At 46.0% G+C, this 288,358-nt stretch overlaps 1 long non-coding RNA gene across 1 annotated transcript; it reads right to left on the reverse strand.

Moving 5' to 3' along the window:
- Positions 1-262,891: 262,891 nt before the first annotated feature.
- LOC143818391 (uncharacterized) lies at positions 262,892-263,618 on the reverse strand. Its single transcript, XR_013224509.1, has 4 exons — positions 263,441-263,618; positions 263,278-263,338; positions 263,053-263,126; positions 262,892-262,955 (listed from the first exon to the last, which is right to left on the reverse strand). It is a non-coding gene; the product is annotated as an uncharacterized LOC143818391 (long non-coding RNA).
- Positions 263,619-288,358: the final 24,740 nt, after the last annotated feature.

The following is a 288,358-nucleotide window of genomic DNA, read 5'->3' on the forward strand; positions in this document are numbered from 1 at the left end:
TGCCATCTGATCCTTCTTCCCTTTTTCTCTCCAAATTTGAACAGCTTCTTTGTAGGGCCCTACAGTTTTCCATCATTACCCAACAAGAAAAACAATACTTGTGGGTAGCCAACCCGGTTACGGCTACATTCTACATGCTGCCGAAAATTCATAAAGACAGTCAGAGACCCCCTGGTAGACCGATTGTCTCCAGCGTTGGCAGTATGTGTGAGAGGGCAGGTGAGTACCTGGACTTTTTCCTTCAGCCGATTGCCACATCTCTCCCCTCATTTGTCCGCGATTCCGCACATTTTATTGATTTATGTGGGCATATTGAACTTCCGGAGAATTTCCTCCTTATAACATGCGACGTAGAATCACTTTATTCTAATATCGGACATAAGGAGGGGATTGAGGCGGTGGCTTATTTCTTGGACCAGAACAGCTCTATTGATAGGGGCCACGACTCTTTCCTGCTTGATTTGCTGGCATTTGTGCACAATCATAATTTTTTTCTTTTCGACAGGGTATATTATCTGCAGAAGTCAGGCGTGGCGATGGGCGCAAAATGTGCACCAGCCTATGCGAACATCTTTCTTGGCTGGTGGGAGGAGAAGTTCGTCTACACATTACCAGCATTTGCGGCCCATGTCCACGCCTGGCTTCGCTTCATAGACGATATTTTTATTCTGTGGAAGGGGACGGAGGAAGACTGTGTCGAGTTTTTTAACACTCTAAACTCTAATCCCTATAACATCTATCTCACCTATTCTTTTTCTGCCAGTGAGATTACATTTCTGGATCTGAGGATTTTCTCCCATGGGAATGGTCTGGCAACAGATCTATATCGTAAGCCGACAGCAACGAACTCACTTCTGGAATTTACGAGCTTCCATCCCTGGCATACCAAGGTGGGTGTTCCCACAGGACAGTTCTTACGCGTAAGGCGTAACTGTACTCGTGACTGTGATTTCTCGGTTCAAGCTTGTGATCTTACGGACCGTTTCCACCAGAGGGGTTACCCGAAACGTATTATCTCTAGGGCCTATCAAAGGGCAAGGAACCAGGATCAGAGATCACTTCTGTCCTCTGGGAGACGGTGTCAGGATACACAAACCAGGTTCATCACAGACTACAATAATGGTTGGAAGCAGGTCAGTGACATTTTATCCAAACATTGGCAGATTTTACGAGTAGATCTTCAAACAGCAGACATTACTAGTGAGAGACCTCTTATGGTGGCTAGGCGAGCACCAAATTTAAGAGACCTTCTCACTAGAAGTCATTTTCAAAGACCTACAACAAGATTGAATAGGGGCATTATTCTTAGGGGTTTATTTCCATGTGGGGACTGTAACATCTGTCCCCACATGGCCATGACACGAGACTCCTTCATTCATCCTATCCGTTTCAGTAGACATCCACTCAAAGCTTACATTAATTGTAAGTCGAGGGATGTGATTTATGCTCTCATCTGTCCCTGCAAGTTATTGTACGTTGGACAGACGTCACAAGAACTTAGAAAACGTGTCCAGAAACATATTTCTACGATACACCTAGCGGCTTCTGACTCCAAAAAGGGTAAGGCCCTTACTCCAGTGTCTGAACATTTTTTGACGCATCATGGCGGTACTTCCTCTGGACTTTGGGTAGTGGGCCTGCAAAAACTAAGTTATAATGAAAGAGGAGGGGACAAGCGTAGGATCTTATTACAAGTGGAGTCCAGGTGGATTTTTCAATTACAAACGGTAGCCCCGCTCGGATTGAACGAGGAGCTTCTTTTCACGGGATTCCTAGGTTGATGATCAGTAAATGGAATGCTTTATATCCGTTTTCCTATATTTACATGTTTGATTATATTATTGGGTTATAATTTCCTTTATATCATTCTTGTAGTTCCCATGTGGCTGCGACCTGTCCGTATGGTGGTGCATTAACCTCTCTACAAATTGGAAAATGGAAGCACCATTATTTGACCTCCTGTGGGATTCTGTGGAAACGCGATGAAGAACATGTTACAACTGGATATTCCCCCTGTGTTTTCGTTTTCTCATGGGGATCCACTTTGTCCACTAGGACACTTGTCATTTGGATCCAGGCCGGGCATTGGACTTGTTGGACTCTATCTGTACATGACCTGATCGTTAGCATTACCTATCGTGGACATTTAAGTCTTATGGCGGTGCCGCGGAATATGGAGGGGTCGTTGGAATACCTCTCGCGGGATGCTCCTGTGGACTATCTGAGGACTATTGCATGCATTCACTCCCCCTAATGGATACTCAGCCATAAAGAAATACCTGCTATGCGATTATGATACTTATACGCCACTATGGCGGTACGATATCGTTCTTTTCTCTCTCCTTATTGGGTGTCGAGTCTTTATTTGGGGATATCAGTGGGGGTGTTTCGTTTTGGGAGGTGTGGAGCTGCGACATGCTTACATTTTTGTATGCCTATTTGCTCCAGACATTTATGTGGGCAGGTGTCATTTTCACCCGTTCCTATATATGCCTGTATGTACATTTATTAACATTTATTCCCTCCCTTAGGTGCCTTACTTCGCCTTATTGGCTATTGGACTAAGATACCTGGCTGATCTCATGTTGTGCCTTTAATCCTCTCTTTATCTCCCTCTGTTTGCTTTCTGGCCTATCCTGTGCGCATTTTCGGTCTTGCTTCTTGGCGCTTGCGCAATGTGACTCAATTGCGAGTCGGCTTTGCGCAGCCGCCATTTATCTCCATGGAGATCGCTTACACTTCCGGTCTGCCTCTCTGCCTCTCATTATGCTAAACTGACGCACGCCCCTGTACTTCCGTCACCTGCCTTCGAGCGGCCCAGCTGTCTGCACACCGGATGGTACTTGTTAAGGTATATATATATGGATTAACCGCCACTTTCTTTACTTTCCCTGATGAAGCCGCTGCAGCGGCGATACGCGTGGGATTCTCTTTACCCACTCCATTCTTTGTCCTAATGCCGGACATTTTGGCACGGACTTTGATTTAGGATCGCATGGCCGGATTAGGTATGGGCTTCAGCACAGCTGCTCATTGATTTAGTTGAATACTTATATTCATGCATACAGGCTAGGTCTTAACAGGCTTTACATTTTATCTTTTGCCTGGGCTCCATTAGGAGTCTCGTGCCCTAGGCATTGTGTCCATTACAGATATCACAGCCTTAGGAGCCGCGTGTTTCTAGCTGTGTTGGCTTTTGAGAATACATACCTATGCATGTTCTTCATTGAACTTATATACTATATGGCCATACGAACTCATTTCACATTATTATTATTGTTTTGGGGTGCTTTTTGTACATGGTATTGTATTTTAAATGTTTTTAACCTGTTTTGTTGTGGTGTTTAATAAACGATATTGTATTTTTCTAGATTTGGTTGTGTGGGCCTACTTATAGTCCATTCTTTTCTCTGCCTTGTTTCACATTTATCTCATTGGACTTGGCTCTGCACACTTTTGATTCTTATTGTTTAACAGCTAGAGTGCACCCCTACATATACTATTTGTAATGTGACGCAGCACAGTCGTCATTCCTACCCCCTTGGCGCTGTGCGCCGCCTCCTCAACGTTGTTTGATTCTGTCCCGGAGCCTGCGCTGTTATGATATCCCTTGGCCAGGCACACTTAGCGCTGCCCATCTTCTGACATCATTTGGTGTCAGGCTGGCTGCGCCTGTGCGGCCGCGCTGGCCTAGATCCCACCTCGCAGTGTCGTCTAATGTAATCCCACCGCGGGCCTGGGATCCGTGGCCATGCGCAGTGCATATCCTCGCCTCTCACTCCCCTCCCTCCGGCTTCTTCAGACTGTGCGGTGTCACGGCCGTGGCATGCTATTAGGGATCAGCTGACGGCGTACAGTCTGAAGAAGGCGGAGGGAGATGAGTGTCAGCCTGAGGTGAAGATATGCACTGCGCATGCCCATGGATCCCAGGCCCGCAGTGTGATTAAATCAGAAGACACTGCGAGGCGGGATCTCGGCCAGCGTTGCCGTACAGGCGCAGCCAGCCTGACACCAAATGATGTCAGAAGACGGGCACTGCAAAGTGTGCCTGGCCAAGGGAAAACATAACAGCGCTGGCTCCGGGACAGAATTAAACAACGTGGAGGAGGTGGCGCACGGCGCCAAGGGGGTAGGAATGACGGGTGTGCTGCGTCACATTACAAAGGAAAGTCCCACCTCCGGGATGGTTTTACGGTATCAGTGGACAGGACACACTTTAAAAGTGTTAAGTTCTGCGTGTGCAAGGAGCTAAACAAAAATAGTTACCTTTTCCTTGTGCAGCATTACTGCTGCACAAGGTGGCTATTTCAGTAACAAACGCCTGGGGGGGGGACAGGTTCCCTTACATTTCAGTTGTTGTGTCAGCATGGCGGTCGCAGGACACATTGCCGGCTACACAGCTGGGGATCAGCTGACGTTACTGACACCCAATAACACTGGGTTGTATGTTTTGACTGTGCAGACGGCACTTCTGAGCCTCAACTGGCAGTGTTGGAGCCCAGGAATTACAGTTCAGGTGGCAGAAAGATGAACACAACAGGAGACCTGGATACTGTAGACAGTCACCCAATTATTTAATCAGGAAGAGGAGTGGCAAATTCATGCGAGATCCAGGCCTGGTTCATTTTCAGGAAAGTAAGCCGGTCAACGTTATCGGAGGATAGTCGCATGCGACGGTCTGTTAGTACACCACCTGCAGCACTAAAGACGCGTTCCGATAATACACTAGCCGAAGGGCAAGCCAGCACCTCCAATGCATACTGGCTTAGCTCTAGCCATCTATCCAGCTTAGAGACCCAAAACTTGAAAGGGGAAGAGCCGTCTGGGAATACAGCAAGAGGGCAAGACATGTAGTCTGTCACCATCTGATGGAACCGTTGCCTCCTGCTGACTGGAGCCATCTGTGATGGTGTAGACATTTGTGGCGGGCACACAAAACTGTGCCACAGTTGGGCCATACTGGTCTTGCCTTGGGCAGAGGCACTGCTTCTGCTCCCTGTTATGACCCCAGTGGACAGGGTCTCAGAGGAACGTGTAAGTCTGCGAGATTCAAAAATCCAGCTCATAGGGCTGTGGTAACTGGGTTGACCAAATAGCTACTCCTAACGCCAACACTAGAAGTAGCCGGGGATCATGCCTACGGTGATCGCTAGATGACTCGCGCCAGCCGGAGAATCTAACTACCCCTAGGAGAAGAAAACAAAGACCTCTCTTGCCTCCAGAGAAAGGGACCCCAAAGCAAGATACAAGCCCCCCACAAATAATAACGGTGAGGTAAGAGGAAATGACAAACACAGAAATGAACCAGGTTCAGCAAAGAGAGGCCAGCTTACTAATAGCAGAATATAGCAAGATAACTTATCTGGTCAACAAAAACCCTATAAAAATCCACGCTGGAGATTCAAGAACCCCCGAACCGTCTAACGGTCCGGGGGGAGAACACCAGCCCCCTAGAGCTTCCAGCAAAGGTCAGGATACAGATTGGAACAAGCTGGACAAAAATACCAAACAAAACAAAAGCAAAAAGCAAGGAAGCAGACTTAGCTTGAAATACAGGAACCCGGATAATAGGACAAGAGCACAACAGATTAGCTCTGATTTCAACGATGCCAGGCATTGAACTGAAGGTCCAGGGAGCTTATATAGCAACGCCCCTGAACTAACGGCCCAGGTGAGGATATAGGAAAAGACAGAAGCTCCAGAGTCAAATCACTAATGACCACTAGAGGGAGCAAAAAGCAAAATCACAACAGTACCCCCCCCTTAGTGAGGGGTCACCGAACCCTCACCACGACCACCAGGGCGATCAGGACGAGCGGCGTGAAAGGCACGAACTAAATCGGCCGCATGAACATCAGAGGCGACCACCCAGGAATTATCTTCCTGACCATAGCCCTTCCACTTGACCAGGTACTGAAGCCTCCGCCTGGAGAGACGAGAATCCAAGATCTTCTCCACCACGTACTCCAACTCGCCCTCAACCAACACATGAGCAGGAGGCTCAGCAGAAGGAACCACAGGCACAACGTACCGCCGCAACAAGGACCTATGAAACACGTTGTGGATAGCAAACGACACAGGAAGATCCAGGCGAAAGGATACAGGATTAAGGATTTCCAATATCTTGTAAGGACCAATAAAACAAGGTTTAAATTTGGGAGAGGAAACCTTCATAGGAACAAAGCGGGAAGAAAGCCACACCAAATCCCCAACACGTAGTCGGGGACCCACACCGCGGCGGCGGTTGGCAAAGCGCTGAGCCCTCTCCTGTGACAACTTCAAGTTGTCCACCACAAGATTCCAGATCCGCTGCAACCTATCCACCACAGAATCCACCCCAGGGCAGTCAGAAGGTTCCACATGACCCGAAGAAAAACGAGGGTGGAAACCAGAGTTGCAGAAAAACGGCGAAACCAAGGTGGCGGAACTAGCCCGATTATTAAGGGCAAACTCAGCCAACGGCAAGAAGGTCACCCAATCGTCCTGATCAGCAGAGACAAAACACCTCAAATAAGCCTCCAAAGTCTGATTAGTTCGCTCCGTCTGTCCATTAGTCTGAGGATGGAAAGCAGACGAAAACGACAAGTCAATGCCCATCCTACTACAAAAGGATCGCCAGAATCTGGAAACGAACTGGGATCCTCTGTCTGACACAATATTCTCAGGGATGCCGTGCAAACGAACCACGTTCTGGAAAAACACAGGAACCAGATCGGAAGAGGAAGGCAGCTTAGGCAAATGAACCAAATGGACCATCTTGGAGAAGCGATCACATATCACCCAGATAACAGACATGCCTTGAGACACCGGAAGATCAGAAATGAAATCCATGGAGATATGTGTCCAAGGTCTCTTAGGGACAGGCAAGGGCAAGAGCAACCCGCTGGCACGAGAACAGCAAGGCTTAGATCGAGCACAAGTCCCACAGGACTGTACAAATGACCGCACATCCCTAGACAAGGAAGGCCACCAAAAGGATCTGGCCACCAGATCTCTGGTGCCAAAAATTCCTGGGTGACCTGCCAACACCGAGGAATGAACCTCGGAAATGACTCTGCTGGTCCACTTATCAGGCACAAACAGTCTGTCAGGTGGACAAGAATCAGGCCTATCAGCCTGAAATCTCTGCAACACACGTCGCAGATCTGGAGAAATAGCTGACAAGATAATACCATCCTTAAGAATACCAACAGGTTCAGCGACTCCAGGAGCATCAGGCACAAAGCTCCTGGAAAGAGCATCGGCCTTCACATTTTTTGAACCTGGTAAATACGAGACAACAAAGTCAAAACGGGAGAAAAACAATGACCAGCGGGCCTGTCTAGGATTCAGGCGTTTAGCAGACTCGAGATACATCAGATTTTTGTGATCAGTCAAGACCACCACACGATGCTTAGCACCCTCGAGCCAATGACGCCACTCCTCAAATGCCCATTTCATGGCCAACAACTCCCGATTGCCCACATCATAATTTCGCTCCGCAGGCGAAAACTTCCTAGAGAAAAAGGCGCAAGGTCTCATAACAGAGCAACCAGGGCCTCTCTGCGACAAAACGGCCCCTGCTCCAATCTCTGAAGCATCCACCTCAACCTGAAAGGGAAGCGAGACATCAGGCTGGCACAAAACAGGCGCCGAAGTAAACCGACGTTTCAACTCCTGGAAAGCCTCCACGGCAGCAGGAGCCCAATTAACCACATCGGAGCCCTTCTTGGTCATATCCGTCAAAGGTTTCACAATGCTAGAAAAGTTAGCGATAAAACGACGGTAGAAGTTAGCGAAACCCAAGAACTTCTGAAGACTCTTAACTGACGAGGGCTGAGTCCAATCAAGAATAGCTCGGACCTTGACTGGGTCCATCTCCACAGCAGAAGGGGAAAAAATGAACCCCAAAAAGGGAACCTTCTGTACACCAAAAAGACACTTTGAGCCCTTGACAAACAAAGAATTTTCACGCAAAATTTTAAAGACCATCCTGACCTGCTCCACATGCGAGTCCCAATTATCAGAAAAAAACAGAATATCATCCAGATAAACGATCAAAAATTTATCCAGATAGTTCCGGAAAATGTCATGCATAAAGGACTGAAAAACTGAAGGGGCATTAGAGAGCCCAAAAGGCATCACCAAGTACTCAAAATGACCTTCGGGCGTATTGAATGCGGTTTTCCATTCATCCCCTTGCTTAATGCGCACAAGGTTGTACGCACCACGACGGTCTATCTTGGTAAACCACTTGGCACCTTTAATCCGGGCAAACAAGTCAGACAACAGCGGCAAAGAATACTGAAATTTGACAGTGATCTTATTTAAAAGCCGATAGTCAATACAAGGCCTCAAAGATCCGTCCTTTTTAGCCACAAAAAAGAATCCCGCACCAAGAGGGGAAGAAGACGGACGGATGTGTCCTTTCTCCAGAGACTCCTTGATATATGAACGCATAGCGGTATGTTCAGGTATATCGACAGATTAAACAGTCTTCCCTTAGGAAATTTACTGCCTGGAATCAAATCTATTGCACAGTCACATTCCCTATGAGGAGGCAATGCACTGGACCTGGACTCGCTAAAGACATCCTGATAATCAGACAAATACTCAGGAACTTCCGAAGGTGTAGAAGAAGCAATAGACACAGGCAGGGAATCCTCATGAATACCACGACAGCCCCAACTAGACACTGACATAGCCTTCCAGTCAAGGACTGGATTATGGGTCTGTAACCATGGCAGCCCCAAAACAACCAAATCATGCATTTTATGTAGAACGAGAAAACGTATCATCTCGCGGTGTTCAGGAGTCATGCACATGGTAACCTGTGTCCAATACTGCGGTTTATTTTCTGCTAATGGCGTAGCATCAATACCCCTAAGAGGGATAGGATTTTCTAATGGTTCAAGAATAAAACCACAGCGCTTAGCAAATGAGAGATCCATAAGACTCAGGGCAGCACCTGAATCTACAAACGCCATGACAGGATAAGATGACAGTGAGCAAATCAAAGTTACAGACAGAATAAACTTAGGATGCAAATTACCAACGGTGACAGGACTAACAACCTTAGATATACGTTTAGAGCATGCTGAGATAACATGTGTAGAATCACCACAGTAGTAGCACAAGCCATTCCGGCGTCTATGAATTTTCCTCTCATTTCTAGTCAGGATTCTATCACATTGCATCAAATCAGGTGTCCGTTCAGACAACACCATGAGGGAATTTGCGGTTTTTCTATCACATTGCATCACATCAGGTGTCTGTTCAGACAACAACATGAGGGAATTTGCGGTTTTGCGCTCCCGCAACCGCCGGTCAATTTGAATAGCCAGGGACATGGTATCATTCAGACCTGTGGGAATGGGAAAACCCACCACAACATTCTTAATGGCCTCAGAAAGGCCATTTCTAAAATTAGCGGCCAGTGCACACTCGTTCCAATGTGTCAGCACGGACCATTTCCGAAATTTTTGGCAATACACCTCAGCCTCGTCCTGGCCCTGAGACATAGCCAGCAAGGCTTTCTCTGCCTGAATCTCAAGATTGGGTTCCTCATAAAGTAAACCGAGCGCCAGAAAAAACGCATCAATATCAGCCAATGCCGGATCTCCTGGCGCCAACGAAAAAGCCCAATCTTGAGGGTCACCCCGTAAGAATGAAATAACAATTTTTACTTGTTGAGCAGAGTCTCCAGACGAACAAGGTTTCAGGGACAAAAACAATTTACAATTATTCCTGAAATTCCTAAACTTAAATCGGTCTCCTGAAAACAGTTCAGGAATCGGAATCTTGGGTTCAGACCTAGGATTTCTGGTAACATAATCTTGTATACCCTGCACACGAGCGGCAAGCTGGTCCACACTTGTAATCAAGGTCTGGACATTCATGTCTGCAGCAAGCTTAAGCCACTCTGAGGTAAAGGGGAAAAGAAAAAAAAAAAAATGAGAGAGGGAAAAAAAAAACTCAAAATTTTCTTTCTTATAATCCCACTTCTGCAATGCATTAAACATTTAATACTGGCCTGGCATACTGTTATGACCCCAGTGGACAGGGTCTCAGAGGAACGTGTAAGTCTGCGAGATTCAAAAATCCAGCTCATAGGGCTGTGGTAACTGGGTTGACCAAATAGCTACTCCTAACGCCAACACTAGAAGTAGCCGGGGATCATGCCTACGGTGATCGCTAGATGACTCGCGCCAGCCGGAGAATCTAACTACCCCTAGGAGAAGAAAACAAAGACCTCTCTTGCCTCCAGAGAAAGGGACCCCAAAGCAAGATACAAGCCCCCCACAAATAATAACGGTGAGGTAAGAGGAAATGACAAACACAGAAATGAACCAGGTTCAGCAAAGAGAGGCCAGCTTACTAATAGCAGAATATAGCAAGATAACTTATCTGGTCAACAAAAACCCTATAAAAATCCACGCTGGAGATTCAAGAACCCCCGAACCGTCTAACGGTCCGGGGGGAGAACACCAGCCCCCTAGAGCTTCCAGCAAAGGTCAGGATACAGATTGGAACAAGCTGGACAAAAATACCAAACAAAACAAAAGCAAAAAGCAAGGAAGCAGACTTAGCTTGAAATACAGGAACCCGGATAATAGGACAAGAGCACAACAGATTAGCTCTGATTTCAACGATGCCAGGCATTGAACTGAAGGTCCAGGGAGCTTATATAGCAACGCCCCTGAACTAACGGCCCAGGTGAGGATATAGGAAAAGACAGAAGCTCCAGAGTCAAATCACTAATGACCACTAGAGGGAGCAAAAAGCAAAATCACAACAGCTCCCTCTTTGTGCAGAGCCTCCTCCTCTGCCTGGACGCACTGAGCTGCTTTGTAAAGCACTAGCAGCACTTCTCTCAGTTGGACTGGAGAAGATGATGGAATTCACCAGTGTGTCTTGGTACTCCCGCATTTTACGCTCCCGGTTCAATGGTGTGATGAGGCTTTGTATGTTGTCCCGGTAGCGAGGATCGAGGAGGGTGAACACCCAATAATCAGACATGTTGAGAATGTGGGCGAAGCGACGGTCGTTTCTTAGGCACTGCAGCATGTAATCAACCATGTGCTGCAGACTGCCAACTGGCCAAGAAACGCTGTCCCCTGCTTGAGGCGTGATCTCTGCCTGCTCGTCATCACCCCACTCTCGCTGTACACACTGACTACTGGACAATTGTGTAACTGCCTCCTCTGGACCGATGTCTTCCTCCTCCATTGACTCCTCCTCATCCTCCTCACAAAGTGTCCCCTGCCTACGCTTTTGTGAGGAACCACGTGGCGCTGACTGTCCAGAAGATGATGGAAATGGTGAATCCTCACCCTCCACCTCTTCCACAACATCATCCCTTAGCGCTTGCAGTGATTTTTCAAGCAGGCAGATAAGGGGGACAGTCATGCTGACTAGTGCATCATCTGCACTCGCCATCCGCGTGGAATAATCGAAGGGACGCAAAATCTGGCAGATGTCGCTCATAGTGGCCCACTCTGTAGTTGTGAAGTCTGAACGGCGCGGAGTGCGACTTCTTTGTGCCTGATGCAGCTGGTACTCCATTACTGCTTGCTGCTGCTCACACAACTGCTCCAACATATGTAACGTGGAATTCCACCTGGTGGGTAGGTCACATATGATGCGATGTTCCGGAAGGCAGAATCGGCGCTTCAGAGCCGCAATGCGCGATTTTGCCGTGCTGGAACGCCGCAAGTGAGCACACTCTAGGCGGACCTTGTGCAGCAGTGCATCAAGATCCAGATAGTCCCTCAAAAAACTCTGCACGACCAAGTTGAGCACATGTGCCAGACATGGGATGTGAGTGAGGTTGCCGAGGCCCAGAGCTGCCACCAGATTTCGGCCATTATCACACACTACCATGCCTGGCTGGAGATTCGCTGCCACAAACCACACATCGGTCTCCTGCTTGATGGCATTCCAGAGCTCCTGCGCTTTGTGGCTTCGATTCCCCAAAGAAATTAATTTCAAGACGGCCTGTTGACGTTTGGCCACGGCTGTGCTCATGTCGGTCGTAACAGGTAAACGTTCACGGGTCCATGTGGAGGTGGACTGTGATGGCTCCTGCAGCGATGATTCTGAGGAACTTGTGTAAGAGGAGGAGTAAATGCGTACAGACTGGATTCCTGGAACCCTTGGAGTGGGCAGGACATGTCCTGCGCCACTCGCACGATCTGTACCCGGCTCAACAACCTTAACCCAATGGGCAGTGAGGGAAAGGTATCGCCCCTGTCCATGGTGACTGGTCCACGCATCGGTGGTGAGGTGGACCTTGCTACTGACGGTATTCAGTAGCGCGTGTTTTATGTGTCCCTCCACATGCTTGTGCAGGGCAGGGACGGCTTGCCTGCTGAAATAAAAGCGGCTGGGCACATTGTACTGTGGGACTGCCAATGACATCAAGTCACGGAAGCTGTCAGTCTCCACCAGCCTGAATGACAGCATTTCCAGTGACAGAAGTTTGGCAATGCCTGCAGTCAGAGCCTGTGCTCGTGGGTGGTTTGATGAGAAAGGCCGCCTTTTCTCCCATGCCTGTACTACCGATGGCTGTAGACTGGGCTGGGAGTGTGAGGATGACTGGGAACATGGGCTGCAGGTGGAATTACAGTGGGTCTCTGGACAACAGTGCCAGAGGTTGTTCCATGGCGATCCTGGGAGGAAGCCGAACCAGCTGTGTGTGAGCTGGAGGAAGAGGCAACACGAGCTGAAGAGGTGGTAGCTGCCGCTGTTGGTTGGCCTAGGTCTTCAGTGTGTTTTTGTAACTCCGCCGCGTGCCTGGTCCACACATGTTTCCACATGTTGGAGGTATTGAGGTTGCTGACATTTTTCCCTCTTTTGATTTTATGATGACACACCTTGCATTTGACAAAGCAAATGTCATCTGCAACTGTGTCAAAAAAGGACCAGGCACTGCAAGTCTTGGGAGCGCCCTTTTTGGCTTTTGGAAGAGACATGCTCCTAACGGGTGCCAAAGTGGAGGCTACAGGTTCCGCAGTCTTCCCCCTCCCTCTCCCTCTTTGGCCCGTTTGGGGAATCTCTTCCTCAGAGCTGCTCCCACCACCTTCCTGTCCCTCATGCCACGATGGGTCAAGGACCTCATCATCTACACTACCCTCTGCCACCAACTGCTCCTCCTGCGTAGTCTCAGCAGCACAGCACGCACCAGAAAGTGGCACCTGAGTGTCATCAGCGGATGGGTTCTGCGGTGTGGTGACCGCAGGCACTGGCCCACCCGCCTCTTCAGACTCAGAGAGAAAAAGCTGTTGGGCATCACTGCACACTGCCTCTTCTTCCATTTCTCCAATGCTGCTTGGCTGGCCCCCTGTTTCCAAGCCAAGAGATTCAGAGAACAGAAGTAGAGACGGCTCCTGTCCTGGGCTCTCTGTCTGCCTGGGCAATTTGGCAGGTGGTGAAGAGACAGATGGGTGCTCTCCAGTGCTCTGTGTCTGAGAGGATGTGGCACTAATTGAAGTCGATGCGTTAGCTGCCATCCATCCGACAACGGCTTCAATTTGGTCTTCACGCAGCAGTGGTGTACGGCGCTCTCCGACAAAGCTGCGCATGAATGACTGTTCCCTGCTGAAACTGGGTGATGATGAGTCACCGGTGCCCGCAGCAGGCACAGAATCCCCACGTCCTCTCCCTGCTCCGCGCCCACGCCCACGTGCCTTACTCCCTGCCTTCTTCATCTTGGTTGACTGATAAAGATAAGCAGAAAAGTACTAACGGCGTAGTGTGCTTATTCCTGAACAGCTCCTAACAGGTATAAGAAACACTAATTTTCTAAAATGTGGACTAGACTTTAATATGAGCTAATGTGGCCTACACAACTGTAAAGTGGTGTGTTTGGTGAACTTTATTATTTATTTATTTTTGGGGGGCTGAACTGACAACAGGGCGAGCTGCACTCACACGGAGACCGTGCAGACAGCCGTAAATGGCGCTGCAAGGCCCCAAAAACCTCCTCTACGTTATCCTATGTAGTGTTTTTCCACAATTTAGCTGGATACGGGTGGAAAGCCACTAATAGGAATTATTTGAAAAAATGTGCAGCGGGCTGCACTATTTGCAAAAAAGGACAATGGAATGGATAGAACTGTATGAGTCAGTGAACCACCCTGAGCTGGATACAACCGGCTGTGGCTGCACACAGACTACAGGGCGAGCTGCACTCACACGGAGACCGTGCAGACAGCCGTAAACAGCGCTGCAAGGCCCAAAAACCTCCTCTACGTTATCCTATGTAGTGTTTTTCCACAATTTAGCTGGATACGGGTGGAAAGCCACTAATAGGAATTATTTGAAAAAATGTGCAGCGGGCTGCACTATTTGCAAAAAAGGACAAAGGAAAGGATAGAACTGTATGAGTCAGTGAACCACCCTGAGCTGGATACAACCGGCTGTGGCTGCACACAGACTACAGGGCGAGCTGTACTTACATGGAGACCGTGCAGACAGCCGTAAACAGCGCTGCAAGGCCCCAAAAACCTCCTCTACGTTATCCTATGTAGTGTTTTTCCACAATTTAGCTGGATACGGGTGGAAAGCCACTAATAGGAATTATTTGAAAAAATTTGCAGCAGCCTGCACTATTTGCAAAAAAGGACAATGGAATGGATAGAACTGTATGAGTCAGTGAACCACCCTGAGCTGGATACAACCGGCTATGGCTGCACACAGACTACAGAGTGGGCTGCACTCACACACACACACAGAGAGACCTTGCAGATCGCTGTGAAAACAGCGCTGCAAGGCAAAAGCAAGGTGAACACACAGCGGTTGCAAAATTAGCCTGGGAAAAGCACAAAGAAGCAAATCGCTATCTCAACTGGCCCTCAGTCAGAACACAGCGTCCTATGCCTAACTGAATTCACAGCAGAGTGAGCCCAAAATGGCGTCAGCGACTTTTAAACTGCAGCATGACATCATTTCAGCAGCCAATCACAGCCTTGCCAGTAGTTTCATGCCCACCATGCTGAACAGGATGTGCCCACACTTGTAATCATTCCTCATTGGCTGAATTTGTGCTGTTTGAATTGAGAACTTCCGATTCCGGTATCCGATATGCGGCAAGTATCGGATCTCAGTATCGGAATTCCGATACCGCAAATATCGGCCGATACCCGATACTTGCGGTATCGGAATGCTCAACACTAATTACTATAGATAAATTTGCAAATGACAGATATCCTGCAGAATTTTATACCAGTAATTATGAGCGGAAGAGTCACAGAACATTGCAGTATTAGTGGGTTAGACTATAATAGATCTCTTCCATGGATATTGACATAATGCAAGTTGTTAATTCACAGCAAGACAATTTATGTTGCAGATTAGTTCTGAATTTAGTACAGATATTACCCATTACCTAGATAGTACTCATTGAGTTGAATAGGATGGCAAAATCTCCAGCTAACCACATTAGTTGCAGATCTTGCCACGGATTACCTGCATATCCACAGCCAAGAAAAATTTCCAAGTTTAAAAGTTAAAAAAAAAACCTGAATTCTCCTCCCCAGTTGAAAGGCTTCTTTGTCTGTTCTCTATTTGTATCTTTATATCATGGTCTTCTGTGTAAACATCTTGTCCCATGTAACCACTGCAGGCAATCAGAGACTGCAGCAGTCATATGGGACAGACCAGGATGTACCAAAACCAAAAGAACACCAGAAAATGGAGCCTCTGAAGCACTAGATGAGGTGAGTATGGTAAGATTTCTTTTATTTTAGACACTGCTGCAAAATTTGGAAGTTTATGAGATGGTAGATCATACACAGGGGCAAAACTATTGGAAAGGAACAGTTGTGTTCACACCTACTCACGTCTAAGGAGGCCCCCAAAGTCCCTTTGCCACATATGAGGATACCAAAGAATACCATAAACAGCCTGTAAAAATTGCCCTGTTTTTCACAGGGGCTCATGAGATCAAAGTTAAACCTTTGATCATAAAAAAGTGATTTAAAATGGTGACACTCCTTAATTTATGATATATTTACAGTGCTGATAGAAAGTAAAAACCATTGGACAGCTGTGATTTATTGTTATAGGTTCCATTTTTTACCTACCTGGAACGTTCCGTGTCATATATCTTGATATATTATGACTTACTCGTCAAGATTATTTGGTGAACTCGATTGCCTCGGAAGAGTTATTTCTCATGAGCAGAGACGGCAAAGGATAAAAAGGAAAACATTTGTTTAGTCAGTGATACTGATAAGCACCTGCATGGCTCAAGTCACTTCATTTACCATCATTAAAAGGAACACAGTATTTAATGAACGCTATTAAATTCTAATTCTTCATTTACTCAATTAGTGTATTGAAAGATTAGCAAGCAACACCCTAAGGCTATATTTACACATGACAGATGTGTTGAAGACATTCCTATGACTGTGTATCCTGCAGAAACAACACTATTCACACTTATGGTGTGGATTTTCAGGTGTAGAAGTAGTTGCCACATGTGCCTAATATTTTTCCTGGGAGTATGCATAATTCATACATATCCTCTGGTCCCAGGTCAGAAACCAGCAAATCCCCGCAGCGTACAGTGCATTGGGGGATTTATAAGTCTGCAGTCACAAAGAGTGACTGCAAACTTATTGATTTGGATCGGACAACCTCTTTAAGGTAAAACCGCCTATTGTTTATTTCCACAGGCATAATTGTTATGAGAGAGTCGGAAGGACTCAGTCAGATGATCAACCAATCCCATTGAAATCAGTGGGCATTGTTGAATTTTATATAATGTCCATGAGGTCCTTAAGGGCTTATAAAAATGATAATTTTAGAGTGTCCACAAGATCCAGATCCTGTTTAGCTTATCTGTGTATATACATTCAGGAAATGTCATGTTTAACATGCCCAATCAATGTAGGATATAAACCTTTTGACCTGCCAATTCAGATAAATGGCTGCTGGTGAAATGTATTAGAGGGATGGGGCAGATCTGCCAGAGTGAAATCTTACAATGTTTACATGCCCTAATGTAGAATATCTCAAAATTCTTTCAACGTCAAAGTTGGTCTCCCTTGCTGACATTATGTTGAATATTTAATGACTCTCTTCTACAAGTCTTCACAATATAGATTGTTCAATTCAAGAACTTGTTAAACTTGAAATTACGTATTCAAAAATTATAATAATTCCTGGAGCAATATAACAAATGGGACACTGGTAACTATGAGCAGCAAATATTTGTACTTATCAAACATCGGAGGAAGTAGTACAGCTACAAATAAAGCAATCTCTAATAAAACAAAGCTTCACACTGGGTCATTTGGCTGAACTGGAGACAGCAAAAGCCACTCACATATGTGACTCCCACACTGTTTGCTCTGCTAGTAACAATTCCTAATGATTAATAGACAGACAGGGGAAGTTATGATGTCCTATGACTCGGCTGAGAAACTTAACCAGGCTGCGTATCAGCAAAACAACAATTAATGCAATCTCCAGATTATTGCTAGGAAATGACTCATCCTGAAAACGTAGCACGACTGTATGCTTTCCCTATTTCATTCTGTCTACAGCGGTGATCCTGGTGCCCTAGAGACAGCAGAAGTTGTCAGTGCTTGGCACTGGAGGAAGAAATAAAAACCAGTTATGTATGTGTGAGCTGGATGGAAGCACTGGCTTTAACCACTTCATGCACACATCCTTTTATCTGTGTCACAAGCTGCCTTTTAACTCACTGTTAGTATTTCATGAATACTATACTTTATACGCTCAAGAACTGAACCAGTAAAGGGAACCAGAAGTGCGAAAAGAAATACCTTTTATGAAGAGATCCAATATGCCAGTGAAGAGAAATCTAAAGTAGAAGCTATATGCAAATCAAGCAGGAAGTGCTCTTGGGGAATGTCAAAGCATTTTGAAGAAGCAGTTCAAGTGTATTGACACGCCCTCATTGCACTTACGGTCTGATTTGCATATGGAATCTTGGCTAGGTTTCTCATTTCTGCATTTGAATTCTACTTAAATTTTACAAAAAAACATATTCTTTAAATTACAGATTTTTTGTAATTCACTTAAGCTCAAACTCAGCCAACAGTCAGCCAGCTGGCCCAAATTTTGCTGACCTGTAGACATTTGGCAAAAAAAACCAAAACTAATTCTCATCTCACCAGTCTGGCCATGTTCACTGCTCATTATCCCTGCCTGATGTGGTCCTTGGTGTTTTTTATTACCATTGACATGCTCTGAAACCCTAGGCCTTTCACGTTAGGCTAGGACTTCCAGCCGTGGCAGGCCTGAGATGCCTCTATGCATGTGGGTCCTAAGGTCATGACTTTGTGAAGCCCTGGCCTAGTGTGAAGAAGCCTAAAGAAACATAAGGGATATTTAATTTGTGGAGAATACATTTGCAGAAAATCAAAATTTTCCAATGAAGTTAGAAAAATATTTAGAATTGAGAGTCCTCAGTGGTTGATAACTTTTAATGGCTAACTGTAAAGATGGTAACAAATTGCAAGCTTTCGAGACTACACAGGTCTCTTCATCAGGCAAAGACTAAAAGAAATTCTGAAGAATCACATATTTATGCACAACATAGCACAGAAAAAAAAGAAAAAAACATAGATAAGATAGGTGACATGAAGCAGAATTACCATGTGTGATAAACAGTTATGTCCATAAATATTGGGCCAGTTCTTAGATAAGGAATGTTTTATTGTCCTCTGATTGGAGTTGGTTCTGTTGTGATGACCCCACATGGTCTGAGGGGCAAGTTCCTTAGTTGATGTAAAAAGACATAAATCCATGTGACACATTCATTCCTGCAGTGAGACTGTCAAAGGTCGTCATCAGTTTATATTCCCAGACTCTTCTGTCTCTCTTAGATTTGAAGCTACCTTTTAACACAAGTAATTTCATGTCCATAATGTTATGATTTGGGAGACAAAAATGTATTGCCACAGGTAGATCCATTCTTTTTTCTCTTATTGTGTGGCGGTGAGAATTCATTCTTGTTCTAAGCTTTTGCCCTGTCTCCTCCACATACAGACCCCCAGTTTGACATTTAGTACAAATAATTAAGTACACCACATTAGAAGTGTCGCAGCTGAAAGTACCTGGCATCTTGTAGTCCTGATTAGTGTTGAGCGATACCGTCCGATACTTGAAAGTATCGGTATCGGATAGTATCGGCCGATACCCGAAAAGTATCGGATATCGCCGATACCAATACCCGATACCAATACAAGTCAATGGGACACCAAGTATCGGAAGGTATCCTGATGGTTCCCAGGGTCTGAAGGAGAGGAAACTCTCTTTCAGGCCCTGGGATCCATATTAATGTGTAAAATAAAGAATTAAAATAAAAAATATTGATATACTCACCCGTCCGGAGGCCCCTGCACCTTACCGCTGTTAACCGGCAGCCTGCTTTGCTTAAAATGAGCGCGTTCAGCACCTTCCATGACGTCACGGCTTCTGATTGGTCGCGTGCCGCTCATGTGACCGCCACGCGACCAATCACAAGCCGCGACGTCATTCTCAGGTCCTAAATTCCTAGAATGAGGAGTTTAGGGCCTGAGAATGACGTCGCGGCTTGTGATTGGTCGCGTGGCGGTCACATGAGCGGCACGCGACCAATCAGAAGCCGTGATGTCATGGAAGGTGCTGAACGCGCTCATTTTAAGTAAAGCAGGCTGCCGGGTACTACCAGGGCGCGTCAGAGGGTGAGTATATCCCTATTTTTTATTTTAATTCTTATTAAATTATTAATCTTATTAATTCTTATTATTCTTATTCTTATTCTTATTAATTCTTATTTATTTATTTATTTTAATTCTTTTTTTTACATGGATATGAATCCCAGGGCCTGAAGGAGAGTTTCCTCTCCTTCAGACCCTGGGAACCATACACTGGGAACTTCCAATTCCAATTCCCGATACCACAAAAGTATCGGATCTCGGTATCGGAATTCCGATACCGCAAGTATCGGCCGATACCCGATACTTGCGGTATCGGAATGCTCAACACTAGTCCTGATGTGAATTGGGGATCTTTATCTTGTCCGTGGTCATTATAAATGGACAGGTTTTACATTTTTTCTGATTGCAAGGAAAGGTACCTACAGCTGTTGGAGAGGACAGGGAGCTCTTGACAATGATGCTTCTTAGATTTGGGGGCTGCCTAAAACACAGTAGTGGGGGGTCTGGAAAAATGGATTGTAATCGGGCATCTTTTCGTAGTTATTATTTATTGTTAAAGCACCATTGATTCCATTGAAGTGTATATAAATTAGAATGAAAAAACTAACAGAGACAAACTGCTAAAGAGGTGGAGAGGATCTTGCCCTCATGAGCTTACAATCTACTGGGTGTATGGGAAGGAGACAGTAGGTCAGAGGTGTTGCAGCAGTTCCAGTGGTAGTAAGGTAGCAGATGATTTTTTTCTGGCTGTAGGCATTCCTGAAGAGATGCGTTTTCAGGTTACAGTTGAAGGCTACAAGTATGAAAAAGACAATCAGACATGTTGAGGCACTGAACTCCAGAAGATTGGGGATGCTGTGGAAAAATCTTCAAGGCAATTGCTTGAGAAATGAATGAGAGGGGAGGAGAGAAGGATGTCTTGTGAGCACAGGAAATTACATGTGGGAAGATATCACAAAATTAGTTTGGAGATTTTTGGAGGAGACAGGTTATGGACGGTCTTGTAAGTCATTGTTAGCAATTTAAACTGGATTTACTGGTGAATTGGAAGCTAGTGAAGGGATTGGAGAGATGCGAGAGTGTTAGTTGGGAGGCCACAGACAACACAGACAAACATAATGCAGTAGTCCAGGTGGGAGATGATGAAGGCTAGCACTAGTATTTTAGTAGATTTGATGTTGAGGAAGGGACACATCCTAGAAATATTTTGTCATTGCAGGTGGCAGGAGGCGAAAAGAACTTGGATGAGTGGTTTTAAGGACTAGTCAGAGTCCTGAGGCAGAGGACTTGTGAGATGAGAAAGCATTATGTCATTGATTGTGATCAATAGATCAGTTCAGGGTTGAGTGAAATGGAGGAAAGATTGTGAGTTTGATTTTGTCCACATTCGTTTTAAAAGTCTGATGAGATGAAGGAGAATATAGCTGATAGATACTCTTGGATTCTGGACAGCAGAAAGGTGCCATGATCATATAGCTGGTATAGGTGGGCCAGAAAGATAGAGTTGAGTGTCATCAGCATAAAAATTTTATTAGAAGCTATGGGACTTGTGTTGTCCCAAGTCAAAAGTAGAGATGGAGAAGAATAGGGCACATATGACAGAGACTTGAGAGAGACCAACAGAAAGAAGGCAGAATGAGGAAGTAGTATGCAAAAGTATGGTTAGTGAAGTATGAGAAGGTCCATGAAAGGGCAAGGTCATTAATGTCAAGGGAAGCATGGATATGTAGTAGGAAGAAGTGGTCAACTATGTCAAAGGCAGATGACAGGTGTAGAAAGAGGAATATAGAATATTGTCTGTTTGCTTTGGCGGTTAGTAAGTCATTAGTATTTTTGGTTTGTTTCAGTGGAGTAGTGGGGATGGAAGCCCGATAATAGGTTGTTGAAAAGAGTGTTAGATGCAAGACAAGAAGAATGTTTAATGTGGACATGCTGTACAAGGAGTTTTGGCATGAAAGGTAATAGTGATATGGGGCAATTGCTGCACATAGAGGTTAAGTCTTCCAGGGGCTATTGCTGGTGCAAAACGCATAAGGTTTGTATATATCTCAATTTTTGCATGACTTTCTTTATACATTTTTAATGGAGTTACTTCAATAAATTTGACTTTTATATATACATGAAATATTTTTCTCAGTGCTGGATTCCACAATCCCTCCTCCCCATTCCTTACCTTGCTTACATTGAAGTGAAATAGGGCTGAAGGTGCTGTTAGAAAGAAGAAAATCAACTCCTCCACCATATTTATTACCAGGGCAATGAAAGTGGGAAAACTGAAGGCCACTATGACTCCACGCAGCTAGGAAGACTATGTCAATGTCAGCCATTGTTCTGTAAGGCCAAGGAAGTATAGATAGTGAGAAGTTGCAGGGATTTCTAGTAATTGGAGAAGGATGGGAAGAGTAAAATAATAGGGGGCATTAACTGTGGAGGACCAGGATTGGAAGATAAAATCCGCATGATTTGGTTATTTCAAATGTTGTCAGATCCGCTCATCTCTAGGGACAAGCTATAAAGCTACAGTACATCAATGCTGCCATTTGTAAAAATGTGCTGACAGTGTCTCTTTATATATAGTTTCTAGTTAGCTAGTTAATTAGCTTTTCCCTATAATCCCTATAATGTAGAACAATTTAGTTATTTTTACTAAATTAAAGTTATATTATATAACTATATATATATATATATATATATATAATATATATATATATATATATATATACAGTATATGTTAGAGTTATGTAAACAAAAACAATATAATATAAGTGTCATATATTCTACTTTAGGTCGTAATTCTCCATTATGCTTTACTCCAGTAAGAAGAAAAAAAGTCAGTGCTGTAATTTTTATTACCGAGTGTCTCCATGAACTGTGCTCAATAAATTACAGTGAAGAAGCACAAAATCAGCATTATTTTATCTTCTGTGCAGCAGTTGTTGGTTTTATACATTTCGGCAGCAAGTACATGTGATTGAATAGTATTGGATTATTTGGTCATGTAGAACATCAACATCACCATAATTCATTACAATTAACAAACCTTAATAATACTGACTAAGAATTCATGATATATTTTGTACATCAGACCTTTTTCCCATAAACGATGTGCATAATTATTAGACGATTTGTGCTTTTCATGATTAATTTTATTATTGAACAACTGCATTGCTATCGGTGAATGCAAAGGCTTTATAAACCCAATACCTGAATATTTAGGAATGTAAAAGTGAGGTTTTGCCTTTCTTAGGAAAATATTTTGCAGTGCATAATTATTGGGCAACTGTTTGTGTGCAGAATTATTATGCAACTAAAGGAAAAATGTGTAGTTAGGGGTTTGTTTCAGTGAGTGGGGGGGGGGGGTGAAACTTCTGAATGGACCCATAACAGGTACTGTAACTGTGGTGCCCCTGAGGGACCTGTCACCACAGAGGTACTGCACCTCAGCCAGAGGTGTGGTACTCCACTCTCAAGTAAGGAAGGGGCACTACCCGGTACCTGCACACTAGCATCCAACACGACTCCAGGCTAGGGGATCTGAGCGGACCCTATTTAGGGAGAGCCCCGTCTCAGGCTGGAGGGAAAACTAGGTAGAGGGTGTGGGTGGAGAAAGTTGACAGTTGGTAGTGGAGAGTTGTCTTGGAAATGGGAGAGAGGTGTAGCAAGTGTGGAGTGAGGAGAGAGGAGTGACAGAGGGGTCGGAGAGGGGCTCCAGGGAGAGAGAAGGGGTCACATTTATGACCTTGTTTACTTAGTCTTGATTGTATGCATCTGGTGGGCCCTTAATTCTCTGACCAAGATGAGCAGAGACCACTCCTCTCTGCTCCACACCTGAACGCACTTAGTTTTCCACATATTGCCTAGCACAAGTCTGCATGACTTCAGTCTGCAGTGTGATTTCTAGAAGTGTGTTCTAAAAGTGTGGATTACATTAGAATTAAAACCTGAATTGAACCTGAAGGGAACTGAAGGTAACTGGCCAGTCACTGTAAACAATGTTTCTGTTTGTTGTCACTTTTACCCCTATATTCTTTCACTTTCTGCTACCTCCCCCAATCCCCACACCAAGTAAGGAACTGTTCATCTCCTCTTCAATCCTCCCCATCCATCTCACCTCCTCCTCAGAACTGTTCCTTAACATACAATCCTCTGTCTCAAAGCACAGGCAGCCTCCTCACGCTCTCTCCTGCTCCCACCTGCTAACACTATCTCTGCTCCTTCTCACTGCTGGTGATATCTCTCCAAATCCTGGTCCTCCTCACCACATTCCCACAGTCATTTCTACCTCCCATCCACGCTCCATCACAAACTTCCGTAACCTCTCTAACCTTATACCCATTCGCCCAGCCCCCGCTTCCCCAGTCCCACTAACAGGAGCTCTGTGGAACGCTCGCTCTGTCTGTAACAAGCTTTCCTACATCCACGATCTTTTTGTTACTACCAAACTTTCCTTCCTCGCCATCACCGAAACCTGGCTCACCCCTTCTGACACAGCCTCTCCTGCTGCACTCTCTTATGGTGGCTTCCACCTTTCTCACACACCCCACCCCAGCAGCAAGCATGGTGGAGGAGTTGGTTTTCTCCTGTCAGATAACTGCTCCTTCACCCCAATCCCACTGCCACCCTCTGTTACCCTCCCTTCCTTTGAGGTGCACTCTGTGCACATCTACTCCCCCTCCAACCTCCAACTGGCTGTCATTTACCGCCCCCCAGGGCCAGCCACCATCTTCTTTGACCACTTCACCACCTGGCTACTTCATTTCCTTTCTGCAGACATCCCCACTATCATCATGGGCGATTTCAACATCCCCATTGACACTTCCCTCTCAGCTGCCACTAAACTTCTATCTCTCTCTTCCTCCTTCGGCCTCACTCAATGGTCTTCTGCAGCCACTCACAAAGATGGTCACACACTGGACCTCATCTTCACCCGCCTCTGCTCCCTATCTAACCTCTCTAACTCACCTCTTCCTCTCTCTGACCACAACCTTCTCACATTCTCATCTCTCTCCACTCCATGTCTAGAGTCCCCACCCCACAAACTTTCACACCCTCGCAGAAATCTTAAACATCTTGACCTACATTCATTCTCTGAATCCCTCCTCCCTCTCACAGACATAAGTTCCATACACAATGCGGATGACGCTGCCGCTCTATATGACACCACAATAGCTGTAGCTTTGGAATCTGCTGCCCCACTTACACATACCAAAGCTTGCAAAATCAACAGACAGCCCTGGCACACCAGCCTGACCAAAGAACTGAGGCGAGCTTCCAGGGCTGCTGAGCGCAGATGGAAAAGATCCCACTCCAACGACCACTTAATCGCATTCAAACAGTCCCTCACTACTTTCAAGACCGCACTCGCCACAGCTAAACAAACCTACTTCTCATCTCTCATATCCTCCCTGTCTCACAACCCTAAACAGTTATTCAACACCTTCAATTCTCTCCTCCGTCCCCCAGCACCTCCTCCCTCCTCACTTATCTCTGCTGAAGACTTTGCCTCATTCTTCAAGCAGAAGATTGATAACATCAGAGACGGTTTTGGTCAACAAGCCCCAGAGCCCTTCCTCCCAGCTTCCCTACCCTCCACCTCCAAAACCAACTACTCCTCCATTACAGAAGATCAACTCGCCACTCTACTCTCAAGATCGCATCTCACCACCTGTGCACTTGACCCGCTCCCATCCCACCTCATCCCAAACCTCACCACAATCTTCATCCCAACCCTAACCCATCTCATCAACCTATCACTAACAACTGGTGTTTTCCTCTCAAGCTTTAAACATGCCTCCATCACACCTATCCTCAAAAAGCCCTCTCTTGACCCATCCTCTGTATCTAGCTATCGCCCTATATCACTTCTCCCCTATGCCTCCAAACTACTGGAACAACACGTCTACCTTGAACTGTCCTCCCATCTCTCTTCTTGCTCCCTCTTTGACCGCTTACAATCTGGCTTCCGGTCACACCATTCCACTGAAACTGTGCTAACTAAGGTCACCAACGACCACTTAACCGCCAAGAGCAAGCGACACTACTCTGTTCTCCTCCTCCTCGACCTGTCGGCTGCCTTTGACACAGTGGACCATTCCCTATTATTACAGACCCTCTAATCCCTTGGCATCACAGACTTGGCCCTATCCTGGATCTCATCATACCTAACAGACCGGACATTCAGCGTCTCCCACTCACACACCAACTCCTCACCTCGCCCCCTCTCTGTCGGAGTCCCACAAGGTTCAGTCCTTGGGCCCCTGCTCTTCTCCATTTACACTTTTGGCCTGGGACAGCTCATAGAATCTCATGGCTTTCAGTATCACGTCTATGCTGATGACACACAGATCTACATCTCTGGACCAGATATCACCTCCCTACTAACCAGAATCCCTCAATGTCTGTCCACTATTTCATCCTTCTTCTCCGCTAAATTTCTGAAACTTAACATGGACAAAACAGAATTCATCATCTTTCCCCCATCTCACGTGACCCCCCCAACGAACCTATCCATTACAGTAAATGGCTGCCCACTCTCCCCAGTCCCACAAGCTCGCTGCCTCGGGGTTATCCTTGATGCTGATCTCTCCTTCAAACCACATATCCAAGCCCTTTCCACTTCCTGCCGACTTCAACTCAAAAATATTGCACAAATCCGTTCATTCCTCAACCAAGAATCTGCAAAAACCCTAGTCCATGCCCTCATCATCTCTCGCCTTGACTACTGCAACCTCCTGCTCTGTGGCCTCCCCTCAAACACTCTTGCACCCCTCCAATCTATTCTAAACTCTGCTGCCCGACTAATCCACCTGTCCCCCCGCTATTCTCCGGCCTCTCCCCTCTGTCAATCCCTTCACTGGCTCCCCATTGCCCAGAGACTCCAGTACAAAACCCTAACCATGACGTACAAAGCCATCCACAACCTGTCTCCTCCTTACATCTGTGACCTCATCTCCCGGTACTTTCCTACACGCAACCTCCGATCCTCACAAGATCTCCTTCTCTACTCCCCTCTTATCTCCTCTTCCCACAATCGTATACAAGATTTCTCTCGCGTATCACCCCTACTCTGGAACCCTCTACCACATCACATCAGACTCTCGCCCACCATCGAAACCTTCAAAAAGAATCTGAAGACCCACCTCTTCCGACAAGCCTACAACCTGCAGTAACCACCGATCGACCAAACCGCTGCATGACCAGCTCTACCCTCACCTACTGTATCCTCACCCATCCCTTGTAGATTGTGAGCCTTCGCGGGCAGGGTCCTCTCTCCTACTGTACCTATTATGACTTGTATTGTTCAAGATTATTGTACTTGTTTTTATTATGTATACCCCTCCTCACTTGTAAAGCGCCATGGAATAAATGGCGCTATAACAATAAATAATAATAATAATAGGGGCCAGGGAAGTGAAGAATCCACCTGTGACACTGACTGTAGTCGGGTGGAAGAATCTGGTCGCAGTGGGGACCAGCCCCAAGCTAGTGGAGAGACTGTAGGACTCAGCTAGCAAACCAGAGGCTGTAGTATCTGTATGTGCGACAGACAAATCCCCACACAATCACTAAAAAAGCAGCCACATAGAGTCAAGGGACCAGGAGGTCTTTGCCCGACAGGACCTGAGGCTGCTGGCTTGGGACACTGTGTGTGAGGCACAGGGCAGGAGGGTGTGAGCCAGCGCATGGAGATGACCTGGGAAGGTACACAAGAAAGGGGTCCCGGAAAAGTGCACCCAAACTACCCAAGAGCTGGCTGGACCACCGACCCGGAGGACACAGCACCTGGCCGGTGATTGTAACCTAAAGACTGTGAGTAAAGTGTAAAGACTGCACTCTGTTATGTCCTCAGAATTATTTACTGTGCCATCTGCCCTACAACAGTTGCCATCATCAAATTAACCCTATAACTGCCCTGGGGCCCGCTCTACCCATGGAGAGCTGTAAGATCTCTGCTGCATCACCAACCACCCCAGTGAACTGGAATCACAGTGTCATCCATCTATTGCTGAACACCATGGGTGGCATCAAGACTCAATCCCCTATAAACTTACTCCCTTGCATTTTATTGCATGCCCAGGGCCACGGACTGGGTCACTGCTGCAGTGAGATCCCCTGAAGAACTGACCGGCCCAGTTCTTAGTACCCCACAGCCCTGGTGGACGTTGCAATCTTGGCATCACAAACAGGATGTGCCGACCTGGTAAACTGGGTTCCATGTGCCCATCGTGGGTCGGGTTGCCGAACAGTGCAAAAGCCGTACCCGCCCACTATAAATACATCAATGCAAAAGGACTTTTCCGTTGGCAAGGGGGATCCACCTCCTGGTTTGGCTGGCAGCAAAAGAGAGAGGAACCGCCCACGAAAGGAGAGGGCGGAAGGAGCACTAGAGAGTGTGTGACAAGATGTGCTGTGGGAGATGCAGCAAGGTACCTGGTGAGCACCATAGCGAGCGGTAGATGGAGCGTTCCGGAGCGTGGGGTGGAAGCGGTGGGTTCCCCCATCCGACAGGAGAAAGACCCAGACCAGCTGCAAGCAGTCGGCCAAGAATTTCTTAGAGCCGAGATGAAGGAGCTAAGCCACCAGCTCCTAAAGACACAAATCACAGCGATGTCAAAATGGAGGAAAAGGATACAGGAACCGACATTGCCCCAGTGGCCGAGGAAACCCTAGTTGGGCCCTTAAAAACCCCGATGGCCCTAGAAACCTTATTAGGTGTTTAGAGATTTAGCCTGGGTTCAGACAGCAGACACCGGGGATAGACTGGCGGTTCTACTAAAGCTTGAACCCATGCCCCGGGAGGTGCACAGTGAAAGGGTGGGTCTTTGTTGGGAACACCCGGGGACAGAACTCTTGGGGTTCCCTGGGGAGGCCCAAGTGGCAGAAGCCCAGGTAGAGACCTGTTATGGTTTCCAATGGCAAGGAAACATCAGAAGCATAAAATAAACGGACAAGCTCTCGGGTGATGGAAACTAGAGCTGACCGCGATGCTAAACCTACACACCACACTAGAAGTAGCCAGGGGGCATTCCTGCGTTGTCTCTAGATGCCGCGCGCCAGCCGGAGAACTAACTACCCCTGGTAGAAGAAAACACAGTCCTGGCTTGCCTCCAGAGAATGTCCCCACAGGAGATAGCAGCCCCCCACATATAATAACGGTGAGAGCAGATGAAAAGGCACACGTAGTATGAAAGCAGATTTAGCACAGAGAGGCCCGCTAACTAAATAGCAGAAAGATACAACAGAGGACTTCGCGGTCAGCTGCAAAACCCTTCAAAACACCATCCTGAAATTACCTTAACTCATGTGACAACTCATGCCACTGGAGTGGTAATTTCAGCCCAACAAGAGCTTCCAGCTGCAGAGATTCACATAAGTGCAAACTGGACAAAACATACAAAAATAGACTTAAGGACTAAAGTGTCCAACTTAGCTGAGCAGAAAACTGGGAGCAGGAACATGCAACAGAATCACTCTGGATACATTGATGGCCAGCATTAGAATGACTGAGGAGCAAGGTTAAATAGGATACTCCCACATCCTGATAGGAACAGGTGAACTGAGAAGACAAAGCTTGCAGGACACCAGTACCACAAGAGACCACCGGGGGAGCCCACGAACCGAATCACAACAGTACCCCCCCCTTAAGGAGGGGGCACCGAACCCTCACAAGAACCACCAGGGCGATCTGGATGAGCCCTATGAAAGGCACGGACCAAATCAGAAGCATGAACATCAGAAGCTGTAACCCAAGAATTATCCTCTTGACCGTAGCCCTTCCATTTCACCAGATATTGAAGTCTCCGTCTGGAAACACGGGAGTCCAAGATTTTCTCCACCACGTACTCCAATTCACCCTCAACCAGCACAGGAGCAGGAGGCTCAACAGAAGGCACAAGTGGTACCTCATACCTCCGCAATAATGACCGATGGAAGACATTATGGATAGCAAAGGATGCTGGGAGGTCCAAACGAAAAGACACAGAGTTAAGAATTTCCAAAATCTTATAAGGACCGATGAACCGAGGCTTAAACTTAGGAGAAGAGACCCTCATAGGGACAAAATGGGAGGACAACCACACCAAGTCCCCAACACGAAGACGAGGACCAACACGACGATGGCGATTAGCAAAACGTTGAGTCTTCTCCTGGGACAACTCCAAATTGTCCACCACCTGCCCCCAAATACGATGCAACCTATCCACCATGGTATCCACTCCAGGACAATCCGAAGACTCCACCTGACCAGATGAAAAACGAGGATGGAACCCTGAATTGCAAAAGAAAGGGGAGACCAAAGTGGCAGAACTGGCCCGATTATTAAGGGCAAACTCAGCCAACGGCAAAAAGGAGACCCAGTTATCCTGATCAGCAGACACGAAACACCTCAAATAAGTTTCCAAGGTCTGATTAGTACGTTCCGTCTGGCCATTTGTCTGGGGATGAAATGCAGACGAAAAAGACAAATCAATGCCCATCCTGGCACAAAACGCCCGCCAAAATCTGGACACAAACTGGGATCCCCTGTCGGAAACGATATTCTCCGGAATACCATGCAGCCGAACCACATTCTGAAAAAACAGGGGCACCAACTCAGATGAGGAAGGCAGCTTGGGCAAGGGCACCAAATGAACCATCTTAGAAAAGCGGTCACACACCACCCAAATGACGGACATCTTCTGAGAAACAGGGAGATCAGAAATAAAATCCATAGAGATGTGTGTCCAAGGCCTCTTAGGAACAGGCAAGGGCAACAACAACCCACTAGCCCGAGAACAACAAGGCTTGGCCCGAGCACAAACATCGCAAGACTGCACAAAAGTACGCACGTCCCGAGACAGGGAAGGCCACCAGAAGGACCTAGCCACCAAATCTCTGGTACCAAAAATTCCCGGATGACCTGCCAACGCAGAAGAATGAACCTCCGAGATGACTCTATTGGTCCACTCATCCGGCACAAACAATCTACCAGGCGGACAACGATCAGGCCGATCCGCCTGAAACTCTTGTAAAGCACGTCGCAGGTCTGGGAAGACAGCAGACAATATCACCCCATCCTTAAGTATACCCGTAGGTTTAGAATCACCAGGGGAATCAGGTTCAAAACTCCTAGAAAGGGCATCCGCCTTCACATTCTTAGTACCTGGCAGATACGAAACCACAAAATTAAACCGGGAGAAAAACAACGACCAGCGCGCCTGTCTAGGATTCAGACGTCTGGCCGACTCAAGATAAATCAAATTTTTGTGATCAGTCAAGACCACCACCTGATGTTTAGCACCCTCAAGCCAATGACGCCACTCCTCGAATGCCCACTTCATCGCCAAAAGCTCCCGATTACCGATGTCATAATTTCGCTCGGCGGGCGAAAATTTTCGAGAAAAGAATGCACAAGGTCTCATCACTGAACAATCTGAACTTTTCTGCGACAAAACCGCCCCCGCTCCGATCTCGGAAGCATCATCTTCCACCTGAAAAGGAAGAGAAACATCAGGCTGGCACAACACCGGAGCAGAAGAAAAACGGTGCTTAAGCTCCCGAAAGGCCTCCACAGCAGCAGGAGACCAATCTGCAACATCAGCACCCTTTTTAGTCAAATCAGTCAAAGGCCTGACAACGCTAGAAAAACCAGTTATGAATCGACGATAAAAGTTAGCAAAGCCCAAAAATTTCTGAAGGCCCTTAAGAGAAGTCGGTTGCGTCCAGTCACAAATAGCCCGAACCTTCACAGGATCCATCTCAATAGAAGAGGGGGAAAAAATGTACCCCAAAAAAGAAATCTTCTGAACCCCAAAAACACACTTTGAACCTTTAACAAACAGAGAATTGGTCTGCAAAACCTGAAAAACCCTCCTAACTTGTTGAACATGAGATTCCCAGTCATCCGAAAAAATCAAGATATCGTCCAAATACACAATCATAAATTTATCCAGATATTCACGGAAAATATTGTGCATAAAAGACTGAAAGACCGAAGGGGCATTTGACAGACCAAAAGGCATCACCAAATACTCAAAATGGCCCTCGGGCGTATTAAATGCGGTTTTCCACTCATCCCCCTGCTTAATTCGCACCAAATTATACGCACCGCGAAGATCAATCTTAGAGAACCACTTCGCCCCCTCAATGCGAGCAAATAAATCTGTCAGCAATGGCAAAGGATACTGATACTTGACTGTGATCTTATTCAAGAGTCTATAATCAATACAAGGTCTCAAAGAACCATCGCTTTTAGCTACGAAAAAGAACCCCGCTCCAAGAGGAGACGAAGAAGGACGAATATGTCCCTTTTCCAAGGACTCCCTAATATACTCTCGCATGGCAGCATGTTCAGGTACAGACAGATTGAATAGACGACCCTTAGGAAATTTACTGCCAGGGATCAAATCTATGGCGCAATCGCAATCTCTGTGAGGAGGAAGAGAATTAAGAGTAGATTCCTCAAAAACCTCACGATAATCAGACAAAAACTCAGGAATTTCAGAGGGAATAGATGAAGCAATGGAGACCAAAGATGTGTCCCCATGATTTCCCTGACATCCCCAGCTTAGTACAGACATTGTTTTCCAGTCTAGGACTGGGTTATGAGTTTGCAACCATGGCAATCCCAGCACCAACACATCATGTAGATTATACAGTACAAGGAAGCGAATCACCTCTTGATGGTCTGGAGTCATACGCATAGTCACTTGTGTCCAGTATTGTGGTTTATTACTAGCCAATGGTGTAGAATCAATACCCTTTAAAGGTATAGGAACTTCCAGAGGCTCCAGATCAAACCCACAGCGCCTGGCAAAGGACCAATCCATAAGACTCAAAGCGGCGCCAGAATCCACATACGCATCCGCAACAATAGAAGATAACGAACAAATTAGAGTTACAGACAAAATAAACTTGGACTGCAAAGTGCCAATAGCAGAGGATTTATCAACTTTCTTTGTTCGTTTAGAGCATGCTGATATAACATGAGTAGAATTTCCACAATAGAAGCACAAATGATTTTTGCGCCTATAAATCTGTCGTTCGCTTCTGGACAGAAAGCTATCACATTGCATACTCTGTGGTGCCTCTTCAGAAGACACCGCCAACTGGTGCACAGGTTTGCGTTCCCGTAAATGCCGATCAATCTGAATTGCCATTGTCATGGACTCATTCAGACCAGTAGGCGCAGGAAACCCCACCATGACGTCTTTTACAGCATCAGAGAGACCTTCTCTGAAAATTGCCGCCAGAGCGCACTCATTCCACTGAGTAAGCACAGACCATTTTCGAAATTTTTGGCAATATATTTTGGCTTCATCTTGCCCCTGAGAGAGGGCTATTAGGGCTTTCTCAGCCTGAATCTCCAAATTTGGTTCCTCATAAAGCAACCCCAAAGCCAGAAAAAACGCATCCACATTGAGCAACGCAGGATCCCCTGGTGCCAATGAAAATGCCCAATTTTGGGGGTCACCCCGCAGTAAAGAAATAACAATTTTTACTTGCTGGGCAGGATCTCCAGCAGAATGAGATCTCAGCGAAAGAAACAATTTACAATTGTATTTAAAATTTAGAAAACAAGATCGATCTCCAGAAAAAAACTCCGGTATAGGAATTTTAGGTTCAGACCGAGGGGCATGTAACAAAAAATCTTGTATATTCTGAACTTTAGAGGCAAGATTATTCAAATTGGTAGCCAGACTCTGGGGATCCATATTTCAACAGATAAAGTCTGAGCCATTCAGGGGTTAAGAGGAGAGGAAAACAGGAGACTGCAATTAGAGCTGGAGTGCAACTTCAGAGGAAGGAAAAAAAAAAAAAAAAAAGGTTTCACACAGTTCCTTTTCTCTCCTGCTTCAGCCTATAGATTAAACATTTGGGCTGGCCATACTGTTATGGTTTCCAATGGCAAGGAAACATCAGAAGCATAAAATAAACGGACAAGCTCTCGGGTGATGGAAACTAGAGCTGACCGCGATGCTAAACCTACACACCACACTAGAAGTAGCCAGGGGGCATTCCTGCGCTGTCTCTAGATGCCGCGCGCCAGCCGGAGAACTAACTACCCCTGGTAGAAGAAAACACAGTCCTGGCTTGCCTCCAGAGAATGTCCCCACAGGAGATAGCAGCCCCCCACATATAATAACGGTGAGAGCAGATGAAAAGACACACGTAGTATGAAAGCAGATTTAGCACAGAGAGGCCCGCTAACTAAATAGCAGAAAGATACAACAGAGGACTTCGCGGTCAGCTGCAAAACCCTTCAAAACACCATCCTGAAATTACCTTAACTCATGTGACAACTCATGCCACTGGAGTGGTAATTTCAGCCCAACAAGAGCTTCCAGCTGGAGAGATTCACATAAGTGCAAACTGGACAAAACATACAAAAATAGACTTAAGGACTAAAGTGTCCAACTTAGCTGAGCAGAAAACTGGGAGCAGGAACATGCAACAGAATCACTCTGGATACATTGATGGCCAGCATTAGAATGACTGAGGAGCAAGGTTAAATAGGATACTCCCACATCCTGATAGGAACAGGTGAACTGAGAAGACAAAGCTTGCAGGACACCAGTACCACAAGAGACCACCGGGGGAGCCCACGAACCGAATCACAACAGAGACCCTCAGTTGGGAGTACTATTGCCGGCAGAAGATACCCAAATTGGAAGCAGAGGTGCAAGAACGCAAAGCCCTGTGGAGAGCTATGGAGGACAGAAACATGAAAGCCAAGGCCCAAACCCACAAGGCTAGACCCGCCAATCGGGGACCGTATAGGCAAGGTACTGTGGTCTCCTTTGACTTGAAAGTGGGCTGGGGGTTTATCAAGGAGCCTGGGGTGGCCTCCGAACTGTTTGTGACTCGACAAGATGTGGAGTCACACTTGTTAAAGGGACACCCCGATCATGACTTGTACCCGGGGATCTTGTGACCTTCACCCGGCATGTGGGCGAAAGGGGGTGGTATGCCCTCAATGTAAGAAAGAGTAGGTGGGGATGTGTTGCCCCCATGCCAGTGGTTGCAGTGCCAGAAAGGCGACCAGTGGCTTCAACCCCGGACACTGCATCAGTCTCTGCAGCTTCAACTAAAATTGCAGTGCGGACACAGACAACTCACACTGAAACCTGCTGAACTTAATTGAGAAAGTTTGTATTTAGAGAAATGCTATGTTTTACATTTCGGGAATTTATGTGCAACGTTCAAGTAAAAAAGCATCTCCCATAAAGGGAAGAAAGAGTTACTTGTTTAACTGTTTTACTTGTTGAAATGCATTTCAGAAAATTATTTGCATGTTTTAACATCGCTTTTACTCTGTTCCAGCTCGCAGCTGTGGTGTTTTACGGGGGATATGTGGCGCCCCTGAAGGTCAAGTCGCCAGAGAGGTACTGCATCTCAGCCAGAGGTGTGGCACCCCACTCTCGGGTAAGGAGGGGGCATTACCCAGTACCCGCAGACTAGCATCCAAGACCACACCACTCAAGGCTAGGGGATCTGGGCAGACCCTATTTACGGAGTGCCCCATCTCAGGCTGGATGGGGAAACTAGGTAGAGGGTGTGGGTGGAAGAAGTAGATAAGGGTAGGAGACCTGGAGGTAGAGTGACAGTTGGAGAGAAAGTTGACAGGTGGTAGTGGAGCGTTGTCTTGGAAACATGAGAAATTGAAGTGTGGAGAGAGGAGAAAGCAGTGAAGGAGGGGTCGGAGAGGGGTTCCAGGGAGAGAGAAGGGGTCCTAAGGGCCAGGGAAGTGAAGAATCCACCAGGGGTGCCCGAATACACGCTGACCGTAGTCGGGTGGAGGGACCAGGTCGCAGTAGGGACCGGCCCCAGACTAGTGGAGAGACTGTAGGACTCAGCTAGCAATCCGGAGGCTGTAGTATCTGTATGTGTGACAGACAAATCGGCACACAATCACTAAAAAGGCAGCCACATAGGGTCAAGGGGACCAGGAGGTCATCGCCCGACAGGACCTGAGGCTGCTGGCTTGGGACACTGTGTGTGAGGCGTAGGGCAGGAGGGCATGAGCCAGCGCAGAGAGATGACCTGGGAAGGTACACAAGAAGGGGGTCCCAGAAAAGTACACCCAAACTACCCAAGAGCTGGCTGGACCACCGACTCGGAGGACACAGCACCCGGCTGGTGATTGTAACCTAAAGACTGTGAGTAAAGTGTGAAGACTGCACTCTGCTGTGTCCTCAGAATTATTTACTGCATCACATGCCCTGTACTACAACAGTTACCATCATCAAATTGACCCTATAACTGCCCAGGAGCCTGCTCTACCCGTGGAGAGCTGTAAGATCTCTGCTGCGTCACCAACCACCCCATTGGACCTGAATCGCAGCGTCGGTCATAAATTGCCGAACACCACGGGTGGGGTCATGTGTTGTCATGAGCAAGTATACTCATTACTCGAGATTTCCCGAGCACGCCCAGGTGTCCTCCGAGAATTTTTTAGTGCTCGGAGATTTAGTTTTCATTGCCGCAGCTGAATGATTTACATCTGTTACCCAGCTTGATTCATGTGGGGATTCCCTACCAACCAGGCAACCCCCACAGTACTTATGCTGGCTAGCAGCTGTAAATCATGCAGCTGCGATAACAACAACTAAATCTCCGAGCACTTACAAATACTCGGAGACCCCCCGAGCATGCTCGAGAAATCTCGAGCAACGAGTATACTCGCTCATCACTAGTCACGACTTAATCCCCTATAAACTTTCCCCCTTTCATTTTATTTCACGGCCAGGGGCACGGACCAGGTCACTGCTGCCATGACATCCCTTGAAGAACTGACCAACTTGGATCGAGTACCCTCGACTCCAGCAGGCATTGCATAACCCTGATTACAGCTATGGTGGCTCACCCTAATAGTGGATGTAGGAGAACCTCAGCAGATGACTGAGCTGTTACTAGAAAAAATCTCCATACAAAGACCAACACTGATATTACTGCCATATATTGACCATATAGTGGTAGATTCCAGTCCTGCAGAACATCTAAAAGATTACGGTAGAGTTGGAGATAGTGACATACAGCTGATGTTCTTTCTTTCCTGTCTTCTCCATTTGGCCCAAACCGACATGACAATTTCTTCCAGCCAGAATTTGGCTGCAGAGATTACTACAAAGACACATATGATTTCTCACATTTCCAGCACTGTCCCCATCTATTCCCAACCTGCACAAACTCCTCATCCTGCTGATACTCCAATGCTGAGCAGCTGCTGCCATATGTGTCACTATTACTGAACCTGTGTGGTACTGTGTGCCCTCTAGATGGTAAAATAAACTTTTAGAATATATTAATGCCTTGTGTAAGTGCCTAGAAAACAGTGTCCACATTCTCCACCTATAAAGTAATAATGCCCTCTGTGTGCCCCTTTATCAGTCACAATAATCTGAGTTTCCCTTTAACAATAAATGCTCCCACACAGTATACTAACCCCTTAGCAGCCCTAAAATTGTTTGATAGCTCCAACAGTGTATGATGGCCCCACACTGTACAAAGGACCCTCAGTAGCACCAACACTTGTATCATGGCTCTCTAAGTAGCCCCCATCCTGTATCATGGCTCTTTTAGTAGCCCCACTCTGTATCATGGCCCATTTGCTAGCTCCCACATTGGATCATGGCCCCTAGTAGCTTCCACATTGCGTAATGACCCCCTTAATAGCCCCCACACTATGTACTGGCCCTTTTAGTAGCCCCCAAACTGTGTCTTGGCCCTATTAGTAGCCCCCACATGGTCATGGCCTCCTTAGTAGCACCCACACTCTATGTTAGCCTCCTTAGTACTATGGCCTCACCATAATAGCCCCATTATTTATGGTGCCCCTTTAGTAGCACCTACTATTTATGGGGTTCCTTAGTAGCCTCCACTATTTATAGAGGCCCCTCTAGTAACCCTCACAATTTTTGCAGGGCTCCCACACATTTTGCTATACCACAATTTTAAAGAAAAAAAAAATAAACATCATATACTCACCTTAACCCAGCGAGTCCAGCAACAGACAGCGGCAGGTAACAGGCAGACGAATGCATTGACATCATCGCTTCAGGACTCACATCCTGTGCATGTCGCAGCGTGATGGACCTGTTGTTCTGTAGGCTGCAGGATTAAAGCGGCCTACAGCCTACAGATCAGAGCAGCAGTCAGGGGTGTACATAGAAATCATGGGGCCCCATAGCAAAAGTTCAAATTGGGTCCAATCCCCAAAAAATAATGTTCTGTGGGGTCACAGAAGAGCATGCCTCACAATTTTACAGCCTCACAACTTTGCATCTTTTCAAAGTAATTTTCCTCCTACTGGAGCCCTAGATTCCCTTTTCATTACGCTCATGAAGTATGATGTCAACAAAAGTGTCCCACAGACACTGTAAGACCCCCCACAGTGAATTTCCCGCCAGTATCCTCCACACGCACAATATATGGGTCCTACTGTACCCAACCCCTCAACTCCCCCAGAAAAGTATGGTGACACCAACACTGTATGATCTTCCAACTGTGACCCTCACACAGCATTCTGTGCTGTATAATGGACCTACATACAGTATAATGGTCCAACACCTCTTCACACTGTATAATGGCCCTCACACAGCTCTCCACACAGTATCATGAACCCCACACAAACCTTCACATTGCATAATTGCTGCATACAGTATAAAGACTCCCACATAGCCCTCCAAATATAATAGCCCCAACATAGCCTTCCACATAGTATAATGCCCTCCCCATAGTCCTTCATGTAGTATACTGCACTCCCCATAGTCCTCCATATAGTATAATGGACTACCCACATTCTTTCCATATAGTATAATGCTTTCCCATAGTCCTTCATATAGGATAATATTCTCCCCATAGACCTCCATACAGTATTCTGGCCACCACAGCGTTGTCACTGATTTAAAAAAAAATAGTCACCTTTCCTCCTTGTTCCCCCCTGTTCTGGTCTCCGCAGTTAGAGTTCTGAAAAGTCACACATCTCAATGCATCAAGCGCCATGTAGTGATGTCATTGCGCCTGCTGATCTGAGATGTGAAACGCTGAGGAAGGATAATGAGGGAGGGAGCATCAGCTCCATCCTTAATTTAACTATATAGGCATCTAGGATGCTGATACAGTTGAGTTTGCGTATGATGATAAATTATCATAGCTCCAGGTGGGCCCCTCAGAATGTGGGGCCTCGGCAACCGCACCTTTTGCCCCTCAATAGTTACGCTACTGTCAATGACCAATTTAGCCACACTTCTTTTTAACACCAGTCATAAGCCTTACATCCATGGAGTCTTATCAGTTTCTTAATCAGTTGACAATCAACTTTTTGGGCAGCACCAACCACAGCCTCCTAGACAGTGTTCACAGAGTTGTTCTGTTTTCTTTCACAGTAAATCTCTCATTTAAGAATGGCCAACTAGGTCTCAATAGCATTTATGTCAGGTCAGGAAGAGGGCCATGTCATTATTATTTCATCGTTAAGGCCTTTACTGACTAGTCAAGCAGTGGAGTATATTCATGCATGCAATGGAGCATTGTCTTGCGTGAAAATCATAGTTTTCTTGAAAAATGCAGACTTTTTCCTGCACCACTGCTTGAAGAAAACGATTTCTAAAACTGGCAGGAGACTTTGGACTTGATTTTAAGTCTATCTTCAACCCAAAAAGGTTGAACTAGCTCATCTATAATAATACTAGCCGATGGCAGCACCCCACTTCCAACTTGCTGGAATCTGAGTAGAAGTGGAGGTCTGTGCCAGTTAATGATCCTGCCTCAGGCCAATCCATCTGATCCATCAAGAGTCACTCTTATCTCATTAGTCCATATAACCTTTCAAAAATGTCTTTAGATATTTTTTGATCCAGTATTGACATATCAACTTTGTGTCTTGTTTAGTGGTGGTCAGTAGGGTTGAGCGAAACGGGTCGATCATTTTCAAAAGTCGCCGACTTTTGGCTAAGTCGGCGTCTCATGAAACCCGATCCGACCCCTGTGCTTGTCGGCCATGCGGTACGCGACTTTCGCGCCAAAGTCGCGTTTCAATGACGCGAAAAGCGCCATTTCTCAGCCAATGAAGGTGAACGCAGAGTGTGGGCAGCGTGATGACATAGATCCTGGTCCCCACCATCTTAGAGAAGGGCATTGCAGTGATTGGCTTGCTGTCTGCGGCGTCACAGGGGCTATAAAGGGGCGTTCCCGCCGACCGCCATCTTACTGCTGCTGATCTGAGCTTAGGGAGAGGTTGCTGCCGCTTCGTCAGAAGCAGGGAGAGCGTTAGGCAGGGTCCACTAACCACCAAACCGCTTGTGCTGCAGCGATTTCCACTGTCCAACACCACCTTCGGTGTGCAGGGACTGTGGAAGCTATTTTTTTTTTTTTTTCCCCTCAGCGCTGTAGCTCATTGGGCTGCCCTAGAAGGCTCCGTGATAGCTGTATTGCTGTGTGTACGCCACTGTGGAAACCAACTGCTTTTTTCAAAGCACATATCCTCTTGTTCCTTCCTTTCTGCACAGCTATCTTTTTTGTTTGTCCACACTTTTTATTTAATTTGTGCATCAGTCCACTCCTATTGCTGCCTGCCATACCTGGCTTACATTACTGCAGGGAGATAGTAATTGTAGGACAGTTTTTTTTTTTTTTTTTTTTTTTTTTTGTGGGAGATTAAGATTGGCATTTCTGCTACAGTGCCATCCCTGTGTGTGCCATCTCTCACTGAGTGGGCCATAGAAAGCCTATTTATTTTTTCCGTGATTTGTGTTCTAAAATCTACCTCAACACAAAAACACTACATCAATCAGTGGGAGAAAAATATTGGCCTCAGTCAGGGCTTGTGTGCCACTGCTGTGTGTGCTATCTCTCATTCAGTGGGCTATAGCAAGCCTATTTTTTTTTTTTTTTTTTAATATTATTTGGTTTCTAAAGTCTCCCTGAAAAAAAAAAAAAACCTAAAAAAACAGTGGGAGAGTAATATTGCCCTTTCAGCTTGTGTGCCAGTCTTGACTCCTGGGTGTGCCACCTCTCTCCCTCTCATTCAGTGGGCCATAGAAAGCCTATTTATTTTTTTTAAAAAATATTATTGGGTTTCTAAAGTCTCCCTGAAAAAACAAAAAATACATAAAAAAACAGTGGGAGAGTAATATTGCCCTTTCAGCTTGTGTGCCAGTCTTGACTCCTGGGTGTGCCACCTCTCTCCCTTTCATTCAGTGGGCCATAGAAAGCCTATTTATTTTTTCCGTGATTTGTGTTCTAAATTCTACCTCAACACAAAAACACTACATCAATCAGTGGGAGAAAAATATTGGCCTCAGTCAGGGCTTGTGTGCCACTGCTGTGTGTGCTATCTCTCATTCAGTGGGCTATAGCAAGCCTATTTTTTTTTTTTTTTTTTTTTTTTTTAATATTATTTGGTTTCTAAAGTCTCCCTGAAAAAAAAAAAAAAACCTAAAAAAACAGTGGGAGAGTAATATTGCCCTTTCAGCTTGTGTGCCAGTCTTGACTCCTGGGTGTGCCACCTCTCTCCCTCTCATTCAGTGGGCCATAGAAAGCCTATTTATTTTTTTTTTTTAATATTATTTGGTTTCTAATTCTCCCTGAAAAAAAAAAAAAAACCTAAAAAAACAGTGGGAGAATAATATTGCCCTTTCAGCTTGTGTGCCAGTCTTGACTCCTGGGTGTGCCACCTCTCTCCCTCTCATTCAGCGGGCCATAGAAAGCCTATTTATTTTTTTTTAAAAATATTATTGGGTTTCTAAAGTCTCCCTGAAAAAACAAAAAATACATAAAAAAACAGTGGGAGAGTAATATTGCCCTTTCAGCTTGTGTGCCAGTCTTGACTCCTGGGTGTGCCACCTCTCTCCCTTTCATTCAGTGGGCCATAGAAAGCCTATTTATTTTTTTTTTTAAATATTATTGGGTTTCTAAAGTCTCCCTGAAAAAAAAAAAAAAACCTAAAAAAACAGTGGGAGAGTAATATTGCCCTTTCAGCTTGTGTGCCAGTCTTGACTCCTGGGTGTGCCACCTCTCTCCCTCTCATTCAGTGGGCCATAGAAAGCCTATTTATTTTTTTTTTAAAATATTATTGGGTTTCTAAAGTCTCCCTGAAAAAAAAAAAAAAAACCTAAAAAAACAGTGGGAGAGTAATATTGCCCTTTCAGCTTGTGTGCCAGTCTTGACTCCTGGGTGTGCCACCTCTCTCCCTCTCATTCAGTGGGCCATAGAAAGCCTATTTATTTTTTTTTTTAAATATTATTGGGTTTCTAAAGTCTCCCTGAAAAAACAAAAAATACATAAAAAAACAGTGGGAGAGTAATATTGCCCTTTCAGCTTGTGTGCCAGTCTTGACTCCTGGGTGTGCCACCTCTCTCCCTTTCATTCAGTGGGCCATAGAAAGCCTATTTATTTTTTCCGTGATTTGTGTTCTAAATTCTACCTCAACACAAAAACACTACATCAATCAGTGGGAGAAAAATATTGGCCTCAGTCAGGGCTTGTGTGCCACTGCTGTGTGTGCTATCTCTCATTCAGTGGGCTATAGCAAGCCTATTTTTTTTTTTTTTTTTTTTTTATATTATTTGGTTTCTAAAGTCTCCCTGAAAAAAAAAAAAAAACCTAAAAAAACAGTGGGAGAGTAATATTGCCCTTTCAGCTTGTGTGCCAGTCTTGACTCCTGGGTGTGCCACCTCTCTCCCTCTCATTCAGTGGGCCATAGAAAGCCTATTTATTTTTTTTTTAAAATATTATTGGGTTTCTAAAGTCTCCCTGAAAAAACAAAAAATACATAAAAAAACAGTGGGAGAGTAATATTGCCCTTTCAGCTTGTGTGCCAGTCTTGACTCCTGGGTGTGCCACCTCTCTCCCTTTCATTCAGTGGGCCATAGAAAGCCTATTTATTTTTTTTTTAAAATATTATTGGGTTTCTAAAGTCTCCCTGAAAAAAAAAAAAAAACCTAAAAAAACAGTGGGAGAGTAATATTGCCCTTTCAGCTTGTGTGCCAGTCTTGACTCCTGGGTGTGCCACCTCTCTCCCTCTCATTCAGCGGGCCATAGAAAGCCTATTTATTTTTTTTTAAAAATATTATTGGGTTTCTAAAGTCTCCCTGAAAAAACAAAAAATACATAAAAAAACAGTGGGAGAGTAATATTGCCCTTTCAGCTTGTGTGCCAGTCTTGACTCCTGGGTGTGCCACCTCTCTCCCTTTCATTCAGTGGGCCATAGAAAGCCTATTTATTTTTTTTTTTAAATATTATTGGGTTTCTAAAGTCTCCCTGAAAAAACAAAAAATACATAAAAAAACAGTGGGAGAGTAATATTGCCCTTTCAGCTTGTGTGCCAGTCTTGACTCCTGGGTGTGCCACCTCTCTCCCTTTCATTCAGTGGGCCATAGAAAGCCTATTTATTTTTTTTTTAAAATATTATTGGGTTTCTAAAGTCTCCCTGAAAAAAAAAAAAAAACCTAAAAAAACAGTGGGAGAGTAATATTGCCCTTTCAGCTTGTGTGCCAGTCTTGACTCCTGGGTGTGCCACCTCTCTCCCTCTCATTCAGTGGGCCATAGAAAGCCTATTTATTTTTTTTTTAAAATATTATTGGGTTTCTAAAGTCTCCCTGAAAAAACAAAAAATACATAAAAAAACAGTGGGAGAGTAATATTGCCCTCTCAGCTTGTGTGCCAGTCTTGACTCCTGGGTGTGCCACCTCTCTCTCTCTAATTGTGGGCCATAGAAAGCCTTTTTTTTTTTTTTTTTTAATATTATTTGGTTTCTAAAGTCTCCCTGAGAAAAAAAAAAAAATAAATTAGGTGGGAGATTAATATTGACATTAGTGCTTGAGTGACAGTCCTGCGTGTGTGTCATCTCTGTGATTTTGTGCCACAGAAAACAGAGTGTGTAACATTGTGCCTGATTTTCCTTGTGGTCTCACCAACCTGTTAAGGGATATTGAAATCATACTGAAGTTATAGCTCACCGTGTAAGTTGTTTGACAGCAACAAATAAAGTTACTTTGGTTAAGATTTTAAAACAATGAGGAAGTCTGGTGCAAGAGGTCGTCGTGGGCGTTCATTGTCAGCTGGTAATGATGGTAGTGGTAGAGGAGCATCAGGTGGTCGTGGGGATAAAAATATTCCACCTAAGTCTGGAGCTGTGGAGCCAGTTTCGTCGTCAGGCTACACAAGGCCTCGAACGCTCTCTTTTCTGGGAGTAGGAAAACCGCTTTTAAAGGCGGAGCAGCAACAGCAAGTTTTGGCTTACATTGCAGACTCAGCCTCTAGCTCTTTTGCCTCCTCTTCCGAAACTGGTAAATGTAAAAGCAGCGCGTCGCTTGTGGATGTTCACGGTCAGGGACAAGTCGCTTCCTTGTCCTCCTCAGCAAAAACTACAACAAGAGAGAAGGATGCAGCAGGCGACACAACGGGTCACTCCATGGAGCTCTTTACACATACCGTCCCTGGCTTAGAAAGTGAAACATTTAACAGGCCATGCCCATTACAAGTATATTCTGACATGGAGTGCACTGATGCACAGCCACAGCCAGAGTACTATGCTGCTCCTTTGACTCAGACCACCACATTGCCCTCTCAGGGTACAGATCCACAATCAGACCCTGATGAGACTATGTTGCCCCGCCACGAACGCTATACCACCGACCGACACAGTGACACAGACGAAGTTGCACACGAGCTCGAAGAGGAGGTAATAGATGACCCAGTTATTGACCCCGATTGGCAGCCATTGGGGGAACAGGGTGCAGGCGGCAGTAGTTCAGAAGCGGAGGTGGAGGAGGGGCCGCAGCAGGCATCAACATCGCAACAGGTTACATCTGCCGGGCCCGTATCTGGCCCAAAACGCGTGTCAAAGCCAAAACCTGTTGGAGCACAGCGTTGCCATCCGGTTAAAGCTCAGTCTGCAATCCCTGAAAAGGGATCCGAGTCTAGGAAGAGTGCAGTCTGGCATTTTTTTAAACAACATCCAACTGATCAGCGCAAAGTCATCTGTCAAAAATGTTCAACTAGCTTAAGCAGAGGTCAGAATCTGAAAAGTCTAAATACTAGTTGCATGCATAGACACTTAACCACCATGCATTTTCAAGCCTGGACTAACTACCAAACGTCCCTCAAGGTTGTAGCACCCTCGGCCAATGAAGCTAGTCAGCAACGCAACATCCCTTCCGTCACTGTAAGGCCACCATTTTCCGCACCACAGGCAGTATCTGTGCAGGTTTCTTTGCCAGCCAAAAGCAGTCAGGGTCAGGGAATCACCAGTTTTGTAGGAGGAAATATTGCATCTAGGGCACCGGCGGAAACAATACCGTCTCCAACCGTCTCTCAGTCTGCCATGTACACCGGCACACCCGAAAGTTCCACGATCTCCAGCTCTCCAGTCCAGCTCACCCTACATGAGACTCTGGTTAGAAAAAGGAAGTACTTATCCTCGCATCCGCGTACACAGGGTTTTAACGCCCACATAGCTAGACTAATCTCGTTAGAGATGATGCCCTACCGGTTAGTTGAAAGCGAAGCTTTCAAAGCCCTGATGGAGTACGCTGAACCACGATACGAGCTACCCAGTCGACACTTTTTTTCCAGAAAAGCCATCCCAGCCCTGCACCAGCATGTTAAACAGCGCATCGTCCATGCACTCAGGCAATCTGTGAGTACAAAGGTGCACCTGACTACAGATGCATGGACCAGTAGGCATGGCCAGGGACGTTATGTGTCCATCACGGCACACTGGGTGAATGTGGTGGATGCAGGGTCCACAGGCGACATCAATTTAGGGACAGTTGTGCCTAGCCCACGGTCTAGGAAACAGTTGGCTGTAGGCGTTCGCACCCCCTCCTCCTCCTCCTCCTCGTCCTCCTGCAGAAGCTACAGCTCTTCCACAGAACGCAGTCTGCCAACCACTCCATCGGCAGATGACACTGTTGCACACCAGTTGTCCCATTATGGGCCAGCTACTGCCAAGCGTCAGCAGGCTGTATTGGCTATGAAGTGCTTGGGCGACAATAGACACACCGCGGAAGTTCTGTCCGAGTTCTTGCAACAAGAAACGCAGTCGTGGCTGGGCACAGTAGATCTTGAGGCAGGCAAGGTAGTGAGTGATAACGGAAGGAATTTCATGGCTGCCATCTCCCTTTCCCAACTGAAACACATTCCTTGCCTGGCTCACACCTTAAACCTGGTGGTGCAGTGCTTATTGAAAACTTATCCTGGGTTCTCCGACCTGCTCCTCAAAGTGCGTGCACTTTGCTCACATATCCGACGTTCGCCTGTACACGCCAGCCGTATGCAGACCTATCAGCGGTCTTTGAACCTTCCCCAGCATCGCCTAATCATAGACGTTGCAACAAGGTGGAACTCAACACTGCACATGCTTCAGAGACTGTGCGAACAGAGGCGTGCTGTTATTTATTTGTGGGAGGATACACGGGCAGGCAGTAGGATGGCAGACATGGAGTTGTCAGGTGTGCAGTGGTCTAAGATACAAGACATGTGTCAAGTCCTTCAGTGCTTTGAGGAATGCACACGGCTGGTTAGTGCAGACAACGCCGTAATAAGCATGAGCATCCCCCTAATGCGTCTGCTGATGCAAAGTTTGACGCACATAAAGGAGCAGGCGTCTGCACCAGAGGAAGAGGAAAGCCTTGATGACAGTCAGCCATTGTCTGGTCAGGGCAGTGTACAGGACGAGGTAGCGGGCGAAGAGGAGGTGGAGGACGAGGAGGATGATGGGGATGAGTATATTTTTAATGCCGAACCTTTCCCGGGGGCACAGGAATTTGGTTGCGTGTCACGGCCGGGTTCTGGTTTTTTGAGGGACACAAGTGACGTAGATTTGCCTGCAACTGCCCCTCAACCAATCACAACCGGAGATTTGACAACTGGAACTTTGGCCCACATGGCGGATTATGCCTTACGTATCCTAAAAAGGGACACACGCATTACGAAAATGATGAACGATGACGATTACTGGTTGGCCTGCCTCCTTGATCCACGCTATAAAGGCAAATTGCAAAATATTATGCCACATGAGAACTTGGAACTAATATTAGCAACCAAACAATCAACTCTTGTTGACCGTTTGCTTCAGGCATTCCCAGCACACAGCGCACGTGATCGTTCTCACACGAGCTCCAGGGGGCAGCAGACTAGGAGTGTTAGGGGTGCACACATCAGAAGTGGCATTGGACAGAGGGGTTTTCTGACCAGGTTGTGGAGTGATTTTGCTATGACCGCAGACAGGACAGGTACTGCTGCATCAATTGAAAGTGACAGGAGACAACATTTGTCCAGTATGGTTACTAACTATTTTTCATCCCTTATCGATGTTCTCCCTCAACCGTCATTCCCATTTGATTACTGGGCCTCCAAATTAGACACCTGGCCAGAATTGGCAGAATATGCATTGCAGGAGCTTGCTTGCCCGGCAGCAAGTGTCCTATCAGAAAGAGTATTCAGTGCTGCAGGTTCAATATTAACCGAAAAAAGGACTCGTCTGGCTACCCAAAATGTTGACGATCTAACATTCATTAAAATGAACCACAACTGGATTTCGAAATCTTTTGCCCCACCTTGCCCGGCCGACACCTAGCTTTCCTATGAAAAGCTCTTGCCTGTGAATTACTTTTCTAATGTCTAATTTGCTGCAGCTGATTGTACAGCATACGACATGTTTACACCTCCCTAAATGGCAAAACTCCCCACACGGGGCCGTGGTATCGCGACTTGGCGCAAGCACCCGTGAGACTGCTGTTTGTCTGAAGAGGTGGGTGTGCTCGCTTTTGGTTGACGGCATTGCTACTGGGTCCCTCATAGTACAATGTAGTGTCTCTGGCGGTGGTGGTGCGCACCCAACGTCAGACACACCGTTGTAACATGAGGGGCCCTGGGGCGGTCCCGCCGGCCTCAAGAGAGTTCCCCCCTACCCCAGCTCAAAATGTGCTCTACCACGTGCAAAATTATGTCGCACAGCTCCACCAATCTTTAGTCTATTCGCTGACATCATTCAATGTCTGGCACTGACAATACAAATTTGTAGACATCTATGATGCAACTTAAAGTAGTCTGTGTCTGTGTCCTATATTGGCACCATTAAATAGTTACTGCCAAATTACTATGTCAGAAACTCAGTAGATGAGCCCACCCCTGTACCTAAGTATGCCACCTTTTTTTTTTGTTTTGGTTGTTTTGCGAGACATTAACATCTATTTATATTTTGGGAGTACTGGGACAGACACTCCTTGCACTACTCCTCCACTCACCACCAAGCTGCCTGTGTATCCATGTAACCGCTGTAAAACTGCCATGAGCCTATTGTTTGTTATTTTAGGCCTTTGATAGCCTGTCTGCGGCCCCTACTTGCAATACTCCTCCACTGACCACCAAGCTGCCTGCCCGTGTATCCATGTAACCGCTGTGAAACTGCCATGAGCCTATTGTTTGTTATTTTAGGCCTTTGATAGCCTGTCTGCGGTCCCTACTTTAAATACTCCTCCACTGACCAGACCACTGCTGCCCGTGTACCCCTGGAACCAATTATAAAGTGCCTACAGCCAGCCCATTTTTTTATGTTAGGCCTTTGAAGCCTGTCTGCGGTCCCTACTTGCAATACTCCTCCACTGACCACAATGCTGCCTGGAGTGCCTGCCTGTGTATCCATGTAACCGATGTAAAACTGCCATGACTGCCTACTGTTTGTTATTTTAGGCCTTTGATAGCCTGTCTGCAGCCCCTACTTGCAATACTCCTCCACTGACCACCAAGCTGCCTGCCCGTGTATCCATGTAACCGCTGTGAAACTGCCATGAGCCTATTGTTTGTTATGTTAGGCCTTTGATAGCCTGTCTGCGGTCCCTACTTTAAATACTCCTCCACTGACCAGACCACTGCTGCCCGTGTACCCCTGGAACCAATTATAAAGTGCCTACAGCCAGCCCATTTTCTTATGTTAGGCCTTTGAAGCCTGTCTGCGGTCCCTACTTTAAATACTCCTCCACTGACCACCAAGCTGCCTGCCCGTGTATCCATGTAACCGCTGTAAAACTGCCATGAGCCTATTGTTTGTTATTTTAGGCCTTTGATAGCCTGTCTGCGGCCCCTACTTGCAATACTCCTCCACTGACCACAATGCTGCCTGGAGTGCCTGCCTGTGTATCCATGTAACCGATGTAAAACTGCCATGACTGCCTACTGTTTGTTATTTTAGGCCTTTGATAGCCTGTCTGCAGCCCCTACTTGCAATACTCCTCCACTGACCACACCAATGCTGCCCGTGTACCCCTGGAACCTATTTAAAAGTTCATAGAGCCTAGTTATATATTTTATTTACTATTAATAAGGCCATGATGGACTACGCTGTACCACGCTACAAGCTAACCAGTCGACACTTCTTTTGCGAGAAAAGCCATCCCAACCCTCCACCAGCATGTAGAAGACCGCATTGTCCATGCACTCTGGCAATCTGTGAGTACAAAGGTGCACCTGACAACAGACGCATGGACCTGTAGGCATGGCCACGGAAGATTACGTGTCCATTACGGCGCAATGGGTTAATGTGGTGGATGCATGGTCCACAGGGGACAGCCTACTAAGTCTGTCTGCAGTCCCTAATTCAAATTGTCCTCCACTGTCTAAATCGGAACTTCCACCTTCTGGCTTTCGGCCTATAGTATCAGAAATTAAACTGCATTTGGCCTTCAACTTTGGTTAGGGCCTACTAACGGCTTCTGCCCCTCCCTGGTGTTGCCCTCAACTAAATAAAGCTGAGCTTCAACCTTCCGGCTCTCATTATGTGGTTTAAAAAAAAAAAATGGTGGTTAGGGCCTACTAACGGCTTCTGCCCCTCCCTGGTGTTGCCCTCAACTAAATAAAGCTGAGCTTCAACCTTCCGGCTCTCATTATGTGGTTTAAAAAAAAAAAATGGTGGTTAGGGCCTACTAACGGCTTCTGCCCCTCCCTGGTGTTGCCCTCAACTAAATAAAGCTGAGCTTCAACCTTCTGCTCCAAATTACCATTTTAAAAAATGCAATAGGCTTTTCAGGCCTACTAAAGGTGTCTGTCTGTGTGCCCCTCCCTGGTGTTGTCCTCAACTAAATAAAGCTGAGCTTCAACCTTCCGGCTCTCATTATGTGGTTTTAAAAAAAAAAATGGTGGTTAGGGCCTACTAACGGCTTCTGCCCCTCCCTGGTGTTGTCCTCAACTAAATAAAGCTGAGCTTCAACCTTCCGGCTCTCATTATGTGGTTTTAAAAAAAAAAATGGTGGTTAGGGCCTACTAACGGCTTCTGCCCCTCCCTGGTGTTGTCCTCAACTAAATAAAGCTGAGCTTCAACCTTCCGGCTCTCATTATGTGGTTTTAAAAAAAAAATGGTGGTTAGGGCCTACTAACGGCTTCTGCCCCTCCCTGGTGTTGCCCTCAACTAAATAAAGCTGAGCTTCAACCTTCTGCTCCAAATTACCATTTTGAAAAATGCAATAGGCTTTTCAGGCCTACAAAAGGTGTCTGTCTGTGTGCCCCTCCCTGGTGTTGTCCTCAACTAAATAAAGCTGAGCTTCAACCTTCCGGCTCTCATTATGTGGTTTTAAAAAAAAAAATGGTGGTTAGGGCCTACTAACGGCTTCTGCCCCTCCCTGGTGTTGTCCTCAACTAAATAAAGCTGAGCTTCAACCTTCCGGCTCTCATTATGTGGTTTTAAAAAAAAAAATGGTGGTTAGGGCCTACTAACGGCTTCTGCCCCTCCCTGGTGTTGTCCTCAACTAAATAAAGCTGAGCTTCAACCTTCCGGCTCTCATTATGTGGTTTTAAAAAAAAAATGGTGGTTAGGGCCTACTAACGGCTTCTGCCCCTCCCTGGTGTTGTCCTCAACTAAATAAAGCTGAGCTTCAACCTTCCGGCTCTCATTATGTGGTTTTAAAAAAAAAAATGGTGGTTAGGGCCTACTAACGGCTTCTGCCCCTCCCTGGTGTTGTCCTCAACTAAATAAAGCTGAGCTTCAACCTTCCGGCTCTCATTATGTGGTTTTAAAAAAAAAAATGGTGGTTAGGGCCTACTAACGGCTTCTGCCCCTCCCTGGTGTTGTCCTCAACTAAATAAAGCTGAGCTTCAACCTTCCGGCTCTCATTATGTGGTTTTAAAAAAAAAAATGGTGGTTAGGGCCTACTAACGGCTTCTGCCCCTCCCTGGTGTTGTCCTCAACTAAATAAAGCTGAGCTTCAACCTTCCGGCTCTCATTATGTGGTTTTAAAAAAAAAATGGTGGTTAGGGCCTACTAACGGCTTCTGCCCCTCCCTGGTGTTGCCCTCAACTAAATAAAGCTGAGCTTCAACCTTCTGCTCCAAATTACCATTTTGAAAAATGCAATAGGCTTTTCAGGCCTACTAAAGGTGTCTGTCTGTGTGCCCCTCCCTGGTGTTGTCCTCAACTAAATAAAGCTGAGCTTCAACCTTCCGGCTCTCATTATGTGGTTTTAAAAAAAAAATGGTGGTTAGGGCCTACTAACGGCTTCTGCCCCTCCCTGGTGTTGCCCTCAACTAAATAAAGCTGAGCTTCAACCTTCTGCTCCAAATTACCATTTTGAAAAATGCAATAGGCTTTTCAGGCCTACTAAAGGTGTCTGTCTGTGTGCCCCTCCCTGGTGTTGTCCTCAACTAAATAAAGCTGAGCTTCAACCTTCCGGCTCTCATTATGTGGTTTAAAAAAAAAAAATGGTGGTTAGGGCCTACTAACGGCTTCTGCCCCTCCCTGGTGTTGTCCTCAACTAAATAAAGCTGAGCTTCAACCTTCCGGCTCTCATTATGTGGTTTTAAAAAAAAAATTGTGGTTAGGGCCTACTAACGGCTTCTGCCCCTCCCTGGTGTTGCCCTCAACTAAATAAAGCTGAGCTTCAACCTTCTGCTCCAAATTACCATTTTGAAAAATGCAATAGGCTTTTCAGGCCTACAAAAGGTGTCTGTCTGTGTGCCCCTCCCTGGTGTTGTCCTCAACTAAATAAAGCTGAGCTTCAACCTTCCGGCTCTCATTATGTGGTTTTAAAAAAAAAAATGGTGGTTAGGGCCTACTAACGGCTTCTGCCCCTCCCTGGTGTTGTCCTCAACTAAATAAAGCTGAGCTTCAACCTTCCGGCTCTCATTATGTGGTTTTAAAAAAAAAAATGGTGGTTAGGGCCTACTAACGGCTTCTGCCCCTCCCTGGTGTTGTCCTCAACTAAATAAAGCTGAGCTTCAACCTTCCGGCTCTCATTATGTGGTTTTAAAAAAAAAATGGTGGTTAGGGCCTACTAACGGCTTCTGCCCCTCCCTGGTGTTGCCCTCAACTAAATAAAGCTGAGCTTCAACCTTCTGCTCCAAATTACCATTTTGAAAAATGCAATAGGCTTTTCAGGCCTACTAAAGGTGTCTGTCTGTGTGCCCCTCCCTGGTGTTGTCCTCAACTAAATAAAGCTGAGCTTCAACCTTCCGGCTCTCATTATGTGGTTTAAAAAAAAAAAATGGTGGTTAGGGCCTACTAACGGCTTCTGCCCCTCCCTGGTGTTGTCCTCAACTAAATAAAGCTGAGCTTCAACCTTCCGGCTCTCATTATGTGGTTTTAAAAAAAAAATGGTGGTTAGGGCCTACTAACGGCTTCTGCCCCTCCCTGGTGTTGCCCTCAACTAAATAAAGCTGAGCTTCAACCTTCTGCTCCAAATTACCATTTTGAAAAATGCAATAGGCTTTTCAGGCCTACTAAAGGTGTCTGTCTGTGTGCCCCTCCCTGGTGTTGTCCTCAACTAAATAAAGCTGAGCTTCAACCTTCCGGCTCTCATTATGTGGTTTAAAAAAAAAAAATGGTGGTTAGGGCCTACTAACGGCTTCTGCCCCTCCCTGGTGTTGCCCTCAAGTAAATAAAGCTGAGCTTCAACCTTCTGCTCCAAATTACCATTTTAAAAAATGCAATAGGCTTTTCCGGCCTACTAAAGGTGTCTGCCCCTCCCTGGTGTTGTCCTCAACTGAACAAAGCTGAGCTTCCACATTCTGGCTTTCGCCCTATACTATCAGATATTAAACTGCATTTGGCCTACTAGTGTGGTTAGGCCCTTGAAACAGTGTCTGCTGCTCTTGGGTTTGCTACTCCACTGAACAAAGCAATGCCGCCTGTTTAGTCCTGTTACCAATTTTGAACTGCATGTAGCCTACTTTATTCTTTGGCCCTATATCTGTTTCCTCCTCATCCTGCCCATTGCCCAGCCACTGCTAAATGAGTCTGCTGGTACATTGACCTAGACCACTACATTCCCCTTGTACTCTACACAGCCAGAATCTGTCCCTGCTGAAAGTAAGGTTCCCCTTCCCGCATGTTATACCACCTTACACAGGGACAAAGAGGAAGGTGCAGATGAAAGTGCAGGTTCCTTCATCAGGTGGGGGGGCATACTCGTTGGCGACGTCACTGGCACAGGGCCCCTCAGAGTACGCAAAAGTGTCGCTGCTGGTGGGAGGCGCCCCCGCCATGCAAACACACCGCCGTACTTTGAGGGGCCCTGTGCCAGTGGCAATGCGAACGAGTGGGCCCCCCCCCTGCTTGCTCAGGATCACAGCACTTGCAACTTTTAAATACTTACCTTTCCCTGCAACACCGCCGTGACGTAGTCCGCATTTCCTGGGCCCACGAAAAACTTGAGCCAGCCCTACTCCCCCCACAACTTTCACCCAATTCCCTATGCCCAACTATTATTATACAGTTAATTAAGATTGGCAAGCTTCAGAAACAAGAATGGATGTTTTTGGCATTAAAATGGGCACTGTAGGTGTTTTCCTGGCCTCCACTCACTGCCGACTATGCTTCCCCATTGACTTGCATTGGGTTTCGTGTTTCGGTCGATCCCCGACTTTTAGCGATAATCGGCCGACTGCACTCGACTCGACTCTGGACAAAATCGGGTTTCCCAAAACCCTACTCGATCTTAAAAAAATGAAAGTCGCTCAACCCTAGTGGTCAGTTTTTAGCCTTCCTTACTTGGGCTGTGTCTCTGAGAACTGAACACCTTGTACTTTTAGGCATTCCAGGGAGGATGCAGTTCTGGAAAATAACAGCTCTGAAGGATAATGGGTTCTTGGTCACTTCATTTTTGATTTGTCTAAATCTTTGGTAGTTAATGTATTTTCATCTCAATGTGTTTTTTGTTGACCCTGTGACATACGCAATCCTGCAAAAAACGTTTAATATTGCTAACAAAAATTCATGTTGCTTTAACTATTTAAACTTAGTGGAAGCATTGAGAACCTTTGAATGCATGCAGTATAACTTTGACTGTTCCTTGACTTGTAAGTCCCAAAGTATTAAAAAAGGGGAAGTAAGGCAGGAGCCACCAAAAAGAGAGAAAAGAGGTTTACTATTGGGGAAACCCAAGCTAATTTCTAAATCATACAGAAAGGAAAATGCCCACTATTGGACACAACTAATAGACTCCTGGCTTTCAACAGGACTTCCTGTCTATCGTCTAGCCATTATCAGTTGTACTTAGTTCCAGAAAGTAGAATTTGTATATAGAACTTCAAAAATGATATAGATAATTATAGTCTGAAAATTCATCTTTTGTTTTGATTTTCTTAGTGGACAAAGCTTTTGATTTGCCATTTTGGAGCCTGTTATTGGAGTAAGTGTTATGGAGGCACCTACAGTATATATGCAGCCTAATTATTGTTGTCCAGACATTTATGTTCATTGTATTTTATGTACATATTTTTTACCATATGGACAATTGTAAAAATGACATGCATAAGAAAAATAAGGTGCACTGGAAAACTGTAGAATTCGGCACACTTTTCCAATTATTGTTTTATTAAAGAAATTTCACTATACAAATATAGTTTATTGAAAATACAATTCTATCTTTTTATAGTTAAACATTAGTGTTGAGCGATACCTTCTGATATTTGAAAGTATCGGTATCGGATTGGATCGGCCGATATCCAAAAAATATCGGATATCGCCGATACCAATACCCGATACCAATACAAGTCAATGGGACACAAATATCAGAAGTGATCCTGGATGGTTCCCAGGGTCTGAAGGAGAGGAAACTCTCCTTCAGGCCCTGGGATCCATATTCATGTAAAAAATAAAGACTAAAAATAAAAAATATGGATATACTCACCCTCGGACGAGCCCTGGCTGTCACCACTGCAAGCCTCTGCCTCCGTTCCTAAGAATGCAGAGAGTGAAGGACCTTCGATGACGTCGCGGTCACGTGAGCGGTCACAAGAGCGGTCACGCGACCAATCACAAGACCGCAATGTCATCGCAGGTCCTACACTCACTGCATTCTTAGGAACTGAGGCTGCCGGTTGCACCGCTGAGGTTCAGGGTCCGTCGGTGGGTGAGTATATCCATATTTTTCCATGAAAAGATAAAAAAGTGCACTTACCCGTGTATGTAAAAAGTCACAACTTTATTCGGACAACATTACAATAACAGCCAGGGAGAGTGTAGAAAAAATGCGGACCGCATTTTTTCTACACTCTCCCTGGCTGTTATTGTAATGTTGTCCGAATAAAGTTGTGACTTTTTACATACACGGGTAAGTGCACTTTTTTATCTTTTCATGGACTGTTATGTATTACTTCGCAAGTCGCACCCCGTTGTATAAAAAGGATATAATATCGGCTCACTGATAAAGGGTGATAAAAATAACAGAGTCTAGCCTAAAAAAACAGCAGTGTGGAGGTCTATTGTTTCCTTTGTTCGTTTGAATATCCATATTTTTTATTTTTACTCTTTATTTTTTACATGAATATGGATCCCAGGGCCTGAAGGAGAGTCTCCTCTCCTCCAGACCCTGGGAACCATACGCACCGCACACACCTGGGAAGTTATAGGAACTTCCGATTCCGATTTCCGATATCACAAAAATATCGGAACTCGGTATCGGAATTCCGATACAGCGAATATCGGCCGATACCCGATATTTGCAGTAACGGAATGCTCAACACTATTAACCACATAAAAATTCATGTCAAACTAAACCTGAGATTTCCTAACACTCTTCAGTTGGAATTAGTAGAATTATGAGTTTGAAAGGAGACTGTGAGTATGTGCACGTCCTTCACTCAATTTCTGCCCTGCATCCAGGTTGCGTTTCGATTGGGAAAAGTTAACTGTGTAAATAAATTGCTTTCTTTCCAACAGGAATTTTACTGTATGTACAATGAAGCCAAATACAATTTATATATAAATATTTGTGAAAGCCATCTTAGAGGATTTAATATGTTAAAGGTGCAATTTGTGCTGTTTGTTTACAATTTCACCACAGATCTGTTTTTTTCCTTTTCTCACATACTACTATAAGGCCACCATTTTTACTTAACTTAGAAACTACCTCATGTGGCTGTATCAAAACCAATATTAGGGAAACTCTGAGCTATAGGTCTGTAACTACAGCATTTATAGAGGTGTCTGGTAAGGTCTTGTACACAACATGAACCACCAATTTACAAGGGAAAATCTAAGAAAATATTACAGACAGTTTTCCAGCCAAGATATATGTATTTTTACTTTTGATTTTTTTCCCTTTCTATTCAATTTATTGACAGTTCCAATGAATATTTTGCAGTATACCCCAGCTGTTTTTCAGTGTGACATGGCTCTAAAATTTCCATTTCTCTTTTTCCATTTCTCTTTTTATAGCAACCCAAATTAACAACATCGGACAGTTTTAGAAACAAATGCACAAATGATTAATGGAAACTTACTTTATGAATTCATGTTGTGAATAAATTCCCCAACAAATTCTTACAATTTTTTCTCAAATAAAATTAGTCCCTCAAAAAAATCCTCACATTTATAGCATTGTATTAGGTATTTTGCAGTTTTTTGTACATGCCATAATTTCCATAAACATTAAATGGAGAGAGCTGAATGTATCATTCTCAACTTGGATGGGGTAGCCATTTCATTAGGCATGTCACAGTCAGGTGACCCCATTTTATACATACATGTGCATTGATGTATTGAGGCATTGATGGTATTTTCTGTGGATAAGGTGTAAATATGCAATGAGAATAACTCTTTGACTGTTAAAAGAGTATTCTCATCTCTCAGATTTATGGTATATGCATAGGATTTGTTTGAAATCTATATTAGATGCACACTCTACCAATGAGACATGCTTCTGCTTTGAAAACTGGGGCCTGTCAGTGAAGAGGTGATCGGAACTCACATATAAATGAGAAGTCCAACCACCTCTCTTTGGACACTGGTGTGTGTCAGGGCCGAAATGTGTCCAGAAAAAAAACAGTAGCAGTGCGAAACTCGTGTCGGGGCAGAGGGACGCCCGTGGATCCACGTGCACACCACAGGTATTATATACCCAATCCTTGTGACACTGTGTTTGTTTAATTTTCCAGTAGTGTGGTTTTGTTTATACTGCCAGCAGCCTTTCTGCATATTGCAGTTTCTAGTACATTGCATCTTTTATTATTTTTCTGTGGCATATTTTATTTTTGACTAGCGGCATTAGATCATTGTATGATTTTTAGAAGTGCTCTCCACTCTCTTTTTTCGGCATATTGCATGATCTGTCTTTTTTTTCTTTGGATGTCACTGTTCCCATTTGGCTCAGGTGATTTTAATTAGCAGGAAACCACAAAGTAATGGGTCTAGCCCATTTCTGCTCTCACTGAAGAGCTTGATGGAGGTGAGTTTCATTGCTCCTTCCATTTGGTGTGGTGCTGAGTGGCGACCATTGTTGCTGTGGTTTTGTGCTGGTGGGGCAGTGCAGTCTGGAGCCATGGGGACTTTTTCTTGCAGTATGGGTGCTGTGAGATACCAGGCCATCTGCCCTGCCACTGCATTACCTGTTGTGAATTCTATTTTTGGGCTCCCTCTAGTGGTCACAAGCGGTACTGTGTAGTGTTGTCTTTCTGCAGGTTGGCTGCACAGCTGGTTCGTTATCCTTGGTTGGTTTCCTATTTAGCTCACCTGGAGACTCAGTTCCTTGCCTGCTATCAATGTATTCAGTGCTCTTCAGATTCCTTGTGTCTACCTTGCTCCCAGTCTCTCCAAGACAAGCTAAGTTTTTGTTTGATCATTTTTTGATTATCAGTGTTCATTATGTTTTTTTGTCCAGCTCGCTAAAATGTGATTTCCTCGCTTGCTAGTTGCTCTAGGGGACTGAGTTTCTCCCCCCACACCGTTAGTTGGTGTGGGGGTTCTTGAAATCTCAGAGTGGATATTTTGTAAGGGTTTTTTACTGACCGCATAGATTCTCTTTTCTATTTTCTGCTATCTAGTATTAGTGGGCCTCATTTGCTGAATCTGCTTTCACCCCTGTGTATGTGCCTTCCTCTTACCTCACCGTTATTATCTGTTGGGGGCTTCTATATCTTTGGGAATTATTTCTCTGGAGGCAAGAGAGGTCTTTCTTTCTCTCTAGGGGTAGTTAGTTCCTCAGGCTGGCTCGAGACGTCTAGGATTTTTAGGCATGTTCACCGGCTACTTCTAGTGTGTTTGGATAGGTTCAGATTTGCGGTCAGTCCAGTTTGCCACCTCCCTAGAGCTTGTCCTATGTTTGTTACTTAGCTGGAGTAATTTGTGATCCTCAACCACTAAGGATCATAACAGTATAGCAGGCCAAAAAGTGTTTAATGCATCGCAGAAGTGGGATAAAAAGAAGACCTGAGTACATTTATTTTTTTTCCTCCCGCTTTTCCTTTGCTGCAGTCTGTTTAGCTTCTTTCATCCCCTTGAACTCTGGGTGGTTTTGAGCTCAGCTGCAGACATGAATGTTCAGACTCTGACTTCTAGTGTGGATCATCTTACTGCACGGGTGCAAAGTATTCAGGATTTTGTTATTCATAGCCATATGTCAGAACCAAAGACTCCCATTCCTGAGTTGTTTTCTGGAGATAGATCTAGGTTTCTAAATTTTAAGAATAATTGTAAGTTATTTCTATCTCTGAGACCTCGTTCCTCTGGTGATTCCGCTCAGCGAGTTAAAATTGTTATCTCCTTGTTGCGTGGCGACCCTCAAGATTGGGCTTTCTCTCTGGCGCCAGGAGATCCTGCATTGCTTAATGTAGATGCATTTTTTCTGGCTCTTGGACTGCTTTATGAGGAGCCTAATCTTGAGAATCAGGCAGAAAAAGCGTTGCTGGCTATCTCTCAGGGTCAGGATGAAGCAGAGGTATATTGTCAAAAATTTCGGAAATGGTCGGTGCTTACTCAATGGAATGAGTGTGCCCTGGCTGCAAATTTCAGAGAAGGTCTTTCTGAGGCCGTTAAGAATGTTATGGTGGGGTTTCCCACCCCTGCAAGTCTGAGTGATTCTATGGCTTTAGCCATTCAGGTTGATCGGCGTTTGCGGGAGCGCAAATCTGCTCATCCTTTGGCGGTATTTTCTGAACAGAGACCTGAGTCTATGCAATGTGACCGAACTCTGACCAGAATTGAGCGTCAAAGTCATAGACGTCAAAATGGGTTGTGCTTTTACTGTGGTGATTCTACTCATGTTATCTCAGCATGCTCTAAACGCTTAAAAAAAATCGCTAAACCTGTCACCATTGGTACTATACAGCCTAAATTTATTTTGTCTGTTACTTTGATTTGTTCTTTGTCGTCCTACCCGGTTATGGCTTTTGTGGATTCGGGTGCGGCCCTGAATCTGATGGATTTATCGTTTGCCAGGCGCTGTGGTTTTGTCCTGGAGCCTTTGGAATTTCCTATTCCTCTGAGGGGAATTGATGCTACGCCATTGGCTGAGAATAAGCCTCAGTATTGGACGCAAATGACCATGTGCATGACTCCTGTACATCAGGAGGTGATTCGCTTTCTTGTTCTGCATAATTTGCATGATGTTGTCGTTTTGGGTCTGCCATGGCTGCAAGCTCATAATCCAGTTTTAGATTGGAAAGCTATGTCTGTGTCAAGTTGGGGTTGTCAGGGAATTCATGGCGATACTCCGTTGGTGTCTATTGCTTCTTCCACTCCTTCTGAGGTCCCTGAGTTTTTGTCTGACTACCAGGATGTATTTGATGAGCCCAGGTCCTGTGCCCTGCCTCCTCATAGGGATTGTGACTGTGCTATAAATTTAATTCCTGGTAGTAAATTCCCTAAGGGACGACTTTTTAATTTGTCTATACCAGAGCATGCCGCGATGCGGAGTTATATAAAGGAGTCTTTGGAGAAGGGACATATTCGCCCATCCTCTTCCCCTCTTGGTGCAGGATTTTTTTTTGGTGGCCAAGAAGGACGGTTCTTTGAGACCTTGTATAGATTATCGTCTTCTGAATAAAATCACAGTCAAATTTCAGTATCCTTTGCCACTATTGTCTGATTTGTTTGCTCGGATTAAGGGTGCCAGTTGGTTCACCAAGATAGATCTCCGTGGTGCGTATAACCTTGTGCGCATTAAGCAGGGAGATGAATGGAAAACAGCATTTAATACGCCCGAAGGCCATTTTGAGTACTTAGTGATGCCTTTTGGACTCTCCTTCTGTGTTTCAGTCCTTCATGCATGACATCTTCCGAGAATATCTGGATACATTTATGATTGTTTATCTGGATGACATTTTGGTCTTTTCTGATGATTGGGAGTCCCATGTGAAGCAGGTCAGGATGGTGTTTCAGGTCCTGCGTGCTAATGCTTTATTTGTGAAGGGCTCAAAATGCCTCTTCGGAGTACAGAACGTCTCCTTTTTGGGTTTTATTTTTTCTCCTTCTACTGTGGAGATGGACCCAGTCAAGGTCCAGGCTATTCATGACTGGACTCAGCCCACGTCTGTTAAGAGTCTTCAGAAGTTCTTGGGTTTTGCTAATTTTTACCGTCGTTTCATCGCTAATTTTTCTAGCGTGGTTAAACCTTTGACGGATTTGACCAAGAATGGTTCTGATGTGACTAATTGGTCTCCTGCGGCCGTGGAGGCCTTTCGGGAGCTAAAGCACCGGTTTTCTTCAGCTCCAGTCTTATGTCAGCCAGATGTCTCTCTCCCATTCCAGGTCGAGGTTGATGCTTCTGAGATTGGAGCAGGGGCTGTTTTGTCGCAGAGAAGCTCTGATGGCTCTGTGATGAAGCCATGTGCTTTCTTTTCAAGAAAGTTTTCGCCTGCCAAACGGAATTATGATGTTGGTAATCGGGAGTTGTTGGCTATGAAGTGGGCATTTGAGGAGTGGCGACATTGGCTCGAAGGAGCTAAACATCGTGTGGTGGTCTTGACTGATCACAAAAATCTGATTTACCTTGAATCTGCCAAGCGCATGAATCCTAGACAGGCTCGTTGGTCGTTGTTTTTCTCCCGCTTCAACTTCGTGGTCTCATACCTGCCAGGTTCGAAGAACGTGAAAGCTGATGCACTTTCTAGGAGTTTTGTGCCTGACTCTCCGGGAGTTTCTGAGCCGGCTGGTATTCTCAGAGAGGGAGTGATTTTGTCTGCCATTTCCCCAGATTTGCGACGAGTGCTGCAGAAATTTCAGGCGGATAGACCTGACCGTTGTCCACCAGAGAGACTGTTTGTCCCGGATAGATGGACCAGCAAAGTTATTTCCGAGGTTCATTCTTCGGTGTTGGCGGGTCATCCTGGGATTTTTGGTACCAGAGATTTGGTGGCTAGGTCCTTCTGGTGGCCTTCCTTGTCGTGGGATGTGCGTTCCTTTGTGCAGTCTTGTGGGATTTGTGCTCGGGCTAAGCCTTGCTGTTCTCGTGCCAGCGGTTTGCTTTTGCCTTTGCCTGTTCCGAAAAGGCCTTGGACGCACATTTCCATGGATTTTATTTCGGATCTTCCAGTATCTCAGAAAATGTCTGTCATCTGGGTGGTGTGTGATCGTTTTTCCAAGATGGTCCATTTGGTGCCCTTGCCTAAGTTGCCTTCTTCCTCCGATTTGGTTCCTCTATTTTTTCAGAATGTGGTTCGCTTGCACGGCATTCCTGAAAATATTGTGTCTGATAGAGGATCCCAGTTTGTGTCCAGGTTTTGGCGGACTTTTTGTGCTAAGATGGGCATTGATTTGTCTTTTTCGTCGGCCTTCCATCCTCAGACTAATGGCCAAACCGAGCGAACTAATCAGACGTTGGAAACTTATTTGAGATGTTTTGTTTCTGCTGATCAGGATGATTGGGTGACTTTTTTGCCATTGGCAGAGTTTGCCCTTAATAATCGGGCTAGTTCTGCTACTTTGGTTTCGCCTTTTTTCTGCAATTCTGGTTTCCATCCTCGTTTTTCCTCGGGTCAGGTTGAGCCTTCTGACTGTCCTGGGGTGGATTCTGTGTTGGATAGGTTGCAGCAGATTTGGAACCATGTGGTGGACAATTTGAGGTTGTCACAGGAGAAGGCTCAGCGCTTTGCCAACCACCGCCGCGGTGTGGGTCCCCGACTTCGTGTTGGGGATTTGGTGTGGCTGTCTTGTCGGTATGTTCCTATGAAGGTCTCCTCTCCTAAATTCAAGCCTCGCTTCATCGGTCCTTATAAGATCTTGGAAATCCTTAACCCGGTGTCTTTTCGTTTGGATCTCCCAGCATCGTTTGCCATTCATAATGTGTTCCATAGGTCTTTGTTGCGGAGGTATGTGGTACCTGTGTTTCCTTCTGTTGAGCCTCCTGCTCCGGTGCTGGTCGAGGGCGAATTGGAGTACGTGGTGGAGAAGATTTTGGATTCTCGTATCTCTAGACGGAGGCTTCAGTATTTGGTTAAGTGGAAGGGCTATGGTCAGGAAGATAATTCCTGGGTTGTCGCCTCTGATGTTCATGCGGCCGATTTGGTTTGTGCCTTCCACGCGGCTCATCCTGATCGCCCTGGGGGTCTTGATGAGGGTTCGGTGACCCCTCCTCAAGGTGGGGGTACTGTTGTGAATTCTATGTTTGGGCTCCCTCTAGTGGTCACAAGCGGTACTGTGTAGTGTTGTCTTTCTGCAGGTTGGCTGCATCAGCTGGTTCGTTATCCTTGGTTGGTTTCCTATTTAGCTCACCTGGAGACTCAGTTCCTTGCCTGCTATCAATGTATTCAGTGCTCTTCAGATTCCTTGTGTCTACCTTGCTCCCAGTCTCTCCAAGACAAGCTAAGTTTTTGTTTGATCATTTTTTGATTATCAGTGTTCATTATGTTTTTTTGTCCAGCTCGCTAAAATGTGATTTCCTCGCTTGCTGGTTGCTCTAGGGGACTGAGTTTCTCCCCCCCACACCGTTAGTTGGTGTGGGGGTTCTTGAAATCTCAGAGTGGATATTTTGTAAGGGTTTTTTACTGACCGCATAGATTCTCTTTTCTATTTTCTGCTATCTAGTATTAGTGGGCCTCATTTGCTGAATCTGCTTTCACCCCTGTGTATGTGCCTTCGTCTTACCTCACCGTTATTATCTGTTGGGGGCTTCTATATCTTTGGGAATTATTTCTCTGGAGGCAAGAGAGGTCTTTCTTTCTCTCTAGGGGTAGTTAGTTCCTCAGGCTGGCTCGAGACGTCTAGGATTTTTAGGCACGTTCACCGGCTACTTCTTGTGTGTTTGGATAGGTTCAGATTTGCGGTCAGTCCAGTTTGCCACCTCCCTAGAGCTTGTCCTATGTTTGCTACTTAGCTGGAGTAATTTGTGATCCTCAACCACTAAGGATCATAACAATTACCGCTGTGGTGGTGGTCAGCGTGTGACTCCACTCCGTGGGGGCGATGGGGACTCCTTTCATTTGGTGTTGGTGCTATATGGTGGCCATTATTGCTGTGGTTTTGTGCTGGTGGGGCGGCTTGGTCTGAACACACTGGGCCATTCTGCCTTGCCTGTGCATTGCCTCTGTGGTGGTTGTCATTGTGCGGCTCCTCTCCTTTATGGCGGTAGGACCCACTACGAGGATTGCTGTGACGTGGCAGTGGGCTTCATACAGTCTGATCAGAATGTTAAACTAAGAACCTCATGTTCAGTTATTTATATTTTTGCCTAGTGGCATTAAATCATTGTATGATTTTTGGAGGTGCTGTCAACTCTCTTTTTTCAGCATATTACTCACCAAGTCCGAGATTTTATCTCATGCAGTAAGTGCATGGTAGTATATGTTATCTTTAGTCCTTGTAGCTTTTTCTATATTGGTAAGACTATTCGCCCTCTGTTTGTCCACTTCCGGGGACATTTTAAATCCTTCATTATGGGAAAAGGTTCCAGATAGTGATGAGCGAGTGTGCTCGTTAGGGTTGAGCGAAACGGGTCGATCATTTTCAAAAGTCGCCGACTTTTGGCTAAGTCGGCGTCTCATGAAACCCGATCCGACCCCTGTGCTTGTCGGCCATGCGGTACGCGACTTTCACGCCAAAGTCGCGTTTCAATGACGCGAAAAGCGCCATTTCTCAGCCAATGAAGGTGAACGCAGAGTGTGGGCAGCGTGATGACATAGATCCTGGTCCCCACCATCTTAGAGAAGGGCATTGCAGTGATTGGCTTGCTGTCTGCGGCGTCACAGGGGCTATAAAGGGGCGTTCCCGCCGACCGCCATCTTACTGCTGCTGATCTGAGCTTAGGGAGAGGTTGCTGCCGCTTCGTCAGAAGCAGGGATAGCGTTAGGCAGGGTCCACTAACCACCAAACCGCTTGTGCTGTAGCGATTTCCACTGTCCAACACCACCTTCGGTGTGCAGGAACAGTGGAAGCTATTTTTTTTTTTTTTTCCTCAGCGCTGTAGCTCATTGGGCTGCCCTAGAAGGCTCCGTGATAGCTGTATTGCTGTGTGTACGCCACTGTGGAAACCAACTGCTTTTTTCAAAGCACATATCCTCTTGTTCCTTTCTGCACAGCTATCTTTTTTGTTTGTCCACACTTTTTATTTAATTTGTGCATCAGTCCACTCCTATTGCTGCCTGCCATACCTGGCTTAGATTACTGCAGGGAGATAGTAATTGTAGGACAGTCCCTGTTTTTTTTTTTTTTTTTTTTTTTTTTGTGGGAGATTAAGATTGGCATTTCTGCTACAGTGCCATCCCTGTGTGTGCCATCTCTCACTGAGTGGGCCATAGAAAGCCTATTTATTTTTTCCGTGATTTGTGTTCTAAATTCTACCTCAACACAAAAACACTACATCAATCAGTGGTAGAAAAATATTGGCCTCAGTCAGGGCTTGTGTGCCACTGCTGTGTGTGCTATCTCTCATTCAGTGGGCTATAGAAAGCCTATTTATTTATTTATTTATTTTTCTTATTATTTGGTTTCTAAAGTCTCCCTGAAAAAAAAATAAAAATAAAAAAACAGTGGGAGAGTAATATTGCCCTTTCAGCTTGTGTGCCAGTCTTGACTCCTGGGTGTGCCACCTCTCTCTCATTCAGTGGGCCATAGAAAGGCTATTTATTTTTTTGGTTTTTTTAATATTATTTGGTTTCTAAAGTCTCCCTGAAAATAAAAGAAAAAAAACTTAAAAAAACAGTGGGAGAGTAATATTGCCCTTTCAGCTTGTGCGCCAGTCTTGACTCCTGGGTGTGCCACCTCTCTCTCTCTAATTGTGGGCCATAGAAAGCCTTTTTTTTTTTGTTTTTTTTTTAATATTATTTGGTTTCTAAAGTCTCCCTTAAAAAACAAAAAATACATAAAAAAACAGTGGGAGAGTAATATTGCCCTTTCAGCTTGTGTGCCAGTCTTGACTCCTGGGTGTGCCACCTCTCTCTCTCATTCAGTGGGCCATAGAAAGCCTATTTATTTTTTTGTTTTTTTTTATATTATTTGGTTTCTAAAGTCTCCCTGAAAAAAAAATAACATAAAAAAACAGTGGGAGAGTAATATTGCCCTTTCAGCTTGTGTGCCAGTCTTGACTCCTGGGTGTGCCACCTCTCTCATTCAGTGGGCCATAGAAAGCATTTTTTTTTTTCCCTTGATTTGTGTTCTAAAATCTACCTCAACACAAAAACACTACATCAATCAGTGGGAGAAAAATATTGGCCTCAGTCAGGGCTTGTGTGCCACTGCTGTGTGTGCTATCTCTCATTCAGTGGGCTATAGAAAGCCTATTTATTTATTTATTTTTTTTCTTATTATTTGGTTTCTAAAGTCTCCCTGAAAAAAATAAAATAAATAAAAAAACAGTGGGAGAGTAATATTGCCCTTTCAGCTTGTGTGCCAGTCTTGACTCCTGGGTGTGCCACCTCTCTCTCTCATTCAGTGGGCCATAGAAAGCCTATTTATTTTTTTGGTTTTTTTAATATTATTTGGTTTCTAAAGTCTCCCTGAAAAAAAAAAAACATAAAAAAACAGTGGGAGAGTAATATTGCCCTTTCAGCTTGTGTGCCAGTCTTGACTCCTGGGTGTGCCACCTCTCTCATTCAGTGGGCCATAGAAAGCCTATTTATTTTTTTGGTTTTTTTAATATTATTGGGTTTCTAAAGTCTCCCTTAAAAAACAAAAAATACATAAAAAAACAGTGGGAGAGTAATATTGCCCTTTCAGCTTGTGTGCCAGTCTTGACTCCTGGGTGTGCCACCTCTCTCTCTCTCATTCAGTGGGCCATAGAAAGCCTATTTATTTTTTTGGTTTTTTTAATATTATTTGGTTTCTAAAGTCTCCCTTAAAAAACAAAAAATACATAAAAAAACAGTGGGAGAGTAATATTGCCCTTTCAGCTTGTGTGCCAGTCTTGACTCCTGGGTGTGCCACCTCTCTCTCTCATTCAGTGGGCCATAGAAAGCCTATTTATTTTTTTGGTTTTTTTAATATTATTTGGTTTCTAAAGTCTCCCTGAAAAAAAAAAAAACATAAAAAAACAGTGGGAGAGTAATATTGCCCTTTCAGCTTGTGTGCCAGTCTTGACTCCTGGGTGTGCCACCTCTCTCATTCAGTGGGCCATAGAAAGCCTATTTATTTTTTTTTTAAAATATTATTGGGTTTCTAAAGTCTCCCTTAAAAAACAAAAAATACATAAAAAAAACAGTGGGAGAGTAATATTGCCCTTTCAGCTTGTGTGCCAGTCTTGACTCCTGGGTGTGCCACCTCTCTCTCTCATTCAGTGGGCCATAGAAAGCCTATTTATTTTTTTGGTTTTTTTAATATTATTTGGTTTCTAAAGTCTCCCTGAAAAAAAAAAAAACATAAAAAAACAGTGGGAGAGTAATATTGCCCTTTCAGCTTGTGTGCCAGTCTTGACTCCTGGGTGTGCCACCTCTCTCATTCAGTGGGCCATAGAAAGCCTATTTATTTTATTTTTTTAAATATTATTGGGTTTCTAAAGTCTCCCTTAAAAAACAAAAAATACATAAAAAAAACAGTGGGAGAGTAATATTGCCCTTTCAGCTTGTGTGCCAGTCTTGACTCCTGGGTGTGCCACCTCTCTCTCTCATTCAGTGGGCCATAGAAAGGCTATTTATTTTTTTGGTTTTTTTAATATTATTGGGTTTCTAAAGTCTCCCTTAAAAAACAAAAAATACATAAAAAAACAGTGGGAGAGTAATATTGCCCTTTCAGCTTGTGTGCCAGTCTTGACTCCTGGGTGTGCCACCTCTCTCTCTCATTCAGTGGGCCATAGAAAGCCTATTTATTTTTTTGGTTTTTTTAATATTATTTGGTTTCTAAAGTCTCCCTGAAAATAAAAGAAAAAAAACTTAAAAAAACAGTGGGAGAGTAATATTGCCCTTTCAGCTTGTGCGCCAGTCTTGACTCCTGGGTGTGCCACCTCTCTCTCTCTAATTCTGGGCCATAGAAAGCCTTTTTTTTTTTGTTTGTTTTTTAATATTATTTGGTTTCTAAAGTCTCCCTGAGAAAAAAAAAAAAATAAATTAGGTGGGAGATTAATATTGACATTAGTGCTTGAGTGACAGTCCTGCGTGTGTGTCATCTCTGTGATTTTGTGCCACAGAAAACAGAGTGTGTAACATTGTGCCTGATTTTCCTTGTGGTCTCACCAACCTGTTAAGGGATATTGAAATCATACTGAAGTTATAGCTCACCGTGTAAGTTGTTTGACAGCAACAAATAAAGTTACTTTGGTTAAGATTTTAAAACAATGAGGAAGTCTGGTGCAAGAGGTCGTCGTGGGCGTTCATTGTCAGCTGGTAATGATGGTAGTGGTAGTGGAGCATCAGGTGGTCGTGGGGATAAAAATATTCCACCTAAGTCTGGAGCTGTGGAGCCAGTTTCGTCGTCAGGCTACACAAGGCCTCGAACGCTCTCTTTTCTGGGAGTAGGAAAACCGCTTTTAAAGGCGGAGCAGCAACAGCAAGTTTTGGCTTACATTGCAGACTCAGCCTCTAGCTCTTTTGCCTCCTCTTCCGAAACTGGTAAATGTAAAAGCAGCGCGTCGCTTGTGGATGTTCACGGTCAGGGACAAGTCGCTTCCTTGTCCTCCTCAGCAAAAACTACAACAAGAGAGAAGGATGCAGCAGGCGACACAACGGGTCACTCCATGGAGCTCTTTACACATACCGTCCCTGGCTTAGAAAGTGAAACATTTAACAGGCCATGCCCATTACAAGTAGATTCTGACATGGAGTGCACTGATGCACAGCCACAGCCAGAGTACTATGCTGCTCCTTTGACTCAGACCACCACATTGCCCTCTCAGGGTACAGATCCACAATCAGACCCTGATGAGACTATGTTGCCCCGCCACGAACGCTATACCACCGACCGACACAGTGACACAGACGAAGTTGCACACGAGCTCGAAGAGGAGGTAATAGATGACCCAGTTATTGACCCCGATTGGCAGCCATTGGGGGAACAGGGTGCAGGCGGCAGTAGTTCAGAAGCGGAGGTGGAGGAGGGGCCGCAGCAGGCATCAACATCGCAACAGGTTCCATCTGCCGGGCCCGTATCTGGCCCAAAACGCGTGTCAAAGCCAAAACCTGTTGGAGGACAGCGTGGCCATCCGGTTAAAGCTCAGTCTGCAATCCCTGAAAAGGGATCCGAGTCTAGGAAGAGTGCAGTCTGGCATTTTTTTAAACAACATCCAACTGATCAGCGCAAAGTCATCTGTCAAAAATGTTCAACTAGCTTAAGCAGAGGTCAGAATCTGAAAAGTCTAAATACTAGTTGCATGCATAGACACTTAACCACCATGCATTTTCAAGCCTGGACTAACTACCAAACGTCCCTTAAGGTTGTAGCACCCTCGGCCAATGAAGCTAGTCAGCAACGCAACATCCCTTCCGTCACTGTAAGGCCACCATTTTCCGCACCACCGGCAGTATCTGTGCAGGTTTCTTTGCCAGCCAAAAGCAGTCAGGGTCAGGGAACCACCAGTTTTGTAGGAGGAAATATTGCATCTAGGGCACCGGCGGAAACAATACCGTCTCCAACCGTCTCTCAGTCTGCCATGTACACCGGCACACCCGAAAGTTCCACGATCTCCAGCTCTCCAGTCCAGCTCACCCTACATGAGACTCTGGTTAGAAAAAGGAAGTACTTATCCTCGCATCCGCGTACACAGGGTTTTAACGCCCACATAGCTAGACTAATCTCGTTAGAGATGATGCCCTACCGGTTAGTTGAAAGCGAAGCTTTCAAAGCCCTGATGGAGTACGCTGAACCACGATACGAGCTACCCAGTTGACACTTTTTTTCCAGAAAAGCCATCCCAGCCCTGCACCAGCATGTTAAACAGCGCATCGTCCATGCACTCAGGCAATCTGTGAGTACAAAGGTGCACCTGACTACAGATGCATGGACCAGTAGGCATGGCCAGGGACGTTATGTGTCCATCACGGCACACTGGGTGAATGTGGTGGATGCAGGGTCCACAGGCGACATCAATTTAGGGACAGTTGTGCCTAGCCCACGGTCTAGGAAACAGTTGGCTGTAGGCGTTCGCACCCCCTCCTCCTCCTCGTCCTCCTGCAGAAGCTACAGCTCTTCCACAGAACGCAGTCTGCCAACCACTCCATCGGCAGATGACACTGTTGCACACCAGTTGTCCCATTATGGGCCAGCTACTGCCAAGCGTCAGCAGGCTGTATTGGCTATGAAGTGTTTGGGCGACAACAGACACACCGCGGAAGTTCTATCCGAGTTCTTGCAACAAGAAACGCAGTCGTGGCTGGGCACAGTAGATCTTGAGGCAGGCAAGGTAGTGAGTGATAACGGAAGGAATTTCATGGCTGCCATGTCCCTTTCCCAACTGAAACACATTCCTTGCCTGGCTCACACCTTAAACCTGGTGGTGCAGTGCTTATTGAAAACTTATCCTGGGTTCTCCGACCTGCTCCTCAAAGTGCGTGCACTTTGCTCACATATCCGACGTTCGCCTGTACACGCCAGCCGTATGCAGACCTATCAGTGGTCTTTGAACCTTCCCCAGCATCGCCTAATCATAGACGTTGCAACAAGGTGGAACTCAACACTGCACATGCTTCAGAGACTGTGCGAACAGAGGCGTGCTGTTATTTATTTGTGGGAGGATACACGGGCAGGCAGTAGGATGGCAGACATGGAGTTGTCAGGTGTGCAGTGGTCTAAGATACAAGACATGTGTCAAGTCCTTCAGTGTTTTGAGGAATGCACACGGCTGGTTAGTGCAGACAACGCCGTAATAAGCATGAGCATCCCCCTAATGCGTCTGCTGATGCAAAGTTTGACGCACATAAAGGAGCAGGCGTCTGCACCAGAGGAAGAGGAAAGCCTTGATGACAGTCAGCCATTGTCTGGTCAGGGCAGTGTACAGGATGAGGTAGCGGGCGAAGAGGAGGTGGAGGATGAGGAGGATGATGGGGATGAGTATATTTTTAATGCCGAACCTTTCCCAGGGGCACAGGAAATTGGTTGCGTGTCACGGCCGGGTTCTGGTTTTTTGAGGGACACAAGTGACGTAGATTTGCCTGCAACTGCCCCTCAACCAATCACAACCGGAGATTTGACAACTGGAACTTTGGCCCACATGGCGGATTATGCCTTACGTATCCTAAAAAGGGACACACGCATTACGAAAATGATGAACGATGACGATTACTGGTTGGCCTGCCTCCTTGATCCACGCTATAAAGGCAAATTGCAAAATATTATGCCACATGAGAACTTGGAACTAATATTAGCAACCAAACAATCAACTCTTGTTGACCGTTTGCTTCAGGCATTCCCAGCACACAGCGCACGTGATCGTTCTCACACGAGCTCCAGGGGGCAGCAGACTAGGAGTGTTAGGGGTGCACACATCAGAAGTGGCGTTGGACAGAGGGGTTTTCTGACCAGGTTGTGGAGTGATTTTGCTATGACCGCAGACAGGACAGGTACTGCTGCATCAATTGAAAGTGACAGGAGACAACATTTGTCCAGTATGGTTACTAACTATTTTTCATCCCTTATCGATGTTCTCCCTCAACCGTCATTCCCATTTGATTACTGGGCCTCCAAATTAGACACCTGGCCAGAATTGGCAGAATATGCATTGCAGGAGCTTGCTTGCCCGGCAGCAAGTGTCCTATCAGAAAGAGTATTCAGTGCTGCAGGTTCAATATTAACCGAAAAAAGGACTCGTCTGGCTACCCAAAATGTTGACGATCTAACATTCATTAAAATGAACCACAACTGGATTTCGAAATCTTTTGCCCCACCTTGCCCGGCCGACACCTAGCTTTCCTATGAAAAGCTCTTGCCTGTGAATTACTTTTCTAATGTCTAATTTGCTGCAGCTGATTGTACAGCATACGACATGTTTACACCTCCCTAAATGGCAAAACTCCCCACACGGGGCCGTGGTATCGCGACTTGGCGCAAGCACCCGTGAGACTGCTGTTTGTCTGAAGAGGTGGGTGTGCTCGCTTTTGGTTGACGGCATTGCTACTGGGTCCCTCATAGTACAATGTAGTGTCTCTGGCGGTGGTGGTGCGCACCCAACGTCAGACACACCGTTGTAACATGAGGGGCCCTGGGGCGGTCCCGCCGGCCTCAAGAGAGTTCCCCCCTACCCCAGCTCAAAATGTGCTCTACCACGTGCAAAATTATGTCGCACAGCTCCACCAATCTTTAGTCTATTCGCTGACATCATTCAATGTCTGGCACTGACAATACAAATTTGTAGACATCTATGATGCAACTTAAAGTAGTCTGTGTCTGTGTCCTATATTGGCACCATTAAATAGTTACTGCCAAATTACTATGTCAGAAACTCAGTAGATGAGCCCACCCCTGTACCTAAGTATGCCACCTTTTTTTTTGTTTTGGTTGTTTTGCGAGACATTAACATCTATTTATATTTTGGGAGTACTGGGACAGACACTCCTTGCACTACTCCTCCACTCACCACCAAGCTGCCTGTGTATCCATGTAACCGCTGTAAAGCTGCCATGAGCCTATTGTTTGTTATTTTAGGCCTTTGATAGCCTGTCTGCGGTCCCTACTTTAAATACTCCTCCACTCATCACCAGCTGCCTGCCCGTGTATCCATGTAACCGCTGTAAAGCTGCCATGAGTAGTGTTGAGCATTCCGATACCGCAAGTATCGGGTATCGGCCGATACTTGCGGTATCGGAATTCCGATACCGGGATTCCGATACTTGCCGCGTATCGGATACCGGAATCGGAAGTTCCAAGATTCAAAATGCAGAAATTCAGCCAATGAGAATGATTCCAAGTGTGGGCACATCCTGTTTAGCATGGAGGGCATGAAACTACTGGCAAGGCTGTGATTGGCTGCTGAAATGATGTCATGATGCAGTTTAAAAGTCGCTGGCGCCATTTTGCGATCACTCTGCTGTGAATTCAGTTAGTGACAGGACGCTGTTTGCTGACTGAGGGACAGTTTAGAGATAGCGATTTGCTTCTTTGTGCTTTCCAAAGGCTAATTTAGCAACCGCTGTGTTCACCTACTATTCACCTTGCTTTTGCCTTGTAGCGCTGTTTTCACAGCGATCTGCAAGGTCTGTGTGTGTGTGTGTGTGAGTGCAGCCCACTCTCTAGTCTGAGTGCAGCCACATAGGCCATCCATAGCTGGTTGTATTCAGTTCAGGGAGGGTGGTTCATTGCCTCATACTGTTCTTTTTTTTTTTTTTTTTTTTCCAAGTAGTGTAGTCTGCTGCTAATTTATTCAAAAAAATCCTATTAGTGTCTTTCCACCCGTCTCCAGCTAATTTGTGGAAAAACACTACATAGGATAAAGTAGAGGAGGGTTTTTGGGCCTTGCAGCGCCGTTTACGGCTGTCTGCACGGTCTCCGTGTGACTGCAGCTCGCCCTGTAGTCTGTGAGCAGCCGTAGCCTGGTTGTCTCCAGCTCAGGGTTGTTCACTGCGTCATACCGCCAAATCAATTTTAATTTTTTTTCAAGTAGTGTAGTCTGCTGCTAATTTATTTAAAAAAATCCTATTAGTGTCTTTCCACCCGTCTCCAGCTAATTTGTGGAAAAACACTACATAGGATAAAGTAGAGGAGGGTTTTTGGGCCTTGCAGCGCCGTTTACGGCTGTCTGCACGGTCTCCGTGTGACTGCAGCTCGCCCTGTAGTCTGTGAGCAGCCGTAGCCTGGTTGTCTCCAGCTCAGGGTTGTTCACTGCGTAATACCGCCAAATCAATTTAAATTTTTTTTCAAGTAGTGTAGTCTGCTGCTAATTTATTTAAAAAAATCCTATTAGTGTCTTTCCACCCGTCTCCAGCTAATTTGTGGAAAAACACTACATAGGATAAAGTAGAGGAGGGTTTTTGGGCCTTGCAGCGCCGTTTACGGCTGTCTGCACGGTCTCCGTGTGATTGCAGCTCGCCCTGTAGTCTGTGAGCAGCCATAGCCTGGTTGTCTCCAGCTCAGGGTTGTTCACTGCGTCATACCGCCAAATCAATTTTCTTTTTTTTTCAAGTAGTGTAGGTTGCTGCTAATTTATTTAAAAAAATCCTATTAGTGTCTTTCCACCCGTCTCCAGCTAACTTGTGGAAAAACACTACATAGGATAACGTAGAGGAGGGTTTTTGGGCCTTGCAGCGCCGTTTACGTCTGTCTGCACGGTCTCCGTGTGACTGCAGCTCTATCTGTTGTCAGTTCAGCCCCCCAAAAAGAAATAAATAATAAAGTTCACCAAACACACCAGTTACACCACTTTACATTTGTGTAGGCCACATTAGCTCATATTAAAGTCTAGTCCACACTTTAGAAAATTAGTGTTTCTTATACCTGTTAGGAGGAGTTGCTCAGGAATAAGCACACAAATCCGTTAGTACTTTTCTGCTTATCTTTATCAGTCAACCAAGATGAAGAAGGCAGTGAGTAAGGCACGTGGGCGTGGGCGCGGAGCAGGGAGGGGACGTGGGGATTCTGTGCCTGCTGCGGGCACCGGTGACTCATCAGCACCCACTTTCACCAGGCAACAGTCGTTCATGCGCAGCTTTGTGTGAGAGCGCCGTACACCGCTGCTGCGTCAAGACCAAATTGAAGCTGTTGTCGGATGGATGGCAGCTAATGCATCAACTTCCATTAGTGCCACATCCTCTCAGACACAGAGCACTGGAGAGCAGCCATCTGTCTCTTCACCACCTGCCAAATTGCCCAGGCAGACAGAGAGCCCAGGACAGGAGCCGTCTCTACTTCTGTTCTCTGAATCTCTTGGCTTGGAAACAGGGGGCCAGCCAAGCAGCATTGGAGAAATGGAAGAAGAGGCAGGGTGCAGTGATGCCCAACAGCTTTTTCTGTCTTCCTCTGAAGAGGCGGGTGGGCCAGTGGCTCCGGTCACCACATCGCAGGCCGCATCAGCTGATGATGACACTCAGGTGCCACTTACTGGTGCGTGCTCTGCTGCTGAGACTACCCAGGAGGAGCAGTTGGGGGCAGAGGGTAGTGTAGATGATGAGGTCCTCGACCCATCTTGGCGTGAGGGACAGGAAGGTGGTGGGAGCAGCTCTGAGGAAGAGATTCCCCGTACGGCCCAAAGAGGGAGAGGGAGGGGCAGGGGCTGGCTGGCAATTTTCAGCCTGGGGGGCAATCACAAGGCAGTGGCCCTCGTGTTGCGGTGGCCCTCCTTTTCCCTGCTTATATCTGGCCACTGCATTAAAGTAGCAGAGATAACAGGCTTTAAAAACAGGCTGGTACACAGATATGGGAACTGAACGGAGCTTGCTGCATAGATATGGGAGCAGAATCGAGCTTACTCCAGAGATATGGGAACAGAACGGAGCTTACTACATAGATATGTGAGCAGAACAGAGCTTACTACAGAGATATGGGAGCAGAACAGAGCTTATTATAGAGATATGGGAGCAGAACTGAACTTACTAGATTCAGAGATATGGGAGCCGAACCGAGCTTACTACAGAGATATGGGAGCAGAACCGAGCTAACAACAAGGATATGGGAGCAGAACCAAGCTTACTACAGAGATAGGGGAACAGAACCGAGCTTACTACAGAGATATGGCAGCAGAAACGAGCTTACTACAGAGATAAGGAAGCAGAAACGAGCTTACTACAGAGATATGGGAACAGAACCGAGCTTACTACAGAGATATGGACGCAGAACCGAGCTTAGTGCAAAGATATGGGAGCAGAACCAAGCTTACTACAGAGATATGGGAGCAGAACCGAGCTTAGTGCAGAGAAATGGGAGCAGAACCGAGCTTACTGCAGAGATATGGGAACAGAATCGACCTTACTACAGAGATATGGGAGCAGAACCAAACTTACTACAGAGATATGGGAGCAGAACCTAGCATACTACAGAGATAAGGGATCAGAACCAAGCTTACTAGAGAGAGAAGGGAGCAGAACCAAGCTTACTACAGAGATATGGGAGCAGAACCGAGCTTACTGCAGAGATATGGGAGCAGAACCGAGCTTACTACAGAGATAAGGGAGCTGAACCGAGCTTAATAAGTCTACTACATGGAACCAAGTCTGCTACATAGAAACTGGAGCAGAACTGAGATTACGACATACATACAGTACCATAATCTAGATTACTACATTGATAGAGTACCAGAACCAAGCTTATTGCTTAGATATGGTGCCATAACGGAGCTTACTTGCAAACATACAACAATACAGCTACACAGTGCCTAGTACTATCACCACTACACAGAGAATACATAATATTATAATATCACCATTACCTCTACATGAAACTACATTCTATACAAAGACCAATGATGCCACCATACACTCCCTGACAGAAGTTATGTCGCTTATCCATGTTATGTAAATAAAAGCTTATAACCTGATGTTAAATTCATCCATTGGTTGTATAAGTTATTCTTTTGAAAGCTGGAACCCTCCAAAATGTGATTTAGGTTAAGAAAATAAATTGTTATCAAAGCAGAAATATTGATCAGTTAATGGACACAGAATGGACAGATTTTGGCAAGACAACATTTTTGTTGCCCACAGACAAATAATTAACTTAAAATACAAATATATGTTGCATAACATTGATGAATGAAGTTGTGGTGCTCATCTACATTCTTTGGTTTTGTCTTCCAAGCTTCCTCTTTCATCCTTCCCCAAACATGCTCAATGATGTTCATGTCTGGTGACTGGGCTGGCCAGTCCTTGAGCACCTTGATCTTTTTTGCCTGGAGGAACTTTGTTGTAGAGATGGATGTATGAGATGGAGCACCATCCTGCTGCAGAATTTGACCTCTTTTATGATTTGGAATATAAGCGGTAGCTAATACTTCTTGATATTTTAGGCTATTGATATTGCCTTCCACCTTGCAAATGTTTCGCACACCCCCATACTGAATGTAACCCCAGACCATGATCTTTCAACCACCAAATTTAACTGTCTTCTGGGTGTATTTTGGATCCATACGGGCTCCAGTAGATCTCCTGCAGAGAAATCCATCTTCTGCCACTTTTCCAGCGTCCATCTATTTAGCAGGCTGTGGGAGTTTGCAAATGCCACACGGTTTTTTATTTGCCTAGTGCTGGCTTCTGGGCACTGATTCGACCATGGAGGCCATTTTGAGACAGAATCCTACAAACTGTTCTAGTTGACACAGGTAAAGGTTTAGGTGTGCACTCAGCCTTAATATGGTGAGGTGCTGGTGTAACGGACCAATGGCCCAGAATAACAGTAAAAGTTAAATTCACTGCACTCTCTCTAGGTTTCTTATGCAAAGTCTGGTATAAATTTATTATACATAAACTGGGAGCGTAACAGAATATTACAGCATCTGCGATTTTTTATATACAACAATTCAGCTCAACCAGAGCCTTTGTCACGTAATCGCTTGTTCCAGCTAAGATAGTGATACACAGAGAAGGCGGAAAGTCCCAGCGGTGCAATATAAGCTCTATTGTAACCTAAATGTCCGCCTATGGAAGATCCTGTCCAGTAGTGTGGACCTGCAGTGTCTGTTATGACAAGCGGCGCTCCCGCGCCTTGCTAATGATCGGCGTGTCACGTGCGGTGAATTTAACTAGTTGACACAGGGACTTGAGGTGACCAGACCTGTTGGAGCTCTACTGCTGTGGAAGAGGGGCTTGCTTTGGATTTTCTAACCAACAAACATTCCTCGTGAGCAGTTGTCTTGCGGGGTCCGGGTAATCAGCTGTAGTCTACCCAGTACCCCCGTGACATCCAGTCTCTTCAAATCTTTTTTTTAATTCTTTGTACTTGACGCTGAGACACATTAAAGGTGCCCGCCACCTCTGCAGTGGATCTGGTCTTCAGCCTCTTGATAATCCAGGCTTTGGTCGCAGGGTTTATTTTTGGCATGTTGTCAAGAGCTCAAGTTGCAGTGCAAATGAAGGTCTGGGGTGCTGGCTTTCTTTTTATACACACACACTAAATAACCGATCATTTACTGAGCACAGGTGAGGATGTAATCTAGGATTGGGTGCATTATATGACCAGGCGACAAAACTTTTGTCTTGCTAAAATCTGACCATTCTGTGTCCATTAACTGATCAATATTTCTGCATTGATGTCAATTTATTTTCTTAACCTAAACCACATTTTGGAAGGTTTCAGCTTTCAAAAGAATAATTTATGCAACCAATGGATGAATTTAACTTCTGGTTATAAGCTTTTATTTACATAACATGGATAAGCGACATTACTTCTGTCAGGGAGTGTACAACTTTTACTACTTGTATACTACAATACTGATCATTAATTTTAAAAAAGCACAACATTAAGTGCCATTGTATACAGGAACTCTGTATTTACGGTCAGTGTAAAGATATTACAGTGATCACTGGTGACATTATACACAGGAGATCTGTATAAGGTGTCAGTGTACAGGTAATACAGTGATCACCACTGCCAGTGACATTATACATAGGAGCTTTGTATATAGTATACAGTGTATAGTGTCAGTGTACAGGTAATACACTGACTCACTAGTGACGTCTCTAGCTGAAGTCCTTGATCTTTGCTTTTCATTTTCATCCAGCACAGACTGCCATCACTTCTTCCAGCCAGGACTCGTCTCTGCATAAAATAACACAGTTACCTAGAGCACGGCTTCCAGACCACATTCCCCACTTTTTCCCTTTCTTCTACACCATGTTCCAAATTATTATGCAAATTATATTTTTCTCAGATTTTCCTAAATGGTCGGTGCAAATGACAGTCAGTCTAATAAAAGTCATCACCCGTTAGAGTATACATCGAATTTTATTGGAGAAACCTCCCAATGATAACAGTATAATCTCCAAAATGAATAAAAACTCAAAATGCACTGTTCCAAATTATTAGGCACAGTAGAATTTCTAAACATTTGATCTGTTTTAAAGAACTGAAAATGCTAATTTGTGGAATATGCAGCATTAGGAGGTCACATTCACTGAACAAAAAAGCTATTTAACTCCAAAACATCCTAACAGGCCAAGTCACATGTTACCATAGGAACCCTTCTTTGTTATCACCTTCACAATTCTCGCCTCCATTGAACTTGTGAGTATTTGGAGCGTTTCTGCTTGTATTTCTTTGCATGAAGTCAGAATCGCCTCCCAAAGCTGCTGTTTTGATGTGAACTGCCTCTCACCCTCATAGGTCTTTTGCTTGATGATACTCCAAAGGTTCTGTATAGGGTTGAGGTCAGGGGAAGATGGTGGCAATACCATGAGTTTATCTCCTTTTATGCCCATAGCAGCCAATGACTCAGAGTTATTCTTTTCAGCATGAGATGGTGCATTGACATGCATGAAGATGATTTTTATACCATGGAAGAAAGTTGTCAGTCAGAAACTCTATATACTTTGCCGAGGTCATTTTCAAACCTTCAGGTACCTTAAAGGGCCCTTCCAGCTGTTTCCCCATGATTCCAGCCCAAAACATTACTCCTCCATCTCCTTGCTGACGTTGCAGCCTTGTTGGGACATGGTGGCCATCCACCAACCATCCACTACTCCATCCATCTGGACCACCCAGGGTTGCTCGACACTCATCAGTAAACAAGACTGTTTGGAAATCAGTCTTCATGTGTGTCTGGGCCCACTGCAACCGTTTCGGCTTGTGAACACTGTTTAGGGGTGGCCGAATAGTAGGTTTATGCACCACAGCAAGCCTTTGAAGGATCCTACACCTTGAGGTTCGAAGGACTCCAGAGGCACCAGCAGCTTCAAATAACTGTTTGCTGCTTTGTAATGGTATTTTGGCAGCTGCTCTCTTTATCCAATGAATTTGTCTGGCAGAAACCTTCTTCATTATGCCTTTATCTGCATGAACTCTGTCTGCTCTGTTTCAGTCACAAATCTCTTCTCAGTATGATGATCACTCTTAAGTTTTCGTGAAATATCTAATGTTTTCATACTTTGACCAAGGCATTGCACTATTTAATGCTTTTCAGCAGCAGAGAGATCCTTTTTATTTCCCATTTTGCTTGAAACCTGTGGTCTGCTTTATAATGTGGAACATAATTTTTAAGTAGTTTTTCTTTAATTAGAATCACCTGGAAAACTAATGATCACATGTGTTTGAGATTGATTTCAGTGATCCATTGAGCCCTGAGACACAATACCATCCACGAGTTTATTTGAAAAACAAAACAATTAAATCTTTATGACACTTAAATCCAATTTGCATAATAATTTGGAACATAGTGTACACTAGACATCTGAAAACAGAGGTGCACCCACAAAATATATAATTGGTTATTATGCAACCTCATAGATTGTAAGCTTGCGAGCAGGGCCCTCATTCCTTTTGGTATCTGTTGATCTATGTGTTTATTGTTATGCTTAATGTCCATTGTCTGTACAAGTCCCCTCTAAAATGTAAAGTGTTGGCACTATAGAAATAAAATTATTATAATTATTATTATTAACTGACCATTCCAAATATAAATTATAATCCACCACTGTGCACCCACTAACTATAAATAGCCACTTTCCCCATTTAATATATAAATTAATTAGCACCTGTACTCTTTCCCCCAATGCATTACCAGTCACTTCATCCTCAACGCCCTGCACTATGTACCACTCTAACCCTAACCCCAATTCATTATAGTTACATGCCCCTCCCACCCCAATTCATTGTCATGTCTTTCTCTCTCACCCTCTATTCATTATCAACTGCTCTACCCCACATTCAATACATCATTTACTTCCCCACCCTTAAAATTCATTATTTGTTCTTCCCCTAGATCATCATTTGCTCTCCCCACCCTCTTCAATTGATCATTTGCTCTCCCCACCTTCAATTAAATTGCTGTCCCCTGTCCCTCACACTGAATTTATAATTTTGCAGTCCCCCCACTTTAATTTGAAGTCCCCTTACTTCATTCATTGCAGTCCCCGATTACCCCCTCACTTCATCTGCAGTGATCCTTCATCATTTGCAGCCCCCTATCCCCCTTCCATTTCATCATGAGCAGTCCCACATCAGACACACTTCATCATGTGCAGTCCTGCAGTCCCCTTCTCCCACTTCATCATGTGCAGTCCCCTTACCCCCCACTTCATCATGTGCAGTCCCCTTACCCCCACTTCATTATGTGCAGTCACCCTTACCCCCCACTTCATGTGCAGTCCATCTTACACTCCACTTTATCATGTGCAGTCCCCATTACCCCCACTTCATGTGCAGTCCCCCTTACCCCCCACTTCATCATGTGCAGTCCCCCTTACCCCCCACTTCATCATGCGCAATCCCCCTTCATGTGCTGCCCCATTCCATCATGTACAGCCCCACTCTCCCCACTTCATCATGTGCAGTCTCCTTTATCCACTAAACTATCATGTGCAGCCCCACTCCCCTTCATCATGTGCAGCCCCACTCCATGTACAGCCCCACTCAACCTTCATGTGCAGCCCCACTTACCCCCTCATTCCATCATGTGCAGTCTCCTTTAACCCACAAATTCTATCATGTGCAGCCTCCTTACATCCCCCACTTCATAACTTGCAGTTACCCACCATTAAATTTATTTTATAAAGAAAACAAAAAAGTTCTTCATACTTACCTCACCAGTCGCTCCCCTGCAGTGCCTCTCTGCTCCTAGCATCCGGGTCATGTCAGCGTGTGCGTGAGGACGCCATCGCGCATGTCCAACAGCTAACCTGGAAGTATAGAGAACATGAAGGGAGCAGTAGCTGCGCAGCCGTCAAGGTGACAGCCAAGCATAGCTCCTGGCCCCAGCGCAGACGTGTGTGCTAACTGTGATGCGGCTGTGTCTGCTGCCAGCCACGTCACAGTACAGCAGACATGGCTGCGCACAATTTGCTGTGTGGCTGTAGCCACCACCAGGCAGCCGGCCCTGAACAGCTGCTGGGGGAGCGGCCCGGGGGGCATTCGCCTCTTTGCCACCTGGGCGAGTCAGCCCCTGGGGAGGGGGAAGACTGCGGATCCTGCAGCCTCCGCTTTGGCACCCGTTAGGAGCATGTCTCTTCCAAAAGCCAAAAAGGGCGCTCCCAAGACTTGCAGTGCCTGGTCCTTTTTTGACACAGTTGCAGATGACATTTGCTATGTCAGATGCAACGTGTGTCATCAAAAAGTCAAAAGAGGTCGAAATGTCAGCAACCTCAATACCTCCAACATGTGGAAACATGTGCGCAACAGGCACCCGGCGGAGTTAGAAAAACACACTGAAGAGGTAGGCCAACCAACAGCGGTAGCTACCACCTCTTCAGCTCGTGTTGCCTCTTCCTCTAGCTCACACGCAGCTGGTTCGGCTTCCTCCCAGGATCGCCGTGGAAGAACCTCTGGCCCTGTTGTCCAGAGACCCGCTGTAATTCCACCCGCAGCGCCACTTTCCCAGTCATCCACACACTCCCAGCCCAGTCTACAGCCATCGGTAGTACAGGCATGGGAGAAAAGGCGGCCTTTCTCGTCAAACCACCCACGAGCACAGGCTCTGACTGCAGGCATTGCCAAACTTCTGTCACTGGAAATGCTGTCATTCAGGCTGGTGGAGACTGACAGCTTCCGTGACTTGATGTCATTGGCAGTCCCACAGTACAATGTGCCTAGCCGCTTTTACTTCAGCAGGCAAGCCGTCCCTGCCCTGCACAAGCATGTGGAGGGACACATAAAACACGCGCTACTGAACGCCGTCAGTAGCAAGGTCCACCTCACCACCGATGCGTGGACCAGTCAACATGGACAGGGGCGATACCTTTCCCTCACTGCCCATTGGGTTAATGTCGTTGAGCCGGGTACAGACCGTGCGAGTGGCGCAGGACGTGTCCTGCCCACTCCAAGGATTGCAGGAATCCATTCTGTACGCATTGACTCCTCCTCTTACACCAGTTCCTCAGAATCATCGCTGCAGGAGCCGTCACAGTCCACCTCCACATGGACCCGTGATGAACGTGTACCTGTTACGACCGACATGAGCACAGCCGTGGCCAAACGTCAACAGGCCGTGTTGAAATTAATTTTTTTGGGGAATCGTAGCCACACAGCGCAGGAGCTCTGGAATGCCATCAAGCAGGAGAGCGATGTGTGGTTTGTGCCAGCGAATCTCCAGCCAGGCATGGTAGTGTGTGATAATGGCCGAAATCTGGTGGCAGCTCTGGGCCTCGGCAACCTCACTCACATCCCATGTCTGGCACATGTGCTCAATTTGGTCGTGCAGAGCTTTTTGAGGGACTATCCGGATCTTGATGCACTGCTGCACAAGGTCCGCCTAGAGTGTGCTCACTTGCGGCGTTCCAGCACGGCAAAAGCGCGCATTGCGGCTCTGCAGCGCCGACACCGCCTGCCGGAACATCGCATCATATGTGACCTACCTACCAGGTGGAATTCCACGTTACATATGTTGGAGCGGTTGTGTGAGCAGCAGCAAGCTGTAATGGAGTACCAGCTGCTTCAGGCGCAAAAAAGTCGCAGTCAGCGCCGTACAGACTTCACAACCACAGAGTGGGCCACTATGAATGACGTCTGCCAGGTTTTGCGTCCCTTTGATTATTCCACGTGGATGGCGAGTGCAGATGATGCACTAGTCAGCATGACTGTCCCCCTTATCTGCCTGCTTGAAAAATCACTGCAAGCGCTAAGGGATGATGTTGTGGAAGAGGTGGAGGATGAGGATTCAGCATTTCCATCATCTTCTGGACAGTCAGCGCCACGTGGTTCCTCACAAACGCGTAGCCAGGGGACAGTTTGTGAGGAGGATGAGGAGGAGTCAATGGAGGAGGAAGACATCCGTCCAGAGGAGGGAGTTACACAATTGTCCAGTACTCAGTGTGTACAGCGAGGGTGGGGTGATGACGAGCGGGCAGAGATCACGCCTCCAGCAGGGGACAGCGTTTCTTGGGCAGTTGGCAGTCTGCAGCACATGGTGGATTACATGCTGCAGTGCCTGAGAAACGACCGCCGCATCGCCCACATTCTCAACATGTCTGATTATTGGGTGTTCACCCTCCTCGATCCTCGCTACCGGGACAACGTAGAAAGCCTCATCACACCGTTGAACCGGGAGCGAAAAATGCGGGAGTACCAAGACACACTGGTCAATTCCATCATCTTCTCCATTCCAACTGAGAGAAGTGCTGCTAGTGCATTCCAAAGCAGCTCAGTGCGTCCAGGCAGTGGTGGAGGCTCTGCACAAAGAGGGAGCAGAAGCAGTGCCTCTGCCCAAGGCAAGACCAGTATGGCCCAACTGTGGCACAGTTTTCTGTGCCCCCCACAAAAGTCTACACCATCACAGACGGCTCCAGTCAGCAGGAGGCAACGGTTCCGTCAGATGGTGACAGACTACATGTCTTGCCCTCTTGCTGTACTCCCAGACGGCTCTTCCCCTTTCAAGTTTTGGGTCTCAAAGCTGGATACATGGCCAGAGCTAAGCCAGTATGCATTGGAGGTGCTGTCTTGCCCTGCGGCCAGTGTATTATCGGAACGTGTCTTTAGTGCTGCAGGTGGTGTACTAACTGACCGTCGCATGCGACTATCCTCCGATAACGTTGACCGGCTTACTTTCCTGAAAATGAACAAGGCCTGGATCTCGCAGGAATTTGCCACTCCTCCTCCTGATTAAATAATTAGGTCACTGTATACGTTATCCAGGTCTCCTGTTGTGTTCATCTTTCTACCACCTGAATTTAAATTCCTGGGCTCCAACACCGCCAGTTGAGGCTCAGAAGTGCCGTCTGCACAGTCAAAACATACAACCCAGTGTTATTGGGTTTCAGTAACGTCAGCTGATCCCCAGCTGTGTAGCCGGCAATGTGTCATGCGACCGCCACGCTGACACAACAACTGAAATGTAAGGGAATCTGTCCCCCCCCCCAAGGCGTTTGTTACTGAAAGAGCCTCCTTGTGCAGCAGTAATGCTGCACAAGGAAAAGGTAGCTATTTTTGTTTAGCACCTTGCACACGCAGAACTTAACACTTATAAAATGTGTCCACTGATACCGTACCACCGTCCCGGAGGTGGGACTTTCCTTCGTAATGTGACGCAGCACAGCCGTCATTCCTACCCCCCCGGCGCCGCGCACCGGCTCCTCAGCGTTGTTTGATTCCGTCCCGGAGCCTGCGCTGTTATGTTATCCCGTGGCCAGGCACACTTAGCGCTGCCCGTCTTCTGGCATCATTTGGTGTCAGGATGGCTGCGCCTGTGCGGCCGCGCTGGCAGAGAGCCCGCCTCGCAGTGTCTTCTGATTTAATCCCACTGGGGGCCTGGGATCCATGGACATGCGCAGTGCATATCTGAACCTCCACCTCTCACTCATCTCCCTATGGCTTCTTCAGACTGTTCGGTGTCAGCTGGTCCCTAATAGCATGCCACGGCCGTGACACCGCACAGTCTTAAGAAGCCGTAGGGAGGGGAGTGAGAGGCGAGGATATGCAATGCGCATGTCCATGGATCCCAGGCCCCCAGTGGGATTAAATCAGAAGACACTGCGAGGCGGGCTCTCGGCCAGCGCGGCCGCACAGGCGCAGCCATCCTGACACCAAATGATGCCAGAAGACGGGCAGCGCTAAGTGTGCCTGGCCACGGGATAACATGACAGCGCAGGCTCCGGGACGGAATCAAACAACGCTGAGGAGCCGGTGCGCGGCGCCGGGGGGGTAGGAATGACGGCTGTGCTGCGTCACATTACGAAGGAAAGTCCCACCTCCAGGACGGTTTTACGGTTGCAGGGGACACATTTTATAAGTGTTTAGTTCTGTGTTTGCAAGGAGCATGATGAAAAGAGCCACCTTTTCCTTTTGCATCTTTTGTGCTGCACAAGCTGGCTCTTTCAGCTACAAACACCTTGGGGGGGGGTTAAAGGTTCCCTTTCGACTTTCTCAGGCTTCGGCCTACATTGTGTTCCTCTGCTTTTCCACCTGTCCCTGGGCTCCAACACCGCCAGTTGCCGTCCAGAAGTGCTGTCCGCACAGTCCCGACAGTCCCTCCTCTGTTATTGGGGTTCAGTAACGTCGGCTGTTCCCCTGCTGTGTGTGTGGCAATCCCTCCTACCTCCTCCAACCTCCTCCAACCTCCTCCTCCTCCACCTGTCCCTGGGCTCCAACACCGCCAGTTGCCGTCCAGAAGTGCTGTCCGCACAGTCCCGACAGTCCCTCCTCTGTTATTGGGGTTCAGTAACGTCAGCTGTTCCCCTGCTGTGTGTGTGGCAATCCCTCCTACCTCCTCCTACCTCCTCCAACCTCCTCCTCCTCCACCTGTCCCTGGGCTCCAACACCGCGAGTTGCTGTCCAGAAGTGCTGTCCGCACAGTCCCGACAGTCCCTCCTCTGTTATTGGGGTTCAGTAACGTCAGCTGTTCCCCTGCTGTGTGTGTGGCAATCCCTCCTACCTCCTCCAACCTCCTCCAACCTCCTCCTCCTCCACCTGTCCCTGGGCTCCAACACCGCCAGTTGCCGTCCAGAAGTGCTGTCCGCACAGTCCCGACAGTCCCTCCTCTGTTATTGGGGTTCAGTAACGTCAGCTGTTCCCCTGCTGTGTGTGTGGCAATCCCTCCTACCTCCTCCTACCTCCTCCAACCTCCTCCTCCTCCACCTGTCCCTGGGCTCCAACACCGCCAGTTGCCGTCCAGAAGTGCTGTCCGCACAGTCCCGACAGTCCCTCCTCTGTTATTGGGGTTCAGTAACGTCAGCTGTTCCCCTGCTGTGTGTGTGGCAATCCCTCCTACCTCCTCCAACCTCCTCCAACCTCCTCCTCCTCCACCTGTCCCTGGGCTCCAACACCGCCAGTTGCCGTCCAGAAGTGCTGTACGCACAGTCCCGACAGTCCCTCCTCTGTTATTGGGGTTCAGTAACGTCAGCTGTTCCCCTGCTGTGTGTGTGGCAATCCCTCCTACCTCCTCCAACCTCCTCCTCCTCCACCTGTCCCTGGGCTCCAACACCGCCAGTTGCTGTCCAGAAGTGCTGTCCGCACAGTCCCGACAGTCCCTCCTCTGTTATTGGGGTTCAGTAACGTCAGCTGTTCCCCTGCTGTGTGTGTGGCAATCCCTCCTACCTCCTCCAACCTCCTCCAACCTCCTCCTCCTCCACCTGTCCCTGGGCTCCAACACCGCCAGTTGCCGTCCAGAAGTGCTGTACGCACAGTCCCGACAGTCCCTCCTCTGTTATTGGGGTTCAGTAACGTCAGCTGTTCCCCTGCTGTGTGTGTGGCAATCCCTCCTACCTCCTCCAACCTCCTCCAACCTCCTCCTCCTCCACCTGTCCCTGGGCTCCAACACCGCCAGTTGCCGTCCAGAAGTGCTGTCCGCACAGTCCCGACAGTCCCTCCTCTGTTATTGGGATTCAGTAACGTCAGCTGTTCCCCTGCTGTGTGTGTGGCAATCCCTCCTACCTCCTCCAACCTCCTCCAACCTCCTCCTCCTCCACCTGTCCCTGGGCTCCAACACCGCCAGTTGCCGTCCAGAAGTGCTGTACGCACAGTCCCGACAGTCCCTCCTCTGTTATTGGGGTTCAGTAACGTCAGCTGTTCCCCTGCTGTGTGTGTGGCAATCCCTCCTACCTCCTCCAACCTCCTCCAACCTCCTCCTCCTCCACCTGTCCCTGGGCTCCAACACCGCCAGTTGCCGTCCAGAAGTGCTGTACGCACAGTCCCGACAGTCCCTCCTCTGTTATTGGGGTTCAGTAACGTCAGCTGTTCCCCTGCTGTGTGTGTGGCAATCCCTCCTACCTCCTCCAACCTCCTCCAACCTCCTCCTCCTCCACCTGTCCCTGGGCTCCAACACCGCCAGTTGCCGTCCAGAAGTGCTGTACGCACAGTCCCGACAGTCCCTCCTCTGTTATTGGGGTTCAGTAACGTCAGCTGTTCCCCTGCTGTGTGTGTGGCAATCCCTCCTACCTCCTCCAACCTCCTCCAACCTCCTCCTCCTCCACCTGTCCCTGGGCTCCAACACCGCCAGTTGCCGTCCAGAAGTGCTGTCCGCACAGTCCCGACAGTCCCTCCTCTGTTATTGGGGTTCAGTAACGTCAGCTGTTCCCCTGCTGTGTGTGTGGCAATCCCTCCTACCTCCTCCAACCTCCTCCAACCTCCTCCTTCTCCACCTGTCCCTGGGCTCCAACACCGCCAGTTGCCGTCCAGAAGTGCTGTACGCACAGTCCCGACAGTCCCTCCTCTGTTATTGGGGTTCAGTAACGTCAGCTGTTCCCCTGCTGTGTGTGTGGCAATCCCTCCTACCTCCTCCAACCTCCTCCAACCTCCTCCTCCTCCACCTGTCCCTGGGCTCCAACACCGCCAGTTGCCGTCCAGAAGTGCTGTCCGCACAGTCCCGACAGTCCCTCCTCTGTTATTGGGGTTCAGTAACGTCAGCTGTTCCCCTGCTGTGTGTGTGGCAATCCCTCCTACCTCCTCCAACCTCCTCCAACCTCCTCCTCCTCCACCTGTCCCTGGGCTCCAACACCGCCAGTTGCCGTCCAGAAGTGCTGTCCGCACAGTCCCGACAGTCCCTCCTCTGTTATTGGGGTTCAGTAACGTCAGCTGTTCCCCTGCTGTGTGTGTGGCAATCCCTCCTACCTCCTCCAACCTCCTCCTCCTCCACCTGTCCCTGGGCTCCAACACCGCCAGTTGCCGTCCAGAAGTGCTGTACGCACAGTCCCGACAGTCCCTCCTCTGTTATTGGGGTTCAGTAACGTCAGCTGTTCCCCTGCTGTGTGTGTGGCAATCCCTCCTACCTCCTCCAACCTCCTCCAACCTCCTCCTCCTCCACCTGTCCCTGGGCTCCAACACCGCCAGTTGCCGTCCAGAAGTGCTGTACGCACAGTCCCGACAGTCCCTCCTCTGTTATTGGGGTTCAGTAACGTCAGCTGTTCCCCTGCTGTGTGTGTGGCAATCCCTCCTACCTCCTCCAACCTCCTCCAACCTCCTCCTCCTCCACCTGTCCCTGGGCTCCAACACCGCCAGTTGCCGTCCAGAAGTGCTGTACGCACAGTCCTGACAGTCCCTCCTCTGTTATTGGGGTTCAGTAACGTCAGCTGTTCCCCTGCTGTGCAGCCGGCAGCGTGTACTGCGACCGCCACGCAGGCACAACAAGTTAAATTTAAGGGAACCTGCCCCCCCCCCCAGGCGTTTGTTACTGAAGGAGCCACCTTGTGCAGCAGTAATGATGCAAAGGGAAAAAGTGCCTCTTTTCGTGGTGCTCCTTGCACATGCTGATCCTAACACTTATGAAAAGTGCCCCCTCCTACCGTGATACCGTACGGTTGGTGGAACTTTCCTTTGTGATGTGACGCAGCACAGCCGTCATTCTTACCCCCTTGGCGCCGTGCGCCGCCTCCTCAGCGTTGTTTGAATCAGTCCCGGAGCCTGCGCTGTTAGGTTAGCCCTTGGCCATGCACACATTTTGCGCTGCCCGTCTTCTGACATCATTTGGTGTCAGGCTGGCTGCGCCTGTGCGGCCGCGCTGGCCGAGATCCCGCCTCGTACTGTCTTCTGATTTCATCCCACTGGGGGCCTGAGATCCATGGACATGCGCAGTGCATATCTGAACCTCCACCTCTCACTCATCTCCCTATGGCTTCTTCAGACTGTTCGGTGTCAGCTGGTCCCTAATAGCATGCCACGGCCGTGACACCGCACAGTCTGAAGAAGCCGTAGGGAGGGGAGTGAGAGGCGAGGATATGCACTGCGCATGGCCACGTATCTCAGGCCCCCAGTGGGATGAAATCAGAAGACTGTACGAGGCGGGATCTCGGCCAGCGCGGCCGCACAGGCGCAGCCAGCCTGACACCAAATGATGTCAGAAGACGGGCAGCGCAAAATGTGTGCATGGCCAAGGGCTAACCTAACAGCGCAGGCTCCGGGACTGATTCAAACAACGCTGAGGAGGCGGCGCACGGCGCCAAGGGGTTAAGAATGACGGCTGTGCTGCGTCACATCACAAAGGAAAGTTCCACCTACCGAACGGTATCACGGTAAGAGGGGACACTTTTCATAAGTGTTAGGTTCAGCATGTGCAAGGACCATAATTAAAAGAGCTAAGTTTACCTTTTCCAGCATTAGTGCTGTACACGATGGCTCTTTCAGCTACAAACGCCTGGGGGGGGGGTTAAAGTTTCCCTTTCAACTTGCTCCAGTGCAGGCTTCGGCCTACACTCTGCTCCCTCTCCTCCTCCTGCTGACCCTGGGCTCCAACACCGCCAGTTAGGGCCCGGTACTGCTAGCTGCACAGAGAAAAACACCAGCCAATGTGTCAGTGGGGTTCAGCACCGCCAGCTGTTCCCCTGCTGTGTAGCCGGCATCGTGTCCTGCAAAAGCCACGCAGACACAAGAACTGAAATTGAAGGAAACCTGTCCCCCCTCCCCCAGGTGTTTCTACGTTTTACAGCCACCTTGTACGACAGTAATGCTGCATGTGTGCAAGGTGGCTCAGAAACTTAGTCTCCTTGCCCATGGGGAACTGAACACGTCTAAAATGAGTCCTCTGCGACCATTAAAACGTCCCTCAGGTGTGATTTTCCTTTGTATTGACACGCAACAAGCTCCTTGGTAGCGCTGCCCGTCTTCTGGCATCATTGTTTGGCTGCCTGCGCCTCTGCGGCCGCCTTGCCCCACACAACGCCCCTCGGTGTCTTATTTATTTGTACTGCGAGGGTGTGATTGATGGGCATGAACGGTGCATTTCTTCGCCTGTCCCTCATCTCCTTCCGCCTTCTTCGGACTGTGCGGCTTCATGGCCGTGGCATGCGATAAGGGATCAGATGACGCCGCACAGTCTGAAGCGGGTGTAAGGACCCGAGTGTGAGAGGCGAACATATGTGCTGCGCCAGGCCCTGAATCCCAGCCCCGCAGTGTTTTAACAATGTTAAGACACTGCGGGGCTGGGATTCATGGTCATCGCGAAACGCACCGGCCGACATTAAATGATGCCAGAACATGGGCAGCGCTAACAGCGCTAGGCCAGGGGATAACACGACAGCGCAGACTCCTGTACAGCAAATAACAATGCTCAGGAGGCTGCACCCAGCACCAAGGTGGGATTCTTGACATCTGTGCTGCGTCTCATTACAAAGGGAACTCGCGCCTCCAACACAGTTTGACTGTATAAAGGGCTAAATGTTATACGTGTTCCTTTCAGCGTGTGCAAGGAGCGAAATTAAAAGAGCAACCTTTGACTTGTGCAGCACTACTGCTGCATAAGCTGTGGCTCTTCTACTTTGTAACCCCTGAGGGGGGGTTAAAGGTTACCTTTGAAATTGGTTCAATTAGGCTTCGGCCTACACTCTGCTCCCCCTGCAGAGCCCTGGGCTCCAACACCGCCAGTTGGGGCCCGGTACTGCTAGCTGCACAGAGAAAAACACCAGCCAATGTGTCAGTGGGGTTCAGCACCGCCAGCTGTTCCCCTGCTGTGCAGCCGGCAACATGTCCTGCAACTGCCACGCAGGCACAACAGACCCAAAAGCTGCCGCCAGTGCAGGCTTCGGCCTACACTCTGCTCCCTCTCCTCCTCCTGCTGACCCCGGGCTCCAACACCGCCAGTTGGGGCCCGGTACTGCTAGCTGCACAGAGAAAAACACCAGCCAATGTGTCAGTGGGGTTCAGCACCGCCAGCTGTTCCCCTGCTGTGCAGCCGGCATCGTGTCCTGCAAAAGCCACGCAGACACAAGAACTGAAATTGAAGGGAACCTGTCCCCCCTCCCCCAGGCGTTTGTACGTTTTAAAGGCCACCTTGTACAGCGGTAATGCTGCATGTGTGCAAGGTGGCTCATAAACGTATTCTCCTCGCACATGTGGAACTGAAAACACGTCTAAAATGTGTCCTCTGTGTGACCATTTAACCGTCCCGGTGGTGTGACTTTCCTTTGTAATGACACGCTGCAACCCCCTTGGTAGCGCTGCCCGTCTTCTGGCATCATTGTTTGGCTGCCTGCGCCTCTGCGGCCGCCCTGACCCACACAACGCCCCTCGGTGTCTGATTTCTTGGGACTGCGAGGGTGTGATTGATGGGCAGGAGCGGTGCATATCTTCGCCTGTCCCTCATCTCCTTCCGCCTTCTGCGGACTGTGCGGCTTCATGGCCATGGCATGCGATAAGGGATCAGATGACGCCGCACAGTCTGAAGCGGGTGTAAGGACCCGAGTGTGAGAGGCGAACATATGTGCTGCACCAGGCCCTGAATCCCAGCCCCGCAGTGTTTTAACAATGTTAAGACACTGCGGGGCTGGGATTCATGGTCATCGCGAAACGCACCGGCCGACATTAAATGATGCCAGAACATGGGCAGCGCTAACAGCGCTAGGCCAGGGGATAACACGACAGCGCAGACTCCTGTACAGCAAATAACAACGCTCAGGAGGCTGCACCCAGCACCAAGGTGGGATTCTTGACATCTGTGCTGCGTCTCATTACAAAGGGAACTCGCGCCTCCAACACAGTTTGACTGTATAAAGGGCTAAATGTTATACGTGTTCCTTTCAGCGTGTGCAAGGAGCGAAATTAAAAGAGCAACCTTTGACTTGTGCAGCACTACTGCTGCATAAGCTGTGGCTCTTCTACTTTGTAACCCCTGAGGGGGGGTTAAAGGTTACCTTTGAAATTGGTTCAATTAGGCTTCGGCCTACACTCTGCTCCCCCTGCAGAGCCCTGGGCTCCAACACCGCCAGTTGGGGCCCGGTACTGCTAGCTGCACAGAGAAAAACACCAGCCAATGTGTCAGTGGGGTTCAGCACCGCCAGCTGTTCCCCTGCTGTGCAGCCGGCAACGTGTCCTGCAACTGCCACGCAGGCACAACAGACCCAAAAGCTGCCGCCAGTGCAGGCTTCGGCCTACACTCTGCTCCCTCTCCTCCTCCTGCTGACCCCGGGCTCCAACACCGCCAGTTGGGGCCCGGTACTGCTAGCTGCACAGAGAAAAACACCAGCCAATGTGTCAGTGGGGTTCAGCACCGCCAGCTGTTCCCCTGCTGTGCAGCCGGCATCGTGTCCTGCAAAAGCCACGCAGATACTTGCTCTTGTACCTTCTGCTCCCCATCCTGGTTCCAGTACCGTCAGCTGGTTCCGGGCAGAGCCTTTGGCTTAGGTGCCTCCCTCTGGGTATCCGAGTTCCACCAACGTCAGGTGGTCCTTGGTAGTGCTTTCAGGCACGGGTACCTCCTGCTTAGTAACCGGGTTCCAGTAACGTCAGCTGGTCCTCGGTAGTTCCATTGGCTCTTGGACCTTCGGCTACCCATCCGGGTTCCAGCACCGTCAGCTGGTTCTCGGCAGTGTCTTTTGCTCTTGTACCTTCTGCTCCCCATCCTGGTTCCAGTACCGTCAGCTGGTTCCGGGCAGAGCCTTTGGCTTAGGTGCCTCCCTCTGGGTATCCGAGTTCCACCAACGTCAGGTGGTCCTTGGTAGTGCTTTCAGGCACGGGTACCTCCTGCTTAGTAACCGGGTTCCAGTAACGTCAGCTGGTCCTCGGTAGTTCCATTGGCTCTTGGACCTTCGGGTAGCCATCCGAGTTCCAGTTCCATCAGCTGGTTCTCGGCATTTTCTCAGCCTTCTTGTACCTTCTGCTACATTTCCAAGTTCAAGAGACTAAACACGATGACCCGGAAGAACACCCCTAAGATGACGACGACACCAGAGACGACAACCACCGTGATGACGACGACCCTGGAGACGATGACCCTGAAGACCACCGTGATGACGACGACCCCGGAGACGACGACCCTGAAGACCACCCCGATGACGACGACCCCGGAGACGACAACCCTGGAGACGACGACGACCTGGAAGACCGAGAAGCAGAAGAACAAGAGGCTGCAGAACAAAGAGCAGAAGAACATTAAGCATAACACTAAATATCAGAGCAAAAAATATTATCTAAATTATAAGCAGAAGAAGACTAAGCAGTGTATGGGGGTGAGTCCGTTCCTCCTCGTGGTGCCCCTGGATAAAGCCTGATGCTGCAGGCCAAACTGAACGCGGACAAATGTAACTCTTTTGTGACAGGCAGAACGGAAGGTGTAATCTTCAAACTTTTATAGATAACAACTACGGGAATGCCTGTCACAAATAAGAATATGATGAAGAAGTAGAATATGATGAAGATAATAGTAAAATAAAAAGAATATGAACAATGTAACCCAAAAAATAATAGGTAGAAGATGAAGAAGAAGATGAATAAGGTGAAGAAGTTGATGTCAAAGAAGCTGATGATGAGGATAATGAAGAAGAAAGCGTGGGAGAAGTAAAAAAGAAGGTGAAGGGCGTTGAAGTAGTGATAGTGAAACATCAATATGTGACATAAAAAAAAAAAAAAAAAAACATAGTCAAATTCTTTCTAACGCCGAACGTCATAAAAAAAAAAAAAAATCCTGCTATTCTATTACATTGGGCTAAACCTCTGTGCCTTTAATGTCTCCGCCACGTCCCCCAATACATCCTACATTATTCTTAGTTGTTTTCCTTCATGTAGAATGAACCTACAAGTGTATAAAGGGTTTATTTTAATTCCGATATTTTCGTCCCATTGACTTGCATTGGGATCGGGTATCGGTATCGGATTGGATCCGATATTTTGACGGTATCGGCCGATACTTTCCGATACCGATACTTTCCGATATCGGAAAGTATCGCTCAACACTAGCCATGAGCCTATTGTTTGTTATTTTAGGCCTTTGATAGCCTGTCTGCGGTCCCTACTTTAAATACTCCTCCACTCACCACCAAGCTGCCTGCCCGTGTATCCATGTAACCGCTGTAAAACTGCCATGAGCCTATTGTTTGTTATTTTAGGCCTTTGATAGCCTGTCTGCGGTCCCTACTTTAAATACTCCTCCACTCACCACCAAGCTGCCTGTGTATCCATGTAACCGCTGTAAAGCTGCCATGAGCCTATTGTTTGTTATTTTAGGCCTTTGATAGCCTGTCTGCGGTCCCTACTTTAAATACTCCTCCACTCATCACCAGCTGCCTGCCCGTGTATCCATGTAACCGCTGTAAAACTGCCATGAGCCTATTGTTTGTTATTTTAGGCCTTTGATAGCCTGTCTGCGGTCCCTACTTTAAATACTCCTCCACTCACCACCAAGCTGCCTGCCCGTGTATCCATGTAACCGCTGTAAAACTGCCATGAGCCTATTGTTTGTTATTTTAGGCCTTTGATAGCCTGTCTGCGGTCCCTACTTTAAATACTCCTCCACTCACCACCAAGCTGCCTGTGTATCCATGTAACCGCTGTAAAGCTGCCATGAGCCTATTGTTTGTTATTTTAGGCCTTTGATAGCCTGTCTGCGGTCCCTACTTTAAATACTCCTCCACTCATCACCAGCTGCCTGCCCGTGTATCCATGTAACCGCTGTAAAACTGCCATGAGCCTATTGTTTGTTATTTTAGGCCTTTGATAGCCTGTCTGCGGTCCCTACTTTAAATACTCCTCCACTCACCACCAAGCTGCCTGTGTATCCATGTAACCGCTGTAAAGCTGCCATGAGCCTATTGTTTGTTATTTTAGGCCTTTGATAGCCTGTCTGCGGTCCCTACTTTAAATACTCCTCCACTCATCACCAGCTGCCTGCCCGTGTATCCATGTAACCGCTGTAAAACTGCCATGAGCCTATTGTTTGTTATTTTAGGCCTTTGATAGCCTGTCTGCGGTCCCTACTTTAAATACTCCTCCACTCACCACCAAGCTGCCTGTGTATCCAGGTAACCGCTGTAAAGCTGCCATGAGCCTATTGTTTGTTATTTTAGGCCTTTGATAGCCTGTCTGCGGTCCCTACTTTAAATACTCCTCCACTCACCACCAAGCTGCCTGTGTATCCATGTAACCGCTGTAAAGCTGCCATGAGCCTATTGTTTGTTATTTTAGGCCTTTGATAGCCTGTCTGCGGTCCCTACTTTAAATACTCCTCCACTCACCACCAAGCTGCCTGTGTATCCATGTAACCGATGTAAAACTGCAGTATTTTGCTTATAAAAAAGAAAATACTGGAGAGATATCAAATGCAGACATTTTAACATTAAAAACAAAAACACATACAACAAAAAACTGGTACAGTACAAAAATTGGCCACCAGCTACAAAAACTTTCTCCTGCAAGTAGTTAACTGAAAGGTTTTTTTCCACTGAAAACACAGATATGGCATCCACCGAGTGTTGTCCTGTCGCGTCTTCTTTATATTATTGCCAAGAAGCTGCAACTGAATAAAGCTGAGCTTCTACCTTCTGCCTCTTATTAACTGCTTTTTTTAAAAAAAATTGTCCACCAGCTACAAAAACTTGCTCCTGCAAGTAGTTAACTGAAAGGTTTTTTTCCATTGAAAACACAGATATGGCATCCACCGAGTGTTGTCCTGTCGCGTCTTCTTTATATTATTGCCAAGAAGCTGCAACTGAATAAAGCTGAGCTTCTACCTTCTGCCTCTTATTAACTGCTTTTTTTAAAAAAAATTGTCCACCAGCTACAAAAACTTGCTCCTGCAAGTAGTTAACTGAAAGGTTTTTTTCCATTGAAAACACAGATATGGCATCCACCGAGTGTTGTCCTGTCGCGTCTTCTTTATATTATTGCCAAGAAGCTGCAACTGAATAAAGCTGAGCTTCTACCTTCTGCCTCTTATTAACTGCTTTTTTTAAAAAAAATTGTCCACCAGCTACAAAAACTTGCTCCTGCAAGTAGTTAACTGAAAGGTTTTTTTCCATTGAAAACACAGATATGGCATCCACCGAGTGTTGTCCTGTCGCGTCTTCTTTATATTATTGCCAAGAAGCTGCAACTGAATAAAGCTGAGCTTCTACCTTCTGCCTCTTATTAACTGCTTTTTTTAAAAAAAATTGTCCACCAGCTACAAAAACTTGCTCCTGCAAGTAGTTAACTGAAAGGTTTTTTTCCATTGAAAACACAGATATGGCATCCACCGAGTGTTGTCCTGTCGCGTCTTCTTTATATTATTGCCAAGAAGCTGCAACTGAATAAAGCTGAGCTTCTACCTTCTGCCTCTTATTAACTGCTTTTTTTTTATAAAATTGGCTGTTCCGGCCTACTAAAGGTGTCTGTCTGCCCCTGCCTGGTGTTGTCCTCAACTGAATAAAGCTGAGCTTCAACCTTCAGTTCCAAATTACCATTTTTAAAAATGCAATTGGCTGTTCCGGCCTACTAAAGGTGTCTGTCTGCCCCTGCCTGGTGTTGTCCTCAACTGAATAAAGCTGAGCTTCAACCTTCAGTTCCAAATTACCATTTTTAAAAATGCAATTGGCTGTTCTGGCCTACTAAAGGTGTCTGTCTGCCCCTGCCTGGTGTTGTCCTCAACTGAATAAAGCTGAGCTTCTACCTTCTGCCTCTTACTAACTGCTGTTTTTTTTTAAAATTGGCTGTTCCGGCCTACTAAAGGTGTCTGTCTGCCCCTGCCAGGTGTTGTCCTCAACTGAATAAAGCTGAGCTTCAACCTTCAGTTCCAAATTACCATTTTTAAAAATGCCATTGGCTGTTCCGGCCTACTAAAGGTGTCTGTCTGCCCCTGCCTGGTGTTGTCCTCAACTGAATAAAGCTGAGCTTCAACCTTCAGTTCCAAATTACCTTTTTTAAAAATGCAATTGGCTGTTCCGGCCTACTAAAGGTGTCTGTCTGCCCCTGCCTGGTGTTGTCCTCAACTGAATAAAGCTGAGCTTCTACCTTCTGCCTCTTACTAACTGCTGTTTTTTTTAAAAATTGGCTGTTCCGGCCTACTAAAGGTGTCTGTCTGCCCCTGCCTGGTGTTGTCCTCAACTGAATAAAGCTGAGCTTCAACCTTCAGTTCCAAATTACCATTTTTAAAAATGCAATTGGCTGTTCCGGCCTACTAAAGGTGTCTGTCTGCCCCTGCCTGGTGTTGTCCTCAACTGAATAAAGCTGAGCTTCTACCTTCTGTTCCAAATTACCATTTTTAAAAATGCAATTGGCTGTTCCGGCCTACTAAAGGTGTCTGTCTGCCCCTGCCTGGTGTTGTCCTCAACTGAATAAAGCTGAGCTTCAACCTTCAGTTCCAAATTACCATTTTTAAAAATGCAATTGGCTGTTCCGGCCTACTAAAGGTGAATGTCTGCCCCTGCCTGGTGTTGTCCTCAACTGAATAAAGCTGAGCTTCTACCTTCTGTTCCAAATTACCATTTTTAAAAATGCCATTGGCTGTTCCGGCCTACTAAAGGTGTCTGTCTGCCCCTGCCTGGTGTTGTCCTCAACTGAATAAAGCTGAGCTTCAACCTTCAGTTCCAAATTACCATTTTTAAAAATGCAATTGGCTGTTCCGGCCTACTAAAGGTGTCTGTCTGCCCCTGCCTGGTGTTGTCCTCAACTGAATAAAGCTGAGCTTCTACCTTCTGCCTCTTACTAACTGCTGTTTTTTAAAAAAATTGGCTGTTCCGGCCTACTAAAGGTGTCTGTCTGCCCCTGCCTGGTGTTGTCCTCAACTGAATAAAGCTGAGCTTCAACCTTCAGTTCCAAATTACCATTTTTAAAAATGCAATTGGCTGTTCCGGCCTACTAAAGGTGTCTGTCTGCCCCTGCCTGGTGTTGTCCTCAACTGAATAAAGCTGAGCTTCTACCTTCTGCCTCTTACTAACTGCTGTTTTTTTTAAAAATTGGCTGTTCCGGCCTACTAAAGGTGAATGTCTGCCCCTGCCTGGTGTTGTCCTCAACTGAATAAAGCTGAGCTTCTACCTTCTGTTCCAAATTACCATTTTTAAAAATGCCATTGGCTGTTCCGGCCTACTAAAGGTGTCTGTCTGCCCCTGCCTGGTGTTGTCCTCAACTGAATAAAGCTGAGCTTCAACCTTCAGTTCCAAATTACCATTTTTAAAAATGCAATTGGCTGTTCCGGCCTACTAAAGGTGTCTGTCTGCCCCTGCCTGGTGTTGTCCTCAACTGAATAAAGCTGAGCTTCTACCTTCTGCCTCTTACTAACTGCTGTTTTTTTAAAAAATTGGCTGTTCCGGCCTACTAAAGGTGTCTGTCTGCCCCTGCCAGGTGTTGTCCTCAACTGAATAAAGCTGAGCTTCAACCTTCAGTTCCAAATTACCATTTTTAAAAATGCCATTGGCTGTTCCGGCCTACTAAAGGTGTCTGTCTGCCCCTGCCTGGTGTTGTCCTCAACTGAATAAAGCTGAGCTTCAACCTTCAGTTCCAAATTACCATTTTTAAAAATGCAATTGGCTGTTCCGGCCTACTAAAGGTGTCTGTCTGCCCCTGCCTGGTGTTGTCCTCAACTGAATAAAGCTGAGCTTCTACCTTCTGCCTCTTACTAACTGCTGTTTTTTTAAAAAATTGGCTGTTCCGGCCTACTAAAGGTGTCTGTCTGCCCCTGCCTGGTGTTGTCCTCAACTGAATAAAGCTGAGCTTCAACCTTCAGTTCCAAATTACCATTTTTAAAAATGCAATTGGCTGTTCCGGCCTACTAAAGGTGTCTGTCTGCCCCTGCCTGGTGTTGTCCTCAACTGAATAAAGCTGAGCTTCTACCTTCTGTTCCAAATTACCATTTTTAAAAATGCAATTGGCTGTTCCGGCCTACTAAAGGTGTCTGTCTGCCCCTGCCTGGTGTTGTCCTCAACTGAATAAAGCTGAGCTTCAACCTTCAGTTCCAAATTACCATTTTTAAAAATGCAATTGGCTGTTCCGGCCTACTAAAGGTGAATGTCTGCCCCTGCCTGGTGTTGTCCTCAACTGAATAAAGCTGAGCTTCTACCTTCTGTTCCAAATTACCATTTTTAAAAATGCAATTGGCTGTTCCGGCCTACTAAAGGTGAATGTCTGCCCCTGCCTGGTGTTGTCCTCAACTGAATAAAGCTGAGCTTCTACCTTCTGTTCCAAATTACCATTTTTAAAAATGCCATTGGCTGTTCCGGCCTACTAAAGGTGTCTGTCTGCCCCTGCCTGGTGTTGTCCTCAACTGAATAAAGCTGAGCTTCAACCTTCAGTTCCAAATTACCATTTTTAAAAATGCAATTGGCTGTTCCGGCCTACTAAAGGTGTCTGTCTGCCCCTGCCTGGTGTTGTCCTCAACTGAATAAAGCTGAGCTTCTACCTTCTGCCTCTTACTAACTGCTGTTTTTTTAAAAAATTGGCTGTTCCGGCCTACTAAAGGTGTCTGTCTGCCCCTGCCTGGTGTTGTCCTCAACTGAACAAAGCTGAGCTTCCACATTCTGGCTTTCGCCCTATACTATCAGATATTAAACTGCATTTGGCCTACTAGTGTGGTTAGGCCCTTGAAACAGTGTCTGCTGCTCTTGGGTTTGCTACTCCACTGAACAAAGCAATGCTGCCTGTTTAGTCCTGTTACCAATTTTGAACTGCATTTAGCCTACTTTATTCTTTGGCCCTATATCTGTTTCCTCCTCATCCTGCCCATTGCCCAGCCACTGCTAGATGAGTCTGCTGGTACATTGACCTAGACCACTACATTCCCCTTATACTCTACACAGCCAGAATCTGACCCTGCTGAAAGTAAGGTTCCCCTTCCCGCATGTTATACCACCTTACACAGGGACAGAGAGGAAGGTGCAGATGAAAGTGCAGGTTCCTTCATCAGGTGGGGGGGCATACTCGTTGGCGACGTCACTGGCACAGGGCCCCTCAGAGTACGCAAAAGTGTCGCTGCTGGTGGGAGGCGCCCCCGCCATGCAAACACACATCGCTGTACTTTGAGGGGCCCTGTGCCAGTGCCAATGCGAACGAGTGGGCCCCCCCTGCTTGCTCAGGATCACAGCACTTGCAACGTTGAAATACTTACCTTTCCCTGCAACACCGCCGTGACGTAGTCCGCATTTCCTGGGCCCACGAAAAACTTGAGCCGGCCCTACTCCCCCCACAACTTTTGCCAAATGACCCCCAATTCCCTATGCCCAACTATTATTATAAAGTTAATTAAGATTGACAAGCTTCAGAAACAAGAATGGATGTTTTTGGCATTAAAATGGGCACTGTAGGTGTTTTCCTGGCCTCCACTCACTGCCGACTATGCTTCCCCATTGACTTGCATTGGGTTTCGTGTTTCGGTCGATCCCCGACTTTTAGCGATAATCGGCCGACTGCACTCGACTCGACTCTGGACAAAATCGGGTTTCACAAAACCCGACTCGATCTTAAAAAAATGAAAGTCGCTCAACTCTAGTGCTCGTTACTCAAATTTTCCGAACATGCTCGGGTGTTCTCTGAGTATATTGGGCATGCTCGTAGATTATGTTTCTGCCACTGCATCTGCATGATTTGCGGCTGCTAGACAGCTTGAATACATGTGGGGATTCCCTAACAAACAGGCAATGCCTGCATGTGTTCAGGTTGTCTAGCAGCCAAAAATCATGCAGCTGATGGTCACAGGTGTCAGCTGATTAAAGAGTACTGCTCTCAATGGGGAATGGCAAAATTGTCAGAAAGACAAAAAAATGATTTGCGGCTGCTAGACAGCCTGAATACATGCAGGTATTGCCTGTTTGTTAGGGAATCCCCACATAGGTGTGACAATAGATGCATCTCCATATTGCCATAAAGTGTTAATTACTTGTGTGTACTGTAACAATTTGTGTCTTTACCATCTTCCTGATTTTTGTTCTATTTGATATATACAGTATATATATATATATATATATATATATATATATATATATATATATATATATATATATATATTGACATCACTATATTCTTCTCTATTTATATACTTTTTTGTCCAAAATGTCTTGTTTATTAACATGTTCAGTAAAATGTATATTTTTTATATGCAAATTATACTTTAAGTTCCATTTTTTTGTCTTTCTGACAATTTTCCCATTCCCTGATGAGAGCAGTACTCGTTCATCAGCTGACACCTGTGACCATCATAAGGACTGCAGCCCTATGAGTGGCAGTAATGATCTGCTGTTGCTGATCATAGGCTGTGTTTGCCGAGCTGTCGCACAGATGACAGAGTGGCAAGCCACGGATGTTCCGGCTCCCTATTCATGTGAATGGGGTCCTGGTTCGGGTACTGTTCTGGTACCTGAAGTAACTTTTTTAGATGCTCGGCAGTACCTAAACATCCACAGGTTGGCCCATCACTAATGGGAAGCTATTTAGCATGCGACTGCAGGTATTCATATCACATAATTGTGATCACTCTACATCCTTTCAAACCGAAAATTTCCCGAGGACTGAAAAGCCCCTTTAAAAGTAATCTTTTCTACTTCAATTGGCAGACCTAACATGGGTTATCTTTCCTCTTAACCACCAGTGGACACAAACATGAGTGGGCTCCTGTGCAAGAACAATATATGAACATCATAATGCACAATTCCACCTGCATTTGAAGTGGAAATGGATCCCCTTACCCAGGATCGTACTGGCCCACCGGAGAACCGGAGGATTCTCTGGTGGGCACAGGCACTGACACCTGCTGGCATAGTGGCCAGCAGCTGCCTAAGGCCCTCACTGCTCTAGGGGCCCCCAGACAGTGGCTATGGGGCCTCTGAGTCAAGGGGGCCCACCCTGTGCCAATGGAGCGGCAGCGGGTGACAGAAAGCCACGCCTATTCCCGCTGCTGAAGAGAAATGAATATTTATGCTTCTCCACGCCCCCATGGGCATGGAGAGGAGTGAATACCATTTCAATAGCAGGCACCGTTAGCCACAGGCTGCAGCTAACACTGCCCACATGTAAAGCCCCCCCACCACCACACCACTCTCTCACACTCACACACAAAGCACCGCACCACATACACGCACACACGCAGACAGACACCCAGCACCACTAACCTCTCGCAGCACATCCCGGCATCCGGCTTCCTGCCCGGTGCTTACTGTCTGAAACAGCACAGCTGGATGATGTCATTATTCAGCACGCAGCTGTTTCAGACAGAAAGCTTCCTGCGTGCAAGAGGCTGCTGGGATGTGCAATGAGAGGTGAGAGGTGCTGTGTGTCTGTCTGCATGCGTGCGTGTGCATGCCTGTGTGTATGTGGTGTGATGCTGTGCTTTGTGTGTGAGTGTGAGAGAGTGGTGCGATGGTGTATGTGTGTGTGTGAGTGAGAGAGAGTGGTGCGGTGCTGTGTGTGTGTGTGTGTGAGGAAAGGACAATGATGGTGTTGGGGGAGGCAATGATGGCAATGATGGAGGTGTTGAAATGGGCAATGATGGGGTATTGAAATGGGCAATGATGGGGTGGTGGGGGAGAAAGCAATGATGGTCGTGGTGTAAAGGACAGTGATGATAGTGGTGGAAAGGACAATGGTGGTGGTGGAATGGGCAATGATGGGGTTGTGAGGGAGAAGGCAATGATGGAGGTGGTGGAAAGGGCAATGATAGGGAAGGTGAGGAGAAGACATTAATGGGGGTGGAGGGGGAGAACAATGATGGAGATGGAGAGGGGATGCATTATACCCTATGAGAGGGGCTGCATTATACTTTATGAGGGGGCTACATTATATTCTGTGGGGGGACTGAATTATTCTCTCAGGGGACTACATTATATTCTGGGGGTCTACATCATACTATATGAGGGGGCTACAGTATACTTTATGGGGGGGGCTACATTATATTCTGTGGTGGGGCTGCATTATTCTCTCAGGGGACTACATTATATTCTGAGGGGCTACATCATACTATATGAGGGAGGAAGCATTATGCCCTATGAGGGGGCTACAGTATACTCTATGGGGGCTGCATTATACTATATGAGGGTGCTACATTATATTCTATTGTGGGGACTGCATTATACCTTATGAGGGGGTTGCATTATATTTTGTGGGGTGCTACCTTATATTCTATGAGGTGGGCTGAATTATATTCTATGAGAGGGGATACATTATGTTCTATGGAGGGGCTGCATTATATTCTTTGAGGGGGCTACATTATTTTATGTGGGGGGCCACATTATATTCTATGAGGGAGGCTACATTATATTCTATGAGGGAGGCTACATTATATTCTATGAGGGGGTTACATTATATTCTATGAGCGGGCAACGTTATATTCTAAGAGGAGCCTACATTATATTCTATGAGGGGGTTACCCCAACCCCTGCTACATAATTAAGACGTGTACAACCTTATATTATACCCTGATATTAGCGTGATTTACCACACAATTGATGGTCTTGTATTTATTTCTATGTAGCTACATAGTGGGCCCCAAAAATGATTTTCTCTGATGGACCCAAGGTGCTCCAGTCCGATGCTGCCCTTACCTCTTAGGCCCCTGTGCGGCTGCACAAGTTGCACCAATGATATATCCACCCCTGTTCTTAACTAGACTCCTAAACATATCAATAAACAAATATGTAGTACATAATCAGTATTGTATCATTAAACTCCTTTGTTTCTTGGTGCATGGAATAAAGCACTTTCAGTAGGTAAATATTTGACACCTTCACTGTATCCCTTTTCTGATTAAAAGAAAAATCTTAATGTTGCAATCTTTACAAATGCAAACTTAGCCTGGTAGAGTATAATGTTATTCTTATGAAGATATATTTTTAATGCTTTGCTCTCAAACTTGAACATATGAATGGACTATGCACATTATCAAAACAGGAAAATAAATTTAAGTCCTGATTCTATTAGAAGCTGTGACAACCGTGCAAAAGAAAAAAAAGAACAGACATTGTACTTGTACAACAATTGTACACAAAGGAAGTACTTAAAAATGTAGGGCTTTCAAAACTAATTTACTAATCAATCATAGCATGGAGGAAGTAGTTCTGAAAGAAAGTTGGCTTGATGCCCTGCTATGTTTAAGATGACATAAAACGAAGAAAGGCATGTGATTTATTATGGGCTATTCCTGATTAGTCTGAGTTCTAAAACATTTTCTTACTACAAGTAAGAAAAATATAGCAGCTTTTCCTTTGTATGGTATATATACAGTATTCTGAAAATGTATTGATTTCCCTATTTGTTGTATTCTTATTTATTTTTCAAGCAAATATAATAGTCAAAGGGAACCTAAATGAAAAATTACGTGGTTGATGAATTATTACTAGTGTTGAGCATTCCGATACCGCAAGTATCGGGTATCGGCCGATATTTGCGGTATCGGAATTCCGATACCGAGAGCCGATACTTTTGTGATATCGGGAATCGGTATCGGGATCGATATTAATGTGTAAAATAAAGAATAAAAATAAAAAATATTGATATACTCACCTCTCCGACGCAGCCTGGACCTTACCGATGTAACCGGCAGCTTCCGTTCCTAAGAATGAGCGCTTGAAAGACCTTAGATGACATCGCGGCTTGTGATTGGTCGCGTGAGTGGTCACGTGACCGCCACGCGACCAATCACAGGCCGCGACGTCATCTAAGGTCTTTCAAGTGCTCATTCTTAGGAACGGAAGCTGCCGGTTACATCGGTAAGGTCCAGGCTGCGTCGGAGAGGTGAGTGTATCAATATTTTTTATTTTTATTCTTTATTTTACACATTAATATGGATCCTAGGGCCTGAAGGAGAGTTTCCTCTCCTTCAGACCCTGGGAACCATACAGGATACCTTCCGATACTTGGTGTCCCATTGACTTGTATTGGTATCGGGTATCGGTATCGGCGATATCCGATACTTTTCGGGTATCGGCTGATACTATCCGATACCGATACTTTCAAGTATCGGACGGTATCGCTCAACACTAATTATTACCTGATGTGATTGTGTCATTATTCAGATTATTATTATTATTATTATTATTTATTTATATAGCACCATTGATTCCATGTGCTGTACATGAGAAAGGGTAACATACAAATTACAGATATCACTTACAGTAAGCAAACTAACAATTACAGACTGATACAGAGGGGTGAGGACCCTGCCCTTGCAGGCTTACATTCTACAGGATGATCCGCTCATCGCTCATTAACCCCTTAACCCCCAAGGGTGGTTTGCACATTAATGACCGGGCCAATTTTTACAATTCTGACCATTGTCCATTTATGAGGTTATAACACTGGAACGCTTCAACTGATCCTGATGATTCTGACATTATTTTCTCGTGACATATTTTACTTCATGATAGTAGTAAAATTTATTTGACATTTGTGAAAAAACTGAAATTTGGCGAAAATGTTGAAAATTTCGCAATTTTCCAACTTTTAATTTTTATGCCCTTAAATCACAGAGATATGTCACACAAAATACTTATTAAGTAACATTTCTCACATGTCTTCTTTACATCAGAACAATTTTGGAACCAATTTTTTTTTGTTAGGGAGTTATAAGGGTTAAAAGTTGACCAGCAATTTCTCATTTTTACAACACCATTTTTTTTAGGGACCACATCACATTTGAATTCATTTTTAGGGGTCATTATGACAGAAAATAACCAAGTGTGACACCATTCTAAAAACTGCACCCCTCAATGTGCTCAAAACCACATTCAACAAGTTTATTAACCCTTCAGGTGTTTCACAGGAATTTTTGGAATGTTTAAAAAAAAAAAAAACATTTAACTTTTTTCACAAAAAAATTACTTCAGCTCCAATTTGTTTTATTTTACCAACAGTAACAGGAGAAAATGGACCCCAAAAGTTGTTGTACAATTTGTTCTGAGTTTGCCAATATCCCATATGTGGAGGTTAACCACTGTTTGGGCGCATGGCAGAGCTCGGAAGGGAAGGAGCGCCGTTTGACTTTTCAATGCAAAATTGACTGGAATTAAGATGGGACGCCATGTTGCGTTTGGAAAGCCCTTGATGTGCCTAAACATTGAAACCCCCACAAGTGACACCAATTTAGAAAGTAGACCCCCTAAGAAACTTATCTAGATGTGTGGTGAGCACTTTGACCCACCAAGTGCTTCACAGAAGTTTATAATGCAGAGCCGTAAAAATAAAAAATCATATTTTTTCACAAAAATGATTTTTCGCCCCCAATTTTTTATTTTCCCAAGGGTAAGAGAAGAAATCGGACCATAAATGTTGTTGTGCAATTTGTCCCGAATATGCTGATACCTCATATGTGGGGGTAAACCACTGTTTGGGTGCATGGCAGAGCTCAGAAGGGAAGGAGCACCGTTTGACTTTTCAATGCAAAATTGACTAGAATTGAGATGGGACGCTATGTTGCGTTTGGAGAGCCCCTGATGTGCCTAAACATTGAAATCCCCCACAAGTGACACCACTTTGGAAAGTAGACCCCCTAAGGAACTTATCTAGATGTGTTGTGACAGCTTAGAACCCCCAAGTGTTTCACTACAGTTTATTATGCAGAGCGGTGAAAATAAAAAAATCCTTTTTTTTTCACAAAAATAAATTTTAGCCCCCAGTTTTGTATTTTCCCGAGGGTAACAGGTGAAATTGGACCTCAAAATTTGTTGTCCAATTAGTATTGAGTATGCTAATACCCCATATGTGGAGGGGACCACCGTTTGGGTGCATGGCAGAGCTCGGAAGGGAAGGAGCGTCATTTGGAATACAGACTTAGATGGAATGGTCTGCATGCTTCACATTGCGTTTGCAGAGCCCCTAATGTACCTAAATAGTAGAAAACCCTGACAAGTGACCCCATATTGGAGACTAGACCCCCCAAGGAAATTATCTAGATGTGTTGTGAGAACTTTGAACCCCCATGTGTTTCACTACAGTTTATACAGCAGACCCGTGAAAAAAAATCATTTTTTTTCCACAAAAATGGATTTAGCCCCCCAAATTTTTATTTTCCCAAGGGTAACAAGAGAAATTGGACCCCAAACGTTGTTGTCCAATTTGTCCTGAGTACGCTGATACTCCATATGTGGGGGGGAACCACTGTTTGGGCGCATGGCAGAGCTCGGAAGGGAAGGAGCGCCTTTTGGAATGCAGACTAAGATGGATTGGTCTGCAGGCGTCAGGTTGCATTTGCAGAGCCCCTGATGTACCCCCAAACAGTAGAAACCCCCCACAATTGACCCCATATTGCAAACTAGACCCCCCAAGGAACTTATCTGGATGTTTTGTGAGAACTTTGAACCCCCAAGTGTCTCACTACAGTTTATAACGCAGAGCCGTGAAAATAAAAAAAATCATTTTTTCCACAAAAATTATATTTTAGCCCTTAGTTTTGCATTTTCTCAAGAGTAACAGGAGGAATTGGTCCCCAAAAGTTGTTGTCCAATTTGTCCTGAGTACGCTGATACCCCATATGTTAGGGTAAACCCCTGTTTGGGCACACAGGAGAGCTCGGAAGGGAAGGAGCACTGTTTTACTTTTTCAATGCAGAATTGGCTGGAATTGAGATCGCACGCCATGTCGCGTTTGGAGAGCCCTTGCTGTGCCTAAACAGTGGAAGCCCCCAATTCTAACTGAAACCCTAACCCAAACACACCCCTAACCCTAATTCCAACTCTACCCATAACCCTAACCACACCCCTAACCCGAACATGCCCCTAAACCCAACCACACACCTAACCCCAACACACCCCTAACTCCAACAGACACCTAACCCTAATCCCAGCCCTAACCACACCCCTAACTCCAACACATCCCTAACCCTAATCCCAACCATAACCCTAACCACACCCCTAACCCTGACACACCCCTAACCCTAATCCCAACCATAAATGTAATCCAAACCCTAGCCCTAACTTTAGTCCCAACCCTAACCCTAACTTTAGCCCCAACCCTAAACCTAACTTTAGTCCCAACCTTAACCCTAGCCCTAACCCTAGCCCCAACCCTAACCCTAGCCCTAACCCTAGTCCCAACCCTAACCCTAGCCCCAACCTTAAACCTAGCCCCAAGCCTAACCCTAACCCTAGCCCCTACCCTAACGCTAGCCCCTGCCCTAACTATAGCCCTAACCCCAACCTTAACCATAGCCCTAACCCTAGCCCCAACCCTAACCTTAGACCTAACCCTTGCCCCAACCCTAACCCTAGCCCTAACCCTAGTCCCAACTCTAACCCTAGCTCCAACTCTAAACCTAGCCCCAAGCCTAACCCTAACCCTAGCCCCTACCCTAACCCTAGCCCCAACCCTAACCCTAGCCCTAACCCTAGCCCTAATCCTAACCCTAGCCCCAACCCTAACCCTAATGGGAACATGTAAATAAATACATTTTTTTATTATATTTTTTTTCCGTAACTAAGGGGGTGATGAAGGCGGTTTGATTTACTATTTATAGTGGGTTTTAGCGCATTTTTCTGTTTGGCAGCTGTCACACACTAAAAGATTCTTTTTACTGCAAAAAATAGTTTTTGCGTCTCCACATTTTGAGAACTATAATTTTTCAATATTTTGGTCCACAGAGTCATGTGAGGTCTTGTTTTTTATGGGACGACATTTTTATTGGTACCATTTTTGGGCATGTGACATTTTTTGATCGCTTTTTATTCTGATTTTTGTGAGGCAGAATGACCAAAAACCAGCTATTCATGAATTTCTTTTGGGGGGGGGGAAGTTTATACCATTCCACGTTTGGTAAAATTGATAAAGCAGTTTTATTCTTTGGGATAGTACGATTACAGCGATACCTCATTTATATCTTTTTTTATGTTTTGGCGCTTTTATACGATAAAAACTATTTTATAGAAAAAATAATTATTTTTGCATTGCTTTATTCTGAGGGCTCTAACTTTTTTATTTTTTCGCTGATGATGCTGTATGGTGGGTCCTTTTTTGTGGGACAAGATGACGTTTTCAGCGGTACTATGGTTATTTATATCCGCATTTTTGATCGTGTGTTATTCCACTTTTTGTTCGGCAGTATGAGTATGCTGCGGTACTAAATATGTGTACTTTTATTGTTTTTTTGTTTTTTTTAAGATAAAGAAATTTATTTATGGGAACAATATATATATATATATATATATATATATATATATATATATATATATATATATATATATATTTTACTTTGTAACATCGCCCCAGGGGGGGCATCATGTTATAGGGTCAGATCGCTGATCTGACACTTTGCAGAGCACTGTGTCAGATCAGCGATCTGACAGGCACTGCAGGGACGCTTGCAAGCCACCTTCCTGCAGGACCCGGAAGCAGCCCCACGGCCATATTGGATCAGGGGCCTGCAGGGAAGAGGAGGTAGGAGACCCTCGGAGCACGCAGGGATCCCCCTCCCTGCGCGATGCTTCCCTATACCGCCGGAATACTGCGATCACGTTTGATAGCAGTGTGCCGGGGGTTAATGTGCCCGGAGCGGTCTGTGACCGCTCCTGGCACATAGTGTCAGATGTCAGCTGCGATAGTCAGCTGACATCCGGCTGTGATCGACCATGCTCCCCCGTGAACACGGCCGATCCACTATGACGTACTATACCGTCACCTCGACGGGATAGTACGTCTTATGGGATTAAGGGGTTAATATACAAGCTGCAGTCACTTCCTGCATGAAGCTTCAATGTTATCAAATTTATACTTCAAATTTGAAATTTTAAATTTCTGTTGCAAATTATCTGTTTCATGACGAATTGGCTTAATTTGGACATATTGATCAGTTTTCGCACATGAATAGCTTGTTTTTGGTCAAAAATAATACCCTTGTAACTAGAAATCCAGACATAACGTTGTGTCAATGGAGTCCCTGTCTTGGGCAAACGTTACGTTGTATAGGCTTTTACAGTGTATGGTATACTGTATATGGCATGCTATATTCATGCAGAATGTTTCTCATTTTTGGTATGTGCCATTAATATAGGCTGAACTAGATGGACAGATGTCTTTTTTCGGCCTTGCTAACTGTGTTACTATGTTAATAAAATCATAGATGGGAAAAAAGTATGTAAGTGCAAAGGTAAGAGTTTATCTATTTATAATTGAAATCTCTTTTTTTTTTTTTTTACCAAAAATGCAAAACGTGAATTATTCTGCAGAAGGAGTCACTTTAATTGAGCCTATTTATATTCAGTTGTATTTTTCTGAATATAGATATTTTCTTCTACATTTTTCCTAATGTCAGAGTTTCCAGAATCCTGTATGTGACTTCATAATTTGTAATAAGTTGCAATCCTGGCATTTCTGGTGACTCATTTGTATTATTCAGATTTCCTCCTTGTATTGGGGGCATAGATTAGTCATGATGTTGCACATTATTTGTAAGCATCTGCTTCTTTTTAAAATTACTTTACAATGAACCTTTTTGTTTCTTTTTTTAAAATAGACATGTTTACTTTTTGAATGGAAATTACATTTATGTTAAAAAACAATGAATCAGGATAAGTCAAGCTAGTTCCAATTTTGCATCAAACACATTTTTTCCCTGGAAATTCGATTCGATAAGTTATTCTCTGCTCATGTAATGTCCTTTATTTTGTTCTGGGGTTTCTCCAGACCACCCCATAGCAAATTAAATGTAATATATTAAAAAAAATTTATACTCACCTAACTGTTCACCTCCCTGGCCCCTCCGTTACTCACCCCATCAATCTAGTCTTTACCGCATCTTTAGATTACTTGCCGCTCTCGCTGGAATCCCTGAGTTTTTCGCACTCAGCCAGGACTTTCAACTTTCATGAGGCTTGGGAGGCTTCTGCACAAAAAAATGGAAGGTCACAACATTCACCATGTGCAGAACCCTCCCAGGCCTTATGAAAGCCGGAAGTCCTGGCTGAGTGTCCAGGGATTCCAGAATGAACTGTGGAGGAGCAGAAGATGCGTGGAGGATTGTATAGTTGGAGATGAGTAGTAGAGGAGCTGGAGAGGTGAGCAGTAAAGTGATCAGAAGACCTTTTTTCATTTTCTTAACCTCTTATTGGCCCTTCATGGTGCATAATAATGATGGCCGCTGGCCACCATTTTGCTGAATCCACACGTAAGCGAGTTACAAAAAAATCCACATTTTGGCAAATGTGGATTTTTTAGTAGAGTAGAATTCAGTTCCACTCTAACACATTCACTCACCTCTTCTCAACAATAAACTAATAGGTAACAGAAGGAGCACAAGTGAATCACTGTAAGTAGAATGATTCAGTGGAGAGAACACACTTCTTCACAGTCACTCTGCTATGTGCAGAGTCTTTCCAAGTTCTTAACGTCATTTGTAACAGCCCAGAAAAAATGTAATTTACTGGAAAGCTCTGGAAGACACAGTAGACACCCACACAGCTGTTACTTCTCCAGGCCTCTATATACAAAGCGTTCTCAAGCATTAAATTCCCACAGTACAATCATGACGTTACAGCAAGTCATGCAGATTTCATACCTAAAAATTTATATTTGAGGTTATAAAATTGCTAGAAGTCAGCACTGCTCATAAAAGTATTACTTGATGATCCAGGTGCCTATATTGAGAGATTTAACTCCTTTATGACAAAACAAAGTGCTTTAGCCCAAAATCAGAATTTATATTAATTTTGTATGGCATCACTATTTTTATTTTGTGGTTCTACTCAAATACGTTTTACTTACCTATTTTTTAAGTACCAAGGTTTTTTTTTTCATACTATTGTTATTATAACTATTTTTCCATTTTAGTTTTACAAGAGGCAAAAAAGTACTAAAAAATGATACTTTATTTTCTCACAAATTTCTACTTAAGTGACAAATTAAAATGTCTTTCATTTAGTTCCAGTCATTTTAATATTTGGTTTATATAATTAATGGTAGGTCATGGGTATAGTTTTAATTGAACGTGTGTATGTAACTTTTAATATTACAAAACTCAGGCATTCTCACCTGCTTTATTCTCCATGGATACAAAGCAGACCCCACCAATGTTCTGTATTGGAACAGCAAGCGATGACATCCGTTCCTTGAGTCATCTGACCACTGAGGCTGGTGCTTGTCGTGGTCTGGTGACTAAAGGGGCACATAATATTTCAAAGCAATGCCTACTCTATGTAAGTTTTGTGTGAAGGCTAAAACACCTTTAATGTTCAGGTTTATTTAGATAAGATAATTTAGGCTGATAATTGAGGAGCTAGAGAATATTTGTTGCCGTTTTTCATCCTGTCCAAACAGGCAGGCATTGCACTCCTTTACGGATGCAATGATTTTAAAGCAAGCTTAAAAACTATTGTTGTTGGCAGTGCATTATCCTGTGTAAACAGCTGATATATTGCCAAGAAAATTATGTTCTATCATGATGATGATGTTCTATCTCACAACGATCGTATTAAAAATTGTTCTGTGGGCAGAGAACGTTCATTGAAGTGTCTGTGTTGGCCATTAAAAACAACTGCCAATCAACTGATCTGCAAACATTTAATGCCCGTGTTTGACATGTCTAAACATTACTCAGCGTAGGAACTTGCAAGCTATCAAAATTTTGATGCAGGATGAGAGCGGACTTCATTTTAGTCAATATTTATACAGGATGTATTTTGGTCTTGGGATTATGCAGGGAGAAAAGAAGTCATTAGTTAGTGCTTCATTTAATTACAAAGTGCTGGGCTGAACCAATTGTATAGGTGTGACCATTAGGCAGTTAGATTGGATGGTGCATTATACTATAGACCTCTCACTGTAAAGAAGCCTTACCTATGTGCAAGTAGGAAATTAAGCATGCATCCCCCTCTATATGCGTAAAAAGCTGTTGATCACTGCTATTTTAACCTAGTGCTATTCCCCCATATAACATTGTGGCCTGGCTGCATCCAACCTGAACCTGGTATATTAAAGTCCAAAATAACAAGAAACAGCTTTTAGTTTTATTTTGTAATGAAGTGAGAATAGTTAAGGTACCTTCACACTGAGCGACTTAACAACGAGAACGACAACGATCTGTGACGTTGCAGCGTCCTGGATAGAGCCTTCGTTGTGTTTGACACGCAGCAGCGATCCAGATCCTGCTGCGATATCGTTGGTCATAGCTGAAAGTTCAGAACTTTATTTGGTCGTTAGATCGGCGTGTATCGTTGTGTTTGACAGCAAAAGCAACGATGCCAGCAATGATTTACATGGAGCTAACGACCTGTGACGACCTGTGAGAACGATAAGTGAGTAGCCCTTACGTCACAGGATCGCTCCTGCATCGTTCTGGAGCTGCTGTGTTTGACATCTCTACAGCGACCTAAACAGCGACGCTCCAGCGATCAGCTCGTTGTCTATATCGCTGCAGCGTCGCTGAGTGTGACGGTACCTTTAGCTAGACGCCCCTGAGAAAGCCACATAAACACACACTGGTGCTGGAAAACAGCAAGAACAATAGGCACGTAATAAGTAAGGTCATCCCTATTTTTTTTCTTAGGAAAGCATGATCTAATATATTAACAACTTGCACTTCATGTGGTCTTACTTGTTTGTAGTTCACTTTTTGATTGTGTGTTATATAACTGTGCTGCTACATCAATTAGACATAGCATATCTCTAATATCACTTATGTTATGTTGTCCTTGAAACATTTACATCACTACAATTAAATGTATCTGTAGAGTGGACATACAAAGTCTACACATCCCTGATCAAATGCCAGGCTATTGTCATATAAAAAATCATGCCAAGAAGAATAATTTCAGAACTTTTTCCTTGCCTACAGCAACATTAAAGGAGCTTCAGGAGTTTCTGTCAAGTATGGGTTGTGGACTCCATATGACAACAATATTCTTCATATACCTGGCCTGTGGGGTAGGGTGGCAAGATAGAGGCCTTTTCTTGCAAAGAAAAACACCCAAGCCTGGCTTTATTTCATCAAATCTACATCTAAACTTGTTATGGTCTTGGCCATAATTCCAAAAGGTATGTTTTGTGCAAAGCCAACACTGCAGCACCAAAGGAATATTGAACCCACAAATCAGCAGTAACGAGCCAGCAACAGAGCAATATCAGAATTTGTGGAGTGCACAGACCAGTAAAGTCAATTGCGGGAGGAGGAGCAGGTCTCTGCATGCTAAGTATTCTGACAGTGCTCTGTTGCTAGCTCGTTACTGCTGATTTGAGCAGGCAACAGAGAGCGCTGTCATTGTGCACATCGCATAGTAAAAAAAAGGGGAGAAGCCAGCACTACTTATGGTCAGAACGCAATACAAAAGGTGCACATGCACCTACTGAATTCTAACTGTATTTCAAATATGAGACATTTAGCAAATAATTGATCAATTCTTTGAGCTACCCGCCACTTCACGGCAATCTCATAATGGGGCAGTCCTACTCTACGTATTTTATTAACATTGTGCCATTACAGCCTCCTAAATGTATAAAGAGTATAAAAAGAAAGACACCATTACATTACTATAACGTGCAAACTGTACCTGGAGCATTTTCAGAATCACTCCCTTGGTGCCAGGAAGGGCAAGCGCAGGTAAAGGCCGATCAGGTCCTGTGCAGACATTTCAGATCTTGCTTCCACACTGCCAAACCAGCACCAAAGTTAAAGGGTGCGACAGGCTGAGACACAGGTGCACAATTAACTAGAGCCTGAGGCAGGGCAGGGCTGCTGTGTGTGTGCACAGCAGCCTATCAATCATAGAGAACACAGAAAGAATGGCGTACATAACCCAGCGTGCGCGGCAACAGTGGTGGTCAGCCACTTACCAATGTAAAAGCAAAAAAAAGGGGAGAAGCCAGCACTGCTTATGGTCAGAACGCAATACAAAAGGTGCACATGCACATACTGAATTCTAACTGTATTTCAAATATGAGACATTTAGCAAATAATTGATCAATTGTTTGAGCTACCCCGCCACTTCACGGCAATCTCATAATGGGGCAGTCCTACTCTACGTATTTTATTAACATTGTGCCATTACGGCCTCCTAAATGTATAAAGAGTACAAAAAGAAAGACACCATTACATTACTATAACATGCAAACTGTACCTGGAGCATTTTCAGAATCACTCCCTTGGTGCCAGGGACCACCACTGTTGCCGCGCACGCTGGGTTATGTACGCCATTCTTTCTGTGTTCTCTGTGATTGATAGGCTGCTGTGCACACACACAGCAGCCCTGCCCTGCCTCAGGCTCTAGTAAATTGTGCAAATGTGTCTCAGCCTGTCTCACCCTTTAACTTTGGTGCTGGTTTGGCAGTGTGGAAGCCAGATCTGAAATGTCCGCACAGGACCTGATCTGCCTTTGCCTGCGCTTGCCCTTCCTGGCACAAAGGGAGTGATTCTGAAAATGCTCCAGGTACAGTTTGCATGTTATAGTAATGTAATGGTGTCTTTCTTTTTATACTCTTTATACATTTAGGAGGCCGTAATGGCACAATGTTAATAAAATACGTAGAGTAGGACTGCACCATTATGAGATTGCCGTGAAGTGGCGGGGTCGCTCAAAGAATTGATAAATTATTTGCTAAATGTCTCATATTTGAAATACAGTTAGAATTCAGTATGTGCATGTGCACCTTTTGTATTGCGTTCTGACCATAAGCAGTGCTGGCTTCTCCCCTTTTTTTTGCTTTTACATTGGTAAGTGGCTGACCACCACTGTTGCCGCGCACGTTGGGTTATGTACGCCATTCTTTCTGTGTTCTCTGTGATTGATAGGCTGCTGTGCACACACACAGCAGCCCTGCCCTGCCTCAGGCTCAAGTTAATTGTGCACCTGTGTCTCAGCCTGTCTCACCCTTTAACTTTGGTGCTGGTTTGGCAGTGTGGAAGCCAGATCTGAAATGTCCGCACAAGACCTGATCGGCCTTTACCTGCGCTTGCCCTTCCTGGCACCAAGGGAGTGATTCTGAAAATGCTCCAGGTACAGTTTGCATGTTATAGTAATGTAATGGTGTCTTTCTTTTTATACGCTTTATACATTTAGGAGGCCGTAATGGCACAATGTTAATAAAATACGTAGAGTAGGACTGCCCCATTATGAGATTGCCGTGAAGTGGCGGGGTAGCTCAAAGAATTGATCAATTATTTGCTAAATGTCTCATATTTGAAATACAGTTAGAATTCAGTAGGTGCATGTGCACCTTTTGTATTGCGTTCTGACCATAAGCAGTGCTGGCTTCTCCCCTTTTTTTTGCACATCGCATAGTGCCTAGCCTGCAAGGACTAGGCCAGCCCCTGAAACAAGTATCACTGATGACTAGTGTTGAGCATTCCGATGCTACAAGTATCGGGTATCGGCCGATACTTGCTGTATCGGAATTTCCGATACCGAGATCCGATATTTTTGTAATATCGGATATCGGTATCGAAACAACATTAATGTAAAAAGGTGTAAAAGAAAGAATTAAAATAAAAAAAATCGCTATACTCACCTCTCCGACGCAGCCGGGACCTCAGCGAAGGAACCGGCAGCGTTGTTTGTTTAAAATTCGCGCTTTTACTTGCTTACGTGAATTCCCGGCTTCTGATTGGTCAGGGCGGCCATGTTGCCGGGACGCGGACCAATCACAGCAAGCCGTGACGAAATTACGTCACGGCTTGCTGTGATTGGTCCGCGTCCCGGCAACATGGCCGCCATTAACCAATCACAAGCCGTGACGTCACGGGAGGCTGGACACGCGCTTATTTTGAAAAGCGCGCGTGTCCAGCCTCCCGTGACGTCACGGCTTGTGATTGGTCACGGCGCCATATTGCCGGGATGCGGACCAATCACAGCAAGCCGTGACGAAATTACGTCACGGCTTGCTGTGATTGGTCCGCGTCCCAGGAACATGGCCGCCATTAACCAATCACAAGCCGTGACGTCACGGGAGGCTGGACACGCGCTTATTTTGAAAAGCGCGCGTGTCCAGCCTCCCGTGACGTCACGGCTTGTGATTGGTCACGGCGCCATATTGCCGGGACGCGGACCAATCACAGCAAGCCGTGACGTAATTTCGTCACGGCTTGCTGTGATTGGTCCGAGTCCCGGCAACATGGCCGCCCTGACCAATCAGAAGCCGGGAATTCACGTAAGCAAGTAAAAGCGCGAATTTTAAAGAAACAACGCTGCCGCTTACAATCGCCGAGGTCCCGGCTGCGTCGGACAGGTGAGTATAGCAATATTTTTTATTTTAATTCTTTATTTTACACATTTATATGGTTCCCAGGGCCTGAAGGAGAGTTTCCTCTCCTTCAGACCCTGGGAACCATCAGGAATACCGTCCGATACCTGAGTCCCATTGACTTGTATTGGTATCGGGTATCGGTATCGGATTGGATCCGATATTTTGCCGGTATCGGCCGATACTTTCCGATACCGATACTTTCAAGTATCGGACGGTATCGCTCAACACTACTGATGACCGCAGCCTCTGCCCTCTTTTGCCTCTCGATTGAGTATCTGGGATTCCCAAATGAAGCATTATCAAAGAGCTTGCACCTCTTCTTTTCTGTGATGGTTACACCATTTGCTTGTTGATCTTCCCTTCTTAACCACATGGCCATTTTGGTATAATTTTTTTTTTGTTTTCACACACTGTTTTAACACCTGCCTGCAGATTATCTGTCTTTATGTATCTTTTTTGTCCCTGTAGCTGACATTCTGATACTGCATGCATGAGTAGACCATTTTTTTTTCAATTACAGCATTTTCAAGCCCCTACTGTATCTTATATTGGAGATTTGACTAATTTTTCATTTACATTGTCCTCACATTTAGCATTTGTTTTAGCACTTATTAGTCTATTCATACTCATCACTGAGCTGGTTCACATCTATGAGTTGACTATGTTTACAATGACATTGTCCTCATAGTTAAAGCTATGACTCTTGTACCTGTGAATTGATGATCTCCTGTTCACATCTATGACATGAATATTTTGACAATTACATTGTCCTCATAGTTAATATTATGATTCTTATGCCTATGATGACCTCCTGTCTTAATTTATATTTTTGGTGTTATTCTCAAGCCTTGTATCTATGGATTGATTAATTTTCAGATTACATCATCCCCATAATCATCATAGTATGACAGCATCTGTATCTCTATAGTCATAGTGTACCTCTATATTTGTGAGTTGACTTCTTTCCGTCATCACCGTCACCTTTGTTCTCCTTCATCAGTACGTTTTCTTGTAATATTTGTCTATTTAGCCCAAAAACTTTTACTTTGGTCTCATCTGACCAGACAACCTTCTTCCACATGCTAACTGCATCTCCTAAGTGGCTTTTTGCCCACTGCAAATTATTTTTCTTATGGCTTGCTTTCAAAAATGGCTTTCTTGTTGTCACTCTTTGTCATAGAGGAAAATTAAAATCCACAGAGACATCTTCAGAGAGAGAATATATCACCCTCATATTAAAGTTATGCAATGAATTATTACTGGGGAAGTGAGAAACGAATTATAACTTAGGAAGAAGAAATCTAATTTTAACTGGGGAAGTGAGAGAAAGCTAATACTTCAACCATCATTGAAATAAAGACCCCCTGCAGAGATCATGTAATGGTAGCAGTGATCCACTCTGACAGCTAGATTCTAAGTCTGGGATTTGTTTATCCAGGGGCGGATAAGTATACTTCTAAGGCATGTGCTTCCTGTGACCAAAGACTATTTGGAGTGAGTCTTCAATGCTAAATATAAGGGTTTGCACTGATGTGATATTTGTTGAATATATATTTTCGGTGGCGGCTTGAAGGGACAAACATAATCGCATTTAGTCACATCATTGTAAGGCCATTCTAATCATTCCAACTTAATATTGGACTATGGGTGATGCTATCCATGTCAAGTTTCATCTCAATGGAAAGGTAAAATCGAAATAGGAAGCATGACAACAATATCTACCTCCTGGATCCTCCAGGGGTGAAGATATCCTGAAAGTTAGGGATATCATAAAATTGTAACAGACCTAGAACAACCCACAACCAGTCCCCATTTGAGCTCACCAATGGGAGGTATGTGGACATAGCCTTGATTTAATAAAAATGAGAGCTTGGGTGTTTGTCATTGTTCATTCTGGAAGACATAGTTTGCTGTGAAAATGTTCCACTTTACTTACCAGAGTGCTACCCTCAATAAAGATATGAGCCATTCCTGCAACATCAGGTTTATTACTTCTAGTTTGTTATTCCTTTTTATTACATATAATTGTTTATACAGTATTGGTTTGTTCCCATTTTGCATCATCTTTGTATATTTTTTTATAAACAATCCCGATCCGGATTAAATATATAAAATGTAATACTGTGTTCCTCTTTCTCTCTAAACCGCACCCCTGAAGCCATACACTTCCTGTAACGGATGTCCAATCAACCTGTATAAACGATCGATGGTGTCAACTAGTGCCTTTTTTGTTATTGTGGAGTTGTCAGTGACCATACCAGAGTATATATTCATATACAGTACAGACCAAAAGTCTGGACACACCTTCTCATTTAAAGATTTTTCTGTATTTTCTTTGACTATGAAAATTGTACATTCACACTGAAGACATCAAAACTATGAATTAACACATGTGGAATTATATACTTAACAAAAAAGTGTGAAACAACTGAAAATATGTCTTATATTCTAGGTTTTTCAAAGTAGCCACCTTTTGCTTTGATGACTGCTTTGCACACTCTTGGCATTCTCTTGATGAGCTTCAAGAGGTAGTCACCGGAAATGGTTTTCAATTCACAGGTGTGCCCTGTCAGGTTTAATAAGTGGGATTTCTTGCCTTATAAATGGGGTTGGGATCATCAGTTGTGTTGTGCAGAAGTCTGGTGGATACACAGCTGATAGTCTGTCATGAATCCCCAATGGCTAGGGATAGCACAGGATGAGCAAAGTATAATAAATATCGGACGAGCTCTAGGGTGATGGAACCTGGGCTGACCGCTGCCCTACGCCTTACAAACGCAACTAGAGATAGCCAGGGAGCGTGCCTACGTTGGTTCTAGACGCCACGCACCAGCCTAAGAGCTAACTAGTACTGCAGAGAAAACAAAGACCTCACTTGCCTCCAGAGGAATTAACCCCAAAGATATAGTTGCCCCCCACATGTATTGACGGTGAAATGAGAGGAAGGCACACACATAGAGATGATGTATATAGCTTTAGCAAATAGAGGCCCGCTGAAAACTAGAAAGCAGAATGACACAAAAGGGGACTGAGCGGTCAGCAAAAAACCCTAATCAAAAAAAACCATCCTGAGATTACAAGAACCCATGTGCCAACTCATGGCACATGGGGAGAACCTCAGTCCACTAGAGCAACCAGCTAACAAAGAGACATTCTAAGCAAGCTGGACAAAAAACCAAACAACTGAAAATCAGCACTTAGCTTATCCTGAAAGATCTGGGAGCAGGTAGGCAGGAACCAAACAGAGCACATCTGAACACATTGATAGCCGGCAAGGGAAATGACAGAGAGGCCAGGTAAAATAGGAAACACCCAGCCTCTGATGTACAGATGGAAACCAAAGGCCGCAACCCACCAAAGTCACCCAGTACCAGCAGTAACCACCAGAGGGAGCCCGCAAACAGAATCCACAACAGTACCCCCCCCTTGAGGAGGGGTCACCGAACCCTCACGAGAACCCCCAGGGCGATCAGGGTGAGCTCTATGGAAGGCGCGGACCAAATCAGTCGCATGAACATCGGAGGCGACCACCCAGGAATTGTCCTCCTGACCATAACCCTTCCACTTAACCAAATACTGGAGTTTGCGTCTGGAAACACGAGAATCCAAGATCTTTTCAACAACATACTCCAATTCTCCCTCCACCAGCACCGGAGCAGGAGGCTCGACCGAAGGAACAACAGGCACCTCATACCTCCGCAACAACGACCGATGGAACACATTATGAATAGCGAACGATGCTGGAAGATCTAAACGGAAAGATACAGGGTTAAGAATCTCCGAGATCCTATAAGGACCGATGAACCGAGGCTTGAACTTAGGAGAAGAGACCTTCATAGGGACAAAACGAGAAGACAACCACACCAAGTCCCCAACAAGAAGTCGGGGACCCACGCGGCGACGGCGATTAGCAAACTGCTGAGTCTTCTCCTGAGATAACTTCAAATTGTCCACCACCTGATTCCAAATGTGATGTAGCCTGTCCACCACCACGTCCACTCCAGGACAATCCGAAGACTCCACCTGACTAGAGGAAAAACGAGGATGAAACCCCGAATTACAAAAAAAAGGAGAGACCAACGTGGCCGAACTAGCCCGATTATTAAGAGCAAATTCGGCCAGTGGCAAAAAAGCAACCCAGTCATCCTGATCAGCAGAAACAAAACACCTCAAATAAGTTTCCAAGGTCTGATTAGTTCGCTCCGTCTGGCCATTCGTCTGAGGATGGAATGCAGACGAGAAAGACAAATCAATGCCCATCTTGGCACAAAACGTCCGCCAAAATCTAGACACAAACTGGGATCCCCTGTCAGAAACGATATTCTCCGGAATCCCATGCAAACGAACCACGTTCTGAAAAAACAAAGGAACCAACTCAGAGGAGGGCAACTTAGGCAAGGGCACCAAATGAACCATCTTAGAAAAGCGGTCACACACAACCCAGATAACGGACATTTTCTGTGAAACCGGGAGATCAGAAATAAAATCCATGGAAATATGCGTCCAAGGCCTCTTCGGGATGGGCAAGGATAACAACAACCCACTAGCCCGTGAACAGCAAGGCTTAGCTCGAGCACACACTTCACAAGACTGCACAAAGGTACGCACATCCCTAGACAAGGAAGGCCACCAAAAAGACCTGGCCACCAAGTCTCTTGTACCAAATATTCCAGGATGACCAGCCAACACAGAAGAATGGACCTCGGAGATGACTCTACTGGTCCAATCATCCGGAACAAACAGTCTTTCTGGTGGACATCGATCCGGTTTATCCACCTGAAACTCCTGCAATGCGCGTCGCAAGTCTGGGGATACGGCGGACAATATTACCCCATCCCTAAGGATACCAGCAGGCCCAGTGTCTCCAGGAGAGTCAGGCACAAAACTCCTGGAAAGAGCATCTGCCTTCACATTCTTTGAACCTGGCAGGTATGAAACCACGAAATTGAAACGAGAAAAAAATAACGACCAACAAGCCTGTCTAGGATTCAAACGCCTGGCAGACTCAAGGTAAGTGAGATTCTTGTGATCAGTCAAGACCACCACGCGATGTTTAGCACCCTCAAGCCAATGACGCCACTCCTCAAATGCCCACTTCATGGCCAAAAGCTCCCGATTACCCACATCATAATTGCGCTCGGCGGGCGAGAATTTTCTAGAGAAGAAAGCACATGGCTTCATCACCGAGCCATTAGAACTTCTCTGTGACAAAACCGCCCCCGCTCCAATCTCGGAAGCATCAACCTCCACCTGGAAAGGAAGTGAAACATCTGGTTGACACAACACAGGAGCAGAAGAAAACCGGCACTTAAGTTCCCGAAAGGCCTCCACGGCCGCAGGAGACCAATCAGCAACATCAGCACCCTTTTTAGTCAAATCAGTCAAAGGTTTAACAATACTGGAAAAATTAGCAATGAACCGACGATAAAAATTAGCAAACCCCAAGAACTTCTGAAGGCTCTTAACAGATGTAGGTTGTGTCCAGTCACAAATAGCCTGAACCTTAACGGGATCCATCTCAATAGTAGAAGGAGAAAAAATGTACCCCAAAAAAGAAATCTTCTGGACTCCGAAGAGACACTTTGAGCCCTTCACAAACAGAGAATTGGCCCGCAAAACTTGAAACACCTTCCTGACCTGTAGAACATGAGACTCCCAGTCATCAGAAAACACCAAAATATCATCCAAATACACAATCATAAACTTATCCAGATATTCACGGAAAATATTGTGCATAAAGGACTGAAAGACTGACGGAGCATTGGAGAGTCCAAAAGGCATTACCAAATACTCAAAATGGCCCTCAGGCGTATTAAATGCGGTTTTCCACTCATCACCCTGTTTTATCCGCACCAGATTATACGCACCACGAAGATCTATTTTAGTGAACCACCTAGCCCCCTTAATGCGAGCAAACAAATCAGTAAATAATGGCAATGGATACTGGTATTTGACTGTAATCTTATTCAGAAGGCGATAATCTATACAAGGCCTCAGGGAACCATCTTTTTTTGCCACGAAAAAAAAACCTGCTCCCAGAGGGGACGAAGATGGACGAATATGTCCCTTTTCCAAGGACTCCTTAATATAATTCCGCATAGCAGTATGCTCTGGCAGTGACAGATTAAATAAACGACCCTTAGGGAACTTACTGCCAGGAATCAATTCTATAGCACAGTCACACTCTCTATGGGGAGGGAGCGAATTGAGCTTAGGCTCTTCAAAAACATCCCTATAGTCAGACAAAAATGCAGGGATCTCAGAAGGAGTAGATGAAGCGATTGAAATCGGAGGTGCATCATCATGAACCCCGTGACATCCCCAGCTTAGCACAGACATTGTTTTCCAGTCCAGGACAGGATTATGAGTTTGTAACCATGGCAGACCAAGCACTAGTACATCATGTAAATTATACAGTACAAGGAAGCGAATCACCTCCTGATGAACGGGAGTCATGCGCATGGTCACTTGTGTCCAATACTGCGGTTTATTCATAGCCAATGGTGTAGAATCAATTCCTTTCAGAGGAATAGGAACTTCCAGTGGCTCTAGACTAAAACCGCAGCGTTTAGCAAATGACCAATCCATAAGACTCAGGGCAGCGCCTGAATCCACATAGGCATCGACGGAAATGGAAGACAGTGAAAAAATCAGAGTCACAGACAAAATGAACTTAGACTGCAGAGTATCAATGGCAAAAGATTTATCAACCCTTTTTGTGCGTTTAGAGCATGCTGATATAACATGAGCTGAATCACCACAATAAAAACACAAACCATTTTTCCGCCTATAATTTTGCCGTTCACTTCTGGACTGAATTCTATCACATTGCATAGTCTCAGGTGCCTGTTCAGAAGACACCGCCAACTGGTGCACGGGTTTGCGCTCCCGCAAACGCCGATCAATCTGAATGGCCATAGCCATAGACTCATTCAGACCTGTAGGCGCAGGGAACCCCACCATAATATCCTTAATGGCCTCAGAAAGACCATTTCTGAAGTTTGCAGCCAGGGCGCACTCATTCCACTGAGTAAGCACCGACCATTTCCGAAATTTCTGACAATATATTTCCGCTTCATCATGCCCCTGAGAGAGGGCTAATAAAGCCTTTTCAGCCTGAATCTCTAGGTTAGGTTCCTCATAGAGCAATCCCAATGCCAGAAAAAATGCATCCACACTGAGCAATGCAGGATCCCCTGGTGCCAATGCAAATGCCCAATTCTGAGGGTCGCCCCGTAGGAACGATATAACAATCTTGACCTGTTGAGCAGGGTCTCCAGAGGAGCGAGATTTCAAAGAGAGAAACAATTTACAATTGTTCCTGAAATTCAGGAAGGTAGATCTATCTCCAGAAAAAAACTCTGGAATAGGAATTCTAGGTTCAGACATGGGAGTGTGAACAACGAAATCCTGTATGTTTTGAACCTTTGCCGCGAGATTACTCAGGCTGGAAGCCAAACTCTGGACATCCATGATAAACAGCTAAGATCAGAGCCATTCAAGGGTTAAGAGGAGGTAAGAAGCAGCTAGACAGCAATTAAGGGCTAGGCAGCAAAACTCTGAAGGAAAAAAAAAAAAAAAATTTTCCTTGAACACTTCTTATTCTCCTGCTTCAGCCCAAACAATTAACACTTTGTGGGCCGGCTATACTGTCATGAATCCCCAATGGCTAGGGATAGCACAGGATGAGCAAAGTATAATAAATATCGGACGAGCTCTAGGGTGATGGAACCTGGGCTGACCGCTGCCCTATGCCTGGCAAACGCAACTAGAGATAGCCAGGGAGCGTGCCTACGTTGGTTCTAGACGCCACGCACCAGCCTAAGAGCTAACTAGTACTGCAGAGAAAACAAAGACCTCACTTGCCTCCAGAGGAATTAACCCCAAAGATATAGTTGCCCCCCACATGTATTGACGGTGAAATGAGAGGAAGGCACACACATAGAGATGATGTATATAGCTTTAGCAAATAGAGGCCCGCTGAAAACTAGAAAGCAGAATGACACAAAAGGGGACTGAGCGGTCAGCAAAAAACCCTAATCAAAAAAACCATCCTGAGATTACAAGAACCCATGTGCCAACTCATGGCACATGGGGAGAACCTCAGTCCACTAGAGCAACCAGCTAACAAAGAGACATTCTAAGCAAGCTGGACAAAAAACCAAACAACTGAAAATCAGCACTTAGCTTATCCTGAAAGATCTGGGAGCAGGTAGGCAGGAACCAAACAGAGCACATCTGAACACATTGATAGCCGGCAAGGGAAATGACAGAGAGGCCAGGTAAAATAGGAAACACCCAGCCTCTGATGGACAGATGGAAACCAAAGGCCGCAACCCACCAAAGTCACCCAGTACCAGCAGTAACCACCAGAGGGAGCCCGCAAACAGAATCCACAACAATAGTCCTACTGAATAGACTGTTAGAATTTGTATTATGGCAAGAAAAAAGCAGCTAAGTAAAGAAAAACGAGTGGCCATCATTACTTTTAGAAATCAAGGTCAGTCAGTCTGAAAAATTGGGCAAACTTTGAAAGTGTCCCCAAGTGCAGTGGAAAAAACCATCAAGCGCTACAAAGAAACAAGCTCACATGAGGACCACCCTAGGTAAGGAAGACCAGGAGTCACCTCTGCTTCTGAGGATAAGTTTATCCGAGTCACCAGCCTCAGAAATCACAGGTTAACAGCAGCTCAGATTAGAGACCAGGTCAATGCCACACAGAGTTCTAGCAGTAGACACATCTCTACAACAACTGTTAAGAGGAGACTTTGTGCAACAGGCCTTCATGGTAAAATAGCTGCTAGGAAACCACTGCTAAGGACAGGCAACAAGCAGAAGAGACTTGTTTGGGCTAAAGAACACAAGGAATGGACATTAGACCAGTGGAAATCTGTGCTTTGGTCTGATGAGTCCAAATTTGAGATCTTTGGTTCCAACCACCGTGTCTTTGTGAGACACAGAAAAGGTGAATGGATGGACTCTATATGGCTGGTTCCCACCGTGAAGCATGGAGGAGGAGGTGTGATGGTGTGGGGGTGCTTTGCTGGTGACACTGTTGGGGATTTATTCAAAATTGAAGGCATACTGAATCAGCATGGCTACCACAGCATCTTGCAGCGGCATGCTATTCCATCCGGTTTGCCTTTTGTTGGACCATCATTTATTTTTCAACAGGACAATGACCCCAAACACACCTCCAGGCTGTGTAAGGGCTATTTGACCAAGGAGAGTGATGGGGTGCTACGCCAGATGACCTGGCCTCCACAGTCACCAGACCTGAATCCAATCGAGATGGTTTGGGGTGAGCTGGACCACAGAGTGAAGGCAAAAGGGCCAACAAGTGCTAAGCATCTCTGGGAACTCCTTCAAGATTGTTGAAACACCATTCCCGATGACTACCTCATCAAGAGAATGCCAAGAGTATGCAAAGCAGTCATCAAAGCAAAAGGTGGCTACTTTGAAGAACCTAGAATATAAGACATAATTTCAGATGTTTCACACTTTTTTGTTAAGTATATAATTCCACATGTGTTAATTCATAGTTTTGATGCCTTCAGTGTGAATGTACAATTTGTATAGTCATGAAAATACAGAAAAATCTTTAAATGAGAACGTGTGTCCAAACTTTTGGTCTGTACTGTGTATATATATATATATATATTTTTATATATATATATATATATATATATATATATATATATATATATATATATATATATATATACATATAGTCCATGAGTTGAAATCAGAGGAATATATACCATACTCTCACTGTGAGTTCCCTATAACTGGCCTAGTAGTGGAAGCAGCCGTGGCCGAGACCATCATTTGTCAGTCGATTGAGTAATTGTCCTCACAATTGGAGACAGTGGTGTTGAGTCTCCCTGATAAATGGGTGACAGCAGTGGAATCTGCATGACTCCCCCTGCTGTTATCATTGACACACTGGTGGCAGCGTTGGGATATGTGTGACCGACCTGGCTGTTGTCTTTGACACTCTTCTATAAAGGACAGGTTTGTGGAGTATATTACTAATAGTTTTTCTGTGGACAGATTCTTCCACCTAAGCTGTGGTTCTTTGCAACTCCTCTAGAGTAGCCATGAGTCTTTTGGCTACTTCTCTGATTAGTGCTCTCCTTGCTTAGAGTGTCAGTTTAGGTGGATGCCCATGTCTTGGTAAGTTTGCAATATTACTCCTTCAGTTTTTGGATGATGGATTTGTAAAGAGGCGGACCATGCTGCGGGTACCTGTTTTGAGCTGGGTCCAGAACTGTCGAGGCTGCGTCCCATGTTGCCCAGGGGAAGAAATATGGGTCCGGACAGGCTCCATGACCTGGGACGAGGGGGCGTTTTTAAACCGGAAGCCGAGCCAAAAGCACGCAAAGCGGCTCTCAATTTCCTGCTGTCAGGTAGAGAGCAGCCGAGCATCAGGGCAGCTATGTGCTGCTGCCTACTTCTCCTGGACACTTGGGCAGGACGGTGAGATTTGAGAGCACTGTGTGCTCAGCTAAAAGTGAACTTTCGCACAGGGAAATGAGAAAGGACATTAAGTTGCGATACCCTCTGCAGGCCAGAGCGCAGCAGCCCCTGCATGACATTGGGATTTTGGCAACTCTTTGCTTTAGCTGCACGGGATTATGGACTAGGGGCTCAGCGGGTAAAACCGGTGACGGCAAGCTGCCACCAGAAGTTGGATCGTAATCTGTGGGACCCTATCTCCGGACACTCCACCTGCCACTGCGATACCACAACCCCCAATGGATCACCTGCAGCTGAGGACCTTAAAGACACAATAAGTTTGATTACTGGATTGTTGTTATATTGCAAGTTCTCCTTTTCAATGTAACTGTTTTCTCCCTGCGAGGAGTTATGGAGCGCCCCCACGTAAGGGCAATGGGGTACTCGGTACCGGGTTCTTCGGTTCGGGGGATGTCACGGTGGCCTGACCCGGTCCGTGGCCCTTTGAGGGGCGTCCAATTAAAGGTGTAGTTTGTATAATGTTTGTGACGCCACCTGTGGTGTTCAGTCAGGGTGACCGACGCTGCTTAGGGGTCCACTGGGGTGATGTTATGGCAGCAAGTGCATGTCCTACTAGCACCTGTGTGTTGTAATCCCTCCCTGCTGAGCAACTCAGTAAGGTCCTCACAACTTTCGTAGATGTTCTAGATGTCTTTCTCTCTGTCCCCCAGATGGTGTGGATAGTACAAACCCATATGACTGATGGCCTGAGGCTTGTTTATAGGGACCCTAGAGACGCCCCGACCCCCACAATTTGCCACTGTGTCTTCTTAGGTATTAAGGTCGGGCAGCCAACTTGGAATTGACTGTCCTGTTGGTCTCTGAAGTAATGCGTAGAGTCAATTACTCCCTCGGTGTTCCGGCCACCGGCTACGCGCCTCAGAAGGAGGCAGCCTATTTCAGGGCAGAACTCCTCCCGGTATTTTCTCCTTGTGCTGTGACTTCATTTCTCACTCTCTACAATACACTTCTCTTCGTGTCCTTTCTTAGGATGCTGCCGCACGTGGGGCAGGAGCAGCTCTGTAGCTTTCTGTCTCGCTAGGCCTCTGTCAGGATCCCACCCCTGACAGGGACCCTCTGTCTGCAGCTCAGATGTTCCTCCTTTCCCCCTGTCTGCCTGACAGGTACTCACTGGGTCAAACCCAGGCAGCGTCTGACTAACTTTCTATCCAAACCACCAGTTTTACCCTTCTGTGAGGAATGCCCTACTAGATAGGAGCGTAGCTCCCCCTGGTGGATTGGAGTGTGAAGTGTGGTGCTTGGTTTGTGTTACATGGAAAGATGAACTCCTTTATTACCTTCAGACGTAATATCACTCCCCCTGGTGGAAGAACAATATTACTGCAGCAACCAGGACTCTGGGGCGCTGCAGTTACTCTATTATTTCAATTAAATTGTTAATTTGCTAACCCTTGCTCTGCCTCCCAAGCATCACTGCATCCCGCAACCTGCTTAAAGATTGAACAATGCTCTGTGAGATGTTCAAAACTTGGACTTTTTTATAACCTAACCCTCCTTTACTCTACTCCACAACTTTATCCCTGACCTGTGTAGTAGGTTCCATGGTTTTCATGATTCTGTTTTATCCATGATGTTCTCTAACAAACCTCTGAGGACTTCACAGGGCATCTATAGTTATACTGACAATAAAATACACACAAGTGGAATCAAGTTACTAATTATATGATGTCTGGAGACAACTAGTCACTCAGGATTTAATTTAGAGGTATCAGACTACAGGGGCTGAATACAAATGGATATCTTAAGTGGAGTAGGTTGAAATCTGCAGCGAAATCCACAAGGAAAGTTGTTGCAGATTTGTCTTTGATTTGTAAAAAAATCTGCAGTAGAAATTTTTCTCAAAGTGTGAACATATTTTAAATATAACAATTCAGGAACTGACAATCCAGGTAAGTGATTTCTCTTTAAGATATATATAGTTTATCTGCCTTGCATGAAAAATGTTTAAAATATACATATTATTTGAAGCTCTATGTATCTACAGTATGTAAGTTCTATACAATACATTGTTTTATATTTTGTCTTATTAATTATATCCGTGTACTCCAAACTACATGGTTTTGTAAATTTTATCTACAGTCTAAATCCATTTGGTGTCAATTTCAATATTACATTTTAGAATGTTATTTGATCAAACTTGCAATTTCCGAAAGGATTTGGAAAGGATTTTGCAGTGTTTTAGTCACCAGGGAGGTCCAACAATGGCTGCCAAGATGCTCAGCAGTTCAAGCTCAGTCTCACTTCCAAACACATAAAACATTCTTGCTGTTAGAATTAGTTCTTTAGCCTCAATCTCCTAGAGATTTTACTGTGTTTTGGTAAAAGACATTTGCTCTAAAAGCTAATGTTTTAAATTATGAAGACTGTATATTGTTTTGGAATGCTAGATAACTACTTTATGAAACCTGTGTATTGTGCAATGTCAAAAAGAAAGATTGCAGAATAAAATTAATTTACTCTTTTCACTTTGTAGGATGAGCGGAAATGACTGAAGAGAATTGCTTCACTGAGATAAAAATGATTTCAATAAAAAATAAGTAATATACAGTAATGCAAATTTCTACAAATCCAATTCCAAAAAAGTTGTGACACTGTGTAAATGTAAAGAAAAAAATGCAATGATTTGGAAATCTCTTTTAGGGCAGCACGGTGGCGCAGTGGTTAGCACTGCAGCCTTGCAGCGCTGGAGTCCTGGGTTCAAGCCCCACTAAGGACAACATCTGCAAGGAGCTTGTATGTTCTCCCCGTGTTTGCGTGGGTTTCCTCCCACATTCTAAAGACATACTGATAAGGAATTTAGATTGTGAGCCCCATCGGGGACAGGGATGATAATGTGTGCAAACTGTAAAGCGCTGCGGAATATGTTAGCGCTATATAAAGATTATTATTTATTATATTTTATTCACATCAGAACATAGAACACAGATCAGAAATTGAACAATAGACATTTTTTCATTTAATTTGAAAAACTTATTTAATTTAGAAATTGACGGCTGCAACACAAATCATAAAAGGGCCACGTCTACCACTGTGTGGCATTCCATCTTCTTTTACCACAGTCTGTAAATGTCTGGGAGGTGAGGAGACCAATTGCTGAAGTTATTTAAGAGGAATGTTGTTCCATTCTTATCTGATGTCGGATTCTAGTTGCTCAGCAGTCCTGGCACTTCTTTGTTGGATTTTTCCTTTTTTCATAATGCACTGAATGCTTCTACTGGTGAATGGTCTGGAATGCAGGCTGCCTAGCTCAACATCTATTCAAATTGCCTCTTCTGAGAAAAAGAGGACTTAAACTCTATAGCGCCACCTGTTGGAAGTAGCGATCCTACAAGTCACAATCAACCCTTTAACGAGTCGTGCAATATGACTTAGGATAAAAGCCAAGTCAGTATCTCAATTCGCAGACACGGTATTTCGGGCTGTTGGCCCTCGTCAGTGCGAAGCATGAGAACTGATTTGGCTAGGTGAGAGGCTCTGGACTGGGGTCTAAGGGGTAGCGTTTCTCCTTATGGAGAGTGACATACCAGCTGGCTTGTCAAGGTAAGGAGGCTTATTCGCCGTGCAATGCTCCTCTGGGAAATTAAATATTCAAATTGCCTCTTCTGAGAAAAAGAGGACTTAAACTCTATAGCGCCACCTGCTAAACACAGTGTCTGCGAATTGAGATACTGATTTGGCTTTTATCCAAAGTCATATTGCACGACTCGTTAAAGGGTTGATTGTGAGAAATAGATATTATCTGGTATGAGTACAGATGAGCAAATATTTCAAGGTTCAGTTCGGATTACGAACGCCGAATTTATAACATTCGCCTCTTCATTCATCTAATATTTGCCGAACATAACCGAACGTCATTCTAGTCAATGGGAGGCAAAAACAAATGCATGCAGAACACCTTATAACGGCCCCAAATGCTGCCAAAACACATCAAATAAGGGACAGACACTAGGAAACTGGCCTTAATTCACCCACATTGCAAATTGTAGCACGGAACTGCAGCAATCAGCCAGGCATGAGGTATCAGGGTCTGGTACATAATTTACAGCTTTTAATTGAATGTCACAGTAAGAAGAGCTGGGTGAGGGATTGGCGTAGGCCTCCTTTGCTGGGAGCCCTGATAACACCTCTACCTGCTTTCATGCTGAGCCATACTAAGGTGGCACAAATATCAGTTTTGTAGACTACCATTGTCAGAAAAATTTAAGGATAGTAACACGGGTAGTTGAGTCCAAGGAAGTGGATGCCTGACAATCTCGGAGGCCTACTGCTACAGGCAACATGCATGAAGGAGACCCAACCAGGAGTATGCACATTTTCAATAATTAGTGGCAGACACTACCAAAATGGCATCAATTTCACCACAGTATAGATAGTATAATGTGGACCAACAAGGCTTCCTCTACACCCAATCCAGCAGATGGACACCCAACCAGGAGTGTTCACATTTCCAAAAATTATTGGCAGACAATACTAAAGTGTCATCAATTTCACCACAGTAGAAATAGTATAATAGGGACCAACAGGTCTTCCACTACACCTAATCAAGCAGATGTACAACCAACCAGGAGTGTTCACATTTAAGCAAATGAGGGACTTACACCAGAGAAGTGGAATAAATTTCATGAGAGTAGAAATGGTATAATAGGCACCGACGGGTCAGAAACTAAACCCAATCCAGTAGATGGACACCCAACCAGGTGTGTTCACATTTCCAAAAATGATTGGCAGAAAATACCAAAGTGGCATCAATTTCACCACAGTAGAAATAATATAATAGGGACCAAGAGGTCTTCCACTACGCCCAATTCAGCAGATGGACACCCAACCAGGAGTGTTCACATTTCCAAAAATTATTGGCAGACAATACCAAAGTGACATCAATTCCATCATAGTAGAAATAGTATAATAGGAAGCAACAGGTCTTCCACTACAACCAATCCAGCAGATGGACACCCAACCAGGAATGTGTGTATTTTCAAAAATGAGGGTCTGACACCACCGAAGTAGAATAAATGTCACGAGAATAGAAATAGTATAATTGGGACCAACACGTCTTCCACTACAGCTAACCCAGCAGATGTAGACCAACCATGACTGTTCACATTTCCACAAATTTGTGTTAACATCAACAACAGCAGTAGCCACAGCAGGCACAGAAGCTACACTAAAGATATCACAGAGTGCAGTTATATGACATTAATGCATCACACTAAAAAATGCAATATCACCTAGTCTGTACAGTCTGCCATTGAGGAGCAAAAGTCATTCGAGATCCATGACTTGTTCATCTTGATAAAGCATCGGGCAAAATTTAGTTTTATAATGTGGATCTAACAGAGTGCCTACCCAGTTTTCCTAATCATAACTATACGGGGATCATGTTGCAGATAGTGCATCAAGAAGGCCCTAATATGTCGGGCTATACCATGAGGTCCAAGCCCATGCTGTGTTGGTGGCTGGGTAACAATGAGGCTCGTTTCCTCCATCCCCTCCCACCAAACACAAACAACAGAGAGGGGAGAATTATCCTCTTCATCTGACAGTCGCTCGCCCATCACCTCTCCGTCCTCCATTTGTTCCTCGGATCTTGCACCTTCGATAACAGTTTGTCTGTTATCACCAGCTCCCCTCAATTGCAGTAATGCACCCTCCCTTGGCACCCACCTGTTTGACGACAGTTTGTAACTTAGAGACAATGCTATACCTTCCGCATCCTCCTCTGCTTCCTCCTCTTTTCTGGGACCACCATCTCCTCCTGCAGGCTATTCAAAGTCTGCTCCAGCTTATACATGACTGGAATAGTGATTCTGATGATGTTGTCATCATCTATAGCCATTTTAAAACTGTGCAGAAGGGTGCAGAGGTCCTTATTATGTGCCCATTCTGTAAACGTGATATGCGTCACGTCCATACTTCATTGGCCCAGGCTATATGACATGAAATACTGCATCAGGGTTCATTGCTGCTGCTACAATTGCTGCAACATGTGCACAGTAGAATTCCATTGTGTCGACACACCGCATATCAACCTGTTAAATGGCATGGACAAAAACCTATGTATCGATGCAAGTTGATGACCTGAGGGGTTCAAATGGTGGAAATGAGCACACAGCTCACATGCTTTCAGGAGCAGCTCACCCAGGCCAAAATAGTGGCAGAGAAAATGCTGTACCACCAGGTTGAGGACGTGAGTCATGCAAGGCACATGTGTGAGCTTGCCTCGCCGTAGGGCCGCCACCAGGTTCGCACCATTATCTGACACGGACTTCCCTGGATGCAGGTTCAGTGGAGACAGCCATTGATCAAACTCAGCCTGGAGAGCTGTCCACAACTTTTCAGCTGCATGACTGCGATCTGCAAGGCATATCAATTTTAACATTGCCTGATTGTGGTGAGCCCTGGCTGTGCAGTACAGAGGTGGTGGAGATTTGATCTGCACTGCTGGAACGCGTGTCTCATTAAGGCAGAGGTTGAGGGTGCAGGTGGAGGTCCTAGAGGAGCTAGAGGTGGAGGCAGAAGCAGTGGAAGAAGTGTTAAATGTAGAGGTCCTGCAAGCCTTGGGGATTTCAAGACTTGTGGAGCAGGGCCTGCACCCATGGCAACCAGATTCACCCAGTGCCCAGTCAGGGAGATGTAACACCCTTGGCCATGCTAACTTGTCCAAGTGTCTGGGGTAAAATGCACCCTGGCAGACATAGATTTAGTCAAGGAACAGGTGATGTTGTCTGCGACATGCTGGTGTAATGCAGGCACAGTTTTCTTAGAAAAGTAATGTTGACTGGGCAATTGGTACTGGGGGACTGCGGTGGCCATCAGCTTTCAGAAACTGTATCTACTTGGCTGAAAGGCAGCATTTATGTAGCCAGCAGATTGGATATGGTGGAGTTCAACCTCTTAGCTTTGTCGTGCCTAGGAGGAAACAATCTTTTACGTGATCACAATCGTGGGCTGGCTGCAGTGCTGAGAGAGGGCAGAGTATGGTGAGCCAGACAAACTGCTGGACCATGATAGAGGTGCAGGTGGTGATGTTACGGTGGATTGAGAAAGTTGTGGTGTGCTCATTCTTTGGGATTAGTCAAAAACAGCAGGCATGTCTTCTTCTGTTACAGCTGACGGCGGGCTATCAGTCAGCGTGACTGGAGCGGGTAAAGAACCCGAGGTTCTGTGGTAGAAGACCACAATATCTGGCACAGTAATAGAGGAGGAGGAAGAAGTAGCAGATGCGATTGATGGGTCAGCTGATGGTTGCTGAGGTCTGCTGATCTTTGCTCAATGGGATTCCCAGAGATTGTGCATGTGAAGGTTCATACATGTAGTAGTCAAATTATTGCACTTTTTACCTCGACTCAGTTTTTTTTTTCAAAGTTGGCAGATTATGTGAGTTGGCTCAACGTTTGCAGTGTAAAAAAAGGCCCAGGCTGGGCAATCTGTGAGCTGCAGACCCGTGGACGCTGCTGGTCACAACCACAGTTGTGGCTGAGGATGCATTGCTCGTCATGGCTGCATCACTATGTTTCTGCCATGTACAGTGCAAAGTAACCTTCTCTCCTTCCTCCTAAGATGACCTACTCAGCTGAGTGCCTCTATTTCACGCCAACTGGGATCAAACACCTCATCATAATCCTCTGTGTTATCACATTCATCGCCCTTGGATTTACCCTCGTTTTCTTGCTGCCCTGACAGCACAATACAGTCCGTGTGAGCCTCAGATATCTTACAAACTATTTTGAAGTCAGGCCCCCTACTGACACTAGGAACAAAATACTTTTTTGGTGGCCTCTGGATCAGGCCTCTATGACACACTAGATGCTACAAACTATTTTAAAGTCAGGCTCCCTACTGTATGATACTAGGAACAGAAGAATTTTTTGGTGGCCTCTAGATCAGGCCTCTATAACACAGTAGATGCTAAAAACTATTTTAATGTCATGTCTCCTACTGTATGACACTACTGTATGACGTTTAGCAGCAGAAAACATGTTTTGGTTATGTGCGTGAGATCTGCAGACAGCTTAATTTCAAACAAACAAAATGAACAAGTGTGATACAGCAGGCTGTCTAACTTTTTGCAACTGAAAAATTATATATATTTTTTTATGTGCATTCAGTTTGTAGACAGTTTCATATCACCACAGCACTAAATGACTAGGTGGGATACAGCATGCTGTTTCACATTTAGCTAGTGAAAAAATATTATTTAGAACGCATACTCGTGCATGGAGCACAATAGAAGCAGTGCACAACACACTTGTAGGAAATGTGCCCTGCTGGATTTGGACCACAGTAATGGCCAAAAAAAAATTAAAAAAAATACAGGGAGATAAATTTAACAGCCACACTGGACACTAGCTAGCTAAAATATCTGCCTGATATACAACCACCTAGCTTTCCAGCTAAAATCTTGTTGCTATCAGTGCCAGCATCAGGAGCAGCCTCTCTGCACTGTTACTGTGTCAAAATGGTGCTAAAACAAAATGTCCGCTCTTTATATGGAGAGGGACATGTGTGTCACTATCCATTTTTGGATTTGTGGCAGCTCTGGTTAAACTCTGTTTTAAATTCTGCATTTTTCCTTTTAGGACTAGCGAGGGTTAATGTCAGTTTTTCCCCGCTGGCTATCTGCTGTAGCTGCAGAGTTACTGGGTCAGCTGATGTGGCTGGTGACCACTCCCATCATCCTTTAATTGGTCACCTGATGTATCAGCTGTCTGTTCTTGATAGTGTTTCTCTATGAAGACCAGCCATGCAGTTACAGCTCTCTGGTGTCAGCTAATTCTGGAGTTTTGGAGTCCTCTTTCTGTGTTATCTGCAGTGTTGTGTTTGGCATCAGCGTCTGGAAGCTAAGTGTGTTTATTTCTTGTCCCTCTCTTGTTTGTCACTGTCCCCTGTGTTTGTTACCTTTTCCAGTGGTGAGACTAGCACTCTTGCTGGCCAGTGCAATGGCAGGCGCAGTGTGAGGTTACAGCAAGGGACGAGGTTTATATAAACACAATTCACCAATGGAATAATCCCAAAGAGTCTCATCTAAGGTCCTAAATATACAACAAAATACAAAATTGACAGCTTTTAAAAAGAGAAAAAAGGAAAGAACTTAGATAATAAAATCAAGAAAAAAATTAAATAAATCAATTGTTTGACATTAATAGTGATACATTACTTCATTACGTTTATTAAGGCCTGCAGGAAACCTGGTGTTCAAATAATATATCCAGAATGCCTCACATGTGAGGAGATGCCGTCTGACATCTCCCCACGTAAAGGCTCGGTTCATCCAAGATCCAGGAACTCATTAAAAGCTACAGGAAGCGACTAGAGGCTGTTACTTTTGCAAAAGGAGGATCTACTAAATATTAATGTCACTTTTCTGGTGAGGTGCCCATACTTATGCACCTGTCAAATTTTGTTTGAATGCAGATTGCACATTTTCTGTTAGTACAATAAACCTCATTTCAAGGCAGAAACATTACTGTGTCCAACAGTTATTAGATATATGAAACTGAAATAGCTGTTGCAAAAAAAACTATTTTTCTAAAACATTAATCTTAAGATTAATAGGGGTGCCCAAACTTTTTCATATAACTGTATAAATGTTCAGTAATACATACCCTGAGTCTGCGTGACGTGCATCCAATATGGGATAACTGACATTCTGTGCAGTCTATTTTATAAACCACATGAGTGGTATTGCAGTTAATATATTGCTTGATATTAAAACCTGCTGAATTATCAGAATTATTAAAAGTTATGGTGATGTAGGAATGTTTGCAAGCTTTGCAATTATTTGAGCCACATCGGAAAAAAACAGTGCAATCCAAATGTTAGGGGTCGAGTTCCCGCCTCTGCAAAGGGGGAATCTCAAGCCATCTCCTCTGTGGTCTCCCACTCTTCTCCAGTCGCAGTGGAGCCTGCTCAGGTGAGATGTTGGTTCCAGTCTGGCTCAGGCAGATACTCTGCGTCTGGCTACTGCTGCTCTTCCAGGCTCTGCCATTATAGCTAGTACTGGTCAGCGGCGAGGACTCGCTTCTGGGACTAAGTCCTGCTTTCTCCCTTCTGAGCATGCCCAAAGGAAGACCTCTCATTGGAGGTCAGGGGTCACACGCTCAGGTCCTGATGCAACTCCCATTGGTCTTCTAGGAAGGTCCTGAAGTTGCTGCAACTATAAAAGGTTCACATGGCCGCACGACCATGCGCTAGTATCAATCTTTGGGCCAGTATGGTCATGTATGCTTGTGGTCAGGGCCCGGCTGAAATAAGCCACTAGAATATCGGCACCTCCAGTGAGGAGTTTGCGTGTATTCAGGTCCCGGCTGAAATTAGCCACTAGAATACCGGCACCTCCGGTAAGGAATTGTTTGTGTGCTTCTCTGACTGCATGACCACTGACTGCTATCAGCTCAGCAGTTAGCTGTGTACTCCTGTGAGCTTAACAGGACACAGTGCTTTTCTATCACAGCGACTCTGTGAAGTAACAGAGCTCGCTTATACTGCCATATAGTGCCATTTGCTAGCATCAGGATCTCCTCCTGCATGGTGGACCCCGGGCTGCGAACGCACCAATAATAACATCTATATTTACTTGGTGCATTCCACCAGCCCTAACACCAACCATGTTTTATTTTTGGCACCGCTAGAAGAAAACATACCTGGAGAAATTTTATTGCCAATAGGGGGGCTCTCCTAGCTACCACATCAATTTCCAACTTTTAAATATCAGCTAAACTTTCATCTTCATATAAAACGGGAATATATTTGTTAATGATTTTTTTTTAATTTCATGAAATTGAGGGCTGAATTGAAAACATACAAAAGTTTTTTGTTTTTTTTTTTCAAATTTTGGATTAAAATGTCCTGTTTTAATTGCTGGTGCAATAAGGTCCTCCCGTTTTCTCTGATCAATAATTTTTTGTGCTCTATTCAAAGTCCACTGTGGATAATTACGGCGTTTCAACTTATCAGCTAGCAAATCAATTTCTCTATTAAGATCAATGTTATCACTGGAATTGCGTTTTACTCTGATAAATTCACCTACAGGGACCGACCTAATTGTATGTTTAGGGTGACCGCTGTTAGCATGTAATATAGTATTACCACTTAATGGTTTATGATGTGTTTTAGTTGAAATTAATTGATTTACTGTGCCAGTCAAGTTCAAATCCAAAAAAGCAATGTGAGTAAGATCATGTCTATATGTAAAATGAATATTGTAACTGTTAGAATTAAGAAACTCAACAAAATCTGGTATGATAGATACATCGGCACCCCAAATTATGAGGGTATCATAGATGTATCTACCATACCAGACCAAACAATTCAAAAAAAGGATTCGAAACAGAAAAAATGAATTCATATTCCCAAAAAGCTATAACCAAATTTGCAAGAGATGGTGTATGCAAATTGCCTCTTCTGAGAAAAAGCGGACTTAAACTCTATAGCGCCACCTGTTGGAAGTAGCGATCCTACAAGTCACAATCAACCCTTTAACGAGTCTTGTATTATGACTTAGGATAAAAGCCAAATCAGTATCTCAATTCGCAGACACGCAGTTTCGGGCTGTTGGCCCTCGTCAGTGCGAAGCATGAGAACTGATTTGGCTAGGTGAGAGGCTCTGGACTGGGGTCTAAGGGTACCGTCACACATTGAAATTTCCATCGCTACGACGTTACGATTCGTGACGTTCTAGCGATATCGTTACGATATCGCTGTGTCTGGCACGCTACTGCGATCAGACACCCTGCTGAGAATCGTACGTCGTAGCAGATCGTTTGGAACTTTCTTTCGTCGCTTGATCACCCGCTGACATCGCTGGATCGTTGTGTGTGACAGCGATCCAGCGATGTCTTCGCTTGTAACCAGGGTAAACATCGGGTAACTAAGCGCAGGGCCGCGCTTAGTAACCCGATGTTTACCCTGGTTACAAGCGTAAACGTAAAAAAACAAACCGTACATACTCACCCGTCGGTGTCCTTCAGGTCCCTTGCCGTCTGCTTCCTGCTCTGAGTGCTGGCCGGAAAGTGAGAGCAGAGCGCAGCGGTGCTGCGCTCTGCTCTCACTGTACGGCTGCACTCAGAGCAGGAAGCAGACGGCAAGGGACCTGAAGGACACCGACGGGTGAGTATGTACTGTTTGTTTTTTTACGTTTACGCTGGTAACCAGGGTAAACATCGGGTTACTAAGCGCGGCCCTGCGCTTAGTTACCCGATGTTTACCCTGGTTACCCGGGGACTTCGGCATCGCTCCAGCGCCGTGATTGCAACGTGTGACCGCAGTCTACGACGCTGGAGCGATGATTATACGACGCTGCGACGTCACGAATCGTGCCGTCACAGCGATGAAAATTTCAATGTGTGACGGTACCCTTAGGGGCAACGTTTCTCCTTATGCAGAGTGACATACCAGCTGGCTTGTCAAGGTAAGGAGGCTTATTCGCTGTGCAATGCTCCAACAGGTGGTGCTATAGAGTTAAGTCCTCTTTTTCTCAGAAGAGGCAATTTGCATATTTAGTTTCCCAGAGGAGCATTGCATAACGAATAAGCCTCCTTACCTTGACAAGCCAGCTGGTATGTCACTCTCCATAAGGAGAAACGTTACCCCAAGAGATGGTGAAAACTTAACACATCATAAACCATTAAGTGGAAATACTATGCTACATGCTAACAGCGGTCACCCTAAACATAGAATCAGGTCGGTCCCTGTAGGTGAATTAATCAGAGTAAAACGCAATTTCAGTGATAACATTGATCTTAATAGAGAAATTGATTTGGTAGCTAATAAGTTGAAACGCTGTAATTATCCACAATGGACTTTGAATAGAGCACAAACAATTTTGGATCAGAGAAAACGGGAAGACCTTATTGCATCAGCAATTACAACAGGACATTTTAATCCAAAATTTGCAAAAAAAAACAAACTTTTGTATGCTTTCAATTCAGCCCTCAATTTCATGAAATTAAAAAAATCATTAACACATTCTTCCCATTTTATATGAAGATGAAAGTTTAGCTGATATTTTGAAGTTGGGAGTTGATGTGGTAGCAAGGAGAGCCCACACTATTGGCAATAAAATTTCTCCAAGTATGTTTTCGTCTAGTGATGTAAAAAATAAAACATGGTTGGATTGCACCGTTTTTTTCCGATGCGGCTGAAATAATTGACCAATCCAGCATAGTCAACTTATTATTAAAACTTAGCTTTTACTCATTTATATCTAAAATTTCATTGGCACCAAACAACAAACAAAAAACCATATATATAAAGTGCTCAAAAAACACCAGTGCTTATAAAAAATGGTTTGGTCTCACCCAGTTGTTGATTCCTGTTTCCTGGGATCAAGCTTGCGCTTTTGAGACCCAAATGAGAGCATTGGGGGGAGAATACTGGGGTCTGACTTCCCTGTCGTGCCCACTGTAAGAGACTCCCGCCCTAACAAGGGCAGTACCCGAGTATGGAACTACCTTCTAATACCCATGGTACATATAGCCTCCCTGGGTGTTATGTATATTGCTTCCAACGCGTTTCCCCCCCTGTTCAGGGGGTTCATCAGGGGAAGTAATTCAAATTATTCTGAGTCTCCTGCAGTGGCAAGTGAGACCCTTCTCTGTACTATGTGCCTCTCTTTGAGGGTATGCAATCTCTATCAGTCTTATTGTTGCTGAAAAACGCGGCTTAAATAATTGCAAAACTTGCAAACATTCGTACATCACCAAAACTTTTAATAATTCTGATAATTCAGCAGGTTTTAATATCAAGTAATATATTAACTGCAATACCACCCATGTAGTTTATAAAATAGACTGCACAGCATGTCAGTTATCCCATATTGGATGCACGTCACGCAGACTCAGGGTATGTATTACTGAACATTTATATATAAGTAATACTGGTAATTCAAGTTGCAATGTCTCGGCAGGTTCAAAACATTTTATTGTACAACATGCCCGGAGTACAACATTTTTTCATGTACATGGCATAGAACATGTGAACAAGCCTTTACGTAAGGGAGATGTCAGACGGCATCTCCTCACACGTGAGGCATTCTGGATATATTATTTGAACACCAGGTTTCCTGCAGGCCTTAATAAACGTAATGAAGTAATGTATCACTATTAATGTCAAACAATTCATTTATTTAATTTCTTTCTTGATTTTATTATCTAAGTTCTTTCCTTTATTCTCTTTTTAACCCTTTTCTGACATTAGACGTTCTAACCCCCCTAGGTGGTATGGGCCCGTAAGACCACCGACGGGATAGTACGTCTAAAGCGATCAGCCGCGCTCACGGGGGGAGCGTGGCCGATCGCAGCCGGATGTCAGCTGACTATCACAGCTGACATCCGGCACTATGTGCCAGGAGTGGTCACAGACCGCTCCTGGCACATTAACCCCCGGAACACTGCGATCAAACATGATCGCAGCGTTACGGCAGCATAGGGAAGCATCACGCTGGGAGTGGAGTCCCTGCATGCTTCCCTGAGACCCTCGGAGTAACGTGATTTGAGCATCTCCTCCATCCTCCTCCCTGCAGGCCCCAGATCCAAGATGGACGCGGGGCTCCTTCCGGCAAGGCGCCAGCAAGACTCCTGCAGTGTCTGTCAGATCACTGATCTGACACAGTGCATTGCAAAGTGTCAGATCAGCGATCTGACACTTTATCATGATGTCCCACACTGGGACAAAGTAAAAAGGTAAAAAAAAAAATATTTACATGTGCAAAAAAAAAAAATCCTAAATAAATAAAAAAAAATATTGTTCCAATAAATACATTTCTTTATGTAAATAAAAAAACAATAAAAGTACACATATTTAGTATTGCTGCGTCTGTAAAGACCCGACCTATAAAACTGTCCCACTAGTTAACCCCTTCATTGAACACCGTGAAAAAAAAAAAAAAAATAGGCAAAAAACAATGCTTTATCATCATACCGCCAAACAAAAAGTGGAATAACACGCGATCAAAACATCGGATATAAATAAACATTGTACCACCGAAAATATCATCTTGTCCCGCAAAAAACGAGCCACCATACAGCGTCATCAGCGAAAGAATAAAAAAGTTATTGCCCTCAGAATAAAGCGATGCTAAATAATTATTTTTTCTATAAAATAGTTTTTATTGTATGAAAGCGCCAAAACATTAAAAAATGATATAAATGAGGTATCGCTGTAATTGTACTGACCTGAAGAATAAAACTGCTTTATCAATTTTACCAAACGCGGAACGGTATAAACGCCCCCCCCAAAAAGAAATTTACGAATTGCTGGTTTTTGTTCATTCTGCCTAACAAAAATCAGAATAAAAAGTGATAAATAAAAGTCTTGTGCCCTAAAAATGATACCAATAAAAACGTCAACTCGTCCCGCAAAAAACTAGAGCTCACATGACTCTGTGGACCAAAATATGAAAAAATAATAGCTCTCAGAATGTGGTAACGCAAAAAATATTTTTTGCAATAAAAAGCGTCTTTTAGTGTGTGACAGCTGCCAAACATAAAAACCCGCTATAAAAACCCACTATAAATAGTAAATCAATCCCCCATTATCACCGCCTTAGTTAGGGAACAATAATAAAATAAAAAAATGTATTTATTTCCATTTAGGGTTAGGGTAGGGGCTAAAGTTAGGGTTGGGGCTAAAGTTAGTGTTAGGGTTGGGGCTAAAGTTAGGGTTGGGGCTAAAGTTTGGATTGGGGCTAGAGTTAGGGTTAGGGTTTGGATTACGTTTACGGTTGGGTTAGGGGTGTGTCAGGTTAGGGGTATGGTTAGGGTTGGGATTAGGGTTAGGGGTGTGTTGGGGTTAGGGGTGTGTTGGGGTTAGGCTTAGGGGTGTATTGGGGTTAGGGCTGGAGTTAGAATTGGGAGGTTTACACTGTTTAGGCACACCAGGGGCTCTGCAAACGCAACATGACGTCCGATCTCAATCCATACAATTCTGTGTTGAAAAAGGAAAATGGTGCTCCTTCCCTTCCAAGCTCTGCCGTGCGCCCAAACAGTGGTTTACCCCCACATATCGGATATCAGCGTACTCAGAACAAATTGTACAACAACTTTTGGAGTCCAATTTCTCCTGTTACCCATGGGAAAATACAAAACTGGGGGCTAAAAAATCATTTTTGTGGAAAAAAAAGGATTTTTTATTTTCACGGCTCTGCATTATTAACTTTAGTGAAATACTTGGGGGTTCAAAGTGCTCGCCATCAATCTAGATAAGTCCCTTGGGGGGTCTAGTTTCCAAAATGGGGTCACTTGTTGGGGGTTTCTACTGTTTGGGTACATCAGGGGCTCTGCAAATGCAACATGACGCCCGCAGACCATTCCATCAAAGTCTACATTCCAAAACACCACTTCTTCCCTTCCGAGCTCTGCCATGCATTCAAACAGTAGTTTTCTCCCACATATGGGGTATCAGCGTACTCAGGACAAATTGCACAACAACTATTGAGGTCCAATTTCTCCAGATACCCTTGGGAAAATACAAAAATGGGGGCTACAATATCATTTTTGTGGAAAAAAAATTTTTTTAATTTTCACGGCTCTACATTATAAACTTCTGTGAAGCAGTTGGGGGTTCAAAGTGCTCACCACACATCTAGATAAGTTCCTTAGGGGGTCTACTTTCCAAAATGGTGTCGCTTGGGGGGGGATTTCAATGTTTAGGTACATCAGGGGCTCTCCAAACGCGACATGGCGTCCTATCTCAATTCCAGCCAATTTTGCATTGAAAAGTCAAATGGCGCTTCTTACCTTTTGAGCTCTGCCATGCGCCCAAACATTAGTTTATCCCCAAATGTGGGGTATCAGCGTACTCAGGACAAATTGCACAACAACGTTTGGGGTCCAATTTCTCCTGTTACCCTTGGGAAAATAATAAATTCGGGGCAAAAAATATTTTTGTGAAAAAAATAAGATTTTTTATTGTGCTGATGTAAAGTAGACATGTGGGATATGTTACTTATTAAGTATTTTGTGTGACATATCTCTGTGATTTAAGGGCGTGAAAATTCAAAGTTGGCAAATTGCAAAATTTTCAAAATTTTCACCAAATTTCTATTTTTTTCACAAATAAACTCAAGCAATGTCAAGGAAATTTTACCACTAACATGAAGTACAATATGTCACAAGAAAACATTGTCAGAACCACCTGGATCTGTTAAAGAATTCCAGAGTTATAACCTCATAAAGGGACAGTGGTCAGAATTGTAAAAATTGGCCCGGTCATTAACATGCAAACCACGCTTGGGGTAAAGAGCTACACATCCACTGCTTTTAAATGGATTAATAAAGGACTAAGTTTGGATTTATGAAGCTGGAACAATTTTTTCTTTCTTCACATGTGACTGACGTGGATCAACGCGAAATTCCGTGCACCTGCGGTGGTTGTTCGTTGAGCTGGCTTTACCTGTTTCAGCAGGCCTTGGGGACCACAAAGTTACAGATTGGCAGAGGGCGAAAACCACTCTGCACTGACCGGGATCACCGTCAACTTATTCTAATGTCACTCAGCAACCTCAAGATGACATCAAATAACCTACAAAAGGAATGGTAAATGGCAGCTGGGGTGAAGTGCACGGCAAGAACAGTTCGTAACAGGCTGCTAGAGGCAGGGCTCAAGTCATGTAGAGCTAGAAAAAAGCCTTTCATCAATGAGAAGCAAAGGAGAGCCAGGCTGAAGTTTGCCAAAGACCATAAGGATTGAACCATAGAGGACTGGAGTAAGGTAATCTTCTCTGATGGGTCTAGTTTTCAGCTTTGCCCAATACCTGGTCATCTAATGGTTAGACGATGACCTGGAGAGGCGTACAAGCCACAGTGTCTTGCACCCACTGAAATTTGTTGGAGGATCGATGATGATCTGGAGATTCTTCAGCAAGGCTGGAATTGGGCAGGTTAATCTTTGCGAAGGACATGTGAATCAAGCTGCATACAAGGTTATCCTGGAAAAATAGTTGATTCCTTCTGCTCAGGCTATGTTCCCAACTGTGAGGACTGGTTTTTCCAGCAGGACAATGCGCCATGCCACACAGCTAGGTCAATGAAGGTGTGGATGAAGAATCACCACATCAAATCCCTGTCATTACCAGCCCAATTTCCAGACCTAAACTCTATTGAAAACCTCTGGAATGTAATCAAGAGGAAGATGGATAGTCACAAGGAGTCAAACAAAGAATAACTGCTTAAATTTTTGTACCAGGAGTGGCATAAGGCCACCCAAAAGCAGTGTGAAAGACTGGTGGAAAGCATGCCAAGATGCATGAAAGCTGTGATTAAAAATCCTGGATATTCCACAAAATATTGATTTCTGAACTCTTCCTGAGTTAAAACATTAGTATTGTTTTTTCTAAATAATTATGAACTTGTTTTCTTAGCATTATTTGAGGCCTGCAAACACTACATTTTTTGTTATTTTGACCGTTTCTCTTTTTCTGAAAATAAATACAAAATTTAGGGCTTGGAAATTCGAAGGTATGTTGCCAGTAGTTTATAGAATAAAAGAGCAATTTACATTTTACTCAAAAAAATACCTATGAAGAGAAAAATCAGACAAACTGAAAATTTTGCGGTCTCTTAATTTTTGCCAGAGCTGTTTTTTCCGTGACAATGTGATTTCAGCAGCCAATGACACAAGCCATGGTGTCAGGACATTGTGGATGTTTTATGCGCCCTGATTGGCTAGCCGTAATGTGCACACATAAAGTTAGGGAAAAAAAAGTTTACAAGAACGCCGCTCCTCTGAGCTCTGCAAACCCCTTCCCCTCACCAAACTCATGCAAAACGCTCATGATATAACACTAGTGATAAGCGAATATACTCGGTACTCGAGATTTTCCGAAAACGCTCGGGTGTCCTCCGAGTATTTGTAAGTACTCGGAGATTTAGTTTTCAGCGCCGCAGCTGAATGATTTACATCTGTTAGCCAACTTGATTACATGTGGGGATTCCCTAGCAACCAGGCAACCCCCACATGTACTTATCCTGGCTAACAGATGTAAATAATTCAGCTGCGGCACTGAAAACTAAATCACCGAGTACTTACAAATACTCGGAGGACACCTAAGCGTGCTCGGAAAATCTCGAGTACTGAGTATATTCGCTCATCACTATATACCACCATTATCATTGCAAAAGTGCTGAAAATATTTTTGTGGCAGCACAAATATTTTCCCGCATTTTTACCGAATGTTGCCGATTTTCATCGATTTTATTAAATTTTGTTCCTGTTTCCGATCATGATTCTGAATGTGTCATATTCGTGCCGAATTTATGTTTGGCAAGCTTTTTCTGAGCAAATTTACTCACCACTAGTTATGAGCATATGTTATCTTAAAGCTTCTATATAATGATCAGCATTGATAGTGCCTTTGAAAATGTGTAAGTTGCCAATGGGTACTAATATAGGCTTTTGAACTGTGCACTGATAATAAGCTGGATGGTCCCTCTCCTCTTGAGCCCTCAGGACATGGCATTTGTGATTTGCATAAAGAATTACAAATTTGTCTCAGTCCATTTTAAATTAATCTTGACTCATAGAAGATTGTAACATTTTAGAATTGTGTTGATATATAGTTTTCACTTTGCACTATAGAGCTTTATCTTACATTTGTTGATTGCACGGCAAAGTATTATCACAGACAATGATATTTGGAAGTCCTTGTGGTGATTTGCATGACCAAAACATTCCTGTCTTTATTGCAGTGTTGCTTGCGGGCCCATAGAACAGGAGCATACATAATCTTTGAATCTTTTGATGATATTATTATTTATTAATATAGCTCCATTTATTCCATGGTGCTTTACATGTAAAGAGGGGTACACATAATAAAAATCAAGTACAGTAATCTTAAACAATACAAGTCACGACTGGTACAGAAGGAGAAACCTGCCCGCGAGGACTCACAATCTACAAGGGGTGGGTGAGGATACAGAAGGTGAGGGCAGAGCATGCAGGTACATACTGGGAGACTAGGTCACGGATGTATGGTGTAGATAGGTTGTGAATGGCTTTGTATGTCATGATTAGGGTTTTGAAATGGAGTCTCTTGGTAATAGGGTGTCAGTGCAGGGATTGACAGAGGGGAGAGGCAGGGGAATAGTGGGGGTACAGGTGGATTAGTCAGGCAGCATAGTTTAGAATAGATTGGAGGGGTGTGAGAGTGTTAGAGGGTTGGCCACAGAGCAGGAGGTTGCAGTAGTCAAGACAAGAGATGGTGAGTGCATTGACTAGAGTTTTTTCTCTTTCTTGGTTGAGGAATGTGTGGATCCAGGAAATATTACGTTTTAGAAATCTAGCTGAGAAGAAGGATGAAATAGACATAGTGGGATTCTGGTTAGTAGGGAGGTGATATTGGGTCCAGAGAGGTAGATCGGTGTGTCATCAGCATAGAGGTGATGCTGAAAGCCGTGAGATTCTATGAGCAGTCCCAGGCCAAAGGTGTAAATTGAGAAGAGAAGGGGACCTAGGACTGAACCTTGCAGGATTCCGACAGATAGGGGGAGAGGTGAGGAGGTGGTGTACGAGTGGTATACGCTGAATGTCCAGTCTGTTAGGTATGATGAGATAAAAGATAGGGCTGTGATACCAAGAGATGAGAGGGTGTGTAGTAGTAGGGAATGATTCACTGTGTCAAAGGCAGAGGACAGGTGCAGGAGGAGGAGGCCACAGTAGTGTCACTTGGCTATGGCGGTTAGTAGGTCATTGGTGACTTTATATAGGGCAGTTTCAGTGGAGTGATGCAGTCGGAAGCCAGATTGTAATAGGGAGCAGGAAGATAGGTGGGAGGACAGTTCAAAATGGATGTGTTGTTCCAGTAGTTTTGAGGCATATTGGAGAAGTGATATGGGGTATAGAGAGGGCTTTCTGAGGGGGAGTGATATTATAAATTGTGTCAAGTGTGAAATTTAAAATCTGTGCAATTTTAGTGTAACATTTTTCTAAAATTGTTTTACAATATTTAGTTGCAGTTCATAGTTTTTAGAGCCTCTGACCTTCTTTGCTTCTTAGAGGCTCTGCATCTCTAATATGCTATTTTTAACTCAATTATGTGACTTAATTGAAAACTGATGCTGCAGATGTTTTCATTAGTATTACTTATGGAGGGCCCCCAGACGCAGGGCCGTGGGGTACTCGGTACCGGGCCTCTCTGTCTCAGTTCTGTTGTCACGTTGGCTAGACCCGGTCCGTGACCCTGCTAAGGGGCGTCCAATGAAAGGTGTAGGTGGTGGTGTGTGGTGCAGGTCGCGGTGAATAACGAGGACACAGGGTTGCAGTCTCATTACCTCTTTACTGAAGGCTTCAAGATCCTCAATCCAGAGTACGGTTAACAGGGCTGGCTGAGACCGGCTGGTCCGATGGCACCTCCAGAGTTCCCTTTGCAGGTGGAAATCTGTGCCTAGCTTCTAGCACCTGTGTGTTGTAGTACTTCCCTGCTGAGCACCACGGGATAGTCCTCACAACTGTTGTGTCTGTTTCTGATGTTCTTTCCCATAACTTATGTCTGTTCTGATGTTCTTCTCCGTCCCCCAGATGATATGGCTAGGACGCACCCATATGACGGGTAGGCCTGGAGTTCTTCCTGGACCCTAGTGACGCCCCTCTCCCACAGTTGCCCCCTATGTCTGCTTAGGTGATTTAGGTGAGACAGCCAACCTATAATTAACTGTCCTGCCGTTGGTTTGAAGTGATGCTTGGAGCCCAATACTTCCTCGGCGTTCCGGCCACCGGCTACACACCTCAGTAGGATGTTGTCTCGATCTCACGGCACGACTCCTACTGGTGTTATCTCCTTTTTGCTATGATCTCGTTTCTCACTCTTCACGATAAACCTCGCTTCTTGTCCTTTCTTGAGATACCGCCACGATGTAGTGCAGGCGCGGTTCCTTAACGTTCTGTCTTGTTCACTAGGCCTCTGTCAGGATCCCACCCCTGACAGGGACCCCCCTGAATCTTCCCCTGCAACACCCTCTGCCACAGGATGTTGCCTGGTTCCAACCCAGTCAGCTTCTGTCTAACTTTCTATCCAACCCCCAGTTTTACCAAATTGTGAGGAGTGGCCTAATACATAGTGCCCTTTGCTCCCCCTGGAGGCCAGTCTATGAAGTGTATTGGTGTCTGTGATACCTGGTCAGGTGAACTCCTTAAGTGCCATCAGACGTACCATCACTCCCCTTAGCGGCGGAGCATCAGTACTGCAACGACCAGGACTCTGGGGCGCTGCACTTACTTTTCTAGAATTTGTTAACCCTGTCCCAATTTTTATGATGTGTTGCTGATATCTATTTCTAAATGAGATAATTTTTTTAAATGAAATGGAAAGATGTCTTTCAACTTTTGATCTGTGTTCTATGTTCCGTTGTGAATAAAATATGGTTACTAGAGTTTTCCAAATCTGTGCATTCTTGTTTTCTTTACATTTTACGTAGTGTCCTAACTTGTTTGGAATTAAGGTTGTATATTTAATAACTCTTATCTTAGGAAGCCTGAATAATAATAATTATTCTTAAATAATAATTTATTTATTTATTACTACAAGGTATATGCTAATTTCGTTTTTATCTTGGGTTTTGTCTGTTAAATGGCCAAAGTGGGAATGTGAACCTACGTATACCAACCTTTGTTCTGGCTCATTTCTTTTGTTTTGTTGTAGTTCCTTGTACTTTGTACAAACAGGGGCATGGTTCCATCTTTGTGAGCTAGGCATTTCATCAATATAGCTTTCATAGGCAGGTACCTAATGAACAGTCGGTCCTGGGTCTTGGTCTTTCAGGTGCATTGCACCTGGGGGTTCTCACTTTTGAAGGTTCGTACTTTCTGGGGGGTTTTCATCACAATTGTTTATTTTGGTCATTTTTATGAATGACTAATGTTAAATTTGAGGGTATTTCATAGAAATAAGTAGGGTTTTCTTACAAATAAGAGGGTTTTCTTAGATATGGCCTCTCAGGCACATTGCCCCTCAAATTTCCCTCCTCACTCCCCATACTTTGACCTCAACCATCCCACCCCCTTGCCACTCATACTGAATCCTCATCAACCCCCTAACTCCCCATATTGTATCTTCAAATTTCTTTCCTCTCGTTTGCTCCTCTTACTGTGTCCATATACTCTCCTTCCTCGCTCCCCATACTCTGTCTACACCCATCCTCCATCTCTCCCATAGTCAGTCCGCATACATTCCCCCAACCTCTCTCCCCATCTGTACTCAAACTTTTTCCCCACATTCCCCTAATTACAAAAAATATTCTGTGTCTTCAGCTACATTGAAGCACTTACCGCACCAAACTTCTGCTGCCTATGTGGCACTGAGGAGTGACGTCATAATTGTGATCACATGACCTGATCACGCTGTTGATGTTGCACTGACCTGAAAGTACCAGTGGTCAGGGCTTCCGTTGTACTCATGCTTGAAAGATGTGAGTACCATTGATAACTGGAAACCTGGGTACTGCCACTGCTCTGAGCTGGGTGTCTACTTGACAGCCAGCTCTGAGAATGGCTGAATAAAACTACAAGGGGCAGCAAAATGCAGCCGCCATGGAGACACATTTAACCACCCCCTGCTGGCCGCACCCAGGGAAAATGTCTTACCTGCTTCCCCTTAGATACACCCCTGGTTAAAGCTGTAACAACTGTGGAAGACTTTCTGTTTTTCTTTAACTTTCTACACAAATGTAATATCACACTCATCAAAAAGTTGTAGGATTCCAAATTAATTCCTATATAAAATATGTCTTGCTATGTAAAAAAAGTAAAGTCTCAAACTGCTTTGCACAAAGAAAAATCTAAAATGTATAGCTGATGCAAGATGGTTACCAAAAACAGTAAGTCATTTTCTTCTACGAAAGGAGAAGAAAAAAATTGAAATAGGGTATCACCAGAATCACTTTGATACTCAGAAAAAAGTTAACAAGTCAGTCCATATTGATGTTCAGAATAGAACTAACTCTTTATTTTGTGCAGCACACTGAATAATATACAATGTAAAAAATCTGTGACAGTATTGCTGTTTTGTTTATATTCATCCCCAAAAGGAGTTAATAAAAGTTTGTTAATAAGGTGCATGCGCCTTAAAATGATTCCACTGACAAATACAACTTATCCTGAAAAATAATCTCTCATATGATTGTGTCACCAAAAAAGTAAAGATATCGCTACTGGATCTTGACATTAAAAAGTGAGAAAGGCATGATTAATAAAGGTCATAACTGGCTGAGACATTAAGGGGTTAAATACATATTAATATATTACTTAGTTAAAAGGGATGTGTAAGGTTGAAAATTTGCTGTAATATAATTCTATTGTTGAAATCTTGTCTTCCACTAGCAGTTTCTATAATGAGGCTGGTAAGTCACAGAAAAGTGAACTTTACCATTGCTTCTTTGCAACCCATCAAAAAATAGGCAGTTATACTAAAACTGTGTCTACAGCATCAAAAGCTGAACATGAGCAACAATAATTAATAGGGTAAATCTTGTTGATGGTAACATAAAGCAATGGAGAAGACTCTGGGATCTTTGTACGCACAATAGAATGTAATTAGGCACATTAAAACATTAAAATGTAATGGCATTGTACTTTTACTGTATATTTATTTGTGACATTATTGTATTTTCTTTAAAGGGCTGTGGAATATTGTGAGACTATGCTAGGAGCGGGAAACAGAAATCATAGCAGTTGATTATATTCCAGACTATAGGGCTCTGTTGATACCTTCATTTTTTATTTTACTTTGTCTATGCTAGGGAGTTAAGAATAAATGTGTTATGCACTTACCACACTCACACATGGGTAAAGGGAGTAAGGAAGACTTACTACAGCGTGAAGCCGCAACTACCCCAAACTGGTCCCTGAACATTCTAGTTAATTTTTAGCTTCACAGCTAAAAACGCCACCTAGGACCTGACTCCCTAAAAACCATAGAGGGGTTTCTTGTGCTTTCTGAGGAACCAGAGTGGAGGCCGCAAAACCCTGCCAACAAGGAGAGAGGAAGGTTTGCAGATGGACATGAAGACCCAGTGTGAGAAACTACATAAAAGGAGAAAGTAGGAATAGTAAGGAGAACCAAAAAAATAAATGCAATTAGAATAACCTCCCAAAAGCCTAAAAGTGGTAAAAGGAAAAGGTGCTGGGAAGGTAGACAAACAGACACACAGCAACTATATAAGAGGTGTAAGTCTAGCAGGTTAAATCCTTTCGCTAAATGACTGGAACTCCTTAGCGCAAATCCAGCTTGATGTATAGCCAGAAAGGAAGTGTAGTGAAGGGATAATATATAAAGCTTCACCCAGAATGTGACTTCTTCCTCCTATGCCTCTTCTACCTACACCTCCATCTCAACCTCCAACTTAACCTCCTCCTCCACTTGGACCTTTGCCTCCTGGTTCTAGATTGTTATTTTATTTTTTATTCAATATTCTTTTAAGTCTGTTTTGTAAAAAAAACAACCCCTACACAAAAATGGTGTTGGATACCTCCTCCCCTGCCTCTTCCACCTACACCACCACCTCCACCTCCTTCACTTGGACCTCTGCACATTGGTTTAAAAAGATTATAATTTTTTTCTTATTCTGTGTTATTTTAAATCATTTCCCTATTCACATTTATTTGCAGGGAAATTGTCCTGCTCTCACCCCCATTTATCTTTCTTTTGCAGACCCCTAGCCCTGATTATGACAATTTTACAGCCAGATTAAAGCATCAAAGTTCTGGTCCCCATTCGCTTCTATTAGGTTCAAGTCTGGGGACAAATTTTTACTGTATGTTCATTGAACCCGACGAACTCGAACATCCACTGTGTAACAACCCTGCCGGCATCACTGCATGGCCTTCCATCCCCCACCTGCCTGATACATCAACTCACTCACCCTGTGCCATGCTGTGAGATCTGTCTGCTGCCGGCTCCATGCTGTGTGCTTCATGTCCGCTTGCTCTTGTACACTTCTTGGCTGTGTGCATAGGGGGGCGGCGCTGGCAAATCCAGATTCTTATTGAGACTGTGTGCACCTCCCTATGGTGTCCCCGGCCAATTGCCTAGTGGTCTCTGATATGTAAGGCGTCCTTACCCATTGGAGGACGCCTGAGCAAACTATTTCCCTCTGTTAGTATTTCACTGAGGGCTGCAAAATGCAGGCCTTTATCCTTGTTCTGTTTGTGTATCTGTGTCCATTCCTGTCTGAACTCTGGTCTATGTCCGTTCCTGTCTGTACTCTGGTCTATGTCCATTCCTTCTTTGTTTGTTTGCCATTCCCACTTTGCTGTGTGTACCTCTGCCTTATCTCTCTGCTCTGTTTGCCACTGCCAGTGGCTCTGTACCTCTTTGCTCTGCTTACCACAATCAGTGGCTCTGCACCTCTCTGCTCTGATTGCCACTCGTGGCTCTGTGCTTCTCTGCTTGCCACAACCTGTGGCTCTCTGCCTTCTGGCTCTTGGCTTTGCCTCCTGTGGTTCTGGCTCTTGGCATTGCCTCCTGCTGTTCTGCTCTTGGCTCTGCCTCCAGCGTCTCCGCTCTTGGCTCTGCCCCAGCGTCTCCACTCTTGGCTCCGCCTCCAGTGTATCTGCTCTTGGCTCCACCTCCAGCATCTCTGCTCTTGGCTCCACCTTCAGCGGCTCCGTCCTTAGCTTCACCTTCTCTGCTTTTAGCTCCGCCTTACTCTTCTCTGCTCTTAGCTCTGTATTCTCCTTCTCAGTCCTTAGCTGCGATTCTGTTCTTGGCTCTGCCTCCTGCTCTTGGCTCCACCTCCTGCTCTTAAATCCGTCTCCTGTGATTCTGCTTTGCATCCACTCTTGTAGTCTTGCTCTATCTCCGTTCTGCAACTTGCCGCACAGGTCTCTACCTGTTTCTGTATATTCACCAGTCCACACAGGTCCCTACCTGTTGCTGTATACCCTCCAGTCTGAACAGGTTCTACCTGTTTCTATACACCCGCCTGTATACCAGTTTCTACCAGAGTATCAGCCCTGTCATCTGACCTGCCAGAGTGCCAGCCTTGCCTTCCTGTCTGCCAGAGTGACAGCCGTGCCCGCCTGCCTGCCTGTGTCTCCGTCAAGCCTGTCTGCCCATCAGGGCCTCTGCCATACCCCTCCACCAGCCAGTATCACAGCCGTGCCAGCCTGCCTGTGCCCTGTCCCCCAGTGGGATCAGCATCCACAGCCAGACACCACCCTGGAGTGGTACCTGGTAGCTGCCTGTCGCACAAGTCTGACCTCACCATCAGAGGCTCCAGCGAACACCTAGGAAGCTACTTAGTTACGCCCCTACCCCTGGGTAGTCTGGTCAGTGCTCCAGTGGGGCCACATCCACGATCGCCCACGCCAATCAGTCTGTGCGCGAGCGTTACACACTGGTTCGCTTATCACTAGTGTTGAGCATTCCGATGCTGCAAGTATCGGGTATCGGCCGATACTTGCTGTATCGGAATTTCCGATACCGAGATCCGATATTTTTGTAATATCGGATATCGGTATCGAAACAACATTAATGTAAAAAGGTGTAAAAGAAAGAATTAAAATAAAAAATATCGCTATCCTCACCTCTCCGACGCAGCCGGGACCTCAGCGAAGGAACCGGCAGCGTTGTTTGTTTAAAATTCGCGCTTTTACTTGCTTACGTGAATTCCCGGCTTCTGATTGGTCAGGGCGGCCATGTTGCCGGGACGCGGACCAATCACAGCAAGCCGTGACGAAATTACGTCACGGCTTGCTGTGATTGGTCCGCGTCCCGGCAACATGGCCGCCATTAACCAATCACAAGCCGTGACGTCACGGGAGGCTGGACACGCGCTTATTTTGAAAAGCGCGCGTGTCCAGCCTCCCGTGACGTCACGGCTTGTGATTGGTCACGGCGCCATATTGCCGGGATGCGGACCAATCACAGCAAGCCGTGACGAAATTACGTCACGGCTTGCTGTGATTGGTCCGCGTCCCAGGAACATGGCCGCCATTAACCAATCACAAGCCGTGACGTCACGGGAGGCTGGACACGCGCTTATTTTGAAAAGCGCGCGTGTCCAGCCTCCCGTGACGTCACGGCTTGTGATTGGTCACGGCGCCATATTGCCGGGACGTGGACCAATCACAGCAAGCCGTGACGTAATTTCGTCACGGCTTGCTGTGATTGGTCCGAGTCCCGGCAACATGGCCGCCCTGACCAATCAGAAGCCGGGAATTCACGTAAGCAAGTAAAAGCGCGAATTTTAAAGAAACAACGCTGCCGCTTACAATCGCCGAGGTCCCGGCTGCGTCGGACAGGTGAGTATAGCGATATTTTTTATTTTAATTCTTTATTTTACACATTTATATGGTTCCCAGGGCCTGAAGGAGAGTTTCCTCTCCTTCAGACCCTGGGAACCATCAGGAATACCGTCCGATACCTGAGTCCCATTGACTTGTATTGGTATCGGGTATCGGTATCGGATTGGATCCGATATTTTGCCGGTATCGGCCGATACTTTCCGATACCGATACTTTCAAGTATCGGACGGTATCGCTCAACACTACTTATCACTAATAATAGTAAAATTAATTTACTGCAGATTTTTTATCATATCAGCTAGAAGTTTGTTTCAAGAATCTTCTGGCCTCTGGTAAAGTAATATTTTAAAATATTGCTATTGATCGTCCCCACAAGAAATTTTCTATCGTGCTCCTGTGTTCTTGTACTTAGCTTCTTATTAAACACACTTATTCTCCTGAATTTTCTTTAAACATTTAACACTTTAAAGGAAATTTTGCTTTTGTGCAACAGTACAAGCAAAGAAAAAAACCTTTTTAATAAACTGTATTTTTTTGATTATAAAACTCACTCTTCTTCCTCCGAATTTGTGAGGAAAATGAGGGTGCATTTTGTGATGCAAAGCCAGTGACGGTGGAACGGGGTCACAGGATGCAGGGTCGCTGCTTCAGGAGACTCGCGGGGCAGGAGTGGGGCAATGATGTAGTGACTGGATCTCAGACGGTGTTGATGCCGGAGAGCATTTTACCAATGATATCCGTGCGGTGGTCTCCGGGAAAATGTACTGCTTTAGAATACAACACAGTAGAGTTTAAAACAGTATGGTTGGGTCTAAAATGTCATCAGACTTTTACCCAAGTAGCCACAATCAAAGGTAAATGTGTAACTGTAAAGTCTAAAAGCACAATGATACATAAATCCATATAATAACGCAGATAATGTGAACAGTTACATGAATGAAATGTATATATAAATGCATGTATCGCCTCTCAGTCTTTTTCTCTTCATTACTCTACAATGAAGTGCCTTTAGAGAAAATGTTAATGTCCAAACAATGCTCCTAGCACTCCACTCTCAAAGATAGGAAATTGAGATCTGACACCTGTCACAGAGGTATGAAGCTCTGCATAATTTACTATACAACTGCCAGGTGCAGGTGCATTTACCGAGAAGATGTACTGATAGCAAACCTAGGTGAAGAAGTCCTACTCCTTTTCATTGTTGAACAAAAACCTTGTCAGTGTTATTATGAATGATGCCCGGTATGCCACAAATTCCACAATATTAAAAATACGGAACGGAAAATCTGGATAAACAGGCTAAATTCACTTTTCTCTTCACAATGATGGTAATGAACTTAATGCAGGTGCAATAAATTCCTGAACAAAGAGTGTTCTGTTTCCCGTACATTCTGAAGAATGAAAACGAACCCTGTGCACAGTAGATTAAAATGTTGATACTCATTCTTGGCAAAAGCTTGTTTTTATAGTCCTCACAGATGCCGATGGAAAAAGATTCTCTACATCGGCAGCAACTTTATAAAGCAGCTTATTATATTCTTTTTCATTTCTACAAGTTTTGTATCAATCCAATCAGTTATGTTAAGAGATAGGAAAATCACATTATGTGTTTGTATCTTTTATTTATTGAGGTACAAGGTTTGACAACACAGCCAGATATTACATAGTTATCAACAATAGGAATGTGAGCCTCTGCGAGATAAAGTTAGGGAACGCCCAGGCAGGACGAAAGAAAGCTTGCATTGTACCAGCATTTTTTCTATCCACACTGAATGGCGCAGGTAAATAAATCCACTCCGAGCTGTAGGGAGAGACATGCTGCTTTTATTAGGAACAGTAGGCAGGTGCTAGAAGATGGAGTGCAGTAAAGAAGATATTCAGTCTCTTTGACATGTTCCGTTTTGCTTGTCAGTAATATATGAAATATGAGAAATTGACAATATATAATAATTGGATTGTATGCATCATAAACTATTAGATTCATTTTCCTGTAGTTCAGAAGTAGTTGAAGATCAACAAATGACACCCTTACCCTAGAAATTAGGGAGTTAAATGCTGTGTGTGAAAGAATCACTTAAAACTAGTGTTGAGCATTCCGATACCGCAAGTATCGGGTATCGGCTGATACTTGCGGTATCGGAATTCCGATACCGAGATCCGATACTTTTGTGGTATCGGGAATCGGAATCGGAAGTTCCCAGTGTATGGTTCCCAGGGTCTGAAGGAGAGGAAACTCTCCTTCAGGCCCTGGGATCCATATCCATGTAAAACATAAAGAATTAAAATAAAAAATAGGGATATACTCACCCTCTGACGCGCCCTGGTAGTAACCGGCAGCCTGCTTTGCTTAAAATGAGCGCGTTCAGCACCTTCCATGACGTCACGGCTTCTGATTGGTCGCGTGCCGCTCATGTGACCGCCACGCGACCAATCACAAGCCGCGACGTCATTCTCAGGCCCTAAACTCCTCATTCTAGGAATTTAGGACCTGAGAATGACGTCGCGGCTTGTGATTGGTCGCGTGGCGGTCACATGAGCGGCACGCGACCAATCAGAAGCCGTGACGTCATGGAAGGTGCTGAACGCGCTCATTTTCAGCAAAGCAGGCTGCCAGTTAACAGCGGTAAGGTGCAGGGGCCTCCAGACGGGTGAGTATATCAATATTTTTTATTTTAATTCTTTATTTTACACATTAATATGGATCCCAGGGCCTGAAGGAGAGTTTCCTCTCCTTCAGACCCTGGGAACCATCAGGATACCTTCCGATACTTGGTGTCCCATTGACTTGTATTGGTATCGGGTATCGGCGATATCCGATACTTTTCGGGTATCGGCCGATACTATCCGATACCGATACTTTCAAGTATCGGACGGTATCGCTCAGCACTACTTAAAACACAATTACTGATGTCTTTTTTCCAAATATACATATAATCTCTACATTTCCTTAACCCCTTAGTGACGGAGCCAAATTTTTGAAATCTGACCAGTGTCACTTTATGTGGTTGTAATTCTGGAAAGCTTCAACAAATCCCAGTGATTTTGAGATTGTTTTTTCGTGGCACATTATACTTTATGATAATGAAAAATTTAGGTCACTATGATTTTTGTTTATCTATAAAAAAAATATCAGAAATTTGAGAAAAATGCAAAAAAAAATAGCAATTTTCAAACTCTGAAAGATGATTCCTTTAATACAGATATTCATACCATAGAGAAACATTAATAAATAACAAATCCCACATGCCTGCTTTACATCAGCACCATTTGTAAAATGTTCTTTTATTTTGTTAGTATTTTAGGAGGTTTAAAATTGTAGCAGTATTTTTTTCAAGGAAATTTACAAAATTTATTTTTTTAGGGACCTATCCATGTTTGAAGTGACTTTAGGGGTCCCATATATTGGGAAACCCCCAAAGTTATACTATTTTAAAAACAACACCCCCTGACATATTGAAAACTGCAGTCAGGTAGTTTATTAACCCTTCAGGTGATTTTCAGGAATTAATGCAAAGTGGCATGACAGAAATAAAAATGTGTATTTGTACCACCAAAATGCCGCTAACCTCTGAACAGGTTACAACAGCCATCAGACTCTAAGGCCGATATTTGGTCATGAATTGCCATGGCAAACATCAGGACCACACAATCATGATCTGAGGGCACCAATTGGGATAAAGAGGAAGCCCCACACTCTGTTAGCCATTTATATGATGAAGTCACTATTGACAGCAGCATCTAAGGGGTTAAACAGATTTGGATGGTGCAAACACTGATCGTGGCTGATGCAGCAAGTTGTCAGCTATAGTGTACAGCTGACAGATGCTGGATTGTTACCTGTATAGGGAGGCTATTCTCTTATATCTCAGGTCAGTTAAAAGACATATTGGCGGTGGTCAGTTGAGGTTTTTGGTAAAGGTCTTTTCATTGACCTAGAGTTTGGTTTGTTGGTAATAATATTGTCATTTTCTACCAGTGCAGGTCTTAATTATCCTCAGAGTTGAGATGAGAATTCTGACCTTGGGACATTTAGGATGTGTTCACAAATTCAAGTTTTGGGAGCAGTTTTTAAATCCAAATCTAAAGCAAAAGTCTCAGCTTTTTTTTATAGATGTCTTTTGGCTTAGCAAACTGCATAAAATCCAGTTGTGGAAGCATATTGCCATGGGCTGTAGCGAATGCAGTTCCGGGACAGAACTTAGAAAGACACACAAGGATGTTGTGAAGGAGCTAATTCACTGAATGCTGTCCCAGCAGATATTAAAGGTGAGGTAACTTGCTTTTTATGCTAGAGCCCAGATGGGCTTTTTATGCGAGGACAGGGCTTGCACTATTGAAAAGAATAGGAGCTGATCTGCAGTACCAGGCAACATCTACTAAGTAGTGTAGGGAGAGTAGCTCTGTACAGTATTTACATCCAGCCACTGATTGAGGTGATAACAATCTCATGGATCTCATACTGATGACTTAGCCTAAGAGTACTGTCACACTAAGCGATTTACCAACGATCACGACCAGCGATACGACCTGGCCGTGATCGTTGGTAAGTGGTTGTGTGGTCGCTGGGGAGCTGTCACACAGACAGCTCTCCAGCGACCAACGATGCCGAAGTCCCTGGGTAACCAGGGTAAACATCGGGTTACTAAGCGCAGGGCCGCGCTTAGTAACCCGATGTTTACCGTGGTTACCAGCGTAAACGTAAAAAACAAACAAACAGTACATACTCACATTCCGGTGTCCGTCCCCCGGCGTTCTGCTTCTCTGCAGTCTGCACTGTGTCTGCCAGCCGGAAAGCACAGCGGTGACGTCACCGCTGTGCTCGCTTTCCGGCCGGCCGGCGCTCACAGTGCAGAGAAGCAGAACGCCGGGGGACAGACACCGGAATGTGAGTATGTACTGTTTGTTTGTTTTTTACGTTTACGCTGGTAACCACGGTAAACATCGGGTTACTAAGCGCGGCCCTGCACTTAGTAACCCGATGTTTACCCTGGTTACAAGCGAACGCATCGCTGGATCGCTGTCACACACAACGATCCAGCGATGACAGTGGGAGATCCAGTGACGAAAGAAAGTTCCAAACGATCTGCTACGACGTACAATTCTCAGCAGGGTCCCTGATCGCTGCTGCGTGTCAGACACAGCGATATCGTATGGATATCGCTGGAACGTCACAGATCGTACCGTCGTAGCAATCAAAGTGCCAATGTGTGACAGTACCCTAAGGGTACCGTCTCACAGTGGCACTTTGGTCGCTACGACGGCACGATCCGTGACGTTCCAGCGATATACATACGATCTCGCTGTGTCTGACATGCTACTGCGATCAGGGACCCCGCTGAGAATCGTACGTCGTAGCAGATCGTTTGAAACTTTATTTCGTCGCTGGATCACCCGCTGTCATCGCTGGATCGGTGTGTGTGACACCGATCCAGTGATGTGTTGGCTTGTAACCAGGGTAAATATCGGGTTACTAAGTGCAGGGCCGCGCTTAGTAACCCGATGTTTACCCTGGTTACCATTGGAAATGTAAAAAAAAAAACCACTACATACTCACATTCCGGTGACTGTCACATCCCTCGCCGTCAGCTTCCTGCACTGACTGTGAGCGCCGGCCGTAAAGTAAAAGCAGAGCACAGCGGTGACGTCACTCCACTCAGATCATTACCTCATGCCTGCTGTCAATGTATCAGTACTGGTTCAGATCTCTCTTGGATTTCTCTGGTGACCTGACTGTTCCAGCAGAAGCTAAGTCATTGCTAGCTCATTTATTGTTCATTGTGTTCTGAATATATTTCTTAGTACATGCTAAGTTCTGTCCAGCTTGCTTTCATGATATTTCCTTGCTAGCTGGAAGCTCTGGGGACGAAGGGTTGCTCCTCCACACCGTGAGTCGGTGTGGAGGGCTTTTTGCACACTCTGCGTGGTTTTTGTAGTTTTTTTGTGCTGACCGCATAGATCCCTTTACTATCCTCTGTCTATCTAGTGAAGACTGGCCTCCTTTGCTAATACCTGTTTCATTCCTGTGTTTGTGACTTTCCTCTTAACTCACCGTCAATATTTGTGGGGGCTGCCTTTTCCTTTGGGGAATTTCTCTGAGGCAAGTTAAGGCTTTATTTTCTATCTTTAGGGGTAGTTAGCTCTTAGGCTGTGAAGAGGCGTCTAGGGAGAGTTAGGTACGCTCCACGGCTATTTCTAGTGTTTGTGGATAGGATTAGGGTTTGCGGTCAGCAGAGCTCCCACTCCCCAGAGCTCGTTCCGATTTCCAGTTTAACCATCAGGTCATTCTGGGTGCTCCTAACCACCAGGCCAACATAACAGGGGCCATGCCCATGTCTGATTTTTTTCGATTCTAGGAAAAAAATGCTGCATGTCTGAGTTTGATCCGATTACATTCGGCCATCGCAACCTCCATTTCACTGTTCTATACACCATAACCTGTAAGTGGACAGAGGACAGAAGTCTAAGTGATTAGGTAGAGACTCAGTAATTTACATTCATTAATCTAATGTGTGTTACTTATTTGTACCCAATGATTAATGAGATGACGGATACAGGGTCAGAGGGATCAAATATTTGCAACATTCATGCTCAGTCTATTTATCAAAGTAACACAGCTTTATGCTTTATAGTTTATGCATCTAGTATTATAACTGGGTGGTAGAGACAAGATGCTGGTGCTGTATAAGGCACAGCCATATTGCCTTGTGTTTATTCTCTTTTAATTTTTCCATAGATGATTAGCAAAATACGCTCAGCTCTGTTTTGAAAACATTTTTCCTGGACAGTCATTAATCACAAGCTGTCATGTTAATTCACACTCACTAGAAACACGTATCCTCATAGACATGAATTCTACAGTGTTTTTATGGTGTCTGATACAGAATGTCCTTGTTTCTTCCGTACAGTCAACCTTATAGATGAGTAAAATAAAAAAAAAATATAATAGTATTAAAGTTTTAGTACCTTTAGATGTTAGAACAGTTTGCTTTGTTCCAAGTAAATTTTATCTATTGATACAATTTTCATAAAAATCACATGAACATTCAATACAGAATATTCAATTACTCATTGCCATCAGAAACAGACGACACCCTCGTTGTCAGACATACCTCTGTTTGACAAATCTTACATAATGTTGTGGTACATTTATCTTTCCCAACATGAGAGTACTTTACACAATCTAATAAGTTACACACATTTTCATAAAGACATGTATACACATACACTTAACCAATGCATACACAGATGTAAATTTTAGACCATAAGAATTTTTTTTTCACCTTCACCAAACCATACCACATATTTTTTTATTTTTTAAATTATATTATATAAGGTTAAAATTAGGGCATGTGGTAAATCATGTATTTTCTTTATAGGTACCTTCCAGTGCGGAAGAGCAGGAGCAGTAAAGTGGAAATGATTCTTCCCAGGGTCGTCGGCCTCAAGTTGCGGAGGAGGAAAGAAGGGGTGTAACTAGCCTTTATCAGAGTTGTAGTTGAATTTGTTTTCAGTTTTACTTACAAATTCTTTTTTTGTATTTCATCTATAGATTCCACAATGTGAGGAAGGACAATGTGAGATAGATAATGACCTACTTATTCAAGCTGTGCAAGAGCGAGCAGCGTTGTGGGATCCCCGTGATCGGAATCATTCCGACTCAGCCTTGATCCGACGACTCTGTGAAGAAGTGGCAACATCTCTGCTGGCTGATTGGGACCATGCCACGCCACATGCCAGAAAGAATTTTCGTAAGTATTGCAATGTTATCTGACTTTGCAGTGAACCTTTAAAAGTAGGTGCATTGTTTTACAATTAATTTTTTCCTTTTTTTCCCCCTTCACAGTGAAGAGAATAAAAGTCTGTTGCCATTCAATGAAGGATTGTTTCAATAAGAACATGAGAGAGGAGATACGGGTTCGAAGTGGTGCTGCTCGAAAAATCTGAAAATATAAGTACCATCATCAGTTTTCCTTTTTGAAGCCTGCGGTTGCTCAGCGAAATTGAGTATCTTTTGTGTTGTCTTACTATTATTTAAACTTTTTCTTTTTTTACTAATGTTTTTCATTTATTTTCCACACAGAACCTGTAGCAGCACCACACAACCTGGATCATCCTCTGTTGGAGCCACCCCTCCTTGACCAGCCAACGAATATGCACAATCCCAATCATCCACCAGTGATGGAGCAATCAGGCAGGCTTCACAGACTGGGAGCAGAAAGCTGGTCCATCTGGTTTTCCCCTCTCCCAGCCCTCTGCCACTACTTTACTTGGGTTTGCTCACCAATGGCAGAGGGCCTGGGAGAGGTCAGTCATGCTCGAGTTTATTCACTTAAGCTCAGTCTTCCAGGCTGGGATGAAGGCAGCTGTAGAAAGACTGGATAGTGGGTTCACTCATGTGAACACACTTTTCCAGGAAGTCCATAGGTGCTTTGACCACCTAGAAGCTGACCTTAATAGACGAGCATGACATTATTTTTCCGCTATAGAATGGGGTGTGATGGAAAACCTTACTCCCGATCTCCATCTGTATGTGATGAAGGCCTGTCAGGCTGCTTACACCTAGGCCATGCAACGCTCCCGATATCAGTAGCAGGCACAAACTTCATTCCCTACAGGGCAACAAACTCAAGGACAGTATCAATGGAAGAATCCGCCAGCACCTTTCCCAACATCACAAGGACTTGGATACCAGAGTGGTCACCAAGTGACATATCCACCACCACCACCACCACTGGACATTAGGACTGTTCCACCAATACCCAGCTACACCATGCAGCTGAGTACAACAGCCCAGCCTTACTCTTCCACCACACAACTGAGTGCAGCAGCCCAGCCTTCCCCTTCCACCACACAGCTGAATGCAGCAGCCCAGCCTTCCTCTTCAACCACACAGCCGAGTGCTGCAGCCTAGCCTTACACTCCCACCATGCAGCACCAGAAACCAAAAGGCCGAGGAAGCAGTAAAACAAAGGCCAGGAAGCGAAAAGGAAAGAGACAGTACCCACCCCCTTGTACCCTCACCTCCAAATGTGTCTTTATTTTCAAGTTTGTCCACAACTTCCCTTAGTTCTCTCCCTTGCAATGTGTCAATCCCGTTTTCCACTCCTAATGTGTCCTCTTCCCCCAATGTGTCTGACCCAATCCTCCAAATAACTGCCACTTCCCCTGTAACAACTTCCCCAGCCACTTCTAGCCTACCTTCACAGGCCAACAACCCCAAATCCACAATGTTACTCCCTCCCGCAGACCCTGAAAGTAAATCACATTATTTTTCTTTCTTATTTATTTATTTGTGTGTTAAATTTCCAATTATTTTTTTATTAAAAATTATTTTCTTACACAATACCAATGTCACGGGGCAGAAACAGGAAGACAGGAGATGAGGAATCTGGGCCCCTGAACTGCCCCTCAGGCTAAGGGAAGCCCTGTCTTTCCTTAACTTGGGGGTACCCTTGAAGGTAGGGAGGCCCAAGTCACCAACCTGTCCCTGTCTCCTAATAAACCCTGAACTAAACTGTGTATTGTTGAGTGAAGTATTAACGGGTGTTACAGTTAAGGTGTTTATTATTAAAGTTACAGTCAAGGTGCTAGTATTACAGTCAGAAAACAGTACAGGTAGATAACATTCCAGGTACATTTGACTTACAGCTTAAACCATTTCATCTTGCCATGCGACACGTCCAATATCGGAAACAAAGTAGGCAGCCAATTTATCCCTCATTTGGGCAACTTCCACTGTAGTCCTCATAGGGTGAGCTTGGTAATCCTGCAATGTGGTATTAACAGGTTTTTCAAGTTCGAAAGTGGGGTCCCTCTTTTGACAGGATGAAATTATGGAGAACAACACATGCTTTCACAACCTCATCAATTGTCTCAATTTTAAGATTGATAGCTGTACCCAAAATGCACCATTTCGCTTCCAGCAAACCAAAGGCACACTCCTAAGTTCTTCGTGCCCTTGTCAATCGGTAGTTGAAAATCCTTTTTTTGTGAATCAGGTCCCGACTCGAGTATAGTTTCATGAGGTTGGCACACATTTAAAATGCCTCATCCCCAACAACAACAAACAGCATTGGCGGTCCTTCAGAGTTCGGAAGAGGTTGTGGTGGTGGAAAATTAAAATTATTACCATACAAATGTTGACCCATGTCAGAGTTTTTGAAAGTCTGCTAGTCATTTCCTCATCCAAATGAGCCAAAGTCAACGTCGACAAATCGATACTCAGCATCTGCAATCGCCATGAGAACAATGGAAAAGTATTTTTTATAATTGAAGTACTCGCATCCACTTCCAGCAGGTTTCAGAATCTGAATGTTTGCCGTCCACAGCCCCCAAACAGTTTGTAAAATTACAAATTTAATTGAATTTTTCTGCATTTTTCAGCCAGAGTTCAGTTGTGAGTTGGGGGAGGAATTCCGCATGCAGAATGTCACACAATGTGTGGCAGGTGTCTCCAACAATCCCAGAAAGTGTGGACACACCAATCTGAAATTGAAAATGTAGAGATATTAAGGTCTCTCCGGTAGTCAAGAATCTGTGGAAAAGAAAATGGGAAAAAATCAGTACATGGCTTTTAGAACAATAATATTGATGACAGATGTTTCTTTCTCAAAATTACATAGCTTAGGGTCACCAACAGACGTTCCTCAGCAGGAATTGCTCTTCGTAGCTGTGTGTCCTGCCTGGCGATGGATCCTTGGACAAGTAGCAGCAATTCTTCGAAGCTCTGTTGCGACATTCTCTTGTACTCAGGGTCGGACTGGCCCACCGGAGAACTGGAGGATTCTCCAGTGGGCCCAGGCACTGACACCTGCTGGCATACTGGCCAGCAGCTGCCTAGGGCCCCCACTGCTCCAGGGGCCACTTGTCAGTGGCTAAAGGGCCCCTGAGTCAAGGAGGCCTGCCCTGTGCCAGTAGAAGCAGCTGGAGACAGGATCCTGTCCCCGCTGCTAAAGCCAAATGAATATTCACGCTTCCCCATGCCCCTATGGGTGTTGAGTGGCATGAATATCATTTCTCTTTAATAGCGGGTAGCGTTAGCCGCAGGTTGCAGTATAACACAGCCCGCATGTAAAGCCGCACCACACACACACTCACAAAGTACCGCACACCCGCACACACACACAGCACCGCACTGCACACATACACACGCAGGCACACAGACTCACAGAACAGCTCACCTCCTGGCGTCCTGCTTCCTGTCTGAGACAGCCCAGCTGGATGACGTTATCATCCAGCGTGCTGCTGTCTCAGTCAGAAAGCTTCCAGGAATCCAGCGAGGAAGAGGCTGCTGGAATGAGCTGCTGCTGCGGGGAGGTGAGCTGTGCTGCGTGCCTGCCTGCGTGTGTGTGTGTGTGAGTGTGTGAGAGTCTGTGTGTGTGAGAGTGTGTGTGTGTTAGAGAGTGTGTGTGTGTGTGATGAGCTGCTGCTGTGGTGAGCTGTGTGTGTGGTGAAGGACAATGATATTGGTGGGGGAGACAATGATGGAGGTGATGGGCAATGATCATGGTGGAGGGAGACAATGATAGAGGTGATGGGCAATGATGGTGGGAGGGAAGACAATGATGGAGGTGATGGGCAATGATGATGGTGGTGGGGAGGCAATGATGGAGGTGAGGGGAGGCAATGATGGAAGTGATGGGCAATGATGGTGGGGGAGACAATGATTGAGGCGATGGGCAATCATGATGAGGGAGTTAATGATGGAGGTGATGGGCAATAAGGGTGAGGGGAGGCAATGATGGTGGGGGAGACAATGATGGAGGAGATAAGCAATGATGGTGGTGGGGGAGGCAATGATGGAGGTGATGGGCAATGGTGGTGGTGGGAGGCAATGATGGAGGTGATGAAATGGGCAATGGTGGTGGGAGGCAATGATGGAGGTGATGGGCAATGATGGTGGTGGGGGAAAGGCAATGATGGAGGTGATGGGCAATGGTGGTGGTGGGGGAAAGGCAATGATGGAGGTGATGGGCAATGGTGGTGGTGGGAGGCAGTGATGGAGGTGATGAAATGGGCAATGATGGTGGTGGGGGGAGGCAATGATGGAAGTGATGGGCAATGATGGTGGTGGGGGAGGCAATGATGGAGGTGATGGCCAATAATGGTGGTGGGGGGAGGCAATGATGGAGGTGGTGAATTGGACAATGATTGTGGGGGAGGAGGCAATGATGCAGGTGGTGGAATGGGCAGTGCTGGAGGTGGGGGAGAATTATAGGGGTGGTGGGGGAGAAGGCAATGATGGAGGTGGTGATGAGGACAATGATGGGGTGGAGAAAGGCTGCATTATACTTTATGAGGGGGCTACATTATATTCTGTGGGGGACTGCATTATTCTCAGGGGACTGCATTATATTATGGGGGGCTACATCATACTATGTGAGGAGGCTACAGTATACTCTATGGGGGGGCTGCATTATATTCTGTGATGGGGCTGCATTCTCTCAGTTGACTACATTATATTCTGTGGTGGCTGTATTATACTATATGAGGGGGCTGCATTATACCCTATGAGGGTGCTACATTATATTCTATGGTGGGGACTGCGTTATACCTGATGGGGTTGCATTATATTTTGTGGGGTGCTGCATTATATTCTATGAGAGGGGACTGCGTTATGTTTTATGAGGGGGCTAAATTATACTCTGTGAGGGGGCTACCCCAACCCTTGCTACATAATTAAGATGTGAACTACTTCATATTATACCCTGATATTAGCACTTTTTACCGCACAATTGGTGGTCTTGTATCTATTTCTATGTAGCTACATAGTGGTCCCCAAGAATGATTTTCTCTGGTGGGCCCAAGGTGCTCCAGTCTGACTCTGCATGTACTCAAAAACTTTCATGGGTGTTCAAGAAGCTCGGTGTACAATGACTGGTAGGCTCCACGGCTCTCTCGGACTTTAACAATGGGGTATTGCCAATAGCGACGACGACAATGTCTTCTCCATTTTTCTCTTCTCCTTTCTTCCTCACAAGCCACAGCAAAAGCAAAAGCCAATATCAACGACAAATCCAGATTCATATTGAAGCTCTCCACGTTAAGATCCATCTTGCAGCTGAATACACCATCAAAAGATGAGGATTTCATCTGTGCAGTATGTCTACAGTGTATATAGAAATCTCATGAGACACGCCCATTGTGTATGTCCTGTGTCAAGGAAATTCTCCTGGAAAAGCATTGTCCTATTGAACGCATGCGCATAAACTACACAAAGCATGCAAAAACGCATGCACATGCAGCGGTTTTTTGCTGTCATGTGGATAAAAAGCACTGTGTAACCATGCGTTTGCATGCGTTTTGGCATGCGTTTGCGCATGCAGATGATACGCTGCACACCGAAATGCTAATGTGAACCTAGCCTTAGATACATATTTATATTCATTTTTCTATTGATTAAATTGAAAAAAAAATGCTTATTGTTTTTGCATAATTTTACCAATTACAATGAATAACGTAATTGGTAAAATTATAGGGATGCAAATATTCGTGATCATGTTATTTTTTAAGTGTATTACAAAATGTGAATATTAGTTGATTTTGAGTCATTGTTAAGTAACTTTGTAAAAAAAATAGTCTGCCTTTTGCTTTTCAGCTTTTTTTTATCCATTATGTACAGGTATACAGAGATATATTGGCATTTAGAAATGTATCTCTTTGTAACAGTAAAATATTTCTGCACGCAAAGAATATCATTTAGGCTATGTGCACACGTAGGAAAAGAGGCGCAGAATTTTCTGCACAAAATCCGCATCTCCTGGCAGAATCCCCAGCAGCGGATTTGCCGCAGTTTTTATGTGGTTTTTGCCACTGCGGAATTTTAACATGGAGGGCTGCACAAGTGACATGCACTTCTTTGAAATCCGCAGCAATTGCGCACTGATTTTTCCACACCATCTGCACAGGTTTTTTTTTCCATTGAATAACATTATACTGTACATCACAGTGCGGATCTGCAGCGTTTCTGAGTGGAAAAATCTGCTGTGGATCCGCAGCAAATCCGCATCGTGTGCACATAGCCTTAGATTTTTTTAAGTGAAGAATATGTTTGTATACAGTATTTAACGATACAGCATGTGGCTCACTGTTATTGTTTCTGAACTGCATAGTACAAGTGTTCAGCCTAAGACCCAAAAAAGCCCAGCTTGAAGGAAAACATTCAACATTCTTTGTATATATTTCAATATATACTTCAACAATGCTACTCACTTGGGAGCGATATGAGGTATGACAAGAACAATTTACTTTTATTTTGATTGTCATAAACCACATCCCAGAAAAACCTAGATATCTTCAAAAAAGGAAAGAAGCTGGAGCCAGGAAATTATAGGCCAGTGAGCCATACTTCTATACCAGGAAAGATATTGGAGAAAATTATTAAACAGCATGTATGTAAGTACTTGGATAAGAATGCAGTATTACCCAGAACCAGCATGGGTTTGCAGCAAACAAGTAATGCCAAACTAATCTAATTTCCTTCTATGATGGAATCAATGATTGGGTGGATCAGGGTAATTCAGTAGCTATAGCATATCTTGACTTCAGCAAAGCATTTAATAACTTATTTCATGCTATCCTTATTGAAATTATGACCAAGTATGGGATTGACAAGGCTACAGCTAGGTGGATTCATAACTGGCTCAGTGATCATATGCAGCGCCCCAGAGTCCTGGTCGTTGCAGTGCTGTGGCTTCGCCGCTAAGGGGAGCCATGGTACGTTCGATGGCACCGAAGGAGTTCCTCCAATCAGGTATCACAGACACCAATATGTTTCACAGCTGGGCCTCCGGGGGGAGCTAAGGGTGCTATTCATTAGGCCACTCCCCACCATAGTGGGTAAACTGGGGGTCAGGCAGGAAGTTAGAGAGAGAACGCTGACGGGATTGAACGGAGCAACACCCTGTGGCAGGGGGTGTTGTGAAGGGAGAGACTGTAGGGTCTCTGCCAGGGGTGGGATCCTGGCAGAGGCTTGGCACTGAAAGAACGTAACGGGTCCGCGCAGGCTCCTGGAAGCGGCGGGACTCAAGAAAGGACTAGAAGCGAGATAGATTGTGCTGAGTGAGAAACGAGATCAAGCAGAAGGAGAATACCAGCAGGGGTTTTGTTGAAAGAGGCAGCACCCTGCTGAGGCACAATACCGGTGGCCGGAACGCCGAGGGAGTGGATTAGAATACAGCTTCAAGCCATACTCCAAACAGCGGCAGGACAGTCGGTCTTAGGCGGGCTGTCTACCACATATCACCTATGAAGTCTTGGGGGGCAATTGCGGGAGAGGGGCGACTCTAGGGTCCCGGAAGAACTCCAGGCCTACCTGACAAACGGGTGCCATTCCAACCTGAATACAGGGAAGGGGTGGATTACAGAGGAACATCAAATCGAGTTGTGAGGGAACTTAAGAAACAGACACAACCGTTGTGGGGTTACTTTCCGTGAGCACAGCAGGGAAGGACTACAACACATAGCGCTAGAAGGAAGGCACAGATTTCCACCTGAGAGGAGAACTCTGGAGGTGCCATTGGACCGGCCGGACTTGCGTAGCCTGGTGAACCGTGTTCTGGACTGAGGACTCAGAGATCTCCAGTAAAGAGGTAAAGAGACTGCAACCTGGTGTCCTCGTTATTTACCGCGACTTACACCCCACAACCGTACCGCTCCATCACTACCATTACTACCACCTATTACACCGGACGTCCCCCACTGACGGACAGGGCCACGGACCGGGTCTAGCCACTGTGACAACCCCGAGACTGAGAACTAGAGGCCCGGCTCCGGGTACCCCTCGGCCCTGCGGCGGTGCGGGGGCGCCGCAGGACTTGGCGTCACGAACAGGATCTACTTAAGCCTGAAGAATCAGGTCATGTGTGCCTAGAGACTGCGATTTACTGTACTTGAACCGTACTTTATTGAAAAGACTGTGTTGTGCCATTTGCCGCCAAAATCCACCGCCATTGCAGCGCTGAGGAGAGCGCAGGAGAAGAAGAAGGGCGTGGAAGTGGGCGTGAACAAGCTGAAGAGCGCGAAAGACAATGGCCGCCCAGTCTAAATATCTCGGCCCCTTGAGGACGTGTCCGTCAGCAGCCGAGATCCGCCTCTTGATCCTCAATGGTGGGCAGAGACAGAGAAAACGAAACCGCCCACGAAGGAGAGAGCGGGAAAAGGACCAGGAAGAAGAAGTGAGCGACATGGAGGACGCCATGGCGAACCGCCCGGAGCCGGAGCGTGGGGTCGGAGCAGAGGACTCCCCCAGCCACCCGGAGGGGCACCGCAACCAGGCCTCCACCGCTGATGCTGAATTCCTGCAGGCCGGAGTGGACGAGCTCAGCGACCGACCCCGGCGGACGCAGCTGAGCACTGAGGCCGGGTGGAAGAAGGCCATCATCAGGAGCCTCACCAGACATCCGTCGGCAGCCTCATCTGGCCCGGAGCAGGGAAGAAGTTCCAGCGCTTTGAAGCCGGAAAGCGGGACACTGCAAGCAGAGATGACAACGCCGCAGCGTGAGGCCCTGCAGCCAGCGTTCCAGACCCCAGCGGAGGCAGAGCAGACCAGCACCGGAGGAACCGCATCTGAAGCAGGTATGAAGGACGACCCTGCCCTGATGACTGACACCACTCCCGTGACTGCTGGTGCCACAGCTGCTGACCCCGTTCCAGTGACTGATCTTGCAGCAGCCTCTACCTCTGCTGCAACAAATGCCCCTACTCAAGCTGCGCAGACCTCCATCGCTGCGCATGATTTAACCATACATGAAAGACGGATTAACGGCGTTTGTCCAGCACTGGGTGTAACCCTGGACCTCACTTTTCCCAGGCCGAGAAGGGTTAAGTGCCAGGTGCAGCCCTGGAAGCCGTCCAACTAAGCCTCGGAAACCTGAAACTGTAAATAGTTAACTGTTTATTTCCTTGTTGTTTGTTGCTAAACCCGTCCAGGGTAAACTTTAAAAGGTGACCCCTTTGTTGACCCGGGGTCACTATTGTTGTTTTCCAGAAGTTTTACACAAACTGCAGTAATCATGGACTGTGCATGATTCGAACTTCCTTGTAAATAGTTGCACCTTCTTAAAGGTGCTCCCTACTGGTTTTAGCCAAAGACACTTTGCGAAGATATTTGCCCTATTGGTTTGAGCCAAAGACACTTTGTGAAGATACCTTTCCTACCGGTTCTAGTTAAAGACACTTTGCGAAGATACCATACCGGAACCTTTGCGTGGGCTGGTAGGCTGAGAAGACGAGCTACCTCAGAAAGACTTGGTCCCCTCTTAAAGGGGATGTGTGAAATTGAACTTGAGAAAGATACTGTTGCAGAACAGTAATGTGATAATGAAGCTTGAAAAAGAAATGTAACTGTTTTACATGCTAAGTTATATGTGTTGAATTTGTTGAAATGTGAAATCTAAATAATGTTTTGCAGAAAGAAAAGATGCAGAGAGCCCGTAGGGGTAGAGATAGAGATCTGCATAGCTGAAAGTAAGGAAGTAATGATGAAGGTGAGGATAGAAGGTCAACCCTGCGTCCCCATAGAAAGTTACTTTGTTACTAAGGACAGAAGGCGAACCCGTAGGGGTTAGAGAGTGAGTCCTTAAAGGAGCCGAGTAGAGCGGGCTCAGAGTTCTTTAAACGAAAGGAATGTTATGTCTATACTATGTATAGTAGCGAAAGGCAGTAGGCCCTGGCTGAACGGGGCGGTCCTGTAAAAGAAAGGAGAGGCAGTAGGTCTGGTGCCATAGGGACAGGCGGTCCTGCAGGTTCAAAGTAGGAGAATGTGAAGTTACCTTACCCTGTAATGTGATTATAGGAAGGCCTTTGGTAAACTAAGAGTGTATGTTTCTTAAAGGCAATGTTAATTTATTGTTCCAGAATTTGCACTAAGTAGAATACCCGGTTGGGTAACAGGAGTTATGCATAGCCTGTAATTTATAATGTTGACCATGTTTGTAACGTTAAAAGTGTCCTCACCTCCCATAAAGGGAAGCCTGTTCAAGTATACTTATCGTTTTGCACTCAACAAAATTGTATGTCTTTTTGCTAATCTGTATTGTTGTTTTTCTTCCCAGTCCCGGAGTACTGTGTTTAACCAGGGGGGAGTGCAGCGCCCCAGAGTCCTGGTCGTTGCAGTGCTGTGGCTTCGCCGCTAAGGGGAGCCATGGTACGTTCGATGGCACCGAAGGAGTTCCTCCAATCAGGTATCACAGACACCAATATGTTTCACAGCTGGGCCTCCGGGGGGAGCTAAGGGTGCTATTCATTAGGCCACTCCCCACCATAGTGGGTAAACTGGGGGTCAGGCAGGAAGTTAGAGAGAGAACGCTGACGGGATTGAACGGAGCAACACCCTGTGGCAGGGGGTGTTGTGAAGGGAGAGACTGTAGGGTCTCTGCCAGGGGTGGGATCCTGGCAGAGGCTTGGCACTGAAAGAACGTAACGGGTCCGCGCAGGCTCCTGGAAGCGGCGGGACTCAAGAAAGGACTAGAAGTGAGATAGATTGTGCTGAGTGAGAAACGAGATCAAGCAGAAGGAGAATACCAGCAGGGGTTTTGTTGAAAGAGGCAGCACCCTGCTGAGGCACAATACCGGTGGCCGGAACGCCGAGGGAGTGGATTAGAATACAGCTTCAAGCCATACTCCAAACAGCGGCAGGACAGTCGGTCTTAGGCGGGCTGTCTACCACATATCACCTATGAAGTCTTGGGGGGCAATTGCGGGAGAGGGGCGACTCTAGGGTCCCGGAAGAACTCCAGGCCTACCTGACAAACGGGTGCCATTCCAACCTGAATACAGGGAAGGGGTGGATTACAGAGGAACATCAAATCGAGTTGTGAGGGAACTTAAGAAACAGACACAACCGTTGTGGGGTTACTTTCCGTGAGCACAGCAGGGAAGGACTACAACACATAGCGCTAGAAGGAAGGCACAGATTTCCACCTGAGAGGAGAACTCTGGAGGTGCCATTGGACCGGCCGGACTTGCGTAGCCTGGTGAACCGTGTTCTGGACTGAGGACTCAGAGATCTCCAGTAAAGAGGTAAAGAGACTGCAACCTGGTGTCCTCGTTATTTACCGCGACTTACACCCCACAACCGTACCGCTCCATCACTACCATTACTACCACCTATTACACCGGACGTCCCCCACTGACGGACAGGGCCACGGACCGGGTCTAGCCACCGTGACAACCCCGAGACTGAGAACTAGAGGCCCGGCTCCGGGTACCCCTCGGCCCTGCGGCGGTGCGGGGGCGCCGCACATACTCAAATAGTGGTAATAAATGGTTGCACATCCAATTGGAAAAGTGTTTCAACTGGGTTACCACAAGACTCTGTCCTGGCCCTAGTGTTGTTCAACATTTTTATAAATGATCTAGATGAGGGAACTGAAGGTAGGCTAATCAAATTTGCAGATTATGCAAATCTCGAAGGGATATCTAACACTAGAGAAGACAGAGAAAGGATTCAGAAGGATCTAGATAAGGTTGAACAATGGGCAGCGATGAATGGAATGGCATTTAACAGGGAGAAATAAAAGATTCTACATCTGGGAAAGAAAAACCAAAATTACATCTATAGAATGGGAGGAATAGAACTAAGCAACAGCACGTGTGAAAATGACTTGGGCATATTAATTGATCACGGACTAAACATGAGTAGTGTTGAGCATTCCGATACTGCAAATATCGGGTATCGGCCGATATTCGCTGTATCGAAATTCCGATACCGAGTTCCGATATTTTTGCGATATCGGGAATCGGGATCGGGATCCATATTCATGTAAAAAATAAAGAATAAAAATAAAAAATATGGATATACTCACCCACCGACGGCCCCTGGCTCGCAGCGGTGCAACCGGCAGCCTCCGTTCCTAAGAATGCAGTGAGTGTAGGACCTGCGATGACGTCGCGGTCTTGTGATTGGTCGCGTGACCGCTCATGTGACCGCTCACATGACCGCGACGTCATCGAAGGTCCTTCATTCTCTGCATTCTTAGGAACGGAGGCAGACGCTTGCAGCGGTGACAGCCAGGGCTCGTCTGAGGGTGAGTATATCCATATTTTTTATTTTTATTCTTTATTTTTTACATGAATATGGATCCCAGGGCCTGAAGGAGAGTTTCCTCTCCTTCAGACCCTGGGGACCATCCAGGATCACTTCCGATATTTGTGTCCCATTGACTTGTATTGGTATCGGGTATCGGTATCGGCGATATCCAATTTTTTTGGATATCGGCCGATCCAATCCGATACCGATACTTTCAAATATCGGAAGGTATCGCTCAACACTAAACATGAGTCAACAGTGTGAAGCAGCAAAAAAGTCAAATGCAGTTCTAGAATGTATTAGGAGAAGTCTAGATCACGTGAAGTAATTATTCTCCACCTTGTTCAGACCTCATCTGTCATACTGTGGCAAGTTATGAGCACCACATTTTAAAAAAGACATTGAAAAACTGGATGAATACAACTAAACCCAGATAAGAATCTGGAGAAAAGGGAGTGTGTTTATCAACAAATAGAATAGACAGTACTTTATTGATAAATCATGACAAAACAATTAATCAGTAAAAATCTAATTTATAAAGCTGAATGTGTGTGTGTGTGTGTGTGTGTGTGTGTGTGTGTGTGTGTGTATGTGTGTATGTCTGGGATTGGCATCTGCACCGTCGCAGCTACAGCCACAAAATTTTGCACAGTCACATGTCTGGACCCCGAGAGCATCATAGGCTATGTTGTGAGGCAAAATTTTAACCCCGCGCGTTCCAATTCACCAAACAATTTTGCCCCTATCTACATAATGGGGAAAAAGTGAAAGGAAAAGTGTTGGAGGCAAATTGACAGCTGCCAGATGTGAACAAGGGGGACTTAAAGAATGAGAGCGATGATGCCAAAGAGTATATACCATACAGTTGCTAAGGTGGGGCCCCGACATGGGATACTCACCACACATGGGGATATGAACACACACACAAAATGCGCCATGCACTACCAAGTGCATAAGCACATACGGTGGGGCAAAAAAGTATTTAGTCAGTCAACAATAGTGCAAGTTCCACCACTTAAAAAGATGAGAGGTGTCTGTAATTTACATCATAGGTAGACCTCAACTATGAGAGACAAACTGAGAAAAAAAAATCCAGAAAATCACATTGTCTGTTTTTTTATCATTTTGTTTGCATATTATGGTGGAAAATAAGTATTTGGTCAGAAACAAAATTTCATCTCAATACTTTGGAATATATCCTTTGTTGGCAATGACAGAGGTCAAACGTTTTCTGTAAGTCTTCACAAGGTTGCCACACACTGTTGTTGGTATGTTGGCCCATTCCTCCATGCAGATCTCCTCTAGAGCAGTGATGTTTTTGGCTTTTCGCTTGGCAACACGGACTTTCAACTCGCTCCAAAGGTTTTCTATAGGGTTGAGATCTGGAGACTGGCTAGGCCACTCAAGGACCTTGAAATGCTTCTTACGAAGCCACTCCTTCGTTGCCCTGGCGGTGTGCTTTGGATCATTGTCATGTTGAAAGACCCAGCCACTTTTCATCTTCAATGCCCTTGCTGATGGAAGGAGGTTTGCACTCAAAATCTCACGATACATGGCCCCATTCATTCTTTCATGTACCCGGATCAGTCGTCCTGGCCCCTTTGCAGAGAAACAGCCCCAAAGCATGATGTTTCCACCACCATGCTTTACAGTAGGTATGGTGTTTGATGGATGCAACTCAGTATTCTTTTTCCTCCAAACACGACAAGTTGTGTTTCTACCAAACAGTTCCAGTTTGGTTTCATCAGACCATAGGACATTCTCCCAAAACTCCTCTGGATCATCCAAATGCTCTCTAGCAAACTTCAGACGGGCCCGGACATGTACTGGCTTAAGCAGTGGGACACGTCTGGCACTGCAGGATCTGAGTCCATGGTGGCGTAGTGTGTTACTTATGGTAGGCCTTGTTACATTGGTCCCAGCTCTCTGCAGTTCATTCACTAGGTCCCCCCGCGTGGTTCTGGGATTTTTGCTCACCGTTCTTGTGATCATTCTGACCCCACGGGGTGGGATTTTGCATGGAGCCCCAGATCGAGGGAGATTATCAGTGGTCTTGAATGTCTTCCATTTTCTAATTATTGCTCCCACTGTTGATTTCTTCACTCCAAGCTGGTTGGCTATTGCAGATTCAGTCTTCCCAGCCTGGTGCAGGGCTACAATTTTGTTTCTGGTGTCCTTTGACAGCTCTTTGGTCTTCACCATAGTGGAGTTTGGAGTCAGACTGTTTGAGGGTGTGCACAGGTGTCTTTTTATACTGATAACAAGTTTAAACAGGTGCCATTACTACAGGTAATGAGTGGAGGAAAGAGGAGACTCTTAAAGAAGAAGTTACAGGTCTGTGAGAGCCAGAAATCTTGATTGTTTGTTTCTGACCAAATACTTATTTTCCACCATAATATGCAAATAAAATGATAAAAAAACAGACAATGTGATTTTCTGGATTTTTTTTTCTCAGTTTGTCTCCCATAGCTGAGGTCTACCTATGATGTAAATTACAGACGCCTCTCATCTTTTTAAGTGGTGGAACTTGCACTATTGCTGACTGACTAAATACTTTTTTGCCTCACTGTATACCACCCTCAGCACACATTTCACCACGCATACACCAACCTCGCTACATAAAAGTCGCCACTCAAAACTCACCATGCGCAAAATTCGCCACATGCAAAACTCACCACATGCAAAACTAGGCTCATGCAAAACTCGCCACACGTGCAAAACTCACCACACGCAAAACTTGCACACGTGGAAAAATTGCCACATGCACAAAAGTTGCAACACATGCAAAAGTTGCCTCACACAAAACTTGCACATACTCAAAACACACCACACATAAAACTCGCCATGCGCAAAACTCGCCATGCCCAAAACTTGCTGCACACAACTTGCTACACTAAACTGTCACAGGCAACTCGACACACAAAAAGTTGCCACACGCATTTCGCCACACAAAACTCATCTCACAAAAGTCGCTACATGCATGTCGCCACATGCAACTCAACACACACAACTTAACACATGAAACTCGCCCTAAAACACACACAAGTCTGGTATTATCCTTCAAAAATAAAAATCTGATTAATAAGCAGACAAACTACAAGAGCAACAAATGTACCATATATGAAATACGGCAGCTATCAGTCACATGACCTGTCTATTATGTGTATGTGTGAGCTAATATATACTGCCAGGGGGGAGGGCTTCCTGTTGGCTGGGGATTTATTAGGCTGCCAATTTAGCTTACAAATACTGAGGTAAAAATACTGACCAAATAACGTGTGAATGAGGTCTAATACAGGAGGAGATGACACACAGATATATATACTATATACAGGAGGAGATGACACACAGATATATACTATATACAGGAGGAGATGACATACAGGTACATACTGTATACAGGGCAGATGACACAGGTATATACTATATACAGGAGCAGATGACACACAGATATATACTATATACAGGAGGAGATGACTTACAGGTATATACTATATACAGGAGGAGATGACATACAGGTATATACTATATATAGGAGGAGATGACTTACAGGTGTATACAATATACAAGAGGAGATGACATACAGGTATATACTATATAAAAGAGGAGATGACACATAGGTATAAACAGGAGGAGATGACATACAGCAGCTATATACTATATAGAGGGGAGATGACATACAGTTATATACAATATACAGAAGGAGATGACATACAGGTATATACTATATACAGGAGATGACGTACAGGTGTATACTATACATAGGAGAGATGACACACATGTATATACTGAGGGAAAAATGAGAGGTGTGAGGTGAAAATGAAAAGTTGTGAGAGCAAAATGAGAGGAGTGAGGGAAAATAGTGGAGTGATCGGAAAATTACAGATGTGAGGTCGAAATGACAAGTGTTAAGGGGGAATGAGAGGAGTGAGGGGGAAAATAAGAGGAGTGAGGGGGAAAATGAGAGATGTGATGGGAACTATGCCCAGGCAACGCCGGGCTCTTCAGCTAGTATTAAATAAAAATAGATGCCTCTTGTCAATAAATACATGCAGCGGGTACAAAATCAATTCAGAATTAAAGGTACCGTCACACTCAGTGACGCTGCAGCGATATAGACAACGAGCCGATCGCTGCAGCGTCGCTGTTTAGGTTGCTGGGGAGCTGTCACACAGACAGCTCTCTCCAGCGACCAACAATCAGGGGAACGACTTCGGCATCGTTGAAACTGTCTTCAACGATGCCGAAGTCCTCCTGCAGCACCCGGGTAACCAGGGTAAACATCGGGTTACTAAGTGCAGGGCCACATCGGGTTACTAAGTGCAGGGCCGCGCTTAGTAACCCGATATTTACCCTGGTTACCAATGTAAAAGTTAAAAAAAAAACACTACATACTCACCTTCTGATGTCTGTCACGTCCCCCGGCGTCCGTGCTGCTGCTCAGAGCTTCCTTCACTGAATGTGTCAGGGCCGGCAGAACACAACGGTGACGTCACCGCTGTGCTCGGCTTTACGGCCGGCACTGACACATTCAGCGCAGGAAGCTCTGAGCAGCAGCGCGGACACCGGGGGACGTGACAGACATCGGAATGTGAGTATGTAGTGTTTTTTTTTTACTTTTACAATGGTAACCAGGGTAAATATCGGGTTACTAAGCGCGGCCCTGCGCTTAGTAACCCGATATTTACCCTGGTTACCATTGTAAAACATTGCTGGCATCGTTGCTTTTGCTGTCAAACACGACGATACACACCGACCTAACGACGAAATAAGGTGCTTGCCTTCTAGCTCTGACCAACGATATCACAGCGGGATCCAGATCGCTGCTGCGTGTCAAACACAACGATATCGCTATCCAGGACGCTGCAACGTCACGGATCGTTGTCGTTCTCGTTGGAAAGTTGTTCAGTGTGAAGGTACCTTAAGACTATTTCTTATAACATTATACTCAGGGAAATCATATGCGTAAAAAGTCAATTGTCCCTATGAAGACAATCCTTAATGATTGCAGGGAAGAAAGTTATTTTGGTGAGGGATTTTAACAAAAAAAACTAAAACTGTTTGGCTAAGGGCCTGTTCTTGCAAGAATTAGGAGTGTGCAAAGTCACAGGATCATTGGTAGTTAATCTTGCATGTACATGTAAAATTGGGTAAGATTCAGGACAGTATTAGAATAAAGTGCCTCAGTGCAAAATAAAACAAACAGATTATAGATAGATAACATGCACAGGATTACAATGATATAAAGTGGAGTATTAACGCATACTTTTTACCTGGGAAGAAGCAAGTGCTGAGTGATCACTGCATCTCTCACCCCAACGCGAGTGTTAGGTGTCGAGTTCCTGCTGCTGCACAGGGGGAATCTCAAACCATGTCCGCTGCAGTCTCCCATTTTTCTCCAGCCGCAGTGGAACCTGCTCAGCAGAGATGTCGGTCCCAGCACCTGGCTCGGACAGATACTGCACGTTTGGTTACTGTTGCCCTTCCAGGTTCAGCCATTATAACCCGTACTGTTCGGATGCATTGGATTAGTGAGAAGTAAAACAGTGCGTGTGCAGCGCCCCAGAGTCCTGGTCGTTGCAGTACTGTGGCTCCGCCACTATGGGGAGCCATGGTGCATTCGATGGCACTGAAGGAGTTCGTCTGATCAGGTATCACAGACACCAATACATTTCACCGCAGGGCCTCCGGGGGGAGCTAAGGGCTCTATTCATTAGGCCACTCCCCACCATAGTGGGTAAACTGGGGGTCAGGCAGGAAGTTAGGGAGTAAGCTGACTGGATTGAACGAAGCAACACCTAGTGGCAGAGGGTGTCGTGGAGTAAGAGACAGTAGGGTCTCTGGCAGGGGTGGGATCCTGACAGAGGCTTGGCAACGAGAAAGAACGAAAAGGGACCGCGCCTGCTCCGGGTAGCGGCGGTGCCCAAGAAAGGACTAGAAGCGAGATAGATTGTGCTGAGTGAGAAACGAGATCAAGCGATAGGAGAATACCAGTAGGGGTCGTGCTGTAAGACCAGAGCAACATCCTACTGAGGCGCATTACCGGTGGCCGGAACGCCGAGGGAGTGGAATAGCATACAGCTTCAAGCCATACTCCAAACAGCGGCAGGACAGTCAGTCTCAGGCGGGCTGTCTAACACATATCACCTATGAAGTCTTGGGAGGCAATTGCGGGAGAGGGGCGTCTCTAGGGTCCCGGAAGAACTCCAGGCCTATCCGACAAACGGGTGCCGTTCTAACTGTAACATCAGGAAGGGACGGAAGATTAGAAGAACATCACTTAATCGAGTTGTGAGGGAACTTAAGAAACAGACACAACGGTTGTGGGGTACTTTCCATAAGCATAGCAGGGAAGGACTACAACACATAGCGCTAAGAAGGAAGGCACCGATTTCCACCTGTGAAGTGAACTCTGGAGGTGCCATTGGACCGGCCGGACTTGCGCAGCCTGGTGAACCATATTCTGGACTGAGGACTCAGAGATCTCCAGTAAAGAGGTAAAGAGACTGCAACCTGGTGTCCTCGTTATTTACCGCGACCTGCACCCCACAACTGCACCGTTACAACACCACTATTTGCACCGGACGTCCCCCACTGACAGACAGGGCCACGGACCGGGTCTAGCCACCGTGACAACCCCAAGACTGAGACTCAGAGGTCCGGCTCCGGGTACCCCTCGGCCCTGTGGCGGTGTGGGGGCGCTCCAAAATGGCGTCACGAACAGGATCTACTTAAGCCTGAAGAATCAGGTCATGTGTGCCTAGAGACTGTGATTTGTTGTGCTTGAACTGTACTTTATTGAGAGACTGTGTACTGCCATTGACCAAGAGAAGTTCCCGCCAAAAGCCGCCGCCATTGCTACGCCAGCGAAGAAGGAGGGCGTGCCATGGGAGGAGACTATCAGAGTGGCGCGAGAAATGGCTACCGCCCCCTGTGTTTCTGGCTGCAAAGCGATGACCTGCCTCGGAGTACAAGACCACCCCCTGATTCGCAACGGCGGGAAGCAGGAGATGGAGAAGCCCGGCCCAGGAGAAATGGCGGAGTCAGGTGCATGCACTGCCACCGACTATCAGGCAGCGATGACGAGCAGCAAGTACCTGAACGAGGAAGAAGCGATTCCGGCTTGCCCTCCTTCACCAGAGGCGGACCTATGTCCACTGCAGCGGAAAGATCCGAATTCTTTGGAACCGGCCGCGGAGCTGAGCTTACCCATCCCGTCCTCGGAGCCAGCGGAGGAGGAACCATGGTGGGCGGAGCCGCACCCGGGGACCCCATTGGAGGAGCCGCGGTCCGAGCAGCAGCCGACTCCAGCGTTCTTGTCAGCGGACCGGATCGCCATCGGTGGAACCACATCAGGTGTAGGTACGGAAGACACCCCTGCCTCCCCGCTCGATCCCGCTCCCGCGACCGACCCCCCTCACAACAGTAGCCGCCTCTTCATGGCGGGAATGGTGGCATCATCCCTCGAAGTGATGAAGGGTCTGGTACCCCCGCCACCGACCGCAATGGGAGAGTTCCTAGATGTGAGCTCGGAGGGAGTGATTCTCCGGTGGGAGGCCCCCCCGGATGGAGCCGAATGGGGTTTGGAGAAGAGGTCACGCCATTGCCATGCTCACTTGGGAACAATATAAACAGTGCCTGATTTCCCAATGGAAAGACTGGAAAGAGATGGGACAAACCCCCGCCGCATCAGCCGTGAACCAGGGTCTGAAGCCTGTACGGTCAGGAGATACCCGCCATCGGAGTGCCCAGGAAGGGTGTGCCCGTAACGTTCGCCGACGTGGACCTGAGAGAGTGTCATCTACTACTTCAGCTGTGATTGAACCAAATGTAGCCGAGCTTACCAACATTGCCACCGCACATGTTATCGCAGCAACTGAGCTGGCAGCTAGGATCCGTCTTCAGGTTCAGGCATCAAGCGGTCTGACTGCACCGGGAAGACCCACCAGTGACACTGGCGCGACATTAGCCGGGAGCCAGGGGCCAAGGCCACCTGAATAAGAATAAACCTCGGAAACCTGAAAATGTATATAGTTACTGTTTCCCTGTTTACTGTTTGCTGCTAAACCCGTCCGGGGTTAACTCTTTATGGATCCCTCTACTGACCCAGGAACCTTGCCGTTTGTTTATGCTATTCAAGTTTGCACAAAGTTTAAAGAACTGCAGTAATCATGGACCGTGCATGATACAAACTTTTCTCTTGTAAATAGTTTGCACCTTATTAAAGGCGCTTCCTACTGGTTTTTTACTCAAAGAGACTCTTTGCGAAGATACCGTACCGGAGCCTTTGCTGAGTATGGACTGGTAGCTAGAAAAGACGCGCTACCTCACAGAGACCTGGCCCCTCTTAAAGGGGATGTTCATTTGTTGATAATGCTTTAAGGCCAATAGCTATAATGCTGATAAAGAAAAGTGATAATAACATTCACATGTAAAAGTTATGTGTATGCAATTAGTTAAATGTAAAGAAATGCTGATGATGTTTTCGGAAAGAAGAAAGTGAAAGGTAATAGAAGGATGCAGTGGACCCGTAGAGGTAGATGTGGTGTCCAGCATGCATAGTAGAGAGCAAGTTTAACGTTATGAAAAGAAGATAGTTAATAATGTTGGTAAGAAAAAGAAGGGGGGGATAGAAGGTAGACCCTGCGTTCCCCATTGAAAGTTAATAATGTGTTACTAAGGACAGAAAGTGAACCCGTAGGGGTTAGTGAATGAGTCCTTCTAGGAGCCAAGTAGAGCCGGCTCAGTGTTCTCAAACTGAAAGAAAAAGTTATGTTCTATACTGTGTATAGTAGTTGAAAAGGCAGTAGGCCCTGGCTGAACGGGGCGGTCCTGTAACAGAAAGGAGAGGCAGTAGGTCTGGTGCCGATAGAACAGGCGGACCTGCAGATCCAAAGTAGGAGAATGAAAAAGTTAAAGTGCCTTATAATGTGATTATAGGAAGGTCTTTAATGGATTTAGAGTGTGAGTCCTTAAAGGCAATGTTAAATTATTGTTCAACAATTTTGCACTTAGTAGAATACCCGGTTGGGTAACAGGAGTTACTTATAGCCTGTAATTTATAATGTTAACCATGTTTGTAACGTTTAAGTGTCCTCACCTCCCATAAAGGGAAGCCTGTTCAAGTATACTTATTGTTTTGCACTCAACAAAATTGTATGTCTTTTTGCTAACTTGTATTGTTGTTTTCTTCCCAGTCCCGGAGTACTGTGTTTAACCAGGGGGGAGTGCAGCGCCCCAGAGTCCTGGTCGTTGCAGTACTGTGGCTCCGCCACTATGGGGAGCCATGGTGCGTTCGATGGCACTGAAGGAGTTCGTCCGATCAGGTATCACAGACACCAATACATTTCACCGCAGGGCCTCCGGGGGGAGCTAAGGGCTCTATTCATTAGGCCACTCCCCACCATAGTGGGTAAACTGGGGGTCAGGCAGGAAGTTAGGGAGTAAGCTGACTGGATTGAACGAAGCAACACCTAGTGGCAGAGGGTGTCGCGGAGTAAGAGACAGTAGGGTCTCTGGCAGGGGTGGGATCCTGACAGAGGCTTGGCAACGAGAAAGAACGAAAAGGGACCGCGCCTGCTCCGGGTAGCGGCGGTGCCCAAGAAAGGACTAGAAGCGAGATAGATTGTGCTGAGTGAGAAACGAGATCAAGCGATAGGAGAATACCAGTAGGGGTCGTGCTGTAAGACCGGAGCAACATCCTACTGAGGCGCATTACCGGTGGCCGGAACGCCGAGGGAGTGGAATAGCATACAGCTTCAAGCCATACTCCAAACAGCGGCAGGACAGTCAGTCTCAGGCGGGCTGTCTAACACATATCACCTATGAAGTCTTGGGAGGCAATTGCGGGAGAGGGGCGTCTCTAGGGTCCCGGAAGAACTCCAGGCCTATCCGACAAACGGGTGCCGTTCTAACTGTAACATCAGGAAGGGACGGAAGATTAGAAGAACATCACTTAATCGAGTTGTGAGGGAACTTAAGAAACAGACACAACGGTTGTGGGGTACTTTCCGTAAGCATAGCAGGGAAGGACTACAACACATAGCGCTAAGAAGGAAGGCACCGATTTCCACCTGTGAAGTGAACTCTGAAGGTGCCATTGGACCGGCCGGACTTGCGCAGCCTGGTGAACCGTATTCTGGACTGAGGACTCAGAGATCTCCAGTAAAGAGGTAAAGAGACTGCAACCTGGTGTCCTCGTTATTTACCGCGACCTGCACCCCACAATTGCACCGTTACAACACCACTATTTGCACCGGACGTCCCCCACTGACAGACAGGGCCACGGACCGGGTCTAGCCACCGTGACAACCCCAAGACTGAGACTCAGAGGCCCGGCTCCGGGTACCCCTCGGCCCTGTGGCGGTGTGGGGGCGCTCTACGTGTATACCGTATTATGTGAATATTTTACTGTAGATGCCTTGCTGCAGATTTTTATTTTTCCTAAAAAATAACTTTAAGGTATTAACTTTTATAGTATGGTCTTCTAAATCAAGCTGGTACTAACTAGCGAATAGCGATATCAAATATAGGTATTTTTGGGGTGTTTATTGTTCAATGGTGCAAAAGGGGAGTGATTGAACTTTTGTGTTTTTATATTTTTTTAACTTCTTTTTTTTTTTAACCTTTTACTGACTTGAATAGTCAATAGTTAGGAGACTTGAAGTTGCAATCATCCCATCACCTGTGCTGCACATAGCAGTGCTTCAGCCCATGGCCAACATTCATAGAAAATTCACAATAACAGGCAAGGGAGTCTTCTGCAGACCTCCAGCTGTCATGGCAACACATCAGCGAGACAGGAGCGCTGATGGGCTGCACTTGTGACACGCTTCCAGACAGCACACATTAAATGCTGCTGTTAGTGATTGACAGCAGCATTTAACGGGTTAACAGCCACAGCTGTTAGAGGCAAATGATAACTGATCAGATAAGCTGTCATGTGCAGGGTGGGAGGAGATGCAGGCTCAGCCTCGAGCCTGCTTCAAAGGTCAAGTCAGAGGTCATGAAGAAGTTGAAAAACATGTAAGATTAAGTTATGACATGGGCTAATGATTTCATTTCAATGAAAATTTCCATTTCAGATTGAGATCCGTACCATTTTCTGGTCATGTCTGAGTTTATTTATCTTTCTTGACAAAAAGCTTTAATACATTTTTCTTTGTTGCAAGATGAATTATCTTAAAAACAATGACTTCATTATCCTCAGACCAATTTTCTATCAATGGAATGAGAAAAGTGCATGTTTTCATTGACTGTTGAGGTCAGGATGAAGTAATGCCATTTTGCCATGTCTGTACCTGACAGGCAACCACATTTTATAAATGAGAGGGGAGTGTGATTGTTTTCTTCAGGAAATCATCTTATGCTTCATCCTGGCTGGTTTGTCCTGTGATTATTGTTATTATTCCTACTTGCCCTGAAATACAAATTACAAGGTGATTCCAAAACTTTTCCTCTATGTTGCACAATTCCACTTCTTGATCTCAAAATATGTTATTAATTAAAATAATTTACTTTCGGCTCCTTGTGGAAAGTGTAGAGGCAGGCAGATTTGGGGGTCTTTCAGTATACCCTACATTGGACTTAATTTCCAAGGTTTGGCTTAAAATCAAGCAAATAAGATAGGTCAACCACTTATCAATGTACACACCTCTTTGGAGTAATGACTTACTCTCAGAATTTGCCAAACTAAGTGAGTTCGGGAACTGGAAAAGCATGGGTATACAGTTCGTTCACCGGGTGGTCGTCAATGATTGGCTTAAATAATTTGACTGTCTGCAAAAAGCGTTCCATCTGCCTGATAGTTGCTTCTTTCAATATTTTCAACTGAAATATGCCTATAGAGCCCAATGTAAAGTGAAAAATCTCAGAGAAATGTGGTATTGGACACTAGGGTTGAGCGACTTTCATTTTTTTAAGGTCGAGTCGGGTTTTGTGAAACCCGATTTTGTCCAGAGTCGAGTCGAGTGCAGTCGGCCGATTATCGCTGAAAGTCGGGGATCGACCGAAACACGAAACCCAATGCAAGTCAATGGGGAAGCATAGTCGGCAGTGAGTGGAGGCCAGGAAAACACCTACAGTGCCCATTTTAATGCCCAAAACATCCATTCTTGTTTCTGAAGCTTGTCAATCTTAATTAACTTTATAATAATAGTTGGGCATAGGAAATTGGGGGTCATTTGGCAAAAGTTGTGGGGGGAGTAGGGCTGGCTCAAGTTTTTCGTGGGCCCAGGAAACGCGGACTACGTCACGGCGGTGGAGCAGGGAGAGGTAAGTATTTCAACGTTGCAAGTGCTGTGATCCTGAGCAAGCAGGGGGGGCCCACTCGTTCGCATTGGCACTGGCACAGAGCCCCTCAAAGTACGGCGGTGTGTTTGCATGGCGGCGGCGCCTCCCACCAGCAGCAACATTTTTGCGTACTCTGAGGGGCCATGTGCCAGTGACGTCGCCAACGAGTATGCCCCCCCCCACCTGATGAAGGAACCTGCACTTTCATCTGCACCTTCCTCTTTGTCCCTGTGTAAGGTGGTATAACATGCGGGAAGGGGAACCTTACTTTCAGCAGGGTCAGATTCTGGCTGTGTAGAGTGCAAGGGGAATGTAGTGGTCTAGGTCAATGTACCAGCAGACTCATCTAGCAGTGGCTGGGCAATGGGCAGGATGAGGAGGAAACAGATATAGGGCCAAAGAATAAAGTAGGCTAAATGCAGTTCAAAATTGGTAACAGGACTAAACAGGCGGCATTGCTTTGTTCAGTGGAGTAGCAAACCCAAGAGCAGCAGACACTGTTTCAAGGGCCCAACCACACTAGTAGGCCAAATGCAGTTTAATATCTGATAGTATAGGCCGAAAGCCAGAAGGTAGAAGCTCAGCTTTATTCAGTTGAGGACAACACCAGGCAGGGGCAGACACCGTTAGTAGGCCGGAACCACCAATTTTTTAAAAAACAGCAGTTAATCAGAGCCAGAAGGTAGAAGCTCAGCTTTATTCAGTTGAGGACAACACCAGGCAGGGGCAGACACCGTTAGTAGGCCGGAACCACCAATTTTTTAAAAAACAGCAGTTAATCAGAGCCAGGAGGTAGAAGCTCAGCTTTATTCAGTTGAGGACAACACCAGGCAAGGGCAGACACCGTTAGTAGGCCGGAACCACCAATTTTTTAAAAAACAGCAGTTAATCAGAGCCAGAAGGTAGAAGCTCAGCTTTATTCAGTTGAGGACAACACCAGGCAAGGGCAGACACCGTTAGTAGGCCGGAAGCACCAATTTTTTAAAAAACAGCAGTTAATCAGAGCCAGAAGGTAGAAGCTCAGCTTCATTCAGTTGAGGACAACACCAGGCAGGGGCAGACACCGTTAGTAGGCCCATAACCACCTATTTTTACAAACACAGCACTTAAAGAGAGCCAGAAGGTGGAAGCTCAGCTTTGTTCAGTTGAGGACAACACCAGGGAGGGGCAGACACCGTTAGTAGGCCGGAACCACCAATTTTTTAAAAAACAGCAGTTAATCAGAGCCAGAAGGTAGAAGCTCAGCTTTATTCAGTTGAGGACAACACCAGGCAGGGGCAGACACCGTTAGTAGGCCGGAACCACCAATTTTTTAAAAAACACTAGTTAATCAGAGCCAGAAGGTAGAAGCTCAGCTTTATTCAGTTGAGGACAACACCAGGCAGGGGCAGACACCGTTAGTAGGCCCATAACCACCTATTTTTACAAACACAGCACTTAAAGAGAGCCAGAAGGTGGAAGCTCAGCTTTGTTCAGTTGAGGACAACACCAGGGAGGGGCAGACACCGTTAGTAGGCCGGAACCACCAATTTTTTAAAAAACAGCAGTTAATCAGAGCCAGAAGGTAGAAGCTCAGCTTTATTGAGTTGAGGACAACACCAGGCAGGGGCAGACACCGTTAGTAGGCCCATAACCACCTATTTTTACAAACACAGCACTTAAAGAGAGCCAGAAGGTGGAAGCTCAGCTTTGTTCAGTTGAGGACAACACCAGGGAGGGGCAGACACCGTTAGTAGGCCGGAACCACCAATTTTTTAAAAAACAGCAGTTAATCAGAGCCAGAAGGTAGAAGCTCAGCTTTATTCAGTTGAGGACAACACCAGGCAGGGGCAGACACCGTTAGTAGGCCGGAACCACCAATTTTTTAAAAAACAGCAGTTAATCAGAGCCAGAAGGTAGAAGCTCAGCTTTATTCAGTTGAGGACAACACCAGGCAGGGGCAGACACCGTTAGTAGGCCCATAACCACCTATTTTTACAAACACAGCACTTAAAGAGAGCCAGAAGGTGGAAGCTCAGCTTTGTTCAGTTGAGGACAACACCAGGGAGGGGCAGACACCGTTAGTAGGCCGGAACCACCAATTTTTTAAAAAACAGCAGTTAATCAGAGCCAGAAGGTAGAAGCTCAGCTTTATTCAGTTGAGGACAACACCAGGCAGGGGCAGACACCGTTAGTAGGCCGGAACCACCAATTTTTTAAAAAACAGCAGTTAATCAGAGCCAGAAGGTAGAAGCTCAGCTTTATTCAGTTGAGGACAACACCAGGCAGGGGCAGACACCGTTAGTAGGCCCATAACCACCTATTTTTACAAACACAGCACTTAAAGAGAGCCAGAAGGTGGAAGCTCAGCTTTGTTCAGTTGAGGACAACACCAGGGAGGGGCAGACACCGTTAGTAGGCCGGAACCACCAATTTTTTTAAAAACAGCAGTTAATCAGAGCCAGAAGGTAGAAGCTCAGCTTTATTCAGTTGAGGACAACACCAGGCAGGGGCAGACACCGTTAGTAGGCCCATAACCACCTATTTTTACAAACACAGCACTTAAAGAGAGCCAGAAGGTGGAAGCTCAGCTTTGTTCAGTTGAGGACAACACCAGGGAGGGGCAGACACCGTTAGTAGGCCCATAACCAACAATCTTTTAAAAAACAGCACTTAATGAGAGCCAGAAGGTGGAAGCTCAGATTTATTCATTTGAGGACAACTTGAATTAGGGACTGCAGACAGACTTACCAGGCTGTCCCCTGTGTGGACCATGCATCCAATACATTAACCCATTGCGCCACAAAGGACACGTAACCTTCCGTGGCCATGCCTACCGCTCCATGTGTCTGTTGTCAGGTGTACCTTTGGACTCACAGATTGACAGAATAAAAGGACAATGTGGTCTTTAACATGCTGGTGGAGGGGTGGGATGGCTTTTCTCGCAAAAGAATTGTCAACTGGGTAGCTCATAGCGTGGTACAGCGTAGTCCATCATGGCTTTATTAATATTAAATAAAATAAAAAAATAGGCTCTATGCACTGTAAAATAGGTTCCAGGGGTACACGGGCAGCAGTGGTCTGGTCAGTGGAGGCCTAGTGGAAGGAGGGACCGCAGACAGGCTTCGAAGGCCTAACATAATAAAATGGGCTGGCTGTAGGCACTGTAAAATAGGTTCCAGGGGTACACGGGCAGCAGTGGTCTGGTCAGTGGAGGCCTAGTGGAAGGAGGGACCGCAGACAGGCTTCGAAGGCCTAACATAATAAAATGGGCTGGCTGTAGGCACTTTATAATTGGTTCCAGGGGTACACGGGCAGCAGTGGTCTGGTCAGTGGAGGCCTAGTGGAAGGAGGGACCGCAGACAGGCTTCGAAGGCCTAACTGTTGTGAAATTGGATTCTGGGCTCCCCCGGTGGCCACTTGTGGAATTGAACTTGTGTGCATCATCCCCTCTGTTCACCTGCTCCTATTAGGATGTGGGAGTCGCTATATAACCTTGCTCCTCTGTCAGTTTCTTGCCGGTCAACAATGTAATCAGAAGCCTTCTGTGCTTGTTCCTGCTACTAGACAACTCCCAGCTAAGTTGGACTTTTGTCCTTGTGTGTTTTTGCATTTTGTTCCTGTTCACAGCTGCTGTTTCGTTACTGTGTCTGGAAAGCTCTTGTGATCGGAAATTGCCACTCTGGTGTTATGAGTTAATGCTAGAGTCTTAAAGGAATTTCTGGATGGTGTTTTGATAGGGTTTTCTGCTGACCATGAAAGTGTCCTTTCTGTCTTCCTGCTATCTAGAAAGCGGACCTCGATTTTGCTAAACCTATTTTCATACTACGTTTGTCATTTCATCTGAAATCACCGCCAATATATGTGGGGGCCTCTGTCTGCCTTTTGGGAAAATTTCTCTAGAGGTGAGCCAGGACTGTCTTTTCCTCTGCTAGGATTAGGTAGTTCTCCGGCTGGCGCTGGGCATCTAGGGTTAAAAAACGTAGGCATGCTACCCGGCCACTTCTAGTTGTGCGGCAGGTTTAGTTCATGGTCAGTATAGTTTCCATCTTCCAAGAGCTAGTTCTCATATATGCTGGGCTATGTTCTCTCGCCATTGAGAATCATGACAGTTTGACCGGCCCAAAAAAGGGTTAAATTACTGGCTGAGAAAGGAGAGAAAAAAGAAGTCTGCTACAATTTTTTTTTTTTTTTTTTTTTCCTCTAGTTCTGAGTGTGCTCTTAATTGAATCACTTGCTAGTCTGCCTATGCTGCAGCCTTCCTCTCTTTCTCTCCTTCTGATCCTTGAATGGCTCTGTGTTCACCTGTTTCAAATGGATCTTCAGAGTATAGCTACAGGTTTGAATAATCTCGCCACAAAGGTACAAAATTTGCAAGATTTTGTTGTTCATGCACCTATGTCTGAGCCTAGAATTCCTTTGCCTGAATTCTTCTCGGGGAATAGATCTCACTTTCAAAATTTTAAAAATAATTGCAAATTGTTTTTGTCCCTGAAGTCTCGCTCTGCCGGAGACCCTGCGCAGCAGGTCAGGATTGTAATTTCCTTGCTCCGGGGCGACCCTCAAGACTGGGCTTTTGCATTGGCACCAGGGGATCCTGCGTTGCTCAATGTGGATGCGTTTTTTCTGGCCTTGGGGTTGCTTTATGAGGAACCTCATTTAGAGCTTCAGGCGGAAAAGGCCTTGATGTCCTTGTCTCAGGGGCAAGATGAAGCTGAAATATACTGCCAAAAATTCCGCAAATGGTCTGTGCTTACTCAGTGGAATGAGTGCGCCCTGGCGGCGATTTTCAGAGAAGGTCTCTCTGATGCCATTAAGGATGTTATGGTGGGGTTCCCTGTGCCTGCGAGTCTGAATGAGTCCATGACGATGGCTATTCAGATCGATAGGCGTCTGCGGGAGCGCAAACCTGTGCACCATTTGGCGGTGTCTACTGAGAAAACGCCAGAAAATATGCAATGTGATAGAATTCTGTCCAGAAGCGAGCGGCAGAATTTTAGACGAAAAAATGGGTTGTGCTTCTATTGTGGTGATTCAACTCATGTTATATCAGCATGCTTTAAGCGTACTAAGAAGCCTGACAAGTCTGTTTCAATTAGCACTTTACAGTCTAAGTTTATTCTATCTGTGACCCTGATTTGTTCTTTGTCATCTATTACCGCGGACGCCTATGTCGACTCTGGCGCTGCTTTGAGTCTTATGGATTGGTCCTTTGCCAAACGCTGTGGGTATGATTTGGAGCCACTGGAGGCTCCGATACCTCTGAAAGGGATTGACTCCACCCCATTGGCTAGTAATAAACCACAATACTGGACACAAGTGACTATGCGTGTTAATCCGGATCACCAGGAGGTTATTCGCTTTCTGGTGCTGTATAATCTACATGATGTTTTGGTGCTGGGATTGCCATGGCTGCAATCTCATAACCCAGTCCTCGACTGGAGAGCTATGTCTGTGTTAAGCTGGGGATGTAAAGGAACTCATGGGGACGTACCTTTGGTTTCCATTTCATCATCTATTCCCTCTGAGATTCCTGAATTCTTGTCTGACTTTCGTGACGTTTTTGAAGAACCCAAGGTTGGTTCACTACCTCCGCACCGGGAGTGCGATTGTGCCATAGACTTGATTCCGGGTAGTAAATACCCTAAGGGTCGTTTATTTAATCTGTCTGTGCCTGAACACGCTGCTATGCGAGAATATATAAAGGAGTCCTTGGAAAAGGGACATATTCGTCCTTCGTCATCTCCCTTAGGAGCCGGTTTTTTCTTTGTGTCTAAGAAAGACGGCTCTTTGAGGCCGTGTATTGATTATCGACTTTTGAATAAAATCACGGTTAAATATCAATATCCGTTACCACTGCTTACTGATTTGTTTGCTCGTATAAAGGGGGCCAAGTGGTTCTCTAAGATTGATCTCCGTGGGGCGTATAATTTGGTGCGAATCAAGCAGGGGGATGAGTGGAAAACCGCATTTAATACGCCCGAGGGCCATTTTGAGTATTTGGTGATGCCTTTTGGTCTTTCAAATGCCCCTTCAGTCTTCCAGTCCTTTATGCATGACATTTTCCGCGATTATTTGGATAAATTTATGATTGTGTATCTGGATGATATTCTGATTTTTTCGGATGACTGGGACTCTCATGTCCAGCAGGTCAGGAGGGTTTTTCAGGTTTTGCGGTCTAATTCCTTGTGTGTGAAGGGTTCTAAGTGTGTTTTTGGGGTTCAAAAGATTTCTTTCTTGGGATACATTTTTTCCCCCTCTTCCATCGAGATGGATCCTGTCAAGGTTCAGGCTATTGGTGATTGGACGCAACCCTCTTCTCTTAAGAGTCTTCAGAAATTTTTGGGCTTTGCTGGCTTTTATCGTCGATTTATTGCTGGTTTTTCTGATGTTGTAAAACCATTGACTGATTTGACTAAGAAGGGTGCTGATGTTGCTGATTGGTCCCCTGATGCTGTGGAGGCCTTTCGGGAGCTCAAGCGCCGCTTTTCTTCCGCCCCAGTGTTGCGTCAGCCTGATGTTGCTCTTCCTTTTCAGGTTGAGGTCGACGCTTCTGAAATCGGAGCTGGGGCGGTGTTGTCGCAGAGAAGTTCCGACTGCTCCGTGATGAGACCTTGTGCTTTTTTTTCCCGTAAATTTTCGCCCGCCGAGCGGAATTATGATATTGGGAATCGGGAGCTTTTGGCCATGAAGTGGGCTTTTGAGGAGTGGCGTCACTGGCTTGAGGGGGCCAGACATCAGGTGGTGGTATTGACTGACCACAAAAATTTAATTTACCTTGAGTCTGCCAGGCGCCTGAATCCTAGACAGGCGCGCTGGTCGTTGTTTTTCTCTCGGTTTAATTTTGTGGTGTCGTACCTACCGGGTTCTAAGAATGTTAAGGCGGATGCCCTTTCTAGGAGTTTTGAGCCTGACTCCCCTGGTAATTCTGAGCCCACAGGTATCCTTAAAGATGGAGTGATATTGTCTGCCGTTTCTCCAGACCTGCGGCGGGCCTTGCGGGAGTTTCAGGCGGATAGACCTGATCGTTGCCCACCTGGTAGACTGTTTGTTCCTGATGATTGGACCAGTAGAGTCATCTCTGAGGTTCATTCTTCTGCGTTGGCAGGTCATCCTGGAATCTTTGGTACCAGGGATCTGGTGGCAAGGTCCTTCTGGTGGCCTTCCCTGTCACGAGATGTGCGAGGCTTTGTGCAGTCTTGTGACGTTTGTGCTCGGGCCAAGCCTTGTTGTTCTCGGGCTAGTGGATTGTTGTTGCCCTTGCCTATCCCGAAGAGGCCTTGGACGCACATCTCGATGGATTTTATTTCGGATCTGCCTGTTTCTCAGAAGATGTCTGTCATCTGGGTGGTGTGTGACCGTTTCTCGAAGATGGTCCATCTGGTTCCCTTGCCTAAGTTGCCTTCTTCTTCCGAGTTGGTTCCTCTGTTTTTTCAAAATGTTGTTCGTTTGCATGGTATTCCTGAGAATATCGTTTCTGACAGAGGGACCCAATTCGTGTCTAGATTTTGGCGGGCATTCTGTGCTAGGATGGGCATAGATTTGTCTTTTTCGTCTGCTTTCCATCCTCAGACTAATGGCCAGACCGAGCGGACTAATCAGACCTTGGAGACATATTTGAGGTGTTTTGTGTCTGCGGATCAGGATGATTGGGTTGCTTTTTTGCCTTTGGCGGAGTTCGCCCTCAATAATCGGGCCAGCTCTGCCACCTTGGTGTCCCCGTTTTTCTGTAATTTGGGGTTTCATCCTCGATTTTCCTCCGGTCAAGTGGAATCTTCGGATTGTCCTGGAGTGGATGCTGTGGTGGAGAGGTTGCATCAGATTTGGGGGCAGGTGGTGGACAATTTGAAGTTGTCCCAGGAGAAGACTCAGCTTTTTGCCAACCGCCGTCGTCGTGTTGGTCCTCGGCTTTGTGTTGGGGACTTGGTGTGGTTGTCTTCTCGTTTTGTCCCTATGAGGGTTTCTTCTCCTAAGTTTAAGCCTCGGTTCATCGGCCCGTACAAGATATTGGAGATTCTTAACCCTGTGTCCTTCCGTTTGGACCTCCCTGCATCCTTTTCGATTCATAATGTTTTTCATCGGTCATTGTTGCGCAGGTATGAGGTACCGGTTGTGCCTTCCGTTGAGCCTCCTGCTCCGGTGTTGGTTGAGGGTGAGTTGGAGTACGTTGTGGAAAAGATCTTAGACTCTCGTGTTTCCAGACGGAGACTCCAGTATCTGGTCAAATGGAAGGGATACGGTCAGGAGGATAATTCTTGGGTCACTGCCTCTGATGTTCATGCCTCCGATCTTGTCCGTGCCTTTCATAGGGCTCACCCTGATCGCCCTGGTGGTTCTGGTGAGGGTTCGGTGCCCCCTCCTTGAGGGGGGGGTACTGTTGTGAAATTGGATTCTGGGCTCCCCCGGTGGCCACTTGTGGAATTGAACTTGTGTGCATCATCCCCTCTGTTCACCTGCTCCTATTAGGATGTGGGAGTCGCTATATAACCTTGCTCCTCTGTCAGTTTCTTGCCGGTCAACAATGTAATCAGAAGCCTTCTGTGCTTGTTCCTGCTACTAGACAACTCCCAGCTAAGTTGGACTTTTGTCCTTGTGTGTTTTTGCATTTTGTTCCTGTTCACAGCTGCTGTTTCGTTACTGTGTCTGGAAAGCTCTTGTGATCGGAAATTGCCACTCTGGTGTTATGAGTTAATGCTAGAGTCTTAAAGGAATTTCTGGATGGTGTTTTGATAGGGTTTTCTGCTGACCATGAAAGTGTCCTTTCTGTCTTCCTGCTATCTAGAAAGCGGACCTCGATTTTGCTAAACCTATTTTCATACTACGTTTGTCATTTCATCTGAAATCACCGCCAATATATGTGGGGGCCTCTGTCTGCCTTTTGGGAAAATTTCTCTAGAGGTGAGCCAGGACTGTCTTTTCCTCTGCTAGGATTAGGTAGTTCTCCGGCTGGCGCTGGGCATCTAGGGTTAAAAAACGTAGGCATGCTACCCGGCCACTTCTAGTTGTGCGGCAGGTTTAGTTCATGGTCAGTATAGTTTCCATCTTCCAAGAGCTAGTTCTCATATATGCTGGGCTATGTTCTCTCGCCATTGAGAATCATGACACCTAACATAATAAAATGGGCTGGCTGTAGGCACTTTATAATTGGTTCCAGGGGTACACGGGCAGCAGTGGTCTGGTCAGTGGAGGCCTAGTGGAAGGAGGGACCGCAGACAGGCTTCGAAGGCCTAACATAATAAAATGGCCTGGCTGTAGGCACTTTATAATTGGTTCCAGGGGTACACGGGCAGCAGTGGTCTGGTCAGTGGAGGCCTAGTGGAAGGAGGGACCGCAGACAGGCTTCGAAGGCCTAACATAATAAAATGGGCTTCCTGTAGGCACTTTATAATTGGTTCCAGGGGTACACGGGCAGCAGTGGTCTGGTCAGTGGAGGCCTAGTGGAAGGAGGGACCGCAGACAGGCTTCGAAGGCCTAACATAATAAAATGGGCTGGCTGTAGGCACTTTATAATTGGTTCCAGGGGTACACGGGCAGCAGTGGTCTGGTCAGTGGAGGCCTAGTGGAAGGAGGGACCGCAGACAGGCTTCGAAGGCCTAACATAATAAAATGGGCAGGCTGTAGGCACTTTATAATTGGTTCCAGGGGTACACGGGCAGCAGTGGTCTGGTCAGTGGAGGCCTAGTGGAAGGAGGGACCGCAGACAGGCTTCGAAGGCCTAACATAATAAAATGGGCTGGCTGTAGGCACTTTATAATTGGTTCCAGGGGTACACGGGCAGCAGTGGTCTGGTCAGTGGAGGCCTAGTGGAAGGAGGGACCGCAGACAGGCTTCGAAGGCCTAACATAATAAAATGGGCTGGCTGTAGGCACTTTATAATTGGTTCCAGGGGTACACGGGCAGCAGTGGTCTGGTCAGTGGAGGCCTAGTGGAAGGAGGGACCGCAGACAGGCTTCAAAGGCCTAACATAATAAAATGGGCTGGCTGTAGGCACTTTATAATTGGTTCCAGGCGTACACGGGCAGCAGTGGTCTGGTCAGTGGAGGCCTAGTGGAAGGAGGGACCGCAGACAGGCTTCGAAGGCCTAACATAACAAAATGGGCTGGCTGTAGGCACTTTATAATTGGTTCCAAGGGTACACGGGCAGCAGTGGTCTGGTCAGTGGAGGCCTAGTGGAAGGAGGGACCGCAGACAGGCTTCGAAGGCCTAACATAATAAAATGGGCTGGCTGTAGGCACTTTATAATTGGTTCCAGGGGTACACGGGCAGCAGTGGTCTGGTCAGTGGAGGCCTAGTGGAAGGAGGGACCGCAGACAGGCTTCGAAGGCCTAACATAATAAAATGGGCTGGCTGTAGGCACTTTATAATTGGTTCCAGGGGTACACGGGCAGCAGTGGTCTGGTCAGTGGAGGCCTAGTGGAAGGAGGGACCGCAGACAGGCTTCGAAGGCCTAACATAATAAAATGGGCTGGCTGTAGGCACTTTATAATTGGTTCCAGGGGTACACGGGCAGCAGTGGTCTGGTCAACGGAGGCCGATTGTAATGAGTGTCTGCCAGTTAGTAGTCCAAAACAACAAATAAATGTGAATGTCTCGCATTAAAACAAAACAAAAACACTAAAGGGTGCAATCATTAGGTTCAGGGGTGGGATCCTCTGCGTTGTTTCAGACCTATTAATTTAGCGCAAAGTATTTACTGTGGTAAATAGAGGACACTGCCCCTGACTATGTTAAGTACCATCATACATGTCAACACAATGGTATTGTCAGTGGCAGGTATGGAAGGATGTCAGCGTATAGACTAAACATTGGTGGAAGTGTGATAGATAACTGTGGAAGTGGTAGACCAATGTTTGACCTGGGGGTGGGTGAACTCTCTTGTGGCCAGCGGTACAGGCCCAGGGCCCCTCATGTTACAACAGTGTGTCTGACGTTGGGTGCGCACCACCACCGCCAGAGACACTTTATTGTACTATGAGGGACCCAGTAGCAATGCCGTTGACCAAAAGCGAGCACACCCACCTCTTCAGACAAACAGCAGTCTCACGGGTGCTTGCGCCAAGTCGCAATACCACGGCCCCGTGTGGGGAGTTTGGCCATTTAGGGAGGTGTAAACATGTCATATGCTGGACAATCAGCTGCAGCAAATTAGACATTAGAAAAGTAATTCACAGTAGTCCACAGGCAAGAGCTTTTCATAGGAAAGCTAGGTGTCGGCCGGGCAAGGTGGGGCAAAAGATTTCGAAATCCAGTTGTGGTTCATTTTAATGAATGTTAGATCATCAACATTTTAGGTAGCCAGACGAGTCCTTTTTTCGGTTAATATTGAACCTGCAGCACTGAATACTCTTTCTGATAGGACACTTGCTGCCGGGCAAGCAAGCTCCTGCAATGCATATTCTGCCAATTCTGGCCAGGTGTTTAATTTTGATGCCCAGTAATCAAATGGGAATGACGGTTGAGGGAGAACATCGATAAGGGATGAAAAATAGTTAGTAACCATACTGGACAAATGTTGTCTCCTGTCACTTTCAATTGATGCAGCAGTACCTGTCCTGTCTGCGGTCATAGCAAAATCACTCCACAACCTGGTCAGAAAACCCCTCTGTCCAACGCCACTTCTGATGTGTGCACCCCTAACACTCCTAGTCTGCTGCCCCCTGGAGCTCGTGTGAGAACGATCACGTGCGCTGTGTGCTGGGAATGCCTGAAGCAAACGGTCAACAAGAGTTGATTGTTTGGTTGCTAATATTAGTTCCAAGTTCTCATGTGGCATAATATTTTGCAATTTGCCTTTATAGCGTGGATCAAGGAGGCAGGCCAACCAGTAATCGTCATCGTTCATCATTTTCGTTATGCGTGTGTCCCTTTTTAGGATACGTAAGGCATAATCCGCCATGTGGGCCAAAGTTCCAGTTGTCAAATCTCTGGTTGTGATTGGTTGAGGGGCAGTTTCAGGCAATTCTACGTCACTTGTGTCCCTCAAAAAACCAGAACCCGGCCTTGTCACGCAACCAATTTGCAGTGCCCCCGGGAAAGCTTCCGCATTAAAAATATACTCATCCCCATCATCCTCCTCGTCCTCCACCTCCTCTTCGCCCGCTACCTCGTCCTGTTCACTGCCCTGACCAGACAATGGCTGACTGTCATCAAGGCTTTCCTCTTCCTCTGGTGCAGACGCCTGATCCTTTATGTGCGTCAAACTTTGCATCAGCAGACACATTAGGGGGATGCTCATGCTTATTATGGCGTTGTCTGCACTAACCAGCCGTGTGCATTCCTCAAAACACTGAAGGACTTGACACATGTCTTGTATCTTCGACCACTGCACACCTGACAACTCCATGTCTGCCATCCTACTGCCTGCCCGTGTATGTGTATCCTCCCACAAAAACATAACAGCCCGCCTCTGTTGGCACAGTCTCTGAAGCATGTGCAGTGTTGAGTTCCACCTTGTTGCAACGTCTATGATTAGGCGATGCTGGGGAAGGTTCAAAGACCGCTGATAGGTCTGCATACGGCTGGAGTGTACAGGCGAACGTCGGATATGTGAGCAAAGTCCACGCACTTTGAGGAGCAGGTCGGAGAACCCAGGATAAGTTTTCAATAAGCATTGCACCACCAGGTTTAAGGTGTGAGCCAGGCAAGGAATGTGTTTCAGTTGGGAAAGGGAGATGGCAGCCATGAAATTCCTTCCGTTATCACTCACTACCTTGCCTGCCTCAAGATCTACTGTGCCCAGCCACGACTGCGTTTCTTGTTGCAAGAACTCGGACAGAACTTCCGCGGTGTGTCTGTTGTCGCCCAAACACTTCATAGCCAATACAGCCTGCTGACGCTTGCCAGTAGCTGGCCCATAATGGGACAACTGGTGTGCAACAGTGTCATCTGCCGATGGAGTGGTTGGCCGACTGCGGTCTGTGGAAGAGCTGTAGCTTCTGCAGGAGGATGAGGAGGAGGAGGAGGAGGGGGTGCGAACGCCTACAGCCAACTGTTTCCTAGACCGTGGGCTAGGCACAACTGTCCCGAAATTGATGTCCCCTGTGGACCCTGCATCCACCACATTCACCCAGTGTGCCGTGATGGACACATAACGTCCCTGGCCATGCCTACTGGTCCATGCATCTGTAGTCAGGTGCACCTTTGTACTCACAGATTGCCTGAGTGCATGGACGATGCGCTGTTTAACATGCTGGTGCAGGGCTGGGATGGCTTTTCTGGAAAAAAAGTGTCGACTGGGTAGCTCGTATCGTGGTTCAGCGTACTCCATCAGGGCTTTGAAAGCTTCGCTTTCAACTAACCGGTAGGGCATCATCTCTAACGAGATTAGTCTAGCTATGTGGGCGTTAAAACCCTGTGTACGCGGATGCGAGGATAAGTACTTCCTTTTTCTAACCAGAGTCTCATGTAGGGTGAGCTGGACTGGAGAGCTGGAGATCGTGGAACTTTCGGGTGTGCCGGTGGACATGGCAGACTGAGAGACGGTTGGAGACGGTATTGTTTCTGCCGTTGCCCTAGATGCAATATTTCCTCCTACAAAACTGGTGATTCCCTGACCCTGACTGCTTTTGGCTGGCAAAGAAACCTGCACAGATACTGCCGGTGGTGCGGAAAATGGTGGCCTTACAGTGACGGAAGGGATGTTGCGTTGCTGACTAGCTTCATTGGCCGAGGGGGCTACAACCTTAAGGGACGTTTGGTAGTTAGTCCAGGCTTGAAAATGCATGGTGGTTAAGTGTCTATGCATGCAACTAGTATTGAGACTTTTCAGATTCTGACCTCTGCTTAAGCTAGTTGAACATTTTTGACAGATGACTTTGCGCTGATCAATTGGATGTTGTTTAAAAAACTGCCAGACTGCACTCTTCCTAGCATCGGATCCCTTTTCAGGGATTGCAGACTGAGCTTTAACCGGATGGCCACGCTGTCCTCCAACAGGTTTTGGCTTTGACACACGTTTTGGGCCAGATACGGGCCCGGCAGATGGAACCTGTTGCGATGTTGATGCCTGCTGCGGCCCCTCCTCCACCTCTGCTTCTGAACTACTGCCGCCTGCACCCTGTTCCCCCAATGGCTGCCAATCGGGGTCACCAACTGGGTCATCTATTACCTCCTCTTCGAGCTCGTGTGCAACTTCGTCTGTGTCACCGTGTCGGTCAGTGGTATAGCGTTCGTGGCGGGGCAACATAGTCTCATCAGGGTCTGATTGTGGATCAGTACCCTGAGAGGGCAATGTTGTGGTCTGAGTCAAAGGAGCAGCATAGTACTCTGGCTGTGGCTGTGCATCAGTGCACTACATGTCAGAATCTACTTGTAATGGGCATGGCCTGTTAAGTGTTTCACTTTCTAAGCCAGGGACGGTATGTGTAAAGAGCTCCATGGAGTAACCCGTTGTGTCGCCTGCTGCATCCTTCTCTCTTGTTGTAGTTTTTGCTGAAGAGGACAAGGAAGCGACTTGTCCCTGACCGTGAACATCCACAAGCGACGCGCTGCTTTTACATTTACCAGTTTCAGAAGAGGAGGCAAAAGAGCTAGAAGCTGAGTCTGCAATGTAAGCCAAAACTTGCTGTTGCTGCTCCGGCTTTAAAATCGGTTTTCCTACTCCCAGAAAAGAGAGCGTTCGAGGCCTTGTGTAGCCAGACGACGAAACTGGCTCCACAGCTCCAGACTTAGGTGGAATATTTTTATCCCCACGACCACCTGATGCTCCACTACCACTACCATCATTAACAGCTGACAATGAACGCCCACGGCCACGACCTCTTGCACCAGACTTCCTCATTGTTTTAAAAACTTAACCAAAGTAACTTTATTTGTTGCTGTCAAACAACTTACACGGTGAGCTATAACTTCAGAATGATTTCAATATCCCTTAACAGGTTGGTGAGACCCCAAGGAAAATCAGGCACAATGTTACACACTCTGTTTTCTGTGGCACAAAATCACAGAGATGCCACACACGCAGGACTGTCACTCAAGCACAAATGTCAATATTAATCTCCCACTGTTTGAATTTTTTTTTTTTTTTCAGGGAGACTTTAGAAACCAAATAATAAAAATAAAAAAAGGCTTTCTATGGCCCACTGAGTGAGAGATGGCACACACAGGAGTCAGGAGTGGCACACAAGCCCTGACTGAGGCCAATATTTTTCTCCCACTGATTGATGTAGTGATTTTTTTTCAGGTAGATTTTAGAACCCAAATCAAGCAAAAAAATTAATAGGCTTTCTATGGCCCACAATTTGAGAGAGAGAGATGGCACACCCAGGAGTCAAGACTGTCACACAAGCAGAAAGGGCAATATTAATCTCCCACTGTTTGAATTTTTTATTTTTTTTTCAGGGAGACTTTAGAAACCAAATAATAAAAATAAAAAAAAGGCTTTCTATGGCCCACTGAGTGAGAGATGGCACACACAGGAGTCAGGAGTGGCACACAAGCCCTGACTGAGGCCAATATTTTTCTCCCACTGATTGATGTAGTGATTTTTTTTCAGGTAGATTTTAGAACCTAAATCAAGCAAAAAAATAAATAGGCTTTCTATGGCCCACTGAGTGAGAGATGGCACACACAGGAGTCAGGAGTGGCACACAAGCCCTGACTGAGGCCAATATTTTTCTCCCACTGATTGATGTAGTGATTTTTTTTCAGGTAGATTTTAGTACCCAAATCAAGCAAAAAAATTAATAGGCTTTCTATGGCCCACTGAGTGAGAGATGGCACACACAGTGATGGCACTCTAGCAGAAATGCCAATCTTAATCTCCCACAAAAAAAAAAAAAAAAACAGGGACTGTCCTACAATTACTATCTCCCTGCAGTAATCTCAGCCAGGTATGGCAGGCAGCAATAAGGAGTGGACTGATGCACAAATTAAATAAAAAGTGTGGACAAACAAAAAAGATAGCTGTGCAGAAAGGAAGGAACAAGAGGATTTGTGCTTTGAAAAAAGCAGTTGGTTTGCACAGCGTCGTACACACACAGGCACAGCAACGCAGCTATCAGGGTCAGGGAGCCTTCTAGGGCAGCCCAATGAGCGACAGCGCTGAGGAAAAAAAATGTAGCTTCCACTGTCCCTGAAGACAAAAGGTGGTGTTGGACAGTGGAAATCGCTACAGCACAAGCGGTTTGCAGCTTTATGTACCCTGCCTATCACTCTCCCTGCTTCTGAAGAAGCGGCATCAACCTCTCCCTACGCTCAGATCAGCAGCAGTAAGATGGCGGTCGGCGGGAACGCCCATTTATAGCCCCTGTGACGCTGCAGAAAGCAAGCCAATCACTGCAATGCCCTTCTCTAAGATGGTGGGGACCAGGACCTATGTCATCACGCTGCCCACACTCTGCGTTCACCTTCATTGGCTGAGAAATGGCGCTTTTCGCGTCATTGAAACGCGACTTTGGCGCGAAAGTCGCGTACTGCATGGCCGACCCCGCACAGGGGTCGGATCGGGTTTCATGAAACTCGACTTTGCCAAAAGTCGGCGACTTTTGAAAATGAACGACCCGTTTCGCTCAACCCTATTGGACACTATTTGCTAAGAGGGAGCCACAAAGGGGGTAATATCCAGTGTCTATAATGACTTTCTCTTTGTCTTCCTTAAGAAATTCCCTCTGTTGGTTAGACAGAAATGGGATACAGAAATTGGTGTTAATGATGAGTGGGTTTCGGTGCTGGAATACATACCCAATCTTTTGCTTAGTGAGCCCAAACGACTCTCGCAGCTCTGTTATACAAAGAGTATACAGATCACCTGAAATGATGTTAAAATAGGTCTTAGAAATGATTCTGGATGCCCGAGGTGCACCAAAAGGAAGCAGTATTATTGCACATGTAATGGCTATGCCCGCGTCTGCACTCATATCGGGGAGCAGTTTTGGGCCATATAGAATCAGCCTATGGGTGCATGGTGACTAGTAATCCTCTCACCTGCATACTGGGAGAAGTAGATGAACTGTGTACTCTTTAGACTGGGAAACTTGCCATAGCTCGATTACTATACATAGAAAATTGATTGCTAAAATCTGGATTTCTGCAACTCCACCGACAGACACAGAGTTTATTAATGAAGATGAGTCGGCACCAAGATCTCGGGAGATGAGATCTCAGCACTCAGATCTCATCTCCGGAGATCTTGGTGCTGACATCTCCATCTGCGCATGCGCCGCCCCCGGCCGGCAGCCATCTTCCCTTAGTCCAGTCCACCGCATAGGAAACCATGTCACTGCGGGGGCTCTGGGCTATGACAAGATGTCAGCAGAGTCCCCGCAACACCGAACACCCGCAGAACCGGACACCCGCAGCACCAAACACCCGCAGCGGCATGCCGCACCACACATCCGAACACACCCTCATCCCAGCCTGCGGCATGCAGCAACGCTCCACTCTTGCCTCCTCCAGCAGCCACCCAGGGACCCCGCTTCACCACAGCCACAACCCCCAGTAAGCAATAAGACACATGGATTATAATAAGCACCACCATTTTATTAAAAAAAAAATATTCCTATTTTTCTCCTCAAAATTTGGAGTGCGTCTTATAATCCGCAAAATACGGTACATCCATGCATCATCAGCATGACACATACCGGCTCCTGGGAAGAAGCGGTACAGTTTGCATTGTTCCCAAGCAATGGCGACTGAAGGAAGCTCTCAATATTGTCTCATTATCGCGCTGAGATCAGCGCAACCAGGAAACAATGAACGGTGTTGTATTCAGCAGCAGCCATGTAACTCATGTGTTAAATAGAAAATTAAATAAAAAAAAGGTCATGGGATTCTGCGCAATTTTCATAAACCAGCAGAGTTAAAACCTAAAAACTAATAGCCTGGGAATGGGTCACGGATAGTAATGAGCGAATATACTCGTTACTCGAGATTTCCCGAGCACGCTCTGCTGACCTCTGAGTATTTTTTAGTGCTCGGAGATTTACCTTTCCTCACCTCAGCTGAATGATTAACATCTGTTAGCCAGCATAAGTACATGTGGGGGTTGCCTGGTTGCTAGGGAATCCCCAAATGTAATCAAGCTGGCGGAGGACACCCGTGCGTGCTCGGGAAATCTCGAGTAAAGAGTATTTTCGCTCATCACTAGTCACGGATATTCACCCCCCCAGGCTACCAACATCAGCCCTTAGTCACCCCAGAAATTGTGCATCCATAAGAGGCGTCAAATCAGGTGCTTATATCTTTATTGATTACAACAAATCACATGTAAAAAAAACATAGAATTAAAAGCATTTAAAAAAGTCAGAACAGCTCTAAGGAACCATACCAAATCAACCAGGTATGGTTGTAATTAGAGATGAGCCAATCTTTTCGAGTCCCTCCTTATTCACCAAGCTATATTGCTTACCGAATAAGCTGCAGAGGGAATCCAGCTACCTGGATCGCTCCTGCTGATCAGTTGTCTGGGTCCTCAGTTGCATATTTCACTGCTGTTTCACAGTCACAACACAGGCATGGAGTGCTGTGACTGTCAAACAGAGAAAAAGAGAGAGAACCCTGATTACCATAAGAGCCTACTTTCTGAAGGAAACTGATCTGTGATGGCCTAGGGACTGACCACCATTGTCAAGGTATGATAATCCGTAACATGTCATAGCTGCAGAGCATTATGGGGAGGGCCATATGGCAACACAAAATTATATTAGAAAGCCTTCTCTCTTAGGGTTGAGCGAAACGGGTCGGCAATTTTCAGAAGTCGCCGACTTTTGGCAAAGTCGGGTTTCATGAAACCCGACCCGACCCCTGTGTGGGGTCGGCCATGAAGTCGGCGATCTTCTGAATCTGGAATCGGAATTCCGATACCGATTCCCGATATGTTTAAGATATCGGGAATTGGTATCAGAATTCAGATTTAAGTGTAAAATAAAGAATTAAAATAAAAAATATCGCTATACTTACACTCTGATGCGCCCTGGTACTAAGCGGGAACCTTCCTTCCTTAGAATCAGCCTTCCAGGACCTTGTGGTGACGTCGCGGGGACGTCGCGGCTTGTGATTGGTCGCGCGAGCGGTCACATGGGCGGCCGCGCGACCAATCACAAGCCGCGACGTCACCGTGACGTCACCGAAGGTCCTGGAAGGGCTGATTCTTAGGAAGGAAGGCTGCCGGAAAGAAGCAGGGCATGTCCGAGGGTGAGTATATACCTAATAGGAATATACTCACCCTCGGCTTCTTTCCGGCAGCCTTCCTTCTTAAGAATCAGCCCTTCCAGGACCTTCGGTGACGTCACGGTGACGTCACGGTGACGTCGCGGCTTGTGATTGGTCGCGCGAGCGGTCACATGGGCGGCCGCGCGACCAATCACAAGCCGCGACTTCCCCGCGACGTCACCGCAAGGTCCTGGAAGGGCTGATTCTAAGGAAGGAAGGTTCCTGCTTAGTACCAGGGCGCATCAGAGTGTAAGTATAGCGATATTTTTTATTTTAATTCTTTATTTTACACTTAAATATGGATCCCAGGGCCTGAAGGAGAGTTTCCGCTCCTTCAGACCCTGGGAACCATTGGAAACCCAATGCACTGCATTGGGTTTCGAGTTTCGGCCGACCCCGACCCCGACTTTTTTATAGGATCGGCCGATTTCACTCGACCCGACTTTTGAAAAAGTCGGGTTTCGTGAAACCCGACCCGATCCTATAAAAGTAAAGGTCGCTCAACCCTATTCTCTCTGCTTCAACAATGTGGGAAATGGTGCTGGGCAAGTTTTTTTTTCTTTTACAAATCACAAATCGAATCTCAAAATTTTGGAATTTGTGTGAAACTGCAAATTTCGGGAAATTCAACTCAAACTCAATCCTCTGCAAATTGATCCACTCATCTCAAATATTTATGTAATATACTGGCGTAATACTTATTGGATTGTCTATTTATCTCTCATTTTGTTATACTGACATCTTATTTTTATGAATACCATTATTTTTTCCTACTTTGAGTCACATATTTTACATTTATTTTATTTTTATATAAAACTATTTTTTCAAAATTTAATAACTGTTAGTAATGTTGGCCCTTGGCCATTGTATGATGCAAGTCTATAGAACAGTCGATAGCAAATAATAATAATATATTTTTTTTACAGCACCAACATATTCGGCAGCACATTACATTTTAGAGGGGACTTGTACAGACAATAAAAGACATTACAGAATAACAATAATGACATGAATCCACAGATTCCAAGAGGAATGAGGGCCCTGTTCTCAAGCTTACAATCTATGAGGAAATAGGGGAGACATGAAAGGTGGATGGTAGCAATTGCTTTCTTTGTGCTGACCAGCCATAATGTAAGAAATCGGGTGTTCATATAAAGCTGCATGAAGCGGTTGTCAGCCAGACTATGTAAAAGTAGTGTAGTCTGGCTCAGGGTTGTATAGTCGACGGTAGGTATGTGTCACAGAGATGGCTTGTCTCTGTGATGTAACCCGGAGTGTTTTCTTTAATGCCCATAAGCACTAAGGGATCATTTAGTACACTTGGGCCCGGGTTACGGGTAACTGTGAGAGATGGGAGGGTCTGACTACCCATATACCTCACCCCTGGGTAGGGGCATCACCATACCTCTATATGTGTTTGAGGACCTGCGGTGATGACACGACCACGTGACTAAACATGTGATGGGTTCCTGGGTGTGGTTATAACTATATAATGTAGACTACTGATTAACACAGGACCTGTATGTGGGGAGGTGAAAGCCTTCAGTGTGTGTTGAGGCTCCAGGACTGAGCCTGAAGTACTGGACACTTATACTTTCCTTTGCTGAGCTAAATGCTATTTGTTTTTCTGTTTTGTTTTGGGTTTGTGAAGCAATAAACCCTGTGAACTTTTAAAGGAACGTGCCTCCTGATTGCTACCCGCTGCACCTGAGCGAGTACAACCCCTACAATTGGTGCTAGATGTGTGGGCAGTGTTCCCAGCAGACATGTGAGACTGTTACTGCATGTCCTGGGTCAAGTCTGTAGCAAGCCAGCAAGCATTGATGAGAAAAATGGAGGACCTGCTGAAACACTTGGTCCAGTCACAGTCACAGCAGCAAGAGACCAACAGGCTGTTGTTGCAGCAGATACAACAGAGTCAGCAGGAGCAATGGCAGCAGATGCAGCTTCTGGCAACCGCCATCCAGGGCAGGACGAGTGCCCCAACCCAAGGTCTGGATGATGACGCCCACTTCCGGAAGGCGGTTAGACGGGCATTGCAGAAAATGACCCCCGGGGATGATGTTGAAGCCTTCCTGATGGTGTTTGAGAGGGTTGCTGAGAGGGAAAACTTCTGCCAGAGCAGTGGGCAGAGGTACTGGGGCATACCTGACGGGGGAACCCCAGAATGAGTACTATGACTTGACCTTGCAGGATGCCAAGGAGTATCACAAATTGAAAATTGAGATTCTCGCACGTTTGGGGGTGACACTAACTGTCACGGCACAGCGAGTTCACCGCTGGGCCTATCACCGAGAAAAACCGCCTTGCTCCCAAATGTTTGACCTGTTGCACATGGTCCAGAAATGGCTGCAGCCAGAGTCCTCTACACCTGCGCAGATGGTAGAATGTTGACCAAGGTCCCTACGGGTGATGTTGTTTGCTGGAGGTGCCACAGGCCAGGACATATAGCTGACCGTTGTCCCCAGACCACCAAGAAGATGGACTGCAGCATGGGACGCCATAGTTCATACTATGCATATCCAGCCTGCAGCGTGAACTCTCCATCCAACGAGGGGCCTCAAGCGTGTCCCGTCCCAGTCTCAGGTCTTTTGCAGACTCAAACAGGTTTTCTTCAAGAATGGTCCTGTATTTGGCTCCATCCATCTTCCCATCAATTTTAACCATTTTCCCTGTCCCTGCTGAAGAAAAGCAGGCCCAAACCATGATGCTGCCACCACCATGTTTGACAGTGGGGATGGTGTGTTCAGGGTGATGAGCTGTGTTGCCTTTACGCCATTGTTTGGCATTGTTTCCAAAAAGTCCGATTTTGGTTTCATCTGACCAGAGCACCTTCTTCCACATGTTTGCTGTGTCTCCCAGGTGGCTTGTTGCAAACTTTAATCGATACTTTTTATGGATATCTTTGAGAAATGGCTTTCTTCTTGCCACTCTTCCATAAATGCCAGATTTGTGCAGTGTATGACTGATTGTTGTCCTGTGGACAGACTGTCCCACCTCAGCTGTAGTTCTCTGCAGTTCATCCAGAGTGATCATGGGCCTCTTGGCTGCATCTCTGATCAGTCTTCTCCTTGTTTGAGATGAAAGTTTAGAGGGACGGCCGGTCTTGGTAGATTTGCAGTGGTATGAATCTCCTTCCATTTCAATATGATCGCTTGCACAGTGCTCCTTGGGATGTTTAAAGTTTTGGAAATCATTTTGTATCCAAGTCTGGCTTTAAACTTCTCCACAACAGTATCACGGACCTGTCTGTTGTGTTCCTTGGTCTTCATGATGCTCTCTGTGTTTCAAACAGAACCCTGAGACTATCACAGAGCAGGTGCATTTATACGGAGACTTGATTACACACAGGTGGATTATATTTATCATCATTAGGCATTTAGGACAACATTGGATCATTCAGAGATCCACAATGAACTTCTGGAGTGAGTTTGCTGCACTGAAAGTAAAGGGGCCGAATAATATTGCATGCCCCACTTTTCAGTTTTTGAATTTCCACAAAAATGTAAAATAACCAATACATTTTGTTCAACTTCACAATTGTGTTCCACTTGTTGATTCTTCACCAAAAATGTACATTTGGTATCTTTATGTTTGAAGCATGATAAGTGGTAAAAGGTTGAAAAGTTCCAGGGGGCCGAATACTTTCACAAGGCACTGTACATTGTTAACTAGTATAGCCTTTTCAATGTTTTAAGAGGATGGTGTCATTCTGTGATCAGTGTATCTAACACTTCAGGTTTCATTTGTTGCATTAGTGTGAAGAACAGAGGAACTATTTTGCTTCCAGCGTAAGCCGTTCTCCTTTACCATGTGGCTATGATATCATTAGTGTAATAACTTTGTATTTAGTGTAATGGAGTCGTTAGAATATCATTTCCATGGGAACTAAGCTCTAGTTCTTCAGCTGAAGCAAACATAAGAGATTCTGATGTAAGCGCAGAATGTGCATAACAAAATTTAACAATAAACAATCTATCCTTAAACATATATTGATCATAATGTGCAACCATAAACCTTAAATTGATTAAAGCGACTCAGCCAAAATAGGAAGTTCTTGTGGTGAGACATCTCATAAGACTGGACTGGAAAACCTCTCAACTACTTCCTGTGGTCAACAGAATTCCATGTCTTGCTTCACTGTGAGAGATGTGGAATAAAGGATGCTTAGAAAAATTTGCAGAGGATTTGGAAGCCCTGTAAGTGTCATGTGACTGTAATCTAGATGACTTCAGTTTCTTGCACAAAATAAGAGAAAGCTGAAAACATTTTATTTTCCTGTACTGGAAGGATTCCCAAAATGTGCAAATATTAGGACAAATGTTTTTTTGTTAACCAAGTTTGCAAAACTTTTATTTATGTTTTAGATTAGTTATTGAGTTGTAGCGTTCTTTTAACATTACCAGTAATAATTTATTAAAAAAAAACAAAAAAACAATACATTGTATTATACTATTTGGATATTGTCACCTGCATTAACCACTGTGCAGAGAGGAGAAGGAGGGAAAAATAGCTGAAATATCTTCATCACCCAATGTGTATTCCTGTGTTATGTGCCCTGACCATTATAATAGATGTGGTAAGTTACTGCCATCTTCACAGTATTTCTGCTTGGATAGAATCATTAAGGCTGCAGCTGATCAAAGGATGCTGATTGGCTGCAGTAGTCACGCGACAAAATTTTTATCAGGAAACCGACTGGGGACACAGGATTGAGAGGGAACAAGTAGCGCCTGTATGCAAGGTAAGGATAGAGTTTATTTTTAATTCATGTAGCATCGTGGAGCCATTAATAATGAATTATCCAGTAATGGACAATTCCTGTAAAATATATATTGAGATATATTATTTTTGTTCATTTGTTTGCTTTTTTCTAAGATTGTAATATTATATTTAATTTCTAATATATCATTTTTTTGGCAGCTATCTTGCTTAAGCTACTGCTCTAGGCTTTAAAAAGCAGATCCAGAAATTTTCTGTCTTAGGCCTCCATCACACGTCCTGGTGATTCCTGTATAGGAAAAAACAGTACTGGTAAGATGATCCATGTCCATGTGCCTTCCGTATGTTCGTATGTGACATCAGTGTGTCTGTTTGCTGTCCATGACTGTGTGTCCGTGTTTCACATCCATGTACAGTCCTTGTGGCATATACCGGTGCTGGGGATAAGCAGTACAGCTCGCACTGATCCAAGGCGCTGGCTGCTGAAGGCAACTCTCATTATTGTCGCTTTGTCCTCCTCATCATTGTCATCTGGCCATGCTAATCTCAGGGAGACAATGATGAAAGCTGCAGTTACACGTCATGCTGATGACACACGGATGTGTCCATGCCATGGGTGTGTCAGCGTATTTTGCGCATGGCATCCTCCGTATGTAATCCGTATGGCATCCATACTGCGATATTTTCTCGCAGGCTTGCAAAACCGACATCTAATGGATTTATGTGCTCAAATGTTCGGGAAAACATATATACAGTATATATATATATATATATGTCATTGAGACACATATATATATATATATATATAGTCTGTATTTATATTTACTACAGCGCGATATCTGTGAAAAGCCGGTAATTCAATTGCCGGCTTTTCATTTCTCCTTCCCAAACCCGACAGGATATGAGACATGGTTTACATACAGTAAACCATCTCATATCCCCATTTTTTTTGCATATTCCACACTACTAATGTTAGTAGTGTGTGTATGCAAAATTTGGGCGCTGTAGCTGCTAAAATAAAGGGTTAAATGGCGGAAAAAATTGGCGTGGGCTCCCGCGCAATTTTCTCCGCCAGAGTGGTAAAGCCAGTGACTGACGGCAGATATTAATAGCCAGGAGAGGGTCCATGGTTATTGGCCCCCCCGTGGCTAAAAACATCTGCCCCCAGCCACCCCAGAAAAGGCACATCTGTAAGATGCGCCTATTCTGGCACTTGGCCACTCTCTTCCCATTCTCGTGTAGCAGTGGGATATGGGGTAATGAAGGGTTAATGCCACCTTGCTATTGTAAGGTGACATTAAGCCAGATTAATAATGGAGAGGCGTCAATTATGACACCTATCCATTATTAATCCAATTGTTTGAAAGGGTTAAAAAACACACACACACATGATTTAAAAGTATTTTAATGAAATAAACACAGCGGTTGTTTTAATATTTTATTGCTCTCTCAATCCATTTGCAGACCCTCGCTTGGCAAAACAATATACATACCTTCTGCTGACCCGTCACGTCCCACGAGGTAATCCATCTGAAGGGGTTAAAATAATTTACAAGCAGGAGCCCTGCAAATGCAGCTGTGCTCATGCTTGTAATTCCCCGGCGAATGAAGGAAATGTAGGTCATTGACCTACATTTCCTTCAGTCGCGGTGATGCGCCCCCTGGTGGATGTCCTCATATGACCTGGAGCGTGGGAAAAAGTTCCCAGGCTGCAGTTCATGAGAACATCCAGCAGGGGCGCATCACCGCGACTGAAGGAAATGTAGGTCAATGACTTACAAGCACGAGCACAGCTGCATTTGCAGGGCTCCTGCTTGTAAATTATTTTAACCCCTTCAGATGGATTACCTCGTGGGACGTGATGGGTCAGCAGAAGGTATGTATATTGTGGGTTTATTGTTTTGCCAAGCGAGGGTCTGCAAATGGATTGAGAGAGCAATAAAATATTAAAACAACCGCTGTGTGTATTTCATTAAAATACTTTTAAATCATGTGTGTGTGTTTTTTAACCCTTTCAAACAATTGGATTAATAATGGATAGGTGTCATAATTGACGCCTCTCCATTATTAATCTGGCTTAATGTCACCTTACAATAGCAAGGTGGCATTAACCCTTCATTACCCCATATCCCACCGCTACACGGGAATGGGAAGAGAGTGGCCAAGTGCCAGAATAGGCACATCTTACAGATGTGCCTTTTCTGGGGTGGCTGGGGGCAGATGTTTTTAGCCATGGGGGGGCCAATAACCATGGACCCTCTCCTGGCTATTAATATCTGCCGTCAGTCACTGGCTTTACCACTCTGTCTTTCAAAAGGACAACTTTTCCTGCAAAAACCAATCCCTCACATGGCCATTTTCACAGAAAAATAAAAAAGTTATGGCTCTGGGAAGAAGGGGAGCAAAAAATGAAAATGCAAAAACAAAAATACCTCCGATCATGAAGGGGTTAAAAAATGGACCGCTTAAGGACACAAAAAAGTACTTGTGAAGGAGGCCTTAGAGATATGTGGGCAGATGAAAGTTTGGCAGAGATGGACTCATTGACTAGTGTTCTGTGCCTCCTGCAATAACCCCACTGCAGTGAAAGTTAGTTCGTATAGAGGAGTAGAAATACACTGCTCAAAAAAATAAAGGGAACACTTAAACAACAGGATATAACTCCAAGTAAATCAAACTTCTGTGAAATCAAACTGGCCACTTAGGAAGCAACACTATTTGACAATCAGTTTCACATGCTGTTGTGCAAATAGAACAGATAACAGATGGAAATTATTGGCAATTATCAAGACATACTCAATAAAGGAGTGGTTCCGAAGGAGGGGACCACAGACCACATCTCACTACCAATGCTTTCTGGCTGATGTTTTCATCACTTTTGAATGTTGGTTGTGCTTTCACACAGTGGTAGCATAAGACAGACTCTACAAGCCATACAAGTGGCTCAGGTAGTGCAGCTAATCCAGGATGGTACATGAATTCGAGCTGTGGCAAGAAGGTTTGCTGTGTCTGTCAGCGTAATGTCCAGAAGCTGGAGGCGCTACCAGGAGACAGGCCAATACACCAGGAGACGTGGAGGGGGCCATAGGAGGGCAACAACCCAGCAGCAGGACTGCTACCTCAGCCTTTTTGCAAGGAGGAACAGGAGAAGCACTGCCAGAACCCTGCAAAATGACCTCCAGCAGGCCACAAATGTGCATGTGTCTGCACAAATGGTTAGGAACCGACTCTATGAGGATAGTCTGAGTGCCCGATGTCCACAGATGGGGGTTGTGCTCACTGCCCAACACTGTGCAGGACACTTGGCATTTGCCACAGAACACCAGGATTGGCAAATTCGCCACTGGCACCCTGTGCTCTTCACAGATGAAAGCAGGTTCACATTGAGCACATGTGACAAACGTGACAGAGTCTGGAGACGCAGTGGAGAGCGATCTTCTGCCTGCAGCATCCTTCAGTATGACCGGTTTGGCAGTGGGTCAGTAATTGTGTGGGGTGGCATTTCTTTGGAGGGCCGCACAGCCCTCCATGTGCTCCCCAGAGGTAGCCTGACTGCCTTTAGGTACCGAGATGAAATCCTCAGATCCCTTGTGAGGCCATATGCTGGTGCGGTTGGCCCTCGGTTCCTCCTAATGCAGGACAATGCCAGACCTCATGTGGCTGGAGTGTGTCAGCAGTTCCTGCAAGATGAAGGCTTTGAAGCTATGGACTGGCCCGCCCGTTCCTCCGGCCCTGAATCCGATTGAACACATCTGGGACATCATGTCTCGCACCATCCACCAATGTCACGTTGCACCACAGACTGTCGGGGAGTTGGCAGATGCTTTAGTCCAGGTCTGGGAGGAGATCCCTCAGGAGACTATCCGCCGCCTCATCTGGAGCATGCCCAGGCATTGTAGGGAGGTCATACAGGCACGTGGAGGCCACACACACTACTGAGCATAATTTCCTTGTCTTGAGGCATTTCCACTGAATTTGGATCAGCCTGTAACTTCATTTTCCACTTTGATTTTGAGCATCATTCCAACTCCAGACCTCCGTGTGATATTAGTTGTGATTTACATTGATCATTTTTAGGTTTTATTGTTCTCAACACATTCCACTATGTAATGACTAAAGATTTACAACTGGAATATTTCATTCAGTGATATCTAGGATGTTGGATTTTAGTGTTCCCTTTATTTTTTTGAGCAGTGTATTTCCATTACCTATTGTGTATTCCTGTGCTATGGGCCCTTGCCTTTATAGTAGATGTGATAAGTTATATTACACTGCCATCTGCACAAGCTTGCACGTTACCCCTAAAAAACAACAATTTTTAGTTCAGTGACCATTTAAAAAAAACCAGATTTTTTAAATTTTGCAACATACTGTACAAGTAAAACGAAAAACACCATGCGATAAAAAAAAAACATTTTTTTTTTAAATCAGTCCTTTTTTCTTGATAGGTTCCCTTTTAGCTATTTGCCTATTTGCTTCAGGTTTCTTTTTTGCTGAAATTAAATATTTTTCCAGCACAGTTCTCATCCAGAGTGCAGAAAGTTTATCTTTATGAGTTCCCTGTATTTTCGAGCATTCATTTTCTCTCTTCTTTTCAGAAGTCTTTCAAGGCTTATTTCAGAGATATTGTCTAACAGAATATTGCATTCTACAGCATGCCTTACTGTGGAAATGGTATTTTAGATGATGTGGAGTGTTTTGCCAACTTCAAATAGTAGAAAAAATGGAAATATTAATATCCAGAAAGATCAATTTTTTCTTCCTAGAACGTTTTTCCACAGTCTGCTGTGCTTTTTGGCAAACTAGTGGAGATGTCAGATGAGTTTCTCGGAACAGTGGTTCTTTATAACAAAAAGGCATGAGTTGTATACACAGTTTTTCCCATCTGAGCCACAGAGGGCTTACAAATCCTTGAGATTTTTCATAGACTTTTTGGTATATTTCTACACTGTTTTCCTATTTACAACTTTTGAGGACACCCTGCTCGAGGAAGTTACTCTATAAACATTTCATTTAGGAAGGAAGGAAGGATGTTTTCCTGGAAGTGAATCTAAGATTTGCGTGCATCGATTCGCAAGACTAGAGTCTACTGGCTAGGTCAGAAGAATCTGGACTGAAGGCACATGTCACTTGTGCATCATGTCTCAATGATGACATTGCTCCAGCCCGGCTAATCAAAACCCACTCTGAGGATCCCGAAAGGTAAAAGATTTGCAACCGTCTAGTGAATCTACTACGCAAATAGGAGTCCCTTTGCAGGGAAAATACTTAGGGGCCTCAACTTTCCCTGACCAAATTAACTGTTTAAGGGAGCTCCAGATAAAGCAACTTCTTTAAAACATGATTAAATCTTAAATAGTCATCAACCAGGTAAATGGAGTATGATACTCAGTAAGACACTGATATAAATGAGCCTTGATTTATTACTACTACTGACATGTCAACCTATTTAAAGCTATATATGTTGACCCTCGGTTTATTTTTGCATTTTGCATTATGTTTATTGCAAATTTCCAAGAAAATATATTTAAACAACTCAAGAACAGAGAGGAAAGGCACACATACTGTAGTTCCTGCTCAAGGACTCCAGAAATGAGTCAAGTAAAAAAAGTGTGTCCAGTACAGTCTGAGTGATCTAACCAGCTCCGGCCCAAAGACAAAAGTATGGAAATAATCATTGGTGAAGAGCGATTGTGGCATCTACATCTCAGCAGCACTATGCATAAACTAGATGGCAGCCCGATTCTAAAGAATCGGGAGTCTAGAATCCATATATACTTTATTTATTCAAATGTAAGAATAATACAATTAATAAATAATAGTAAGAAAGAACAAAAAATGGCTGCACTCACCAGCTCTTGACAATTCTTGTTATTTAAGGTACAGTTACACAGGATCCATGAACATGCTTATGAGGGGAGTGATGAAAGACATCAGACAACAACTTTGCGTGTTGTGGCAAATGCCACAACAACGGTTCTTTGCTTAAGAACAATAATGTAAATAATAAATAATATGTATCAATAACTATGTATATTGGTATGTTCTATGACATTTTAAAATATTTCATTATTATGTGGAAAAGCTCTTAGTACCCATACTGGCGCATACTTGTGTGCCCATCAGGTATTTTCACAGTAATTTTACATCTGATGGGTTGGTATGAAACGTTTTTAATCATCTCTTGGGCTTAGCTAAGCCTTCATTTTAAATAATTCTAATAAGTACAACAGAAATAAAAGCCTTTTTGTGTATCCAAATTTTTTGTGTTTATTTTTACAGAAGTGTAAAATTTAAGAAATCAACGTTCATAGTACACCGATGGGCTAATATAAGCATGCCCATCAACCACGTCACGGAAGCCTTTGAACTGATGGGTCCTAACTAACTGATTCCTATTTCTTAATACTCAAACCTCTTTCACATCTGCATGTTTCTGATATTTGCAGAAGTAATGTTAAAAACAATACAACTTCCACACTTGGCACCAAAGAACTGACCTACAACACACTTTCAGCAAGTGCCATGCAATGTAGATGAAGCTTGGAGTTAACTTGCAGTAAATGCGGCAAACGCGGCTTCGACAATTGCATTAAATGCAGCCACAACAAAAACACTGGTAAGTGGAGATTTTGTGGCGAAAACTGCAGAAACCACATGTGCCGCACCTGCCGCAAGTGAAGTACAAATTCCGTATACATTGCATGCAACTTACAGCAAGAGTGGCGTGGGTCAGCCCTTAGGCAGGAAGTGCAGAAATAGCCTTTTTTCCACCATAAATTCTCCAAATAGCAGAAAAATGTTGATGTGAAAGCAAAATCTCTATTCTTTCCCTATCTATCTAAATATGTACCTATCTATATATCTATTTCTATGTACAGAACACACCTGGAGATAGAGATGTGTGTGAACAGCCATCCCACCCGTCTCTTACCTGTTCACAAAAACCTCACCCTTTTTAAAAACAAAATGAAATCTCTCAGCAGCTATACTGCTGGAGCTTCAAATACAGGTTCCTGTTGTGAATTTGGATTCCGGGCTCCCCCGGTGGCCGCTTGTGGAATTGGACTTGTCATCCTCTTTCCTGTTTCACCTGGTTCCATCAGTAGTGGGTGTCGCTATTTAAGCTCATTTCTCTGGTGGTTTCTTGCCGGTCAACAATGTTATCTGATGCCTTTCAGTGCTTGTTCCTGCTTCTAGACAACTACTAGATAAGTTGGACTTTTGTCCATGTTTTGTTTTGCCTATTTGTTCCAGTTCACAGCTGAAGTTTTGTTACTGTGTCTGGAAAGCTCTCGTTGATCAGGGATTGCTACTCTGGCGTTATGAGTTAATGCCAGAGTTTAAGGTAATCTCTGGATGGTGTTTTGTTAGTGTTTTTCTGCTTACCATGAAAGTATACTATCTGTCTTCTGCTATCTAGTAAGCGGACCTCAAATTTGCTAAGACTATTTTCCTGCTGCGTTTGTTGTTTCATCTGAACTCACCGTCATTATATGTGGGGGGCTACTGTCTTCTTTGGAATATTTCTCTAGAGGTGAGCCAGGTCTTATATTTCCCTCTGCTAGCTATTTAGGTCTTAGGCCAGAGCTGGGCATCTAGCGATAAATAGGAAATGCTACCTGGCTATTTCTAGTTGCGCGGCAGGCTTAGTTCATGGTCAGTATAGTTCCATCTTCCGAGAGCTTGTCCCTCTATAGGCTTGCTATGATCTCTGCCTGCAGAGATCATGACAGTTTGACCGGCCAGTTAAGTGTTAAAGACCCAGGTTGAGAAAGGAGAGTTATAAGAAGTCTGCTGGAATTTTTTTTTTTTTTTTCCTCCAGTCTGCCTTGCTGCAGTCTTTTTTCTCTCTCTCCTCCTAATCTCTGTATGCTCTGTGTGCACCTGACAATAATGGATCTCCAGAGTGTAACTGCGGGTTTGAATAATCTCATCACGAAAGTACAAAATTTACAAGATTTTGTGGTACATGCTCCGGTATCTGAGCCGAGAATTCCTTTGCCGGAGTTCTTTACAGGGAATAGAGCTAGCTTCCAGAATTTCCGAAATAATTGTAAGCTTTATTTGTCCCTGAAGTCTCGTTCAGCTGGAGACCCTGCTCAGCAGGTTAGGATTGTGATTTCCTTGCTCAGGGGTGACCCTCAAGATTGGGCCTTCTCATTGCCAGCAGGGGATCCTGCGTTACGCGATGTGGATGCGTTTTTTCTGGCCTTGGGCTTGCTTTATGAGGAACCTCATTTGGAACTTCAGGCAGAAAAAACTTTGATGGCACTATCTCAGGGGCAAGACGAAGCTGAAGTTTTCTGCCAAAAATTCCGTAAATGGTCTGTGCTTACTCAGTGGAATGAGTGCGCCTTGGCGGCAACTTTCAGAGAAGGTCTCTCTGATGCCGTTAAGGATGTTATGGTGGGGTTCCCTTTGCCTGCAGGTCTGAATGAGTCCATGACAATGGCTATTCAGATTGATAGGCGTCTGCGGGAGCGCAAACCGGTGCACCATCTGGCGGTGTCTATGGAAAAGACGCCAGAAAGTATGCAGTGTGATAGAATTCTGTCCAGGAGCGAGCGACAGAATTTTAGACGGAAGAATGGATTGTGTTTCTATTGTGGGGATTCTACTCATGTTATATCAGCATGCTCTAGGCGTACAAAGAAGCTTGATAAGTCTGTTTCCATTGGCACCATTCAGTCTAAGTTTATTTTGTCTGTAACCCTGATTTGCTCTTTGTCATCCATTGCCACGGACGCCTATGTTGACTCTGGCGCCGCTCTGAGTCTTATGGATTGGTCCTTTGCCAATCGTTGTGGTTTTGATTTAGAGCCTTTGGAGACTCTTATTCCTCTGAAGGGGATTGACTCCACCCCATTGGCTAATAATAAACCACAATACTGGACACAAGTAACCATGCGTATCAATCCGGATCACCAGGAGATTATTCGTTTCCTGGTGCTGTATAATTTACATGACGATTTGGTACTGGGATTGCCATGGTTGCAGTCTCACAACCCAGTCTTGGACTGGAGAGCAATGTCTGTGTTGAGCTGGGGATGTAAGGGTATTCATGGGGACGTACCTTTGGTTTCTATTTCGTCGTCCATTCCCTCTGAAGTCCCTGAGTTCCTCTCTGATTATCAAGACGTCTTTGACGAACCCAAGCTTGGGTCGTTACCTCCGCACCGTGAGTGCGATTGTGCCATAGATTTGATACCGGGTTGTAAATATCCAAAGGGTCGTTTGTTTAATTTGTCTGTGCCGGAACATGCTGCTATGCGGGAATATATAAAGGAGTCTTTGGAAAAGGGACATATTCGTCCATCTTCTTCTCCCTTGGGAGCTGGGTTTTTCTTTGTCTCAAAAAAAGACGGCTCTTTGAGACCATGTATTGATTATCGGCTTCTGAATAAGATCACTGTTAAGTATCAATACCCATTGCCATTGCTTACTGATTTGTTTGCTCGTATTGAGGGTGCTAAGTGGTTCTCTAAAATTGATCTTCGTGGGGCGTATAATTTGGTGCGGATCAGGCAGGGGGATGAGTGGAAGACCGCATTTAATACGCCCGAGGGCCACTTTGAGTATTTGGTCATGCCTTTTGGTCTTTCTAATGCCCCTTCAGTTTTCCAGTCTTTTATGCATGATATTTTCCGCGATTTTCTGGATAAATTTATGATAATATATCTGGATGATATTCTGATTTTTTCTGATGACTGGGACTCTCATGTCCAGCAGGTCAGGAGAGTTTTTCAGGTTCTGCGGTCTAATTCTTTATGTGTGAAGGGGTCTAAGTGCGTTTTTGGGGTCCAGAAAATTTCCTTTTTGGGGTATATTTTTTCTCCCTCTTCCATTGAGATGGATCCCGTCAAGGTGCAAGCTATTTGTGACTGGACTCAGCCCTCCTCTCTTAAGGGTCTTCAGAGATTTTTGGGCTTTGCCAACTTTTACCGCCGATTTATTGCTGGTTTTTCGGATGTCGTTAAACCACTGACTGATTTGACCAGACAAGGCGCTGATGTTGCTAATTGGTCCCCTCATGCTGTAGAGGCCTTTCAGGAGCTTAAGCGCCGTTTTGCCTCTGCCCCTGTGTTGCGTCAGCCTGATGTGAATCTGCCTTTTCAGGTTGAGGTTGACGCTTCGGAGATCGGAGCTGGGGCAGTGTTGTCGCAGAAAGGTTCCGACTGCTCCGTCATTAGGCCTTGTGCCTTCTTTTCTCGCAAATTTTCGCCCGCAGAGCGGAATTATGATGTTGGGAATCGGGAGCTTTTGGCCATGAAGTGGGCGTTTGAGGAGTGGCGCCATTGGCTCGAGGGGGCTAGGCATCAGGTGGTGGTATTGACTGACCACAAAAATTTGATTTATCTTGAGACTGCCAGACGCCTGAATCCTAGACAGGCGCGCTGGTCTTTATTTTTTTCTCGCTTTAATTTTGTGGTGTCATACCTACCGGGTTCTAAGAATGTTAAGGCAGATGCCCTTTCTAGGAGTTTTGACCCGGACTCTCCTGGTAATTCTGAACCCACAGGTATCCTTAGGGAGGGAGTAATTTTGTCGGCCGTTTCTCCTGATCTGCGGCGGTCCTTGCAAGAGTTTCAGGCGGATAGACCGGATCGTTGTCCGCCTGATAGACTGTTTGTTCCGGATGATTGGACCAGCAGAGTCATCTCTGAGGTACATTCTTCTGCATTGGCAGGTCATCCCGGAATTTTTGGTACCAGGGATTTGGTGGCAAGATCCTTCTGGTGGCCTTCCCTGTCACGAGATGTGCGAGTCTTTGTGCAGTCATGTGACGTTTGTGCTCGGGCCAAGTCTTGTAGTTCTCGGGCTAGCGGACTGCTGTTGCCCTTGCCTATTCCTAAGAGGCCTTGGACACACATCTCGATGGATTTTATTTCAGATCTGCCTGTTTCCCAGAAGATGTCTGTCATCTGGGTGGTCTGTGACCGTTTCTCTAAAATGGTCCATTTGGTTCCTCTGCCCAAGTTGCCTTCTTCTTCTGAGTTGGTTCCTCTGTTTTTTCAGAATGTTGTCCGATTGCACGGTATTCCTGAGAATATTGTTTCTGACAGAGGTACCCAATCTGTGTCTAGATTTTGGCGGGCATTCTGTGCTAGGATGGGCATAGATTTGTCTTTTTCATCTGCTTTTCACCCTCAGACTAATGGCCAGACCGAGCGGACTAATCAGACCCTTGAGACATATCTGAGGTGTTTTGTCTCTGCTGACCAGGATGATTGGGTTGCTTTTTTGCCATTGGCAGAGTTCGCCCTCAATAATCGGGCCAGTTCTTCCACCTTGGTGTCCCCGTTTTTCTGTAATTCGGGGTTTCACCCTCGATTTTCCTCCGGTCAGGTGGAATCCTCGGATTGTCCTGGAGTGGATGCTGTGGTGGAGAGATTGCATCACATCTGGGGGCAGGTTATGGACAATTTGAAGTTGTCCCAGGAGAAGACTCAGCGTTTTGCCAACCGTCATCGTCGTGTTGGTTCTCGGCTTTGTGTTGGAGATTTAGTGTGGTTGTCTTCTCGTTTTGTCCCTATGAGGGTCTCTTCTCCTAAGTTTAAACCTCGGTTCATCGGCCCTTATAGAATATTGGAGATTCTTAATCCTGTTTCTTTCCGTTTGGACCTCCCTGCGTCCTTTTCCATTCATAACGTTTTTCATCGGTCGTTATTGCGCAGGTATGAGGTACCTGTTGTACCTTCAGTTGAGCCTCCTGCTCCGGTGTTGGTTGAGGGTGAGTTGGAGTACGTTGTGGAGAAGATTTTGGACTCTCGTGTTTCCAGACGGAAACTCCAGTATCTGGTCAACTGGAAGGGTTACGGCCAGGAGGATAATTCTTGGGTCAATGCATCTGATGTTCATGCTTCTGATCTTGTTCGTGCCTTCCATAGGGCTCATCCTGGTCGCCCTGGTGGATCTGGTGAGGGTTCGGTGCCCCCTCCTTGAGGGGGGGGGTACTGTTGTGAATTTGGATTCCGGGCTCCCCCGGTGGCCGCTTGTGGAATTGGACTTGTCATCCTCTTTCCTGTTTCACCTGGTTCCATCAGTAGTGGGTGTCGCTATTTAAGCTCATTTCTCTGGTGGTTTCTTGCCGGTCAACAATGTTATCTGATGCCTTTCAGTGCTTGTTCCTGCTTCTAGACAACTACTAGATAAGTTGGACTTTTGTCCATGTTTTGTTTTGCCTATTTGTTCCAGTTCACAGCTGAAGTTTTGTTACTGTGTCTGGAAAGCTCTCGTTGATCAGGGATTGCTACTCTGGCGTTATGAGTTAATGCCAGAGTTTAAGGTAATCTCTGGATGGTGTTTTGTTAGTGTTTTTCTGCTGACCATGAAAGTATACTATCTGTCTTCTGCTATCTAGTAAGCGGACCTCAAATTTGCTAAGACTATTTTCCTGCTGCGTTTGTTGTTTCATCTGAACTCACCGTCATTATATGTGGGGGGCTACTGTCTTCTTTGGAATATTTCTCTAGAGGTGAGCCAGGTCTTATATTTCCCTCTGCTAGCTATTTAGGTCTTAGGCCAGAGCTGGGCATCTAGCGATAAATAGGAAATGCTACCTGGCTATTTCTAGTTGCGCGGCAGGCTTAGTTCATGGTCAGTATAGTTCCATCTTCCGAGAGCTTGTCCCTCTATAGGCTTGCTATGATCTCTGCCTGCAGAGATCATGACAGGTTCCTATCACCAAATACAGGCATTTGGATGATACACATCTTACATCTTGTACTTAATGTGTGTTCTACTTACCTATAAAAATATGTATTGATATATCATATTTCTAAATTTATGTAGATATGATATAGAGTTATTAACCCTATATGCTAATGAGTACGTATGTTATATACGTATTTCCTACATAAGTACTTAAAATCTATATGTCTATGGCTACACTAATTTTTTTTTGTTTTTGTTTTTTTTCCTTATCTCTACACATAGAATTTGCCTATTGCTGTCTATGTTATTAGAAAAACTGAATAATGAAAAAAAAGAAAAGTAACTTTAAACTAAAATATTTTTGTAGATAATATTACGTGTGAAGACTTTAGTACTATCAGCCAATAATTGTCCTTGAAGTGGTGTATTAACCACTTTAACCCTCACATTGCAACATTGCTTCACCCTGGAAAAAGCAACATACAATTGACCATGGGCAAAAGCAGGTTCTGGTAGATAAATGCCAACTCGATGGAGGGTCTGGCCTTGAGATTTATTTATGGTCATTGCAAATGCGGGCTTGATGGGAAATTGTCTCCGTCTTAATTTAAAAGGTAATCCAGTCTCTGATGGACACAAATCAATTCGTGGAATGAATACCACATTTCCTGCTGCTGACCCACTAATTACTTTAGCCAGTATGATATTGGCATGTAAGGCAGTGACAATGAGCCGCGTACCATTGCAGAGACCTTTGTTCGTGTTCAGATTACGTAATAACATGACAATGGTGCCAATTTTAAGTTTCAGCCGATGTGAAGGCATTCCAGTTGGTGTTAGTGAATTCAAAAACTCAAGTGGGTATTGATCGAGGTCATCAGCTTCATCAGGATCGATGGAATCATCACTGATATATTCAGTATAGTCACCTATCAATAAATCCATGACTTGGGAATTGACTTTCTCAACGTCCTCATTTTTTGGACATAAAATTGCATGAGATGCAGCTGTATTTATGCTTTCGGTGTCATTCACATCAATACAAAGATTATCTCCAAAAATTTCAATTATTAAAGAGCCAGTGCATACCATGTCTGGAGGAATTTCAATTACATCATCTCCAAGGTTATGTTCATTAGATAGTTCACCATTTCCCAGTTGAAGCAACCAACTGCTGTAGTGAGGATCAATGGAGCGCATGTTGTTAATAAGTGGCAGGCGAGTAAAATGTTGCCAGTGTTGTGAATATTTTATACAGCTCTCTACAACATCAGTTCTTGTCCCATGAGGGATGACAGGAAGACATTGTCTAAAGTCGCCTCCAAAAACAATCACTTTACCTCCAAACGGTGTTTTTTCTTTGTGAGCTACATTTGTTGTCATGACATCACGTAAAACTCTATCAATGACATGCAATGCATATTTGGATAGCATTGTGCACTCATCAATAATAAAAAGTTTAGTGCTGTGCAAATCTTTTGCTGCATCGGTATCATTCTTAATCCTGGAAACAGATGTTTCATTCATAGGAATTGGAATCCCATAAAGAGAATGAATGGTTCGTCCACCTTGTAGCAAGTTGGCGGCAATTCCAGTAGTGGCAGCAGGTGACACAATGTCTCCTTGTCCTCTTAGCTGATGTAGGAGTAGATGATATAGGTACGTTTTTCCGCTGCCACCAGGACCATCAAGGAAAAAACAATTTTCTGTAGAATTAGTGTCTTCTAAAGCTTGAGTGATAGCATCAAAAGCCAAAAGTTGGTCCTCATTTAGAGTAGCTTTCATTTCAGCAGCTGCTGATAACTCATAATCTTTATCATACTGTGGGAGGAGGTGTTGTTTCTTGACTGGACGTGGCAAATTAAAATCAGTATAAGTTTTGCCATGAGCTTTAAGAACATGTTGGACATCTGTCATAGCATAGCCTTCACAATTGACACACTCCAGAGTGTCGGAGTGGTATGCATGGCAGTAGTCTTCTACAAAGTGTTCCTTAAATTCATCCCATAAGTCCCGAGGTTTAGCTAGAGGACCAAAAATACAAATGTAGGCAAACATGTCACGTAGCTGTGCTGGCATGTTGAGAATACTGGCATCAAGTAATGTATTTCTCCACAGCCTATCATCAAATAGTAAGCCAAGAGCTAATGCCGCATCTTTGAAGGTTTCATGTGTGACTCCGTGTACAGTTTTTATGCTGTCAAAACTGGTTGCACCTTTGACATGTAACAATAACAATCTTAAATAGTAGCGTTCTTGGTCTTTCACACTGACAGTATACATTCGTCCAATCACAGAACCACCTGCTCGCTTTCTAACTTCCCAAGAACCTTCTTTCCAAACATAGTTTTCGGGAATTTCACGGTATAAATAAATATGAGCATGATGGTCGTTCTGATTAAGCTTGAAGTAGGCCATAAGTGTAGAATTTTGATGGAGCTTTTGTTTGATGTTTCAAATAGAGTCATCCTCATGAAAATAGAGTGGCTGAGAATGCGGTAGATGTACAGCAAGGCGAATGATGCTATGAGATTGTTTATGCATTGGATATGAGAATATTCGCCAAGCTGCCTCTGGTGCACTGACATATCTTGAATCCATGAATTGGTGTGTTTCATCATGTTGGATGTTAGTCTGGCAGATTTCAAGATTGGCTTTATCATGTCCTTTGTAGACGTATTTAAATAAATATTTCACAGCCTGAATGGAACCACAAACTTCGACATTTATATGACACTTGTATTTTAATAGCAGGAACGGATTATATGGAACCACCCACGAATTGTCAATCATGTTAGAATGGTGTTGAAAAGATGGGCCAAAGTGTCTGCGATAAGTAGGATAGGCGTCCTTAGCTATGATGGTTCTTGGTTGCAAATCTTTAGGGAAACCTTTTGTACACTTCCCCAGATCCATACAGGGAGAATTTGGGTTGTGTTCTCCACACGGACCATGAATCATATGTTGGAGAACAATTTTATGGAGGTGAGGGTAGTGGGTAGGATTGGGAATTTCAGCCCACACTGTATTGTCTATGTCCTCCTCAGTCCTTAATTTGGAGTTGCTGTCCAGAATAATCAAAATGTGAGCGTGTGGAAGGCCACGTTTTTGAAATTCAATTACATGAACCATAGCGCAAACTTTCCCAAATAATCCGTTGTTAATGTCTTTTAAGAGTGCTTCCAGTTTTATTTTGAAAGCACGTGCCACCAAATCAGGTCTATGTTCCACACGCTGCCAAGGTTCCAAATTCTCAGTAATCTCATTCCATTTCGGATTACAGGTCATGGTGATGAATAGATCAGGACGACCATATTTAGTCACAATAGCCATGGCATCCTGGTACCGCTGCTGCATATTCCTGGGACTGCCTTCAAACGAAGATGGTAAAATGACCGTTTTTCCAATGGGGATGCCCTTCTCAATGGATTTTTTCTGGAGATGTTCCTGGAGTACACAATAATCCTCTACTTTCAAATCCTTTTGGTGTTGACGGATATAATTTAGGCGATTTGCCTCGATTTTCACATAAGCATCCACTAAGTACTGCTGAGTGAGTTTGCCACCATTCAGGAGTGGATTAAACTGATTACGGACAGACAGCACATAGCAGTAATATTGCAGTTGTGTAACTCTGCGTGGACTTTGCCCTTGTTGCTTGAGGCCATCATGCCAGCCCTGGTCTCCGTAAGGGAAAAATAAAGGATAGAGTAAAGCATCTAAATTACTGTGTAGAATGCTGACCTGTTGTGTTCTTGGCGCCAAAGGATTTTTGGGGTCCGGTTGTAAATGTATTAAAATATCACGATTAAATGGTGGCTCTCCATTGTCATTTTCAAATACGACAGCAACTTCATTGACAGTTGGATTATTATATCGGCGAGGGTCTTGATTCCGATCTTGTTTAAGGGCCATGATGATATTTGGCATGAGAGTGCCATTAGCTTCAGCTTTAAGATGTTCTTCATGTTCCACATCTCGTAACATTTTGTAGGCAGCAACAAAGGGATTCACATTGTCTAACTGAAGAGCAATTATACTCATCAAAGTGGGATGACATTTTTTATTTTGTTCACAGTTTAAACGTTGTTCATTCGCGGTAGCGGTATCCAAAATATACAGTTGGGCATAAGCTGGAACTTGATCATCACTGGGATGTAGGGTTCCAGTACGATGATATATTTATCCATGTATACGGAAACAGTAAGGGCCATGTCCAGGTGGAGGGGATATATTGGCACCCATGGAGGCGAAAGCAAATGAGCTGTTAATACTACGAATATTTTCCATGAGATTCTTACTGAACTCACTCTCCCCTGTCAGCAATCGTTTAAAGACCTCGGGATATTGGGGTATAGGTATATGCACTTTACTCTTGTGACAACACAGAGTAAAATTTTTATCTGCTGGTATCTCAGCATTAAAATGTAATGCTTGACAATGTTCACATAAATAGTTCATAGGACCACAGGAGTGTTCTACTATGGTACTGTCATCATTAGTAAAACCTGTAGGATGTTGAGGTACAGGTTGTGGTAACGGAGCATTGGAATGTTTCTGTAAGCCAACATATATAAAACGTGGACCTGGTAGAGGAACTTCACTGTCCACAGATTCAATCACTGAGGAGTTGGAAGGTGTATCGTGGTCAGGGTTTATTAATATGGAGGTGCAAGCGTTTTTTTTGCGCCGTTCACGGCGTGCACCAGCTGCATTTGGTAATGGTTTGTTTGTTGCCTTAGAAGAGTCAGGTGTGAAGCATGTCTTATAAGCAGACTTAACGGTGTGCAAGCGACGGCGTTTATCATTTGGAGTGTAAGTAGGACAGTGTTTACACTTACGTGCAGATTTACCAACGGTTAAAGGAGCTTCAGGCTGCACACATTCTATGAATGGAGACAAAGAAGCTGTATTGTGGGCAGAATCTATAACTGAGGACGTGGAAATATTATGTTTGCAACGTTGAGAGCGTGCAGCAGCAGCTTTATTACTTAATCGATTAGTTTTGTCCTCAAAAGACTCATTAGTAATGCGTTTATTGCAAGCAGCATTAACAGTGTCCAGGCGCTTGTGTCTGTCCTCTGTAGTCTCGTTAGCACGCTGTTTGCGCTTACGTGCGGCATCGGCGGCTTTTCGCTCTGCGTCATTGGTATACTTATTATCAGACCTGATGTTACGTGCGCCATCAGCAGCTTTGGGCTCTGTGTCATTAGTATACTTAACAGTGTCCAGGCGCTTGCATCTATCCTCTGTACTCTTGTTAGCACGCTGTTTGCGCTTACGTGCGGCATCGGTGTCTTTTCGCTGTGCATCATTGGTATACTTATTATCAGACCTGATATTACGTGCGCCATCAGCAGCTTTGGGCTCTGTGTCATTAGTATACTTAACAGTGTCCAGGCGCTTGCATCTATCCTCTGTACTCTTGTTAGCACGCTGTTTACGCTTACGTGCAGCATCAGCGGCTTTTCGCTCTGCGTCATTGGTATACTTATTATCAGACCTGATGTTACGTGCGCCATCAGCAGCTTTGGGCTCTGTGTCATTAGTATACTTAACAGTGTCCAGGCGCTTGCATCTCTCCTCTGTACTCTTGTTAGCACGCTGTTTGCGCTTACGTGCGGCATCGGCGGCTTTTCGCTCTGCATCATTACCATACTTTATATCAGACCTGATCTTACGTGCGCCATCAGCAGCTTTGGACTCTGTGTCATTAGTATACTTAACAGTATCCAGGCACTTGCATCTATCCTCTGTACTCTTGTTAACACGCTGTTTGCGCTTACGTGCGGCATCGGCGGCTTTTTGCTCTGCATCATTACCATACTTTATATCAGACCTGATCTTACGTGCGCCATCAGCAGCTTTGGACTCTGTGTCATTAGTATACTTAACAGTATCCAGGCACTTGCATCTATCCTCTGTACTCTTGTTAACACGCTGTTTGCGCTTACGTGCGGCATCGGCGGCTTTTTGCTCTGCATCATTACCATACTTTATATCAGACCTGATCTTACGTGCGCCATCAGCAGCTTTGGACTCTGTGTCATTAGTATACTTAACAGTGTCCAGGGGCTTGCATCTATCTTCTGTACTCTTGTTAGCACGCTGTTTGCGCTTACGTGCGGCATCGGCGTCTTTTTGCTCTGCATTATTAGTATACTTTATATCAGACCTAATCTTACGTGCGCCATCAGCAGCTTTGGGCTCTGTGTCATTAGTATCCTTACTATTAGAGCTCATGTTGGCTAAGCTAAACAGCTTTAAACGTGGTGGTGGCAAACAACAGGTTAATAAGAGGCAGTGTCAGGTAGTAGGAAAATAGCCAGTTAATGATAGGCAATAGTTCTTTGCAGGAATGCAGATATTAATAAATAGGCAGTTTATATTGCAGAGAAATTGCTGGGCAATAATGGACAATGTCCTTATGTGGCAAATAATAGAACAATATACCCAGTGTGGCAAAGAAGAGGTTAATAAACGGCAGTCTCTCAGTATAACAGTCAGTGAATAATAGGCAGTATATGGAGAAAACACCAAACAAAAGTTCAAAATTGGTGTGAAAATGTCACTGAACCACTTCACAACTAAATATATATAGTTTTGGTAAATGGTATTATCATTTTTTTGACGAAATTCGGCAGGAGCTTGAAGAGCAACGTCACTGGGACCGCCTCCATGCAGTACAAACTTGCTGTGAGGTAAAAATTCAAAAATCACACCAAAATGGCGGGCGGAGTGTGTCACAGTACGGCATGTTTCTGAGTGGTCGCTCGCGGCAGGCGGCAACCAATCAGAAAAGTGCCGCGCACCACGAAGGCATATATCTTTGTCCACCCTGAGCAGGTGTAGGACGCTGGTGACGTCACTTATCTCCGGACATTATCTCCGGACAAAGCCACGGAAGTTGGCACAAATTGCCGGAAGTAGTATTCTAGGCAATTATATATTAGATTTTAATGTTATCAGTGTTTACCTTTGAACGTTTATATTGTATTGTCCTGTCACCAGCCATGTGTACAATTATCGGCCGAAAGCCTCTCTGGAACCAATAATCACCCCATGTAAAGGTATCTTTATAAGTTAAAGATTCAGAATACTATGACTTTTATCATATCCTGAACAGTCAAGTTTTTTATGAACCGTTAAGGTTTTCTGGTTGAAGTAAAAAAAACTCTGAGTGTTTACAGTTTGTAACTATAAAATGTTGAAAAATTATGTCATTCTTGAGTATATCACTCAATGGTGCTCATAAACGTGTCAAATTTGATCTATAATATACTTTAATATACGTTACTTTAATCTTTAATATACTTAAGAACGGGGCCCCAGACATCACACAGGGGGTCTGAAACACCGCACAGTGGTCCAAAATATCGCTGTGCTCTGCCTGGGACCCCATATGCTGCCTGGGGCCCCTGTGCTCTGCCTGGGGCCCCATATGCTGCCTGGGGCCCCTGTGCTCTGCCTGGGGCCACTGTGCTCTGCCTGGGGCCCCATATGCTGCCTGGGGCCCCTGTGCTCTGCCTGGGGCCACTGTGCTCTACCTGGGGCCCCATATTCTGCCTGGGGCCCCTGTGCTCTGCCTGGGGCCCCATATGCTGCCTGGGGCCCCTGTGCTCTGCCTGGGGCCCCTGTGCTCTGCCTTGGGCCCCATGTTCTGCCTGGGGCACACGGAGCCCCTGTGCTCTGCCTGGGGCCCCATGTTCTGCCTGGGGCCACTGTGCTCTGCCTGGGGCCCCATATGCTGCCTGGGGCCCCTGTGCTCTGCCTGGGACCACTGTGCTCTGCCTGGGGCCCCATATGCTGCCTGGGGCCCCTGTGCTCTGCCTGGGGCCACTGTGCTCTGCCTGGGGCCCCATATGCTGCCTGGGGCCCCTGTGCTCTGCCTGGGGCCCCATATGCTGCCTGGGGCCCCTGTGCTCTGCCTGGGGCCCCGTGTGCTGCCTGGGGCCCCTGTGCTCTGCCTGGGGCCCCATGTTCTGCCTGGGCCACTGTGCTCTAACTGGGGCCCCATATGCTGCCTGGGGCCCCTGTGCTCTGCCTGGGGCCACTGTGCTCTGCCTGGGGCCGCATATGCTGCCTGGGGCCCCTGTGCTCTGCCTGGGGCCCCATATGCTGCCTGGGGCCCCTGTGCTCTGCCTGGGGCCCCTGTGCTCTGCCTGGGGCCCCATGTTCTGCCTGGGGCACACGGAGCCCCTGTGCTCTGCCTGGGGCCCCATGTTCTGCCTGGGGCCACTGTGCTCTGCCTGGGGCCCCATATGCTGCCTGGGGCCCCTGTGCTCTGCCTGGGGCCCCGTGTGCTGCCTGGGGCCCCTGTGCTCTGCCTGGGGCCCCATGTTCTGCCTGGGCCACTGTGCTCTGCTTGGGGCCCCATATGCTGCCTGGGGCCCCTGTGCTCTGCCTGGGGCCACTGTGCTCTGCCTGGGGCCCCATATGCTGCCTGGGGCCCCTGTGCTCTGCCTGGGGCCACTGTGCTCTGCCTGGGGCCACTGTGCTCTGCCTGGGGCCCCATATGCTGCCTGGGGCCCCTGTGGTCTGCCTGGGGCCCCATATGCTGCCTGGAGCCCCTGTGCTCTGCCTGGGGCCCCATGTGCTGCCTGGGGCCCCTGTGCTCTGCCTGGGGCCCCATGTTCTGCCTGGGCCACTGTGCTCTAACTGGGGCCCCATATGCTGCCTGGGGCCCCTGTGCTCTGCCTGGGGCCACTGTGCTCTAACTGGGGCCCCATATGCTGCCTGGGGCCCCTGTGCTCTGCCTGGAGCCACTGTGCTCTGCCTGGGGCCCCATATGCTGCCTTGGGCCCCTGTGCTCTGCCTGGGGCCCCATATGCTGCCTGGGGCCCCTGTGCTCTGCCTGGGGCCCCTGTGCTCTGCCTGGGGCCCCATGTTCTGCCTGGGGCACACGGAGCCCCTGTGCTCTGCCTGGGACCCCATATGCTGCCTGGGGCCCCTGTGCTCTGCCTGGGGCCCCATATGCTGCCTGGGGCCCCTGTGCTCTGCCTGGGGCCCCTGTGCTCTGCCTGGGGCCCCATGTTCTGCCTGGGGCACACGGAGCCACTGTGCTCTGCCTGGGGCCCCAAAATGCTGCCTGGGGCCCCTGTGCTCTGCCTGGGGCCCCATATGCTGCCTGGGGCCCCTGTGCTCTGCCTGGGGCCACTGTGCTCTGCCTGGGGCCCCATATGCTGCCTGGGGCCCCTGTGCTCTGCCTGGGACCACTGTGCTCTGCCTGGGGCCCCATATGCTGCCTGGGGCCCCTGTGCTCTGCCTGGGGCCACTGTGCTCTGCCTGGGGCCCCATATGCTGCCTGGGGCCCCTGTGCTCTGCCTGGGGCCCCATATGCTGCCTGGGGCCCCTGTGCTATGCCTGGGGCCCCTGTGCTCTGCCTGGGGCCACTGTGCTCTGCCTGGGGCCCCACATGCTGCCTGGGGCCCCTGTGCTCTGCCTGGGGCCCCATATGCTGCCTGGGGCCCCTGTGCTCTGCCTGGGGCCCCTGTGCTCTGCCTGGGGCCCCATGTTCTGCCTGGGCCACTGTGCTCTAACTGGGGCCCCATATGCTGCCTGGGGCCCCTGTGCTCTGCCTGGGGCCACTGTGCTCTAACTGGGGCCCCATATGCTGCCTGGGGCCTCTGTGCTCTGCCTGGGGCCCCTGTGCTCTGCCTGGGGCCCCATGTTCTGCCTGGGGCACACGGAGCCCCTGTGCTCTGCCTGGGGCCCAATGTTCTGCCTGGGACCACTGTGCTCTGCCTGGGGCCCCATATGCTGCCTGGGGCCCCTGTGCTCTGCCTGGGACCACTGTGCTCTGCCTGGGGCCCCATATGCTGCCTGGGGCCCCTGTGCTCTGCCTGGGGCCACTGTGCTCTGCCTGGGGCCCCATATGCTGCCTGGGGCCCCTGTGCTCTGCCTGGGGCCCCATATGCTGCCTGGGGCCCCTGTGCTATGCCTTGGGCCCCTGTGCTCTGCCTGGGGCCACTGTGCTCTGCCTGGGGCCCCATATGCTGCCTGGGGCCCCTGTGCTCTGCCTGGGGCCACATATGCTGCCTGGGGCCCCTGTGCTCTGCCTGGGGCCCCGTGTGCTGCCTGGGGCCCCTGTGCTCTGCCTGGGGCCCCATGTTCTGCCTGGGCCACTGTGCTCTAACTGGGGCCCCATATGCTGCCTGGGGCCCTTGTGCTCTGCCTGGGGCCACTGTGCTCTAACTGGGGCCCCATATGCTGCCTGGGGCCCCTGTGCTCTGCCTGGGGCCATTGTGCTCTGCCTGGGGCCCCATATGCTGCCTGGGGCCCCTGTGCTCTGCCTGGGGCCACTGTGCTCTGCCTGGGGCCCCATATGCTGCCTGGGGCCCCTGTGCTCTGCCTGGGGCCCCGTGTGCTGCCTGGGGCCCCTGTGCTCTGCCTGGGGCCCCATGTTCTGCCTGGGCCACTGTGCTCTGCCTGGGGCCCCATATGCTGTCTGGGGCCCCTGTGCTCTGCCTGGGGCCACTGTGCTCTGCCTGGGGCCACTGTGCTCTGCCTGGGGCCCCAAATGCTGCCTGGGGCCCCTGTGCTCTGCCTGGGGCCCCATATGCTGCCTGGGGCCCCTGTGCTCTGCCTGGGACCACTGTGCTCTGCCTGGGGCCCCATATGCTGCCTGGGGCCCCTGTGCTCTGCCTGGGGCCACTGTGCTCTGCCTGGGGCCCCATATGCTGCCTGGGGCCCCTGTGCTCTGCCTGGGGCCCCATATGCTGCCTGGGGCCCCTGTGCTATGCCTGGGGCCCCTGTGCTCTGCCTGGGGCCACTGTGCTCTGCCTGGGGCCCCATATGCTGCCTGGGGCCCCTGTGCTCTGCCTGGGGCCCCATATGCTGCCTGGGGCCCCTGGGCTCTGCCTGGGGCCACATATGCTGCCTGGGGCCCCTGTGCTCTGCCTGGGGCCCCGTGTGCTGCCTGGGGCCCCTGTGTTCTGCCTGGGCCACTGTGCTCTAACTGGGGCCCCATATGCTGCCTGGGGCCCCTGTGCTCTGCCTGGGGCCACTGTGCTCTAACTGGGGCCCCATATGCTGCCTGGGGCCCCTGTGCTCTGCCTGGGGCCACTTTGCTCTGCCTGGGGCCCCATATGCTGCCTGGGGCCCCTGTGCTCTGCCTGGGGCCCCATATGCTGCCTGGGGCCCCTGTGCTCTGCCTGGGGCCCCATATGCTGCCTGGGGCCCCTGTGCTCTGCCTGGAGCCCCTGTGCTCTGCCTGGGGCCCCATGTTCTGCCTGGGGCCACTGTGCTCTGCCTGGGGCCCCATATGCTGCCTGGGGCCCCTGTGCTCTGCCTGGGACCACTGTGCTCTGCCTGGGGCCCCATATGCTGCCTGGGGCCCCTGTGCTCTGCCTGGGGCCACTGTGCTCTTCCTGGGGCCCCATATGCTGCCTGGGGCCCCTGTGCTCTGCCTCGGGCCCCATATGCTGCCTGGGGCCCCTGTGCTCTGCCTGGGTGTAGGACACTGGTGACATCACTTATCTCCGGACATTAGCTCCGGACATTAGCTCCGGACATTAGCTCCGGACATTAGCTCCAGACATTAGCTCCGGACAAAGCCACGGAAGTTGGCACAAATTGCAGGAAGTAGTATTCTAGGCAATTAATCTCCGGACATTAGCTCCGGACATTAGCTCCGGACATTAGCTCCGGACATTAGCTCCGAACATTATCTCCGGACATTAGCTCCGGACAAAGCCACGGAAGTTGGCACAAATTGCAGGAAGTAGTATTCTAGGCAATTATATATTAGATTTAGGCCATGTGAAAATACTGAAAAACATTGAAAAACGTTGAATCCAGATTATACTACTCAAAACTTACCAAAATGAATAAAAGTAAGGGTTCTTAGTGCATAAATTGGCCAAATCATGTATGCCCATCAACAATGGCAAGGTGACCTCCCTCTGATTGGTCAATGTCAGTAATCTTACATAGATTACTGGCTGTCTGCAGTGTTGCATGCGCCCAATTGATACTAGACTTGTTTTAGCAAGTAGAGGGCATAGTATGTACCTATAATCCATAATATTCAATACAAAAAAAACAAATTCAGTATGAAATAAAAAACTTGTTTTTTTACTAATTACCTATTAAAAGCATTACAAACAATTTGATTTTGTGCACATTCTGTATGACAGAAAAATAAGTCTCAAGAAAAGTATCTCTTGGGACGTGAGGTTCTATGGCACAGAATGGGAACAAATTGAAATGTTTTATAATGCTTTTAATGGATAATTAATAAAAATCTTGGGGCTTTATTATGTGCTGAATCTGACTTTTTTGGATTGCCTCTTGAAAGAAAAAAAGAGGGAGGAGGTTATAGGAAGGATATTATAATACACACTAATGCCACTATTGGGGTGGTTGAGATTATGATATAAAAAAGCTGATTATTATAGACATATAGAATATATTGGAGTATATCAAGTGACCATATTGGATGTCCACATGCTATGGCTTGTTCCAGGTATCAGATGGTAGAGATAATATATTAAAGTAATGCTAATTTAATGTGGATGGAGAGAAGTTGGATGATGGTTGCTATGTTTTATCAAATCTTCTGGATTGTTACTGTAGGAGGCAGCCACTAAGACATTCATTAATTAAAAAAAACATGATATAGCTAGATTAAGCTCAATATGGAAGATAAGATGGTTTTGCAGATGAGGTATGTGAGGCATAATTTACTTGTAGATAACCAAAGAGTGTCCAACAGGGAATAAGGGCATGCATGAATGATGAAAGGAGGGATGTTCCCAAGTAAGGTAGTATCTCACTTTACTTTATTCTCCCTAATACAATATCAATGTACTAGGCTCCAGCTTGAAGCATTAAATTAATCTGTCAGCTATACCAAGCCCAAAGAGTAGATAGATAGATAGAGAGATAGATAGATACAGTTAGGTCCATATATATTTGGACAGAGACAACATTTTTCTAATTTTGGTTATAGACATTACCACAATTAATTTTAAACAAAACAATTCAAATGCAGTTGAAGTTCAGACTTTCAGCTTCCATTTGAGGGTATCCACATTAAAATTGGATTAAGGGTTTAGGAGTTTCAGCTCCTTAACATGTGCCACCCTGTTTTTTAAAGGGACCAAAAGTAATTGGACAATTGACTCCAAGGCTATTTCATGGACAGGTGTGGGCAATCCCTTTGTTATGTCATTCTCAATTAAGTAGATAAAAGGCCTGGAGTTGATTTGAGGTGTGGTGCTTGCATTTGGAAGGTTTTGCTGTGAAGTAAATGCAGCACCCCAGAGTCCTGGTTGTTGCAGTACTGTGGCTCCGCCACTATGGGGAGCTATGGTACGTCTGATTGCACTAAGGAGTTTCTCTGATCAGGTACACTCACACCACACTTCACACTCCGGCCACCAGGGGGGGTGGTCCTATCTAGTAGGCCACTCCTCACAACTCTGGTAAAACTGGGGGTTGGACAGGAAGACAGGGAGAAGTAGCTGGGAAGAGCTAGTGAGAAGACCTGTCAGGGATGGGATCCTGGCAGACTCTTCAGAACAGAACTAACCAGCGCACAACGGGAATACAGTAAAGAAGTATTGGGACCAGAAGGAGTCGTGCTGTTAGACCGAGGCAACATCCTTCTGAGGCGCAAACAGTCGGTGGCCGGAACGCCGAGCAAGTAAGAGACTTTAAGTACACTGCAAACCACGGCTGGACAGCTAATTACAGGTTGGCTGTCTCACTTAACACCTAAGCAGACAACGGAGGCAGCTGTGGGAGAGGGGCGACTCTAGGGTCCCGGAAGAACTCCAGGCCTACCCCGTCATACGGGTGCGTCCTACCATATCACCTGGAGGACGAAGAGAACGAACAATAGAGACAGACAGAAACAGTTGTGAGGACTATCCCGGGAGCTCAGCAGGGAAGAACTACAACACCCAGCGCTAGCAGGTAGACACTGATTCCCACCTGTAAAGAGAACTCCTGATGTGCCTTTGGACCGGCCGGTCTCTGACAACCCAGTTAACAGCGCTCTGGACTGAGGTCTCCAAAAACCTTCAGTAAAGAGGTAAAGAGACTGCAACCTGGTGTCCTTGTTATTCAGCGCGACCTGCACCTCACAACTACAACACCAACATCCACACCTATCATTCACTGTGCGCCCCACGGCAGGGTCACGGACCGGGGCCTAGCCGCCGTGACAACCCCCAGAAGCAGAGACTCGTAGGCCCGGTACCGGGTACCCCTCGGCCCTGCGGCGGTGGGGGCGCTACATAAACATTAGTTCAAAGGAGCTCTCCATGCAGGTGAAACAAGCCATCCTTAAGCTGCGAAAACAGAAAAAACCCATCCGAGAAATTGCTACAATATTAGGAGTGGCAAAATCTACAGTTTGGTACATCCTGAGAAAGAAAGAAAGCACTGGTGAACTCATTAATGCAAAAAGACCTGGGCGCCCACGGAAGACAACAGTGGTGGATGATCGCAGAATAATCTCCATGGTGAAGAGAAACCCCTTCACAACAGCCAACCAAGTGAACAACACTCTCCAGGAGGTCGGCGTATCAATATCCAAATCTACCATAAAGAGAAGACTGCATGAAAGTAACTACAGAGGGTTCACTGCACGGTGCAAGCCACTCATAAGCATCAAGAATAAAAAGGCTAGACTGGACTTTGCTAAAAAACATCTAAAAAAGCCAGCACAGTTCTGGAAGAACATTCTTTGGACAGATGAAACCAAGATCAACCTCTACCAGAATGATGGAAAGAGAAAAGTATGGCGAAGGCGTGGTACAGCTCATGATCCAAAGCATACCACATCATCTGTAAAGCACGGCGGAGGCAGTGTGATGGCTTGGGCATGCATGGCTGCCAGTGGCACTGGGTCACTAGTGTTTATTGATGATGTGACACAGGACAGAAGCAGCCGAATGAATTCTGAGGTATTCAGAGCCATACTGTGTGCTCAGATCCAGCAAAATGCAGCCAAACTGATTGGTCGTCGTTTCATACTACAGATGGACAATGACCCAAAACATAAAGCCAAAGCAACCCTGGAGTTTATTAAAGCAAAGAAGTGGAATATTCTTGAATGGCCAAGACAGTTACCTGATCTCAACCCAATTGAGCATGCATTTCACTTGTTAAAGACTAAACTTCAGACAGAAAGGCCCACAAACAAACAGCAACTGAATACCACTGCAGTGAAGGCCTGGCAGAGCATCAAAAAGGAGGAAACACAGCGTCTGGTGATATCCATGAGTTCAAGACTTCAGACAGTCATTGCCAACAAAAGGTTTTCAACCAAGTACTAGAAATGAGCATTTTATTTAAAATTATTTAATCTGTCCAATTACTTTTGGTCCCTTTAAAAACAGGGTGGCACATGTTAAGGAGCTGAAACTCCTAAACCCTTCATCCAATTTTAATGTGGATACCCTCAAATGAAAGCTGAAAGTCTGAACTTCAACTGCATCTGAATTGTTTTGTCTAAAATTCATTGTGGTAATATCTATAATCAAAATTAGAAAAATGTTGTCTCTGTCCAAATATATATGGACCTAACTGTAGATAGATAGATAGATAGATAATAGATAGATAGATTGATAGCCCGAGAGTGGCATATACAGCAGAACAGGGACCAATCAGAGGGAGGCCACCTTGCCATTGTTGATGAGCATAAATGATTTGGCCAATTTATGCGCTAAGAACCTTCACTTTTATTCATTTTTGTAGGTACATTTTTTTGAGTAGTAAAATCTGGATTCAATGTTTTTCAATGTTTTTCAGTGTTTTCACATGGCCTAAACTTATGCATAGTGCTGATGTGTTTTCCTTTTTCAATGTAATTCAGTCTCGCAGCTTGCACATGTTCACACTTAGGAGGTGCTGGTCAGGTTTTTTCTGTATAGATAGATAAATAGATCTAAACATACATATATAGCTTTATGGAGTTGTTTCAACAATTTTTTTTAATCAGTTTTAACATACGGTACTTTTATTAAAGAATTTCATTATCTGCCATTTCCATTTCTGCAGTTATTACAAAGTGAGTGTCGGATAACCACAGGAAATTTAACTTCTAAGAGTATGTGAAGTGCATTAATTTTGCAGAGTCTAGTGACATGCAAATAACTTTGTTTCTATACACTGTAGCTCTACAATTATATATAGGGATAGAAAACTATTGAACAATTTGTTTCATTTTTATACATATAAGAAATATATTGTTTTTAACTGCCATAATGTCTTAAAAGAAGGGACAATAGTGCTCTGTTCTGGCATTGTAAATAACTTTGAAATGTACTTCAAATTCTGTCATAATAATTTGATGAATTGACTAAGATTTTGTTAAATAAATACAAAGAGGGCTAATTGATCTAAATAACCATTAAGCTAAAAGTTAATCAAGTTGAGCATGCTTATAATCTATAAAAAAAAAATAGAAGAACTTCAAGTTTTCAAATTAAGTCTACAAATTATCATATACAGGTGCATCTCACAAAATTAGAATATCATCAAAAAGTTAATTTATTTCAGTTCTTCAATACAAAAGTGAAACTCATACACTCACCGGCCACTTTATTAGGTACACCATGCTAGTAACGGGTTGGACCCCCTTTTGCCTTCAGAACTGCCTCAATTCTTCGTGGCATAGATTCAACAAGGTGCTGGAAGCATTCCTCAGAGATTTTGGTCCATATTGACATGATGGCATCACACAGTTGCCGCAGATTTGTCGGCTGCACATCCCAAAGATGCTCCATACAAGGCAGGATGGATCCATGCTTTCATGTTGTTTACGCCAAATTCTGACCCTACCATCCGAATGTCGCAGCAGAAATCGAGACTCATCAGACCAAGCAACGTTTTTCCAATCTTCTACTGTCCAATTTCGATGAGCTTGTACAAATTGTAGCCTCAGTTTCCTGTTCTTAGCTGAAAGGAGTGGTACCCGGTGTGGTCTTCTGCTGCTGTAGCCCATCTGCCTCAAAGTTCGACGCACTGTGCGTTCAGAGATGCTCTTAGGCCTACCTTGGTTGTAACGGGTGGCGATTTGAGTCACTGTTGCCTTTCTATCAGCTCGAACCAGTCTGCCCATTCTCCTCTGACCTCTGGCATCAACAAGGCATTTCCGCCCACAGAACTGCCGCTCACTGGATTTTTTTTCTTTTTCGGACCATTCTCTGTAAACCCTAGAGATGGTTGTGCGTGAAAATCCCAGTAGATCAGCAGTTTCTGAAATACTCAGACCAGACCTTCTGGCACCAACAACCATGCCACGTTCAAAGGCACTCAAATCACCTTTCTTCCCCATACTGATGCTCGGTTTGAACTGCAGGAGATTGTCTTGACCATGTCTACATGCCTAAATGCACTGAGTTGCCGCCATGTGATTGGCTGATTAGAAATTAAGTGTTAACAAGAAGTTGGACAGGTGTACCTAATAAAGTGGCCAGTGAGTGTATATTATATAGAGACATTGCAGACAGAGTTATCTATTTCAAGTGTTTATTTCTGCTAATGTTGATGATTATGGCTTACAGCCAATGAAAACCCAAAACTCATTATTTCAGTAAATTAGAATACTTTATAACACCAGCTTGAAAAATGAATTTAAAATCCGAAATGTTGGCCTACTGAAATGTATATTCAGTAAATGCACTCAATACTTGGTCAGAGCTCCTTTGGCATCAATTACTGCATCAATGCGACTTGGCATGGAGGCGATCAGCGTGTGGCACTGCTGAAGTGTTATGGAAGCCCAGGTTGCTTTGATAGCAGCCTTCAGCTTGTCTGCATTGTTGGGTATGGTGTCTCTCATCTTCCTCTTGACAATACCCCATAGATTCTCTATGGGGTTAAGGTCAAGCAAGTGGAAATTTAAGGTTCCATTTACCACAGCAATTCTTCCAGGTCCTGAAGCAGCAAAACAGTCCCAGACCATTACACTCCCACCACCATATTTTACTGTTGGTATGATGTTCTTTTTCTGAAATGCAGTGTTACTTCTACTTCTAAGAATCATAAGTTACACTTTATATTTTCTCTGTTATTCATCTCTTGTCCAGCTTGTTTGATTATCGTTTCTGATCTTGACCCATAGGTTGACGATTATCCTGATGATTCTATTTCTGCCCCTGACCTTCTGGTATTCACACATCTTTCTGATCACTCTCGGTCAGCTTGCTCCATCAAAAAACAGCTACTCCATGGACCAAACCCAGGGACAGATCACTGTACAAGAGTTAAAAGAAGAAGGTCAGGGTACTACCTGCAACCTGTTAAATGACGCATCTAGAGTAAACCTTGTCTGTGGGAGTCCTGTTAAGAGCTGCTAACCATCCTTCCTAACCCTTGCTGAATGACTTGCCATCTGGAATTTCTTGACCGTTGTGCTGGTATCTTTGCTCTGTGTTGCTCACCTTGAGCTAGAGCTTACAACTTACAAGGTTATCCCATAACAGGAGGAGATTGTGAAAGGAACAATATGGCAACTAAGGTGGTCCAGTCAGGAGAGGTGCATCACAGGAAGCAAGAAAGGGTGGGAAGTTTGAAAAAATGCACATCTGCTGCAACTGCCTATCATCCTGCAACATTCCCCTTTAATGGTACAAACATTTCTGCTCGCTGTTATCTGCTGCCTATCATCCTGCAACATTGCCTTTAATGTGCCTGCTGAATGTTTGCTAAATTCATTTGTTGCATTGTATTACTTACTGCTGTACATCCATGCTGGGGTCACAGGATATATTATCATGTTCAAGGTGTTAGAGCATATGGTTGCAGCCAGGCTCAATGCCTTTGATCATGAAACCTCCCCTGGGGTGTTGGTCAATTGCTAATTTATCCCAAATAAGGACCCACAATCCCTCTCACCTGATCCTTTACTCAGTCCTATAAATTTAGTAGCATCTTAAGGGGTGCACGCGTGTGGGGTCAGGCACGCGCATTCCTGCAGCAAAGCATTACGCAGCTAAACATAAAGATGCCGCAGTTATTTCAACGGCAGTTAGTCACTGCAGGAGTCAGGACTCCACTCTATGTATCTGTCTCTCTTGGGAATGTCTGCTGTATAAGCACTTCTTATTACTTGGACCTAGCTTTTCTATTAACCCATCTTACTCCTTCACCATGTTTACCTATGCCCTTACAGTGTTTGCTCCACTAATCCTCTCTCTCCTTCGCTACCACAAACCCCAGCACTCTCTAACCTAATAATCATCTCCCCTTCCCTCTTACCTCCCCACCTGTCCTGCTCTGCTGACCTGCTTCTCAACCTCAAATCTGTCCTAATAAAACATAAAACAAGCCGGCCACTCTCTTTCTCCCACCTGCTCTCCCTTTCTCTGCTTCTCCTCACTGCTGGAGACATATCTCCCAACCCTGGACCCCCACAGCTCATACCTCCCATTACTACCCCCTCCAATCGCTCCCTATTTAATATGAACTACCGCAATCTTTCCAACATAAAATCCGTGCCTCTGATGCCCACCCCCCTGCTCCCTCTCTCTGGAGCACTCTGGAATGCCCACTCAATCTGCATTAAGCTTCATGTGATTCACGACCTTTTTCTCTCTCACAATCTTGCCTTCCTCGGCCTCACAGAAATATGGCTAACACCCTCTGACACAGCCTCCCCTGCTGCGCTGGGTTATGGAGGCCTCCTCTTCACCCACACCCCTCGCCTCGGCAACAGACATCGTGGAGGAGTGGGTCTTCTCCTTTCTTCAAACTGCACCTTTAACACAATCCCACCTCTTCCCTCCCTTATCCTCCCCTCTTTTGAAGTCCACTCTGTTCTCATCTACTCTCCCTCCAACCTCCAAGTGGCCATCATATACCGACCTCCAGGCCCGGCCACTGCCTTTATTGACCAATTCTCCACCTGGCTTCTTCACTTTCTCTCGGCTGACATTCCCACCATCATCATGGGTGACTTCAACATCCCCATTGATACCCTTCAGTCAACAGCCTCCAAACTTCTGTCCCTTGCTTAATCCTTTGGACTTACTCAGTGGTCCTCCGCAGCCACCCACACAGACAGACATACACTAGACCTCGTCTTCACCCGTCTCTGCTCTCTATCTAACTTCACCACCTCCCCTCTCCCTCTATCCGACCACCATCTGCTCACCTTCTCATCCCTGTCCTCCTCACCGGTCACCCATGTCCAGCAACATGCGCACCCCCGCAGACACCTTGCACACCTAGACACCCACACACTCTCTGACTCTATCCTACCACTGGCATCCATATCCTCACTCCACGACACAGACAGTGCCGCCGCTTTCTACAATGCCACTCTCGCATCAGCTATTGACACGGTTGCCCCTCTCGTCCATGGCAGAGTGCAACATATCAATAGACAACCTTGGCACAATAACACCACTAAAAAGCTCCGGCAAGTGTCCAGGGTTGCAGAGCGGCGTTGGAAGAAAACACACTCGCAAGATGACTTCACTGCATTCAAACAGGCAACGCTTGCTTTTAAATCTGCTCTCACCTCTGCTAAACAGGCCTACTTCACAACCCTCATATCTTCCCTATACTACAACCCCAAACAGTTATTCAAAACCTTTAACTCCCTCCTCCGCCCCCACTGCCCCCTCCAACCTCCCTCATCTCTGCTGAGGACTTTGCCACACACTTTAAAAATAAGATCAACCAGACAAGGCAAGTCTTCATTATTTAACCACCACAACCCCTTTGTATACCAGACCAATGCCCAAACCCCATAACCTCCCTATCCAACATCACTGAAGGGGGGCTTAATTGTCTACTCTCCAAATTGCACCTCACCACCTATGCGCTCGACCCCATCCCATCCCACCTTCTCCCCAACCTCACCACTACACTTTTCCTATCCCTAACCCACCTCTTCCACCTATCACTAACTTCTGGCACCTTCCCTTCTGCTTTCAAACATGCCACAATCGTGCCTATCCTTAAAAAGCCAACCCTCGATCCAACTGCTATGTCCAGCTATCGCCCAATATTGCTGCTCCCATTCGCTTCCAAACTCCTGGAGCAGCATGTCCACTCTGAACTTTCCTCCCACCTCTCATCTAATTTGCACTTTGACAATCTACAATCTGGTTTCTGCCCCATCACTCAACTGAGACAGCTCTGACCAAAATCACTAACGACTTACATACTGCCAAAGCTCACGGACAATACTCTGTACTCCTCCTTCTAGACCTGTCCTCTACTTTCGACACAGTTGACCACTGCCTCCTAGTACAGATCCTCTCCTCCTTTGGCATCAAAGACCTCGCCCTATCCTGAATCTCCTCATACCTTTCCAACCGCATATTCAGCATCTCCCACTCCCACACTACCTCCTCATCCCACCCTCTCTCTGTTAGAGTCCCCCAAGGCTCTGTTCTAGGATTCCTACTCTTCTCAATCTAAACACTTGGCCTGGGACAACTCATAAAGTCCCATGGACTCCAGTACCACCTCTATGCTGATGACACTCAGATCTACATCTCTGGCCCAGATGTCACTGTTCTGCTGTCCAGAAGCCCAGAGTCTCTATCAGCCATATCCTCCTTCTTCTCTTCTCGCTTCCTCAAACTCACAAAATCTGAACTCATCATCTTTCCTCCATCCCATAGATCTTCCTTACCTGACCTATCTATCGCAATCAACGACATCATGCTTTCCCCCGTATCGGAAGTCCGCTGCCTCAGAGTAACCTTTGACTCTGCCCTGTCCTTCAAACCGCACATCCAAGCTCTGTCCACCTTCTGTCACCTCCAGATCAAAAATATCTCCAGAATCTGTACTTTCCTCAACCGTCAATCTACTAAAATGCTTATGCATGCCCTCATCATCTCCCACCTTGACTGCTGCAACATCCTTTTCTGTGGCCTCCTTGCTAACACCCTTGTACCTCTCCAGTCCATCCTTAACTCTGCTGCCCAACTAATTTGCCTCTCTCCTCACTACTCTTCCGCTTCCCCCCTCTGCAAATCTCTTCACTGGCTCCCATTCCCTCAGTGTATCCAGTTAAAATTACTAATACTGACCTACAAAGCCATCCATAACCTGTCTCCTCCATATATCTCTGAACTAATCTCCCGATATCTTCCCACACGTAATCTCTGGTCCTCCCAAGACCTCCTTCTCTCCTCCACACTTATTCGCTCCACATTCAACCACCTCCAAGACTTCTCCAGAATATCCCACATCCTCTGGAATACTCTGCTCCAACACGTCTAACTATCAACCACATTTGGATCCTTCAGACAGAACCTGAAAACCTATCTCTTCAGGAAAGACTACAGCCTGCACTGACCCCGCTGCCTCCTCATCACTACCGGAGATACTGCCTCACCAACACCGGAGCTCCTGCAACCCTCAACCTATTGTCTCCTTCCCCATAATCCTGGAGAATGTAAGACCGCAAGGGCCGGTCCTCGCACCTCTGTATCAGTCTGTCATTGTCAGTTTGTTTACTGTAAGTGATATCTGTAACTTGTATGTAACCCATTCTCCTGTGCAGCACCATGGAATCAATGGTGCTATATAAATAAATAATAATAAATAAACTAACTGAATGCCAACAGTGTATTTGAATTTTTCAAACAATACTTGTATTGAAATAAGATCCAAATTATAATTAATTTTTTCCATCAAAATTATATATGAATTTGCCCAGCATTTAAAATGTATGCAATTTCTATTCTTAATTCCATTTACATACTCCTGCTAATGGAAATGTGACCATATCTCTATAGATCATTTGGTAATTTAAGCAAATACCTCTATAAATAATTTTAGACATTTTCTATATAACAGTATGTCATAAATGACAATGGAGAGATCCCATCGCTGCCACCAGTTTGTAAGGGAGACGTAGCTCCACTGCCTCCAATTGTGAGGACAATTATGGTGATGAGGACTAATGAGTCTATGGCTTCAGGGGTGCGGTTTACAGAGCAAGAAGAACATATTTATTACATTTTATATATTTAATCCCAAAAAATATTTAAAAATGTTACAAAATGGGAGCAAAACAATACGGTATGTAAAATTATATACAGTGCCTTGCGAAAGTATTCGGCTCCCTGGAACTTTTCAACCTTTTCCCACACATCATGCTTCAAACATAAAGATACGAAATGTAAATTTTTGGTGAAGAATCAACAACAAGTGGAACACAATTGTGAAGTTGAATGAAATGTATTGGTTATTTTAAATTTTTGTGGAAATCAAAAACTGAAAAGTGGGGCGTGCAATATTATTCGGACCTTTTAACTTAATATTTTGTTGCTCCACCTTTTGCTGCGATTACAGCTGCAAGTTGCTTGGGGTATGTCTCTATCTGTTTTGTACATCGAGAGACTGAAATTCTTGCCCATTCTTCGTGGGCAAACAGCTCGAGCTCAATGAGGTTTGATGGACATCGTTTGTGAACAGCAGTTTTCAGCTCTTTCCACAAATTCTCGATTGGATTGAGGTCTCGACTTTGACTTGGCCATTCTAACACCTGGATAAGTTTATTTGTGAACCATTCCATTGTAGAGTTTGCTTTATGTTTGGGATCATTGTCTTGTTGGAAGACAAATCTCTGTCCCAGTCTCAGGTCTTTTGCAGACTCCAACAGGTTTTCTTCAGGAATGGTCCTGTATTTGGCTCCATCCATCTTCCCATCAATTTCAATCATCTTTCCTGTCCCTTCTGAAGAAAAGCAGGCCCAAACCATGATGCTGCCACCACCATGTTTGACAGTGGGGATGGTGTGTTCAGGGTGATGAGCTGTGTTGCCTTTACGCCAAACATATCATTTGGCATTGTTGCCAAAAGTTCGATTTTGGTTTCATCTGACCAGAGCACCTTCTTCCACATGTTTGGTGTGTCTCCCAGGTGGCCTGTTGCAAGCTTTAAATGACACTTTTTATGCATATCTTGGAGACATGGCTTTCTTCTTGCCACTCTTCTATAAAGGCCAGAATTGTGCAGTGTACGACTGATTGTTGTCCTGTCGACAGACTGTCCCACCTCAGCTGTAGATCTTGCAGTTCATCCAGAGTGATCATGGGCCTCTTGGATGCATCTCTGATCAGTCTTCTCCTTGTTTGAGATGAACGTTTAGAGGGACGGCCGGGTCTTGGTAGATTTGCAGTGGTATGATACTCCTTCCATTTCAATATGATCGCTTGCACAGTGCTTCTTGGGATGTTTAAAATTTTGGAAATCATTTTGTATCCAAATCCAGCTTTAAGCTTCTCCACAACAGTATCACGGTCTTGCCTGTTGTGTTCCTTGGTCTTCATGAAGCTCCCTGTGCTTCAAACAGAACCCTGAGACTATCACAGAGCAGGTGCATTTATACGGAGACTTGATTACACACAGGTGGATTATATTTATCATCATTAGGCATTTAGAACAACATTGGATCATTCAGATATCCACAATGAACTTCTGGAGTGAGTTTGCTGCACTGAAAGTAAAGGGGACGAATAATATTGCACGCCCCACTTTTCAGTTTTTGAATTTCCATAAAAATTTTAAATAACCAATATATTTTGTTCAACTTCACAATTGTGTTCCACTTGTTGTTGATTCTTCACCAAAAATTTACATTTGATATCTTTATGTTTGTAGCATGATATGTGGGAAAATCTTGGAAAGTTCCAGGGAGCCGAATATTTTTGCAAGGCACTGTATAATAAAAAGGAACTTTGAAAGAGAAGTAGTAAACCTGATGTTGCTGGAATAGCTCTTTATCTTTATATAGGGAAGCACTTAGATTAAGAAAATGGAAGATTCTCACAGAGAACTGTGTTTTCCAGAAATGAACAATGACAGAAACCCAAACTCTGATTTTTATTAGATCAAGTTTATGCCCACATACCTCCCCTTGGTGAGCTTATATGGTGGATGGTTGTTGGACGTGCTAGGTCTTTTAGCAGATTATGAGATCCCCAACTTTCAGGATACGTTTCAAAAAAAGAGGCAGCACTCCATTGTTTCAGTGAAAAGTGTGCAGGGTTTAATCCACCCACATATCAAGGCAACGTTTCAGCTCACAATGAGCTTTTCTCAAGCAGTGAGTGTGTTCATGTGCTTCCCTTTTATACATATCTATAACATCCTTAATCATTTTCAATTTATATTATAAAGTGCTTTATAGATTTACATATTATAAAGTGCATATGTGCTAAGTGCATCGTATTGTGCTTATGCTTATACAATTGTGCTTATAAAATTATAAAATCATACTGATTCCCCATATTAAGCTTTACCTGGCAGATGCATGACTAGCGTGGAGGACGCCATTGTATGTACTCAGCGTCTTGTTGCTTCTACTGCGCATGTCCTACTACGTCATCTCTCCGCAATACACCCTACAGCCTATCTGCTGCTTCGTGTGGCATTTCCATTAGATCTCATTAGCGCATGCGCGCATCCTCTCACTATCGCCATCTTTGTTGTGGCTTGCATAGCGGACATGTAATCAGGGCTTCTTATGGTGTTAACCCTCCTCTGACGCTCCGGACGACACCTTGCTCAGGTTCTCCGGGAGTCATGTGGTATCTGTCTGCGGCAATTAACCTTTACAGGCCAATTTACCGCAACCGAAACCACAAGGATGGGTACACCTTCAACATAGCTTCATTTATATTCATTAATATGTCCATATATAAAATACCATTAGTTGAATAGAATACAGTATCCACTTTCATTATTCTTTCATTTATTTGAAGAGATTCAATTTCATTAATAATACATTAATCTTATTAATCTTATTATCCATCCTCCACACTTCCATGCTCCGCCCCGGTATTCCTAAAAATGGGGAAATAAAAATAGTAAAAATTAGAGATATTACTTTATACCTCCAATGTCTATACAAGGAGTCTTTACATTTACTTTCAGGATAGCTTCACTCCTGGAGTTCCCAAGAGGGAGACATCACTGTCATGTTTCCTTTTACGATTTTACCATTCTATAGAGAGGATACATGGCATGGATAGCATCATCCATTTGCACGATATTAAGTAGGAGGGGTTAGAATGGCCTTATGGTGATGTGAATGAATATGTAAAGTTCATCTCTTTGCTACAGCGCTGAAAATATATCTCCCATAAATATCTGATTGATGCAAACCCCAACATTCATTACTGATGAATTACTGGTTCCCGAAAGTCTGAGATTAGTGCTTTGAACAGAGGAAGTGTTTGCCTCAGAAGTGTACTTCTCTGCCTTTGATTATATGAATCCTAGCCTTGGTGTGTCATTTTCAGAGCAGATCTCCTGTTGCAATTACCTGGTCACCGCATGAGGTCATACTTCACTGTAGGTTGTTATGTCTGCGCTCTCTCACTTCCCAAGTTATAATTAGTTTCTCACTTCCCAAGTTATAATTAATCCCATATGTCCAATGCGAGATTGATATGTCCCCTCTCTGGATTTAAATTTTTCCCTATTACACAGTATATGTGTAAACTTGGATGTTCATAGGGGTTTTTTTTGCCTTTTTGTAGCTGAATTTTATATCCCATAACTTATTTGCAGAATATTCAAGTGTGTAATGTTTCATTTCCAATGGGATAGCAAGAGACAAGGGAGAATTATGTGTGCTGCCAACATCCAATATGTAATTATTGTGATAAAATTGGATGGTTTTATGCTTAAATATGCCTGTGCATTCATTGTCAACTAGACGCAACATTTAATGAATAAACCTGAAAAGTAGATTAAATGAGACTCACAGGGACGCTCCATCCATTTTTTGAGTATATCTTTGAGGAACTTTCTTGCCCTTAATTATGCGTCTTCACTACAGTGTTAATACTGCTCCTGAGATTCTTGATCCAGCAAAGTCACTAAACGTAATATGTGTGAAAATCTTTGAATAAAGATTGAGAGTTTATCCAAAGATGCTATTACTCTTGGAATTGGCTGAATCAAAATCTTTTAGTATTACATTATATACATAATTTGAGATAGAAGTGCGCTGAAGAGCAGCATGAAAAGCTGCATTAAACCTATTTTTTCTTTTAAACAAGTGAGTTTTGATATTTCTCAGGCACACTGCCCTGAAAAAGTCAAATATACCGTTTATGAAAAGAACCTTTCATTTGCAATCTTGAACATTTTTTTTCTTCAGTTTCACGTCAAGATCTATTTTGGCAGCGGGTATTGTGTCTCATGCTCTCTCCATAAGCAAGTGAGTCATGATGAGCTGGAAGTTCTTTATATTCATTAAGTGTGAATACTGTAATGAGGTATCCAAGGTGTTAGTCAGACTTTATGGAGAGGAAATCCCTCTTGCGAAGTTATGACAGATCATGGAATTCCAAGATGGAATGTTTTACAGGAAGACCGTATGTTCCGGGAACCTGAGGATGCCGCAGTCTCAAAATGATGACACATTAAAAAAAGTAATGAACAGCAGGAGGTTTTGTTCGTGCAATGTGTTCTTCTTTCTGTTGGAGGATGTGTGTATAAATCTAACAGGCAGACCTTGAATTATACCTTTGGAATGGACCACTTATGATGACAGATGTCACATAACATTCCTGAGAGCTTCTCAGCCTTCAGTTATGTGACAAGACCATTTACGGTGGATGTATGTGGTCCATTATTTATACAGATGTCCTTTCCTGAGCATAAAAATTGCTAATGTAAAAAAACATCAACCGCTAGAACCATTATCACTTTAATATTATGTGCTATTGAATTTCTACTTTGATTAACAGCTCAGGAAAATAATGTCTGCGCAAGGAGTTATCATCCTCAGTCACAGTGAAGAAGCAAGTTACATAACATTCTAGACAATTTAACACGTCTGTTGTGCTCCACAAGAATAAAGTTTCTACTCAAATCCACTATTGTAGGGAGTTTTTTAAGTCAGTAGTAAAATATATCTTGAAGTATCCATCTGAATATTAAAGCTATGTGTACACCGGTCGTATCTGTGAAAATCCTCAGCAGAAAAACTTTTGAACATTTTGTTGTGGAAATGTAGCTGTTCTACTACCCACATTTATCCATCCATTGCAAGGGGTGAAATCTGCAGTACAATGTGACATGCTGCAGACTTCAAAATCCCAGCGCCAACTTATTCCCACAACAACATTTGGATGGAATATCATAAAATTTAATCTACAACACTAACTGTTATACACAGAAAATGCGATGCATATTTTCGATGTGTGCACATGTTCTAAAGAAAAAGTCACTTTTGCCATATTTTGTTGTGTTCTTCCAAATGGAGTTGTTTTGGAGACAATTACATCGATTTCTTTTCCAATAGTAGCAATTACTATGCAATACTGCTGAATCTGTTGCAGTTATAAAAACACTGTGGAAAAATAAATACTGTTTTATAACTCTAATAGTTTAAAAAATAATAGGGATCTTAAATAAACACTTAAAACGAAATGACAAGATTTGCTTAACATGATGCATATAATTTGTTTTGTACAAATCCAATGTATTTCAGAGTGATCTATCAATCAAAGCGTCAGAGCATGCGTACAGCCGACGCTCAGTGTATACTGAGTATTAACTCTAGCTGCTTTGGCCACACCTCTACGATGGAAAGCCAGCGGCTCGCAGGAGGAATAAAAGCTCACTTTCTTTAGGTAGCAGCTGTGCTTCAGGTAAAATGGATGTACAGCTTTTGTAAGACTAATTTTATTAGTACTTGAAAATCAACTAAAATGAATACATTAAAAATGTGAGGGGCAAAACACAAAATAAAATCCCGAAAAACACAAAAGAAGTGAGTATTACATATTAAATGGCGTTGAGTTCTCTAAATCTAAAATAATAGTATGTATATAGGGGATCTAGGAAAAGGTGTTTAGTATCATACACATATATATATATATGTATATATACAGTGTATATATAAATATATATATGTATATATATATATATATATATATATATATAGTACAGACCAAAAGTTTGGACACACCTTCTCATTTAAAGATTTTTCTGTATTTTCATGACTATGAAAATTGTACATTCACACTGAAGGCATCAAAACTATGAATTAACACATGTGGAATTATATACTTAACAAAAAAGTGTGAAACAAGTGAAAATATGTCTTATATTCCAGGTTCTTCAAAGTAGCCACCTTTTGCTTTGATGACTGCTTTGCACACTCTTGGCATTCTCTTGATGAGCTTCAAGAGGTAGTCACCGGAAATGGTCTTCCAACAATCTTGAAGGAGTTCCCAGAGATGCTTAGCACTTGTTGGCCCTTTTGCCTTCACTCTGCAGTCCAGCTCACCCCAAACCATCTCGATTGGGATCATGTCTGGTGACTGTGGAGGCCAGGTCATCTGGTGTAGCACCCCATCACGCTCCTTCTTGGTCAAATAGCTCTTACACAGCCTGGAGGTATGTTTGAGGTCATTGTTCTGTTGAAAAATAAATGATGGTCCAACTAAACGCAAACCGGATGGAATAGCATGCCGCTGCAAGATGCTGTGGTAGCCATGCTGGTTCAGTATGCCTTCAATTTAAAAAAAAATCTCCAACAGTGTCACCAGCAAAGCACCCCCACACCATCACACCTCCTCCTCCATGCTTCACGGTGGAAACCAGGCATATAGAGTCCATCCGTTCACCTTTTCTGTGTCACACAAAGACATGGTGGTTGGAACCAAAGATCTCAAATTTGGACTCATCAGACCAAAGCACTGATTTCCTCTGGTCTAATGTCCATTCCTTGGGTTCTTTAGCCCAAACAAGTCTCTTCTGCTTGTTGCCTCTCATTAGCAGTGGTTTCTTAGCAGTTATTTTATCATGAAGGCCTGCTGCACAAAGTCTCCTCTTAACAGTTGTTGTAGAAATGTGTCTGCTGCTAGAACTCTGTGTGGCATTGACCTGGTATCTAATCTGAGCTGCTGTTAACCTGCAATTTCTGAGGCTGGTGACTCGGATAAACTTATCCTCAGAAGCAGAGGTGACTCTTGGTCTTCCTTTCCTGGGGCGGTCCTCATGTGAGCCAGTTTCTTTGTAGCGCTTGATGGTTTTTGCCACTGCACTTGGAGACACTTTCAAAGTTTTCCCAATTTTTCGGACTGATGGCCCTAGTTTTTTCGGCGATACCGATACCCGATACCAATACAAGTCAATGGGACACAAGTATCGGAAGCTATCCTGGATGGTTCCCAGGGTCTGAAGGTGAGGAAACTCTCCTTCAGGCCCTGGGATCCATATTCATGTAAAAAATAAAGAATTAAAATAAAAAATATGGATATACTCACCCGTCCGGCGGCCCCTGGACCTTACCGATGTAACCGGCAGCCTCCGTTCCTAAGAATGAGGAGTTTAGGACCTTTGATGACGTCGCGGCTTGTGATTGGTCGCGTGACCACTCATGTGACTGCTCACGCGACCAATCACAAGCCGCGACGTCATCGCAGGTCCTAAACTCCTCATTCTTAGGAACGGAGGCTGCCGGTTACATCGGTAAGGTCCAGGGGCCGCCGGACGGGTGAGTATATCCATATTTTTTATTTAAACTCTTTATTTTTTACATGAATATGGATCCCAGGGCCTGAAGGAGAGTCTCCTCTCCTCCAGACCCTGGGAACCATACACTGGGAACTTCCGATTCCGATTTCCGATATCACAAAAATATCGGAACTCGGTATCGGAATTCCGATACCGCAAGTATCGGCCGATACCCGATACTTGCGGTATCGGAATGCTCAACACTAATCAGGGCCAAACATTTTGTTTAAGAAGCAGTCATCCTAGTAGTGGACAACCCATTTTAAACCACAAATCATCCATACATCTCATAGTCACGTTTCTATGGACATGGACTATCCAATATATATCTACAGTATATATAGATATATATAAGAAATAGAGCAGCACATTCAGCATGGAAAGAATCTGGGGGCAAAAAAGCTTCCACAGGTATATACCAAACCTTGCATGTAGTAGTCCAAAAAAGCTTGAAAAAGGTTCACTACACTGAACCGAAACATCGCCATCATGGGCTAAATAAAATAGCTCCTTATTCACAGACAGTGGTGTGCTGCTTCCTTTTTTGGACTACTATATATATATATATATATATATATATATATATATATAGACTCTCTATGGCCTGAACACTTGTATGCTTAGCTTAATGGATGGCATCTTCTTCTGACACATTTCACCCCCTTCCTTCAATCAGGACAAGAAAAGGAGACCATAAGCCATACTGCAATGAGGATAACAACTCACAGGCACAGGCATTATGTCCCCACATAGCCACCTACATACAATATGAGACTCCACACAGTCCCATACATACAGTATAAATTCACACACAGCCCCATGCATACAGTTTTATTCTCTGCTGAGCACTTTCAGTTAAAAAAGAAAGAAGTTTTTTCTCAAGATCATTTAGCTGGATTTTATTCTGTTTTGTCATTGCTCTACGCCTTGATGCACCATTTCCTGAGCTCCAAACACTAGAGTTGAGCGACTTTTACTTTTTTAGGATCGAGTCGGGGTTTCGCGAAACACGACTTTCTCAAAAGTCGGGTCGGGTGAAATCGGCCGATTATTGCGAAAAGTCGGGGGCCGACCGAAACACGAAACCCAATGCAAGTCAATGGGAAATCAAAGTCGGCAGTGAGTGGAGGACAGGAAAACACCTACAGTGCCCATTTTAATGCCAAAAACATCAATTCTTGTTACTTAAGCTTGTCAATCTTAATTTACCTTATAATAATAGTTAGGCATTGAAAATTGGGGGTCATTTGGCTAAAGTTGTGGGGGGGTAGGGCTGGCTCAAGTTTTTCGTGGGCCCAGGAAACGCAGACTACGTCATGGTGGTGGAGCAGGGAGAGGGAAGTATTTAAACTTTGCAAGTGCTGTGATCCTGAGCAAGCAGTGGGGGCCCACTCATTGGCATTGGCACTGGCACAGGGCCCCTCAAAGTACAGCGGTGTGTCTGATGGCCGGGGCGCCTCCCACCAGCAGAGACACTTTTGCGTACTATGAGGGGACCTGTGCCAGTGACGTCGCCAACGAGTATGCCCCCCCACCTGATGAAGGAACCTGCACTTTCATCTGCACCTTCCTCTTTGTCCCCGTGTAAGGTGGTATAGTATGCGGGAAGGGGAAAGAGACTTTCTGCAGGGTCAGATTCTGGCTGTGTAGTGCAAGGGGAATGTAGTGGTCTGGGTCAATGGGCAGGATGACGAGGAAACACAGATATATGCCCAAATAATAAAGTAGGCTAAATGCAGTTCAAAACTGGTAACAGGACTAAACAGGCGGCATAGCTTTGTTCAGCGGAGGACAACTGTAATGAGAGGCTGACAATTATTAGGCCCAATAAAGTAAGTAGGCTAAATGCTGTTCAAAACTGGTAACAGGAGTACACAGGCCGCATAGCTTTGTTCAGCGGAGGACAATTGTAAGGAGTGGCGCAGACAGACACAGGTAGTAGGCCTAAAATAAAAAAGTAGGCTCAATGCAGTTCAAATTTGGTTACAGGAGTACACAGGCGGCATAGCTTTGTTCAGCAGAGGACAATTGTAAGGAGTGGCACAGACAGAGACAGTTAGTAGGCCTAAAATAAAAAAGTAGGCTCAATGCAGTTCAAATTTGGTTACAGGAGTACACAGGCGGCATAGCTTTGTTCAGCAGAGGACAATTGTAAGGAGTGGTGCAGACAGACACAGGTAGTAGGCCTAAAATAAAAAAGTAGACTCAATGCAGTTCAAATTTGTTTACAGGAGTACACAGGCGGCATAGCTTTGTTCAGCGGAGGACAATTGTAAAGAGTGGCGCAGACAGAAACAGGTAGTAGGCCTAAAATAAAAAAGTAGGCTAAATGCAGTTCAAAACTGGTAACAGGAGTACACAGGCGGCATAGCTTTGTTCAGCGGAGGACAATTGTAAGGAGTGGCGCAGACAGACACACGTAGTAGGCCTAAAATAAAAAAGTAGGCTAAATGCAGTTCAAAATTGGTAACAGGAGTACACAGGCTGCATAGTTTTGTTCAGTGGAGGACAACTGTAAGGAGTGGTGCAGACAGACACAGGTAGTAGGCCTAAAATAAAAAAGTAGGCTAAATGCAGTTCAAAATTGGCAACAGGAGTACACAGGCTGCATAGCTTTGTTCAGTGGAGGACAACTGTAAGGACTGGCTGACACAGTTACTAGGCCCAAATAAGTAAGTAGGCTAAATGTCTGTCAAAAAAATGTTCATAAACAAACAGGTGGCATAGCTAGGTACAGGGGTGGGCTCCTCTGCTGAGTAGCAGACAGTGGTAGTTGGCGCAAAGTATTATCTGGTCTAAATGGAGGTCAGGGCCCCTTTATATTTTTACTATCATCTATCATTTCAACAAATTTGTATTGGCAGTGCCATTGAAGGATTTAACTGCACAGACTACACAGGGGTGGAGCAGGGAGAGGTAGGTTTTGCAATTGGTAGAGCACTATTCGAGCTGGGGGGAACACTCTCTCATGGGCAGCGGTACTGGCTCAGGGCCCCTCATATTACGACAGTGTGTCTGACGTTGGTTGTGCACCACCACCATCAGAGACACTTCATTGTACCATGTGCCAGTGCCGTCACCCAAGAGTGGGAACACCCACCTGTCCAGGCAAACAGCACTCACACGGGTGCTTGCGCCAAGTGGTGACCACGGCCCTGTGGGGGGAGTTAGCCCATTTAGGGAGGTTTAAAAATGGCCTATGGTGGACATTCAGCAGCTTCAAATTGAGGAATTGGAGCAGTCAGCAAGAGGAGGACAAAAGCAAGACATTTTTCAGGCAAGCTACGTGTCAGCAGGGGAAGGTGGGGCAAAATAATTTGAAATCCATGATTGGTTAATTTTAATGAAGGTTAGATCATCAACATTTAGGGTAGCCAGACGTGTCCTTTTTTCGGTCAGTATTGAACCAGCAGCACTGAAGTCTCTTTCTGATAGCACACTAGCAGCTGGTCAAGCGAGCTCCTGTAATGCATATTCTGCCAATTCCGCCCTGGTGTCTATTTTAGATGCCCAATAATCAAAGGGGAATGACCTGTGAGGGAGAACATCGATAAAGGAGGGAAAATAGTTCATAACCATACTGGACAAATGCTGTCTCCTGTCACTTTGAATCGATGCAGCAGTACCTGTCGTGTCTGCAGTCATTGCGAAATCACTCCACAACCTGGTCATAAAACCCCTCTGTCCAACGCCACTTCATATTTGTGCACCTCTAACACCTCTGCCATGTTGGCCCCTACTGCTCATGTGAGAACCATCACCGCTGCTGTGTGCTGGGAATGCCTGAACCAAACGGTCTACAAGAGTTGCTTGTTTGGTAGCCAATATTTGTTCAATGTTCTCATGTGGCATGATATTTTGTAATTTTCCTTTATATCGTGGATCCAGGAGGTAGGCCAACCAGTAATTGTCATCGGTCATCATTTTGATAATGCGGGGGTCCCTTTTTAGGATACGCAAGGCATACTCAGCCATGTGGGTCAGTGTTCCAGGTGTCAATTCACTGCTTGTGCTGGGTTGAGGAGCACTTTCTTGCAAATCAACATCACTTGTGTCCCGCAAAAACCCTGTACCTGACATTGCAACGCCACCAGTTTCTATTGCCCCCTGAGAAGCATCCTCCTCCCATAAATATTCATCCCCATCATCCTCCTCCTCCTCCTCTTCATCCGCCACCTCGTCCAGGAGAGTTTCCTGAGCAGACAATGGCTGACTGTCATCAAGGCTTCCCTCCTCCTCGGCTGCAGACGCCTGCTCCTTAATGTGCATCAAACTTTGCATCAGCAGACGCATTAGTGGGATGCTCATGCTTATGATGGCATCATCTGCACTTACCAGCCGTGTGCATTCCTCAAAACACTGAAGGACTTGACAGAGGTCTTGTAGCTTCGACCACTGCACACCAGACAACTCCATGTCTGCCATCCAACTGCCTGCCCGTGTATGTGTATCCTCCCACAAATAAATTACAGCACGCCTCTGTTCGCACAGCCTCTGAAGCATGTGCAGTGTGGAGTTCCACCTTGTTGCAACGTCGATTATTAGGCAGTGCTGGGGAAGATTCAGCGATCGCTGATGTTTCAGCATACGGCTGGAGTGTATGGGCGACCGGCGGATGTGCGAGCAAAGTCTTCGCACCTTCAGGAGCAGGGCTGGTTACCCGAGATAATTTTTCAGGAAGCACTGCACCACCAGGTTCAAGGTGTGAGACAGGCAAGGTATGTGTTTCAGTTCTGAAAGGGCTATGGCAGCCATAAAATTCCTTCCGTTATCACTGACTACCTTGCCTGCCTCAAGATGTACACTGCCCAGCCATGACTGAGTTTCTTGCTGCAAGTACTCGGCCAGTACTTCCGCGGAGTGTCTGTTGTCGCCCAAACACTTCATTTCCAACACAGCCTGCTGACGCTTACCACTAGCTGTTCCATAATGGGACACCTCGTGTGCAACACTGGCAGCTGCGTATGGAGTGGTCGTGCGACTGCGCTCTGTGGACGAGCTTTCGCTTCTGGAGGAGGAGGAGGAGGAGGGGTGGCAAACGCCTACAGCCAACTGTTTCCTAGACCATGGGCTAGGCAGAACTGTCCCACTATGGCTGTCCCCTGTGGACCCTGCATCCACCACATTAACCCAGTGCGCCGTGATGGACACATAACGTCCCTGGCCATGCCTACTGGTCCATGCATCTGTTGTGAGGTGCACCTTTCTACTGACTGATTGCCTGAGTGAATGGACAATGCGGTCTTTGACATGCTGGTGGAGGGCTGGGATGGCTTTTCTCGCAAACAAGTGTTGACTTTGTAGGTCATAGCACGGTACTGTGTAGGCCATCAGGGCTTTGAAAGCTTTGCTTTCAACCAACCAGTAGGGCATCATCTCTAACGAGATTAGTCTAGCAATGTGAGCGTTCAAACCCTGTGTATGCGGATGAGAGGATGAGTACTTCCTTTTCCTAACGAGAGTCTCTTGTAGGGTGAGCTGGACTGGAGAGCTGCATATGGTGGAACTAGCGGGGGTGGTGGTGGACATGGCAGATTGAGAGAGGGTTGGTGATGGTATTCTTGATGTTGGCCTACATACAGTGTTTCCTACCAAGAACCTTGTGATTCCCTGACTGCTTTGGTCTTGCGACGATACCTCCACATTTGGTGCTGGTGGTGTCCTAACTGATGGGCTTACAGTGAGGGAAGCAATGTAGCGTTGCTGACTACCTTCATTCTGAGCGGGTGCACCAATGGTACGGGACGTTTGGTAGTTAGTCCAGGCTTGCAAGTGCATGCTGGTTAAATGTCTACGCATGCACATTGTATTTAAATTTTGGAGATTCTTCCCTCTGCTAAATGTCTGTGAGCATTTCTTACAGATAACTTTTGACTGATCATTCGGATCTTGGTTAAAAAATTGCCACACTGCACTCTTCCTACTATGGATAACATTTTCAGGCATTGCACGCTGTGCTACTTTCACCGGATGGCCACGCTGTCCTAAAACTGTTTTTTTTTTTGCCAAACGTGCTTGGCCTGATACGGGCCTGCCAGATGACAGCTGTTGCGATGTAGATGGCTGCTGCGGATCATCCTCCTCCACTTCTGAGCTACTGGCAACGGTACCCTCTTCCCCCAATGGCTGCCAATCTGGGTCAACAACTGGGTCATCTATCACCTCCTCTTCAATGTCATGTGCACCTTCCTCTGTGTCACCGTGTAAGGTGCTATAGCGTTCGGGACGGGGCACCATAGTCTCATCAGGGTCAGATTCTGGCTCAGTACACTGCGAGGGCAATGTAGTGATCTGAGTCAATGGAACAGCATAATAATCTAACTGTGGCTGTGCATCTGTGCACTCCATGTCCGATTCATCTTGTAATGGGCTGTTAACAATTTCCCTTTCTAAACCAGGCACGGTATGTGTAAAGAGCTCCATGGAGTAACCTGTAGTGTCGCCTGCCACATCCTTCACTTTTGGTTTGGGTGAAGGACACAAGGAAGCCACTTGTTCCTGACTGGGAGCATCCACTGACGACTCGCTGCTTTTATATTTGGAACTTTCTGAAGAGGAGGCAAAAGAGCTAGAAGCTGAGTCAGCAAGGAAAGCCAAAACTTTTTCCTGCTGCTCCAGCTTTAAAAGCGGTTTTCCTACTCCCAGAGAAGGGAGCCTTCGAGGCCTTGTCTAGCCAGACGATGATGCTGACTCAACACCTCGAGACTTAGGTGCTATTTTGCTTTTCCCACTACCACCAGATGCTCCACCATCACCACCACCACCATCATTACCAGCTGGCAACGACCGCCCATGGCCTCTTCCACCAGACTTCCTCATTTTTGGGAAAATGTAACCAAAAAAACAACAGTTATATGGTACTGTAAAACAAGGTAAAAGGTGTATATAAACTTGTTGATAATTTAAATCTCCTTTTTTTTGGGGGGAGACTGCACCAAAACTCAAGCCCAGTATATTACACTACACAATGTACGTGGCAGAAAGTGGCTGGCTAATATACCACAAACTAACAGGACTCTAGTATATCCACTTTGTGAGAATTTGAATCTCACTTTTTTTGAGGGGGAGGCTGAACCACAACTCAGTGGTGAAATATATCGTGGCACAGCTGTGTTGATGCACAAGATAGGTTCCCCAAACCAGTGGACATATAATGAATAAATAACTTGGCACTCAACTTAATTATGGTGATGATTTTGAAATAGCTTTTTTATTTTGGTGGCAGTCCAAATTTAAACGTTTCGGTCAACACAAGACCTTCTTCAGTATACTGCGTTCCAAATACATAACAGAACAGAATACAGATAGTTGTATTAGTATATACTACAATAATGGGTAAAATAAAAAACAAAAAAGAAATAATGAGATAAACCTCACAACAACTGAGTGAATTGTGATGGATAAGAGGGTAGGAGAGGTAAGGAGAGGGTAAAAGGAAAATTTTACATACCCGACTGCTTATATGATAAATATGTAAGATGTCTCTGGACATCAGGTAAGTCTTTGAAATGAGGTGTAAACACAAATGGACCTATCAGGGAAAATAGTTTCCCTGCAAATGATGAGAAAGAAAACTCTATGGTAAGGTGTACAGAATAGGTGGCATAAATAGTGTATAATGTCGGCATAGTAACCGGGTGTGATTAAAGAACAATGTCACATTTAGGCCCAAAAACTCCAGGTTTGTAATAGACCGTGGCTGAAATATGACATATGGATAACAGTAAATAGCCATAGTATAGGGAGAATACGGACAAACACCAAATATATGAGAAGTATATAAGAACTCTCACCTAATACACGTCGCTCAATGTGGACAAAACATAAAGGGGCTATACATCTACTGCGGTTTCAAAATGGATTGGTAAACAGTGTGATAGCTGCAATATAAGGTATATGAAGAGAACATATATAAGTGCCATCCCTATTTAGAGGGGCACGCGTTGTCCAACACAAATAAAAGCCTATAAATCTCACCATGAAAAGGAGACTGTATCACGTGTATTATGGCATCAAGTCGCTAGGATACCAAGTAATAATGGTGAAGGAGTCTGTAAGGAAAAAACCTATGTATAATGAATAACTGAGTCTGAGGAAGAGCATATCCATAAGATATGAAGCTAGTTAGAAATGGTCCTGAGCATATATAGCCTTGTTGATAATTGGGCCCAAAAAGAAAAAATGCGCTAAATTGTGGCTCACCTATTAAACAAAGTGCATTAGGATGCTTCATAAGAGGGGCGTACTTGATAAATCAGCGTGCCTGCGGTATATATAATATAAAGGTGAAAGACCATTATGCCTGAGATGTATATCCAAGGAGAATACAGGGTGGAGGTAATGCCAAGTGCAGAGTGTTGCTTACCCATGTACTGAGAAAGAGTGAAGTCCCTCAACGCGGTGTCCGCTGCTAGCTGAATGACACAGGGCATATTGGGCATGTTTAAATAGATAGTGGGCAGGACCGCGCGTGTTGCCGATACCGGAAGTACGCTATGGATTGTGACGCGTGCTTCCGGTGTTATCTGGCACGCTCAGTTGTCATAGTAACTGACAACTAGGTCGGTCACCTGATCGCTGCATGTCAGACATGCAGGGGTAAGTGGTGAATGAGGTCGATTAAGTCACCGAGACCGGAAAGCGTCACTGGTATGACGCATGCATCCTGTGTTGTTGGGCAGACGCTGTGGTCATGGCAACTGGCAGCCGAAGTGATCACATGATCACTATATGTAGGAGGCTGGTATGGAAGCATTTATAAACATCGGAATGCATAATACTTATAAGAAGAGGGCAGTAATAAAACATATGACAGGGCCATGTTATGTATATACTGTATACCTAAAGGAGATAAGCAAATAGATCGCAGTCGGGTAGGGAATAGAGGAAGGGAGAGTCCAAGGGTAGGGAGGGATCAGGGAGGTGACTTGCGTGAAGTTGTCAATATAGGCGACTCTGCAGAAAAAGACAGATAAATTAGCAACATCATAAAGGTAGCACAACCACATACAAGTATGGAGATTGACATAAAATAGTAAATAACAGATTATGTATATTGCATTATATACCCATGAGGCCGAACTATGACTAAACTAACATAATGCCTAGAAAATATATAGTTTTAGGAAAAGGCTAATGGGTCGTAATCCCTATTAAGGCCCTTTGGTGCAAGGGTCTGAAGCTCATGAATCCAAAATGCTTCCCTTTTCTTTAGAATGTGAACTCTGTTGCCCCCCCCCCCGTCTAGGTGTTGGAATGTGTTCTAGGACCTGAAACTTTAGCTGTGATATATTGTTTCCCTTGGAGATTAAGTGAAATGGGAGCGGCAGCAGCATGTTTTGGCAACGAATGTTCGACTTATGCTTAGAAATACAGGATATGATTGGCTGGGTGGTCTCCCCAATGTACAGAAGACCGCAAGGGCATTTGATAGCATAGACTACAAAAGACGTCTCGCAAGTCGAAAAACATTTGACCTTGTACCATTTACCTGAGTGAGGATGATAAAAATGGTCACCCCTAATGACGTTGTTGCACTGGTTGCAGTGCAGGCACGGAAAAGTGCCATTTTTGGGTCTATAGAGAAAAAGTTGCATAGTGTCTTGTTTGTTCCCACCAAAATCAGCTCTAACCAAAGAGTCCCGGATGTTAGCAGGGCGTTTATAGCACGGTAAAAAATGTTCCTGAAATTCAGGAATACCCGGGTGAGCTGTACGTAATATATTCCAGTGGCGTCTAATTGTGTGATGTAGAATATGTACGTACGGGTGGTATACATGAACGAATGGGATCCTTTTGCTGGCAGATGAGCGCGCTGTGATAAGAGGATTAATGGCGTCAGTCTGTAAGTTAGGGGGGTAGCCTCGTTCTCTAAATATAGAGTACATTTCATCAGTTCTAATTTTCAGGAGATTAGGTTCAGTGGCTATTCTTTGCACTCTTTTGAACTGGGACCGGGGGATGGACTTCTTGGTGGCAATGGGGTGTAGACTCTGAAAATGCAAGAGACTATTTTTATCAGTTGGTTTTGTGTACAAGTCAGTTTTGAGGGTTCCCAGTTCATCCCTCATGACCATGGTATCTAAAAAGTTTACCTGTTCTGTGCTGCTAGTTATGGTAAAGTTGAGACCAGGCCATGCTGTATTGAGGGTATGGAAGAAGAGATCTAGAGTTTGTGTTGTGCCTGTCCATAAGCATAAAACATCATCGATGTAGCGTTTCCAAAAGGGGCAGTGGGCCTGAAACAATGTGTCAGGGTATACGATCTCTTCCTCGAACAAGGCCATATAACTATTAGCAGACGGCGGGGATACATTTGAGCCCATCGTGGTGCCTTTGGTCTGTAGAAAAAATTGGTCCTCGAACATAAAAAAATTATTGGTTAGTACTAGTGTCAGGAATGTCAAGACAGAGATCAATAATGTCAGGATTCAGCTGTGAAACGGTGAGTAGATGTTTTACACTAAGGATCCCCTGTGAATGCGGGATCGAGGTGTAGAGATCCTTAACGTCCAGGGAAACTAATAAAAGATCTCCTGGAAGGGAAGTCAGTTTCTGTAGTTGGTGTAGGAAGTCACCTGTATAGAGCAAAAAGGATGGTAATTTGCGTATAAGAGGAGTGAGTATCTTTTCAAGAAAGATAGCAAGCGGAGAAAGAATTGATTCCGTAGAGGCCACGATGGGACGGCCTGGAGGATGTTCAAGATTTTTATGAACCTTGGGTAGTATATAGAATACCGGTGTGATGGGATGGGTTTTGGTCAGATATTCCCGTGTTTTTTCATCAATTAAACCTCTATCTACATAGGGAATAAGAGTATCTTTAATGAGGTCTCTAGTCATGGTGGAAGGATCCGCTGTCAGTTGTCGGTAGACAGTACTGTCATTAAGTTGTCGATAGACTTCCTTGGTGTAGTCAGACTTGTTCATGACCACAATAGCCCCGTCTTTATCGGCTGGCTTGATTATTATGTCCTTATCATTACGTAGTGATTGTAAGGCTTGGAAGTCAAGGGCATTTAGATTAGGAGAAGTGTGTAACTTATGTGCCTCAATGTCCTGACAAAGTTTAACAAAAGCCTGATCGACAAAACTGATAAATGTCTCTACGGCATGGGAGCCCTTAGGGGGTCTATACGAACTCTTGTTACATAGGCCCAAGCTTAGAGAAGAGATTAAAGAGTTTGTAGAATTCGAGGAGGAAACAGACGGTGTATCAGAGGACTCAAAATGTACAAGCAGTCTCAAACGGCGATAAAATCGGTGTAAGTCCATGTCCATATCGAAGGTGTTAAATTTATACGAGGGACAGAAGGAGAGTCCCTTCTGTAGTACGTTGTGTTCGGCAATGCTAAGAGTTCTTGACGATATATTAATGACTAATGGTGAGTTACCTGAGACCGAGTCACTCTGTAGAAGTCTGTATCTCTTTTTCCGTTGGCTTCTGCGGGTCCTCTTCTTCTTTGCTGTCGGTGTCTTCTCTGGCCTAAAAAATTGCCGGGTCCACTGAGGTTGTCGCGTCTGTCAGATTCGGAACCTGAAGTAGAGGGATCATTAGAGGAATGGTAAGCTGACCTAGTAGTATTGGGACGGAATGAGGATCTATCCTGCCAGTGATAGACCCGATTATTATCGTAATCATCTGAGTCTCTTTGGAATTTGATCCTCTTTCTATTTTCTGTGTCCCGTCTATGCTGATCAGTGACTGTTTTAATCCTAGTTTTCAGGGTGTTCAACTCCTCAGCCGTGCTAGAGGAGGACAATTGTGTCTCAATATTTTTTATAGTTTCTTTACTGGAAGCAATAGCTCCCTGGAGATGTTCAACTGTTAGAGTCATTAAGTCAAATGAGCATTTATTCAATATTTGCTCGTATTTCAGGCAGAATTCTTGACAGTCACTGAACAAAGTAGGGCGAAGAGGGACCCTAAGTCCTCTTGGTATTCTTCTCACACACAGGTATTCTGTGAGAGTGGCACAGTGGAGTTCCAGATTATAAGGTATATTCTCTTCATATACCTTATATTGCAGCTATCACACTGTTTACCAATCCATTTTGAAACCGCAGTAGATGTAGAGCCTATTTATGTTTTGTCCACATTGAGTGACGTGTATTAGGTGAGAGTTCTTATATACTTGTCATATATTTGGTGTTTGTCCGTATTCCCCCTATACTATGGCTATTTACTGTTATCCATATGTCATATTTCAGCCACGGTCTATTACAAACCTGGAGTTTTGGGGCCTAAATGTGACATTGTTCTATAATAACACTCGGTTAGTATGCCGACATTATACACTATTTATGCCACCTATTCTGTACACCTTACCATAGAGTTTTCTTTCTCATCATTTGCAGGGAAACTATTTTCCCTGATAGGTCCATTTGTGTTTACACCTCATTTCAAAGACCTACCTGATGTCCAGAGACATCTTACATATTTATCATATAAGCAGTCGGGTATGTAAAATTTTCCTTTTACCCTCTCCTTACCTCTCCTACCCTCTTATCCATCACAATTCACTCCTTTGTTGTGAGGTTTATCTCATTATTTCTTTTTTCATTATTTCTTTTTTGTTTTTTATTTTACCCATTATTGTAGTATATACTAATACAACTATCTGTATTCTGTTCTGTTATGTATTTGAAACGCAGTTTACTGAAGAAGGTCTTGGGTTGACCGAAACGTTTAAATTTGGACTGCCACCAAAATAAAAAAGCTATTTCAAAATCATCACCATAATTAAGTTGAGTGCCAAGTTATTTATTCATTATATGAACTACAACTCAGGCCCAGTGTATTTTACAACGCAATGTGAGTGGCAGCAAGTGGCTGGCTGATACACCACAAAGTAAGAGGACTGAGGTATATCCACTTTGTGAGAATTTGAATCTCACTTTTTTTGGGGGGGAGACTGAACCCAATTTCAATCTCCCTACAATGATCTCAGGACAAGTATGGCAGCAACAAAAAGGACTGCTGCACACAAAAGTGTGGACAAATAAACAAGATAACTGTGCAGAAAGGAGCAACAGGAGTTTTGCTTTTAAAAAAGCAGTTGGTTTGCACAGCGGCGTACAAACAGCAATGCAGCTATCAGGGAGCCTTATAAGGCAGCCTAATAAGCTACAGAGCTGATGCACAAAGATATAGGCTCCACTGTCCCTGCAAAAAAAAGGTGGTGTTGGACAGTGGAAATCGCTACAGCACAAGCGGTTTGGGGGTTTATATTTCCTCTCTAACTATATAATATCCCTTCTTCTGATGAAGCTGCAGCAACCTCTCCCTATGCTGAGATCGGCAGAAGTAAGATGGCGGTCGGCGTGCATGCCCCGTTATACCCCCTGTGACGCCGCAGAAAGCAAGCCAATCACTGTCATGCCCTTCTCTAAGATGGTGGGGACCGAGACCTATGTCATCACGCTGCCCACATTCTGCGTCCTCCTTCATTGGCTGAAAAATGGCGCTGAAAGCGTCATACGAAACGCGACTTTGGCGCGAAGATTGCCGACCTCATGGCCGATCCCACAGTGGGATCAGGTTGGGTTTCATGAAACCCGACTTTGCCGAAAGTCGGCGATTTTTGAATTTGTCCGATCCGTTTCGCTCAACCCTACCAAACACCTAAGGATGTCTATTATGGTGAGCTGGACCTATTTTTGTTTGCTCTCCTCTAGTCCCCGAGGCTCCACTTCTAATTGGCCAGTGTGTAAATGCTTTCTTGATGATGTCATTGTGGCAGTGCCAACTGATGATGTGATCGCGCTGGGACATCACAGCAGAGGCAACGGGAGCTCCCCTGGATCTGTGCTGCCATTCTGCATTGTAGGCAGCACAGCACCAGGAAAGCTCCCTGCCGGGATATGCGTATCGCAAATGGCGGCGCACAAAAAATCACAGGGAGGGCCCCCCAGACCTATGGGCCCCGGGCGGTAGCCCAGATTTCCCCCTCATTATAATCTGCCTATGCACGTACTCATATACTTGTATGAGTGTGTGTGTTCCGATTTGCAGAACCACGCGCAGCGTGTTGATATTTTTCTCATGCCAAACCACCATCAGAAAAACTGCCCCATGGTATAACATTGGGTAGAGGGTTATCCGATGAAACATTGGTTAGCACTAGTCCGATGTATATGCCCATGTGAGCGAGCCTGTAGACTAAAACATTTTACTTTGAGCTGTATACACAGTCATATCATCAACACAGGAAGAGCTATAATGTCAGAAAGAACTTTTAGTATAAAGTTGGAGACAGATAACAGAACCGCACCAGTGATAGTCATAATAAATAATGGGGACACCTCATCTCTTCCTCCATCCTCTCTTTCCTGCAGAATGGCATAGAGCACACTCCTTACACTTTCCAATAGAAATCAATGTATCATGCTGAAAAACCAATGTTCCGACCTCTATGACCACAGCTCAGTAAATCTGTTTAGCATACATTTTTATTGATAAAGTAATACTTTTCCTTTTAAACAGGACACAGAAATCTTTAATGGCCTCTCATACTCAAAATAATCATTATCTGTCCTAACTAGTGTTGAGCGATACTTTCCGATATCGGAAAGTATCGGTATCGGAAAGTATCGGCCGATACCGTCAAAATATCGGATCCAATCCGATACCGATACCCGATCCCAATGCAAGTCAATGGGACGAAAATATCGGAATTAAAATAAACCCTTTATAAACTTGTAGGTTCATTCTACATGAAGGAAAACAACTAAGAATAATGTAGGATGTATTGGGGGACGTGGCGGAGATATTAAAGGGACAGAGGTTTAGCCCAATGTAATAGAATAGCAGGATTTTTAATTTTTTTTTATGAAGTTCGGCGTTAGAAACAATTTGACTGTTATTTTTTTTTTTTTTTTTTATGTCAGATATTGATGTTTCACTACTTCCACGCCCTTCACCTTCTTTTTTACTTCTCCCACGCTTTCTTCTTAATTATCCTCATCATCAGCTTCTTTGACATCAACTTCTTCACCTTATTCATCTTCTTCTTCATCTTCTACCTATTATTTTTTGGGTTACATTGTTCATATTCTTTTTATTTTACTATTATCTTCATCATATTCAACTTCTTCATCATATTCTTATTTGTGACAGGCATTCCCGTAGTTGTTATCTATAAAAGTTTGAAGATTACACCTTCCGTTCTGCCTGTCACAAACCAGTTACATTTGTCCGCGTTCAGTTTGGCCTGCAGCATCAGGCTTTATCCAGGGGCACCACGAGGAGGAACGGACTCACCCCCATACACTGCTTAGTCTTCTTCTGCTTATAATTTACATAATATTTTTTTGCTCTGATATTTTGTGTTATGCTTAATGTCCTTCTGCTCTTTGTTCTGCAGCCTCTTGTTCTTCTGCTTCTCGGTCTTCCAGGTCGTCGTCGTCTCCAGGGTCGTCGTCTCCGGGGTCGTCGTCATCGGGGTGGTCTCCGGGGTCGTCGTCATCGGGGTGGTCTTCAGGGTCATCGTCTCCAGGGTCGTCGTCATCACGGTGGTTGTCGTCTCTGGTGTCGTCGTCATCTTAGGGGTGTTCTTCCGGGTCATCGTGTTTAGTCTCTTGAACTTGGAAATGTAGCAGAAGGTACAAGAAGGCTGAGAAAATGCCGAGAACCAGCTGATGGAACTGGAACTCGGATGGCTACCCGAAGGTCCAAGAGCCAATGGAACTACCGAGGACCAGCTGACGTTACTGGAACCCGGTTACTAAGCAGGAGGTACCCGTGCCTGAAAGCACTACCAAGGACCACCTGACGTTGGTGGAACTCGGATACCCAGAGGGAGGCACCTAAGCCAAAGGCTCTGCCCGGAACCAGCTGACGGTACTGGAACCAGGATGGGGAGCAGAAGGTACAAGAGCAAAAGACACTGCCGAGAACCAGCTGACGGTGCTGGAACCCGGATGGGTAGCCGAAGGTCCAAGAGCCAATGGAACTACCGAGGACCAGCTGACGTTACTGGAACCCGGTTACTAAGCAGGAGGTACCCGTGCCTGAAAGCACTACCAAGGACCACCTGACGTTGGTGGAACTCGGATACCCAGAGGGAGGCACCTAAGCCAAAGGCTCTGCCCGGAACCAGCTGACGGTACTGGAACCAGGATGTGGAGCAGAAGGTACAAGAGCAAGTGTCTGCGTGGCTTTTGCAGGACACGTTGCTGGCTGCACAGCAGGGGAACAGCTGGCGGTGCTGGACCCCACTGACACATTGGCGAGGTGTTTGGCTCTGTGCAGCCAGCACTTCCGGACAGCAACGAGCGGTGTTGTAGCCCGGGCTCTGCAGGGGGAGCAGAGTGTAGGCCGAAGCCTACTTGAACCAATTTCAAAGGTAACCTTTAACCCCCCCTCAGGGGTTACAAAGTAGAAGAGCCACAGCTTATGCAGCAGCAGTGCTGCGCAAGTCAAAGGTTGCTCTTGTAATTTTTCTCCTTGCACACGCTGAATGAAACACGTATAACATTTAGCCCTTTATACAGTCAAACTGTGTTGGAGGCGCGAGTTCCCTTTGTAATGAGACGCAGCACAGATGTCAAGAATCCCACCTTGGTGCTGGGTGCAGCCTCCTGAGCGTTGTTATTTGCTGTACAGGAGTCTGCGCTGTCGTGTTATCCCCTGGCCTAGCGCTGTTAGCGCTGCCCATCTTCTGACCTCATTTAATGTTGGCCGGTGCGGTTCGCGATGCCCATGAATCACAGCCCCGCAGTGTATTGACATACTTTAAACACTGCGGGGCTGGGATTCATGGCCTGGCGCAGTACATATGTTCGCCTCTCGCTTGGGTTCTTACACCCGCTTCAGACTATGTGGCGTCAGCTGATCCCTTATCGCATGCCACGGCCATGAAGCCGCACAGTCCGAAGAAGGCGGAAGGAGAGGAGGGACAGGCGAACTGATGCACTGATCCTGCCCATCAATCACACCCTCGCAGTCCCAATAAATAAGACACCGAGGGGCGTTGTGTGGGTCAGGGCGGCCGCAGAGGCGCAGGCAGCCAAACCATGATGCCAGAAGACGGGCAGCGCTACCAAGGGGGTTGCAGCGTGTCATTACAAAGGAAAGTCACACCACCGGGACGGTTAAATGGTCACACAGAGGACACATTGCAGACGTGTTTTCAGTTCCACATGTGCGAGGAGAATACGTTTCTGAGCCACCTTGCACACATGCAGCATTACCGCTGTACAAGGTGGCTGGATAACGTAAAAACGCCTGGGGGAGGGGGGACAGGTTCCCTTCAATTTCAGTTCTTGTGTCTGCGTGGCTTTTGCAGGACACGTTGCCGGCTGCACAGCAGGGGAACAGCTGGCGGTGCTGGACCCCACTGACACATTGGCTGGTGTTTTTCTCTGTGCAGCTAGCACATCTGGGCAAAAACTGGCGGTGTGTTAGAGCCCAGGGACAGCAGGAGGAGGAGCAGGAGGAGGAGGAGCAGGGGGAGGGGAGTGTAGGCCGAAGCCTGCACAGGCGGCAGCTTTGGGTGTGTTGTGTCTGCGTGGCTTTTGCAGGACACGTTGCCGGCTACACAGCAGGGGAACAGCTGGCGGTGCTGGACCCCACTGACACATTGGCGAGGTGTTTGGCTCTGTGCAGCCAGCACTTCCGGACAGCAACTAGCGTTGTTGGAGCCCGGGCTCTGCAGGTGGAGCAGAGTGTAGGCCGAAGCCTAATTGAACCGATTTCAAAAGTCACCTTTAACCCCCCCTCAGGGGTTACAAAGTAGAAGAGCCACAGCTTATGCAGCAGCAGTGCTGCGCAAGTCAAAGGTTGCTCTTGTAATTTTTCTCCTTGCACACGCTGAATGAAACACGTATAACATTTAGCCCTTTATACAGTCAAACTGTGTTGGAGGCGCGAGTTCCCTTTGTAATGAGACGCAGCACAGATGTCAAGAATCCCACCTTGGTGCTGGGTGCAGCCTCCTGAGCGTTGTTATTTGCTGTACAGGAGTCTGCGCTGTCGTGTTATCCCCTGGCCTAGCGCTGTTAGCGCTGCCCATCTTCTGACCTCATTTAATGTTGGCCGGTGCGGTTCGCGATGCCCATGAATCACAGCCCCGCAGTGTATTGACATACTTTAAACACTGCGGGGCTGGGATTCATGGCCTGGCGCAGTACATATGTTCGCCTCTCGCTTGGGTTCTTACACCCGCTTCAGACTATGTGGCGTCAGCTGATCCCTTATCGCATGCCACGGCCATGAAGCCGCACAGTCCGAAGAAGGCGGAAGGAGAGGAGGGACAGGCGAACTGATGCACTGATCCTGCCCATCAATCACACCCTCGCAGTCCCAATAAATAAGACACCGAGGGGCGTTGTGTGGGTCAGGGCGGCCGCAGAGGCGCAGGCAGCCAAACCATGATGCCAGAAGACGGGCAGCGCTACCAAGGGGGTTGCAGCGTGTCATTACAAAGGAAAGTCACACCACCGGGACGGTTAAATGGTCACACAGAGGACACATTGCAGACGTGTTTTCAGTTCCACATGTGCGAGGAGAATACGTTTCTGAGCCACCTTGCACACATGCAGCATTACCGCTGTACAAGGTGGCTGGATAACGTAAAAACGCCTGGGGGAGGGGGGACAGGTTCCCTTCAATTTCAGTTCTTGTGTCTGCGTGGCTTTTGCAGGACACGTTGCCGGCTGCACAGCAGGGGAACAGCTGGCGGTGCTGGACCCCACTGACACATTGGCTGGTGTTTTTCTCTGTGCAGCTAGCACATCTGGGCAAAAACTGGCGGTGTGTTAGAGCCCAGGGACAGCAGGAGGAGGAGCAGGAGGAGGAGGAGCAGGGGGAGGGGAGTGTAGGCCGAAGCCTGCACAGGCGGCAGCTTTGGGTGTGTTGTGTCTGCGTGGCTTTTGCAGGACACGTTGCCGGCTACACAGCAGGGGAACAGCTGGCGGTGCTGGACCCCACTGACACATTGGCGAGGTGTTTGGCTCTGTGCAGCCAGCACTTCCGGACAGCAACTAGCGTTGTTGGAGCCCGGGCTCTGCAGGTGGAGCAGAGTGTAGGCCGAAGCCTAATTGAACCGATTTCAAAAGTCACCTTTAACCCCCCCTCAGGGGTTACAAAGTAGAAGAGCCACAGCTTATGCAGCAGCAGTGCTGCGCAAGTCAAAGGTTGCTCTTGTAATTTTTCTCCTTGCACACGCTGAATGAAACACGTATAACATTTAGCCCTTTATACAGTCAAACTGTGTTGGAGGCGCGAGTTCCCTTTGTAATGAGACGCAGCACAGATGTCAAGAATCCCACCTTGGTGCTGGGTGCAGCCTCCTGAGCGTTGTTATTTGCTGTACAGGAGTCTGCGCTGTCGTGTTATCCCCTGGCCTAGCGCTGTTAGCGCTGCCCATCTTCTGACCTCATTTAATGTTGGCCGGTGCGGTTCGCGATGCCCATGAATCACAGCCCCGCAGTGTATTGACATACTTTAAACACTGCGGGGCTGGGATTCATGGCCTGGCGCAGTACATATGTTCGCCTCTCGCTTGGGTTCTTACACCCGCTTCAGACTATGTGGCGTCAGCTGATCCCTTATCGCATGCCACGGCCATGAAGCCGCACAGTCCGAAGAAGGCGGAAGGAGAGGAGGGACAGGCGAACTGATGCACTGATCCTGCCCATCAATCACACCCTCGCAGTCCCAATAAATAAGACACCGAGGGGCGTTGTGTGGGTCAGGGCGGCCGCAGAGGCGCAGGCAGCCAAACCATGATGCCAGAAGACGGGCAGCGCTACCAAGGGGGTTGCAGCGTGTCATTACAAAGGAAAGTCACACCACCGGGACGGTTAAATGGTCACACAGAGGACACATTGCAGACGTGTTTTCAGTTCCACATGTGCGAGGAGAATACGTTTCTGAGCCACCTTGCACACATGCAGCATTACCGCTGTACAAGGTGGCTGGATAACGTAAAAACGCCTGGGGGAGGGGGGACAGGTTCCCTTCAATTTCAGTTCTTGTGTCTGCGTGGCTTTTGCAGGACACGTTGCCGGCTGCACAGCAGGGGAACAGCTGGCGGTGCTGGACCCCACTGACACATTGGCTGGTGTTTTTCTCTGTGCAGCTAGCACATCTGGGCAAAAACTGGCGGTGTGTTAGAGCCCAGGGACAGCAGGAGGAGGAGCAGGAGGAGGAGGAGCAGGGGGAGGGGAGTGTAGGCCGAAGCCTGCACAGGCGGCAGCTTTGGGTGTGTTGTGTCTGCGTGGCTTTTGCAGGACACGTTGCCGGCTACACAGCAGGGGAACAGCTGGCGGTGCTGGACCCCACTGACACATTGGCGAGGTGTTTGGCTCTGTGCAGCCAGCACTTCCGGACAGCAACTAGCGTTGTTGGAGCCCGGGCTCTGCAGGTGGAGCAGAGTGTAGGCCGAAGCCTAATTGAACCGATTTCAAAAGTCACCTTTAACCCCCCCTCAGGGGTTACAAAGTAGAAGAGCCACAGCTTATGCAGCAGCAGTGCTGCGCAAGTCAAAGGTTGCTCTTGTAATTTTTCTCCTTGCACACGCTGAATGAAACACGTATAACATTTAGCCCTTTATACAGTCAAACTGTGTTGGAGGCGCGAGTTCCCTTTGTAATGAGACGCAGCACAGATGTCAAGAATCCCACCTTGGTGCTGGGTGCAGCCTCCTGAGCGTTGTTATTTGCTGTACAGGAGTCTGCGCTGTCGTGTTATCCCCTGGCCTAGCGCTGTTAGCGCTGCCCATCTTCTGACCTCATTTAATGTTGGCCGGTGCGGTTCGCGATGCCCATGAATCACAGCCCCGCAGTGTATTGACATACTTTAAACACTGCGGGGCTGGGATTCATGGCCTGGCGCAGTACATATGTTCGCCTCTCGCTTGGGTTCTTACACCCGCTTCAGACTATGTGGCGTCAGCTGATCCCTTATCGCATGCCACGGCCATGAAGCCGCACAGTCCGAAGAAGGCGGAAGGAGAGGAGGGACAGGCGAACTGATGCACTGATCCTGCCCATCAATCACACCCTCGCAGTCCCAATAAATAAGACACCGAGGGGCGTTGTGTGGGTCAGGGCGGCCGCAGAGGCGCAGGCAGCCAAACCATGATGCCAGAAGACGGGCAGCGCTACCAAGGGGGTTGCAGCGTGTCATTACAAAGGAAAGTCACACCACCGGGACGGTTAAATGGTCACACAGAGGACACATTGCAGACGTGTTTTCAGTTCCACATGTGCGAGGAGAATACGTTTCTGAGCCACCTTGCACACATGCAGCATTACCGCTGTACAAGGTGGCTGGATAACGTAAAAACGCCTGGGGGAGGGGGGACAGGTTCCCTTCAATTTCAGTTCTTGTGTCTGCGTGGCTTTTGCAGGACACGTTGCCGGCTGCACAGCAGGGGAACAGCTGGCGGTGCTGGACCCCACTGACACATTGGCTGGTGTTTTTCTCTGTGCAGCTAGCACATCTGGGCAAAAACTGGCGGTGTGTTAGAGCCCAGGGACAGCAGGAGGAGGAGCAGGAGGAGGAGGAGCAGGGGGAGGGGAGTGTAGGCCGAAGCCTGCACAGGCGGCAGCTTTGGGTGTGTTGTGTCTGCGTGGCTTTTGCAGGACACGTTGCCGGCTACACAGCAGGGGAACAGCTGGCGGTGCTGGACCCCACTGACACATTGGCGAGGTGTTTGGCTCTGTGCAGCCAGCACTTCCGGACAGCAACTAGCGTTGTTGGAGCCCGGGCTCTGCAGGTGGAGCAGAGTGTAGGCCGAAGCCTAATTGAACCGATTTCAAAAGTCACCTTTAACCCCCCCTCAGGGGTTACAAAGTAGAAGAGCCACAGCTTATGCAGCAGCAGTGCTGCGCAAGTCAAAGGTTGCTCTTGTAATTTTTCTCCTTGCACACGCTGAATGAAACACGTATAACATTTAGCCCTTTATACAGTCAAACTGTGTTGGAGGCGCGAGTTCCCTTTGTAATGAGACGCAGCACAGATGTCAAGAATCCCACCTTGGTGCTGGGTGCAGCCTCCTGAGCGTTGTTATTTGCTGTACAGGAGTCTGCGCTGTCGTGTTATCCCCTGGCCTAGCGCTGTTAGCGCTGCCCATCTTCTGACCTCATTTAATGTTGGCCGGTGCGGTTCGCGATGCCCATGAATCACAGCCCCGCAGTGTATTGACATACTTTAAACACTGCGGGGCTGGGATTCATGGCCTGGCGCAGTACATATGTTCGCCTCTCGCTTGGGTTCTTACACCCGCTTCAGACTATGTGGCGTCAGCTGATCCCTTATCGCATGCCACGGCCATGAAGCCGCACAGTCCGAAGAAGGCGGAAGGAGAGGAGGGACAGGCGAACTGATGCACTGATCCTGCCCATCAATCACACCCTCGCAGTCCCAATAAATAAGACACCGAGGGGCGTTGTGTGGGTCAGGGCGGCCGCAGAGGCGCAGGCAGCCAAACCATGATGCCAGAAGACGGGCAGCGCTACCAAGGGGGTTGCAGCGTGTCATTACAAAGGAAAGTCACACCACCGGGACGGTTAAATGGTCACACAGAGGACACATTGCAGACGTGTTTTCAGTTCCACATGTGCGAGGAGAATACGTTTCTGAGCCACCTTGCACACATGCAGCATTACCGCTGTACAAGGTGGCTGGATAACGTAAAAACGCCTGGGGGAGGGGGGACAGGTTCCCTTCAATTTCAGTTCTTGTGTCTGCGTGGCTTTTGCAGGACACGTTGCCGGCTGCACAGCAGGGGAACAGCTGGCGGTGCTGGACCCCACTGACACATTGGCTGGTGTTTTTCTCTGTGCAGCTAGCACATCTGGGCAAAAACTGGCGGTGTGTTAGAGCCCAGGGACAGCAGGAGGAGGAGCAGGAGGAGGAGGAGCAGGGGGAGGGGAGTGTAGGCCGAAGCCTGCACAGGCGGCAGCTTTGGGTGTGTTGTGTCTGCGTGGCTTTTGCAGGACACGTTGCCGGCTACACAGCAGGGGAACAGCTGGCGGTGCTGGACCCCACTGACACATTGGCGAGGTGTTTGGCTCTGTGCAGCCAGCACTTCCGGACAGCAACTAGCGTTGTTGGAGCCCGGGCTCTGCAGGTGGAGCAGAGTGTAGGCCGAAGCCTAATTGAACCGATTTCAAAAGTCACCTTTAACCCCCCCTCAGGGGTTACAAAGTAGAAGAGCCACAGCTTATGCAGCAGCAGTGCTGCGCAAGTCAAAGGTTGCTCTTGTAATTTTTCTCCTTGCACACGCTGAATGGAACACGTATAACATTCAGCCCTTTAGACAGTCAAACTGTGTAATGGAGGCGAGAGTTCCCTTTGTAATGAGACGCAGCACAGGTGTCAAGAATCCCACCTTGGTGCTGGGTGCAGCCTCCCGAGCGTTGTTATTTGCTGTACAGGAGTCTGCGCTGTCGTGTTATCCCCTGGCCTAGCGCCGTTAGCGCTGCCCATCTTCTGGCATCATGTAATGTCGGCCGGTGCGGTTCGCGATGCCCATGCATCCCAGCCCCGCAGTGTCTTAACATTGTTAAAACACTGCGGGGCTGGGATTCAGGGCCTGGCGCAGCACATATGTTCGCCTCTCACACTCGGGTCCTTACACCCGCTTCAGACTGTGCGGCGTCATCTGATCCCTTATCGCATGCCACGGCCATGAAGCCGCACAGTCCGAAGAAGGCGGAAGGAGAGGAGGGACAGGCGAACTGATGCACTGATCCTGCCCATCAATCACACCCTCGCAGTCCCAATAAATAAGACACCGAGGGGCGTTGTGTGGGTCAGGGCGGCCGCAGAGGCGCAGGCAGCCAAACCATGATGCCAGAAGACGGGCAGCGCTACCAAGGGGGTTGCAGCGTGTCATTACAAAGGAAAGTCACACCACCGGGACGGTTAAATGGTCACACAGAGGACACATTGCAGACGTGTTTTCAGTTCCACATGTGCGAGGAGAATACGTTTATGAGCCACCTTGCACACATGCAGCATTACCGCTGTACAAGGTGGCCTTTAAAACGTACAAACGCCTGGGGGAGGGGGGACAGGTTCCCTTCAATTTCAGTTCTTGTGTCTGCGTGGCTTTTGCAGGACACGTTGCCGGCTGCACAGCAGGGGAACAGCTGGCGGTGCTGGACCCCACTGACACATTGGCTGGTGTTTTTCTCTGTGCAGCTAGCACATCTGGGCCCCAACTGGCGGTGTGTTAGAGCCCAGGGACAGCAGGAGGAGGAGCAGGAGGAGGAGGAGCAGGGGGAGGGGAGTGTAGGCCGAAGCCTGCACTGGCGGCAGCTTTGGGTCTGTTGTGTCTGCGTGGCGGTCGCAGGACACGATGCCGGCTGCACAGCAGGGGAACAGCTGGCGGTGCTGAACCCCACTGACACATTGGCGAGGTGTTTTTCTCTGTGCAGCTAGCAGTACCGGGCCCCAACTGGCGGTGTTGGAGCCCAGGGTCAGCAGGAGGAGCAGGGGGAGCGGAGTGTAGGCCGAAGCCTGCACTCGAGCAAGTTGAAAGGAAACCTTTAACCCCCCCCCCCCCAGGCGTTTGTAGCTGAAAGAGCCATTGTGTACAGCACTAATGCTGGAAAAGGTAAACTTAGCTCTTTTAATTATGGTCCTTGCACATGCGGAACCTAACAGTTATGAAATGTGTCCCCTCACAGCGTTAAACCGTCCGGTAGGTGGAACTTTCCTTTGTCGTGTGACGCAGCACAGCCATCATTTTTACCCCCTTGGCGCCGTGCGCCGCCTCCTCAGCGTTGTTTTAATCTGTCCCGGAGCCTGCGCTGTTAGGTTAGCCCTTGGCCATGCACACATTTTGCGCTGCCCGTCTTCTGACATCATTTGGTGTCAGGCTGGCTGCGCCTGTGCGGGTGGGCTGGCCGAGATCCCGCCTCGCAGTGTCGTCTAATGTAATCCCACCGCGGGCCTGTGATCCGTGCCCATGCGCAGTGCATATCCTCTCCTCTCACTCCCCTCCCTACGGCTTTTTCAGACTGTGCGGTGTCACGGCCGTGGCATGCTATTAGGGACCAGCTGACATCGCACAGTCTGAAGAAGCCGTAGGGAGGGGAGTGAGAGGAGAGGATATGCACTGCGCACGGGCACGGATCACAGGCCCGCGGTGGGATTACATTAGACGACACTGCGAGGCGGGATCTCGGCCAGCGCACCCGCACAGGCGCAGCCAGCCTGACACCAAATGAGGTCAGAAGACGGGCAGCGCAACATGTGTGCATGGCCAAGGGCTAACCTAACAGCGCAGGCTCCGGGACAGATTAAAACAACGCTGAGGAGGCGGCGCACGGCGCCAAGGGGGTAAAAATGATGGCTGTGCTGCGTCACACGACAAAGGAAAGTTCCACCTACCGGACGGTTTAACGCTGTGTGGGGACACATTTCATAAGTGTTTGGTTCAGCATGTGCAAGGAGCATCACGAAAAGAGGCACTTTTTCCCTTTGCATCATTACTGCTGCACAAGGTGGCTCCTTCAGTAACAAACGCCTGGGGGGGGGGGGGGGTCAGGTTCCCTTACATTTAACTTGTTGTGCCTGCGTGGCGGGCGCAGTACACGTTGCCGTATACACAGCAGGGGAACAGCTGGCGGTGCTGAACCCCACTAACACATTGGCGAGGTGTTTGGCTCTGTGCGTACAGCACTTCTGGACGGCAACTAGCGGTGTTGGAGCCCAGGGACAGGTGGAGGAGGAGGAGGTTGGAGGAGGTAGGAGGGATTGCCACACACACAGCAGGGGAACAGCTGACGTTACTGAACCCCAATAACAGAGGAGGGACTGTTGACTGTGCGTACAGCACTTCTGGACGGCAACTGGCGGTGTTGGAGCCCAGGGGCAGGTGGAGGAGGAGGAGGTTGGAGGAGGTAGGAGGAGGTAGGAGGGATTGCCACACACACAGCAGGGGAACAGCTGACGTTACTGAACCCCAATAACAGAGGAGGGACTGTTGACTGTGCGTACAGCACTTCTGGACGGCAACTGGCGGTGTTGGAGCCCAGGGACGGGTGGAGGAGGAGGAGGTTGGAGGAGGTAGGAGGGATTGCCACACACACAGCAGGGGAACAGCTGACGTTACTGAACCCCAATAACAGAGGAGGGACTGTTGACTGTGCGTACAGCACTTCTGGACGGCAACTGGCGGTGTTGGAGCCCAGGGGCAGGTGGAGGAGGAGGAGGTTGGAGGAGGTTGGAGGAGGTAGGAGGGATTGCCACACACACAGCAGGGGAACAGCTGACGTTACTGAACCCCAATAACAGAGGAGGGACTGTTGACTGTGCGTACAGCACTTCTGGACGGCAACTGGCGGTGTTGGAGCCCAGGGACGGGTGGAGGAGGAGGAGGTTGGAGGAGGTAGGAGGGATTGCCACACACACAGCAGGGGAACAGCTGACGTTACTGAACCCCAATAACAGAGGAGGGACTGTTGACTGTGCGTACAGCACTTCTGGACGGCAACTGGCGGTGTTGGAGCCCAGGGGCAGGTGGAGGAGGAGGAGGTTGGAGGAGGTAGGAGGGATTGCCACACACACAGCAGGGGAACAGCTGACGTTACTGAACCCCAATAACAGAGGAGGGACTGTTGACTGTGCGTACAGCACTTCTGGACGGCAACTGGCGGTGTTGGAGCCCAGGGGCAGGTGGAGGAGGAGGAGGTTGGAGGAGGTTGGAGGAGGTAGGAGGGATTGCCACACACACAGCAGGGGAACAGCTGACGTTACTGAACCCCAATAACAGAGGAGGGACTGTTGACTGTGCGTACAGCACTTCTGGACGGCAACTGGCGGTGTTGGAGCCCAGGGACGGGTGGAGGAGGAGGAGGTTGGAGGAGGTAGGAGGGATTGCCACACACACAGCAGGGGAACAGCTGACGTTACTGAACCCCAATAACAGAGGAGGGACTGTTGACTGTGCGTACAGCACTTCTGGACGGCAACTGGCGGTGTTGGAGCCCAGGGGCAGGTGGAGGAGGAGGAGGTTGGAGGAGGTAGGAGGGATTGCCACACACACAGCAGGGGAACAGCTGACGTTACTGAACCCCAATAACAGAGGAGGGACTGTTGACTGTGCGTACAGCACTTCTGGACGGCAACTGGCGGTGTTGGAGCCCAGGGGCAGGTGGAGGAGGAGGAGGTTGGAGGAGGTTGGAGGAGGTAGGAGGGATTGCCACACACACAGCAGGGGAACAGCTGACGTTACTGAACCCCAATAACAGAGGAGGGACTGTTGACTGTGCGTACAGCACTTCTGGACGGCAACTGGCGGTGTTGGAGCCCAGGGACGGGTGGAGGAGGAGGAGGTTGGAGGAGGTAGGAGGGATTGCCACACACACAGCAGGGGAACAGCTGACGTTACTGAACCCCAATAACAGAGGAGGGACTGTTGACTGTGCGTACAGCACTTCTGGACGGCAACTGGCGGTGTTGGAGCCCAGGGACGGGTGGAGGAGGAGGAGGTTGGAGGAGGTAGGAGGGATTGCCACACACACAGCAGGGGAACAGCTGACGTTACTGAACCCCAATAACAGAGGAGGGACTGTTGACTGTGCGTACAGCACTTCTGGACGGCAACTGGCGGTGTTGGAGCCCAGGGACGGGTGGAGGAGGAGGAGGTTGGAGGAGGTAGGAGGGATTGCCACACACACAGCAGGGGAACAGCTGACGTTACTGAACCCCAATAACAGAGGAGGGACTGTTGACTGTGCGTACAGCACTTCTGGACGGCAACTGGCGGTGTTGGAGCCCAGGGGCAGGTGGAGGAGGAGGAGGTTGGAGGAGGTAGGAGGGATTGCCACACACACAGCAGGGGAACAGCTGACGTTACTGAACCCCAATAACAGAGGAGGGACTGTTGACTGTGCGTACAGCACTTCTGGACGGCAACTGGCGGTGTTGGAGCCCAGGGACGGGTGGAGGAGGAGGAGGTTGGAGGAGGTAGGAGGGATTGCCACACACACAGCAGGGGAACAGCTGACGTTACTGAACCCCAATAACAGAGGAGGGACTGTTGACTGTGCGTACAGCACTTCTGGACGGCAACTGGCGGTGTTGGAGCCCAGGGACGGGTGGAGGAGGAGGAGGTTGGAGGAGGTAGGAGGGATTGCCACACACACAGCAGGGGAACAGCTGACGTTACTGAACCCCAATAACAGAGGAGGGACTGTTGACTGTGCGTACAGCACTTCTGGACGGCAACTGGCGGTGTTGGAGCCCAGGGACAGGTGGAAAAGCAGAGGAACACAATGTAGGCCGAAGCCTGAGAAAGTCGAAAGGGAACCTTTAACCCCCCCCCAAGGCGTTTGTAGCTGAAAGAGCCAGCTTGTGCAGCACAAAAGATGCAAAAGGAAAAGGTGGCTCTTTTCATCATGCTCCTTGCAAACACAGAACTAAACACTTATAAAATGTGTCCCCTGCAACCGTAAAACCGTCCCGGAGGTGGGACTTTCCTTCGTAATGTGACGCAGCCCAGCCGTCATTCCTACCCCCCCGGCGCCGCGCACCGGCTCCTCAGCGTTGTTTTATTCCGTCAAGGAGCCTGCGCTGTTATGTTATCCCGTGGCCAGGCACACTTAGCGCTGCCCGTCTTCTGGCATCATTTGGTGTCTGGATGGCTGCGCCTGTGCGGCCGCGCTGGCAGAGAGCCCGCCTCGCAGTGTCTTCTGATTTAATCCCACTGGGGGCCTGGGATCCATGGACATGCGCAGTGCATATCTGAACCTCCACCTCTCACTCATCTCCCTATGGCTTCTTCAGACTGTGCGGTGTCACGGCCGTGGCATGCTGTTAGGGACCAGCTGACACCGAACAGTCTGAAGAAGCCATAGGGAAATGAGTGAGAGGTGGAGGTTCAGATATGCACTGCGCATGTCCATGGATCCCAGGCCCCCAGTGGGATTAAATCAGAAGACACTGCGAGGCGGGCTCTCTGCCAGCGCGGCCGCACAGGCGCAGCCATCCAGACACCAAATGATGCCAGAAGACGGGCAGCGCTAAGTGTGCCTGGCCACGGGATAACATAACAGCGCAGGCTCCAGGACGGAATAAAACAACGCTGAGGAGCCGGTGCGCGGCGCCGGGGGGGTAGGAATGACGGCTGGGCTGCGTCACATTACGAAGGAAAGTCCCACCTCCGGGACGGTTTTACGGTATCAGTGGACACATTTTATAAGTGTTAAGTTCTGCGTGTGCAAGGAGCTAAACAAAAATAGCTACCTTTTCCTTGGGCAGCATTACTGCTGCACAAGGTGGCTCTTTCAGTAACAAACGCCTTGGGGGGGGGGGACAGATTCCCTTACATTTCAGTTGTTGTGTCAGCGTGGCGGTCGCATGACACATTGCCGGCTACACAGCTGGGGATCAGCTGACGTTACTGAAACCCAATAACACTGGGTCGTATGTTTTGACTGTGCAGACGGCACGTCTGAGCCTCAACTGGCGGTGTTGGAGCCCAGGAATTTAAGTTCAGGTGGTAGAAAGATGAACACAACAGGAGACCTGGATAACGTATACAGTGACCTAATTATTCAATCAGGAGGAGGAGTGGCAAATTCCGGCGAGATCCAGGCCTTGTTCATTTTCAGGAAAGTAAGCCGGTCAACGTTATCGGAGGATAGTCGCATGCGACGGTCAGTTAGTACACCACCTGCAGCACTAAAGACACGTTCCGATAATACACTGGCCGCAGGGCAAGACAGCACCTCCAATGCATACTGGCTTAGCTCTGGCCATGTATCCAGCTTTGAGACCCAAAACTTGAAAGGGGAAGAGCCGTCTGGGAGTACAGCAAGAGGGCAAGACATGTAGTCTGTCACCATCTGACGGAACCGTTGCCTCCTGCTGACTGGAGCCGTCTGTGATGGTGTAGACTTTTGTGGCGGGCACAGAAAACTGTGCCACAGTTCGGCCATACTGGTCTTGCCTTGGGCAGAGGCACTGCTTCTGCTCCCTCTTTGTGCAGAGCCTCCACCACGGCCTGGACGCACTGAGCTGCTTTGGAATGCACTAGCAGCACTTCTCTCAGTTGGAATGGAGAAGATGATGGAATTGACCAGTGTGTCTTGGTACTCCCGCATTTTTCGCTCCCGGTTCAACGGTGTGATGAGGCTTTCTACGTTGTCCCGGTAGCGAGGATCGAGGAGGGTGAACACCCAATAATCAGACATGTTGAGAATGTGGGCGATGCGGCGGTCGTTTCTCAGGCACTGCAGCATGTAATCCACCATGTGCTGCAGACTGCCAACTGCCCAAGAAACGCTGTCCCCTGCTGGAGGCGTGATCTCTGCCCGCTCGTCATCACCCCACCCTCGCTGTACACACTGAGTACTGGACAATTGTGTAACTCCCTCCTCTGGACGGATGTCTTCCTCCTCCATTGACTCCTCCTCATCCTCCTCACAAACGGTCCCCTGCCTACGCGTTTGTGAGGAACCACGTGGCGCTGACTGTCCAGAAGATGATGGAAATGGTGAATCCTCATCCTCCACCTCTTCCACAACATCATCCCTTAGCGCTTGCAGTGATTTTTCAAGCAGGCAGATAAGGGGGACAGTCATGCTGACTAGTGCATCATCTGCACTCGCCATCCGCGTGGAATAATCAAAGGGACGCAAAACCTGGCAGACGTCATTCATAGTGGCCCACTCTGTGGTTGTGAAGTCTGTACGGCGCTGACTGCGACTTTTTTGCGCCTGAAGCAGCTGGTACTCCATTACAGCTTGCTGCTGCTCACACAACCGCTCCAACATATGTAACGTGGAATTCCACCTGGTAGGTAGGTCACATATGATGCGATGTTCCGGCAGGCGGTGTCGGCGCTGCAGAGCCGCAATGCGCGCTTTTGCCGTGCTGGAACGCCGCAAGTGAGCACACTCTAGGCGGACCTTGTGCAGCAGTGCATCAAGATCCGGATAGTCCCTCAAAAAGCTCTGCACGACCAAATTGAGCACATGTGCCAGACATGGGATGTGAGTGAGGTTGCCGAGGCCCAGAGCTGCCACCAGATTTCGGCCATTATCACACACTACCATGCCTGGCTGGAGATTCGCTGGCACAAACCACACATCGCTCTCCTGCTTGATGGCATTCCAGAGCTCCTGCGCTGTGTGGCTACGATTCCCCAAGAAAATTAATTTCAAGACGGCCTGTTGACGTTTGGCCACGGCTGTGCTCATGTCGGTCGTAACAGGTACACGTTCATCACGGGTCCATGTGGAGGTGGACTGTGACGGCTCCTGCAGCGATGATTCTGAGGAACTGGTGTAAGAGGAGGAGTCAATGCGTACAGAATGGATTCCTGCAATCCTTGGAGTGGGCAGGACACGTCCTGCGCCACTCGCACGGTCTGTACCCGGCTCAACAACATTAACCCAATGGGCAGTGAGGGAAAGGTATCGCCCCTGTCCATGTTGACTGGTCCACGCATCGGTGGTGAGGTGGACCTTGCTACTGACGGCGTTCAGTAGCGCGTGTTTTATGTGTCCCTCCACATGCTTCTGCAGGGCAGGGACGGCTTGCCTGCTGAAGTAAAAGCGGCTGGGCACTTTGTACTGTGGGACTGCCAATGACATGAAGTCACGGAAGCTGTCAGTCTCCACCAGCCTGAATGACAGCATTTCCAGTGACAAAAGTTTGGCAATGCCTGCAGTCAGAGCCTGTGCTCGTGGGTGGTTTGACGAGAAAGGCCGCCTTTTCTCCCATGCCTGTACTACCGATGGCTGTAGACTGGGCTGGGAGTGTGTGGATGACTGGGAAAGTGGCGCTGCGGGTGGAATTACAGCGGGTCTCTGGACAACAGGGGCAGAGGTTCTTCCACGGCGATCCTGGGAGGACGCCGAACCAGCTGCGTGTGAGGTAGAGGAAGAGGCAACACGAGCTGAAGAGGTGGTAGCTGCCGCTGTTGGTTGGCCTACCTCTTCAGTGTGTTTTTCTAACTCCGCCGGGTGCCTGTTGCGCACATGTTTCCACATGTTGGAGGTATTGAGGTTGCTGACATTTTTCCCTCTTTTGACTTTTTGATGACACACGTTGCATCTGACATAGCAAATGTCATCTGCAACTGTGTCAAAAAAGGACCAGGCACTGCAAGTCTTGGGAGCGCCCTTTTTGGCTTTTGGAAGAGACATGCTCCTAACGGGTGCCAAAGCGGAGGCTGCAGGATCCGCAGTCTTCCCCCTCCCTCTCCCTCTTTGGGCCGTACGGGGAATCTCTTCCTCAGAGCTGCTCCCACCACCTTCCTGTCCCTCACGCCAAGATGGGTCGAGGACCTCATCATCTACACTACCCTCTGCCCCCAACTGCTCCTCCTGGGTAGTCTCAGCAGCAGAGCACGCACCAGTAAGTGGCACCTGAGTGTCATCATCAGCTGATGCGGCCTGCGATGTGGTGACCGGAGCCACTGGCCCACCCGCCTCTTCAGAGGAAGACAGAAAAAGCTGTTGGGCATCACTGCACCCTGCCTCTTCTTCCATTTCTCCAATGCTGCTTGGCTGGCCCCCTGTTTCCAAGCCAAGAGATTCAGAGAACAGAAGTAGAGACGGCTCCTGTCCTGGGCTCTCTGTCTGCCGGGGCAATTTGGCAGGTGGTGAAGAGACAGATGGCTGCTCTCCAGTGCTCTGTGTCTGAGAGGATGTGGCACTAATGGAAGTTGATGCATTAGCTGCCATCCATCCGACAACAGCTTCAATTTGTTCTTCACGCAGCAGCGGTGTACGGCGCTCGGACACAAAGCTTCGCATGAACGACTGTTGCCTGGTGAAAGTGGGTGCTGATGAGTCACCGGTGCCCGCAGCAGGCACAGAATCCCCACGTCCCCTCCCTGCTCCGCGACGGCTCCCACGCCCCCGTGCCTTACTCACTGCCTTCTTCATCTTGGTTGACTGATAAAGATAAGCAGAAAAGTACTAACGGATTTGTGTGCTTATTCCTGAGCAACTCCTCCTAACAGGTATAAGAAGCACTAATTATCTAAAGTGTGGACTAGACACAAATATGAGCTAATGTGGCCTACAGAAATGTAAAGTGGTGTAACTGGTGTGTTTGGTGAACTTTATTATTTATTTATTTTTTGGGGGCTGAACTGACAACAGATAGAGCTGCAGTCACACGGAGACCGTGCAGACAGACGTAAACGGCGCTACAAGGCCCAAAAACCCTCCTCTACTTTATCCTATGTAGTGTTTTTCCACAAATTAGCTGGAGACGGGTGGAAAGACACTAATAGGATTTTTTTGAATAAATTAGCAGCAGACTACACTATTTGGAAAAAAAAGAAAATTGATTTGGCGGTAT

Source organism: Ranitomeya variabilis, chromosome 3 (assembly GCF_051348905.1).
Source record: "Ranitomeya variabilis isolate aRanVar5 chromosome 3, aRanVar5.hap1, whole genome shotgun sequence".
NCBI classification, from domain to species: Eukaryota; Metazoa; Chordata; class Amphibia; order Anura; family Dendrobatidae; genus Ranitomeya; species Ranitomeya variabilis.